This window comes from Bombus pascuorum, chromosome 14, assembly GCF_905332965.1.
Source record: "Bombus pascuorum chromosome 14, iyBomPasc1.1, whole genome shotgun sequence".
Classification (NCBI taxonomy): domain Eukaryota; kingdom Metazoa; phylum Arthropoda; class Insecta; order Hymenoptera; family Apidae; genus Bombus; species Bombus pascuorum.
In genome coordinates this window covers 801,364-1,032,147 of record NC_083501.1, presented here as the reverse complement: position 1 = coordinate 1,032,147, position 230,784 = coordinate 801,364, and the positions used below count along the sequence as shown (strand labels likewise).

At 36.6% G+C, this 230,784-nt stretch overlaps 12 protein-coding genes and 1 long non-coding RNA gene across 21 annotated transcripts in view; 8 read left to right on the top strand and 5 right to left on the bottom strand.

The window, feature by feature from the left end:
- The window catches only part of LOC132914133 (uncharacterized), a 2,783-nt gene extending 2,635 nt beyond the window's left edge, over positions 1-148 (top strand). Inside the window, exon 3 of the mRNA XM_060972970.1 lies at positions 1-148. This exon is cut by the window's left edge and continues 1,688 nt beyond it. The gene's annotated coding sequence lies outside the window, so the exon portion shown is untranslated.
- Positions 149-1,993: 1,845 nt separating this feature from the next.
- LOC132914135 (coatomer subunit beta) lies at positions 1,994-6,507 on the top strand. Its single transcript, XM_060972974.1, has 10 exons — positions 1,994-2,137; positions 2,308-2,722; positions 2,798-3,131; positions 3,209-3,497; positions 3,573-3,913; positions 4,002-4,266; positions 4,426-4,793; positions 4,910-5,354; positions 5,427-5,662; positions 5,861-6,507. The coding sequence occupies exons 2-10, from the start codon at positions 2,355-2,357 to the stop codon at positions 6,089-6,091; spliced, it is 2,877 nt and encodes a 958-aa protein (XP_060828957.1). The 5' UTR covers positions 1,994-2,137; positions 2,308-2,354; the 3' UTR covers positions 6,092-6,507.
- A 1-nt stretch (position 6,508) lies between these two features.
- Positions 6,509-15,929, bottom strand: LOC132914134 (transient-receptor-potential-like protein). 2 transcript variants are annotated; one of them, XM_060972971.1, is made up of 18 exons: positions 15,729-15,929; positions 15,233-15,448; positions 14,931-15,153; positions 14,605-14,802; positions 13,827-14,016; positions 13,305-13,493; positions 12,245-12,435; positions 11,995-12,173; positions 11,249-11,533; positions 10,381-10,571; positions 10,194-10,276; positions 9,917-10,038; positions 9,664-9,851; positions 9,126-9,316; positions 8,574-8,773; positions 8,210-8,491; positions 7,404-7,542; positions 6,509-6,962 (listed from the first exon to the last, which is right to left on the bottom strand). In XM_060972971.1, exons 2-18 carry the CDS (start codon positions 15,410-15,412, stop codon positions 6,691-6,693), a joined length of 3,303 nt encoding a protein of 1,100 aa, XP_060828954.1. In that variant the 5' UTR covers positions 15,413-15,448; positions 15,729-15,929; the 3' UTR covers positions 6,509-6,690. The 2 variants fall into 2 exon arrangements, with proteins under 2 accessions (XP_060828954.1, XP_060828955.1); XM_060972972.1 differs by having other exon boundaries at positions 15,580-15,733.
- A 4,807-nt stretch (positions 15,930-20,736) lies between these two features.
- LOC132914132 (putative eggshell protein) lies at positions 20,737-24,578 on the top strand. The gene is made up of 5 exons (XM_060972969.1): positions 20,737-20,899; positions 21,486-21,568; positions 23,305-23,538; positions 24,007-24,150; positions 24,314-24,578. Exons 1-5 carry the CDS (start codon positions 20,737-20,739, stop codon positions 24,479-24,481), a joined length of 792 nt encoding a protein of 263 aa, XP_060828952.1. The 3' UTR covers positions 24,482-24,578.
- Positions 24,579-32,553: 7,975 nt separating this feature from the next.
- Positions 32,554-37,469, top strand: LOC132914131 (putative uncharacterized protein DDB_G0281733). The gene is made up of 5 exons (XM_060972967.1): positions 32,554-32,908; positions 33,362-33,604; positions 33,740-35,754; positions 36,469-36,702; positions 37,128-37,469. The coding sequence occupies exons 1-5, from the start codon at positions 32,554-32,556 to the stop codon at positions 37,467-37,469; spliced, it is 3,189 nt and encodes a 1,062-aa protein (XP_060828950.1).
- Positions 37,470-50,664: 13,195 nt separating this feature from the next.
- LOC132914187 (allatostatins) lies at positions 50,665-72,768 on the top strand. The gene is made up of 3 exons (XM_060973059.1): positions 50,665-50,855; positions 70,269-70,559; positions 70,772-72,768. The coding sequence occupies exons 2-3, from the start codon at positions 70,299-70,301 to the stop codon at positions 71,099-71,101; spliced, it is 591 nt and encodes a 196-aa protein (XP_060829042.1). The 5' UTR covers positions 50,665-50,855; positions 70,269-70,298; the 3' UTR covers positions 71,102-72,768.
- Positions 72,769-73,497: 729 nt separating this feature from the next.
- On the top strand, positions 73,498-82,934 carry LOC132913870 (protein amnionless-like). The gene is made up of 7 exons (XM_060972479.1): positions 73,498-73,608; positions 73,714-74,011; positions 75,530-75,834; positions 76,340-76,463; positions 76,557-76,791; positions 78,748-78,901; positions 82,425-82,934. The coding sequence occupies exons 2-7, from the start codon at positions 73,733-73,735 to the stop codon at positions 82,768-82,770; spliced, it is 1,443 nt and encodes a 480-aa protein (XP_060828462.1). The 5' UTR covers positions 73,498-73,608; positions 73,714-73,732; the 3' UTR covers positions 82,771-82,934.
- A 7,512-nt stretch (positions 82,935-90,446) lies between these two features.
- On the bottom strand, positions 90,447-136,251 carry LOC132914318 (cyclic AMP-responsive element-binding protein 3-like protein 2). The gene is made up of 7 exons (XM_060973342.1): positions 135,851-136,251; positions 130,036-130,261; positions 100,790-101,126; positions 97,794-98,113; positions 95,431-95,706; positions 94,422-94,565; positions 90,447-93,256 (listed from the first exon to the last, which is right to left on the bottom strand). Exons 2-7 carry the CDS (start codon positions 130,099-130,101, stop codon positions 93,071-93,073), a joined length of 1,329 nt encoding a protein of 442 aa, XP_060829325.1. The 5' UTR covers positions 130,102-130,261; positions 135,851-136,251; the 3' UTR covers positions 90,447-93,070.
- Positions 136,252-137,314: 1,063 nt separating this feature from the next.
- On the bottom strand, positions 137,315-142,335 carry LOC132914315 (uncharacterized). Of its 5 annotated transcripts, none has more exons than XM_060973330.1 (5): positions 142,073-142,333; positions 140,123-140,197; positions 139,737-140,040; positions 139,210-139,655; positions 137,315-139,098 (listed from the first exon to the last, which is right to left on the bottom strand). In XM_060973330.1, the coding sequence occupies exons 3-5, from the start codon at positions 139,951-139,953 to the stop codon at positions 138,550-138,552; spliced, it is 1,212 nt and encodes a 403-aa protein (XP_060829313.1). In that variant the 5' UTR covers positions 139,954-140,040; positions 140,123-140,197; positions 142,073-142,333; the 3' UTR covers positions 137,315-138,549. The 5 variants fall into 5 exon arrangements, with proteins under 5 accessions (XP_060829313.1, XP_060829315.1, XP_060829310.1 ...); XM_060973332.1 differs by lacking the exon at positions 142,073-142,333 and adding an exon at positions 141,825-141,956; XM_060973327.1 differs by lacking the exon at positions 142,073-142,333 and adding an exon at positions 141,561-141,809.
- Positions 142,336-142,427: 92 nt separating this feature from the next.
- Positions 142,428-145,080, top strand: LOC132914332 (uncharacterized). The gene is made up of 3 exons (XM_060973371.1): positions 142,428-143,607; positions 143,666-143,702; positions 143,799-145,080. The coding sequence occupies exons 1-3, from the start codon at positions 143,563-143,565 to the stop codon at positions 144,128-144,130; spliced, it is 414 nt and encodes a 137-aa protein (XP_060829354.1). The 5' UTR covers positions 142,428-143,562; the 3' UTR covers positions 144,131-145,080.
- On the bottom strand, positions 144,767-196,973 carry LOC132914294 (sushi, von Willebrand factor type A, EGF and pentraxin domain-containing protein 1). 3 transcript variants are annotated; one of them, XM_060973280.1, is made up of 37 exons: positions 196,754-196,973; positions 174,346-174,421; positions 170,273-170,306; positions 167,122-167,203; positions 166,304-166,470; positions 164,735-164,875; positions 164,035-164,264; positions 163,513-163,866; positions 163,040-163,414; positions 162,764-162,932; positions 162,155-162,517; positions 161,614-161,796; positions 161,367-161,543; positions 161,023-161,225; positions 160,135-160,758; positions 159,680-159,803; positions 158,127-159,449; positions 157,369-157,821; positions 157,070-157,287; positions 156,719-156,971; positions 155,593-156,434; positions 154,480-155,363; positions 154,109-154,356; positions 153,890-154,021; positions 153,658-153,823; positions 153,258-153,509; positions 152,610-153,151; positions 152,299-152,511; positions 152,056-152,211; positions 151,716-151,839; positions 151,383-151,445; positions 150,035-150,225; positions 148,747-149,384; positions 148,033-148,382; positions 147,354-147,556; positions 147,158-147,271; positions 144,767-145,722 (listed from the first exon to the last, which is right to left on the bottom strand). In XM_060973280.1, exons 2-37 carry the CDS (start codon positions 174,415-174,417, stop codon positions 145,691-145,693), a joined length of 10,695 nt encoding a protein of 3,564 aa, XP_060829263.1. In that variant the 5' UTR covers positions 174,418-174,421; positions 196,754-196,973; the 3' UTR covers positions 144,767-145,690. The 3 variants fall into 3 exon arrangements, with proteins under 3 accessions (XP_060829263.1, XP_060829262.1, XP_060829264.1); XM_060973279.1 differs by lacking the exon at positions 196,754-196,973 and adding an exon at positions 195,348-195,751; XM_060973281.1 differs by lacking the exons at positions 151,383-151,445; positions 196,754-196,973 and adding an exon at positions 195,348-195,752.
- On the top strand, positions 177,605-178,463 carry LOC132914342 (uncharacterized). The gene is made up of 2 exons (XR_009659565.1): positions 177,605-178,017; positions 178,104-178,463. It is a non-coding gene; the product is annotated as an uncharacterized LOC132914342 (long non-coding RNA).
- Positions 196,974-212,122: 15,149 nt separating the features above from the next.
- LOC132914295 (serine protease nudel) lies at positions 212,123-227,524 on the bottom strand. 2 transcript variants are annotated; one of them, XM_060973282.1, is made up of 26 exons: positions 227,026-227,524; positions 226,334-226,448; positions 226,036-226,185; positions 223,995-224,697; positions 223,380-223,666; positions 222,478-223,080; positions 221,988-222,197; positions 220,918-221,081; positions 220,702-220,829; positions 219,622-220,152; positions 218,797-219,095; positions 218,402-218,546; positions 217,806-217,936; positions 217,399-217,659; positions 217,043-217,229; positions 216,771-216,940; positions 216,542-216,655; positions 216,176-216,362; positions 215,328-215,657; positions 214,562-214,750; positions 214,345-214,492; positions 214,090-214,252; positions 213,747-213,923; positions 213,170-213,407; positions 212,841-212,957; positions 212,123-212,618 (listed from the first exon to the last, which is right to left on the bottom strand). In XM_060973282.1, the coding sequence occupies exons 2-26, from the start codon at positions 226,425-226,427 to the stop codon at positions 212,327-212,329; spliced, it is 6,018 nt and encodes a 2,005-aa protein (XP_060829265.1). In that variant the 5' UTR covers positions 226,428-226,448; positions 227,026-227,524; the 3' UTR covers positions 212,123-212,326. The 2 variants fall into 2 exon arrangements, with proteins under 2 accessions (XP_060829265.1, XP_060829266.1); XM_060973283.1 differs by having other exon boundaries at positions 223,380-223,651; positions 227,026-227,522.
- Positions 227,525-230,784: the final 3,260 nt, after the last annotated feature.

The window sequence follows — 230,784 nt, the reverse complement described above, 5'->3', positions numbered from 1 at the left end:
GTTAATAGTTTATATTAGGTTGTTCCAAAACTTTCTTTCGTTTTATAGGAAAATAATAGGTGCATTTTTGCATGCATTTTATCCATTTTTTGTTGTCCACCTATCGTTTCCTTATAAAACGAAAGAAACTTTTGAGACAACCTAATATCCACGCTAAATTTTCAATATTTACCATAGAAAATTTGTATGGCTACATGTACATGTATTATATAAGATATTTTATTGGTTCATGAAACGATGTGTAGCATATGATATAGAATAACGTAACAATGCAATATAAAATTATGTAATATTTAGGTATTATGAAGTTTCATTGATGTAATAGTTTCACTGAATATCGATGTTTATCGATGTAATGAATAATCGAAAAAAGTTTGTTTCATATTACACAATTTGCTGTTACGGATGCGCACTCTTAATCCGCTTGAAGATATTAGCCTGTTTCCATATAGATCATAATCCGATTACGATTGAAATTCGCTCCAGTATTTGCTTTTATTCTTTCGACAACGAAACAAGGTTCTCTTATTACAATAAGATTTGATTGATTTTTGAAAACCTATTAAAAGCTTTCGTACTTATAATTCTTTCAATTTGATGCTTTTTCTTAATTTTTTCAATTTCACGAAAATAATATTCGCAGGAAAATGCGAAGAGAACGTAAAAGGAAATTGGTTTCGCATATGTTAAATGGAAAATTTTTATAGACATACGTCATCCTCGATAAAATTCTACGTGGAAAGAAAGATATGCAAAAAGAAAGATATACCTGCCAATCATAGAGATCTGATCACGTATACATATATGATAATATGTCATATGGTCATCCTGTTTATCAATGAAAAATGTTGTAATTATTCGAAACGCAACATAATTATTTTTGAATGTTCTATATAAGTGATAACGCGATTATGCAATAGCCTCGAGCGATTCTATTTGCAACAAAATGACTCCAATGCCATAAAGCAAGATAATATCCATTTTTCTTACAAGAATTAAATCGCTAAATTGTTGTTTCATTTTTATTCTCTTAAATAGTGGAATTGTTCAAAGTATTTTTATCGCGTGTAATACTTCGTTGGTGAAGTTCGCGAACGGGTTATTCGCTTATTTGAACGCAGTTGCAATCTATTTAGTTCAGTTTGTTTTCTAGGTCAGTAGTGCTCCACTTGAGGCAGTTCGCTAATCGAGATGGTTTATCTTTGAAGGAAATAAATTAATAATATTTAGTAACAATGTATCTCGTTCGATTAATAGGTTAAACGTTTTATTTAGTAAGTATACGCTTTATTTCTTGTATTTTTCTTCCTTAATTTCATTTCGCAATTATTTGTGGGAACAATTTTAATTGTACATTTTTTTTACGAATCTTTGCATGAAAACAAAGATAAGATGCGAGTGAATACCTGCTTTTCAATAGAATTGTAATTTAATCAGATAGTTCGATTAATTATGCAAATTAAGAAATTTTCAAAAAAACATTTAAATGTTTGTAATTTGCAATACATTTATTATTGGATCTTTAAATTTGTTATTAGATCTTTAGCAAAATTTCAAATAGTACCAATTTAAAACACAAATTTTTGCCTTAACAATATTAATAATTAAATTAACATACACTTTACTTTTATATTCATCTAAAACAATCGTCTCTTTAATATTAAATACAATTAAGAAAATGACGTGTTTACGTATTTTCTGTGATCAGTGACATTTAATAACTTTTTAAGAAGTACGAACAATTCAATATTACGTAAGTATAAACATTCTTCAGCGTATGATTTACATACAGATTTTATAGAAACATTTCTTCGTACATTTGTATTAAAACATTATCGTTTGTTGTTTTAAAATCGAAGTACTGTAGAATTAAAGAAGAAGGAATGTCAGTAAATCTTATATTTGCACAAAAACAAGATATAAAGAATATTTTAAAAAATAAATAAAATGAATTCAAAAATATGCGATATACGTGGAAAGCGTAGACCGTGGCGCTATCTATTCCTAATCCGAATCGTCCCCTTGCGCAGGGGTTTGACACGTATGCTGTTTTCCTTGTTTCGGGATTCGTATATGTCAGTTGACCAGTTGAAAGATATTGTTGCTTTTTGTTACTGCACGATTTTCTTTTGATCAGGTATGTCAAGCTCGATAAACACAATCTATAGTATCGTCTTCAATATGGCAAAGTAAAGGTATAGTGGAGGGCAACCTAACCTCACTTTCAATATATTTTCCGAATAATATGTCACATGATCAATTTTGATTATTTAGTCGAAAATCATACATAGATTTCTTAATTTTCAGGTCGTAGAAGAAAAAGATTTCTGACATAGTGTAGAGTAACCGCAAAAATGAGTACTATAGCTGAACAACCTTGCTATACTTTGATAAACGTTCCAACCGATACTGAACCATTAAACGAACTTCAGTTAAAACAAGATCTGGAGAAAGGCGATGTTCAGACAAAAATCGATGCTCTTAAGAAAACCATTCACATGATTTTGAGTGGAGAACGTTTGCCTGGACTTTTGATGACTATCATTAGATTTGTATTACCATTACAAGATCATACCATAAAGAAACTGCTTTTGATATTCTGGGAAATTGTACCCAAAACTTCTCCCGATGGAAAATTGCTTCAGGAAATGATTTTAGTTTGCGATGCTTATAGGAAGGATTTGCAGCATCCTAATGAATTTGTTAGAGGATCGACTTTAAGGTATTAATATATCGATCGCTTTACTTTAGTTGTTGAAATGCTAGACTAATTTAAAAATATGCTTGTATATTTCAGATTCTTGTGCAAATTGAAGGAACCAGAACTTTTGGAGCCTCTAATGCCCGCGATAATTGCGTGTTTAGAGCATAGACACTCTTACGTTAGACGTAACGCAGTCCTGGCTATTTTTACTATTTACAGAAACTTTGAATTTCTTATACCAGATGCTCCAGAATTAATAGCAAAATATTTAGAGGGAGAACAGGATATGTCTTGCAGGAGAAATGCATTCCTGATGTTGTTACATGCTGATCAAAGCAGAGCACTGGCTTATTTAGCAGCTTGTTTGGATCAAGTGCCCAGCTTTGGCGATATATTGCAGTTGGTTATTGTAGAATTAATTTACAAGGTGCATATATTTTAAACAAGCTCCTACTGGTAGTAAAAAATCGAATTTCAAATATTAATAAACGTATATTTTTATAGGTTTGTCTTGCAAATCCATCAGAGAGAGCTCGTTTTATCAGATGCATCTATAGTTTGTTAAATTCACCCAGTGCTGCTGTACGTTACGAAGCAGCTGGTACTCTGGTTACACTATCCAGTGCTCCTACGGCGATCAAAGCTGCAGCTTCGTGCTACATCGAATTAGTTGTTAAAGAAAGCGATAATAATGTTAAATTGATTGTCTTGGATCGTTTGATCGCAATGAAGGATAGTCCTGTTTATGAGAGGGTCCTTCAAGATTTGGTGATGGATGTACTCAGGGTTCTAGGTAGATTTCTGAAGACAAATAAAACTAGTAACTCAAAATATAAAAAATTGCTTAAGGCTTTAATTCATACTTTAGGTTCTCCAGCATTGGAAGTTAGAACAAAAACATTAGCTCTAGCGATGGATTTGGTAACAACACGCACGATCGAGGAAATGGTACAATTACTGAAGAAAGAAGTGCTTAGAACAGCTGGCGGAGAACACGAAGACGCTGGTCGATATCGACAATTACTCGTTAGAACACTACATGCTTGCTCTATCAAATTCTCGGACGTGGCGGCTACAGTAATTCCAGTATTAACAGATTTCTTGTCTGAGAATAACGAGGCCGCTGCTACTGACGTTCTTGTGTTTGTTCGCGAAGCTATCCAACGATTTGAAAATCTCAGACCACTTATTGTAGAGAAACTGCTTGAAGTACGTATTAAAGAAGTAAAAATTAACAAATTAGTATTCTTTTTCATATCTCAACAAATCAATTTTTAATCTTGCGTTTTGTGTATAGGTATTTCCACATATAAGATCGGTAAAGGTACACAGAGCAGCGTTGTGGATTCTTGGTGAATATGCAACGTCGAAAGAAGACATAGAAGCTGTACTGAGTCGTATACGGGCTGCTTTAGGAGAATTACCATTATTGGAAGCGGAGAATAAACGTCAGGCTGGTGAGAAATCAACAGAAGATGGAAGCGCACAAGCTACACCAGCACAGTTGGTCACGTCAGATGGCACATATGCTAGTCAGAGCGCATTTAGTGCGGCGTCCTCACGTAATTATTTATTACCATTTACCTAAGTACTTTAGTATGTTGTTGTTTTTTTCACTAGAAAATGATTAAAATATTTGGTTTTCTTCAACAAAAAAGAAAAGAGCCGATCTATTTATTGATTTCAGATACTTTATAACATTTATTTTTCTAATATTACAGGCAAGAAAGAAGAAAAACGCCCAGCATTAGTTCAATACATGATGGAAGGTGATTTCTTCATAGGCGCGTCTTTAGCTACAACCTTAGCTAAATTAGCGCTTCGTTATAAGAGTCTTGAAACAGATGTGCAAAAGAGCAATCGTATGCAGGCTGAAGCGATGTTCATGATGTCCAGCGTAATGCAGTTGGGTCGTTCAGGTCTCCCTGCTAAAGCAATAACGCACGATGATGCAGAACGTTTGTCCTTATGCTTGAGATCATTGGCTTGCCCGACGACACTTGTACAGAAAGTTTTCACAGAGGGATGTCGTGAAGCTCTTGGCAGAATGCTAACAGCGAAAGCTGAAGAAGATTCACAGAATCAAAAGGTTCTTTTTCAAATCTACCTAATATATTTTTCCTTAATTCTTATATAGTCTTGGTCTCAGTACTTGTGTCATATAAATATTTTTAATGCAAATAGTACATTCTTTTGTTCATACAGGCAAAGGAGAAGCCAGGTAGCGTTGTTCAAGTAGACGACGCAATACAATTCTTACAGTTGAGCCGTGGTTCGGACTTGGCAGGTGGAGCTGGTGACGTATTCGAACAAAGTTTGAGTGCTGCTGTCGCTGGAAGATCCGGTGCTAGTGGAGATACGCAAACTCCTTTTGCTTTGAGCAAGGTTACCCAATTAACTGGCTTCTCAGACCCCGTTTATGCAGAAGCTCTCGTTCATGTTAATCAATACGACATTGTACTCGATGTATTAATCGTTAATCAGACCGAAGATACTCTGCAGAATTGCACGTTAGAGCTTGCTACGATGGGTGACTTGAAACTTGTAGAGAGACCGCAGCCTATTGTGCTTGCTCCTCGAGACTTCACAAGCATTATGGCAAATGTGAAAGTGGCATCCACAGAAAATGGAATAATATTTGGAAATATAGGTAGTTAATAAAGATTCGTGCTGCTACTTTGTTTATCAAAGACATATAAGAACGTGAATCATCGATTTTCAGTATACGACGTATTCGGCGCGGGATCTGATAGAAGCGTAGTGGTGTTGAATGACATACATATCGATATCATGGATTATATAGTGCCAGCAACGTGTACCGACCTGGAATTCAGACAAATGTGGGCAGAATTCGAATGGGAGAACAAGGTGTCTGTAAATACGACGTTATCAGACTTGAGGGAGTACCTCGCTCACTTACTAAAATCTACAAATATGCGCTGTCTCACTCCAGAAAAGGTACTGTATTTTAAATTTAATTTTTTTTATAAATATGTATATATATATTTTTCATGAAACTTTAATCAACTTTAAAAATAGTGAAAAAAATTATAGCAAGATTCTTAAAAAAAGGAAACATTTGCATTGTCATTAACGGTGGCAAGCAAAACCTTAAATGTCAAATTTCTAAAAATAGGGGAACAAATATATTTTCAGGCCCTTTCTGGACAATGTGGTTTCATGGCAGCGAACATGTACGCGAAATCGATATTCGGTGAGGATGCATTGGCGAATATGTCCATTGAGAAACCACTGAACAAACCAGATGCCCCAGTGGTCGGTCATATCCGTATTAGAGCGAAAAGTCAAGGCATGGCGTTGTCGTTAGGCGACAAAATCAGTTCTACGCAGAAAGGTCCACAAAGCAAAGTGGTGCAAGCCGCTTAGAGATTATAGTTACTTGACCTATGGTATCCTCAGTATTCAAGTTATTTCTAAGGTGGAAAAAACGTGTAGCCAATCGAGTTCGTTCAGATGAAAGAACACGTAAAATATTGTCAAAATGGCAATAGCTATCTGCCTTCGTCAATTCCATGATTCAAAGTTTCTTCGAACGTCACGATGTTGAGATATATTTTATACGATTAGTGCATTAACTTATGCGTTCTTTCAGTTTTGTTTCCTCGTGCCCAACGCCATCGAACCACAATACCGATTGTACCCGTGAGCGAAGAAATATATATATATATATATATACGATACTTTAGCTGTACAAGCTTGTATTTTATTCCGTTAAATTGACGTTAAATTTCTAATACATACACATATTTTTTAAGAAATAAAAAATGAATACTTTACACCGTCTTTTCGATGCTGATTTATTATCTCCTCTACGTATGTCGTAAAAATGTATAGTATACAATTTGTCTTTTTAAAATGTTGGATTTAACAGTTTACTTTAAAGAATATAAAATAAAGAAATTCAGTTCATATGCCTAAATGAAATTTCATAAGCTATGTTTGTTTTATATTATTTATTCAGTGTTTCACAGCCAGCCACCTCTTCGGGGCGACCTATTATTCGATACTCGTGGTGATCGAGACGTTACGTCCACTAATTTTTCTTTATCCTCTGGCATGTTTAAATTCTTTTTCGGACTCAGCGTAGGTTTTAGTCGCGACTTTATCGTTTTGCCATCCGTGTGGGCAGATAACGTCGATTCTGTGTCAGTGTTAGGTTTCTTCATGGCCCTCACTGGTGAACCGTATGAAGACTGCGGATTGTTCATTGCGTGGATGGGGAGTGCTGATGATGTTTCTGTAAACACAGGTATTATTAAAAGAAAAAGTTCATTTCTTCAAATGGAATCGTAACTACTAAATTAAAAAGAAATAGAGAAATTAATTTCACAAGTCGCAATAGAAACAGCTTACAGAATTTTTATAAAATTTTCTACTCAAGTACGCACAAAGTTTAATGGGAAACAAACATGGAGACATTGAATAAAAATATATCCATTTTCTTATTTTCATTTACAAACATCATAGATATGTAACCGAATTTCTTTTTATACAGAGGATCAACGAAAACATTTATCTATATTGATTTAGTATTATTATTTATCCGAGTGAGAAAACAGTTCCCTTGTTCCTTGAAAACATTTATAGGAGCTTTGTGAAAGCAAGTCGTATTGATTAATTGTGCTGTGAATGTAGTAATAAAACAGGACTCTTTAAATAAAAATGACAAAGTTCTTACCAGTCGATTGTTGGTAGGCCGTGGTTGAAGAGTTCGCGGACTTCCTTTTGACGACTCGCGGCGGAGTACGAAGCGGTACTGGTGGTGCGATCTTAGCGGGCTTCTCATCGACATAGTCCATTGACATCACGGGCTTCGTCTATAAAGGAAAGCAACAACCCATTACGTGATTCCCCATAGACGGGATTCAAACATACTCGCATGCAAGGTACGAACAAATTGCAATCTTTGAATTAAGAAACTTGTGTCTTATAATTAAATTTATAGTATTTTATAAGTATTCAATTCTTTCATGATATATTAACAAAAAATGAAGACGTATTAACAAAAATCGAAGATTTTTAAAGAACTCCTTTCTTTGCATAATGAATTTGCTATTGGGAAGCAATATTTTTCGGAATTTTCATAGGTTTCAATTCGAATTTCGATAAAAAGAATTACGAACATCTTGAATTTGGAGAACTAATGTGAATTTTCACAAAATCTTTTTTTTAGCTTTATATTCAAAGATTAAGATTTTGCAAGAAATTTTTAATTTACGAAAGTTGATTAAATTCCGTGAAATCCAAAATTTTCCATTGGAGGATTAATAGGATTTTGCTTAAAATTGTTTTTGAAAAGTATAATCTTTCGAAAGAGAAATATCAGCATCAGGCTACTAATTTATGAAAGTTTAATTAACTATAATCGACAATTTAGATTATAAATAAATATAGAAACAGATAATAGACATATCGACATAAATAAATATATAAGTATATAAATTTTTATTTATCTAAAGTTTTAATACACAAAGTGATACTTACTTGAACAACAGTTTCATTATGGTTTGCCGTGAGAGTAAGAATCGGAGGTTCGGCCAATGTTTCATGCGATTTTTCCTCCGTTTCCACGATATCCTGAAGAACATGAAGAATCGTCGAGGCTGTGCTTTCAGGTAGCTCTACAGGCGGCACAGGTGGCAGAGGACTCTTATTGTTTAATCTCTGTGCTTCTTCCATGGCTGCTTTCAAATGCAATTGATTTTGAAGAGACATTTTGCTGTTACTTCTACCAATTTGAGAGCTTTTTATCGCGCTGTCCACGACCTGCGATATTTCATTAATCGTTTCTTCACTCACAACGAATCAAATGTTAATTTCATTACGTAAGTTTAAATACGATTTTCACCTGGCTCCAACGATGATTAGCAGATTTTAATACAGCTAATTTGGCAATCCTTTTCCATCTGGCGATGTTATCTTCGTTTTCGTCCGGTTGTTGAAGAGGATCTGGCTGATCTTCGGACTCCGTACCCGAGACAGGAACTGCTACCTGGAAGTCCTTCATCAGCTGCCGCTCCCAGACCTTCATCTTTTTGCCAAGAATGGCTGATTGTTGACAGAAGTGATGAGAATTAGTTGATTGTAGGAATTAATCGAAAAGTCGAACGAGTCATTGAACTTTTAATTGACCGCAGGAAAAGTACTTTATTTATTTCAATTCTTTTATTCTTATAAATATTCCATATTCATTCGTATTGTTTATCGATATATTCTTATTCCGTATTTTTATTTTGTATCCTATATTTTATATTTTTGTTTTAGAATTCCCTTATTTCCTCATTTGTCGTGCTTTTTCTACCAATAGTATATTTACTATTTACCAATTTATCAAACATCAAATACGTCACAGGGAACATTTAAAAATTTCTTTTCTCTTAAAATCCTCGAAATCACTTACTTCTTTCTTTAGTATCAGCCCCAGCGATATCCATGCCGTTCCTCTGTAAGATATCCAGCAATTCGCATCTCCAAGATGACAAATCTGATTTTAATTCGTGAACATCGTCCTCGGTAACAGGATCCATTTCGTGTTCAGAATGCGAGTTCACTACGTACCGCCATATCAGAGCTCTCATCACGGCTCCATACCTGATCACAGCAAACAATAGCGTCGTAAAATTCGTAAAACGCCATGGTGGATATGCTAACTCTTAGCTTACTAAGGATTCTTTCATCCAGGAGGATTATTAAAAGACTATAGTCTCATATTTAATATCCAACGAGGAATAATATCTTCTCGAACGTAGTATTTCGTTATTTTACTAAAACTTGATAAATTATTCTCTTTCAATTTCGCCGAAAGTAGAACTTTGTGTCGATTGTCAACTGAAATTGAACTATGAATTTTTCAAATAATCCACTGTATAGCTTGTAAGTCTCAGTATTATTATCTATTTGTATTATGCGATTAATTATTGTTAAAGCTCGATTATTACTTAGACTCGTGTGTCCGCTTGCGATCGCTCGTTTCTCTTTCGAATTTCTTCTTCTGCAGGCCGCACAGTCTGAAGAGTAATTTCGGTGGCGGAAGAATATTGAACGGAGGCGGAAGCGTATCGCCATCCTCGAAGTAGCTCATCCATAGCTTCGTCCGCGCGAACTTCCATTCCTTGTCCGCGCGTTCCTGTTTACATGGGATTTTACGAATAGAAATTCTCTCGTTCGTTCACGTTATCGAAAGTGATTTACCTCGATGACAGCGTAGCTGTTGCTCATCATGGCGATGAGAAGATTCAGCAGAACGATCACGTTGATCACAGAATACGAACCGAACATCAACAGGCCCCAGAATCGAGTGTAAGTCTTGATTCCTCAAAACAGAAATCGACATAACGAAACCAAGAGCTTTTTTAATGCGTATTAATCAAAATTGAGAATTATGATTTTACGAATTTATGATTTATTAAAAAAGGAACAGCAAGATAGATTTATAGCATAAAAGTTGGACGATTCTCTCTCGGTTTACCTGCGAGTTCGAAGCTTTCTATGCCAATTCCTCCGAAACTAGCCCAGAATAAACTCTGGCACGACTCGAACAGATTGCTGAATCTATTAAAGAATATCATAAAAAGGGTAATTATCGGATTGAATTGAGAAATTGGAGAAAATAATTTTTAGTAAATGATCGTTGATTACGATATACGAATACTAGCCTTCTCCATCTTAAACAGGACTCGCTGGTAGGATCCCAAGATGGGTCCGCGATGTTATCGTAGCATTTCCGTCTCTCCAATTCCGTGAAATACCAAAGCAGTTGGTTTAGGCCACAAGCAAAGGCGAAAAGTACTAACGTGTAGATGAAGAAGAACTTTACGATGTCTATCACCATTCTACCTAAGGATATCTGGAAGAAAACGTATTTTCCAACGATGATACTGGAGATCAAGAACGATGGAGCTTTTTAAAAAAAATCAGAATTGGAAACAGAAAGAGAATTTTGTTTAGATTTTTGTTTGAATTTTTAGGATCGTAGAAGGTTGTAATTTTGTAATTTTAGAAATTTTTCGGACTTTTTCCTTAACATTTTTGTTGGAATACGATATTCCACGCATAGGTACAAATACTCCTACACAGACACCCACGCATGCATTTGAACAGGACACTTACACAGGTCATACTCATTACTGTATAGAGAGTGGGGCTCAAAATATTTAATGAATCATGGGTCACTACCTACGTCTAGTCTAAGAGTAACTAGCCAACGATCAACAATTCTTACATACGTTATTAATTATATCACTCGCTTATATACATTTGGTTCTATAGTACTGTTTAATAAATATCACTGAATATTATTTTAACACAAACATTGTGTCTCCCACAGATTATTAATCTTAACTTTAAGATTAAATTCTAACAATCTTATTCATCTTGTGTACCGATACTTTTATTTATCTTTCTTTCAAATATTTCTGTTTCCTTTATCCATTTTATATATTTCCTTCTTAGCACTGTTTTTTTTCAATTTCTAATTGATTTTTTTTAATTAAAAAGGTTCACGATATCGGGAATAAGAAGTACCTGAAGAGGCCCCAAATGAGGATTGATACTGAACAAATGGATGAGTTTCAAAGCGCTGAAGATGTTAGCAGCTGCGAACAAACCCTCCGCTATTAGCTGAGGATCGAAATCGCTCCATGTTTCTCTCGGGACCAAAGCTGCCATAGGGTTCTGATTAATCTCCGCTCTCTGTTGAAGGTACGCAGCAGTTCTAAGAACCACAGTGGCGATGTAGAGAAAGTTTTTGGTGAAGTCGATGAAATTCCACATGTCTCGTAAATATGCCTTCAGGCCATCCACGTAGGCCTTGAAATTTGTAGCATATTAATTTTTGTTATTCGATTCTACAACATAATGTGTTAAATCTACTTTTCTAAAGTAAACTCGGTTTTATGTGTGTACATTAGTTTGATACGAAATCTTATTCCTTTTTTAAAATTTTCCAACTATTTGTTCATCTAACGAAGCTTCGCAATATTCGACAATTCCTAACACGAAAAAATTCTTTGCATTTTCGAGCTTATAATTCTACAGAATTTCACAGAATTAAAACCTAAGATGGTTGATGAAGTAGCTGTGGTATAATTTTCTCTGGATAGAGATTTTTCAAAGATTCCAAGATCATCTCCAATTTTTTAAACAACATACATTCGTTTTATCATTGATAGAATGTATTATACGTCTTTGATAGAGTATATATTTTTATATGAACTCGAAGGCCTCTAGTATAGTGTAATAAATAAAATAGAGAAAAAAGTAGAAAGTACTTCTCTCATTTCTTGCCAGATAAATCCAAGAACATAGAGAACAACTACACCCTCTAGAAACGAAGGGGCTGCGCCTCTTTGTCTTGCTAATTCCATCTCGATATCCCTTTTTGCCTTCTCGCTGCCGAATATCTTTACTATTTCCACTTCTGCGCGTTGCGACACCAGCATCAAGATAACTAAACAACGATTATTCATCGTCTGACTTGATCGTTTCGTTCCAACAATTATTAATATCATTGAGACTTACATAGAAAGAACACGTATGAGGCGGCGTGAACGAGAAATTTGACGAATGGCTTTCGCATCATTTGACCAGTTTTCGAGTTTGGCGCTAGTAAGTACATTATAGAGTAGAATGGAAACATGAGCGCAGTTTTTGCAAGAACACCGCACTTTTGCCACGTGGTCATACGCCGAAAGCCAGGTAGGCCGTCGTACCTTTGATGGACGAATCGGAAAAAGATAATTTAATTCAGAATTAATATTCTGTTCACACTCTTATACAATTATTAAGATCATTTAATAATTAACTACTCTCATAAAATATTTAATGGGTAGTCTGTTGGGTTATCTAATAATTAGCTATTACTAGATCGCGGACTTTTATGATGAATTATTTTAGTGTACAGAATGCATATGATACGTAAAAATATGTAAAATATCCAAAATGTAGTATATGTTGTAATATTTAGTGATCGAAATGAGTCTTTGGTTAGACTCTGCTTCTTTATGGGATCAATAATATAAATTTGCACAAACATCCGCAGTCTATCCATCGTATAGAGTCAGGTCAATTGGTAATTTTATAAGAATTAATATTTCTATTTTAACGAACCACTGGTTCTACAATTTGTGGCATAAGAAAACGAAAAATCTATTAAGTAACTGATTTTTAGGAAACCGAACTTCGCCCTAACTCTAAAGCTTAATTCAGTGACCTTTTCGAGGAGCAAGTATCTTTATTATCGTTACTATTCCAAGATTCTTTTGCACTAATTAAAATAAAGCTATATCTTTAAGAGAGATCTCTGAATATCCCTCTTAGTACAATCTCGTCATCCTAATGTCCTCTTCTTCCTCTGCTTCTTCTTTAATTTCCACCTCGCAAAATGATTTTTATGAATCACGTTTTAATATCGGTAATCGGTTTTAATATCAGTAAAACGTAACAAGAGGATCTGATAGTTACAGTGTAATTGGATTCATTGTTAATGTAATATAGGAAATAAAGTTTGCAAACAGCCAGTGGCAATTTCACGCGGATAATTCAGGAGTAGAAAATCGAGGGAACTTTGTAACGAACTCACCAGATCGCTGCCAACAGTTGCTGCACGTGGGAATGAGCGACGAAAGTTTTCTGCTTATATTGTATGGCCAATTCTAATCTAGCCAGCTGCTTCCTGGTGACCAAGTTCTCCTCATCCTCAGGATCATAGTTGAGGATCGTGTGCAATTCCGTGGTAGTTCGCACTTGTTGCAACAGATCAACGGCGAATCTAATTGAAACGAAATCGACGAAAGCTTTTAAGGATATTTCCAGATCTCCAAGGTTTACATATTACAAAGGACACTTTGTAAATTGAAGAGAAATAGCCATACTTTGTGCATTTACTTTTTTATAATTGCAACAGTTATATTGTGTTATATTATTTTTTTAAATACAGCTTTACGTCTTTGAAAAATATACGATGTTTGGTAACACGTTGCAGAAAATTGAAAATTCTACAAACTGTGTTTATTTACAATCCTGAAACTCTTTTGGGAAATTTTAAATTTATCCACGCGACGAAATGAAAGGTAAAAACTAAATGAAAGAGAATGAAATTTACCTCTCCACCTGTCGTCGAAGCTTCAGATATTCGCCCCTACTTTCCGGTTCGGCGATCGTCAGTTCGCGAAGTTCCCAGCTTAATTGAAAAGCTGTTAGCAATGGATCTGGCGAGCTGAGCGCTATTAAGCTTGGACTTGCCAATGCTTTGTACTCGGAAATCCTCGTGGACGAAAGTCTGAGTGGGTCGCCTGGTATAAAAACGAATGATAATGTCAGCGTAATATACGTTTTAAATCAGATTCAAGTTTCTGGATTTATATAACTTTGTCATTTTTATAATTGCACTTCGAAAATTGTTAAGTAATCCTTTTACTTTCTTCTTCTTAAACCTTTAATTGTCACGCTGAAATGGAAATACGTTCGTAGCAATGGAACTTAACTTAATCGAAGATTACTATACGCTTGACGTCACGCGCTACTCGACGAACAAATTATGACAATGTTTATGACGGCTAAATTTAATGTATGAAATCTAAAATTCGTTCAGAGAAAACTTTACGAAAATTTATTCTTTTTCTCGTTCGGAGAAGTTGCACGAAAGCACGAAAAATAAATCGCGTGACCAATGAAAAGAAATCGGCTATAACAACCAGTCGAAGAGTTTAATTGTAACAACTATAGCGTTGTTTAGCGATGGCTTATATTTCAACTCACGGTACTTTTATCGAAATCTTCTTTCTTTGATAGAGAAAAGACACGAAAGTCTTTAAAGAAAGACGAACCTTTATTATTATTTATTTGGGAATCTATTTTATAGGATTGCTCGAGTGTTTTACCTGTCGTCGATCGCAGACAATCGGCACATCCACATTTAATGTCGTGTGGCATGGGCAAAGTGGCACCGCGATCCAGCAACAACTTCAAAATCTCGTAGTTGTTACGCTGTGCGGCCAAAATCAGAGGCGTGATTTCTGGCGGATATCTCGCGGATGCTGGATCGATCTTCTGCCAACTGTGGATCACATCTTTCGTCGCTACAAATGCAGATTGCATGGATATTTTATAAGAAACATCAGGTTCGATGGTTTACTATTTTCTCAATTGTCCACGTGTTTCGCCGAATTAAAAGATTCGATAGCAGGATGGAACATCGATCACTCACAGTTTTCCTCGGCCAATAAATTAGCAGTCAGCAATTCTTCGTGTTCGAGCAGCAACTCTACAGCTTCCACAAATTCTTGATCGATGGCTCGGAGAAGAGCATCCTTCGTCTCCACACCCATTACCACCAACAATTCCACCATTTCCAAATTCTCTGAATCAATCGACAATGACAAAGCTCCGCGTCCCAAACTATCCACGCAATTTATGTCCAGTGACTTCCCCTAAGATTTAAATACGTTGTACCCTTTTCACGAAATAGAAGTCGATTAAGAGAAAGTATCGATTGGGACAAAGACTCACGTTGACACTACCCTTATTGGCAAATTGAATGAATCTTTTGACGTTAACCAGATCGCCCCGTTCCACCGCTAATAGATATTTCTTTTCTTCGATGTTCAAAGGCCTTGGAAGATTGACTACGTAGCTTTCCATCTCGTTTGGAGGAGCTTCTACCTCTTTATCTGTCTTCTCGAAGCCCATTTTGGACTACGGCCTTAAGCACAATTTTCGAAGTTTCTACAACACGAAGAAGATCTTTTATAACACGAGTCTTTAAGGGACAAATATCTTTTACATCTGCTATTGTTGTATTTTAATTAGTAGGGGAATTAGATCTTGGGGAAAGGAAGAGATTTACGATATTTGACTTTTATCCCTAATCGCAACACACGAATAATGCGAGCTATCTAAGAACTGAATTTCCACCGATTTTCCAATGCACACCAATCTCCACTAACACATTTCCGTCAAACCAAAACTCTGGAAACAACTACAACCCTATCTTTTATTTATTCACCTCCAAACTTGCGACGATTCCACTTCAAATCCACGAATCTTCGCCCCTCGTTCTTTATTAAAAAATCTCCTGATTAAAATCTCCAATCTCCGCACCACACTGTCACAAAGTAGTACGAAATTTTCCACGAAATTTCCTTGTACGAAAAATCAACAACGCTTAACGATCGAAAGAATCATTGATGTATTCAAAAAGAGTTCGCGAAGAGAGTTTTGTAAGCGAACGACACTGGCGAGAGTCGATTTCGCTTATATAGGGGATGATGGAAATCGAATTACGAGTATTAACCGAGACCCTGTTTATTTGCCTGGTCGCTTAAGGCGGAGTACACACGCGGACTAATTTGCTTATCGATATCTCGTTAGCCACACGATGGCTTGTCAGGGGGTGCTCTCGAAGAGTGTCATCTCTGACAGTTATACCGTGTTTATAGACAGACTTTTGCATATAAATAATAATAATTATAGTTACTAAATAATTAATAAGCAATGATTAACGAATAATTAGTAATACCGTGTGCAATAATAACTGCAATAATTATCATTTCATACGAAACACCCACAGGAAAAAGGGAGAATGACAGGTTTTTACATTTCTCGATAAAAGAACATTTATTTTTCCATATATTGGGTGTAACAGAACATGCGAGATCCGCTTCTTGAGCTGATTCCACATCTAAAAACAGTGATCTGACTGTCTGTCTTTGTCTATTAGATATAACAATTTTGTAAATGGAACAACATCTATTGAAAATGTTGAGATACCAAGGTTCGGAATAGAACAAGCTTTGCAACAAATTCGAGAAACACCAGGAACCATTCAGAGTGTAACTGGATCCATGACAGGACGTCTATAGGGTTGCCTTGAAATGGAAGGTGGTCGTTTTGAGCATCTTCTGCGAAAGTAATTAGATAATATGAAATCAGAAGAGAAAATTCGCTACATCTTATAAACGAAGACAGATAGGACATATGTTTTTAGATGTACAATCAGCTCTCGAGGACCCCACGTGTTTCATTACATTTTGTGTAATATCGCAACTTCGTATTTTCTCATAGATATTATATCAAAGTAAAACCTTTTATTCTTTATTTTATTCTGTATCATTTTCAATTTTTACTTATATTTCTAAGTAATATATGATAGATTAATCTGTAAGAAAATGTGATGAAGGAAAAAAGAAGAGAGGAATCTTAGAAGACTTCATATAAAATGTTGGAAATTTATTTGAAAATTCTCGAGATAAATATGCGATGGATATATCTTTTTATTTCCTTGCCTTGTGCGGTTTAGATATTAAGCGATGAAGTATAAAGCATCGTTAGAGTTATATGATCAGATTACTATCCAAAAAAAATGTAATTCTTTAGACGCGTTTTAGCGTCCTCCGTCGTTATAGTCCTGCAACACGATCATCCTTCATATTCTTTTCACAGGATCTTTTTACGCGGATTGTTTGCTCGAATAGCCCCTAAAAGTTACGATACCCTTAACTCGCGAATCTTTCGAATCGATTTGTCCACCGTCAAGCATCTACTAGAACTTGGCACGCGATGAAAGAGAAATTGCGATATTTCAAAGAAATTATCTCTTGGTGATCGGTGTAATAAATAAATAAGTCTCTAAACGTATAATATTTACTTCGTACGCTTGACAAAAGCGATTTGAATTTCAGATTTTCCAGGAACTTCGAACGATCAAAATTCTCCTTCCTTTCCTTTCATTCTCAGAGTCTTTAAGCTTTTCCCCTTTAGCGTATATAATGAATAAGGATGCATAAAATATTTAGAACGATAGTAGTTACAGCACGAATCTCTTCTGAAGTTCAATTTCTTCAATTGAACCCATAAAGATATACATTTGTATATTCATAGTTTATTAATTAATTAATAGGAGTTTTACAATGTCCTCGCCAGACGTCATCGAAATCTTCGCAACATTTTGAAAGAAAGTAGCTCAAAGCAGCGACGAAACACTGAAACGGCATTAAAAGCCGATTATACGCGCAACCTGGTTAGTTACAAATTGCGAAATTCATTAAACTGGACTATTAAAGAGTTCCCTCTTATGGCTTAGCAGGTCGCCAGATATCAGAGGAACGAGGGATGAAAAAGAGCCAGCCAGCTCTTTTTACCTCGGTTTGCACTGCGGCTTCATCCACTTTTCCCCTCGTTCCAGTCGATGTTTGTTCGATGGCTAGCGTCCATGAGGGTGTTCAACGATCGTAGATCCAACGCAGATTATCCATCGGCTTCCGTTTATACGCTTCTTTCCACTTCGATCTCGTTGTTTCGAAGAACTTTCTATTGAATATCGAAGAGCTGTTCCGTTACGGATAGTTGCATATCAACAGGTATTTCGTCGAGAATATTCATTTTTGTTTCACGAGGTGATTTCTATTTGGAATTTTCTATTGTAGTTGTCTTTTAGTTCTTGTCGTTATTTCGCGTTACGGTATTAGTTAGTTATTTTCTCGTGTTTTTAAAACTGATATTTTCTCCTCTTTAACGAGGTAATTTTTCTAGAATATTTTAGTGGGATTTCGATCATTGTTGTTAAGGTGAAATTATTACACAGTTGTTACTCTTTTAGTTATTATCTCTTTTGGACTTTTCACTCGAAGTACTTCGAAATTACGTTATAACGTTCAAGATCTTGTTTTATTTTAGGATTTTCTCATAGTGTTCGGAATTTAATTTTCCATCGGAATTTTTCTATTCCAAAAGAATAGAAAAGTGGTAACAAAGATATTTTTGAGCTGCGCGTCCTTTGACTATCTCCTTTAATCCTGTGCGTAGTATACTTCGAGGTTTCTGTCACATTTGACATTTGACGTCAGAGCTATCTATCTTATCCGCGTTTTGTAGCTTTTCAGAATATCAGTTTCGATCCGAATTTTTTCGCCCTTCGATATTAATTTCAATTTTTATCGTAATTTGTAGCGTTTTATTTACAGTGGCACAAAATTTTTGCGACGTTTAAAATCCCATTTCCCTTGTGAATTTTCAGAACTTTGGTTTTGACCTCGGAGTTTTCAATTTCTTTTCTTCCATTTTTCCATGAAAATTTGATGATAATATTTCACAACGATGGTGAATGTTTGATATAATATTTCATTGAGAGTAATTTCGAAACATAATTTGTTTCTGTATTATTTTATGCGATTCTATATTACTTCGCAGGAAGCTCAAGCTATTATTTGTAACTTGATATGATTATTTATAATTTATGCGTAGGATTTGCGTTGATATCGCATATACCGTAAAAACACAGACCGTCACAGATTTGGCAATGAGACGTAACGCGTTAAGCAACTATTATTCCTGGGTTGTTAAATTTAAAAAGAAGCTTGCAACTGAAGTTGTAAAGTTATTCGAGGATCGTTGAACGCAAGAAAAATAAATGGACCGGCGGTGCTGACTCAAGGAAACTATGAAATGTCAACAGCTTGGGAACTCGTTTCTCAGGTGGAAAAATAACACGCTAGTACGAGAAGAGAAAGACTTAGAGCTTATGGCGTTCCGTGAAAACGTTCTGGTAATACTTTATACACATGCTACGTTGTGTTAACTAAAAGAATGTCATTTCTTATTTACGTTAATTGAGAATGATCGTAGCAATCATAAGACGTCGTTTTCTGTTACTCGTGAAAAGCTCTTTTTATTATTTCGTAATTTAATTTTGTTTTATCATGCCAATAACACGCTTCTCTTTTTAAACACCATGCTACATGACGTATAAATGGTTACCGTATTGATTTATATCAATGGCGATATTGATCATTTTTATTCAAAAATACCGGCAAACATTTTTAAGACAAAAACAGATATATGTGTAAAATGATAATACGAAAAAGATTTATGGTTTGTTCGTCAAAAGATCTTGAAGAGATCTAAAAAGTCCTTGATCTTTTTTCCTTAAACTCTCGTACCCCTTTTCAGATATTATTCGTTCGTTCCTTCGTTTTCAGGACAGGTTTGAGCTTTAGAGTCGAACTTTTCGCATGACTTTGCTGAGGTTTTAGTTTCATGCTCGCGTGTATTTACGTCTGTTTCATTTTCCTGAAACTCGAAGCGTGACTACTATATTTTGGCTGCTAACGAAATTCATAACTCCGTTACGTCGTGACCTATAACACGAAATATATAAAAACAAGAATATAATATAGTAAAAGTATAATACGATACGCAGGCGCAGATAAAAATAACAAAATTCAGAAACATTTAAATTCTAATACTCCAGCAAAGTATTAAACGACCCGCGTTGTCTCATCGATAGACTCCGGATATTTCTGCGTTTATGACAAAAGAGCACAGAGTATTCGCTGTAATATTTGCTGCGTGGCACAAATCTTCGTCGCTGTCTAATTGTATCGTTTCGTTTGATCACATGGCCACAGGAGACAGGAGGAGGAGGCCACATTTTTGTAGAAAATTCGTAGAATAGAAATTATCATACAAAGCCAATGTAAAAACGAGTTCGCAATCTCCGTATCGATCTTGTCAAAGAATAGAAAACGATAGGAAAGACAGTACGAAAAAATAAATAAACGCGTGGATCCATTCGAATATCGCAAAGAAACTCTGCGATCTTCTTTCAACGACTATCTATGAGGGAAAGCGTTTGGGATTGTTAAAAGAATATGTATGTCGATGAACCTTCTGAATAGACACAGCGGATAAACGATTGCGTTTAACGAGCAATCGATGTCAACCGATGGGAAATGTATCGCCGAGCGGATCGAGTGAAAGCATCTTTTTTCATCGTTCATTCGGAAGCGAACTTTCTTCGTGTCGGAAAAACGCGATCATCGGACACAGAGCGGGAAGGAAAATAACGCGAGAGAGGAACTACGCCTCGAATAAATCTGTCGACCGAATCCAAACGATCTTCAGTGTTTGCTTTCGTTCCCATCGTCAAATAACGAGACTTCTCTTGCATCGTTAATTTACATATTTGCTTTCGAGATTTACGATTCTTCTTTATTTTTTGTATATTTCTATACGCGATGGCAATACGTTGCGAGATATTACGTTTTACAAGATTCGTTCTAGTTTTGACAATCGGTTCGATTCTGATTGGTAATTCGTTTGGCGATGAGAAGATCGACGATGTTTCTGTGAACTTCCGACACACGCAGGATCTCGAGGTAGCTGCTAGTGAACACGAAGGCAAGTAACAGTTTTCAAGAAGTCTATTCGCAGTTGCTTCGATATTTGAATCGTTATTTTGTTGAGAAAGTGGTAAATACCTTTATATACATACTTTTCCAAGTAGTTTGTTCAATTATTTTTTTAACGTACGATAAATCATTATCTGAGAGAGATCCGCTTTTCAAAGTCAACGAATTTATTCACAATAGGCATTAATTAATTTGCAGAAGCAACTTTCTTAAAGCGAATGAAAGTAAATTAAATCGTATTGTTAAAATAATTCTCTCGTCTCTTATTTTAAGATACGATCCAAAACTAATATTCCTTGATTTACAAAACTATTAAATTAATAATAAAAGTTCGTGGCTAATGTTTTAAGCGACCGAGAGATCACAGGAATCATTCTTTGTAATTGTCACCTTTGTTTTATTCGTTTCTCGATGCAAGAAACGGTAGACTTAATTAATACCGAAATAGAACGCCTTCAGTTACTCGGTAAACCTTAATAACTGCAATTAACACCATCCTTTCATGGAATTCGAGAATTTCTTGAGAAATTTTCGGCAAAGGGTGAAAAGATTTACTCGGTAATTAATTCAAACAGGTGGAGGAAGGCAAGAGGAAAAGGGCGGCGGCACCAAATACGAGGAAGATCATCATACCGTTGACGACGAGAAGGGTGAGAAGGTATAGCACCATTGTTCAAACGAATCTCTCGTACAAAATTGTTCAACAGCTTCTACGAATTACACATTCGTAAAAATTCTTATCAAAATGTTTTATTAAAAGAAGGATAAAAGAAGAAAGTAGAAAACACGATGTTTTAAGCATGACGTTATTTTGTATTGTTTTTACGTTAAATAAATTGTAGATATTCGTGAAAATTCGTATCTTCATAGATGCAGATAAATAAAGTGTGTATTTTATTTTTTAAGTTTGATAATACTTTCGATATTTCATATATTTTTGCATTTGTACATTCTTTTTGCAGATTTTTGCATATTTACACTTGTCACAAACGCATAAATGTCCGCGGTGTAATAATGAGATCAGAATATTCCTTTTAAATTTATCGAACGATTCCATAGAAGCTTTTGCAGTTTTTATACAAATCGTTATCGATGAATTAATTTTATCGTTCCCTGAAAAAACCAGTGGAAATAAATTAACATACAAACGGTACATTTAAAATAGAATATGATAAAAGAATGCTCGTTGAAATGGTTTAACGTTATAGTAAAAGTCATAAAGATGCAGTAACAAGATCCATTATTTCTTCGACCTTTTCTCAAGAATCATTATTAATACATAAAAAAATACTTTATTGCGAATTATAAAAGAATACTCGTAAAATGCTTCGATACTACAAGGAAGACTTCCAATAACAACTCAATATTAATATCTTCAATAAACGATTGAATTTTATAATCATTTCGTTGCACAGAACGATAACAAGCGTTGCTTCAATTTATCAACTTCTCGTTAATTTACGCGTTAATGTTAATCGTACACTCGCAAACAACAGTGTAAATACTTATTTTTTATCTCCTTAGATTTTTCTCCAAATTTTTCAAATACCTCCAATATCATCGTAATTTCATCATAAACTCAGCAAACCGTAATATTCCGGCGTTAATTGATAATCTGGCTGCAATATCACAGCTGTAACAAATTTCCTTGGTAGCATGCAACACTCCTCTTCTCCTGCAGCCGTACTCGTCATCGTCGACGTCCAAGACACTCTTCTCTTTTTATCGCCCGTAATATTAGCGTCCACCCGGTGTTCTTAAGGGATTATTTATTATACGGTCGTCGTTGCGCGAACGACATCTTTGCAGAGACCGAACGGCGCTTCTTTCTTCACCGGGAAATTCTCCGTAACGACGAGATGGTATTTTCGCCCCTTTGTCCGGTACACGCACCCTTCGATATTGCTTCTCGCGCTCGTTTCATGGGCCGCTGACCACGAGGCAATTAAGTCGTCAACGAACTCGTTATTCGGCCAAAAAATTCTTTTCAACGTGACCATTCAGAGAAAATTCTTTCACTTCTTTCAAACCAATCTCTTTTACGAATTATAACGTTGCTGTTTTCTAATTCTTTTTTGTAATATTTATAGCGACGAGTAGACCGCGGATTTTTATGCAAATTCGTATCTTTTGAGAGTATGATTGACCGAGTAGATCCTTGGTAGAATATGTTGTTTTATATTTTATAGGCAGCACGGTACTTTGGATATTTTGTATAATTTTCCATGTTACGTGCATTCGATGCAATTTTGCATTTTTAAATCTCCCATGAATACATGGAAATCCGCAGTTTGTAGCAATTTGTAGCTGTATGACATTTTGCCCGTATTTGTTGTGCGATCGTATCTTTGTAACGTGGATGTCTGTTTCATCGATCACGAATGCTTGAAACAGGGTTACAAGGTCTTCCATGAGTTCGACAAGGGTGAGAAGGGCCACCATGACAACGAGGGCCACAAGCAAAAGTACGACGAGAAAAAGGGGAAAGAGGAGAAGGAACACGAGGAGACGGATCATTATGACGAGAGTCACCATGGCGAAGAAGGCGAGAAAGCTGCGAAATTCGACGAGGAGGGCAAACACCAAAAAGGCTACAGCACCAAAGGAGAGCACAGTATTTCTAAGAAGGTTTTTATTTCAAAAATAATAAATTACATACTTCGATCGTCGTTTAATTAATTTGACGATTTTTCGATGGAAATTCCTCTACGATTTTCTAGTAAGCTTTTCGAGTAAGAAACTATACATAGGGTGGATAAAAGTTTGTAAAGTCGATACGTGGATATCTTAAGAAAAATGTAATTCTCCAAGAACAAAGAGTTTTATTAAGAAATTATGATACGAAACGAGTATCATTTCTAGGAAGGTTTTTATTTAAAAAATAATAAATTACATACTTCGATCGTCGTTTAATTAATTTGACGAATTTTCGATGGAAATTCCTCTACGATTTTCTAGTAAGATTTTCAAGTAAGAAACTATACATAGGGTGGATAAAAGTTTCTAAAGTCGATACGTGGGTATCTTAAGAAAAATGTATTTCTCTAAGCACAAAGAGTTTTATTAAGAAATTATGATACGAGACGAGTGTTGTAGGACGAGTATGAGAAGAAGCACGATTTTTACGATGAGTATCACGAGGATGGGGAACACGAGAAACATGGAGGGTACCACCACGAACACGAAGGCAAGAAGGGTGGACACGAGAAGAAAGGACATACGGACTCTGCTCGTCGCGAGGTTTGTTAAAATGATAATTTCTTGTGCAACATTTTACCTAAAAGAAATTAATTGGTTTCTTTTCTGATAAATTTATCGTTCGTGCATCAGTTTTAATTTATCCAAATCGTAAGAAATTGTTTCTAAACTTTTCAAATTTGATATTAATTGATATATCTATCAGCATCGGCATGGTAAAAAGAAGAAGCACGAGGAGGGTCATCATCATCGTAAACAGAAGGGTCGCAAGCTCGCTGAAGGCCACGATAGTCATCATCAACACGATAAGAAATATGGAAAGAAGGGTGGACACGAATCAGGGAAGAAATGGTTCGCCAGCAGCGGTCATTAAATTCTCAGGAGATAAAGTATGTTTTCTAAATATGAATTTATGCTTCGAAAGATTAACTTTTCAGCTAGTCATGACAGCGAATATCCGCGTTTTAAAACGATTCAAAGATTCGTTAAAAAACATTTAAACGATTAATCTATGACAATTTAGAAAACTCTTAATCCGTTGTATAGAATTTAGAAGAATTTAGAATTGAAGATTATGGTACGTTATACATGTATTATACATCCTTGGACGTAAAAATTATTTTCGATAATTATTCAGTAAAATATTAAATAATTCTCAAATAAATTGCGCAACAAAATATTCATCGTTTAAAATTGATCAAATTAAAGATCACAGTGTATAAAAGATATGCATAGAAATTATAATAAAATCGCAATTTGTACGTATGAGACGTTAAGTAGCTTTAGCCCTTAATTTGAACCGAAGTTTATCGATTCGAAACAGGAGGCCGAAAGTCACTGTGCACTTTCGCCGTGATGAAATTTTCAAGGGAACCAACATGTCATCGTTCTCAGAACTCTAATGCAAATGCATAAGAACATTCGGAGGAAGTAGTCGAACGTAGAAACAGAATGCACGCGCGTAAATAGCGAGGCAGGTGTATGGAATTGTGTATATTCGTTGACTGTTCGAGGTGACAGCAGTAACGAGTGCAAGTTCAGTAGAAAGCAAGGCAAAATGAAGTCTACGTTGTTCATGATAAATTATTATTTATCACGATGAACAATTACAAAACTTTATCGCCTATGCAAATGTCAGTTAATCTCTTTTTAGTAAAGTCTGTTAAACATATACGAACAAGCGTCAAGAAACTATCTTTATTCAAAAAAATTCGGCTGTCAAAGCAAAGGTTGAATTTTTCCCACTGATTTTTTTCGGATTTAATTAAATTTCATTGGGTGTTTATAAAATTTCATTAAATTTTAGTAGAACAGTTAGAAAATATGCCAAAAAACAGCTTCCTTATTTCTCTAGCTTATTACATAAATATTTACAAACTTGTAGCAAAAATCAACAATTCCTTTTTAAAGAAATCTATTTCCCTACTTATGACGAAAGTTTAAACATTTAAAATCAACGTATATAGCGTTATACAGTAACAAACATAATGTTATGACCAAATTACGAATATTTATGTAAATTGGTATTTTTATAAATGCAACTAAAAAAAGTAGAATCTATGCAAAGATTTGTTTTACATACCAAGTATTATACCTTGAATATGTTATACATTTCCCATATTTATTATATACACTTTTAAATTTTCTACAAGTGCATAAAAATTATTATAATTGTTAAGTTAATTTTTATCGAACCCTGACTCCTTCGTCCGTCTTTCTTTACCGATACGTTTCTTTGAATATTTTTAATATGCGATATATGACATTTGGTACGAATATTTCGAACGATAATACATGGAACCTGCTACAGAAATCTGCGTCACTTTTTGTACATGAAATTGTACGACAAGCAAGGGACGAGGAAGTAACTTTTGTAAACCCTTTATGAGCTCTAATGGGATACGCTTGAAACCAGATAATAATAATTCTGGATTATCCATGTTGATAGTACGGTGCAAAATATATCTCTTTGCGCACTCCAACGTTTTGCGATATTTCGATCGTCTAGCTGGATATTTATACATATTTAGCAGTTGTATCTCAAAGGATTCTTAAAGTTTGTTATTCGAAATAAAGTTTGTCATTTCGAAAATTGAGTTGTGAAATTAGAATTACTGAGATTATTGTCGAGGGGAATTCTCGTATAATATATTTGCAAGGGAATGAGAAGCAAGGGGATTAAGGGGAATATTCTACTTTTCAATGTCATTATGTCTATTTTTGTACATTAAATTTCGAACTGCTATTAAATTTCATATTTCTTCGCCTGAAAAATAGACAGAAACACTGACACGTAGAATAGCATTTTCTCTTCAAAGAGTTATGAATCTACATCGCAAAGTTACAAGGATCGTAAAAGAATTTTTCTACCGCGAGCCAAGATCGATCACTTATACAGGGTGCGCCGTTAGAATTCGGACAGAATTCAATTTGTAGTTCCCACCATATTAGAATTCAGATGTTTGTGCTGATTGACTCTGAAGTTAGTTAAATATGTCAATAAGTCTTCTATAACCTCAAAATGACAGAACTCGTTAAGCAAAACCCGGAATACGATAGAAGAGCGGCGATTATAGAAAGTCTTCGCGCCGGGAGAACGCCGGTCGAAATTATAAAATTCTTTAGCTACCCAAGATCGACGGTAATTTAATTTTGTTGTGGGCAAAACCAAATTTCCAGCAAGTGTTCACGTTTTGAGCGTTGTCTCAAGTGAGGGCGACGTCATGCCTCCGCACTTCTTCCAAAAAGGCGAAAGAATCACAAAGGAGGTTTATTTGGAGGTCCTGAAGACAGTAATAAAGCCGTGGATGGAAATTACGGCTTCTGGAAGGCCGTATTTATTTCAACAAGATGGCGCACCTGCTCACACAAGTCATCTTGTTCAAAATTGGCTCTCTGACAATGTGGACATGTTTTGGTCGAAAGATTTCTGGCCTCCTAACAGTCCCGACCTAAACCCATTGGACTATTACGTGTGGGGCGTTATCGAGAGACAAACTAATAAATGCAGGCACCCCAACGTCAACTCCCTACGAGCTGCTATCGAGTCAGAATTCGCGACAATTAAACGCGACCAGTTGAAGTCAGCGTGCTCGCGCTTTAGAGCAAGAATAGAGCAGGTCATAGAGGCAGAGGGTGGTTACATAGAATAAAAGTTCTCAGCAAGGACCCTTTAAATGAGATATAACAACATTTTCATGTGTTTTTGTGTATTGACTTAAATAAACAACTTTCTGCACAAAACTTCTTTTGTCCGGATTCTAACGGCGCACCCTGTATATAGCGAAACATCTGGACGAGTAGAATGAGTCAAAAAATCGCGTTGGCCGATCAAGCGAGAATTCGTTCTCTCCCGATCTCTCGCGACGATTATTCCGGCGTGAAAAGTGAAAATCTTGGCGTGAAATTGGCCACGGTCCGCTAAAGCGCTTCATTGTCGCGCTGTTGAACGAATACGACCATAGTATCGACTCGAGATACCGCGACTGTTCTCGCGACAGCAAGCCAGACGCGTCGAGTTATCAAACTCCTCCGTGAGATACAACGTTGATTCGCGAATTCAGCAGTTAATCAGTGTGCCCGAAAATTATTTTCTGCTTCATTTCAGGCAATCGTTATACCTTTCTCGTAAATTAATTCTTTCTAACGCCATGAAAATTAACAATCCAGCTGTTTATTTGCCAAATTGGTAACAAAACGAAAAGTAGAAGAAAGTTGATGAAATTACGCAAGATAACCATCGATCAAGCGTTTAACCACTTTTGGCACGTGAATGTCTCAATAATATTAAGAAGCTGCAATAAAAATATGAGATATGAGCGATATGTCGATAAATATTATTTTTTTTTTTGTATATCACAATATATCAGCGTAATTATAATGGAATTAATCGTAACGAACTTGGACAGAATGGCAACGAAATTTAATAATACGATAAATACGAAATAGAAACATTGGTACTGTATGGAATTCACGTTCCGTAGCTCTGTTAAAACTTGTTAATAAAGCACTTAAAGATTTTTTGTTGCGTAAGAAAACTTCTACCTATAAAACAGCAATGTAATATTACCCTGACAGACGAATGGGCATTTTTCGAAGTTGTGAAATCTCTGTTTATTTTAGAAATTGGTAAAAACGTTCGAACCTCTGGTTGGATAATTTTTTCCAAGTATTTTAACAACTCTGTTTGCGCACTGTTTGAATATAACGAAGTAAGGTTGTGGTTAATTCACACGAGTAAAGCGCCAAAGAAATGACGTGGAAATGCGAAGGGAAAAGGGTCGTTCAAAGTCAGACAGAGCGCGTGACCCGTTAAAATTGCTTCCTCCGCCATTTTTTATCAATTTATTACCGAAACATTACAGCAGCGTTATAAAATTACTATTTATCATTTCCATTTCACGCATTCACTTACAAAATTTCAGTAATAATACGCACTTTCTTCCTTTTCTTTTCAAAAAAATATCGTTTCAATTGATCCGATTATAATTGAAACTAAACTGCACCATCAAATTTTTAACAACAATCAACGAGCCTCGAACCAATTTTTATCACATAATCATTTCATTCTCGAAACTTTTGACCAACAACACGCTAACGAGTATATAAACAGCGGAAAAAGTTCCTATAGAAAATTCAACTTAATTTGGAATGTTATATTTGTTATATAATTATCACTAGACTGTTGATGCGTTATAGCGTTCTAAAATACAAGAATTGTATTTTTAAATTCTGTATGATAAAAAAAGAAAAAAGATAGAGATATCATCCCTTCGTAATACAATTAATTAAATCTGCATGAGCAAGCATTTCGCTATTTATATGCTCGCCGCTGTCGAACCTTTCTCTTCGCTTTTTTTCATAGTTTTCTCTTCGTATTGCGACATTGTTTCTCAGCCACGGTTGAGCACGAAATAAAAACAGAAAAATGCCGTGATACCGTTTCTTAAATACCACGCTGCAAGGGCAAGAAGATGGCCGCATCGAATGGTAATTTCAAGACGGACTCGAAGCGATAGCGTTGAACGAGGCCAGTCGTTTTCCACGAATCGAATAAATTCCCCAAGATGAGCCGAAGATTGCCCCTCTGGATAGTTAACGAACACAGTTTTGCAAGCGTAATGGTAGCGCTCGTGGGAGGAAGAACGTCAGAAGCTCCGACGCAGCCCTTCGTCGATCTTCGTCTTGCCGCTAACGCGCTAATTAAACGTTACAACTAATCCCGGAACTTTTTCTTTTTTCCTGTCTTTTTATTTTCGCTGCCCACGCGAAGCGTGTCTTCGCAAGCCCGAAACGCTTTCATCGGAGAACGAAAGCAGATGGAACGGGAAACGGCTGTTTCGCTACGAAACTTTAAAGCGTGACCGTGTCACGCGCGAAAATGAAAGTCTAAAGTGCATTTCCAAGTGCGTCTGGATGGACGTCAAGGGCGGGTTTTCGAGAGGGTGTGGAATACGATGGAAGTTCTAGAGAGTTTGGTAAATAGAACATACTTGAAGATGTACATATGCCGAAGAGAAATACGTTGAACGTATGGTGGGTGTAACTTCCTATAAAATGTTTGAACTTCTCTCTTCTCTTCTTTTCCTATTCGACTCGCTGTTTCTTCGTTTGATATTGTGCGATAAAAATGATATTATCGTGTAATTATTATTCTCGTCTTTTAGATGTAGTTATTAATAAACGTGTAATTATTACGATACATTTATTTCTGTAATATAATAATACAACGATGAACCAACTGCAATTGTTTCAACATTTCTTTACACGACATGGTAAACTGATTCTCCTAACTGTTAAAACAAAATCGGGTGTTTTGGTCGAATTTTAAAAAAGTTACTCTGTCTTGAAGAGTGTTCGCTCACGCTCATTGCTGTACGTATAATTATATCGCGCATAACGTTTGTCAATTTGTCTAACTGTTACATAATAAATCGATGAAAATTTCGATTTTCGGTTTTGCAAGCAATTTTGTTTGCATATTGATTATTGACATGAAAATTTGACGTAATCGAAGCGAAGTATGATTTTAATTACAGGAACGAGCACACGCGGAAAGGTAATTCGTCGCGTAATTTGAATTAATAAATAATTTGTTTCGGATAATTGTTACGGACGATTGGAAGTGATAACTCGATTGAAACGAATCGCGCGATCGGTAATCGCATCGCTCAATTCGTCGACGACGCTTGTGCATAATTAATCTCGATACGTATACATTTACGCAGCGCAAATCATAACGATATCATGTATATAATACGTCGACAGAGTTTTAACGGAACCGTGCAGCACGACCAAGATAAATTCGTCACAGGTGATTGCAAAGTAGCAATCGATTTACCGCACCACCGATGGTTACTTCATTAATCGTTACAAAATGTCTAGCTTCTATTGAAAAAAGATGCTGCAAGATTTTTCTTTCGACGTGGAAGAACGTTTCAAAAAGATATTCCATGTATCTGTTTCGTATACGTTATTAAGTGTTTAAATATAATACTTATGTTGTGTATGTGCGTGTAATTATAATGAAAAAATTCTAAATCATAAAAAACCAGAAAACCATCAACGGGGTAAGAAGAATTAATTTGTTTCTTTCTCTGTTTTGAATTGTACGCAACAGAAATGCCATACGATAACTGTCCCATGTCTCTGGAACAAAAAATTGAACAAAAATCACGCGTAATCCTGCAACGAAATGTCGTGACAAGCGAAAAAAGTATTTCATCGGATTCTCGTACACAGTGCAATTAAACCACTTTCACGAACCGCCAGCTGCAAGCAACAAAACTAAAAATACAATTTTCCCTATGTTTTCACTGGCAAACGAGAACCAGGAGCATGTCACGTTACGATTATTCCGGTAATTAACAGTTCGCGAGGATTCTACTCGTTTTAATTGAGCAAAATCCAACTAGCGAACGACCAACCAAAAATAAAAAAAAAGAATAAAGGAAGGAAGTTTGCAAAAGAAAAACGAGCGAGTTTTATTACTGGGAATACGATAAATTTTAGATAAAACCGTTGAAAAAGGAACAACGAGGGCAAAGGTTTGTGCAATATCGTCGAATAAGAGATGGAAACTTTGAGATGTTTAGCACGATTCGGCCGAGCGACCATCTTGTGCAACTTTATAAATGGAGAAAGGAGGAAGCTGAAAGATTCGGTCGACAAGGAGTCAGGTTTGCTGGCTCGATCGGGTAAATCGAGACTTCTAATCGGTGTGAAATTGTCATATCATTCGCGAATGGTTTTCTGTGGTGAGAAATCACCCGATATAATTGCCTGGACCAGGTAGAATTGCAGCTCAGTTTACGTTCTGTGGCCAACGAGACATGGGAGCCCGTGTATCATCGGCAGTCGGCCTGCTGCTTTTACTGTTTTGCCTGGTAAAGTTCACCGATATCATAAATAATAGTTTAAAAATTCGAATACTATTTCTAAAATAGTTAAATGATCAAAAATAGTCGACGATTTTCGTAGGCTGTCAAATATACCTATAGTTTGTGTTTTTAATTATTGGGGCGAATCTTAGAATCGATGGATAATTTAAATTTTAAGCGACGCAAGTGAAATATAAATTGTTCAAAACGGTTGTGTAGTATAAATTATACAAAGAAAAGTATTTTATGTCAATTTCAGTGCTACGATTATTTATTTTGAAAGCTCCTAGGGGTTTCTTGGTGGGTTCGAAGCGTATACGTCGGTGTAGGTGAAATTGAGCGAAGAATGTGAATTCAATTTAAAATTGTTTGAAGAAGCTTTAAGCAGTGAACGTTTTTCGAAACATCGTAGTATCAACTCGATCGAACAAATGCATACAATTTATTTGTTAGAGCCTCGTTAAAGCTTTCGAAGGTATAATTTTAGTTTATTTGAAAGTATTTGAATTTTCACGTTTTTTACATTTAGCCATCTTACGAATTTTTCTGTATACTGTGCATACGTATATTCTTTAGCATATCCTAATTATTATAACAGAGAACGAACGCATGATGCGTGGGAATGCACAGAATCCGATGAGTTGCAAGTTAAAACGCGTAATTTTAATTGGACTTTTTTTGCTTTATTCCTGCATGGCATTGCAATTCGTTATAGAAACTGAGCGACGTATAAATACGACTTCGTGTCAATTAATAAATACACTTTATCTGTGCATTACAATAATTAATATTGCAACGTTGCAATTGATAAAATTGAGATAGCCACTCGTTCGCGTTTTGTAGAATTTTCGTTCGAAAAAATTGTTAAACTTTCTAGATGAAAAAACCGAGGAAAATATTCACTTCCTCGTGCAACGGTATTAGATCCATATATTTTACTCGTTACGTAACAAGCAACTGTCTCGTAAGATTATACTAAAAAGTTTCACACAAAGAAGTAGCATCATGCTTCAACCGTAACCAGACATAATCGATTTTCTCGGTTGCAAATCCTTTCATTTGCGAAATGTATCTTTCACAGGGAACAAGATCGTCGATAATAAACGCAAACATCACCAGGATAAGGAGAGTAGTCCCTTTGAACCCAAGACAAACCGCACTTCTCGATGTTCATAATGCTACAAAAATCAACGATGAGATTTTATCGTTAGCAGAGAGTCAAAATGTGATTCCTGAGAAAAATAGCGTTAAAGGCAGGTTGGACCAACGAGTGGATCAATCGAGAATTGTGTTGGTAAACGCTGGTGATGTAAAAGGGTTGGAAAATTTAAAGCATGTTCTGTCTGTCGTTGAATACGAACCGCAGAAAATTAGTAAGATAGGAAAAAGGAAAATTGCGGATTCTTATAACATCAATCCTGGTAAGTAAACTGAAAAGTAAATTTAAACGAATTGTAATACAAGATATTACTTTCGCATCCTTACTTTTCTAAGAGAGTACCATTTATGTTTGTAATCAGTGGTAATTTTATTAAAAAATTATGTATGCGTCTGCGCATGCAAATACACTTATCTAAGTAGAAATATATTTTCACTAAAACTTCAAACTCTCGATAAAAGGAATAATTACAAACGAGGACGTTAGGGGAAAATATATAACAAGTTTACTTTTATTCATTTTATATATTTTCTATTGAAATTATAAATTTTATTTGAGAGAATAAATTTTTATTTATATTGAAAAATTCGCTTATTGATTTATTTGACAAATTAGAAAAATCAAAAGATAGGAAGTTTTTCTTCCATTAAAAGATTCGTCCAACTTTCTTTAACCTTCAATGCCATATCCGAAAAGCAAACTATTTATTTTTCAGATACCACAGTTGCCAGCCGCGAAAGCGCGAGTCCAGCAACTCCAGACGTTACGAACACTTACTACGAAGTACCACGAACCGACCAACCCAAGAAACTCGTAACAATACCGCAATATAATTCCAGACCCAACCAAGGCAGCCAGAAACCACTTAAGATCGATTCAAAATCAAAATCTCGAGACCCAGAGCACATATACCGAGTCACAGTCTCGAAAGCAATCAAAGGAAAGTATTCTAGAACTCGTTCCCCGCAAACTCTTCAATCAGCTGCACCAAAGGACGAAACGAACGTCGAAAATGTACCTAACCAAAAGATCGCTACTCCTTTGTACAACTCTTATACGTTAGCCGCTGACCCACAGAAAAAGTACGACACAGACTCCGTAATTACTACAACACCTTCCGGCAACGATTCTTATCCGGCAAAAGTTAGTAGACGGAAGAAAAGTCGCAAACGAGTGACGAGTAAACCTGCACAGCAAGTAGAATCATCCAGCTTCACTGAAAATACCGAAAATTATCCTAAAGAATTCCTGAAGTCCGGAGGATTGACAAGGAACGAAAATAAGAATAAATCGAGGAGATTAAGTTTACAAGCCAAGTTACCCAAGTACGATATTGCGCCAAGACCATTTTCCATAAGCAGATACTCTAAAGAAAGCCAGGAAGACAATTTGGAGAAAATAAATGGTAAAGAAATAGCGTCTGACGAGATTCGAAGCATCGGCGATAGAAATATTCGTCGAAATACTGCGAAGATAGATAGTGGCCACTCGAGTGGTTACAGAAATTCTTTGCCTGGGTTAAATAAGAAATTGTACGAAAGGAAAGATGGTGAAGGCAGTTCGACGATCCGAGTGAACGTGAAAGATGGTCCTCTGTCTACCGATGTTCGAAAATCTTTGGAATCTGATGTCAATAGAGCCAGTGTTCCTTACGAGGATTCTCAGATCTCCGAAGAAAATGGTTCTTTCGAAGATAAAAGTTCTAAATCTGATGTTGATAGGCATAGTCATAAAAATTCCCAAATCTTTGTGAGAAATGACTCGTTGGAAGACGAGGCCTCTGTTAATCATCGCGAGTCTTCTAAATCTGATGCTTCCAGACAGAAACACAAGAATTCTGAAAGGAAATATTCCGACAGAAATGGTTCTTTCGAAGATAAAAGTTCTAAATCTGATGTTGATAGGCATAGTCATAAGAATTCCCAAATCTTTGTGAGAAATGACTCGTTGGAAGACGAGGCCTCTGTTGATCATCGCGAGTCTTCTAAATCTGATGCTTCCAGACAGAAACACAAGAATTCTGAAAGGAAATATTCCGACAGAAATGGTTCTTTCGAAGATGAAAGCTCTACCGATCATCAGCCATCTTCTAAATCTGATGCCGATAGGCACAGTCCTTATAAGAATTCCCAAATCTTTGAGAGAGATGACTCGTTGGAAGATGAGGCCCCTACTGACCACCGTGAGTCTTCTAAATCTGATGCTTCCAGAGCCACATATAAAAATTCCGAAAGAAAATATTCCGACAGAAATGGTTCTTTCGAAGATGAAAGCTCTACCGATCGTCAACAATTTTCTAGACCCGATACTGTCAGACTCAGACATTATAAAAGTCCTCGAAGAAAGTTCTCTGAAAAAGATGGTTCATCCGAAGGTGGAAGTTCAGCTAATGAATCGACAAATGGTAATAATCGATACACCAGTGGGTCGGATCTAGGTAAATCTTCCGAAGAGTCATCGGTAATCTCAGCGAACTCGAATTCTTATGAAAGCAACAAAACTCCAGCAGTTACTGTTCATTCGGTAAACCCCATAGTCTCCACTCTGTCACCTTACACAACATCCAATTTACATTCTAATAACTACGTTTACTATCCGCCATTGTTGCCCACACTGGCACCGACAAACCAAGCTGAGCAAAATGACGCAAAGATACAAGAAAACGATAAGCAAGATAGTAGAGAAGCTTCTGATGGTGTGGCGGAAGCTACGAATATCGCAAACGACAAAAGCGGGAATTTGAAAAAGGGCAGGAAATATGAAATACAGGGAAAGTCAGACGAGGGCCATCAGACTGGAAATCATGATTTACAAAGTCACGAGTATATTCGTGACAGTGAACGTGTATCTAAAGATGTAAAAGACGATTCTGATGGATTTACGAAGGACGAAGACAATTATGGTCAATATGCGCAGAAGTATGACGACAGGGTGGAGGAAGATGTTGCAACCGATGGCTCGCATAATAACGAGAGTCATCAGAGTGCAAAAGAGGGTGCAGCGAGTGGCGACGCAGGTGGAAAGGGTGGTGAAGGGAAATTTGAGAAGGGTGGAGCCACGGAACGCAAGCAAGAGCATCGTGAGAGCGACGATGAAAAAGGGGAGAAGGTAGGACGTCGGTGCGATTAGATGGGCTATTAATTGCTTTAACTCGTAATTAGTAATTAGCGTTTTACAGTCACTAGTAAATTTCGAAAGTTCACGTTGGATGGAGATTAGAAGGGAAAACGTGATTAGTCTTACGTACATTTAATGAATTTATTTTATATCAATGGCTGAATGTTTCTAACCATTTTGATTATAAAGAACGATTATCCCTACGCGTTAGACGATATAAAATTACGAGTTCTAAAAGTTCTGAATCGTTGAAATTAAAAAAAATTATTACACAAAATTTTCATAGTTAACGATGCGCATAGCGAATCACCTATACTATTGCTTTTCAAACTAATTTGATTACGTGTAACAAAATTCTGTGAATTCCGTCATATTCTTCGTAATAAAAATTATTAATGCTTGCGAGTCCTCAGAAACGAGGATTGTTTAAAATTCCGAACAATATTTTCACACTTATCCTCGCGTATATTACGTTCCCATATTTTTTTTACTTTTTCTGTGACAATTTTACGATAAAGTTTTCCCAACTTTTTCAGATTCTCGATAATCAAATTCACAGTGATAAAAACCAAAGCGCTTCGTAGTTCCCAAAGATAGAAATATCGAAGAACTCCGAGAAAAAAAATTAATTAAATGGTTTCTACATCGTTAAAGCTATCACTGATACGGAAGTTAGTCGTCGTGTGCCTAATTTGTTTTTCGTAGGGTTACAAAAGCTGGCACGAGGAGGAGAAAGCTGATAAGGGTCATCACGACAAGGAACGGCACAGCAATTATTTCGACGAGAAGGATGGCGCAAAGAAAGATCATAAAGAGGAGGGTGAATACCACCAAGAACACGATGAGGGCGAGAAAGGTGAAAAAAAGGCGGCATTCGACGAAAATGGGAAACATCAGAAGGGTTACAATACCAAGGGACAACACTTCGTGCACAAAAAGGTAAGTTTCATATGGGGTGGACTGATCTGTTTTGATTAAATTGAAGAAACTATTTTTTGCCTTTATTCACTTTTATCTAAGTAGAATTAAAGGGTTGATCAATAGCGAAAAAGACAGAAATTACATTTTTGCTTTTATTATCTCTTTCCCAAATAGAATTTTCTAATTATTTATATTTAATTTAATATTCTATTTTGATTCGAAGATTTTGCGTAATAAGGTTTGGCGATTCATCGTTTAAATTTAAAGAATATTTTTATTACCATTTTCTATTATTGATCGATCCTTTATTTATTTTATAGACAATTCCCAAATATACATTGTTGGAATTCTTCAATTTCTGTCTTTACTTTACCTTATTTTCTACCTTTTACAATTTTCTACATTTTACAATTTCCTTTTTTATCTTACAATTTTTATTTCAGGATGAGTTCGAGAAACGAACCGAGTTCTTCGACGAGTTCCACGAGGACGGTGACATGGAAAACGACGGCGAACATTATCACGAGCACAAAATGTCCAAAGGCGGTCACTACAAAGAAGGTCATCATAATAAAGATGACCACGAAGAAATGCATGGGAAGAAAGGCAAATACGAGAAAGGCGGTCATTACGATGATGACAAAGGTCATAAGGTTAAAGAGGGCAAGGATAGTCACTACGAACATGAAAATATGTATGGAAAGAAGAAAAATCATCATGATGGAAAAAAATGGATGTATAAGAAGGGCGATGGCGGAAATGGAGCTGATAAAAAGGGACACTGAGTCCATTTTCTTTGACAGCACCAGATATTTTTGTTATTTCTTGTTAATAATTCGTTGTTTGTATAAAAATCAAATACACAAATGCGTTTTTAAAAAATAATACAGGAGAGTTTTAACGAAACGACACATCAAAAAGAAATCTTCATGTTGCAGATTTACCTTGTCTTTAGCCTGACTAGCTAAAATTTTGGTTATACAAAAAAAAAAATTCCTTACGACTTTTTATAATTTTGAACTCTACACCCAAAGTTAGAACCGTCGTACAATTAATATATTTGTATATATAATACAATATATGCTGTATACATACATTGCTCGCGAAAAAATTGCGATACTTGTGCAATTTCGTACTTGATTTGACGAGCAACTAATGGCGTAACCATCTGGAAGACCCAAAAAGACCTACAATGGCTCAATAACAACCTATTACTGACAAAACGAGCCAACAGATAATTTAGATAACTATAAATCGATGAACTAGTCGATTGCTCGTTATTAATTACTATCAAACAATTATTAATTAATAGCTTAAAACATCCCTCTAAAATTCCAATTTAATCGTTGTACCTATTCTACAACGTTTGTAAGCAGCATTAAGATTGAAATATTTTTACTAAATTACATCGTACGAAGTATCCAATGTTCAACAAGTTATACCTCACCGAATTGAAGAAAAAAAGAAACGCGTTTCAAAAACACGTGTAAAAGATTCCTCCGTTCTCCTAGTTGTAGAATAACATATAAAATGGTACTTACAAAAAGGTAAAAATATTTCTTAAGACGACCAAAATTTAGAGTCAGATTCAGAATCAAACTAATACTTACGGTGAAGAAAATTGGAAATTTCATCGTTGTTTTTATTATGCGATAATTATATACAGATTGTTAAACTTATAATAAATCAATTAAGCTAAACTTGTAACGAAGTACTCGAACGGTAGAACTTTGACATTAAGCTACCAGAGCGAGAGTACGAGGTCGAGGCTCGATTTCGTTCACTTTAGCTGCACAGACGTGAAATTCATTTGCTCGGTTCGAGCCAGTTGCTCTTGTCACCGCCACTTCCTCTATGAGAAGAAATGCCTGGTGTCTATAAAAAATGGCCGGTTGCGTGAAACTACAGGAAGAAACGGTGTCATTCGAAACGTAGAGAGGAAAGAAACCCTGTTGGACGAAGCTTGTTGCACGGTTCTCTGAAATTGCTCGGCAAAGATGTTCCGTGGGAGGAAACGTTCCTTCTAACTGTAGATTCTCGACGGTCTGACAAGCCAGGAAACGTGGGAGTGTTCCGTGCAAAGTTCCTGACTTCGTGGCAAGCTTCTAGAAGGAAATTTGGAAAGTTGAAATTTCGCTGCGTGATTTACGGGATAAATCGTTAGCAAGTGTTAAGTTCGTGTTGTGGCATGAACAATTATTATCGTCTTCGAATCCTAAGGGAGAAATATCATAATTCGGAGAATATTATCAATTAACTAATACATTCTAGGGGTATAAAAGTATTAATATGTGTTAATGAGTATTAAAATATATCAACTGGATAAGTGTTGGTGTTTCGTGTCTAGTTTGAACATAAGGAGCATCGTTATAATTAGTTTGCGAGTATTTCTGGATTTTTGGGAAATTTAACATTCCAAAATTCTATAGGATGCATATAACGTGCAAAAATAGCTACATAACGTACACAATACATAAAATATTTATAGTAAAATGGACTTCTTTAATTATGAAAGAAATAAGATTGCGTAAACACGTAGGCAGTCTGATCGTAATAGATCGATCGTTATTAGATGTTCAAAGATCATATTCCAAATGAGTTAAAGTTGGAAAATGTAACACAAAATGTACAGTCACGAAGCAGCTCGAAGAAGTTCCACGAAATATTAAAGCACTTTAGCGGAACATTCAAAAGAAAGGCAAGAAGCTGCAAGAGATTATTAAAAATGGTCTATAACAAAAAGCTGAAGATGATAATATTTCAAACGAAACTAGGCTCGTCTTAAATGGATATCGAACAAGATAAGAGACACGTTGAAGTTAACAATAAAACGGACGAATTCGAGCGCTGCGTTATTTCAAAGAAATGAACAGAATACCTGTCAACTAAAATATCCTACGTGTAGAATGATAGATCGTGGCGAAACTTTGGAGAAAAATTGGAAAAGTGCCTCGGTCGTGTCGATTACCGATCGATCAAAGTTTCTTATGCGTTTTTTCAAAATATTTGATCTTTTTTTACAATTTTCTAAATGCTTTAATGTCTACGTTCTACCGACGTTAAAGAAGACTTTCGACCGATATTAAAGGAAATACATATGTACATATCCCTGCATTCAGTGTATAGCTTCGCTTTTGCACATTCTTATCATTAGATTGCTTTTGCATTTACGACAAATTGAAATGTGCAGAAATGTATAGAATACGTATAATGTACAAGAATATACGAATATTCAAAGAAAAGTATTATTCATAACGGCTGAAGGATAACAAGGATGTTCGTTGATGTTCTATTTCTTTAATGATGTACATACAAATTTAAATTCACGTTCGTGCTTACGGCTATCTACTTATTACAAAAGTTTGAAATATTTCTTCTCGATAATTCAATTGTTCGTAGTTTAAAAATATCCACGTTTGATATTCATTTAACCATAATATGTTCGATACGTAGCTTCATAAATCATAGTTTATCTTCGAATCGCTGTTAAAAATTCGAAAGTACAAGAAGATAATTTCTTCCGCCGCATCGAGCTACTTTGCCATCTTCCTAAAGGACAAAACGAGTCGCCTTAAAATCTCCTCGTTACCGCTCTCCCTTGAATCTCTCCTCTATCGACCCACCGGGTTATTAGTCGTCGCAGACCAAGATCGCGCGAACGATTTCAGCTGACATAGTCGCGGATGTCAACGACAGGTGATTTACAATCTCTGATTCCGATATCGCGCTTCATCTTCGAATAAGATAAAAGGCTAGCAGGCTGTGCTCGAAAGTAACTCACGCCAACGTCAGGTCGTTGCTAATAGCGCGGATATTCGCTGGTCATTAAATAGGAGGTCTCACGCGACACGTCCGCGGATGAGCCTCGTGTGAAGGAACACCGGTTATTCCACGGTACCATCGAGCTATCGTCACGTATCACAACGTGAACGATGCTTCGACGCGTGCCTTCCGATTAACAATAGGTAATAAAAATGATACCGTTATCTACCAATCTCTTTCGTATATTATGAGATAACTTGGATCGATGTCGCGAGATTTCTGGCCCGTTCTCACGGGACGGGTTAACGCGAAAGCGAAATTAATACTGCATGACGCACAGTATTTTGAAATTTGTTTCGTTAGGATGGCAAACGTATCGTTTAGGTACTTAATATAGCAAAGGCTTAAACGATATGGTTATTTCGCACGATCGTAGGAGAATTTGTAGAGTCATGTTGGGTATCTTGCACTTTGATATCGTCGTATTTTCCTAATTTGTTATCCGTTATCGGATACTTTATATTTTTATATTTTTCTATCTCGTTGTTTCACTGTTATTTCGCTATTTCGTTATTTTCCCATTTTTCTACTTATCTGCATCGTTACTTTGCCAGCTTGCTATTTTCCCATTTTCTTCTGTATTCACTTCGCTATCTTGATATATTGCCATTTCTCAAATTTTCTATTTTCATATCTTCCTATTTTCCGAAAATTATAGACGATCGATAAGGACATCGGAGAATACAAGTTGTACGTCAAACGTGAATTAGAATTTTTCCAAACTGTACACCGGACGATCGTTGTATCTATTTAATAGATTTTATTTTGTCTATATCTTCTCATCGCGCACAACTGTCAGTTGGTATTTGACTAGTTGAAATCCGTGACGCGGACGAAAGTAAACATTCCTATCGATTAATGTTTGTCCAATAGCTAACGATAAGATTCAGAAGTATCTATGCATATTTGAATATGTTATCGTTAATAGCGTGAAAATTACACCAAGGATTTCGATGAGGGAGTGGAAAATTAAAATATATCAGCAGTGTTTTACTTTTTTTTATTTGTATTCTCCTATCGCGCTATCGAATGCTGGGATTGAAGATTACATATAGGAACATGAACAATCAAATTGTTTCTTTCGCTCGTAGTTATTAATCATTTCTATTAAATTAACCAAAAGTTCTTGGATTTTTCATCGAATAAAAACTAATTCTCCTAAATTTATTATGCTTTTCTATATTTTATATTTCAAGAATTTTCCTGCGATCTACTTCTGAATCTTAAATACCACATTTTATAAACTACCCTAATCAAGTCAAAGAACAAAATCTTTAAAATTTTAATTCAGCGATCAATTTTTGAGAATTTCCTATCACTCTTCAATTACAATCACACTAATTTCTCCATAACCGGCCTCGCAATTCTAAACGTTCCATTAACAATATCATTCCATAAACTGTCCTCCGAAAAGCAAAAGAGATTTCCTTCCCAGACGAAGAAACGCAAATGAGAAAAGAAACAATCGAACGAAAGACGTCTTTATTCGACGATTCTTCGTTTTTCCAACGGGTTTCTTAACCTTTCCTCCTAATGAGACGAATACATCGGCTCCCACGTTTTGTGCGCTCCTTTAATAGCTCGTACGCCTACTCGTCGGTCTGGCAAAAGTCCATTGACGTATTGTCATGTAAAAGACGTGTCTACCGTGTCTTTTTCCGTTTTTTTTTTATTTTCTTTCCTCGAATCGATTTACACTCTGGCTGGAAAGTTTGCAGCGTATTATATGGTCAATAATATCGCCAACTTTTGATTTTCAATATTCTCCATATTAAATACCGAAGGGTTTAAGTGGAATATCAATGGAAATTTAGATATTTTACCATACTAAAGCCAACATAATGCACAAATTATGTGGTGAGGATATTGACAAGTGACGGAGATATTGATAATAGTATTGACTATGAATGTTTGAAATTTAATATTTTAATCGGTATTTACATTGTGATTTGAGGTCTTCGAAATTTCTGTCAATAGCGAGATACCGCAGGTTAATGGATGGAACACGATGCATATACATACCTTGTGCTTTTAAGAGAAATTCTATTTTTCCAAGCCATTCAAACGCGTTCTAGTTTATTTTTCATTTTTATATTTTCTTGCAGCGATAGATTCATATGTGGTACAAATACAATTGACGCATATAACACAACACGCAGTGACGTTTCGAAGACGAATTTGACAATTTAATATATGGTCGATATTACTGATCGTTCGGTGCGGACCCCTTTAGGATTTTAGAAGAAATAATTAACACGTTGATTGTCGATGACGCTTCGTAGGCGTCACGGCTTAGTTGCTCCCGAAGACGAATGAGGCTACGTTCGCGTCAAGCACAAGTAGTTTTCAAATAGCGTTGAAAGGTCGACGAGTTTTAAAACGCAATATTTCAGTCACGATGGAAGTCATTTCGGGCCAGCAGTTAGCGTGTTAAATGCATAAATATTTTATTTAAAATATCGAACAGTACCGAAACTGTAATTGTAAATGAAAAGTCACAATAACGATAATCTTATCTCTCTTTCTCTAACAAAAAAAAAAAAAAAAGAAAAAATAAGGTTGGAAAGATTTCTTTCGTCCAGAAAAGCGCAAAGTTGCAGCAAACTTTTGGGCGAAAGTGTACATGGAAACGAAAACTTTATGAAAAGAAAAAAGAAAAGAATATTTGGAAAATGCTGGACTGCCTCTCTGTTGTTGGCTGCAGGAGGGGATTTCCTAAATCCTGTGATGGCAGATCGATCGAATAAATTGAATAAATTGAACGTTCATATTGAATCGAGTGGAACAAATGGAATTGTTTATTTTTCATCGGATAGCCGCTTACACGTGTCGATGAAATTCGATTCATCGCGGTTGTGTGATGTCTCAATCAACGTCAGACATTTTATTCGACGAATTAAACGCTCGTTGACACACGATTATAATGTCCGCTACAGTGCTACATTATACCGTAAAGTATAATTGCGATACAAAGGATTTCGTTGCGTCGATGTTAATCAATGTTTTAACGCGTTGCCTAATTGCGATCGACTGTCCAACGTGACTAACGTCTAGGTACGTGGAGTTTGAAAAAGTGTCGAAACAGATGGCTCGTGTCCGTTACGTCAATTTCGTGTACCCAGTTGCAGTTTTAGTTGCAAGCCCATTCTTTCTTTTCTAGAACGTCTGGATTTTCTTTTCGAATATGACGAGTTGTAGGGGTGTTCGTTGAAAGTAAAATAAGGGTGTTTCTTATTGTTACAGAAAAAGTTAGTGTTAAATCTGTGAGAAGGAAGACGAAAGTACGTACGTACCAGTAAGAAACGACTACTTGTGATGTACAGAAAATCCTAAGGACATATTCTTACTCCCTTGAACAATATTTTATGATCATCTTTTCAAATATTTTCTTCCAAGTATGTCCAAAGATACAAAGAATTTGTAAAATGGCACTGTATAGAATATGAATATAATATACATAATTAAAGTAGTATTTTGAATAATTCTGATACATAATCAAATAAAATAAATATATAAACGAATACAAATAAAAATGCGACATAATTGTATATATCGTAACGAAAATTAAAATGTTGATTCATTACCATTTAAAAAAAAAAAGAAAAAGTTATAAATCTGTTTGATCTTCCTCGTAGACGTCGCGCAAACCTAATCGCATCTCGCAAATAGAAGTCGACCGATGTCAACTTTGAACTGACAAGCGAGTAACTGTAACGATCGCTCGTCTTATGCATAGCAATCTTACGGTGCATTAATGCATCGCAAGAAGTATATCCCACGCTGTGGAGAACTTTTTCCATAAGCTGTCGCCTGCACGAACTATGATCTTCGAATAAAATCAGAAATTTTTCCAAGCGCCGTCGTATTCAGAAGGTAAAAGAAAATGAGATGAAAATTGTTGTAATTTATGCGCTTTATTTTTCCTGCAAATTTTCATTCATTGCGCTTGTAGCTTCCGTAACGTTTACGATTCTCTGACTTTTCTAATTATCGTTCATATTTCACAAATTTTGTTTTCTACGAGGTTGTATCTAACTGTGGTTTAAATGGTTGCATTCCAGCTGCAAAGAACGCTCAACGAAGTTCTCATCGTTAATTAGAATTATATTGTGGCTCAGGAAGCGTTAGAACTCCTCCGAGTAAGATTGCAAACTATTAAGCCTTTACTTTTAATTAAGCCGATTACCAAAGGGGATTCTGTTGATCCATACCATCCCAACTTTCGGAAACTTCCTCTTTTTATTTTTTATTTGACGTACAACGAAGCCATGTTCGTTCACTAATTGTGATACGGTAATCATAACGAACTGATATTTTTTAAGTAAGTCTAAAAAGATATAAAGAATAGTTAAAGTTATATAAGTTTATGATAAAAAAGGATATCTAAAAATAGGTATTTTAATGTTTAGAAATATTTCCCAGCTTCTAGAAAACGTAACTTCCACGATTTTACTTTTAATAGGAGAAACAAATAAGCTATAACTTCGTAAATGTATACGTAATTTTTCTGTCATTTTTACTCAAAATTAACTTTCTTCGTTGACTCCCGAAGAACTTGATTACATCTAACTCGTTATTCGATCAAATAACTCTGTAAGAAGGTTGGAAAGGTAGCATAAAACGAATAACAAAATTACCGAATCGAATAATCTTTGTGATTGTCGTGCGGGCTAGAGAAAAGTTTGCCGTCAGCGACGACCGAAGTTAAATACGCGAAACGTGGTGAAATGTTTGCAGACAGTTCCGCCGGAAGCTCGCCGCTTTCAGGCAAGTACATTAGCGCATAAAAATATTCGAACACTCGTGGAAACCTCTCGCGAATATGTTACTCGCGTTATATGAAACATTAAAAAATATTTCGCTAATACCATCGTAGATACTCGACTGGCACGAATATACCGATAGAGTTCGAAACAAATCCCAAGATATATATAATTACGAGATTATTTGGTGTAAATGACCATTTCGCAAAGATCTCACAAGTATTTAAACAGTCGAGTATCCATTACGTTGATGAACCACAATACTCATTTGTAACATTTATCATACGACGAGGAATCACGCTGAAAATATTAATTTTCAAATTCACGCATGATGAAAATACTAATTTTCTACCGAAAATATCTTGTAACTTCTATATGCATTTTTAAATTCGTTTCAGGTTTCACCAACATAGATATAAGAGTTACGCGTCTCTCTGCAACGTTGATGTTTCAAAATGTTTTATATAACGCGTACGATATATGCATAAAAGTTTCCTGTGGTAAATATTCAAACACTTTCGTGAGACACTGCGCGCTACGAAATTTCTCCGAGATCGTGAACTGACAGAAAAGTCGTAAATGCCCGGCAACGAGCCAACGTGCAAAGAAAAATCACGTGTATTTGCATGGTTTTTGAGACCAAAAAGGCGAGCTCACGAACCCGCGTATCGTGTAATTTATCTTTTTTCTATCGGGTTTATCGCTGATCGAAAATATTTTCATTTTGATGGATGAGTCGTTGAACGTTCGTAATATGAAATAATTTTTTAATCGAGAAGTAACACCGATTTCAAACTCAATTCTCTCGAAAACAAAAATTAAATCCAACAAGTTTTATCCTACATGTTTTTACTTGTTTTTCAACGCAGAGTACCTTCCTGACCAATTGTAGCACGGGTCCTGTGTTACATTATATAAAAAAAAAAAAAAAAAAGGAATATCATGGAAGAAAACTCGGCGAATTTTCGAATTGGATTTTCTGCCAAACGAAGCTTCGAATGGGAATTGTTTAGTTTGTTATGGGGATAGTTTATTCTATTTTCACGTATCTTTTCATGTAGAATAAACTGTCCATTTGTGGCACATGTCCTACGTTACATTCCGTAAAAAAGAGAAGAAGAACGTCATGGAAGAAAATTCGAAAATTTTCAGATTGGATTTTGTAAAAAAGCGGAGCTCCAAATGGGAATTGTTTAGTTTGTTATGGGGATAGTTTATTCTATTTTCACGTATCTTTTCATGTAGAATAAACTGTCCATTTGTGGCACATGTCCTACGTTACATTCCGTAAAAAAGAGAAGAAGAACGTCATGGAAGAAAATTCGAAAATTTTCAGATTGGATTTTGTAAAAAAGCGGAGCTCCGAATGGGAATAGTTTATTCTACACTTTCAACTTATTTCTGCGCGTAGAATAACTTCCTCGCCAACCGCGCCACACGTTTTGTAAAGGAGAAAAACGGAATTTCATAAAACGAAGTAAACGGATCTCCGGTTTCCGGTGAATATTATCACGCGATAATGACGACACGTGCATCCGTTTCATCATTCAAGACTCTAGTGCATTTCACGTGGTTTTTGGCATTCTCCGTCAACCTGATGTTTCGTTGCACGCCTTTCACCGGATAACTGTTCTGCGAATACGACCTGTGTATCCGGCTACGCGACTCCTACGATATTAGGAAAATGATCTACGTTAAGTTTCCAGTTTCCTGAACAATATTTCAGATACGTGTATCAGGTATACGGAATTATATTGGAAAGATAAAGGTGAAATTCAATGTGAAATGAATCATTTGACGAACGAATGCTGCGAAGGATTGCGAAAAGGATGATCTGAATACTTGATAATTCGATTGCCAGACAGTTTAGTTCATTTACAAAGCTCATTTATTGAACGTGAAATATTTTAAATTCTAGGTATCCAGTATGATGTATCCAGTAGAATAGCCATATATGTAATGTGAACTGTTTGATTATTTTACTTTGTTTCGATATTCCTTGTGACTATACTATTGAAAACACATAGATGTTAGATCAATCTACTACCGTTGAAAAAACCTCAAGTATTTAATGTTATCTAACCCTTAAACTTTAAGACTTAAAGGTTATCGCGCGTGGAATTTCATCGTAGCACATCTGTCTTGAATTAAAAAATTAATCATTTAAATGTATTATTACGAGTCGATGATATCCAACCAAAATTACTGTGAAATAATTCATTTTTACACATGCTTATTCCCATGGCTTCAGGCATCTATTCTCAACAATTCAACTATCTATAACTTCAAAATACTCATATCTAGTGTTTATTTAAAATAATAGGACCAAATTCCAGTTTAAGAAGTAAATAAATGGAATATCGATAAATCAAGTACTCGCAAAATTTACACGGGGTGAAATAATTCATTTATCCACGTTTCAGACATCCATTTTCACTGATTCAACTATGTATAGTTTACTATCATTTAATGCGATATTTCCAGATTCCAGTTGAGAACCGTAAATCAAGCGTACGCAAAATTTCGAATACCCTGACTAATCTAATCTCCGGCGAATTCCTATCCCTCAGCTATCCCTGATTTCGAGTATGTATACTTTACGTCTTCATAACTGGATTCCTGACGCAACTAAAACCACCCCAATAGAGTGAGAAGCAAACACCCATTCCCCATGGGCCGGTGTGGTTTAGTCGAAACCATCCTACAATTGTGTTTTCACAACCAGCCAATTAAGCTGGACAAATCGCGGATCAAATAGCGCCACGTTTTTAGTTTGACCGATACCTGAAATATGCGCGTTGACGTATGTCGATTTTCCGTGAAAGGAACCCTGTCATCGTTCGTGTAATCCGACGAAAAAACCAATAAACTCGTCGTCGTTCTTTTGTCGACTCTCTTTTTGTCGACGTCGGCGTCAAAGGGAAGCGATCGACTCGGATATCCAATATTTGACGATTCCAAGAATTTGACGAAAATAAAAATATTTGGATAAAATTAGTCATTTGTTGGCAACATCCTCGATATAGATACTTTCTGTTTATTTAGTAATTTTAATTTCATCTTATTCGTCTTAAGAATTCGAGTGATTCGAAGAAAACGAAGGGGTTTGGATAAAGGCTCTTATTGTTATTACTATGCTGATGTTAACATCTATGATCATTTGTTAAATGAAAATAGTTGCTGATGAAGAGATTATTTGGCAATTATTTGTTAATTTTAAGTCTTCGCTGGAATATGAATATTCAACGACTTTAAGAATTCCAAATATTCGTGGAGGATAAAGGTGTTTGAACGAACATATTACAGCCAATTTATTCTGGTCTGGAATCAAGATAGTTTCTCTTAATTTATTAGTGTTAATGTTGAAACTTTATTCATTCTGGTATTAAGTAGGATATAAATGTTTCATAGTTTCGAGAACAGCAAAGATTCGCGAAAGATAAAGGTATTTAAACGAAGATAATTTTTCTCGAAATTTATTGTAGTCTTAAAAACGATAATAAATGGATTATCACGATCTAATATAATAAATTTAGAATTATTTATATATATAGTACTGGATGAAATTATTTTAACATCGAAGAAAAGGTCTGAACTTTCTATCTGCTTTCTTTTTCTTTTAAATAAAATTATAAATAAAACACGTCGTTCCAAAATAACTTAAGCCATTAAAGCCCAACGTCGCATCAATGCAACATTTCATTTGCAATTTTTGTTTCCATCAATTTACGTTATAGAGCTCTGTTTTTTAAAACATTGCAGTTATAAAAGAGAATTCTAAGATTCGGTTATTTCTTTCTTTTTTTTCTTCATTACTATTCCTGTAACGTAGATTTATCTAGATATTACGATGATATTAACATGGACAATATTAAAGGAAAATTTGCGTACGCGGCAATTTCATCTATGATAGCTTCCAAGAACTATGATATATAAAACAGCTCAATTTCAGTCGGGCTCGATCGAGGCAAATTTCCATCACGTAGGTCGAAAGCAGCTGAACTTACGCGAACCTCGCAAAAGTTGAGTGGACGAACCTGTTGCCTGTGCGAGCAACCAGAAAATAGGAAAACACTCATTAAAAAAAAGAGGCTGTACGTGGGCGTCTAATGAAAGAACGAAAAGTTAAAAAAGGACGGATATCCTATATTTGAATTTCCTAACGTCGAAAACGCGAGATGCGGACGAGAATCGTCTTTCTTTCTTAGTTTTAGAAAATCTTTTACAAAAATCCTCCATTCTGTCGCGAATGATTTTAGAAAATTGAAGTTCCTTGGAATACAAGTTACAAAGTCATCTCCTTTTCACTAAATTAACATTTCTTTAACAGTAACAAGCAATTCGAACTGATCGTCGATCACGACGCAATTTTACGTTCCCTTGGTCGAGTGCAAATTTGCAACATTTTCTGCCCTATCCTTCGAATAATTATCAAACCACAAAGAAGCATAAAAATGCAGAGAACTGCAGCATTTCCAAAAACGCAACTTCAAATTCACAAGAAATGCTCCATTTCGTTCTTAGAAAAGTAGAGCAATCGCAAAATACAACTATATGGAAGGGTTGATTCACAGATTAAGTTACGTTCACGTACAAAACTTTGGCTTTTAACGATCCTAAGTTCACCAACTTCTCCATTTCACCCGTCATGCGTACATGGCTGAAACATCAGCATTTAATATTCATTTAGAACATCATTAAAATCCTGCATAACCGTAATAAAGAACGAACAAACAGAAAGATAAAATCGGATTATTCAGGCGTATTTTACCACACTCTCTTACTTCGAAGATTCCAAAATGTATTCTATCAAAATTCTACTATTCTTAATTCTCCTCCTGCGTATTGATAGTTCTATTAAAATTCCATATAAAACAACAATTTCCGAAGCCATGTTTAACCACAATGAAAAGGAGGAGAAATAAAATAAGTGCGACAAATAATACAAAATAAAAGAAACGAAATAGAACCGAATTATTCACACGCGTTTTACCACGCCGAATTCGAAGACAACCCACGACAACGAAACGTACTACGTTTCACCATAAATCAACCATCTCACGAAAATTGTCAAATTCGTTTGACCAGAGAAACCTATTCTCGACCCTTAACAAAGCAACAAAGAACAACGAGGGAATAAATTAAATATAATGAATTAAATAGAACCGAATTAAATTGTTCACGCGTATTTTATCAGACCGACTTCGAAGGCAGCTCGCGAAGAAGAGAATTGAATGCCGATCGCGAGGAGCGCGCGTATGCGCACACGGTGTGTGCGAAAAAGACGACTATACCGCGATCAGGGTTGGACAGAGAGAGACGGAGATTGAGAAGAGCAGAGGGGTAGTCGACACGCGCGGCCCACGGCACACAGGCGGCTTACACGCGTATAAAGGGTGGCGTCGCGATGCCCTGATCGGCATATCTCGTGTAGACAGCAAACTCGCGGCGCCTGGCATAGTACACTCAACCTCGAACACCTTACCTACGATTGTGAACCACGTGAAACGGAAACTGAGCTACGGTTTCGACTCCCAAGGGAACATCCACCTCGATACATCGTCTACTTCGCTTCTATAGCAACAGGTGAGCTGATCGTTTCTTTGATATCGCGGCTATCCGTGTATTTTTCTTACTATTTTTCTATTTCGTTCGGTGGAAAGATTTTTTGGAGAATTCCTACGACGCATCAACTGTGAATAGTTATAGCGATTGAACTTTGTAAGGAAACATTGGTGTTGGGTTGTTTCTTGAAAATAACGCGTACGAACTACGAACAGGAATAGGTTTGATTTTGCGAGAGAAGATTGATAGGATTCTTTGTGAATCGATAGAGTTAATAGGAATTGAAGTTTATGCGACAAGTTGGTATTATTTCCTGAGAATTCGTGTAAGCCGTGCGTTAGTATATAATTGTAGAAGTTGAATTTTTCGAGAAAAAGTGAAAAGATTTTGTAAGAGTTCATTCATATATATGTAGTGTTTGAATTTTATGAGAAAGAATTGGAGAAACTGGCGATGGTTGGCTTCGGCTATGACGTCTAAGGTGGCTCGATGATATTTTGTTCGAAATTAGTAGGAAGAGACAGTTTTGAAAAATTAGAATTTCGTCCCATGGGTTTGGGTTGAAAAGCTAAATACAAATGTGCATGTAACAAAATGTGATAATCGAGAAATAGGAAGTATAGTTTCTATTGATAGTATTTCGTTTCATCTGTAAGATGATTTTGAAGTTGTATATAAAATTTTGTTTCTTAACGCTTCGTAATGACTATTTGAAGATTTATAGGAGGTGTAGTGATGTGATTAGGTGGAAAACTGTGAAAAGTGATACGATTTTCGTGTGAAGATTTTGATACAAAGATATTTAAGGTAGCTCGTTGCTTTCGATCTTGAAAAGTAGAAATTGTCAATTTTGAAGAGCTTAGAATTTTGTTTGTAGATTAGAGGGATGGTTTGACAAAAAGTACGAACTATAGTTTCTATTGGTTTGGTTTGTATTTTAGTGCCGTATTTGAAATACATCTCAAACATAGAACGCAATTTTTAGATTTCTAGGATAAAATTTCGTTTCGTACTTCCGAAGGAAATTGCGAACCTTGTGAAAAATAATTACCGAGAAATAGAGTTCAAGTACAGATCCAACGATGTATCGGTCGATGTCAAGATAATATTTAACAGGACGTGGAAAAAGTCCTTTGTGAACGATTTAGACGATAGTTCCTTATAGAAAAGTGATAGTACCGAATTTTGAGAGGTCTGAAATTCTTTCTTGTAAACTCAGAGGGGTAGTTTCATTCTCTTAGAATGCAACTGTATAAAATACAACGTAGGTATCTAATTGATCGTTTCTAATTGAAGATTATCATAATGAAGATTTGGACTTCGTTTTGAGCGCGATAAAAATTAAACGATAATTTCGAGTTGTTATGGGCACGAACAGATATAAAATTAAGTATAACAAGAAACAAAAGAACCACAGAAAGGAAGAGTATTTCCTGCTCCGAATAGAAATAACGCGAATGTAAGAGAATAGAAGGAAATTTTAATCTTCTATCTAGAAGTTTGTTGCACCAAAAATCGACCAGTTCTCTCTGGAAAAAACTCGAGCGTAATTGGATTCCATGGGATGGATGCTTCCATACCGTTCCACACAATTAGGATCCCCATGTAATAAATCGAGCGCGATGTTATAAAAGGGATATTCCTTGCTTAACACGACGTTGTTCCAGTCGAATACTAACGTTGAGATATTGGACCTGTCTGACGCAATTGCAATTGAAGTGTTCTTACAACATTTTTGAAACGTTCATCCAATTTGGTTAATGCAGACGCTTACTCCGCGAACGACATCTCTTGAGAAATTTGACGATTCGTAATTTGCAGGATTATAGAGCAAAGCGGAAACTAATCGTTTTAAACGCAGTACAGTACAAGAAGCGAAAATCTCTCCCTTTTGATATCTGTAATTTCGTGTGACATTCGCTAGAATTATCTTACTATGCCAATAACGTGGCGAATTTATAGAAAATTTATAGAGAATTGTTCAAGGACGATCAGATTTCCAATTTCTGCATAACTCGAGATATTTTGTTTGAAAATTTTTGAAATTTACTACTGAAATTGTTTGTGATTTTATTAATTCACGATAGAATAGAGCGAAGGGTTAAAGTGAAATATTGAAAATTGAAAACCGGAATATTATCCGGTGTAGTTCGTTTAGATTAAATTTAGATCATGTGGTTTATCTAACTTGAATTTGTCTGCTCTACGTTTTATACGATAAATTTCATTAGTGGTTTGTATCACGAAGGACATAGAAGGATACAGAAATTTTAAGTACCTAGTTGTTAGTCACCTCTGACTTCGCAAATTAAGGGGTGAAACCGTAACATCGATCAGCCAGGGGCAGAAAAGGAGGGAAGGGGCGATTTTTTATTCATGAGACCAACAAAACGCTCACCTGTTGCTCGAAAGAAGAAACTATGTTTTAAGCATGTTCTTGAAATATTAATGAAAGCAGCGTTAGGCAGGAATTCAATAGATCGTTTATAAAATTAAATTCAACTTTTCGATAATTCCTCAGTGTATTAAATTCGAATTTATATAATGTTTACGATATTTCATTTTCCTCTTTGAACGTTCATACTTTCTTATTAATTTTTCGTAAAATTAATTAAATTCAAATATCTAATCATCTCTTAATATATCAAGTTATAGTTCTCGATATAATTAATAATTAAACTTTGATGCTCTCCTAAAGAAACGCGAACGAGCTTATTACACTGACATTAAAAATATTAAATTATATCGTATCGCTATATTTTCACTCTGTTAATCGTCGTGTATCTTGGAAGCAGCGTCTAGATAAAAGTCGAGTCAATTTCTACCATCAGTACCATTGGGGAAAAAGTCGTTGGAAGAAGAAAAGAAACATGGGGGAAAGTGGACAGAGAAATTAGAACCGTAGAAAAAGTTAGGAAAGATGAGGACGGAGTGCTGGAATGAGAAGCAGTGTCCGACTCGAAATGTCTCTGGTCATGGTAAACGTCAGAGATAGTCCGGAAGAACTCTAAAAGTACAGTTGTAAAAAGAGACGACAGAAAAGTTTTGCAAGGACGTACCCATCGGTGACAAATCGCATAGTATAAAAGTAATGTTAGCAGTTTGCTTTTTTCGACGAAGAAATCAAAATGACAACTCGTTGTGCTTTTTATGAAAGAAACGAGGACATTCGGCGAAAACAATTAACCACTGTTTTCAAAGAAAAAATTAGAAATTGTAATTTTAATCTTTCTCTTCTCCTCTGGTGCGATTTACGGCAACTGGTTCTTTCTCTCGTCGTTTGTAACTGAATCGATTATAGCCATATGAAATATAGCTGGTTTGATTTAACGTAGGATACTTCAACAAAGATTATTCTTTTAATGGAAAACCTTATTATTCTGTGCGTCAAGATTCATCAGATTACTGAATTACGACGGGGCGCGAAACTTCTGCGAAGGAATTTCTTATTAAGACTAGCACTTGGAGAATTTCAACCTCCGTAGAATCCTTTCTTCAATTTACATGCGTATTCTAATAAGTACCACATTTTCGGCCATTTAACAATTTAATTTTTGTTACTAGCTTCGTAATCAGAGAAATACTTTTCATCAAAACATTGAATATACCGTGGAGGTACAAAAGATAAATGATCGATCGTGATAATTTTCTGGGACTGGAGTAATTAACCCGTTTTGTTTAAAATTCCACATATAATAAAGTAATATTAAATTACCGAGAAATAATAATTTTACATGATCACAAAGAGGATTTACCTACGAAGACATTCAAATGAAATTTTGTTATTTTAATTGTGTTACATTCCATACAAATTATATATATATATTTTTTTTTTCTTGTTGATTTCGTAATTTTAATATCATTTGTTGGATAAGATAGTTAAGTGTCAGACTCGGAGGTATAAGTCTCCTAAACTGGATGATAAATTTATGAACTTTCGTAAACAGCCAAGGATACATGTAATATTATAGGAATCGATATTTTCTAAATGTTCAATGGATTGTAAAAACACATATTTAATTATTTACGATGCAATAACTATCGCTTAAGAAGTTATTAAGATTTATTAAAATCATTGTACAAATTACAACAAGTTTCGGAACTAGCTTATGAGATATGAACCAGTTGGGGTGAAATGTCAAATGTTACTTTTCCATCTGAATAACAAGACACTTTTTTCCCCCTAAAAGATATTTCAATCGTAGCTTGAAAATGATCCTTCGTTTATTATTTATCGCCAGGGCATTTCCCCCTGTTTGCGTGTTTATCACGCGAAAACATTGTCTTCAAACATAGCAAACATTTCTCTGCCTTGTACGAAAACAATTGGCCGATCGTTGGGCAAATCGTTCGTCAACTCGAAAACGTTGGTGCTCGCGTTCGTAATTATTTCACTATTCTTTTGCATCACGCAGATAGTATTTCCTAACTATAGGGTGCCATACAAGAAGAGCTAGAATTTGTTATTTGTAAATTATTTTTAGATGTATTGCAAGTATTTACATTTAAAAAAAATATATATCTTTACGTTATTAATGGTTTATTAATGGGATATGACATCCCTTTGACCCGTCAGTCACAGTAAAAGGTAAAAAGAGTTTCAAAATTTTTAATTATGCGAGGAATGATCGATTTGCTCGCGACGTGTTTACGAATAATAATTTCTCATAGCCCACTTTGCGTTTACATAACAGATGACTGACTTGGATAATAAATTTTCGCTATAGCGACAGGCTGTGGAGGCGTCAAGAACGATGCATGATAACATTGTATGATCCACGATATACAAATGTTAACTAATGATTGATGTAGCCGCAAAAGACAAATGACGATACAACAAAAAAATATCTCTTCTTTCGTGACACCCGTTAGTAACGTGTAACGACGTTAAATTCGAGCTTTGTGCCGATGTGATCAAGCATTGATGAGGGCTTGAATAAAAACGTAATAAGAAACAGGATCACCCTACTTTTTTCCAGCCAATGTCGAAGTAACTTGATTAATTGCTCAGGGAAAATAGCGAGTTTAAAAACGAATTATTCGATAATGAGAAGAGACATGGACTACTGTAGTTGATTATCCTAATGACATAAACAATCGCTTGATCTTGCTTCAATTAGCTGCGACAAACGTAAAATAAAATTAACATTTATTGTCCCGATGGATATACTATAAAAATTTCAATTTTCACAAATGTAAATAAAGAAATGGTATTTAAATGTCAACATCTCTTTTATCTTTTAAATAATGGAAACAATACTTTACTTTAATCATTTTTGCGATTTTTTCGTATTATGTATAGATATTTTGTATATGTTGGCATATTTATTTGTATATTTATTTGCATAAACATTCGCAGCCTGTCAGTGGAGAATCGTGTGCATTAGGGATAACAAGAGTACGTGTAGAATTTTAATAAAAAATACAGACTTTAAAAATCTTTTTTAAAAGAATAAATTAAAAAAAAAGAAATTAAAAAGATACGAATGTCGTTGGGCGTACCTTCCGAAATCAGCAACAAAGAGTTTTCGTTTTAAAACATTATTTAGATAACGTGAATAACGCGTATAGTGTATTTTCAGACAAATAACAGCTTTTATAATCACGGTAAAATTAAATACGAAATTTCTATCGTTCGAATAATTACTACTGAATATACACCGTATGTGGGATTATTCTGGTATACGAAAAAGGAAAACCATTTTATTCCGATGCAATTGAAATATAGATTACCATAGAAACCGGACAAGAGAGGCACATACATTTTTTTAAAACCGTTATCGCGCTTCTCGTTTTGATTTTCATTCTCAATTACTGTATTCTCGTAGTTGTTGCTATGAAATATATCTACTTATTTACTTAATTATTTATGTTGAAGTGATCGCCACTTCTAAGAAAACTCTACATCTGGTCTTCGGTTTTCTCAAGCGCTGAGGTTATCGATAGCGCATAGACAAAAGAATGCGTCGATGACAGACCATAAGCGGTACACGTGCGACGTTGGTTTCGGGGTTCTTTTATTCTCAGGGTAACATTGCTAGCGTGAGGATCTGGACCAGCTTACATTGTATTGCACACTTTGTACTTTAATATTCACAATGTATATATATTTACAATACCTTACAATTTACCCACGCGTTTCTTTAATTTCACTTACACCGAATAACCTTAACAATTTATACAAATTAATCAAATCATTTGCACAAATAAATCGACCATCAACATTCCTAAACTGCAATGGTATATAATTATTATTCTTATATATGAGATCAGAAATAATGAAATCGCTTTAAAATTTTTACGGAGAAGTATAATTTAAATGGTTTTCTTGCGCGATAATTTTTCTGAAGTCACTTGATAGGTTTTTTAAATAAGTTCACGGTGTAATACTTAAGTTTAAAAGCCATTTAAAAGTTCAGAAATCTTTCAAGAGGAACATCTATCATTAATAAATTTTATGACACTATATGGAGGAAGAATTTCACGCTGAAAAGTTAAAGCTTGCGATTAAAAGAATTACCTAACGAATATCGTAGAATTGGAAACTACGATTTCGTTCGAATAACTATTCGAACCGTCGGAAAGTTTTACGGTGACATGTTTTTAACCGCGCTGGGTCATCGGAAGCTGTTAAATTGATTCGGAAATGTCACACGGATGTGTCGCTTCGATTCGAACAATTTTACTGAAAACACACCACTCCTGTTACTAATTAGAAATATATAAATAAAAAATAAATAACGATAAAAACATAGCGTAATACTACGTAAGCAAAAATAGTAGATAATTCTTTATTTAAAAAATAAAGGAAAGTAGTCAAGAAAATTCTCTCAAGTCAGCGACAACATTTTTATCATTCCTCCGTTATTTCCAGACACTTACGTTCCCATAAATGGTCCAATTAATATGCACAGGATCTTTCTTTAATAAATATCCTTTGATAATGAATCGTTACTCCCATCAAACTGTTTAGCTCTACGTCAATTCGATAAGCCCGAAGGATGTTCCTCTGTTTAAAAAAATGAAACAAAATACACTAATTTCTAACAATAGACTTCTAAACGTAAAATTTTTACACCAACCTTTTAGATCGCAAAGTATCATATAGATCTTGAAGATTTCACAAGATCGTTATTTCGAATATCACTCAAACTTTCGCCATAACTCGTGTTTCAAACAGAATTTAAAATAAAAGGATCGGAAATTCATTAGCAGCGTTCGGCACGAGTATCGAGTAACTCCTTGATTAAAGTAAGATTTTTTAATTATCTCGACGACGAGACTAAAACTTCGAGTTGCTGGTAATATCTTCGTAGTTATCTACGGGCGTCACTGGTTCGATAAAATTGATATCGAAACTTTCGTTCCATGGAAGCAATCGCCTCTTCTTTCGAGGCCACGGAATAATCGAATACTCGGAGGTGAAGTTTTCGCGCTGTCCGAGTTGTTAAGATTCTGAGAGAATATTGGTCGAAACTTTGATCGTACGTGATAGAAGTATACAGCGAATGTCTTTTTACTCGCTGCAAATTGTGTTACAGATCTAGAAAACGGATTTATTTCGTGATCCTGGCGCGAATCTTTTACAAGTCCGTGCAAATTGTTACGATCGATCTATCGCGACGTGGAGAGAGTTTGTGACACGATCGAAAAATATTAGAGCGACGGAGAGTTTACCAGAGTCAAATTCTTTCCTTTTCTTATTTTCTTCGAGATAATTTACAACCTTTTGTGAGAACATTCGATGAATTCGGAAATATTGGAATATTTAAGTAGTATAAGTCAACGATCGCAGCTGGTACAGGTCAATGCTAGTACAGGAACGCGTTTGTAGGTTTTGCAATTGTTTAAAAATGTCTTAAACCGTAAGAATATTTACTCGTTTGCTTTTTATCTTGTCCTATTAATAATTTAAATAGTTTTGGAGAATTTTCTACGAGTTGTAATTTATTTAATATTTTTTATTGACTTCATAAATTCCTAGGCTAGTATTAAGCAATACAATCTTTTTCTAAATGTAATTACCTGAACTGTCAACGATAAAGATATCTATACTCTAAATTTCTATACTGCAATTATGCATATTCGAAATATTTATATACTATATCTATCTATCTATATGTGCATCTATATATCGATTACGTATATTTTAATCCTTTTGTTCCTATTAAACATATTAAAAAATTTTTAGAAATTAAACATTTTACTAATGTCTAATTTGTATCCGCAAGATCACTTTCATCAAAATAATACAACCACGAAGATAAGTTTTCTTCCATCACGACAATACAACGCTTCGACAAATATCGACGACCGTACATAAACACTTATTACAAACACTTATTATTATCATAAAATGATCGTAAACTAGAAAATAACAGAACATAAAATAGATCATGTAGAATATAAAATGGTCGTATATCGGAAAAACACGTAAAATACTTTATGTCTATGCGTCGATCAATATCAATTGCTACTTGCTACTTCAATTTAGAATTTCTTTATCTCCTAATTTCTGTTATGACATCCTTGTAATACGATCGTTTTCACGCGTTTCCATGAACATTGTGCCCCAAACGACGAGAAAACGAGAGCAGTGGGTGGAGTAGAAAGGAAAAGCACGGATCAGGCGAGGTTATTAAAACAGCGTTATTAGCGAATCTTTTGTAGCTTACAAGCAGCGTGCAATGCACAGTTATTGCTTATCTCGCGCGTATGAAATCCGAAAGTGGGCTAATCAGCCTGCCATGACGAACCACTAGCTCACGACAACTTTTCAGTTTACTACCAGTCGTTTAATAATAATTCTCTGTTTGGTGCTGCATGGCTTTCTGCTTTAATATGTGTTGCTCTTTGGTAACTACGTAAATTGCTCCGTTCTCGCGATCGCTTAAGTAGCAAGAATCGCTGTTCATTTCGCGACGAATAATTCGCAGATTTTGAGAGTTTACTCGGTGATTTCCGTCGGTCTAGCCATCTTTTTCTAGATTTTAATTCAACGTTGTGAACTGATTTTATTGCAAATAGAAATTATTAATCGCAGCTTTCAGGTGAATAATTGTTTGGATCTCTCGAATTGGTTTAGCGATATGTTGTCAATTTATGTATTTTTCAGGTGGCAGATTATAAAATTCAATCGATTATTTTGGAATAAGCAATCGTTTTATTTTTCGCGACTAATAATTCGCAGATTTTGAGAGTCTACTCGGTGATTTGTCAGTCTAGCCATCTTTTTCTAGATTTTAATTCAACGTTGTGAACTGATTTTATTGCAAATAGAAATTATTAATCGCAGCTTTCAGGTGAATAATTGTTTGGATCTCTCGAATTGGTTTAGCGATATGTTGTCAATTTATGTATTTTTCAGGTGGCAGATTATAAAATTCAATCGATTATTTTGGAATAAGCAATCGATTTATTTTTCGCGTTAATTTGCTAGACGAAACGGAATTTTTACAATGATATGTAATTAATTCTTTTAATTATACCTCATTCTACCGATCATTTCGGAAGATATAATTCCTGGTTTCTGTTTGTATTTATTCAGCGATCTTTTAGTTCTTTAGAAAAGATTAAGTAGAATTGGCTTCGTAACATTGGCTAACTTCGGTAGCTCCGATCCTTGACCCATACTACTTAAACCTTGAGGTATTAGGATTGAGAAAGATTAGATAGAATTTGTTTCACGACATTGAGCAACTTCACTAGCAGCGATCGTCGACCTATATTACTTAGATCTTCCAATATTATTCAATATCATCCCCAACTATTAAAATTTTGCATTCTCTATGTCGATTCAGTGACGTCTAATTGAATTTAAATTTATCATACTGAAAATTGTACAAATTTCCTCGGTCTTCTCCAGATATATTTCTTACAATTAGACTTTTGCTTTGCGTGTCTATTAAATTATTTTCGTAATCAAATTTTCAAATTGCCAGTATTAAAAGCAAGGCAAATTAAATATCTTTATTTCGATATTTAAGTATTAAATTTATAATATTAAAATTTATAATACTAAAAGTAAGAAAAATTATGATCCAGTGTAAGACGTTTCATCAATTTCACTGATAAAGATCGTGCGTACGAGTGGGATAATATTTTAATAATTTCCGCAAATAATTTTTAATGTAAAAGAGTCTTTCCCTTTTCTCTCGTCCAATAAATCGTATTATCGCGTAGGATTACCAGCAATTTATTAATATTCTACGTTCTTATGGCTGATCTCTCTCTATAAATATACGTTAAACGGAAAGCTTGACCCAATTCGATGACACGATTTATGACCACAAACACGGGTATCTAACAGTTTCGAATACGAAACCATGCTTTACCATCTCGTCTTGTGTTCGAACTGTGCCACAACTTGGAAATTCTCTGCCATAATGTAACGGTTCTTTGTATTGTATTTCCATCAGACGCATCAAGAAAGGAAACTAGCGAAAGCGATGGTCGTGGTAAGGCGACTACTCGTAGTATCTCATTTTGGAACTTTGACGAAACTTTCAATAGTAATTTCCTTTAAAATAGTATAATCTGCAACTTAGATGAAACTCTGGTTATTAGAAGTGTCCTTCTAATTATTATAATATTTACCTTGCACCCTTTCAAATATTAATACTTATAGAATCGTTATACTATCTAAATAAAACATTAGAAAAATTATATCAACGATAGGGTGTAACTGTTTCAAACTATTGTCCTAAATTTTAACATTTGTAAAAGTTTCATATGAAATTACGTTTTGTAAATACTATATCGGTGATGATGATGTTATCACTTGAAGGTTCCCGCAATTTCCAATATTATAGAGCACAAAATTTAATATAAGAAATTTATTTCCCATTCTTCCAAATATTAATAATACCATAAAATACAAATAAAAGATTGAAAATTGTTATATCGAATACAACAATTGGCCAATCTGTCTCTTCTACAACAACCATAAAGAACTTTAGATTCAGACACTAGGCATAAATTCGTATTTAGAAAATACAAGATTCTTTTTAGTCGATGCTATCAAAAATTTCTTGTAATTTTCAATGTTAAATCGCCCCAACGATTGTTGGTTTTTGTCTAAAAACCATGAAATCGCCCAAGCTCGAAGAAGTTTTCCGAATCCTGTTATTTCTAGAAATGAATTAAAATGGTAATTTGTCTCTATAAATTTTAAACAGTAGATTACAGTATCCCATCGCCGAGACAAAATTGGAAAGCTGACACTTCGCCTTAAAGAAAGTAAAGGAACAAAAGTACGGAAAGAAGCGATATTTGGTCGGTTAATAAGGTTGCTATGACTTTCATCGACAACGCCATCGTTGATAATGATCCACCGCGCGTGAAATTCGCCTTTCGATGCAACGTGACATTACGATTTTTACGACTCCTCGGCTTCACGGTTTCATCGTCGTATCGTTCTTTTTTCCGTATTTCTACTTTCTTTACGTTACTTTCATGACGTGCTTCGCGTAAAATTTACTGACCGTGTCTCGATATCTACGTCAACTTGCTCCGGCTGTCCGTCTTTATTCTTTCTCGTTATCGTGCCGTACGATGTGCTGCATATACAGTGACTCGCGCATTTACGATCAAATAGTTGGAATAATCAAATTTACAGAGACGCGATGATCGTCTGCCTTTTTTTCTCTTCGATACGTAAGTTGCATCGCATCGATTCTATCCAAATAACGTAGGTGACCTAACTATAACATTTTTGCTTCCGCGTGCTTCGACGAAGAATTTAGGAATTAAAAATTGAAACGATTCGACAAAGATACGAGAAACAAATGGTTCGAACCATTTATGGAATTTACGAAATGGAACTTCCAATCGAAAGTTCGAGGAATCAAAAATGTTGTCATAGAAAATTAAAGGAACGGAAATTGTTACGTTGTTTTAGAATTAGTTCGTGGAACTTAGTCTTCTCTGCTGTACCGGAAGCTAGTGCGGTGTCGTAAAGAGCAGTGGAATATGGAAGACAAGTTAACAAGGCTTAATTTCACGACATGGGGTGCGTTTTCCCTCTCTCGAGGGAGAAATATCGAGAAGCGAGGATAATCTCGTTTCCGGGGCGAGGTAGCACGCATACGTATGTACCTGTTCACAAGCCTGTCGATGAGATCCATGATAATCGCAACAATAACGCGTCTCAAGCTTTTCCTACTCGAGTTCTCGTATATTCTTCATGGACTGGCTATTCCTTCCGTTTTTACGTCGCTTGTCTTCTAGAAAGATCGTAAAAATTGCTTTTAAAAATTCAGTGAAAGAAGAAAATTCTTAGAGAATCTAGCGATAGGTAAAAACGTTAAGGGGATCGAGTAGGATATATTAGAAAAATGTTGATAAAGGAATAAACACGAAGATGCAGTTTTTATATTGTAACATAATTATATCATAATAATTTCATCTGAATGAAATGAAATTATATTTCTTCGTAAATTAAACGATAGTTCCTAAATAATAATAACGTTGTACGTATCTTAGAAACAGAAAAAGAACCACAACTCATCATTAAAAAAGGACCTACCCTATCGCATCTTGAATTCCCTCAGGATAGTACGTCCATTTGGTCAACAGGACCAATTTCATTAAATCGGATGAGGAGGGCGAAGGAAAGTGGGAGTCTATCAACAAGGGTCTATCGGAGACAACTTAAAATTTCATTAGCGAATCGTCGATGTGTTTGCCACGGAGCACGCGTTAATCGCATTTCCGGTTACCAAGTATATCATAGGGGGTGGCTTCCTGTCGCGAACTAAAAAGCGATCCTGCGTCTAGTCTTCCACTGTGCTTTTCCAAAGCATCCGGTTAAACTACGATTGGTGTAATATAAATGAGATCGCTAATGAATGAGCGACGAAGTAAAAAAAAAAAAAAGAACAAAGTAAAGTAAACGAAAGTAAATAAAATAATTAACAATCTCTTAAGTTCCATCTCCGTAGTATCACGTTCGATATATTACGTAAAGCGCTTCTTTTTCATGCGTTTTCCTGAAAACAGATTTTTCGTAACAGAGCAATGATCAGAGTTATTTTTCTCTTACGTAAGGAAGTTGTATCCGAGGAAGAACTACGTACGCAGAAATTTCTATAAAAGCACTATGCGTGAAATATAATAATTTTCTATGATAAGGAACAGAAAAATATCGCGGAATTATTAAAAATTCGATTGAAATCAAGTCGCTATAACCGAACTGAATTAAAAGCTAACAAAATAAAAGACGCGAAAATCGCAAGCATCGAACAGCTGACACCATCATTATCAGAAATAGTTCAAAGAGAGGTATTTTAGATTTAAACGAAGCCTTATATTTAATTCTTTTAATTTTTACAGAGACCAAATATTTCTCATTTACCAAAAGTTCGAGTTAACACTGAATCATAGGAATCTAACCAACCAACTAGAACACAACCATAAATTCGTAACAAAAGAAAGTATGTTAACTATATAGAAATGGCCAATGACCAATAATAGCAATATGTGAGGGAAACAATTAAAATTACAACTTGGCAGCGTAACGTCTCCAATCTCTGACACAGATGTCAATCAGAAACTCACGAATTTGCCAATGATTTTCGAAACATAGTCGAATCACTGGCGTTTCAGCCCTGCCAACTGTCGTCCATCGGAAACTTTCCCAAGTGACGATTGAATTAAGCTCGTCGTCGAGTCAGACACATTCCGTACGACTCCTGCGCTATCGATCCAGCGACGCGTACTTGTTTGCATATGTCTGCATACGTTGATAATAGTCCATTTCATTCAACACGTACAACCGGTATATAGTTGAACTCTTACGTTGCACCATCCGATATTTAATTGCTGGCGAAACGCGGAAATTGGTCCGGAAACGTCACACGACAGCACTCGAAAGAACTTTCGTAATTCGTTTTTGAAATTGACACGATTTTACCTGACGCGATTTTCTTACGTATCCAGTCGGTGTTTTCATTTCGGTATATTCATTTCTGATTTTTGTTCGTCATTCAAGGCAGCATCTATCGCGTTTCGGGGCGATTGGAACGATGCTTGTACTTTTATTTTTAATTCTTTCAAGGGACATTTTGTCGTCGTTCTTTTTTGACAAAAGGTTGAAATTTTTGTAATCTGTAAAGCGTCTGTAAAAGGTACTTGTACGCCATTGTATCTATTATAGTATTTACATTATTATAGTACTAATTAATTAGCTGCAAGTATATCAAATTCCGTATCATTTAGCAGTACGCGAATGTACGTTGCTTTGCATAATGGAAAGCAGTTAGAAGTCTCTTTAGAAGAGAAATTATTACACCAACGATAAGTTACTACGTTACTAAGAGAGAAATCTGTCATGACAAATAACTGTGTTATAACAAGAAGTCGTTTATTCTTTCATACATTATTGGAATAGTTCATTTCAGAATAAGAGACGCAGTAATGAAAAATAAATACCAGTTCGATTTTATGAAAGAAGAAATATGTTCGCAATTATGCACACGAACGTTTAATAACACAGTCCGATATCTTTTTTCTTCTCTTTCAAATATAATCGTACCTTTCGATAATTTATTAACGAGAAGAAACTTCTGACCTTCATTTCAAAATTTTTAAAGAAACTTTAATGCCACGGAATATGTAATTACCAACTTTTTTCGAAGATTAAGAGAGTGACTGTAAAATTGCACTTCTATCACTTTGGAGATTACCACTTAACGACGTCGTAGCTCGTTAGCTTAAAACTTGTGAGTAAGCGAGATTTACGAAAGCCTTTTACGAGTTTCTTCGAGGATTAAAGAAACGCCATAGTAGGAAAGGAAATAATTTTTCACCGAAGATCATCGGTACAAGTTTCCTCGGGAAGACGCGACCAAACCCGTTTTACGTTACCGCTCCAAAGTATCCAGATTTTTGGCAATGTGTATTTCGAAATTACGAATAACTCAAACTACATAACGCGAAGATTTATATTTTTGGACGACTAAAGAATCGGTACTTAAATAGAGATTCGTTTTACCCGTTAAAAATAATTATTAGAAAAATTAAAAACATTAAGAATTATGTAAGACAGAAATATGTAATTATCGCAGTACACAGTGTCGGGAGAGGATAGTCAGAACGGAAGAAATATCGTTCGTTTCTAAAGGAGCATTAATAGAAGCACAAATACCTGTCGTAACACACAACATTGCTTACGGAAAGCCTAATAAAAACAGGAAAAAATGGACACATACCAGATCTCTCAAAGTGCACGCAGCAAACACGTGGAACAGGCTGATTCAAAGCAGCTGGATAATCGATATGAAGCACGATACAAGACACGTGATTGATGTCCCCAAACGAATCAGATAAATCACATCTCGGCATACCCATCTTCCCGTTTGCCTTCCTTTCACGCCCTCTTTTCAACGTTTTTGCCAGTCCAGTAACCCGAAATTCATCACATTCGCGTGAAAAAGCCATAGAAAAGAACTTTGATGAACCGAGACGAAACGATTATTCAAAGCAATTTGCAATTTTATGGGAACTTCCTATTCCTCTTCGTTTTTCTCGCTTCTCTTCCTCTTTACTCTCTCTTTTTCCTTTTTTTCTTTTTTTTTTTTTTTTGCGTGTTAATGCATCTTCATCCAGCGAAGATCGGAAAGGCAGATTTACGCCGGCGAATTAACTCGGCGAGACGAAAGTCCTGCGAATTGATATTTCTCGTGCAATAAAAATACGAGCGTCGCTGTAATTAAAAACTAAATTCATTGGTTGAGAGGCACCTGTTGCGATGCAGACAATTTTATAGGGTTTCTCGTTTATCAGAGTTTACTCTCGAATTTCTATGCAACTACATTGATTATACCTGCCAAGTTTTCTAGAGAGTTGTATTTCTATTAATTTGTGGAAATTCTGTTCACGAATATCGAAATATCAAAGGATTAGGTCTTTGAATTTTTATTAAATCGAGGAAATCGTTGAAAAATTTCTTTGCCGAAATTGTTGGCAAAGTTTCCTTACGTAAATTACGAAGATCTATTCAGGAATTTTGTTATCGATCTGCAATGGCTTTAGTTAGAAAATTTCTCCACTCGGAGAAGTCTACTCTACGTGACATTTTTCTTCCAGTTGTCAAAATTTTATTCAACGACATTATGATTTATACTGCCGACAAGATTTATCAGACGTCAATCTTTTCTGTTATCAGAGTATCAATGACCTCGCAAAAGATATTCCTTTTTAGGAATTTATTCTATAAATGTCCATTCATTTGAGAAAAATGTTCTCCTCAAATTATTAACGTAATTCGCTGTTAATTAAAAATTTATTTTAGGAAAGTTCCTCGCTCACGCAACGAGGACTTCTTCTCAATTATTTACCAATTAACTATACTAACTAAAGTAAAAGTACCATGTCAAGCGTGTGAATGCTATTCAAATGTTTACACAATATTTATAAAATACACGTAATCGTAGTTATTAATACTTTATCAGGAGACAAAAGGAAAATCAACGAAAAATACTTTCTCTCTAAGTACTTGTCCTAGGATTTTTCAAAAATAAAATTACCAATTTTATGATAGAATTCCAAGGCAATGCACGGGAATGTTAGTATTTTAGAATATTGAATCGCGTCTCCTCGATACGAGAGATGCCACTATCGAGCTTAAGCGAATTGGAACTCGGTTAATCCGATAATCATTAGGAATTCGTGGTCGCATTTAGGATGAGCGATTACACGTGTTGTTATACCATACTGAAACCGCGTATCATTGGTTATCCGTTCAATATTCGATATAGAAGTCCACTGGATATCGGTATTTCTTGCTCGTACTTGATTACGATTAACAAAAATGATCAAACGTCAAGAATTTTCACAACAACGATGGTTCTATTAAATAAATATAAATTTGTTGACCATCGTACATCTTTATTTTTACGTTTCGTGGAATGGAAATAAAGAATATCTTATTCTTTTATTTATTACGAAGAATATAAGAATACTACTGCAAATATAATATTATGATCCATTTCTTTTTCATTGTCATTATTGAAAAAAGTAAATATCTGTAGCAAAGACTAATAAGTCGTTGTTTCGACTAAAAACTTTTCTCTAAAAACGCAACTGCATCACCGTTGATTCTCAAAATTTCGGATCACATTCTTCGATTTTATAGTCACGTAGCAAAATTTGAGAACCTTTCCTATAAAGGATAGCTTTCTCCATATTAAGAATGACGTTTCTTTAGTGAAATGTATCGTTGTTTCGCGCGAAACAACTTTTCTCTAAGAGAGAAACACCATCCCGAAAGGGTTATTAACACCTCAGTACGTTATAGCCGGCCGATTCGTGAAATTAATTCTGAGAATATCGATTCGCACGCCGAGAAGCAAGATTTCTCGCGAAGCTCGTGAAAATTTCAGTGGTACCTACCTAACATTTACCAGGACGTTTCATTTCTGTGAGATGCCCGTGGAAATTAAATCGGCCTCGATTTAAAGTGGCAATTCCGAGTGAAACGAAAGGCCAACACAGGGAAACTAGAATACGCGTTCCCGGAGCTCATCTCGTTCAATTTACAGGATTTACAATCGTTCGTGGCTCTCGAAAGAATCGTTGGTAGCGTCGGATTTTTCGGGCGAATCGTGCATCGTAAACCGTGATAGTTTTACCTCTTCTCACGTGTTTGTTGTAAAAAGAAAAAGAGAGAAAGAAGAAACAGTCGACGTAAAAATTGTTTTAGTATCTGCTAGCCTGTATTAATTACCCGGTTAAAATTTGATCGATCGTTAAAATAGAAATTTATTGGAACTGCAGTCTTGTCTTTGGTTCTTAAAAGAACCAAGACAGTTCGGTTTTTTAGTAGTAAAAATTTAAAAATTGACTTATTTGGGCTGTGCATTTTTGGAAATCGAACATCCTATTTTGTCCAATTTTAATACAACTTTAGTAATTATTTCGTTAAAGTCTCGGTTCTCTACGAAAGACACGACTCTTTGGAAATTAAGTAAGTTGAAAATACTTGAAAAATGTATTACTTTATAAATTTTACTCGACACGGGATTGTGAAATATATGTAGAAGAATAGATCTTTGAAAACAAAGTATTTTTAAAGTACGTAATACGTGGAGTGGAATAATATGGTGGAAACGAAGAACGTAAAGAAATTCGCAAAAGAATATAAATGGAAATGGACTGACAGTGGTCAGACACGCGAAACGAATATACTGAAAACTATCGTACTGTATAAATATTACGAACCAGTATAGCGCGAAAACATTTGAACTTTATATTTCTTTAAAATACTCATCTTCTCCTGGAAAGTTAATATACCAATCTATGTAGGAAACAATTTATCCAAAAAATCTTAGAAATTCCCAAATTTTTATAACCCAATGCTTCCGAGCAAACAAACTTTGAAAGTTTAATTTAAAGCAGATATAATAATTCTTCTGCTAGCTATAATAATACATTGGGAAATATATAATTGATTAAATAAATAATGGAAACGAGGATATCGAACATCCATGCGATTACTTAACTTTTCCGCGGTGAGCTCGTTAAGAGTTTCAGTTTTGCATTTTCGATGTGAATCCGTGTTGTGATTATGACGAAAAGTTTTCGGATAAAATCGAATCGGCAACGAAATTTCAGCAACTGGATTCGGACTAGGAAAGTGGAAATCCTCAACAAATTAGATACATGGGAAAGCAATTTTCGAGGCAATGTGTCGTGTCACTTGCTATTCATGATTTGTGAATTTTGAAACGCAATTCGAAATTAGGAAACAGATTGCCTCGTGATTCGAATGGCTTTCGATGAAACGATATTTGGGCAACAAATGTTACTATAGTTGGTTACATACGTTCAAAAAATATATCCTACGGCTTTCGATAAAAAATTCAATCAAGCGAGATTATAAACTAATAAATTATTGACTAAACTATATATTTATACATTATATTGTAGAAATCACGGATTAGCGATCTTTATAGATTTATTTATCGCGAATACGTATAACGTTATTTAACGTGAACTTAATGCAGTAATATGATATAACTAAGACAACTCGATCGATAATTCACAACTCACAACTCGCTCTCAACTCGACTCGACTCAACCGACGACTCACAACTTACGGTCCACGACTTACAATTGATTAACCCACAACTAATCGCAGTTTCCTCGCTACTGCAATTCAGTCGTAAATAACAACTCACCAACGGCTGCCTTTTATACCACGATTTTGGTATTCCTAGCGTGCACATGTGTTCCATAGATGTGGATGTCAAGTACATCTTTTTTAATTATCCAACGTCGTAAAAGACCACGGGTATATGGCCCATCGGGATTTCCCATCTTCTCCGGCCCGTCATCGCTTCTATTATTTTCTACCTGTAGTTCACCGGTCTTTTCCTTTTCCCCAGGCTTCTTCCCCGATAATACAATATTGAATTGCATTTCTATGTTTTTCAGGCCAGAATTAAACGGAACGAGAACTTTACAATGAAGATTAGGACAAGTTTGTTAACGTGGAGCGTAGCTTTCCTTTGTTTGATCGGGATCGTGGAAAGAACAGTTTTGGCGATGGAAGAAGCACCGCCTTATTCGATGAACCTTCGTGATTATAATACTATGTTGAATTCTATGGAATTTGACGACTCCGTGCCTGAGAAAAGAGCTTATACTTACGTTTCCGAATATAAGAGGCTACCAGTGTACAACTTTGGTATTGGGAAACGTTGGATAGACACAAACGATAACAAGGTAGGAACATACCTAAGAAGAAGATTCTTTTACATATTACGAAACAACAGATTTCTCTAATGAAACTTTTCCACGATAGAAGCTTCCTTTCGAAAAGAAAAATATTACAAACGTGCGCAAATCGTACAATAGCCCTCCTTCTCTCGATATAGCCAACGCATCCATTCTTCTAATATGCGATTCTACGAAATAATTAAATTCCATAATTGCAGAGAGGACGCGACTACTCGTTCGGTCTTGGTAAACGCAGGCAATACAGTTTCGGTCTAGGGAAACGAAACGATAACTCGGACTACCCTGCCAGATTAAACATGGACTATCTGCCTATGGATAATCTCGCTTATCATTCGCAAGAGAATTTCGACGATCTTTTAGAGGCGAAACGTAGCAGGCCCTATAGCTTTGGATTGGGTAAGAGGGCGGCTCATCCCAACAACGGACAGCCGATAGGACCAAAGAGACCGAACGATTTGATGAGCCAAAGATATCACTTTGGCCTTGGCAAGAGGATGCCCGAAGACGAGGAGGATTCGTCGCAATAGGAGTCTTCGCGAAGGATATCTCGCTCGACGATCCATTTGAATGGTGTCGCCGACGTTTATGGCAATGTAGCTCTAATTCGATGTCGCAGAGTTTTATTGTCAGACGAAGTATATCGATAACGCAACAATAAAGACACGTTTGAAAGTTTCAACGTATCTTAAACGAGTACTTCGTCTCTTACATCTTGTTCAGGCTTTGTGTTACATTTTCCTCATCTACCTATCGAATTCTCTTTCTTTTCGTCTGATAATATCGGTGGTGGTTTTTCATTTGATTGATGTTATAAGAGTAAAAAGTAACCACAGAGCTGGGTAGATCGTTGCATCGTTTAGACGATGGTCGAATGGAATGGAAGAGCGGCGTTCGTGTCAAAGTTGGGCAAATGTTATTTGAAACGGAAATAAAGGAGCATAACTTGAGGCGATGCGTCAATTTTAATTAATTGTTTTCGTTTGAACTTTGTTTTCGTGAAAATGGATTTTACCTTATGCCGAGAGAATACTTTTTCATTTTAATTAACGTTTTCGAACGTACTAAGGAGTAATTTAAATAAATTTAGACTATTTCACGAAATAAACAGCATCTTGCTTTCCTCGTTTCAAGTCCTCCTTTTGATTGTATACTTGATTAATAAGCGTGTGCGAAGAAGTTTGTGTCTTCGGTACAATTTACGTAATAGAATCAGAAATTATGCGAAAAATTACTCTAGAAAACATTTACTCAAACAGAAGATGGAACAACGTATAATGAAATAATTCGGAGAAGAGTCATATTCATCTTTGAATAAGTCGAAGCGCAATTATTTAAGAATAATTACGAAATTCACCTAAAACAGAGAACATGTTATTTAAGCGACCGATTTTCAAATATTTTATTTAAACGATACCGATTATTTTTGTATGGCGATGTTTGGCTCGGCTTGGTGGTTAAGACGTTTGTACGAATAAAATGTGTTTGAAACGATCGAGTAACGAGTGTTTCGAGATTTATACGCATGGATTTGAAAATGCTTTATTAGAAGGTTCATATAGTGTACATAGATTTGTTCAATAAATAATATTGAAAATGATGAGTAGCGGAGAGTCATTATTAAATAATTTCCATCGTAATAAGTAAAGTTCATACAATATATTATGTAATAGATGTAAATTTCAATAACAACAACATAAACGAAGTTATTTTAAAAATTAATGTCTGGCGAATAATTTATCTTTGACGATTTCGAATAATAAACGAACAGTTCTTGCGACAATTTTCCAAAATAAAGCATTTTTAGACCTACGAATGTATCGTGTAATCCTTACTTTATTTATATAAATAAATTTTATTCGTTGCACGAATAGGAAATTCTATAAATTAGTAGACTTGTTAACGTTGTTTCAAATAAACTGGTATTTTATCTAGGTTTACAAGTTATTGCGAGATGGAACAGTGAAACGGTTTGTCGTTCCGCTGGCAAATAGAATTTACCCAGCTCTGTATCCCTTTTTTCATATCCATTTGCGATTATGCATTTAAATAAGGCTATCGTTCATACCGAAATATACAGAAACATCCATCCACTGTGAATTGCATACGTTCGATGTACTTAAAAAATCCCTATAAATGTTACCGTTTTACGTAAGACCTCGATTGTCGTCGGAATAAAAGATACTAGACACTTGTAGTTAAGTATTATTTTTACAGAATTAAGAATATTCTAGATGAATCTTGTTTAAATTTTTGTCCAGGTGTTTATCCAATAAATGTTCTTCAAAAAGAAAAAAGAAAAAAAAGAGAAAAGTGATGATACCTTAAAAATCCTTGACGAACCTTACTCAGGATAAACAAAGGACTTTGAATGCTTCCGGAATCATTCGAGATAGGCTTCGTGTCGGCTTTGATATCGCAGCTGTGCTTGCGATTAGTCTTCCTGCGTATTTCATACTTGGTAACGATCGAATTTCAGTCGCCTATGAAAAGCAAAAAAAAAAAAAAAAATAATTTTACCGTATTATTGAAACGTTGGAAGTATCGCGTTAATCGTATAAAATTCAATTAAAGGATAAGAATATAAGAAGATCTCTGATGATAGAAAATACGAGAAGTTGCTTTTACACAGCAAGTAATATGAAAAGTAGAAAATTAACGAACGCGAAAGTAACACGTTTTCCTTTTGCAACGTTCGATTGTTACAAAATACCACGATATTACACTAAGATTCAAAGTTTAAAAATAGAAAACTTGACCGTTCCTAACGATACAAAGTATAGAAATGTCTTCGTGAATGGGTTTCTACATCGTCGTTGTAAAAAGATCGTGGAAACTGAAATTATCACGATAAATAGGTTGAGTCTGCAGCAGCTTGCCATAAATCTCTACGCACGCCCCCTTTCAACTCCGATTATTCGCTTCAGTTTAACTCGACGATCGTTCGTCCCTATTCGCCTAAACTGTGACCGAGTCTTTTTAATAAAAATCATTTCTCTCTCGACTCGTACGAAGCTTCGAATCTTGAAATTGAAACGTAAACTCTTCGATTAATTAAAAGAACTTTCAACGCTACTCGTGATAAATCAGTGTTGTCAAAGGAGTAACAAATTTAAAAAATCTATAAGATTTTAATTTATAGGAAACCGTTGCTCGATATCATGAAATGTGCAGTTTCTTACGAAGCTTGGACATTTTTCCAATCTTTGTTAATTATAAAAGTAGTTCTCGGTATCGAGAAACATTGGCTTCCAAATTTAGAATGGGAAACGGCTGAAAATTGGATTGGGAAACGGATACCGGAATTAGACAGTTACGTGACATTTCCTTTGGATATGAGACACGCAGTGGGAATTGGAAAATCGATCGATTTAAGGCTGTCTGGAATCGATTTAGCTAGATCTGGATCTTTGGTCTTGCCCAGGAATGGAAAATTACAGGTAGGAATTAAGAAACGCGTGTGAATGAATAATTACACAAATAACTGACCAAAGACGTATGATATTTCAATTAATCGACGACTGGCTGCGTCATATGAATATAAATTTCGTTCATAGGTCACTGGATTATGTATTATAAATAGTAACGAATTAATGTGACAGTATATTCACAGGTGAAATTGACATTTGTCGAGCTTCATTTTGCAATCTTTAGATGAAATTATTACTTTGATAATAATTAATAAATACTATTTTAGTAATTGATATTTTGACGACATAATATTATTCTAGATGTGATTATAGATCATTGTTTTTATATTTGACACATGGTAGATTTATAATAATGATACATCAAAGTACCAAGTTTAAAATGAAATTGATCTTACTAATTGTACGTAGAATTTTTCGATTCCTCGTTAATTCCTCCACGATCGAAATTATTAACATGCTAATAAAAGAACTCGTAATAAAATACATATATTTCGGTATACACAATGCACGATCAGCCCGAACATTGTATCGACATTGCGTCGTATTCTTCTCGTTCGTTGTTTAATAGCCTGCGAAACAGAATCGGCAGACAAGACGTAAATCTAATTCTTCTGCTTTTGAAAGCAAGATTTAACGAGCAATATCGCAGAATGGTGGAAATAAAATGAATACGATGCTTCAGCAGTCGCTTCGGTAAACTCGCAATCAGTAAAAATGAAATGGAAACTGCGAGTGCGAAAGAAAGTAGAAATCTACGTTTAAATTACCAAGTTTACGAAATTGTTAACCTTTCTTTTCAAAATTTTAATTATGAAATTATTAACCACGAAGGAGGATGTCAAAGATAGCCAATTTTGAACCTCGTTGCGAACGAGAAAGTCTCGCAAGACATCTCAGTGCATCTCTCGAGGAAAATTAAAAAAGAACGATGAAGAAAAAGTAGCAGCGATCAAACTTACCCATGCCTTGGCTTAATCTTCATCTTCTTCAGATACCAACCCGTCTACGAAATAATTCCTCGGAAATCCTGCCGGTGAATCAATTAAAGTTTGAAATCTAGCAAATCCAAAGTACTACAAGATCGCTGTTGGCTATTGTTTTCGCGTAGCAATTATCGTAGCAACAATCCGACGGTAATTCAGATTTTCCCGATTTCAAACTTCAATTGATTCATCAGCAGAATTTCTGAAGAATTATTACGTCGACATGGATGAATAATTATTCTGTAGCTGGATCAGAATTTGAAGAAAATGAAGATTAAGCGCAACACAGGGGTAGGTTTGGCTGCCGCTTCTTCATCTTTACACTCGTTTTTCTTAAATTTCCTATCGCACCTCGGATAAAATAACGTTTCTTGTTGCTCGACAGATGCTCTTAATATTCTTGACAAATTTTTCGTTCGCCATCAGGTCCGTAAATTGCCACTCTTTAACATCGTCCTTTTATTTTCGTTACAAAATTTCTTTCTAGGTAACAATTATTATGCTTAATCAGTTTATTAGCCAATTAATCGATCGATTATAATAGTTGAGCGAAGCAGGAAAATCACCAAAGAAAATCAGCCAGTGGTCAAGGTCGGGTCACCTATTCTGGGCTGACCCTCAAAATTGGGGCGGAAGTTCAATAGCAGCGCCGCATCTCGAGCAAGTACCATGTCGCCAAGATAATATCGTACTTCCCAGAAAGAATCAAACCTTTAGCGTACTTTTGCCAATGAAGAATATCGAAGTGAATTCGGTGAGAATGATGGACGAAAAGCAACCCTACAGAGCGTGGCAATGGGCAGACATGGCTCACAGGAGGGAGTTCGAGAAAGGAATATTCACAGTAAAGTGCGTCTCGCTGAACGAGTTTGCGATGAAAAATTTACCATGTTTCGGAGTAAAAAATTTGCAAATTACAGGATTTACGATTTTTCCAATGTTCGAATTTCCAAACTTTCCAATTTTCAAGCTTCCAAATTTCGACGTTGTTAAATTGCGAAACCTTCCAACCTCGGAGTCTACCAATTTTTTCATTTTCCAGTCTTTCGGCTTTCAAATCTGCAAATCTTGGAATCTTCAAATAACCCGAGCATCTAAATGTTCAAGCTTCCAGACTTTGAAATTTTTGAACTTTTCAATTCATAAACCTAGCAGTTTTCAATCTTGAAATTTTGCAATTCTCAAACCTTCGAAACATTCGGACTACCAGATTTTGAAGTGTGGAAACTTCAGAGTTTCGTGTCTTCGCGCAATTTTTTTATTTAACTTTCGAAACGCCGCGTGGAATTAAACGATCGCGACTTTTACAAACCTACGATATTCAAAGATGATACAAGAAAATAAAATTCTACAGATACGTGGGCTATAGTTGCAATAAGTGTCGCTGTCAAGACGATCCAAATGGTTACTATCTCGAAGAAATTTGTGCTATTGAAAGACCAAAGTGTGGATTCACGCCTTGTGAATATCCCATATGGGTAAATTCAACCAACGATTATTATCCTTTACACAAATTCCCATAGATGTAAGAAATTCTTGAAATTCATTTTTGAAATAATATTCGAGCGTAGGTGGAAGGTCACTGCTGTCGATACTGTGGCGGTCGACTGTCTTTAACAAACAGAACACCTCTGTCATTGATCAAAGTATTAACGAACGAGGCTTTAGAAAGATACGCTGAAAGGCTCGCTTGGCACGTAAGACCTACCTGGAACGGAGCTACGGAGGTTTTGATAAAGGGGAAGCTCGACTATTCGGAAATCGATATCCTGGAAGCTACGGAAGACACAAAGAGAGCGTTGCAAAGTAAATTCCCTACGTTACGTCTCTCTAATTTAATCTCTTCATTTTCTATTCTTCTCGTTACTTCGTTATCTCTAAATATGTACGTAGCTAATGATTTTTCTTTAATTTAACGTGTCACCGATATCTATTCTCGCAGGGATATTCGCAAGGAGAAGTTAAACTTGAAAAACGCGGTACTTCACATCGAAGATGTGAATCGAATTCTTTTTATCGTTTAATTTAATTCCGTGGAAATGAGAATTAAAAATATACGGACCGTCCTGAAAAATAGTCGTACGATCGGCCGGCTAGCGATTCTACGTGGAAAAATAAGTGGAAAAAGAAGAATAAGGTTTTTTTATTTAAGGCCACGTTTTCGAAAGGAACGAACGAGTTTAATTAAACACTCGCGTGCAAATAGCCGTGTGTTAAGTGGAAGTTTCGAATTATGAAACTTTTCTTCCTGCTCGTGTTTGTATTATCAAACATGGACAATGTCACGATTTGCTCTCTGTCGTAATTGTTGTCTTATCGCTTATCGATTATCACTTTCCTTTATCCCGTATTGAATTCCAATTGTCTGGGACACCCTGTATATAGCCACGTATATCGCAAGCAGAATTAAAAATATAAAGGTTAACGTTGTCGAACATCGAAGAGTATTGGAATTAAAAGTATTATCTCGACATAAATTTGTGCAGCCGTGGCCAATTTTTTGGATTATTTTCTCTCGTTTTAATCGTCGTAACGTGTATTTTGAACGAAACAAGTCCCTTTTTAAACATTTCGCCATATTAAAAATTGACATCGGATGTTCTCCATTTGTGTAAAAATATGCGGAGGAATAGCTACACGCGATGCAGGAAATAAATTATTTATTTCTCGCGAGGAAGAGCAAACTTTCAAAATGGTTTCTATGGAGTCCATGAATAATCATACGGTTCTTCAACGAGACACGGCCTGATAATATCGGTCACTGTATTTTCCATTACGTAGAAAACAATTAACCTGACCGACTACTCTGACTTCATCGACGACGCAACCATCGCTCTTTCAAGATATTTCCCCTCGAAACACTTTCTATGTTTAACATTCCCATCATTTCTTATGTTCTTTTCAGAAGAAAATATTATTTTACTTGTTACTTTTAATACGTTTAAATACTTTAGGTTTCATCTACTTGAAATTAAGTAAAACTAGTAACTTAAATTGGCGACTGTCGCGAGAAAGTTATAACAGTATAAAATATTCTTCAATTAGCGAGTCGTTAAAAAGAAAGTTTCTAACAGCATTAATTTCAGTTTTCATTCGTTCTAGATTAACGGAAGTTATTCTTCTTCTAGACAAGGTAAACTTTATATTTTATCAAAGAAAGTGGGAAAATTCCCTGAAACTTTTCAACGGAATATTTCCTCGATCAACAAGTGATTAAAAAGTGATTTTCAAAGCTACTTTAGTTTCAATGTCTACCATCTTTATATCAAAGAATTCGATTTACAATAAACAAAACGAATTAACTTATTGCTCGATTTTTATATAAATAGAGTCTACTATGAAATGGTAGATTATTATCGCGAAATATTAAATAATCTTTTTCTTACAAAATAGCAATCGTTAAGTCTTCGAAATTAATCGGAAGAATAATATTTCCCAATGACCTAAAAGTCCTGAAATTGATTACGAATTATCTTAAAAATGGAGTACTCTAATTGCAAAAAATGTCATTAACTCTACTTTCTGATCTTTGCATCGTCTTCGACTCGATCGTATTTTTCTTTTCTCATGGATTTTTTAAATTTGAGAAAAGTATGGAACAACACCTGTTTATATGTCAGAGTATTTCTTAAAACGTGAAAAATTTGTTTGCTTCTTGCAACAAGAATTTGTTGCTTCCGTTACAAGATTGAAACATAAAAACGGAGGACCGCAACAGATTTAAATCTTCCTCATTTTATCGTGTTTTTCTTTTTTTAATAGGTATGAAAATCGAAGTTTTATCTACAGAAGTAACTGGCGCTGCCGTGCAAGACAATCGTTTGGCCATTACATTGGTTCCCTTTTTGGGAATGCCAATGATCGCCCTTCTTCTTCTGTTCCTCGTCTTTCTATACTTTGGCTACTCTTACAGGCAGTAAGTACTTGGTATAATTAATTAATGATCAACCCAAGGAGATAATATCCTTTCTTCTAACTCCTTTTCTCGTTACGAGGCACTATAACGTCACGATATACAGTCTTTTATCCTTTTTGTACCTTCTGAGAATTCTAAAGACTCCTGCAGGATTAACTTGGGATAAAAATGGTTTAAGAAATTTATGAGCTACAGCGAGACGATACAGAGAGCAACAGAAATATGATAATCCCTGCTGCTTCTAATTTTCCCATAAAACCGCTTTACATATTTTACCACAAAAACGAATCATTTATTAATCATTCGCAGATGGATTAACGAACAGTCGCGAACGCGTCAGGAATCTCCGTTATTAGACGAAACGTTCGAACTTTATTAGTACTTTCGAATTTATTAGTCGAATTTGTAAATTGTCAGTTTCAAAACTTCAAAGTTACAAAGTTTCGAGACTTCCAAATTTGCCACGTTCCAATTTGTAAATATTACAACTTTGGGATTCGCAGGTTTGCGAATACGCGTTAACGTTGAAATGTGCAAATTTACGAATTTTCGCCTTTAAAGTTGCCACGATCCGAACCTGTAAACCTTCAGATTCGCAAATTTTCAAACTTCGAACGCGTAAATTTTCGAATCTGTGGATTCACCGATCGTCGAACCTTCGGACCTCTGCTTTCATAGACCTGTTGATGTCCCCGCAAACTGTGAAATAGCTGCTGGAACTACGAAAACACGATCCTTTGAATTTCCATATTTTCGCATTTTCAAAAGATTCCACGTGCAAAGCTAACTTCGAGTAAACTAAAAATCTCTTGGCGTTCTACGCTGCCAATTAAGCAAGCAAATGAACGAAAGAGAGAAGGTGGAAGGAAAAGGGGAAAAAGAAAGGAGGAGGCGGAATTAATAAATCGTCGAAAATAGCTGGGCGATGCATGTTTTCGCGAACGACAAACGGTAGCGAGCAGCTCAACGATTACGTGCGACTCGTTGGGAAAACGGCGATGAAGCTTTCTATAAGCTCGTCCCGTTTGACCCTTATGTTCCAGCGACACGTGGGTGTCGATGACGAGGATCGTTGAGAGGCAGAGACAACACAGGAAAAGAGAGGAGCAAAGGGAGAAAAAGAAGAGAAACGCGATGGAAAAAGTAATTACACGGAATATGAAACACGAGGCGCAGTTTGCAACCGACTGCGTTTCTCCTTCGCTTGCAGCCCCGTTAAACCGGATGTTTCCGAAATTAACCTCCCTTCGGCATACTTTTAAACGAGACTGAACCAAATGTTTTTGAAACATTTATATGTCTCTTGAAACGTTTAATCGTGAGAACGTTTTAGCGATCGAAATAAGATTGAAAAATCTGACGCGAATCGAATAAATTTGAAAATCGAGAGGTTTGGAAATTTGCAAATTTGGAAGTTCGAAGATTACAGAATTTGCAAGCATCGATAAAATTCAGTGAAAGATATCGTCCATCGTGTGGTTGTGAGTGTGTACATTTTTGTTTCTGAGTTCGATCGTTTGGAATTTAGTTGGGAACCAATCTGATCTTCGCATTTATATTCGGCTATGGAAAAATCGTAAATGAAAGGGAAAATTTTGAGGTGGTATTTGGGAATTTGAGGAATTTTATGGTTGTCCACAATAAGCACTCTTGGAAATTTATGGCCGCCGTGTTAACTAACTAAGCGATTAAAAACGTTTAATTTCTATCTTAGGAAAATTGGTCTGTTAAAGTTATTTCGAACAAACCGAAGAGGGTAGATAATTGAATCTTTTAACGAATTCTAGATTAAAATTTTTATACGTTCTAGAACTAATTGTAGAAATCTTCACAGATTCGTACAACGCTCGAATTAATGGTAGCATTTTCATTTACATTTTATGCAATTTTTATCCAAGTTTCATTTTATCCTGAAACTAATCTTGAAAATCTTCGTTAATTTAAATAACGTTCTACTTAGTTAATATTCGAATCAACATCCCCACATTTATCTGTGCTTTAAGAAATTTCCAAGCAAATTCTCATTAGAAAAGTAATTTCGAAAAATTGGTGATTATAAATTAAAAATTTGGAATTATATTTACTTGCAACGTAGCTCGTGTAGAGTTGCGTTAATTCGCATGAATAATTTCTACCGATTCTGATATTTTCATTTTGCTGTGTATGGATGCAAAGGGTCCGCCTACAAAGTTGTTACAAACAACGATTGGTTTACCCATCGTAAACAGAAATTCACTTGATTACAAATATCTGTTATGAATTCCGTTCGAGTAGCAGAAATTCGAGTCTCGATCTCGGTGATTTTGAATAACGAAATAAGCGGAGAAACAGCACTGGTTGCTTCGAATTGCAGCAATGGTATCAATGTTTACGTACGGTAAACCGAACTGCATATTGGAACGTGTGTAACTTCAAAAGTTCTCTTTGCTGTCGAACGAATCATTGGAAAGCAATACGGTGGTAATACACATGTACAAAGCGAATGTAGACAACTAATCAAACAGTTTGTGAAATAACATTTTCAATCACCGAAGGAAAAACGAATCGTAGAAGAGAAGCAGAAAATAATATTTCCAAGAGAAAATTAATAAGGGAAAAAAGGAAGGATATCTTTAGGAGATGCAAAGGTTAAAGAAAATAAGTTGATAGAGCGCAAATTATGACTTGTGTAAATATAATTATAAGAAAGAGAGAATATAACGAATAATAAGATGCAGATTCATAAAGCAATCGAAAAGAAAGAAGAAGCGGAAGAAGACGAGGAGAGCGAAAGATGGAGAAAAGGAAGAAACGGAGATGTCTAAGCTTCACCGTCTTATTAATTTCTCCAACTACGAGTGCAAACTCGTACTCCACGACTGCAGGAACGCTACTGCTATTAAATATTTGTCCACTTAATCAGGCAATTTATAAAACGAAATTTGAAATTGTTAGAAGAAACGGGGAAATAAAAAGAAAACATAAATTCGTAAAGTAACGAACGAAAGGAGAAAAGGAAGAATAAAAATGGGATATTCTTTCCTTATATGCTTAGGAACTAGAAACTTCTGCAATTTAATTAACTCTGTTTCGTCAAAGAGTAAAGCTGTTTATAAGTAAAAATATCGTAAATTTGTAGTTTTAAAAACGAATGTTTAAAGACAATTTAATAACCCGAAGTACCGAAAATGTTATAATAATGTTTTATATTACTGATAACTTTTCTCTCATTCGTAATGGAAAATTCTATGTTCTCTAAATAGATTTCAAAATATTCTAAGGCGTAACACGTTCTTCCGACAAAAGTAGTTTTCACTATTCTTTGAGATTAACAGCAAATATTTCCAAATTCAGTTATCTAAGGTAGATGTTTGAAACTTCAAACATTCTGTTTTAAATGCAAGTAAATTAATGAAAGTAGTTTTAAAATGTACCTTTTGATGCATCCGACCAACGTAAAATCCTACATTTAGGTTTGCGATGTAAGCACGACGCGTATTTAAGTATCCAGAATTTGAATCGGATGTCTCGTTATTATTTGCAGTTTCCTGCTAGGCTTCTCGGAGATCTTTTCTTCGATAAGGGATGGAATTCGAGTGGACAAAACGCAGGGTAGGAAACCATTCGGTTTTGCTCGATTTGAAAATAGCGCGGAGAGTAACGTTCGAATCGCCAACGTCGCCAACGAAGCAAATCTTGAAGACAACGAAGAGGAGGGAAACGATGCTTCTTCCGGTGGAAGATTCGAAAATCCTCTATACAGATCGAGAAGAAAAGGGCGCAAGGAGGATGAGGAGGTTTTAAATATGGAAGCTCCGCTCAGTTTATCGACCCTTAAGCGCAAAGTGGATAATCAAATTGAAGAAGCGGATCTTGACACCGATCAATAAAACATAAAAATTCTCTTGCTTTTCTCTTTTGGTAGAAATTACAGCATTTCACGGCGCAAGGTTATATTGTTTGAATTTAAATATAAAGCAGTTTTTGTTACGTTGTAATATAAGAAACGATTCGCTGTATAATCATTCTTTTTCAATAAATGTTATAAACATTGCGAATGTACGTTATTTCGAAACTGAGAATTTTCTTTTCCGTATATCGTTTAATATTTTTAAGAAATAAAAACTTGAAATATTTTTTAACGATAAAAAATTCGCTACAACCGAATCAAAACTTATCGAAAGATTGCGCAACAGCTTTTGGATTAATGGGGCCGGAGAACTCAACGACGTAAAAATTTGTTTGTTTCTAAAATTCGAAGGACGTCCAGGAAATGAGAAGAGATCGAAACAATGTTATCAGGAGGTGGAGGTCGATAATTCATTACCAGAATCTTAATTAAAACTTGAATGAACGGTCGATTCAATTGTGGAGGCCTATCAGATTGGGCTGCGAAATGTGATGCACGAATGGTCTTATTTCGAGGGCATAATTAAGTTGGCACGTAGAGTAAAATACGTAATTTTTCACTTAGAGTTACGAAGAGAATTAAACGAGCAAAAATAATTCGCTTTAATCGAATTTCAAAGAATCGGTTACTAGATATTTTGATAAAAACGTTCGATGATTCTGTGAAACCTAACAGAAGAGTAAACCCGATAAAATTGCCAATGCGAACAGTGACGTCACATGAAATCTATTATTCCACGTACGTGCAAAATTAATTAGCTGGCGAAGGTTATTTTCGTTTACGATCGTTCCATCTATCGCGCCATGTATTACAAGTACTAAGGAATTTGTGTAGGAAGATTAAGAAGGAATTAGAAGACCACCTAAACCCACTAGTAAACAACTTATGTTCTAAGTTAATCCCAAGGAGACCGAGCAGGAAACATCCCAATGAACTAGGACGCTGAATAATCTACGAACAAACGTATTTAACTCTAAGGCACGGACTACCGGGAATACTGTCTGCAAACTATCATTCCAGCTCGTTGTATCGATTTACGTAGTCGTAACAAAATTGTAAATTATCTGGAGAAGAATATAAAAAAAATTTGGGAAATCAAGGACAAACTTTCTTTAACACGGTGTTCGTTCAAAGGGAAGAAAATGAGAAACTTATCGAAAGATTGCGCAACACCTTTTGGATTAATGGGGCCGGAGAACTCGACGACGTAAAAATTTGTTTGTTTCTAAAATTCGAAGGACGTCCAGGAAATGAGAAGAGATCGAAACAATGTTATCAGGAGGTGGAGGTCGATAATTCATTACCAGAATCTTAATTAAAACTTGAATGAACGGTCGATTATTATTATATTAATTATTTTATTATACTTATTATAATCTCTGAATTTGTATACAAACGTTCCTTTAGTTCGCTCGTTGGAGATTTTCATTAAAAAGAACCATAAAACCTCGTGGATATCAGCCGATGGCACGCATACGTGTTCTTTGTATCTTAACGATATTCATCGTTGTATCGAAACGAAAATAATTAAAATTCATCGAGTTATACGTCGTTTAAAAAATCTGTCCAATCGCTTGGATCTAACCACGCTGATTATCTAAACTGAGAAAACCAAAATCTCCTAATTGCTCTTAGTTAATGCGAGTGTATTTATACTATGCGAAGGATAATGAAACAATTTGAAAAATGTAAGAAACGGCACGATAGAACAAATTTCGAATGTCTATATCGTCGACAGTTCTTCTATTTTGTCAGGAAATCGAGCTACGCCAGACGCGAAATTGCACGAGTGGCTAGGAATTCAAAGGTGGAAAACAAAAGAGTTAAGTCACATGTGTTTATTCATTTGTCATACAACGTTCGAAGTTAGACGAACGACCACGTGCACCGGCGTCCACGTGGCAGCGGCACACCATAATCGCGTAAAGACATTTACTCGTCGGGATAATAGGATAAGTCGTTGCACAGCTAACACGAGGACACGTATACCGAGATATACACGGTTAGTCTCTGCGGATAAATAATACAATGCACGCGATACATCGGATATTTGGTGCAGGGCACACAGATGCAGCGAATGTATTTTACGAATCGGTGATCGATCATCGATTCGCGATGATGACATCGAACGAACGAACGTTATTTGCGTGTACGTATCTGTTTGCGTGTGATTAGCCTGCGGATCTTTAGGCATTTATGTTTAAAAGTATGAAATGCGAGAAATTTGGAAGAATAGCAACTCTTAAAATGCATACAACGTGCAAAAATATACGAGATGTCCACGATAAAATTATTATACCTAGTTTCGTGGTACGAGTCTCTGTGTACAGATTTCTCGATCCATTTCTTGATCGTTCGAGCGATAAAAATATGAAATTCCATAAATATCCACAGTCTATGGTATGACGATCCTTCTCTCGTCGTCTATTTTGTAGATTCGTAAATGTGTTTGTGTACGTTTTCTTTAGTGTATACATATATTATCTGTTTATATAGAAATATCTTATGTATATATATATATATGTATATATATAACCATTTATATAAAGCTTCGTTTATAGAATATATTAAATTCTTTCTCTCTCATTTTTTCTCTGTTCCTCTCTTTCTCTCGTTTCCTCTGGATAAAACTGCGTTCAATTGGCATTTTGTACAAGAAATTATATACGATTCCCTGCGCGACAGGCTATGATTCTTATCTAACGATACGAGGCTTCCTCCGGCGAATTTACGTACGTACTCGTATAATTGTATAGCGGGAATTACGGTTTCCGCGAATCGTTGGATAACACCGACGTATAAATTGCGTCTGCTTCTCGCGAATAGGATTAACAGGGACTGTAACAAGCAACTCTTCAAATATCTCCGGATTTATTGATTTACATAGACATTTGATCGACTTTGAAACAATCTAGAAACGCACGGATCGAAGAGCGTGAAGATGTTCGAGGAGAATGTGGACGTTGTAGAAGTTGGGCAAAGAGAATTTAGAAAATTGTTGAAAACGAAACGATTCACAGAATCTCGGAAATTGTGAAATTAGGGAACACCGGGAGTTTAAAAATTCGCAATTAGATGCTTCGAAATTTGAATGTGTGCGATTTGGTAAGCTAGAGATCTAGAGATTTCAGGATTCGAAAGCTTGAAATTTGAAGAATTTTAGATAATTGAAAAGTTTGAAGATACGAAACTGTAAAAAACGTCGAAGTTTGGGAATTCGAATAACTTGAAAGCACGAGGATCTTAGATATCCAAAATTTGAGACTTTCAACGTGCAATTCGAAAATCGACAAATTTGCAAATCTGGGAATTCTGAGATGCAAAATTACAGAAACTTGAGAATTCCAAAATTTGGTCATTCGGACGTACACAGTTGCGAATAATCCCCCTTCCCTCTCATCCCCCCCCCCCAAAATCCCACAACGCATAAAAGTAATACACCGAGGAGTCCTGTTTTGCGGCCAAGTTTCAGGACAAAATACAACACACACAAGAATACACAAAAATCACGCACCAATGCGACTTAAACCCAAAAAAAAACAAAAAAATAAACGCAAAAACCGAAAATCCACGACACATATTAGACCATGGCTACGTCGTACCGACGCGTATCGGTACTTTTGCCTAAACACACTATACTCAATTCATTGTTTATTGTGAATCTCAAAAATGTACAAAAAATCAAATATTGGCTAAATAAACTATTTAAAAAAAAAAAAAAAAAAAAAAAAAAAAAAAAAAAAAAAATTGCGAATAATCGAACAAATTTCCCAACTTTAAAATTTCTTTCAAATAGCAAATTAACATATCTCTACCTATGCACTGGAACTACATTTATCTGAACTTGTCACGGGACAAACAGTTAATTATAATCAGAGTTCGTATAATAGGAGTTTGACCAATTGTCCTTGCTGCCTATCGCTTCTCATTCGCGTAATAGCAGCTCGTGTTCCGATAAACGAATTCAACCAGCAAAACTTCAATTCATCGGACAGTTAAATTAAAATTTCGTTCAAATAAACAAAGTTCCACCGTGATATTATCTAAACCGAAGATACTTTCCATTGGAAAATTCCTCTACATTTTTCCTATTTACGAAACCGTTACGACCAACACCCGTTACTTAATGTAATAAACGCCCATAGGTGTTCAACTCTCAGCTTTGATCTTTAATGCATCGACATTACCCCATAAGTGCAGGTGTCACGCCACAATCGCGTACCAACGATAGGGTCAACAACTGAAAGCACGAACAACGGTATCCCCTTTAAGAACATTATAGGCACATCGGTCTTTAAAGTCAGTAGGATTCACGTTTGCGGATGTGCTCGGTCAGGCGTAAGTAATTGACAGACGCCGAGTTGGCCTGCCTTTTTTACACGTCTTGCCGCTTTTTTTACCGCGAGTACCTAATACACGAGTGTGCGTGTCTTTCTCGTATTTCTTTTTCTCCTCAATAGCGTACTATAAACACACGTGACACTGTTTGGTAAACTCGTTAATTTTTTTTCAATCTCTTGGGAGTTTTACGCGTATCTTTGCTATGATAGTTTCCTCGAGTTTGGATAGAAATCACGTTTCTTCCGATAACTTTTTTTCATGCATTTTCGTTACTGTTCGCGAAAGCTGAATAACTATATCACGAATTTGTTATGTTACAAATACGAAACGACTTCTTTTCCGCAAGTTGGAAATAAATTAGTCGTCGATTACATTTTTGTAGATTCGAGAAACTCGAAGCTTCGGAAATTTGGAGAATTTGGAATTTGAGAAATTAGAGGAATAAAGTTAAGAGAAATCGAGACATTTAAAGTTTCGAAAAGATGAAAATTTGTAAATTTCAAAGTTTAAGATTTGAAAAGTTGGAAATAAATTAGTCGTCAATTACATTTTTGTAAATTCGAGAAACTCGAAGCTTCGGAAATTTGGGGAATTTGGAATTTGAGAAGTTAGAGGAATAAAGTTAAGAGAAATCGAGACGCTTAAAGTTTCGAAAAGATGAAAATTTGTAAATTTCAAAGTTTAAGATTTGAAAAGTTGGAAATAAATTAGTCGTCAATTACATTTTTGTAAATTCGAGAAACTCGAAGCTTCGGAAATTTGGGGAATTTGGAATTTGAGAAGTTAGAGGAATAAAGTTAAGAGAAATCGAGACGCTTAAAGTTTCGAAAAGATGAAAATTTGTAAATTTCAAAGTTTAGGATTTGAAAAGTTGGAAGTAAATTAGTCGTCAATTACATTTTTGTAGATTCGAGAAACTCGAATTCGAGAAACTTCGGAAATTTGAAGAATTTGGAATTTGAGAAGTTAGAGGAATAAAGTTAAGAGAAATCGAGACGCTTAAAGTTTCGAAAAGATGAAAATTTGTAAATTTCAAAGTTTAGGATTTGAAAAGTTGGAAGTAAATTAGTCGTCAATTACATTTTTGTAGATTCGAGAAACTCGAATTCGAGAAACTTCGGAAATTTGAAGAATTTGGAATTTGAGAAGTTAGAGGAATAAAGTTAAGAGAAATCGAGACGTTTAAAGTTTCGAAAAGATGAAAATTTGTAAATTTCAAAGTTTAGGATTTGAAAAGTTGGAAATAAATTAGTCGTCAATTACATTTTTGTAAATTCGAGAAACTCGAAGCTTCGGAAATTTGGGGAATTTGGAATTTGAGAAGTTAGAGGAATAAAGTTATGAGAAATCGAGACGCTTAAAGTTTCGAAAAGATGAAAATTTGTAAATTTCAAAGTTTAGGATTTGAAAAGTTGGAAATTGGCAGTTTCTCTAGATCTCAGCTTTCCATATCCGCTTAAGATATGGATCGTGTTTAAAATTCCCTGTTTCGTGGGTTTACGACGGCTAGACAAGTCGATCGAAGTTCTTGCGAACTTCAATTGCTTCGAAGCCTGGATCTAAGCCAGGAGGAAAATTTTCCGCGAACGACGAGATCGCAAAATCGCGCGAGGAGCCTCGATCGTGATCGAAAATCTGTTCGATGAAGAAAACGGAGACGCGCCATCGAATTTCTATCTACTGGAGCCTTGAATTGTTCTGTTAAACTTTCTTTAACCATCTTTGATATTTATTAACACGTATGATGCCATGTCAGTTAAAATTTATTCGATTAATCGGATTTTCTGCAAATAGGAAAAATCGTCCCCTTTTGATTTTTGTTCCCTTTCAATTTTTTAAAATAAAAGGGTGACTTTTGAAAACCCATCTTTCTTCTGATTAAATTAGCACACCTATGAATGGCAGAGATATTTTCTTTGTTGAGACAGATTGAAAAATGTAGTAACTTGTCTAAAAGTTTATAATTAATTCTTTATACAAAAAGCTAACGTGTATTTAAATTAATTGTATTATTAAAGGTATTCTATACGGAATATCAAAATTCTGAATTAAAAAGAAACACAGAATGTCGGTTATTATCACAGGGAAATATGACTTTTGGCAAAAGCATATTTAATAAAATAAATCCTTTGAGTTATCTCAACGCGTGATAACAATTATTACGTCACGATAAGTTACTCCAATCTATCTCATAACCAATCTTTCGGACAACCTGTTTGAAATAAAAGATAGAACTTCCAAATGGTAGACGTAGTCTGAACCTAACACATTTGTTATTGTTTAAATGACCCAGCGAATTCTGCATAAAAATAGATGTTCCAGACGCTGAAGCTCGTTCGGCTTCGAGCTTTAAATAGCCAACTAAAACAGACAAGAACCGTTCTATCATTTCCCATTTCCCAGAATTTCTCAAGCGGTCCTCCGCTTCAAATAAAATCGTTCTTTTTTCAAAAACATACTCCGACATTTGTTTCTTCTTTTACTTTTCATCGATAATACACACGCACACTCTTACGTGCGTTATGTACGTCACGTAACACAGTGCGATATGTTAGATGGTTGGAAACTTTCGTAGAGAAATTACAGGAAAATTTGAAGAAAAGCAGAATTTTCCATCTAGATGTTCCGATGATCAAAGTTCTATTACAGTTTTCATATAATTTTGTAATATAATAATATTTTTAACTATCATGGCACTCGATGCGTTAATAAAATTTCTATGTATTTTAAAATTCAAGAAAATGCAATCGTTTGAAGAATTTTTTCTTCTCGTGCGTAACTATATCAGCAAGACTTTACGTGCCGAAAGTATCGTATTTTCGAAAATCGTTACAGCAATCAATGGCAGCGCTCGTGTTCGAGACAAGTTTTCTCTTAGAACCATTCGTCGAGCCTTCTTTTAACTCTAATTCACACGGTCGTGAACATTATCGGTGATATTTGTACCCATTAGACAATGAAAATTTGTCGCCTTTGAAATTCGACGATACATGTGATCAGTGCGAGCATAGAATATGCAAAGTGAGGCGTGATTCGTTATAAAGTTAACAGATTACCGACTTTTTGTTCAAATCGAAGATTAGACTTCTTCGATATTTTTTGAAGAATTGAGTTTTATCCGATTCTTTGTGCGTGTATTTGTAAACCATTGTTATTTTCTACATTGCAAATCTCTCGAGAAATTTATTTTTATCGAGAAGTTATATTTTCGATACCGAGCGTTTGTCTTTTTATAAAAATACTTTTTACACGGAAAATATTCTTTCCCAGAAAACATTCGACTATTCGCTGTTTTTATTTTTTCATTTTCTCCTGAAATAAACTTTTTCGATAAAGAACGCGAGAATCTTAAGAATCTCGAAGAAGTTCAAAAAACAGGAAAGAGAAACACCCTGCTTATTACGTCTAAAATACAATTCTTCTGGAAAAATATCTGTTTCTAGAAAAAAGGATTCGAATTTCATTTTCCATGTTTCGTTGCAGTTTCTCAACTGTTTGCAATCCAAAAAATTATCTTCCTTTGTCGTATTACGAATCACACCGCACGTAATATAGTATCATAGTATAACAGAACTACGAAAAAATTACATCTATATACTGTGGCGCGTTCTTTGAAGAAATAATCAAAGTCAATATCATTGCACAAGTTCTTCTTAAAACCACAATGGTGCGAACCATCTCAACAACGTACGGATGGTTAAATAAACGTCTTCTTTTACAAATATAATATACAAATCTATATCTCGCGTGAATGGATCCTAATCTATAAATAAATTCCTATATATATATATATATCAATCTAACAAATTTTCTCTGGAGAAAATAGATGTACACGATCATCTCGTATTCAGAGATAAAATTCTCGTATTCTACATAAAATACCGCATTAATTATAATCACTCATTATCTATATAATTTATATAGTTAACGCGTTGGACATTTATCGTTTCAATTGTATGTCGTCTTAATATTATATTTTAACTATTCTTCGTTCTCTATATTCGTTTCCTAATTTTATTATATTATTTGGACGAAAATCGAAGAGTCATCGTCGCTGTCAAGCGAACACAAATATCAATCGACACTCGATTGAAAATGCACTTACGCTTCTAAATACTTTAATAGTCTGCGCGAACGCTTATCTATCGCTAAATGTCTCGCTACAAGTTTAACTCTTCGTAATTAAACTGGGTCGTTACTCATCCAAATTTGGATTCTTATAGAAAGAAATTTTAAATATTTGACTTGATAAATGACTTTATTATACAGTGAAGACATCGATTAGTATTCTAGATATTTTTACATTTTTGAAAGTCCAGAATACTAAGGAAACTTATCTTGGATGGAAATGACCCAGCGTAACTACGGAGTGTGGAAAAATATAATATACGTCTGCCTTTGGGGGGTTAATCCTTGTCGTTTAATTAAATTTCGCACGTCTTTTGAACGTTTGTTGAAATTTCGATCGAATCAAAACTCTCTCCATACGCTTTATCGAACTTTGTGGAATAAGTTATCTCTGAAAGATGAACAACGCCGAAAAGAAAGTTACGTTCTAGAAATCGATCTTCGTTTAATAATATCAAATCTCGTTACGTGTCGCTATCCTTTAAAAATGTATTCTTCTTTAAGGAAACTGAAATGCGATCAATTTTAAGAAATTTATTCTTTACATTTTGATTTCAATTTCCGAGGTAAATCAGACATCGCTTCTGTCAACTTTCCGAAATAAAGCGTGAAACGAACGTTACATGTACCGAATGTTGCAAAATAAGTGGCAGAAGGTTATTCTGTAAGCAAAACTAAATTAAAAATAAAGAATGAATTTTTTTTATTTAACATTTCACTTTCGAGATAATTGAGTTTGAAAATAGGTCGGATATGTGTATGTTCAATTCGCTCCAAATCGAACGAAGATGGGATCGTTGCTGTGAAGGTTGAGTCTACGTGTAAAAATACGTTGAAAATATAAAATAACATGTTTGCTTTAAAGTCTCGTTTTCTAAAAAACCATCGATAGACACGTGCTCTGTCGAGAGTCAATTAAACGCACGTATATCTCGCTTCAATTTTCAAATGCGATTTTCTCAACAACGAAGATTCCAAAGAAAAAACTTTATTTTTGCTTTTCCGATTCATTTTTACACGTAGAATAACTTCTCTATAGCCACTTTAGAGCATGTACTTTACGATTTTCAACTCCAATTTTAAGCTCTCGATGTATTACGCATTGAGATCAACCTCTCTCCACATTCTTTCTACGCAATATGTAACAATTCGATAAATTCGATTCATTAGATGCGATACGATAACAGAAACGTAACGAAACTAACTTCTAATAGGAGAGAAAGGAGAACAAAATTCGTTTTCAATTCGTCGTTCGCGATGGAAGAAAGATAAGCGAATCAAGGCACTCCCGGCAGAATTGCACCCTCCGCCGACTCCTGTCTACAGGAAAACAGGAAGACGAGGCGTATCCAAGGAATATATTTTCATCGCGAATCGTTCTACTCAACTGACGCTCGATCCGCTACACGAGGAAGACTTTACACAGGAATGTAAAGGAAATTGCACTGTTCCCTTGGAAAATGGTCTGTTTGGGAAATAGTCCGCAAGAACGTTTGATCCCATAAAAGCTCGATGGATTATTCATTGAAAGATATCCACCGAGGAAACCTAAGTTTTCTTCTCTCCCTTTTATAATCGAAGAAAATTGCAAATTGTCCAAGGATCGAAGGAAACTACATACAAGATAAAAAAAAAAAAAAACCACTCGTGATTCGACGATCAGGAACACGTTCTAAGGCCCTTTATTCGGCCACCAGTCTTCGCGAAATCGCCCTTCTGACCACTATGACCGCGATTATAATGTCTTCTTGATAACAACTCAAATCGTCGGTTTGTAGTTTAATATTCAACATCATTTCGAAACGGTACGCCTACGAGTTTTGTAGTTGAAGAAGTGCTTGGAGACGTTGAAGCTCTTTCAGTAATTCGCGATTCGTGTCTTCTAAGACTGTTAGTCGGTCCCGGTAAGAGGAGTTCTCGTTCGTGAGCATTGTCACGCGTCTTTCTAGGCCGTCCATGTACTCCTTTTTCTTCCGTCGCGACTCCTGGGCTGATATCTGAAACACGAAACAGCCGATCATGCGTCGAGTTTTGTTCCTCGTTAAGCGTTCGTTGCACTATCGACTCGCTGTTCCGCGAAAATTTCTGCCAAGTTTTGCTTAATAATTTTTACTGTCGTCATGTTGGGTGTTTAATTCGACCGATTCAAGGAAACAGTTTGCATTATGATAAAATTACATTCCGATGTCTGTAATTAATAGCTACGTCAAATTTCCGGAAATCGATGCATTTTTCCCTTGTTCCATTCTGCGTCCAATGGGAAGATATTTTCGTATAAATTTTGTTGAAATTAAAGACAGAATTATGTGGACAACGTGTTGTTCGTTGTGCTGTATAGATGAAAAGGGAATCAAAAAGAATTCTTTCGTATAAGAAACGATTAAGGTTTAGGTATAGAACGTTAAATACATAGACAACGTTAAATTAATACAAAATGAACGTTATTAAAAACGACGTATTATATAAGTAGAACACGTTAAAAACTGATATAGGTAGAAAATATCGAAAACTAAGTAAATAGACGATATCAAAAATTAAATTAATTCGTTCACACGGCACAAGAATATTAGACGTGAGAAATTGAAATAGACTAAACAGTTTAACATTTTGAAAAAAAGCGGATTTGTTTGATTAAGTTTGGTTATTTCGGTGTATATTTGAAGAGTTAAGTGGTTTCCTCAGCCGTTGATTTATAAACGAAAAAAGCTGTATCGCAAAAAAATGTCTAGCGACAAAATGTTTGCTTTTACGTAATTATCGTCGTCAGATTTAACACAGGCACAAGATTTTCGGCAAGTTTGTTCTTAAATGTTAATTCATTACGACGCAAAATTTATCATCCATCGAAATCGAAAACAGAATTAAAATGCAAGCAGAGAACAGAACCTGTCTAAAATCAAAGATCAAACAACAAATTTCATACTACGCGATAATAGATAATTTCATTGAAAAATCAGCATGAACGCGGTATAATTATTTCCAGATCGCGGATGTTTGCAGGTTTATGAAAAGGAACATGCGTAATATTCGAAAATACACAGAGGATTTAAAATAAAGTACTCGCTGTAATATTTAAAAGGAAAATACTTTGCCTTGCTTGAAATATGAACTTGCATAAACATTCGCCATCTAATTATTTTCTAACAAGTATTCGACACTCACCTTGTTCTTGATTTTCCTACGGACTTTCTTCAGCGACTTTTCTTCTTGTTTCGTCAGAGGCAGTTTCGTAGGCACTGGATATCCCTCCGCGATCAATGTCCGCTTTTCCTCTTCGGTCAACGTTAACACACCCGTCGACCCTTTCTGTAAGATGAATTTAACGCAACGTCACAACCTACGTCCATCTTTCTCTGTGTTTACGGCGTGAATTTTATTAGAAGGAATGTCTTTTGGATTACAAAATACAATTTTTTAAATTGTAAGTCCGATCAAACTCAATATGTTTCTTTATTCGACCGAACTTATTTATGTTACGACCCAATATTAATCAACGTAATGGTTAATTATATATCAGGTCCTCTTCACAAAATTTTCTGTCAGAAGCAATGTACCTTCCTTTTATAAAACTCTTATGAAAGCGTGTATAGAATGTAAATGACGTGATCAAATGTAAAATGCGTTACATAAAATATAATAATAATAATTTATTTGTACTTTAGGTCCGTATCTTATTATATTACAAGGTGGTTATTACATTCTCATTTCTAGTGTCTTACACAATATTATACTCTTATATCGAGTTCTTAGTTACTCTATTATATCTCCGTATTATCATTTATTTCGCATAAAATATTTCGCTCATTGACAGAACGAATAACGAGGCGCCAAGAAACGAAATGTAAAGAAAAATATGATATATTATAGGCGCTATTATTTACGCCACCTCCTTGCAATAAATAAACTAGCGATATGAAAATGCAATTTTTTCTGAGAATTGAAAATTAATCGAGTATTTATACAGCGACATTGAAAAATCTGCAATAAAAAGAAAGGAAGAATCGTTACCATCGCTCGTAACATAGGCTCGTTTATAACGTAAAAACATTTCATAATTACGTTATAAATTCACTGCAAGGTTGTCGACTATCTTGTAACTCCAAGTCGCTTATTTTATATATGCGTCTGGAAAAAAGTGGCGTTAATTAAAAAAGATTCCAGTTTGGCTCACCGGTTGACAGGAAATCAAGGGTGTGTGTATCGGCTGTCTGGTGGTGTGCGTGCCGTTTGTGATGTAAAGTCTGGGCGTGAGCAGGCCTCTGAGATTCTGTACGTGCGCGGAGCTCTGGGAATCTCGGCGTTCCGGCGAACAGGAAGCGGAAGCGGTGCCCTCGCTGTCGGAGCTGGCGCTGCTCGGCGGCGTTGGCGGTAGGCCCTGCCTGGACGCGCGTAGATCTGCCTGTTTCTCATCGCTCGCCTCCCCGTTGTACTCTTCTACCTCCATACCCTGTGACACACAAAGTTTGTTTTCTTTTAGCATTTTTATAATTCTTAGACGCATCAGGAAAAGATATTCGTAATTTCAGATCAGCGAGTAAGAATATCGAGCGTCGAGGAAATTTTGTTTTTGGAATAGTCCAATATTCGCTCTTCTGTTCCTTCTCAAATTAAAATTCTATCGATTAAAATCGCAATTACATAGGAAAACGAAGAATATCCCCGTTGTACTCTTCTACCTCCATACCCTGTGACACACAAAGTTTGTTTTCTTTTAGCATTTTTATAATTCTTAGATGCATCAGGGAAAGATATTCGTAATTTCAGATCAGCGAGTAAGAATATCGAGCGTCGAGGAAATTTTGTTCTTGGAATAGTCCAATATTCACTCTTCTGTTCCTTCTCAAATTAAAATTCTATCGATTAAAATCGCAATTACATAGGAAAACGAAGAATATCCCCGTTGTACTCTTCTACCTCCATACCCTGTGACACACAAAGTTTGTTTTCTTTTAGCATTTTTATAATTCTTAGATGCATCAGGAAAAGATATTCGTAATTTCAGATCAGCGAGTAAGAATATCGAGCGTCGAGGAAATTTTGTTTTTGGAATAGTCCAATATTCGCTCTTCTGTTCCTTCTCAAATTAAAATTCTATCGATTAAAATCGCAATTACATAGGAAAACGAAGAATATCCCCGTTGTACTCTTCTACCTCCATACCCTGTGACACACAAAGTTTGTTTTCTTTTAGCATTTTTATAATTCTTAGATGCATCAGGGAAAGATATTCGTAATTTCAGATCAGCGAGTAAGAATATCGAGCGTCGAGGAAATTTTGTTTTTGGAATAGTCCAATATTCGTTCTTCTGTTCCTTCTCAAATTAAAATTCTATCGATTAAAATCGCAATTACATAGGAAAACGAAGAATATCCCCGTTGTACTCTTCTACCTCCATACCCTGTGACACACAAAGTTTGTTTTCTTTTAGCATTTTTATAATTCTTAGACGCATCAGGAAAAGATATTCGTAATTTCAGATCAGCGAGTAAAAATATCGAGCGTCGAGGAAATTTTGTTTTTGGAATAGTCCAATATTCGCTCTTCTGTTCCTTCTCAAATTAAAATTCTATCGATTAAAATCGCAATTACATAGGAAAACGAAGAATATCCCCGTTGTACTCTTCTACCTCCATACCCTGTGACACACAAAGTTTGTTTTCTTTTAGCATTTTTATAATTCTTAGATGCATCAGGAAAAGATATTCGTAATTTCAGATCAGCGAGTAAAAATATCGAGCGTCGAGGAAATTTTGTTTTTGGAACAGTCCAATATTCGCTCTTCTGTTCCTTCTCAAATTAAAATTCTATCGATTAAAATCGCAATTACATAGGAAAACGAAGAATATCGCGTGCCATGAAAAAGTGGGAAATTGTCGTGAAAATCTACTAAATGTTACTTTTTTTAAAAATTTTATTTGCATTTGGATACACCAGAGTGTAAAAAGGCAAATTTTGAATTAAGAGGAATGGAACCGTTCGAACGGAAGATTCCTTCGATCTTGAACTTTAAACGCTCCATTGTGATGTCAAGAGATAGAATATTTACAAAAATTTGCTTCAAATAAAAACAATAGAAGTTCGTTCAAGCAGAATAAAACGAAAAATATTTATGTGAAAGTCATTTTGCTGTAACAATTACACACGTTAAGTTACGGAATACCTAACACATGTCGTTACATCTATACTAACATCGTTCCACTCTAATAATTAGCTACGTTTCGGTATTTGACGTTATCTGTTGGAACAAGTGTTCGCACGCGTTTACGACTAACTGCAAGACACGAACATTCGCGCTTCGAAGTTCCTCCATCATTTGAATAATCGTCGTATTATATATCGCCAAGACGAACGTACATCTCAATTTTCAACAATCGTACGCTTCGATCTTTGCTTTTACAAATTCCTTGAACATCAAGGAATGCGTATAATCGAGGAATCGACGAATTCCTTGAACATTTGATAGATTCCCTTGCGTACTTTCACGAACAGAATTCTATCTGTAAGTATTCTAGACAAAGAAAATATGGAAGTACCTGATAATATTCCTCGTCATCCTCCTCGCTATCGCTGGTCTGCGACATGTGATTCTTCGAAAAATGAAGAGTATGAGGAAACACCATGGTTATCGTGCTTTTGTCGTCGGTTATCGACGTTTGACAAGACTCCGAAGGACTGCTAGGCGCGCTGATCGGTTCACCTTTGATCTCTGTACACTCCACGTCTTCAGGTACTACATTGTTTCTTCTCTTTAGGATAATCGTTGAGGTAGACGACGTAGACGACGACGAAGGCAGCTCGTCGCGTCCCGACGCGGTATTCATTGAGATCGCCGGGAAACACTCTTCCTCCATATCTGCAAAAACAAAGATATCATTCGTTCTTCGCTTTGCTTCACATTTTATTCACGCAAGACGATCGTTTCCAACGACTTTGTATCTAAATTCTCTCGACCTTCGTATGTTCGCACGCTATCCCGTATGTATTCTTCTGTACACAAATACCCAAGTATATAGGTACTATGTATCAATTTAAAATATTTTTCTGTCCGCCATTGCATTGTAAGAAACTGAACAGGTAACGCCAAGGTAATTACGTGTACAAATGTGTACAACGAATTCACGACGAGCAAACGGATCGCGACAACTGCTATCAAATCCAGTCATTACACGTTACTGATATACCGTTGAGCAATACGATAATACGAACTGGGTCGTCTCGAGGAGTTAATGGATCAACGACGTTCACAGGCTGCATAAATGAAACTGACGAGACACGTTGATGACGACAGGATATTGCCAATCGTACCGGGTTCCCTGAAGTTAGCAGCATTATCAGACTTCTGTTACACCTGTAACGTTATAGACTCCTCTACCAGAGTTTCTGCTATAGCTTTCAAGTGTATTTCTAGTGTACCGTGCATTAGCGTTGCCCCGTCATTCGCGATGCACCGTAATGACGTTGAGGAAGAGGTTCTTGAAAGTCGAATGTGGGAAGGTGAGAAGGTTTCTCGCTTCTGATAGACATGCCGGTGAATGGAGGTGCAAGTATTAGTAGGATCGTAAATTGTAACGTTAGGACTTTGTGTAGTTGAGAATCCTGGTACTGAGAATGGATAGCGTATAGTAGTTACGCTACAACGTTAATATTTGTTGGATCTTCTAACGATGACATTAGATCCTTTTATAGCACAGACTTCTTACGACTACGCGTGTTTCTGCGAATTTGCATTTTTACGGACACGACCAGAGAGATCGAACCTTAGCAGAAACGTGTCTTATCTACGGAATATTATAGAGATTACTATGCTGCGTGTTTGTACGCGTTTATGCGAAATTTGTAGATGCAAAAGCGCGTCGGATGCGTCTAACGACTACGTTGATAAAGAAAGGTACACAGTTGGAAATAGCAATGAAGCTGTAAATAGTATTAAGATTCTGTTAAAAATTAAAGTTGACAGTGGTGGAGACAGTAATAGAATTTGCAGAGTTTACTACATACGGATATAGCAGTGGCTCTGTCTAGCTTCTCTTTTGATAATGCGTGTGGCAGATGAGAAAATTTTTTCTAACTGGCAAGTGCGTTCGCGAAGATTCGTGGGGATATCAATGGAATTAATATTAGTACTATTATCATTATTAACAGCAGCGTTTTATCGAGTTAAGAATTGTAATATCAAAATTTTGCTGTTGATGGTATTAGAAGTCTTTGTGGCTTACAATTAGATTCTCATAATTTTGTAACGATATTAAAATTTGTTGCAACCGACGCTGGTACAAGTAAGATTCCATGGATTTAATACAGTTACTAAAGTTTCCCGATTTTGCTAAGATTACGAATTATATTATATAATACTCTCTACCGATATGGTTAGAGGTCTTAAGATTTACCGATAATGATATCAGGATCTACCGAAGGATATATTCTTATATGCTATTACGATTATCTAAGATTATTTGCAGTCACGAGCACGTTATTGGATTCACTGATAAAACGTTAAGAAGGCACGATTCAGAACGATCTATGAGAATATACTAAGAAACTAACTGTCGGTGAATAAGATAAAATCACAAAATATGTGGTATATAGATCAAAGAATTCATTAGTAAATTTACTTGATAAATCTTGACTAATATAAAAATATATGTTTTAGCGAACAAAACAAAAATCTGGCCTTCGTATCTCTGCCGTATATCCACTCACAAAAAGCGAAACAATCGCATCAAACGATATCTTGCAAGAAACCATTCGACTCTTATCTAATATATTTTTCGGTATCATTAACGAGATATTCGCATTTCGAAAATATTTGCGAAGAATTGATTCTTCTGCATCACCTTACGTAATTATCCCAAATAACGAATTTGTTCAATGAAATCTTTTTATTACAAAATAAACGATCAACTACTTGGAAATCTAATTAATCGGTTTATGAAATCAGCTTATTATCCCTCGTCTAGCGGAAGCTCGTCTTTATCAGCAGCGTTAGGTGTTCTATTTTCTGCATCTATGTGGCAATAAAAAATAAGTTTGATAAAATAATAAAATGTAAATATTCGAAGATTATCTATTCTAAGCATTGGATAATGATATCGTAATTACTAGACGAGGAAATGAATTCCTTCCAACTGGATTCGCATATATTAAAACTTCAAATTTTTTATACTTATTCGTAATAATAATTTTTTTCTTTCTTATATTAATTTTTTCGTTACTAATAAAATGAACTTCTAATTATTTAAATTGAATATTTTAATATATTTATATAAGGATTTATTATAAATCAATATTTAAGTCGAAATAAAAAGTAATTTTTTACTTCTTATATAAATCGAAGCCAAAAAGAGGCGTTTTATCGTTGATAAAATTATTGAATTAATATTCCAATTTATTTTAAATTTATATAGTTTTTATAAAACATTATAACTGGTGTTACCAAAGATTTTGTAACGTTAACAGGGTTTCCTGTTGACTTATAAAAAATTTCCCAAAAGAGATCACAACTATGGTCCAAGTTTTCGTCTGTTCTTACCATCGATTCTGCTTCTAATGTCCAACGATTTATGATGATCCAGATTAGTAGAATCGATGGAGGAACTAGTGGTGGAGAGAGAAGCGCCAACCCTATCGGCGGACGATCCGGAATTAGGTGTATGGGGGTTGGCACCGGGCGTCGCGGGGCTTGGAGGAGGACTCGACGCCAACAAACTATAATTGTGCTCGGACTTGATCGGTCGTGGACCTCCGAGGGCGGCATCCGTCATCAAACGATCCCTTAACACAACTCCCAGCGAAGATTTATCTCGCACGTTTAACGCGTTGCCCCATTCTTCCTCTTTGGCTCCCATGAGAACATCCTGGCCGAGTCCCTGCAAGCAAAACATCGCTGTGTCACAAGTTCCAATTTACGCGAATTCGTATCTCTATGAATATAATTAAAAAAAAAAACGAAGGCTAAGCAGAAATTCGTGCTACCTGTTAAACAATCGTAACACAACTACGTTTTCAACGTGTTATCATAGTTTCGCGTGTTACGTGTACTGTGCACATTTTCGTACCTAATGAACCGAACAATGATCGACTTAGGTAATAATACGAATGACTTAGGTAACATTGTCGGAAAGAAGTGCGCAGGTATTACATAATATCTTCGCAAGACAAAACGCGTAAAATTGACGCGCTAGTCAACGAGTCGAGTTAATTTCCGAAATATTTTTCAACGCTGTGCGACTGTGATCTTTGAAATTTAGAAAATCTTAATCTTAAAAATCTTAAAGAAAATTATTAGGTGCAATTGATGGCTCAGGCTTCTCGAGCGACTGTAACGATCAATACTGGAAACGGATGGTTCGCTTTTAAGAGGGTAATTAGTAAAAATCTTCTTCAATTATATTTCGATATACGCAAACTTCGATTCGTTGCGGCGCGAAGGCCAAATACATAAAATTCACGTAAAATTAACGCGTTAACGCGTTGTTGACCGACTATCTTACGCAAAAACTAGCAACTGAACTTTGTGCATAAATACACGAGTTCGCTGGTGACCTGTCAACGAGTCGAGACATAATCCGGTTAACAGGTTAGAGTCTCGACCCGTCTTGGAAGTTTCCGATCGCTGGGAAGGTTGCTCGTCTCTCTTGTACGCTCGCCGGTTGCCAGGCACATACGCGGCCAAGCCAAACCAACGGAGGACTCGCGGTGCGAATCAATGGACGGGGGGAGCAACGTTCGAGGCTGTCAATGGCTGCCAGTTGTCTCGTTGCCGAAGGTGTCAAGGACCCCGCATCTAAAATTGTACGTGCTCGTATCCCGAAGCGGTCACGCTTGCCTCGACCAAAGAGAAGGGCGCTAGTCGGGCCGGTCAAGTTGAAGGCCGAAGCTGCCAGCCACGGGTACAGTCTCTCTTCTTCGCCCTTCTTCCCACCAGGCCAACGATCTTACAAGTGGCCCTTCCCTTGGGGCCCTTCGCGCTCCAGCAATGCGGAACTCGACAACAGTCAAGGTCAATGCGCAAGGTTCCGCACTTTTTCGCTCTTTTACCGGAGAACCGTCGAAAAAGCTAAGCTAAGCGGTGCTACGCCGTGAGGAATTTCAAAATATTTGGTTGTTCGCAGGGCAAAGTGTTTACTTTGACTTCATTTTTTGACATTTTTCAGCGTGTCGAAGCGCTCGATTCGAGCTTGTCTCAAAAAATTCGCTTTAGCGCTAAATATCGAAATAATAATACGCGTGATATTTTGTTTTATGTCGCGTTAGCGAGGTATCTAACGATACATCCTGGTCTATTAGCTTTCTCCGTCTCTCCGCAAGTCGCACGTAATACAAATAAAAGATTCGGTTCAATTTTTGACATCTTGCCAACAAACCGCAGAGGCTTTGCAAAAACGTCACTGTACGACTTTCCGAGAGATGGAGAAATCAATAGATGTTGTACATGACGTAAAACATGAAATATTGCTCATCCATTGCTTGTTAACAAAGCAAAGAACAACCTCGGCGAAACCCCAATAATTTCGCCAACTTTCTACGCTCTTCGTTTCATGGAATTAATCGATTGGACAAATAAGCGGCACAGTGCAAGGAACTGTTTCCACCGAAAGCTAAGCTAAGCCGATCGAAACACGACTATCGAAACAAATATTTTGAAACTTTGTGCATAGCGCTGCATAGCTTAGCTCCACCTTCCGGTCACTGCCCGGCTTCTCTTTCTTTTATTTTGTTTCCCTTGCAGATTCTACGTTACGCGTAATGGTTTGCGATCGAGTCGAGGTGACGATAAGCTTTAGGTTTTATGGGAAAGGACTTTAGACGCAAGATTGTCGGGTTCATGGGATCGATCGTTGAACCTTTAGACCCAAATGTTGAGTTTTTTCGGTCGAGCGTTCTTGTTTGTTCCAAGGAGATCTAAAGATTTTTGCCGACTCTTTATCTTCCAATCAACCTGTGTTTTGGGCTATCTTTTATTTTTGTTGAAATATCCTGTACCTTACTTAAGTTTCCGGCAATTGTTATCGTTGCGGAAAAGGGTCAGATTTCTTTATCAAATTTCCTGAAATTCCTACACTCTCACGATACTGTTTATTTCCTCCGATCACGATAAAAGTTTCTAACGATAGCTATTACCTTTCCTCATGAATATTAAGTTGAAACAATAAGAAAGTCGAAGCGAAGATTCTTACAGGTACTTTCTACGATACTTCTCTTCGTCAGAAAACAAAAAAGAAAATAACTTCAACCTTCTAACTCCAGCTTCTTTTACAAAGACATTCAGTGCTAATAACAATTGTAGACCGTGTTATGCATTTGAAAGATCGCACGCTCAACCCGAAAACAATCGTTGAAAAGGAAGGACAGTTTGGCGTGAAATTGCACAACTTGGGTGTCTATACCACGGGTGAACTTCTATTATATTTTACTGATCGGTTGCGAAAGTCTCGACACGTTTTGAGGTGGATACCGTTACACGTGATTGCGTTACATAGTTGCAAGGGGAAAGATATTCTCAGCCTCCGTTCGAAAGTTGATACAATGTGCTCTTGCTAAAAGTGAACGTTCATACAGGATGGTTCAGAGACAAATTAAATGGAATTATTCGGAGAAAAGAATTAGCTGTATAATAACCTGTAAAAGTCTTTGGCCGGATAGATCGTATTCGTGCACGATCTTCGTCGCGTTCAGTGGACAGTCTTTCAAGACTTGCTAGAATCGGCAAGCTTGTCAGGACGATGGATCTTGGATTTTTAACTTTTGCAATTGTTAAAAACATGTACGTGCGCGCGGGTATGTTCTTTGATAAATAATAAAATAAACATCGTTTCGAATATAAACGAATAGACGAAAGCCAAGTAAAAGTTACAAGTTTGCTAAAGGAAAGGATCTGAAAGGCATTTCAATAGGTTTGATAGTTCTGGTATTAAAAAGAAGACGATTCATCCAACGAACGTTCAAACAATCGTGGCACGGACGCAATTCTATTCAAAGTTCTTCCGTATCGTCATTTATTTGAGTCGCGTCGCGGCTTTTGCTCTTTCTCTTCGCTCGTTATGGGTCGTTTCTCTAACGGACGGGAGAACAAAGCCGGTGATTTTCCAGAAGCAAGACAATTATTCTGCCCTAGACAATTAGCAACCAACAATCTGGGACCGTGGCTCTAGCTCCGCGACACTTTTTCAACGTGTTCTTCCAGCCGTTCCAACCACAAAGAATTCACTATATTTTCTTCACCTATGCTTCCACTTTACTTCGTTCGAAACATGAGACATGGAAAACCATAAACGAAACAGTGGCAATAGAACAAAGACGCGAACTACTAAATTTTCTTCGTCTTTCGAAGTAGCTCGTTATAGCAACGTCTTTCCGACATGCTCTTTTAAACCATATCGATTGGAAGGAAGACCCTGCTATTTTTTTCGATCAAGAAATAGCGAAGGAAGAAGAAACAGGGAAAGAAACGAACGAAACTTTGTCTTACAAACTATCTTCTCCCAGCTTCACAACACTTTTCCAACGTTCTTTACCAATCGTTCCATCCACGAAAAAGTTCTATTTCGTTGGATTTTACTTAATTGAGAGAGAAAAGAAAATGAAAAAGAGAAAAGAAACTAGGAGACAGAGAGGAAATGAAATACGAGCGAAGAGAAATACGAAGTAGAAAATTTTCTTGGTTTTTCAAACTAGCTGTTTCCAGTTTCTAAAGGAGAAATGTTGAAGCAACCGGTCGCGTTGCCAACTGAGAACTGACACGTTCAACGACTGGATACGCGAGATCTGTTGCGCTTCAGCAATGCGGAACTCGAGCCCAAGGTCGCGACACCACTCTTCCTTTTTCATCTCCAACCATCGTCTCTTTTCAACTTGGTCTCTCTCCTCTGGTACGTGCTCCTTCTACCCCCGTCTGCTTTTCCGTTATGCTTCAGTCGCAGCATCGCCGTTTATCCAGCTCCTTACACGGTTTCACTTCCGCCGGAAGTCGCTAACGGATCATTTTACCGCGGAACTTGGAGATAAGGGTGCTTCCGCAGATTTTTCTTCCATTTTTAACGTCGTTCGTCCCGACTCTGTCGAGTCTCTTCGGAGGAAATCGAATTCCGGTTTCAAGTGCATCTCGACGGATAAGATTAATTTCTTGCTAAAAGACGTTTTGAGTCTGTTGAACCGTTTTACGTTGAAACGAAGCGTGAACTGCAGGACGATGTAAGGGTTGATGATAAGGTTGAGGAATGTACCGTGGCTTTTAAGTTTATATCGAATTTAGTTTGCAATTATTATTTGAAGTACAAATTTTCTGGAATATTTATAATATTCGACATTTATAACCCTGTAAAGTATAAAAAATATGCTTTCAGACTATAAATTACGAAGAAGAATTTAATCGAAATAAGCTGACTCGTCACGTTTCGACGATTTTCGTTAACTCAAAGTACTATTGTTCATGAACGCTTAAATCGTCTGAAAATATCTTTCTTAACGTTTCTGGCGTGCCTTTATTAATAAAATTATAAATTACAGTTAGTTGCATGTACGTACTAACTATCTTTCAAATTGAACAGAAGCTTGATTTTACCATTGACATCGACGTCTTGTTATATCGCAGACCGTTCGAACTAACCCATTATCAAGCAAATGTGCCAATTAAACATCACCTGTTCTTTTTCAAAGTCTGTTCGGTAATCCCCAATTACAGTTACTCGTTAACCAGTCGGCCAACACTTAAGAACCAATTTTATTTGTAACTTTCCATCGAAACGCATCCTTCGTTTCCATTGAAAATCAAACTATAATATATGCAATCGTTCTAAATCAATCTTAAATACATCTGATGGTTTAAGTTTCTATTTCTACCAAAAAATTATTCGCATTTATTAGTAAACTTTTTTCATTTCTATTGAACAACTATCAATTTTTGTTGGCTCTCTGTCACTCGCATAACGAAGCAATGACGTAACGAGGTAATTTTTATAACTTTTTGTCATCGATTTCTCGGATAATTTATCTTCAGCGTCACTTTGTAACCATAAACAACGTCGAGTTAGCCTCGAGAAAGTAATTGTTACGTCTATCACGGTAGTTTCGACGTCGATATTAATTCGCTATGGAGCCGCACGGGAAGTGCAAGAGCCGACGGTGTCGCAGCTCAGCAATTTTCTCCGACAGTTATTTCGCTGGCTCAGCCCGTTCGTGTCAGTGCCTTCGCGAAACCGTAGAAATCTATGGTTGCTAACTGCTAATTTCCGCTTCGACGTTGCGACAAATCATTTTTCTTCGGTCGCGGTAAAGCGATTCCTTTACCAGCCCCTCGAACGGACGAGCGACAGTCACGTTTTCGCCCAGCCAACTGTTGTTCCGATGCTCCAACAAGCACAGTAATAGTAAAATCGTGAGATTTTATTTGAAAAATGGGGAGACTGCAAGTTTGATGGAAATTAATTACGACAATCGCGAACAACACGATATTAATCCTCGATCAGATATCAATAAGTATAATAATATGTCTGATCACTGCTGATACTCTATTTTATTCAATTTGTCTATTATTTCTATAGAATGCATGAAATATATCGAACAAATCTCTTTTCGATCGCGATACTTTTATTCGATTCCTAAACGATCGATTGCCAAATTTAAGAAAAATACGTAAACGCAGTTAACGGTTATAGAAATATGAAAGGATAGTAAAATTATAGCTTTGGAAAGTAGCCTAACGTGTATGAATATGTTACAAAAAATCAAATTACGAACAGGTTTCTAAATTTGCTTACTGGATGTGGACCAATGTAGTTTATACATAATTAATTAGGAAAAATTCAACATACGTATATTATACCCACTATATACTATCAACATAGTATACAAATCTGTACAAGCGTAATATTTTTGTAAAATATGTAAAGCGAAGTATCCATCGTAATATTTAGGAAGAGTCTCTGTTTCACTCCCTCGGTTATGTTTAAAATTATAAAATCGCATAAATAATGGCTGACTGTTAATGAACAATCGACATTGTCTATCATTCGCAGCGATAAGAGCCAAGGATACGTCAGTCATTGGAAAATTGACACGAGCTCGTCACATTTCGCGAATTCCTACGTACGTTTTTCGCAGCTAACCATCATCGTTTTCCTTCTAATGGAAGTATCGATCCGCCAAGGTGTCATACGTTATACTATAGGTGACCATGGAGGGCCTAGTTCACGTAAAAAGTCGATATACCTTCGGGTCACGTTCACGGTTGCTCGAAAACCACTGCTATCTACGTTCTACGTCCGAGTTCCAAGTAATCGATACTTCCATTGCAACTTGTACATTAATTATTGTACTGATACGAATCCAGTACGACACTGAGAAATAAAGAATAATTGTGGAAACTGTGGCGTCGCAATCAATTACGATCTTTAATGATAATTTTTTAATTCTTATGGCTTTTTCTGGCGTTTAAACGGTACGAATGTCGAGAAGAATTTTTAAGTCGTGTAATAATATCGCTTGGCAAATTTTTAATCGTTCGTACCTAAAAGTGAATGTACACCATCAGCTTGGAACAATTAAACTTGAAATATTTTTATTCGCGATTGAAAAACCATATATATGTTTATATTACTGCCTCGATTTTTTATAATATTTTTTATAATAACATATACCGCAAGATGTGTTAATTGGATTAAATGTTTGTTTCCAAATTACGAAATTTAATCCTCGACTAGTAATATCCTAGAATCACAAGTGACACACGCGACAGTTCGAGCTTCAGGGTAATTTAGATTACTTAACTTTAATCTGTATTCTGTACTTTACGCCATATCACCAATGATAATCTTTATCGTGTAAAATACAGAATACAAATTAATATAACCTAATACAAGCTGCTGTGTGTCACCTATGACCTCACGATACTGCTCAAGGTTGAGGATTGAAAAGATCAGATTAAACGTACTACATTATTAGGATATCTTTTATTTCCTCTGGTTCGTTCGCTGTACTATAATTAACTATTTCACGACGGAGCAGATTTTTAATCGAACGAACCATACAGATGAAACAGTTTTTAAATCGAAAGTTATTCGCAGCTCTCAATGTCTAAATTCCAAATAGAGAAACGAGATCACGTCGTTGAGAGGCTTGTTGTCTTTGTTTTCAATTAGAGAATTATCGAGTTATGATTACAGAAAAATAGTTAGAGATATGATTATAGAATTATCGAAATACAATTATTGAAATATTATTTGTAAGATACGGTTACAGCACGAAACCATAACCTTGAATATCTACCATAAAATTGTCGGTAAATAAATGAAATTGTTATCTTTGTTAAGCACGTTCTGTACGTGAGCGAACCTCTCAATTGAATTCCCTCTTGCGAGGACGATATTAATAAATTATCAAATCTAAAAATTAATAATTATCTATTTGCTTCGTGCGCTTAAATAGATCGTTTAATTGAATATACACCGATTATTTAATAGTCGGGCAAGAAATAAATACGTAAAGTTCCTTTATACTAAACACAGCCGTAAGAAGCATTACGTTGTCAGTAGAGAAGTTATCAATTGATTTGTATAATCACCGGGGAAATACAGAAAAACGAAAGAAATATTACACGATATCATTCTACGAAACGTTTATCGTACGTTTAATTATGTATGTAACACAATCGTAATATTGAATATTTCAAAGATCGATGCAATAAATATTAATACGTCTAAATGTTATGATCGTTTAAATTCACATTTTTAAATTTAAATATTTATTACAAGACAACCAATTAATCCAGAAGATCAAACGTGCGATATAATTCGTTTTTTATATCTATTGACAAGAAAGAATAGCATAATATAAACATGATTTTGTTCTGTATTAGTACTCTATTTTTTTTCTGGTCCCCTGAAATGAAAACCGGTTTAAAGTTCAAAACGGGCATAAAATAAAAATCCAAAAAGTGCTGGAAAACATTTAAAAGTTGGGACTGTAAAAAAGAAGTACAACGAAAACCGGTATTTCCCGTTCAGAAACAGGAAAACAATCGCGAATTTGCAAGGAACGAGGCAACAAGGCGTGCAGTTATGCCAAGTATCCGACAGATTGACCTTTCTGTTCGCCAACTCGCTGGCAAACTCTAGATGTATAGAAACGATCGTAAAAATCGTGGTCAACGAGCGAACATAATTTACAAACTTTCGGGAAAGATCACGCAGTTGCTAACAATGATTTTCATCGAAATCAATTAAATAAATTCAGGTTACTAGCAAAATAAATTTCATGGAAAATTGCAAGGAAACTTTATTATTAAAATACTCGTTGTCGATAATTTAAAAATTCGGATCAACGAATTTATAGTTAAATAAATTTGGACCACTGCCGAATTAAATTTTCAAGAAAAGAAGGTTCGAAGGATGCGCTGCGAAGAAGCTTGTGGTAAAAATTAAAGTCAACGAATTTGAAATTAAACGAATGTTAAATTTCATAGGAACCAAACACACGAGTACAAATTGAATTCGATCGCCGCCTTGACCGTGTTACAGAAAGCCTAAATTACCTCGCAGAAACTCAGCTCTATTATGAAATCTAACCAAAGGACAACGAGTCGAATATTTAATTTTAATTACCCAGATGTGGCTATGAAATAAAGCCAAAATAAAAAAAAAGCTATGTTAAATTCATTCCTATAAGATTGTACAGAACTAAAAATTAAACGTTTCTTCCGTCTGACCTACATTTTGGCTTATCTGGTTTTAAGAATCCGGTTTGACAAACGAATATAAAGTCGCCGGTTGTAAATCTACCGACGTGATTATATATTCACGTGCAATAAAACGTTTCGATTAAGCCGTTACGATCTTGATTGTTAGTTCTCGATAATGTTCACGTTCGTTCGTCACACAGAAACGACTGGTTCCCTTCTGAAGAACACCTCGCGTGCGCGACCAAATATTCAGAGTTACGTAAAAAATCTTAAACCGACATTAAAGACTCGTTCGTGATGAGCAGGTTTCCTTTAGGGTTTAGAGATTGTGTATTTACTTAGTCTCCGAACACACGGAATTCCAGGTTCTTGGATGCTTTGGATTAGGAACTTTTATCGCATTATATTTAGAACGTTGAGAACTTAACGAATGTCGGAGTTTCAAGGGAGAGAAATTAAAAAGGGAAATTAAAGTTGGTAAATTATTGAAAGTTAAGTTCCTGGAGAAGACTGGACATTCTCAATTTGTGCGAGAAAAATTAATTTTTCAAACTTTTCAATTTTCGAATTGAAAATTAACTTTGTAATTAACCGAGTAATAACCTTTTCAAATCTACAAATTTAGGTCTAGTAACATCTTTCAAATTTCAAAATTGATGTACAAATCTAAAAGCTTTAACGATTAACGATCTTTCCGACAAACTTGTCGAAAATTCGCAAATCTCAGTTTGCCCCCCAAAATTCACTCCAAACTCGCGCCTTCCTGATTCCACCGACACGCCCGTCTTCGACGTCTTAAATTCTAATCGCTTGAAATCTCTCGAATTCCAAAGGGTCGAGGAACTTTAGAGCAGAAAGAGAGCCAACGATTTACCAAGTAAGTAAATCTCTTGCTCCTACGTAAACATCTTGTAAAAGTTTCCACTCGTCCCGCAAACGTAAGTAGTATCTTTGGTTAGTCGAGAATCTACGGCGACCTATAGGATTCTAGTTGGCAGAAGTCACTTTTACCAGCGTGTACCAGCCTCGATGAAGTCACGAAAAAAGGTGAACGTCCTCGAGTCCCATCGAAACCGTCCCGTCACTTAGCTCACTTCCCCTTCTCTCCCTTTCTACGTTCGTGCAACTATCACGAGCAAACTACGGCGAAGACGAAGACGACTGGATCGTTGAAGATGATGAAGACAACGATGACGACAGATCTTCTTTCCCGTGGTATGCACCACCATGTGGCTCGTTTCAAAACCCGATGCCCTCCAGTCGACAGGTACTTGACTGTGTATACCTGTTCGGATAGACAAGTAGACGATACCAGCAAAGTCGAGAAACTCTAGAAACCTTGAAATACAGCCGAGCAAAGAAGGAATATGGGTATCTGGATACCGCGTGCCGGTTTCAATACCGGAAGCACGCTTCACTCTATGAATCTAACGCTTGGTTTACGCTAGTTGATGATAGTTTCGAGCGATCAAGAGTGGCTCGAATTTCGCGCGTTATGTTCTTCGGGTCTTTTCTGGTGGAATTTTATTTTTCTATTATCGACGAATTTTGTGTAACTCGAGGAACGTACGAAAGCTCGCGAGTTTAAAGATCACGGCGAGACTAAAGGAGCATCGATCGCTGATATTTTAACGAGCTTGTGATCGTAGAATTTTTTAATGGAAGATTAGTTGAAAGGAGACCGAGGTTAAGAGGAAAATTGTGTGGCGTTAAACAGGGGAAAAATGCTTTTGAAAATAAATTTCAAGGATAGTTGGATCACATTTTACGTGAGTCACTGTATACTTCCTGATTGACTCATTGGATTGATCATATCGTTTCACTTTCGGATTACTTAGAATCTAAAACGCGAAAGTATACTATAATGCGTTAATTGAAAGACAGAAATGGTAGAAAAGTCGACGATTGCTGGATAAAACGCGGTAGAATCAATTATCCTGCGTGAACTACGTCTAAGCGACGAAAACAGTTTGTTCAAAAACAAAAATTATTATTATGATACCGTCTCTGATACATCAACAAGTATAACATTTATGAGATTGATTGGATAAAGATGAAGCTCGGATTAGCTAACGTTATACGATAATATAATTTAATATTGTTAAATATTCATTAAATTATTACTGTTACGGCAACGAATATAATACATAATACATAATCAGAATACTTACACAAGTTGCAAGATATTTAGTACAAGTATATATTTTGTAAAAATCAGTCAAGCATCATTTTCAACGCGTATTTTATGCTTAAAATGACTACGCATACCGTCAAACTAATTTCCTATTAAATACGCGTTTGCGATAAATATCGTGTAATCTCCATATACATCTTCAGATTGGATCCCAATTTGAAAAATATAGTAATAAAATACGCGTCCCGCTATGATGCTTGTGAAATGTCAAAATGTTTTATATAACACGTACGATGTAGACATAAAAAAAATTCTATGGCGAGTATTTAGACACTTTCGTGAGCCAACGTAATATATAAATTTCGAAACGGGTTACCCAAAGAGCACACGAATCGACCATCCAATTCCTGACGTAGGAAAGATCCACAGGTTCAGTTCGTGACGAAGCAACTGGTCACGCATTCTAATATCCTCGTAACATCCTCGAGAGGTTCTCGAATGACGTAATCTCTCCCCCTGTGGGACCCTATGAGCTTCCATGGGGCCACGAGCCGCAGGTAGCATCCGAAAAATGCCAATGAAAGCGGCTCACCTCGGTGAGGCACTTGCACGATGGAATTCGGAGTCGACTTCTCACGTAACTTGGGGGAAAAGTACGCCTTGATTTCCCCTCGCCAAACTCACTCGAACACGCGGTCGATCGAGGGCATAGGATTCAACAGGTAGCCGACGCCTCTGGCCACGGGGATTACGCGATTTACACGCGGCTCGGCACCCCAGGAAAACGCGCGCCGTATTCCACGAAGACGCTCCTGAGAAGATCAACTTCTCGGCGGTGTGATTTTACATTCGAACGGAAGTCGCTCATGGGCGAATGAAGGAAAAAAATTAAAATGATAATTTAGAGTCTGTAGCTGCTAGACTTGCTTTATTATTATTACTATTTATTTTATTTAAAGTCGCGTCGAGTAGCATAAGACCATTGTTCATGGAAGTCAAATTTCTTCCGATTCATGGAATGTTCATGGAATTTCTTACGATTGCGTGGCTGATAACATCAAGAGTATGGCACAGCAAGCTTCGCGTTTGACAGGAAAATTATTTTTAAATTCGTGCTTACTTTTCGGTTAAGCGTGTCCTGATCTTATCCTGGTTATCACGGTTTGTTCTCGCAAAGTCTTTATTCTGATATTCTTGGTATCTTCCTTTTGTCTTTTTATTTTCTCAAAGAGGCTGTGATTTTGATAGTACGGGAATTATTAGCAAGATACAGTAAACTTTACCAGAGCAGATTTTTCAAAGGATCGCTAGGATAAGAAAATAAGAGAAAGGACCTTCTTCGCTACACAAAATCCGTGGGGTCCCTCTTTTAGGAGTTGTATTATTTTGGGGGCTTGTTTAAAATAGACGAGTTTAACGGATGTTTAAAGATCTACGTAAATTTGGGGCGATTCTCTTTTTAGTATTTGCGTTATTTGCTTCTATCGTTCTCTTCGAGAGGTGAGAATATTTTGTTCGATTAACGCAAAGAAGGAAAAGTTTTCATTGCTGTGAATGTTTTGTTGGCATCTGTTTTTCCGTATTTTCGGTATTTTGACGGCGTTTCCGTATTTTTATTATTTTGAGTGTAGATAAAATTACATTGGAAAGGAGAAAACGAAGCCTGGGTGAAAGGAAAAGGGGCGTTCTTTTTATCTTAACTTTATAGACCCTATTTTTAGAATTTTATTGCGCAAATGTATCCGACACAATAAAAAAATGTCGCACGTTGCAGGAAATGTAGAAAAGTACGACACGGTTTTATAAATATACGCCTCTTTGAATGCATTGTTACGATCTACGACTTCCGTCTTCGTGGGCGTTGTTGTCCAGACATCTGTGCCTATGTATACACGGCTTTTTAATTACACCAGCTGATGACAGCAGCGATATTCATGTAATAATTATTCGATCAACTACGCTGATAAGAACAAATTTTATCCATTCTCAGAACCAATGGAAAGACGTACAATGCTATTCCCTCTTTCTATTTAAACGAATACGTTAAACGGTACTAACTGGACATTTCAAGAAATTACCGATGCTGTTCGACTCGTCTGGCGAGGTTAATTAAATTTGCATACGTACGAGTATCGTTTGTTCATCGCGATGCTAAAATTATATGGAAGAAAACGCGGTATGATTCACGAATAAAATAAATGCTAGTAATATTATCATATTACAAAAATCTAGGAAAAAATGCTGTACGAATTTTTTCCGAATTAATTACGCGCGATCGAAGTGATTGAAAATGAAAAAGTGAATTGCAGATGCGTGTTTACATTTAATTTAACATTTTAATAAAGACGTTCTACAAATAAAAGTTCGATAAACAACGTCCATTGCACGTAAAGTTTAATAAACAATATATCGAATGATATAGTTTTGAAAATTTGTAAAGAAACAAGGAATTTCCAATATATATATATATATATACATAGGTTGGTCGTGATTCACAGACGAGAAGTGAAAAGGAACGTGCGCAATGTGGAATCGCAGGAATGTATTGTGCACGCTATTTTCTGCATAAGGAATATCGCTTTCAACGATAAAACGCCTCGAAGCGTTTCTAAATCGTCCTAGAAAAATTGTTTGGCATTTTCATGCGCGCATCGACACACTTTAGCAAACGATATATCATTTCGATAACAGTCACGCAATTATAGACATCGAGTGATAAAAATCGTCTATATGGAAGCAAAAATACAGAAGGAAAATTAACAACATCCGAAAGACATTGAATCTGATCGCAAAATGTTACGAGAATTCTAAATTTGTACGCGAAATTAACCGAGCGAATTTATTTTGCGTTTTCTCTTGAATCAACTAGATACAATTGGTCCATCTAGCACCAGAATTTTACCCACTACAACTCCAAATTTGTACTAAAATCTTAACGAAGAGAATCTAGTCTTTCTTCTTTGGGATTTCTTATATCGTGAACAATTTTTCGAAATTTTCACTAGCAAATAATACGGAGAGACTCGAAAACAGGGCAAAGAATGCCAAACAATTCAAAGACGTTATCAATGACAAAAATAAATGACATTCTACGAGCATTCGGTCGGTGTGTAGAGTTGATAATGCTAAAATAAAACGGATCGTAACTTCGGAACGAATCCAGCGAAATTATTTATGTTTTAAGCGTGCGACGAGCGATAAGCGACAGTTACACGCTGTAAAAATTATCTGAAAACGCATTCGTGCCTTTCGTTGCTTAGATAACGCAGGACGGATTTAAGAAACTATCGCGAGCAACAGTTCACGATTTATCGCGAGACCTCCATTCGAAACCTCTAATATCGAAAATTGCGAATAATTTTACATGGAGAGGCATCTCGCCAGTTTCGCCAGGAAATTTCAATGCTTCGTTAACTTACTTTTATTCGTTTATATTTAAGTATTGTAATTAAGTACCATTTATATTCATTTTTATTATAATATTAATCTTTCACCCATGTTTGCTTATTTCTATTATCGATCATTATAAACTTAACTCTTGTACCATATTTCTAACGCAGACATAGATATATGTGCATATTTAAACATTCTATTTGTAGAATAACGCAAGTTTTGCAAATCACTCTCTTAAACAGCGTCATAACGAGTTAATATTTTGTTATTCGCTAAACCAGGAAATCCACGTTTAATTATGTGTTGGGATCTGGCAAATCTTCGTTAAACTGCACTCTTATTAATTACCATTATCACGCTCGCTGCTAATTTATGATTGTTATTTATTACGGTGGAAAATAAACTGGATGTTATGGGTGGTTACAATATGTTAAATACAATTACGCGTATATAAGATAAAGATTATATTGTAATCTTTCGTAATAAATTTTATTATCTTTTACGTTCGTAGACACTTTCTAAAAATACGAAATATCAGCCTAATATTAAATGTTTCTTCGATAGGAAAATTCGAGATGGTGGGAAATGTTTATGTATCATTTATGAATCGTCGTTGAGCCTTCGAATGAATTAACTTTAACAAAAAAAAAAAAAAAAAAAAAAAAAAAAAAAAAGTATGAGAATCACGTGTATTACAAGAATAATTTCCGTGTTGTATTTTTGCAATACAGTGTACGTTTACTACATTTTAATTATTAATTAATTGATACAAACTTAAAATATGTAATACAGAGTTTCGATCATTTCTATCAAGAAAAAATAAAATACGCAAAACATTGTTGTCTTTTTTTTTTAAATATCGTGCTGACACATGTGCAGATCTTTTTCCAATCAAAAAGCAATGATCTCGAAACGACATAAAAATCGAAAGAGCATCGATCATGCCGACGATTACCCTCTCGAAGTAATCTACTTTTCACTAAACGCTGAAAAACAAGAAAAAAAAATGAAACAGGTTAAACGGTTTTTTTCTAACCGGTGTTTCGTATCTGCCTTTTTAACTGTGGAGGCGCATGTTTATCGGTCGCGTGACGAAAAAGAAAGAAGAGAAACGAACAGTTTGCATGTATACGAGGCGCGATAAAACGAACGCAAAAATTACGCACTCGCATGTACATGCGCTGATAAGGTTTTTATCGCAGGTGGTCTTTCCGTTGAGTCCACTGCTCGACTTTTCCATTTTCCTCTCCGTTAACGCTTGCCTCGAAATTCCGCTTGAAAGGTATCAATAGCTCGTAACTACGATTTCAGTGGTCTTATCAGCCAACTGGTTTGCGAATTATTCATATAAACCAGTAATCTAAGTACAAAACCGTAATAGTGATTTCAGTTTGATGTTCGCGACGATGAATTATTTATGGAAACTTTAGAATCGAGCACTAGTCGAAAGAATGTGACACGAACTAAATATAATATATATAGTAGTAATAGACGATAAATAACGATAAATAAAGCGATAAATGAGAAAGAAATAGTGTACATTAGGGGGGCAATATTATATACAGGATAGTGTGCAATTTATCGTGCAAATAGAGTTAGTTTTAAGAATAAAAAATAAGGAAATAGAGATAACAAAATCGTGTTGGAAGCTTCGTTTCGGAGAAAATTGGCAGCAGGTTATTCCACGCGTAAATATAAATTGCAAACGAAGAATCGAATTTTAGCGAGCGGAAGTAATCTCTGCTTAGGTTCTATTTTATTGATAAAAATTTGACTCTACCTAAAAAGAGCACAACAATGCCAAAATTACGTCGAAAGATCTTATTCGAATTCTAGAAAAAGACGTTAACGTTGATGAAACTAGACATAAAATATCAGAAAAATAGCCGTCGATCAACGCGGTATAGTAATTTGCAGTGTCTCTGATAAGTACGTACGTATTTATGCAATTATCCTCAAGCTTTTATCATTTCGTCCTGCTTTTTCCCTTACTACGGCACACAAGTATACACGTACGTATACCTGTATATCGATGCGCGATAACGATAATGTATCAACTATATCGTGGATTAGAGTAGCGGTATCGTAAAAGTGTGGCGCGGTTCGTTTCGACTTAGACGAGAATAAAAATATCAATCGTGGGATTTCTGGGATATCGTAATCACGCTTGGATTCGACACATGATGCAATTCATATTTTTTCTTCGTTATATATATTCGTTCGTATTACTGGGAAAATATTGTTTATGCAAAACACGAGTCGAAAACACGAGTTTATCGCTGATGACAAAACATTCTGTCAGTTTTATGACGATCTTTTCACGAGAACGATGCAAATCTATAGACAGAAGTTAGATAACTCAATTTCAGAAATGCCGATTTATTGATCTTTTGGCTTACGAATATTCCTCGAAATCCTATCGAACTTCTATCAGTCAACGATATAATTTCAATCGTCACGTTTATTATGAACTGATAAAATATTTATTAAGTCGATAATAGGCAATATTTACATCAGAAAATATCCATAATTTAGCAAATATAGTACAAAGTGCATAAAATACCTAGTAAAAGTAAGTAGCAAATATAATGGTACTTTAACTCGATGGACCTAAAAGGTTGATGAAAAAGTTATAAACGTTGTAAATTTATAAAGCTAAAAATATTATAAAATATAAAATTCTTAAAATGCTATAAAATTTCTATGAAAAATTCGCTTTGTCTGCGCTGTCAATTGCACGAAACGATCGATACTACAACGACTCTACAAAATATCCGACATTTATATTAAGAAATCAAATAAAGCGGTATTCACTGGCTCGAAAATATTCCACGAGCCACGGAACGTATTTAGAAATCCTACCGTCTCTTTGCACTTCTCTCTATGTGGAAATTAATGGAATCCAGCTTGTCATTTATCACGGTAATTTCACGTCAAGGTGAAAAGCGAGAAAGTAAGGTTATCATTCATTCTCCAAGGTCGTTTTACTCCGTAAACGTTTAGGCTCTTTCTCGGAATAATTTTTATCTTAAAAACATTCTAATTTACCTTATGCTCATTGCGATAAAAAGCTTATTTAGTATTAAAGAGATAAATTTTCGGTATGTGCAACTGTGCGAAAATTGAAGAATATTTTGTAACATTTTTAAAGGCAATGGAACGTGCAACAACCCCTTTGACTCGTTCGATGAGAGCTGGTCTAAGTACGGCAATCGTAGATTGCTTTATCTGTTTCCTCCGATAACGCTCGAACAATGGCTGATAAAAAAAGGAGTAACAGAGGAAAATACCGTGGTTATTAAGAGAGGAAGCGCCTCTATTGAATTAGATCGCCCATGTATTTTAAAATCGTGGAGAGACGCGATAAAGGGAAGCGTTGTCACGCTTTCATGTGAAAATAAATTGAATTAAAATAGGAGGAAAAATGGAAGAAAATCGAAGAACAAACCGATTTCATATTTTCAGATTTCCAATTTAAAGGTTACTGAATATTCTACTTTCTAAATTGTTCAGATATTATCGATCTGATGAGTTTTCCACGAGATATTTCCCTCGAACATTAACGAATCCTTAATACGTGAAAGCTAAAATTTGAACGAACACATTGTCGTATCATCGAATTCCTAAGCTTCGTGTCTTTCGAATCATCATCTCACAATTTCAAAAAATATCTAACAGAAATTCCAATTTCTTCAAATTCTTATCTATGGAGACTCGAAAGACTGAAACTTTTCGAATCGGGACACGTTGCCTGACGAATAGCACGTACACTTTTCACTCGTGATAAATTCATTTACCTCGATGATATTAATGAACGATTGTTACAAAAAGTCCATGAAACTTCCATTGAAACGTTCGGTATGAAAATTAGTATGTAAATACATCGATCGATTAATCAAACAAATCATTCGATCACCGATGGTAGATCGAATTTTTTTTAAATAGTTTATTTTTTTTTTTTTTTTAATAGTTTATTTAGCCAATATTTGATTTTTTTGTACATTTTTGAGATTCACAATAAACAATGAATTGAGTATTGTGTGTTTAGGCAAATGATGGTAGATCGAATGTGAACGACCGAATGACTTTACCACTCACAGTGTCGAGTTAAAAAATGTCTTTTATAATTTATAATATCGAATAACGTCGTAACCGCAATTATTTACAAAAAACGAAAGAGTGGCAAACGTCGAGCGCAAGCAACAGTTATCTAAATAGACAGACACAGCTATCGTAACGTCCTTGCAAAAACGTTTACGGTTAACTATCGCCTATGTAATACCAGACGCCATTTTGCAAAAAAAAAAAGAATATTTTTAGCTCGACGGAATATAGTAATACTCTTTTTACAGCAGAAAAACGAAGAAGACATTAGTATGGCAGAAACGTACAATTCTATCTGAATTTTCAAGTGCTCGATCTTTGAAGTTCTTTAAATTTTCAATTTCTCAAATACTCTCACTTTCCATTTTCCAAGCCCCAGAGTTATCACAGTTTCGAATCTTCGAATCTACGAACTTGCAAGTTCCCAAGCTTTCCAAGCTTCGTAACACGAAAATTCCCACTTTTAGAACTTTTCGGCGCTAATACTCCGAAACACGTCAAACCTAAAGCACGTGCTATTACCGATTCCAAACACAAAATTACCATTTTCTCCGCTTCGAGAAACCAATTTTCATTCTATCTAATATTTCCCCTTTAAAACACCAATTCGCATAAACTTCCGACTGGATATTTGTCGCTAAAAAGTTCGACAAGAATGCGAAAACGAATAAACGCGATCCACGAAACGAAAGGGAGCATTATCTTTTTCTGTTTGCAAAGGAGGAATCGCGAAGATACCGGACTTTCGAGAAAAAGTCGATCCACGACATCTAGATCGTAGAAGGCAACGAACATTAGAGGCCACGGTACGGTGAACTCCTCGTGAACAACCTTCATCCTTTCCAATTTGTTCCTACGGGTTGTACTGATGCGTGACAGCGATCAAGGAAGCGAGACCTGCGTAAAAAACGCGCGTACGGTCGACGGGAATGCTGAATGAACACGCTACTTCTCAACGAAACGAGCCGGGACCGTTTTCCATTCCAGCCTCGGTTTCATAAATTCAAGGAAACTCCGAGTTATGGTAGTATAGTAAGTGGCTAAGGTATTTTGTTAACGATTAGACCGCGGATTTTCATCCATACGTAGGAAATTTTAAAGCGTAAAAGTGCACAAAATGTACGTAATGTGTAAAAATGTGAATACAAAATATCCAGAGTATAGTACTTGGTATAATATCAGTGGATGAAGCAAATTTCTACGTACATAGTATACAGTTCAATTTGTTTAGTTATTACAGGTTTATGGAAATACGGATTTGCATAAAAATTCGCAGTCTAGTAACGATGATTGAGCGGTGTTGTAATATTCTGAACATCCAAGATATTTTAGTACGTAGTAGATAATTTAAAGATTAAAGTAAGCACATGATAATATTGTTAACGAGATTTGAGTATTTTCTATAGCTAAGTGAATTATTATTAAAGGAATATTATTTAATACATGCATGGAAAATGATTTTGTGCGTGCGAAACTAAGAACAATAATGATTTTGGATCAGCAAATTCCAAGTTATGATGATATCGTAAATGGTTGGAATATCTTGATAATAACATGATTAAAGTATATTATTACGTATATATTAAACGTTTTGAGTTGAATCAATTATTCGAGAATTGTGAATTCTATCCTATTTCATTAACGAGGAGCATGATTTTAGATAAGGGAATCCTAAATTAGCGATACATATCGTTAATGGTAAAAATTGATGGTTACATCGTAAGCGGTTAGAAATATTTTTCGTTGTAGGTGAATTATTAAGGAAGCGTGAGTGATCATTTGTTTGATATAATTTTAATAAAATAGCACATGGAAAGTTAAGAAAACGAGTAAAGTAAAATTGCTAATTTAATACTTGCGATTTATCTCTCAATAATTTTATCTGAATTCAACTAGTAAATTCCGAAATATTGAATGTCACAGTGAAGACCGATTAACAAAGTCACAGCTGCTTCATAAAGTATACTAAAGATCAAGGCTACGTGTAAAAACGTACATTTCCTTCTTCTCTTTTTATTTTCTTCTTTTTTTTTTTTTTTGTGCCAATGGACACATGTAGATAACGACGTAACGGAATTAATGGCAAAACATGGATTATGCACGGCCTGAATAAATAAACGATAACAAGTGGAGGATGTGCAACTTTATCGCTGGAACGATATCAGGAAATGCATTTTTTAATGATTCACGCTTCCCCTTCGACTTATATGCACTTCTTAAGAATTATATAATTTGTCAATAAAATAGTTTGATTTGTAAACGTACACTTATAGAATTCCAGCTCGGATTTATACAAGCGTTTGTCAGTGAAATAAATTAATTTGTGAATGTTTATCTACAGAATTCGACTTTAGATTCATAAAAAAGATTTGTATATTATAATTCCTAAAATTCTGTATACTAGGTGTATGAATACGACGCTATCGTAGAATCAATCGTTATTAATTTATTTCCTGAAATCGATCACCGTTATATTAATATTTTATTACGTACGATATTACATAAACGCGGAGACACATCGTACCAAGAAAATTCTTATGATTCGTGACATCATTTAAATCGTTAAAGCAAAGTCTGAAAACCCAATAAAATTAAAGGATCGCCAAATGATCCAACAGATATCCATCTTTGAAATGTTACAACTTCGTGAAAAAAAGAAATTAGCAATTTAATGATCCTTCGATTTTACGGACGAGTGTATTGAAGAATCTAATCGAATATTACTACCTGATATTAATTAATAAACATTATACGTGTCAGTGATACGATCTTGTTTTCTTTGTTCTTATCATTTTACGAGAGAATGATATCGGAATTCGATAGTGCATTTATTGATAGTGTTACAAAACAATTTAAAACATGATAAATCGTATGGTATCGTCACGAAACATAGACGTTAGAAAGAGAGTGTTTTCGTGGTATCGCGAGTCTAGCTTCCTTTTCAGCTACGTGTTTCCGCTCGTGAACTCGGTACACGGTTACTTCCGGCTTTTGCACCAAAAACCAGCCAACCACGACACTCCCAGTGGTGGTTGCCAGTAACACGACGTCATGCTTTGCCTTATCGCGAAGCCTAATTAGATTAGATATTTAATCAATGGTCATTGAATAGAGAAGACACTGTTCTCAAAGTCTGGTAAAAGTATGAAATCGAAATTGCTTCGATTTACGTGAATAAAATAAAAAATCTATGAAAACAAATAGCTAATAAAAATGATTTGGCAAAACGCTTTGTCAAGGTATTAAATAATCAGTGTCTATATTCGATCAAAATTATTTCGATTTTACACAGAGTGCTCGATAGAGCGATCGATATTTTGTGCAACTTTTATGATATTTATATTATTTAGAGTTTCTTATAGGCAAATATCTTCAAGTTTCGAAATAACTCGATTTTATAAATAAATAGAAGAAAAGAGAAAAGAAAATTTTGTGTCGTTTAATGTTATTTTATATTTTGCTTTACGATTCGATGAAATATTTAATCCTCGCAATACTATTTACTATTTTAGTCGCATAGCATTTACCACAGATACTGAATATTTAATATCTTGTCAAAGAGTTTTACTAGACGATTTTTATTAACAATCAATGTTTTCATAGATCCGTAGTTTTATTAACATAATAATAACGCGATAGCAGATATTTATGAAAATGGAAACAAAAACATTTTACTTCGTTACATACCGCGTATCATTGACCGTTAACGAATCTAAACTATTATGTTCTACAGAATATATTCTTTGCAATATTTATAGAATTGCACCGTTAATCATCACAATGAGCATTCTATCAGAATGTGAGAAATACCTACTTCTACGCATTTCCTTCTTTAAAGCTTATCGTCCAACGATCGTTTCTCAAAAGCTACGCAAAGAAAAATTGGAACACGTTGATTTCATGAATAGATGCAAGCATTTTAAATTGGAATTATTATTTGCGTTTCTGATATATTTTTGCCCAAACCGCCGTGATTATCCCCACTATAGTTTTAATAAAAAAATATCAATTTACAGATAGACGGTACATATTTCACACGAGTTGTGAAAACAAAATAATCCTATTACCATTCCAAAACATACATTTCCATAATGTACCCATTAAACACAAGCAATTTCAGTAATTATTTTTAATTCTTTTTATACTACGTATATATTTACATCATAGCAAACGTACATTTCATAGAGGTCAAAAAATTAATTAACCAGTCGATCGCCAATTGTACCAATAAGCTTCGATATTTAGTGAAACTATCTCTGTCGCTATTTATATGATTAAAGCAATCGTCCATACCGCATACTAATTTTTTAATAAGCCTATGTCTGCGACAATCGCCTCGTAGCTCTTACATACATTCCCATAATCATTTATAACAGTCGTTAACGCTAATAAAATTTAAACAATTTCTATATAACTCACGCCATTCTAAACAAACCATAAATTGGTAAAAATGTTCCATATAAAATGTTCAATTATCTTTCACAGTCAGCGCGTATATTTTATAAACTGCTCGGAGCAAGAAATTTTCCTCGCAGTAAATTCGAGAATCTTGCGAATAAAGAAGATAGTTAGACCAACTAGCGCTTCGTGATTGCTCGAACGAGGTCTCAACTTTGCTTTTTAAAAATTTCTTTCGAGCTAGACGAGACCTAGTTCAGTCCCAATGGTGCTTTAAATTTTATATCAGGGTGGAAGCGAACATCAGAAGTGTACCACGTTGAACTGGAGCACGACTTTCGAGGCGATTTTGTTGCCGCCATTGCTTCAGGCCGTACGATGCGAGTCCTTGGCGACTCGTACCCTAGTTTTACCGCAATTTAGTACATGTGATACGTCCCACATCGTTTTAAATCGTCACGGACCAACCGCTTGCACAACGATCGCGTTAAAAATAGCGATGTCAGAAAACGACACTGTAATTGGGAGAAATCAAAGAAACAATCTTTGATCCCGTGCAGACATAACAAATCGTTGGCACGTTAGGAGGAAGATCCCGACCAACGAGACTGATTTATTCCAGAAAAAATTCTTCGAATCCTCACGCTTGTCAGGAGTTCCAAGGAGAATTCCACTAGTCGTATAGTTAACTATTATTTTTTTCTAAAAGGACCATTTGTGCCAGATACAAAGACTGACGATGTGGCGATAAATTAGTCACGGTTCTCAACTTGGAATAATGATTTTCCTTTCACGCCTTTCGTGGAATACTATGCGGCTCTTTGGATATATTATATTAAGAAAGAATACGTGCCACTATTATGTCTTAAAGACGATGATGTAGAAAAGAAAGTAGCAGCTGCTTGCTTCGGTCGTCGTTCAAAACATTAGAATTTATAAGTAACTTTTTGCAATATTCAAGCGAAATGAATTCCACAAACAGAATGATTCTACGGAATTCAAATAGGACGAAGATAGTAAGTACTACAAGATTGCGTTTGAAATTCAAATGCATTAGGTGAAAGAAAAACATAATTATAATATGCACTACTAACTTATATTCCTCGTACATTGAACGTCTTAACGGCATACATTTTTATATAATATTAAGAATAAAATATAGTAACAGCGAACAATAATATTTAATAATATCGATTGTCAACGATATTTAAAGATAAATTCGTGAGATCAACTTTTCCTGACATTTTTCCCACACGCAGTGTCAGAATCTCACCTTGAATGTCGCACTGTATAAAAAGGACAAACGCAGACACAAAAAGTGATTGCAAGAAATAAACACGCATATGGTCAAGGCGGAAAGCTTCGTATCGGCTCGGTTGCCAAGCAAACCTTCTTCCTAACAAATCTCTGTCCGTAATAGAAATTGAAAGGCAATCTGTGCCTCCACGATGGCTCGTCATATTTGGGGGAGGGGGTCAATCCCCTTTTACTCAATTACGTCATCTCTCAGACGGTACTGTAGAGGCGTATACTACGCTTTCCAGCGAACCGAATCGTTAAACTTAACGGTGACCACCGCGGGAAAAACCTGCGTCTGTTGTTCCGCGAACAGACGAGACGAAAAAACTGAGAATGATCTGTTGGCGAAATTTAATTCATAGACAATCCCAATGTAACTCGTACTTTATATACCAAACTTATCTCAAAATACAATAAATTCAGAAAAATTTTAGCTGCAATAGCCGGAGATGGCTTTGCATCGAGTAACTCCAATAAATGTTTTTGATCCAAATTGATCGTTATGATAAGTCCACGCATTAATTTCCGGACCAGTTGTTATACAAATAACAGGGAAAAGATTCCTGACCTATATTAAATCAATTTACGATCGCTCGCTATGCCTTGCATTAACACGTAGAAGACAAAATTTAGACAAAATAAGGTACTTCCGATGGCGGGAATTTAAATACATAAGATAAAGTTTCTGTATCAGATTCTCTCGATTTAATTTTGCTTTCAAGTTTTTATCTCCGGTAATAATTACAAACAGAGTGCCTTTCCTATGTTTGTAATGCTTCAAGCTGCAAAAAGACCTAAAAATCATATATTATCGTATTTATATATAAATTCTGTAAACCGTATATTATAGAAAAAAAAAAGAATTAGAATATGACTTTTCATAATAAAATTCGCTAAATATACACCTGATACTGTATATCTTCTTCGGTAGTAGTAATTAAACATTTTTTACTGCTTTTAATAACTACTACATGCCTCTAAACTTCCGTTAGAACGATTCAAAACCCGTTCTTCCAACCAACTATGTACATATTATTTTATGAGAATCTATGTAAAAACAGACACTCGTTAACCCAGCGATCCAGAATTCGCAGACACGACCGGTTATTTTTACAGACATTTTTTACGACACTTCCATCGTTTCACCTAATCGCGATTTTTCTTTATTGCGTAACGAAGGACATAAGGTAAATCTTTGTCTCTTCCGTCAAAGAAAACACGTAGACGGTGCACAATTACGTACAGTGCACCACACTATCTTCCACGGTATCTTCGTAATCGCTCGTAATTAAACTAAATTAAGGTCTTAGTATTAAAAAATCTTTTATTCGTTAAAAATGGAAAGAAACATAATCCGAGATAATAATGTGACACACTTTGGCTATTGTTTATCTTTCAATAAAGAAAAAAATATAATGAATTTGTTTTTCTTCGAGCCTGTATAATATGAAAAATATTAACTCTGGTACAAAATATTGCTTATAGTAACTCGTGCAAGTATTTGAACACTTACTATAAAAATAGTCACGTATGTCACGTATATACTCGACTATCGAGTGTAAGCGTGTTACATAAAACATTTTAAAATTTCATTAGCGCTGCGTGAGACACGACTATCGCGATTATATTCGTAAAATTTCAATTCGATCTAAAAATATATTGTACGCAGAAGCTGGAAAATGTTTACTGCAAATGTACATATTTGATGAAAAATTAGTATACAGCTGGAATAGCCGATTTTAAATATACGATAAGTGTTAAACACGGTCCCACTGAGAATAGAGACTTACCGATACAATGGACCATTGATTGTTTCAATATTTTTATGATCTCTGAAAAATGTACACTTGCATTAGCATTGACCACGAAAAGTGTTTGCACTTTGCCTTCTTCCGAATGAAATATCTTTTGCTCGCGTTCCACGTACATTTCATTTTTATAGAATTAAATTTTTGTAGTCGTACGAAGATACTTTTAAACAATACGAAATTTAATATACTTGAAGCTAATTGATCGATATATACACTGTACATACACGCAATAACGAATAGCAATAATATTCAAATACTTCTCGCAACTACCGTATAAGATTATGATAAAGTATAGCTTGGTCTTTGATGGGTTAACAAATTAAAAATCATTTACTCGTTATAAAAATGTGCGGGAAGAAGGGTGAGACGTAATTCGACGACGCGATAAAAATTCACGCATAACCATGTCGTTAATAAAGATTCCATGCTCGAAGGAGCACGATCGTTAAGGAAGGTTGGTAGTAAGGAGGCACCAGGTCAAGTGGAAAGGAAATTATGTGATGAATATTCGATAAGAAGGTAAATTTCATCGGATCCTGTCAAAGAGTAATTAGCAAACGATAATATAATTGGTCGATGAGGGAAGAAGAGGCGTCGAGAAGGCGGTCAGTGACTAATATAGCTGTAAACACGATGCAAATGACGCAACGATGCGAATCGGGATGGATTGTATTGGACAAATAAACGTTCGTGTAAATATTAACTCGACGATTATCGCACGTTGCCTGATTTAATTCTCTCGATTTTGAAATATTTTCTGAATGGATTTGGAAATTAGCAAAGGTGACAATTATGAATGAGGCTTTAAATTTATGACGTAAATAAATTTCTGTCAATTTGTGTTGCAAATTGCTGTTATCCATCTAATATCCAATTCTTCGTTTTCGATTAACATTTTACTCTTATAGCGCTTGTTCGTGATAAATACGAATCGATAGCGTGGTAAACTTGTAGCATAAATTTCAGCGTCTTTCGAACATTCTACTGTCGCGAACTCTTTTTCTAAGTAGATCAACGTTCGATGTTCGATGTTCGATGTTCGATCTACCTGGAATTGAAACTCCTTTGCTGAAATCTATACGTAAGTGATAATTTTATAAAAAATATCGATAGTTTATATAATTACAAATTTTTAAAATAACGATAAGAATGTTTAACGACGTAATCGAAATGTAATTCTTCCGCTTTCCCTCAGCACTGAAAAATGCAAATGTGGGAGCGCAAGGTGCGACAAGCTGTTGATACAGGTGAATAAACTGACACTAATATGTGCAGCCTTTTACACTCTAACGTTAAACATTTCTCGTTGAACGATATTATAAAATGAATACTCGATGTAGATTTAAAAATATTTTTATCATTATGTGTACAAAGAGTATGCAGAGTAACCGAACCGTAACGAAACAGCTCTTCTTTTCCTCCGTGGAAACTCGAGTTTCGTAAAATAATTACGACGAGATATTCCATTACAATTATGTAAGTTCCACTATTGAAGGTAAAAATAGCCGGCATAAATTAATTAAGAAGTTAAACAGTTGCCGAGTTGAAACATAATATTAAAACGTTTATTGAATGGGTATTAAACGATTTACAGTGCTTTAAATGTCAGGTTTAATTAAAAAGCGTCTAATATCGGAAAATAATTTAAAAGTTCGAAGAGCCGCGAATTCAAAAAGTTGAGAATTTTAATAATTCGAAATTCACAGAATTAAAAATTTCGCGATTTCACAAAATTTGATCGAAGGCATCAAAAATTTCAAGTTCCGATATTTCAGAATTTGAATATTCATAAATTCCAATATTCCAATGTTCTTATATTTCAAAATTTTAAAATTTAAATTAAAATTTAAATTAAATTTGAAAATTCAGATACTACAGAATTCCAAGTTTTGATAAGTAAATTAAAGAATTAAGAAATTCGCAATCCTTACCTAATACAAAATAACTGGACGTTCAAATAACCATCGCAAAGAGTCAATATCATCCACTTTAATTTTCTCAATTGAAATTAACCAACACACTTTGCCACGAATAACCTAACCCAACGACTTCCTCTTCTAAAACGTCCATTACGCCCAACGAATCAATACCAAAGATACTTGCGACCGCCTCCAGAAAACGTAAGAAGTGAAATACCTCGATTCAATCTCTATTGTTCATCTACAGGAACCGCGGCAAACTAATTATACGTTAACAAGCTTTGGTAATGCAATCTGTCAGCAGAAGCAGGAAGCAGAAGTACGAAACACGCGTCTTACCTATTTTTCTTCAACGCTCGTTTCCTCTCGTTCGTTTACCTATCGAAAACTTTCTCGTATCGCGAGGATTCAACGCGTGAGAGAAATAGACTATGTCCATCCTCGTGCGAGTACAGGTAACGTTCCTGGCACACATATTTTACGAGAAGTACGACAATTTTTGGTACAACAATGTCGGAAAATTAAAGGGAAACTTCGATGTATCATAAAGCGAACTTAGTAGGAGAACGATTTCTAAGCCTGATCGTGATATACGATTTATTGACGAAAAAATATCAACCACGAGGGCTGCCCTGTTATCAAACGAAAGAAAATCAGGATATTTTTGCATATGGCAGTGAAGACGAAAATTGGTTAACTTTAAAGTTTATACGAATTTTCTTTCATCTTCGATACAGTGTATTCGAACCTCTATTACACAAATATATTAAAAGTTAAATATGTCATTGTATCTATTATTTTGTTGGTATTCATCAAATAATATTTTTATAATTTGTATACAATTTATAATTTGTATACAAATTATACACAGCTACCTAACCACCTTATTCAGCGAAAATCTGTACCGTATTATACGCAGAGTAAATTATACGACAATAAAATATTATTTGACGAATACCAACAAAATAATAGATATACAAATTATGAATAACAATCAGAAGCAATAGAGAGAAAATGAGGCAAAATAAACGACGATGTACTTACCGGTTCTGAGAGATAGGACTCCCACAGTTCCCTGAGATCGCTGCTTCCCACGTCGTAGAATTCCATGATCCTAAGCTTGCTCGATCGTTCCTAGTGTCGTGCCGTTGCCAGTCAATGAATTGCCGTATAGTCTGCCCATGGAGGATAAAGAATATCAGAAGAATACGGACACGATCTCTCCTCGAGGATACATTGTCTTCCAAGGATACCGGCAGACCAACACTTTCTGAAGGCAAAACGTTCGAGAAGGTTGAACGATCGGTGTACAGTAGTATTCAAAAGTATTTAGGTACTTTATCTTGCTTTTGATCAGATATCGTTTAATTAGGTAGCTTAATTGAACTACTATCTTTAATTGGAGAAAATGAATTTCTTATATGGAACGTTTCAGCGGTCGTAACACAATTATCGAGGAAACGATTTCACGTGAAAAAATAAGCAAAAAACGTAGAATAGGAATTGTTTATTTTATTGAATAGAACTTTTTATTTGTATTAGGCATTCTTTTTTAATAAGAATTTTCTCGGAAACGATTATCCTATATCTATCTTTTTACGTATACCTTCCTCTTATACAAAGTCGCCGCCTTGCCAATTGTTTACACGATTACCGAAGCGTTCTATATAAATTGGTTATCCTGCGCAGAGTTCAGATAATCCAAGTCCTGCTGTAGAATATTGCGATGCGAAGCAGCAGCAAAGTGAACATTTCGGAATTGTCACTTCTCGTACGGTCTGTTCTATCACATGAGAAACTCCTTATCTTCGGGTTGTTTGACTTTTGATTTCTAAACTGTGACTCAGATTCTTCTAGACTAATGGAAAAACTATGATACACGATTACCTTAAGCTGATGAGATAAATGTATAGATAATAAATACATAGGCGATTCGTATATGCATTACTAAATATTTTATAACTTTAAAATACTATTACGATATAGTAAACCACTAAATCTTTCCGAAACTAATTCGATAATACATTCTAAATAATTTTTCTAATATTGCTGCAACCGATAGGAATGTAGAGTTACATTGAAAATGGGACTGCATTTCTCGTTTGAAAAATTAGTTTACAGTTTTGCATTATTAGATTTCCCATAAATGCACAAGCGTTCGCAGTCTATTTATAAGCGTGTTTCTGTGATTGACGTTATCTTGTCTTCCGCATAGTCGATTTAGAACGATCGAACTATATTCGATCCCAATTAAATATGGCAAGCACCATTAGTAATTTCGAACGGTCGTTAATTTTATTCCTACGTTCTCCTCTTTTTTCCTTTACCTTTATATAGGTCAATGACGACGCGAAGAATTTCTACGCTAGCAAACAGTTTCGAAGTAATTATAGTAACTGAGAAAAATATTTGAACACTTGGCACAGAAAACTTGCACTCGAAATTTTATATTTCATTGAATTTCGTTTCGTAACAAAGTGTCAAAATGTTTCGTATAATACATAATATATCCGTACAATGTTTCTACAAATGTTCGAATATTTTCGTCAGCAGTCGCATATATTATAAATTCGAATAGAAATAATTATATTTTTATAGCGACGTAGGAGAAAAATCAGAGAAATTGAACGAATTATTGTTCTCACTTGTGTCTCTATGACACGGAGAAGTGCAAATCGGTTGAACGTGAATCGTAACGTTTGCGAACACGATTTGGTATTTAATATATTCTATTATTCTATCAGTGCAACACGATGCAACGACTATACCAGAGCTTGTACACTGTAACGAGATCAATGGACCTGTCTGTATGAGTTAAGTACATATGTATATATGTATAGCGTTCTCGCGGAGGGAAGGAGAATCGAACGCGTTGCGAAATGAACTGCGACGCGTTCGCTTGGAAAACAATGGAGAATTTCTTCAAAGACAGAAGAGTATCTTTGCTTTACTTTTAAAAGAGACTCGCGCAAGCTTCATTTATATACTTATCTCGAAATTTTTATTTCCATCTTGATTTCGATTTTTACATACGAAATGGATGATTGCACGAATAAAACTTAGACGATTCACATAATCCTATCTTATATAAATATTATTAACATCAACAAATCCGTGTTATCTGCACAAGGAAAGAATTTTATGCCGGTGGACGCACAAGTTAAAAAACGACATACAATTGGGGAAATATAGATTTTAAATTTAAAACATGACAAATCCGTTCTTGTTATATAGCATAGAAAAACCATAAGTTTAGGTATAGTCCTTTTAGCCTTCGTAATACTAATTGTCGGTTATCGCATTACAAATTCGTAATTGCAGTCGTTAACAGGGTTAAGTATCGAGTTAAGTATATCGTTCTCGCAAATAAAAGAAGCATGAGAACGAAAGGAATTACAGCCATGGTTGTAAAAGAAAGAAGGAAGGAAATTTCCATAGAGTTCCCATTGTAATTTATCTGACTTATATTCTACACGGAATACTGCTACTCAAAATCCTGTTGAACGATAATTTTCAATTTTAGTCGACGCTGATCAGTTTTTTTTCGTATAAAAGTTTCGTAATATAGCGATGCAAATACGATAAAAGCTAAATACTAGGATTTTAAAGGATCGTACAAATTAAAAGTATCATCCTGCGTATTCTCAATTAACTATTTCATTGAAATTTTATTGATGTCATCTATATAATATATATCCATTCTGAATATGAAAATGTAAAAAATAAATTATCTGTAATTTAACAAAACTAAGGACACAACAGAGGAAAGAAGAAGCCATGAAAACAATCACACTCAAAATTACGCTATCGACGACAATCCAGATTTCACGAAGAGGAAGAGTTTCCAGGAAATGAAACAAAATTTCCAAACGGTAAACGTCCAAAGAGCGTTCGTTGTGGCATAGCGCGCTATGTTTACACAATTCCGACAATTATCAGCAGCTGCGGGTACATTAGCGAGGTCTGTTGTTCTTCCTGAGCACACGTTACTAAATGTGCGTTAAAAAAACGATCGTATAACAAACTTTTAAACGGCATGTATGTTGGACTCTTCTTCGATCGTTCAACTGATCCGCCTTACTTTATCTCTGTCGCGCCAATAAATTTAAAACCAATCATCAGACTCGTGTTAATCGTGTCCGACCTTTTACTCAACTGGGAAGAGTTCCACATGATCACCGATATCAAACAGAACTGGTATATTTCAAGGAAACACAGTTGAACATAAAAACAAGTTCGCGAAACTTTAATGTGAAAATGAATCGTGTGATGGCTCGTAACTAGAACAGTCCAAATTTCGGTTTTTTCATATAGTGGATTATTAAATCCACCTTAGTAATAAACATAGTGAAATCGTTAATACTCAATCATAACTGTTTATATAGAAAGAAAGTTGCGGTATAAGAATTCGTACGTTATAGTTAATTTACGTTACGAATATTATTGGCTATGAAAACGTTTTTTGGTTATCACTAAGTATTGTCGGTAACGAACATTTTTTTCTTACTTCCGATCATCGTAACTTTTCATTCGCATTGTCGATAATTAGTATCTCTCTAAAAGGAAAGGAACCAAAGAGTCGAACTTTAGCAGTTACCGCGATATAATGATTATTTTATTTAAAATACTAAACATGTATTATTTTATTGCTGTAGAAAAAAGGTAAACATGGACAGAAATGGTTTTTGCTATGTACCTTTTAATTATTTTAACGAAAATAATTTATTTAGCAGGTACTTTACGTGTTATGTACATATGTACGTATCTTTGATCGATAGCAGGATCGAGATAACGAGCGGTAACATTTTTTCCGGAACATGAGCGTGGAGTATGATAGATACACCTTTGATTATCGTTTGAACGAAATACGATGTCGTTAAATTTTTTATTCGCGTTTTTATAACTACGAGGCAAACATAAAATCCTCATTTCTTTAGAGATTGAAACGATTCGAAACATTTAGTAAAGATTATACATTTTTGAATGTTATTGATTTTCTTCTAACAGAAAATTCATACAATTTTTCTACTCCAATTTACACGATAGTTAATTGAAACGATAACAAAGTTTCGAGAATTAAACGTAGCCGCTCGAACTTGTACATTTGGTAATTTTCATAACTTTCTAAGTAATCTTTATGTTCATTAATAACTAGTAATTTTTTCTGACAAAAGCTGATAATTCTACAAACGTTCAGAACACTACCCATTACTATTTTTATTGAAAAACTCTTAGAAACTTAATTTTATTTAGTCTTTTACAAATAACTGAAAAGCGAAAGCAATAAATAGTATTCAATTTGTAATAAATATCAACAGGTGTTCTAATACCATTGATACGTTAGTATATGCAAGTAGACGATTAAAAAATTACATAGTATGTATACATATGCAGAAAATTGACAAATGAAGATATATATGTATCTAGAGGGTTAAAAAGTATATGTATATAATACATACGTAACTATCAATTCATACGATGTTATAGGAGGTTTATTAACGTTTAATAGCTATCCGTCTGCTACTCTCGTCTGATGGAAAGGTCATGCTCGAAGTAGAATTTGTATCATGATGAAATTGTCACGTTTCGTTTTACGATATTGCAAAACAGATTGGCATGTACGTGAGAGATTCGACTGCCTCTTTGTATACAAATATTTGAGCAACATACGAGATAACGTTTTGAAAGAAGCATCGGCAACTGTTTTATCAACGTTAACGCAATGCCGGCTGTGTGAACCGCCCTTCAACGCGATATGATGCTTTTAAACCGAATCAAACGCGTCCCTCCTACCCGCATTCAGCTTCCACATAACGCACCCGGTATTATCATTAACGTTTAGTTTCACATTCCCATTAAACACCACCATGTCGCACTCTCTATCCTCTCGTGAACTCTATTTCCATTATAACCATCCTTAACATGAGAAAATATTTCAAAGACATTAACACATTGCCGACCGTGCGAATTGGCAATAACACTTTTAAACTCAAGCACACATAAAACACACAACGCCCAAACAATAAAATAACGATCGTTTTATAACTCGTATAACTTTCACAATATGCATGAAAATAAAAATGTTTTAAAATTTAATATTCAATCGAAGTATGGTGACGTTTAAAACAGAAATTTTATAATTTGACAACGTGAAACTGGTAAACATATCAATTATATTTTTTTTATCACTGAAGAGATTCGAATAAGGTTATGTTTGTTTTTGAAAATAATTAACTAACAAAAGATAAATTGAACAAGACATACATACTTCCGTAATTCTTCCGTAATTTCAATGAAAACTGACTATCAGTATCATATTTTATTCTGAACTATATTGTTACAAATGTTAAAAATATATCTAAACATATATTATATCGGCACAAAACGAACGCGATGTATGTATCACTAAGTAAAATAAACAAATCTCTTCAATTGGTCTTACAACAATATATTCTAAAATCAATAAATTGTCTGTATGTTAACATACATAAACTCTGTTCAGGTAGTGCTATAAATAGAACGCAATTGGAAAAATAAATACGAAACTACTAAATGAAGATAGAGTTACAGCTGGATTGGCGCGACAAGTGGTTGTTCAGAGTGATACACAAACAAATTCGACGAAAATAGTACAATCGTCCCTAGTTATGAGCAATTTCTACACAAATCGTCAAGAGGATTACCCCTTCGCCTACTAATACACCCACTCGATGCAATCGAAATGCACCAGATGGAACGAAGTACCGGCTCAATGTGACCGACTTGCACGCGCGTGCACGTGCACTCGATTACAAGTATATTTGTATCTCGATAAACAATCCATTTGCAGAAGATATATAACATACGAGCTAATACTAACCGAAGAAAAGCTGGAGAACCGCGAATTCCCGTTGGTACAAGGAAAAATCACCCCGATGGAACGAGTAAAATTACACAAATATCTTGAGCCTAACAGAAAGGCCACAGCACTGATCGAACGAAACCCGCACTGTACCATACGATGCACTCTGTTCGCAACCAAGGCGCCAATGAACATGCAGGAAATCGGGACAGCGGGATCGATAGCCAACACCCGTACACCTATGAACGTATCGGGCCACCAATAGGTTACACGAAAGCAAGCTCTTCGGCGTAAGCTCGCCGCCAAACACGGATGACCTGACCTTCGATCGGTAAAGTCGACTTCCGTATAAACCAAAGACGGAACGATACACGCGCGTTCACGTTCTCCGCGTAAATGCGCGATCGGTCGCACGTGCTGCCCGGCCGAACCTTCGCTAGTTCTGTTGGTTAACCAATCAACGCGGACCACCTGTTAACAGCGTACTGAACTCTCGTAGCACGTCGTGCGGAGAACGACGCGCGCGCAACCGTTCCTTTTCCCGCTCCGTCATGGCGGCCAGTAGTTTGAAATCGGGTTCCACCGGCTTACGTGCGTCGCGATAATGTTTGATAATTGTGTTTTGCGTGTGCAGTGTGATTTGTGTTAGGTTCGAAACGATTCATTCCGCAGTGGAAAATTGTGTAGAGTGTTGAGTGTTTGGGAAGCGACTAATGGACAAAAATTTTTGGAAAGGGGTGGATTGATGGAATGGCGGATAAGATCTTCTTAGACAATAGAGGACCATATTTTTATAGAATTACGACAGAACAGGGATAGTTCGAGCTTATTCCAGTAACTGTAAGTATATTGTTATATCCTTAAGATTAACGAGGCTCGAGTATTGTGATATGTAATGTAACATTGCGAAAAGTTAAGACACGGGTAATGAAGTATCTGACCATATTAATCTGATAAACAATGGTTAATTTTCCGGTTAGTGTTTATTATCGGGAACCTGTTTAGTGGTGTATTAATAAAATTCTATTTAAAATGTAGTTAGTGATTGCAATTCATGTTGTAAAAATACTCATATCCACGCTGGTATCGACTTCAACATGGATCCCAATGTAATGTTCACGCACATGGCGGGAACATTTAAAAATTCAAAAGTTGCAGTACACCAAAATTTACTAAGTGCAACAGACAAAATTTAAGTTTCCGTTCAATGTCTAAATACTCAAATTGAAACTATGAATTTAAGAAAATATTTTTATAAAAACAAAATGAATTTATATATATAATAATAAATTCATGTGTATTTAATTTAGGTTAATGAAAATAATATTATTTTTCGGAGGATATACTTATATTTATTAACAAATTCTTTACACATTTGGGATGTAGAATTCGAATTGTATACATATTTCATAATATAAACAATAATATATATGTTTTTCACAGCTTAATATTTAATATGTAACATGCAAACATAAAACAAAATAAGATATAAAAATATACATTTTATTAGATTTATAATATTCTGTGTAAAGATAAAACATAAGTTTAATAAAAATAAGATATCAACAATTACATTTCACTGGTTAGGAAAATTCCAATAACTTTCTCAATTATTTTGAAATAAAATCTATATTAATATAGCTTAGATAGTAATCTAGATGCAAAAATTATTACCCGTACGATTCTTTTTTTATTTCCATACACGTACAAGAATTTTTAATATTCACTACAGCATAGTCTGAAGTAACGAAAAAACAATTCTGAGTGATTGATTAATATTATTACATTGCTTAATAATAGAATAACATCTTCGTAATATTGTGATAAGTGTATGCAATATCACTATGGATATTAAAATTTCTTTATAAACAGAACTTACAGGAATTATTGAATTTAGATAAATGCCTTTGTTATCCGACATGTTAAGTTATTATACAATGAGTGTCTACAAAAATAATTCTCTTCACTACGAGGTAGATTCTGACAAGCATGTTCTTTATTCGAATATTAATTGTACATCATGCTACTATTGTGCCCACGCCAGTAAAAAAATTATACTCTTAACGATCATAATTTATCTTGTTCTAACCTCCATATTTATACTTTTTATCAGGTACAATACAAGGCTGAACAAAATATGATTATGTAATCTTTTTTCTTTTTTCTTTTTTTTTTTTTTTTTTTTTTTTGGCAAAAGAGATACTGTTTTAGATTTTACCCCACTTCTGCCTCTTTATCTTCTTTTTTTTTCTTTTTTCTTTTTTGTTTGTTCATTTCAATTATATGAACTTAGATTTCGTTATAAGCATTATAAAACATTGTAAATAGGATGTCTATGAACAAAAACAGAACAAACACAAACATATTGTGCAACAAACATTTACGTAAGATGTTAATATATACACCTTTCCTTCGAGTAACGTTATATATGTATATATACATAAGAATTCAACAACAATCTGCTTCAAACGATTGATAAGAAAAAAATAAGAGATGAATCAAATATAACAATATAATTTGAAATCATTCATCGCATTAATAGTCGTAGTGATATAGATTTATATATAAATGAAAATGATGCATCGCTTTTTTCTCTTATATGACAAAATATATATATATATATATATGTTTAAAGGCAAAAATGATGATAGAAATGAAAAATCTTATGCGATACCTGCCGCATAACGATCATTCGAAACAAGTAGAAGAAACGCTTTTTAGAATTCTTTTTTCAAAGCGGACCTCAATAACGCACTGCGCATCGATGTTACAAGTTTTTCAAGTTCCTCAACCTTCATCTTCAATATCCTATTGTCCCGTTCCAATTCGACCGCTTTCTTCGCCATCTCAGTTTCTTTCGCTTTTTTATTCATACGTGACTTTCGCGAAGCTTCGTTGTTCTTCTCCCTGGACTCTCTATAATGCAAGACAGATGTTCGATCGTCCGAGTCTGACTCTATGTAACGTTTTCGCTCTATTCTCTCCCGTCGCGCTCGAATATAAGGTTTCTCTATTTTGTTGCTAACTGATATCCTCGTACGTTCCGCTCTCCTCGTTGATACTAAAGGTGCGTCCGAAGAAGATGAAGTTATCGTTGACGATGGTGTTCGATTTCTTGTGCACTCTGGGACGTCAGTCTCGTTCTTCTCCGTTTTCACTTTCACGCTAGTTTGTAGAATCGTTGCGGATAATTTAGAGGGTGACCATGATTTCGATGCTACTGAAGAATCTGTTGAAACGCTACCTTCCGGAGAATGCATTTCATCCTACAAAGCCGTATACGATATTTTATTGAACATTGTTTTACTTAGTCAGTGTTACTTTTTTATTTATATGATGTTAACTTTTTTGGATTTGAATTACACGTATCAACTTACATCGCAAAGGTACGACAATAAATCGAACGTATCCGATCCAGTGGTTTCCACTGTTCGTAATACATCCCATGTTTCACGTTGATTCTTGGTGGAATCGAATGAAGTCGGGCAAGCATCATTCAAATCAATTTCCTCTATGTAATATCTGGATTGGAATGGTGCACTAACATCTGTATTATTCTGTTTGCTTGTATTTACATTAGTTGATCCTTTTGATATTTTTAACCACAAGTTGGATGTGTTTGATTCTGTTGGACTATCTTTCCTCTCGTATTTGCTAATTACATTTGATGTAGATTGCAGGCTGTGACAACTGTCGTTCAAATGTTCGGTTGTCTCCGCGGTACTCATTTTCACGGACCACTTTTCTTCATCTGTTACACTCATCAAATCTGTCAATACCCCCTCTTCTGAAGACAAAACACTGTTACCCTCGTATTTCATACCTATAAATTGCAATATTAGAATGAAAGATAACATATATTTCTTTCTTAATGCAGATATTCATGTAATAGATAGATACTGACCTGATAGTTTAAAAGTAGGTGATTCACCTGCATGAAAATCGCATTGACCCTGGAATGGATCCATGTAACCGCTTAAATCCTGAAAGTTTTCCTCCCATATGGAGGATGCTTCTTTCTTGGGCTCTATTATTACATTCGTTTTTGGCTGTGGGAACACCCATGGCTCGTTCAACAATTCTGTCTCCATGGTCGGTGTTAGCAAAGGAACTGTATCCATTTGTGAAGGCTCTTCCTCTGGTGGCCACGATCTCACGCCACGAGAAGCAAATGACAGGCACGGCTGACGATTGCATGGCTTTGTTACCTAGAATATAATTTCTTTAAAATTTTATTACCACCACTTGGTTCTTCAATGGGATCTTGTTAACACCTAAGAGGACACATACGTTAAACACGCCTCCTTTCTCAAATGAAATGTTGCTGGCTGTTGGGTGTTCGTAAACAGGAGGGATTTTGGATACCTATGAAAAAGATCAATATTTCCACATTTACGATACATTAGGACTTCCCATACGATGGAATTATGACTCTATCAGATAGAGAAATGATACTTTGAATACCTTTCTAATATTAAAACAATTTCCAAATGACTTTGCTTTTTATGCTACAAAATATACGTCATCTAAATCATATAAAACAGGCAGTACATTCTGATACCAAATTTATGAATACGTAGATAAAAAATATCAACAATTTCATCTATAAAACGTCATTACAAACCAATAAGAATCTAATTTATCAAGATAACAGAGTTAATATTTTGCTGAAAAGATAATATTTCCTATGTGTTAAGGGGATCATACGAAATGTATTAAACACAACATTGGATCTTAATTCACTGTGCAATCAGCAGACAGAATTTATTGAAAACACAGTTAGACATTTAAACCAAGATCTTTAAACCAGGTATACCATATTCGGGCAGGTCTGTTGGCAAAAAAATCAAAGAAGTTTAGTAGTTTAATATAATGTACAAAAACAAAACATATGAAAATATAAAATACACACTATATATATATACATAACTACAACTAAACGTTTCTTTCCTTGTGCAATATAATTCAGTGACTAAGAATATTAAAAGTATACATATTTTTAAAGTCAATGGAGGCATAGAGAATACTCTTGCTATCATTATTTACATGCCACACGCACACAAACGTTTATGTACATGTAAAACATGCATGTACGATCTGATTTTTGATTTTTCAATGATTACATACTTATCAAACCACGGAGTAAACGTTTAGTGTACTGTTATTCGCGCAATATCGGCGCAAAAAGTGCGATTCGATAATCGTACGTTTTCAAACGCGTTCCGACATCAAGCCAATCGCGTTTCATTTGTAGGCAACAGCCAATTTTTATCGTCGAGTCGCTATATTCTTTGATACTTGATACGTTGCTTATCGAATAGAAAAGAGGTGGAAAAATATTGATAGGCATGAACATTGATAATTATCAATTATTTTATATAATTCTATGAAACTGCAAGAATTATAATCGATAATTTGTAATATATTATATAATATATACATACAATGTTATAAGATAGCCTTAAACTTCGAATAAATGTTTACTATTGACCAAGTATTTCTTTATTGAAAAAATATGTTCAATTAAAAATTATAAAGTAACTAACATAACGACAGATAAAATATACAATATCGTATCTAAGAAAAGCCGAAATTTTCCAGTCCTTACGAGGAATACTAAATAACATTTGTTATTTTTGATATGAACTATATCATGTATTACTATAGATTTTCAATACTTGAATTGTGTATCAAGATACATATATGTAGAATCAGAAAATAAAAATACCAAGATTATCGATTGCCATAAAAAAGCCGTCGATAAGAATCGATATGCCATCGTTGTTTTCCTACCTCTAGGACACGCAGAGGGAAAGGAAATTTCCATTCTACGTTGCTAATACTAATCTCGTTACGTAACAGACAGTCTCAACGCATGTGACTAAATTTTCGCAAACCGGCTCACGTTACGGCATTATTCGTTTGTACTACGTTGCGGCGTGAAAAGCGAATTTGCGCAGAAAATGATCGAAATCAATCGCGTGATACACACGAGATATACAATGACTCGGGACCTTTCTGGAATACTATATTTTGCACAACAGCTAGGACGTATATAGGCGAGCGCTACGTCGTCCGATCGATTCGCACTGTTTGCTACATAGTTGCGGCGTAATTTCGTGTACTGCCAGTTCAATAAATGACAAAATTAGCTCGATCTATGGTTATATAATGCAGATAGAGACGGCGACCAGATCTAACGTATAGGCAGAACACGATAAGTTGAAATATATCACTCACCCTCCTTGAAACAATAGGTGTTGTACCTTCCACTTGGAACGCGAGAACTAGTTTATGTACCGACAATTCTAATTTCTTTGTGGAATACGTGTTAATTCGAGAATTCAAACGATTTTGTACGAAACTCGAGCACTAATCCTTCGCACTGACACACCTCTCCGAATCTTCTTCGCGGAATGCGAGCTGGAACGTCGGTAGTGCGGGATTAAACACGTCACGGTACCAACGCGCCTCGGATCCGGTGTCTGGTTGAACTTCAGATGCTAGAATACGTCACTTTCGACCAATCTGAGCGTAGATGAGCACACTAGCGACCAATCGTTGCAAAGAAACGCTGCAGTGGGAAGAAGTCTGACACGTAGATTCGATATGGGACCAGGGAAGTTCCAGTCGATAATCGTATTTTTCCACTTTTCGACACTCGTAACTTAAATCGCCCTACGACTAAAATTCTCCCATATTCTATAGTCATGTTAGGCAGATTCGAGATTTATTTTTGAACGGGAAGTTTGTTTGAAGTGGAAAGTAACGTTACTGCGTATAAAGACGGGCAGAAAGTTACCGCTTATGTAAATATTTGTGTCGCTCTTCTAGTGACATATAGTGTGAGGTCTGTTGCATGATGTAAAAATATAGGTTCGTTCGAGCACATTGAAACAATGGTACGTTACGTGATAACGTACTAGGTCAGTTACATAAAAATGTAATGTATTTGTTTTTTGCGGTATGCGATTAATCTATTTTGGAATACGCCGCATTAATAATTCAGCAACTTTATCGTTGGAGTGAATCAGTTCCGCGAAGAACGTAACGTGTTACTAGATGGAGTTGATGGTACGCGTTACGTATCCACGTGATACGATTACGAAAATGGATAATATTTGGAACTACGCAACATTTTCATTCGCGACCATGATCACTTTGTTTATTAATAATTTATTTTTTTATATTACATTAATTTAAAAATAAATACACTAAAAATTCATTTAACATTATATCATAGATCGTATAATTAATATGAGATAAACGATGCGATATAATAATATTATTTATGTATAATTAATCACATTTAATTAATGAATCAACTATTTTAAAACTAAATGTACATAATATTCTGGACATTTTAAATACATTAGGAGTTACGTAATGATTACTCACAATGTTAGCAAAGTTATGATGCAATTTCTTACGAACTGTCACTATAACGATATACCTATAACAAAGATTTATGCCGAAAATTTTGCACTTTGGAACGCCTGCGTTCAACTTATATCGAAACGATTGGAATCGAAACAACCAACAACTATTCTATCGATCAAACAGTCAATTCATCGTTGCTCCTCCATCCAACGTACCAACCAAAACTACAATGGACAAACAAGAAAAATAATATTCTCAAAAAAATAAAGAAAAATGTAGTTGAATACAAGACATCGTAATTAATCTATTAACTCGACGATCATACAACTGGAACAAAGCAAACATAACTCATGATGCATAAATTAGATTCCACGGATTTTACAGACCACGTAAAGGTAACACGATAATTGTCGTAATTATGAAACAACAATAAGTGGCTTAAAATACTTTCAGTTGCTATTGGAACTGATGACAGGCAATTCTAAGCAAGGTACATGAATCACGAACCTGTTTAAGTCGTATACACGTATTATCATCTTGCTATAATTTTGCCAATCATATTTTGCTACGTTTTGCCCGTCGATAGAATCGGTAAACCACGAAAACAAGGACTATATTATCAGCTCCGATGAATCAGATATCGAGAACGAAGATAACGACAAGACAAATGAAAATGAACTGAATTTTGGAAATGGACGTGATTACGACACGATTTTTCGCTTAAGCAAATCCTACGAAGATCACGCGAGGAACACGCGAAAACACTTAAAGCCGGACACGCGTAAAGATGCCTGGAACGATTTTGTGTTCGAGGACAAAATGTACAGAGTAATCCCTTTAAGATTGGACGAAAAAATATTCAAATCAAAATACACAACTTCTACCAATAAGAGTCGATTCAAACAAAATGATAAATAATAAAAAAAAAAAAAAACAGAAAAAGCAATATCTTATCGTAATATTTATTTATATGGTAAATTTTATTAATCGACAAACTGTAGATATTCGTGTGATTATAGCAGATTTAAGAATGGAAAAATGTACAGTATGCAATAACGTAATATCCAAATTAAGATATTATTCATTGTAACATTTGATAAGCGAAATAAGTTTCTTTTTTAGTTTTTATTTTTAGTTTCTTTTTTATTTTATTTAGCCCTCGTCGTTTCAATTATGTTCACAAAAATTACATAACGAAATTACATAAAGATTCGTGGTTTATTAATAAAGAAACAATCGTTTGTCGAGGTTTTTATGATAAAAGTGAACAATGGCTTGGATTAATTGAAATCCAACTTTGATAGATATAAATCCACCTAAATGGCAGGATAAATAATACAGAAGAGAAAACAGTATTCTAGCGGAATATATATTTAAACTATAAAATCCAGTTTCAATTCATAAAAATTAATCCAAACGAAAGGATAAGTAGTAAAAAGGAAACGATATTTCTCCGTACTATATTTTATTAAAATCTTCAGCTCTAAAGAGGCCATCTTCGATCGACGAAAATCGATCTTCGGACGAAAGAATAAATATAATAAAACTACAGTATCTTGTAATATATTTTATTAATAAAAAAAAACAACCGTTTGTTAAAGTTTTTACAATACAAGTGAAAAACAGGTTGGTAGGCATGGTTCAATGTACATTCGCGATCAGTTCTTGGGATCGTTCGTTCCATCTTTTCCATTATTTCTTTTTTTTTTTTTTTTTTTTTTGATTTCTTTCCCCGGTTAATCTGCACGAGTCGCCTACATGCAACTTTTTTATATTACAGCGAGAGTGATACACATATTATCTATAGTAACAAAATATAAATTCGCTTAATGTATAAGGGGGACAGTGAACTTGAAAGGGAAGAGAAAGAGAGGGGGGGGGAGTTGTATTAACATACATGCACACACTTGCTCCTCTCGTTCGCATCTCGTTATAAATCGTAGGAGACAGACAGAGAGAGAAAGACGTGGAAAGTTAATCGATAGAAAATAAAAAAGAGAATAGTCCTTAACTAGGCTAGGTGGTATTATAAATTACATAAAATTACAACCTCACGCTTAATAGTCTTTTCTTTTTCGTTACGAACGTTTCGTTCTCTCGATTTCGTTGATCGATGTGTTAACGGGTGCCGAAACAACGATCCTACTTAAAAAAAAAAAAAGACGACGGATCGTCGTTCCAGGACTCGATCTCGTCTCTGGATAAATCGATCAACGCAACGTCACTTTGTATCATTGTACACGTTCGACGCGAATACACGCGTTCGAGAGGTTCACGCGGCTTCGATATCGACCTTTTTTTCCACGCCGGAAACCACGAATCTCGTCGAACGCGCCACCCCGGTACGATCCTCGTCTGGGAATAATAAATAAATTGGTCTCGACGATGGGACATCCTTTATAAAATCTGCGTAACTAGGATGTACTTTTCTTTCTTCTTTGTATTCTACGATGGTAGAACGCGGGTCACTCGTCGTGGTCACTGGCCCTCGCTTTCGCTGTCGCTTTTGTCTGGAAAAATATTTGCGCACCTCGTTAGAACTATTTTTTCTCATTAGTTTCCGGGAAATTTCAAAGTTTTGGCTCTGAGGAAGAATAGAACGGATAAGAATCGAGCGGATCATATTGCCCGACTTTGTTTCGCTTTTTTCATTATCTTGGAGCAAACTATTTCCTAAATATCTTCGTGTCGTGATATTCTTTCGTAATAAAACAATGATCTGCAACCTTTCTCTTTAACATTTCTATGAGAAGGAATTTTTAAGAGGATAAAGAAAACGCACAAAAAATAGATTTTTTATATGTAATATTCTAGACTAAATATTTAAGTAACTTAACGTTTAATATTCTATAGAGTATTCTATAAAAATAATTACAACTAATAGTAAGAATAACTGCGGTGACCATTCAGAAAACATCCTGCCACTCTCGTGGGATCATGACACACAGGTTGAGAATCCTGATGGATTGGGACAACGAATGAAAATGGCGGAAGACGCGCGGAATGTTTTTCTGTAGCGTCATTTCTATTTTAATACAGTACGGCAGATGACGCGAAGGCGAACCCAACGACCTATTGCAATTTGACCTTTAGATATAGAAAAGTTACGGTCGTAGGTACCACCGCATTATCTGCACAATTATATACATAAGTATAAATACAGGGTGTTTCAGCTGAAACAGGCTACTTTCATACCTCCGTTGTTTCTAATGATACGAGAAATGTTTATAGCACGGTATTTAGATGCTTTCGATGGGAGAATATCCTATGGAAGGAATATTTGTCGAATTCTTTGTAAGGACACTAGTAGTTATCTTTTTCGTAAGAAAGTATACATATATGCTCCTCAAAAAAGTTCGAGGATTGATCTTTATTATAATTACTTACTTATTTTTATTTCTTTTAACGATTGTCTTAAAGTCAATTTTTATTCCGGTATCGTACGAACAAAAATTGAAATTTATATTAAGCGTCTTTTATATTTGTGCTCGCTTGATCGATTCAGTAAAACCATTCGTAATAGCGAATCTACAATCATTTTGAGCAGTGTATTTCGTATCCGTCGTTAAAAAATCACTTAAAATGATAACCTTCGGGTTATCTTGATACTTATAGGTACTACAATCTAATAAATTATAGTTACCCTTAATGTGATAACCAGACTGCGAAGTTATCTATGCAAACCGATACTTTTATAGACACTGATAAGGAAGCGGCACTCTTAAATTCTAAATCTTCTAACACGTATTTTATTTTTGATATTTTACACGTATATCTTTACGTTTGTACTTATTCTTGGTTACTTTGATGCGTATTTACACACGAAATAAATGCATAAATATCCACAGTCCAGTCACATGCTTCACGAGTATCTTTACAAACTCTTTTATCATCGAAAAAGAAAGAAGGAGACACCGAAGGCTTATTTGGAAATGGTATGCCAACCTTTCTTGCCAGGATACGCATGACGTTTCAGTCTATCGTAAAGGTCGTCTTTCGTGCCGTAAATACTGGCGTTGGAGCGTGCAAGACTGTTCATTTTGCCATTGTGCAGACTCTCTGGAAAGAAGACGCAGAGAGAAGTCGTGAAAGTTGTGAAACTTAATGTGTACTTCTCGCGGTGTCCCATTTTTATTCTCACCTTTCATGTAGGTCTCGTTGTAAAAGTTAGGCATTTCCCAGCCGTCCTCCTCATCGTCGTAGTAGTGAGCGTAGGTACTATGGTGGGACGGCGCGATGGATTCCGCGTACGGCGTGGGCGCACCGTAATAAAAGTTCACTTGCGAACCATTTTGGTCTGTCGCTGGTGTTAGCATCTTTTTAGGTTCCTTCTTTCTGGTAGCTCTGTAGAGAGAATTTATTTTATTTTTCACTCGATATTTCTAGAAGATTATTCTGCTCGCAGAAAATTCCCCGTTCCATTCACCAATTTATGGTATTATTATACGATATGCGTTATTCTTACACAGCAATGATGTATATTATTATTATATGTTGTTATTATACAGATTACTATGATATAGTATGATATAGTCGTGTAGTAATATGCAAATATTACGGTTCAGATTATTTTTACCAAAGGCAATTTATATTCTTTTTATCGTTATGTTATTATAATGAGATTCATATCTCTTCTTTTTTTTACAAATATCCAACAGCAGATCTTCAAATCGCTAATTTACGTACATTTTGCGATCTTTAAATTTAGTAATCGATTTCATATCATCAAAAATGATTACGTAGAAAAATTCATAGATTTCTCACCTAATTGGCGAAGAAATGAACTAAAGAAAGAGTTGATAATTTTGTGGCCCACTAACCTGACACAGATCATCCATACAAGAAGAACGACGAAGATGATTAAGATTACTCCACCAGCAATGCCACCTGTGATATAGAAGAACTCGGACTTTTCCGTACACCGTTTTCCGGTGAAACTTCCGCTGCATCTGCAGGATGGTTGACCTCGCGAATTTTTAAGACACACTCCTTCGTTATCGCAGTAGCCCATACAGACATCGGTGCACTCGGTTCCGGTTCCATTATATCCTGGCTTGCACTCGCACTTGAAGTCGCTCGTTTCCGGTATCAGCAAGCAATACGCGTTCGCGTCGCAGTGCATTTCCGCGTCGCTTGTCTCGCATGGGTTAGTGCAATCAGCTTTGCTGGTCTAATTAAAAAAAAAGAAGGAAGCAACACATTTTAATTAAAAATACTCTGTCGATCAGTTATCGGGGCATGGTATTTCTATCGATCGTATTTCAGTCTGTACTCTACTTATTAACAATTCTGAAACGCTTGGAAACTTAAGGCTTGAACATTCTGAAATCTTCGAAAATTCGAAATTAAGAATCTCGAATCCTCAAAAGTCGAGAAGTTAACGATTCTGAAATTCTCAGAAACTCGAGTTTCTAAAACTTGTTGAAATTCTTAAAGAATAAAAATTATATTAGAATGTACGGTGCTAAGAAAAGTTTAAACGAACCGAGTTCTACCGTAAATGTTAAAAGTCACACACAGAAAACGAGACTTACCGCAGCTGTTCCTTTGGTACTGGTATTAGGAGGACAAGGTATGCAGAAGGTCTGCTGCGGCTCCGACTGATACATTCCCTTCTTGCACTCCATACATTCGTTCAGCGTTCCGTTCAAATAGGTTCCAGGTTCGCATACAGGCAGAGAACATTCCTCTATCGCCGCAGAACCCATATTCGGTGTCGTTCTGCCAACAGGACACGCTTGACAGGCAGCTTGAACTCCCTGAGTTCTGTAACTTCCTCTTGGGCAGGGTTCGCATTTTCCTTCCACAGCCAATTGCTGTCCAGAGCCACACTCGTCTCTGCATTCTTCTCGAGACACAGCTTCCGCCGTTCTAGTGGTTTTTCCCAGGCCGCACAACAAACACGAGAAACTACCCTCGTTAGGTTGATAGAAACCATGGCCACAACTTCGACAGAGACCGGCCAGGTCGTCGTAGTATTTTCCCGCGGGACATTGTTCCTTGCAATCGGCTGCGCTTCGAGCACCTGGTCCCACCGTCACGCTAGGACGTCCTGCTATCACCGGACAGGAACTGCATTTCAGTTGACCTGATTCGCTCTGGTAGCTACCCACTGGACAGGACAGACACTGTTTCGTTTCTTCGTCGTAATACGTTCCCACGGCGCATGACACTGTAATTAGGATAAATATGGGGTTAAATACGAGGTTTATGGTTTTTCGGACAATCAAGCAAGACATCCGAGGACATAGGAACTTGATGAAAGTGAGATATACGTGGAATTTGGGATATCGGAGGGGAATTTAGATGGCTGTTTGAATATTCTGCGTGGGAATAAATAGACGAAAGTTACAAAACATTTAAAATGCAGAAATTGGGCATCTCGTGTAATTCGCGTGAACGTGAGGTTGGGTTTGAAGCTCAGAACTTTTGGGCGGATTTAAGCGGGTGTTTGAATATTCTAATCGGTTATAGGTACATTTGGAACATATCTAAATACGTACGTGTTTTAACCGATGACATAGGAAATTACAATTAGTCTAATTCGAGTAGAAATGGGTTATGCGGAATGCGTTTAAATGGATATTTGAATATTCCAATTAGGAAGGTAGGTGTTTACGTAAGTATTTAGATATTCTAGTCGAGAACACAACGATTCAAATGAGGCGAGTGGGAAGATATTCTGATTAGGAAGGAGGAATGTGAAAACGTGTACAATATCCATTTTATTTTTCAAGGCTCAGTCTAATCTTTTTAACTGCAAGGAATTAAATAACACAACAATTTGCAACAACCGTTTCAAAATCTTTTAAACATACTTACCACAATCAGGTGCCATAACGACTTGTCCAACAGGACAATCATAATCAGACTCCAACATCAAAGAAGCTGGATCTGGCACGGTATTGGGCAAAATATCGTGAACGTCGAACTGATCTTCCTCCAGGATTAATCTCTCCAATAGAGTTTGAACAGTCGCTCTCTCGTTCGAGTTTGCGTTCAAAATCGGGTCGCTATAAAATATGAAATTCAATTGATAAATTGGAAATCGATGAGTGGTCTATTTTAGCGGCAGGCAAAAGGAGAGTATGCGCAAGTATGTACAGCCGTTATCTGAAGGCGGAGGTAATCAGGCAGCCTTTCCATTGGTTCCTGGCCAGTAGTGTCACCTATTATCGACACCAATTAATTTATATACCTACGTAATGTTTAATGTCCAACGCATCCTGGAATTCTAATGTATTACATGCCTGAGGCAGAATGTCGTTGGGAGGTTTAATCTTCTGTTAATATCGCGAACCGAAGCTATTTGGTATTTAAAACAATCAATAGTTCTTAACATATTACATATCAGGATTTCTATGGATTTATAAATTCTAACCAAAATTCTTCGCTAAATTCCAAACAACGTTTATACGTAAAAATTGAAAAATTAAAATCGTCAGATGATATAAAATAATTTTCACAAACATATTTCTGAAAGTTTCGTTAAGAAGTTAAGAAGTTCGTTAAGAACGATGAGAAATAAAATATAGTCCGTTAAAACTATTCATTGTTTAATCTAACAGCTTGGTCAAGTCCAGTGTTACGCGGTTCGAGTTACATTGTTATTCTACTATCGACTCGTTGGTTCTTGGTAAAGTGTCCCATTCAACTAGTCCGTCGTGTGTGAACAGTTAGTAACAACGTGCATACCAGCGTTTACTTCGTAATTGTCGGTTAGAGTCGACTTAACAGTTGTCAGAATCTCGTTCGTACCATAACTATTCCATAAATGAATAATCACATGGTCGACAGAAACAAATGAAAATAATATAAACGATATTAAAACGACAACTTATTAAAATCGACCATCGCTCGATTCTCCTCTTATAAATACACATTTGACAAGAACGGTTCCTCGTCACGTTAGAAGAGCCGACCTATTTAATTAGTCTAATTAGTTCGAGTTTAGTAACATTATGATGTAGATTACGATTATTGTTTCTCCATGTACGATTCATGCATCCGTGATTTCGCTCGGAATGATAAAATGCTTCATGTAACGTGGATCTTAATATATTTAAAAATGGTGAGATGAATGTCGGATAATACCGAGACCCGAATGACGAGAACACATGTACAATGATACGTTTTGCACGTGGCTTAAATCGAGTTGCTGTGTCCTTACTTTATCGCCGGGAACGAGATCTCCACCTCGTAGGTATCGCTTCCTTGCCGAGCTTGTCTCGTTCTACGATGCAACACAAGTAACAAATGCTAAGTACCAATCATTCTCGCACATCCTATCTGATGTTATTTTTCCATGATTTTTCGAAGCTGTATCGCGATGTTTAGTAGATCATAAATTTCATTGCTATGACTAAAGTGAACGTGATATCCGTTTTAAATAGAAATTTCAGTTCTATTTCTTTCTATTCCATAACTTTTCATTCTATTTGTTTGAACAGCGCGGAGATGTTTGACGTGGAGATACTGTTGGTTGATAGGATAAAATACTTACGGTTCGGCTGGCACTACTGCCGAGATTATGTAAGTTCCACCATCCTCTTCGCTCGTTTCTCTGGTGGTGCGTATGCGATGGTCGCATTGAACATCGATGTGCAAATCTTTGCATTCGCGAGTTCCTATGAAAGAATTTTTTAGTACAGTACAAAGTATGATATAACGAGGCTGTGGATCAAACCTCGTGGATTAAACCTGTGGATTAAAGTTCTAAGAGCCGGATCGATTGTTATTTTAAGCTTTCTTCGAAACGTACAATGAGAGCTACAAATTTTCCTTTATGTCGAATGAAAAATAGTTCTACAAATAATTCGTACGTTATACAAGATATTGCTTACCTTCGTACGAATATGAGCAGAAATTCCAATCTCTATTCAAAGAATTCACAGCATCTCGAACTTTCTTCTTGAGCACTCCTTGACCAGCTTCGTTACATAGCACTGATGTTGGGAAGTTCATTTTGATTCTGAATACACGCTGCGCTGGTGTGGCACCTGAGCAACAGATATAACAGTATGATACATAATAAGAACAACGAATGAAAAAAAAAAATAGGAGAAACGATTTAACGTTAAACTTACTTGTACAAGCTGGATAGATGAGAGGAAGGGATGGATCGTTGGTTGGTCTCCAGAATCCTTCAGCTCCGCAGGTGTAGAATCTCGGTACTTCTTGAGAGAACCTCAATCCAGGGTTGCAGAATATCTCGCAGACCTTGAACTGGCCACCAGAGCCCCAGTCTTTGCATTGCTGCGTGCCTCCAATTGGATCTGGTAATTCTGGGCAGAAGTCGGCTGAAAGATGAAACAAATTATCCCTGAAATGTCTCTGTTTCATAAAAGTCGCGTAATACTGGAAAACATAATTCGAATTGTACATAGAGTTCACCTACATAGCACATAGACCTTGAAATTGCAGCTGGCAGAGTTTCCAGCCTGGTCATAAGCCACGTAACTAATATCGTACGTTCCCCACATTAATGTTTGTCCTGACCTATGCCCATTCTTCTCCTGGATCCTCACTATACCAACGTTATCGACGAATTTCGGTTCATCCCAGCTAACTATAGCTGATCCGTTCTTGGCGATCACCCAAAGGTCGCCTGGACAGTACTCCATTTTCGGTGGAATTTTGTCGGATTCCAATTGTTGACACTTGGTACCGCCGTATCCAGGTGGGCATACTCTTTGTCCACAGTGTGAAGGCACGACTCTCTCTACTCCTCCGACTGTGTCATCGTAGCCTGCCCAAGTTAAGACTAAACCTTGGTAGAGAACAGGTTCTGTACGACAGTCACGAACTTGTTTCTGGATCTCGTTCGTGATATGTAAGGCTCGACTCCAGATTTGTACCTTGGTCAGATGTCCTTGGAAGCCTGACTCCGTGTAGCCTTTCGTATTTTCGCTCTGTGGCTTACCTAGCACTGCCCAGGCACTGAAAGATGGAGTTTTTATAAGTTCATGTGTGGTTAAGCGAAGCATAGTTGGATGAGACAAGTTAACTAAGTATGTATTGTGGATAACTAGGACAAGGTACTCACTAAGCAGGAAGAGATCTTCCACTTCCGTAACCTTCCGTCTTGCTGGCAATTAGACCCTCTGTTATTAAGATCAATTCTCCACCGTTTTCACCGTTCCAAACTACAGCAACGTGATGCCACTGGCCATCGTTAATCGTTGCATACTCTCTGAATGGCAGATAAACATCTTGCAGATCGTGGAATAACGACACTTGGATTCCATTGCTGTGTGCCTGGATCATAAGTCTTCTATTCGTAGGAACGTGTGGAGAGCTGAAACAGAAACGAAGAAAATAATATATTTCTATGATTGTTGTTGTAATAATAATATAACAACGCGTTAACGATAAATTGTTATTACTATTGGGAAACTTTCATTTAAATCGATATCTAAGAAAAAAGCGTCGATATGAGCGTCTACCTGACTGAGTAGAGAGTGAAGAATATTCCAGCTTCGTCTTTTTGAGTATATTGCACCCACATGGCCACTGTTAGGCTCTTTCTTCCTCCAGTAAAGAATGGAATTACTTGGGCCGCGCTACTGCGCGCTGGATCGCTGAAGTACAAATCGTAATCCACTTGGATAGCTGAAAGGATATTACCAATTATTACACGTATATTTTAATTATTACAAAATTACTATGTATACTTACACTTTCTGCAATCGTCACCAGTCAAGTTGAAAGGACATTGGCAGAAGAATTTGCCAGTAAGATCGATGCACGTCGCTGATGGTGGACATGAATTCTCTTTGCAGTCGATTATATCATCCTCGCACGTTTTGCCTGAATAATATTTATACGATAACACTTTGTCTATGGTATTTAAATTTCAATCTGAATTATTGTCTTGTAATTTATCGAATAAAATACCTGTGTACCCTGCTGGACAAATGCAAGTGAATCCAGAACCTTCGTCAATACACGTAGCTCCGTTCTTACACGCGCCAGCCTGACAAGCATCATATTCGTATTGACAACCGATTCCAGTGTAGTCATCGGGACAAGTGCAGTTGAGACCAGACCCAAAGTCTTGGCAACGTCCATTGTGCATGCAAGGATTGCCAATACAACGCTCGGGTGCTGTTTCACATTGTTTTCCATCCGTTCCTGACGGACATCTGTTACAGAATATTTTAAATCGTTATAAACAATCTCAACAATAGCATGGAAATACTACAAATGTTTACACTTCTACACAGTACATGAACTAACAAATCACACCATTCTACCATTCTACTTACACACAAAAGTAATCTATGAACAAATCCACGCAAGCCGCATCATTCTGACAAGGATGATTTTGGCACATTCCAACGTCCACCTCGCAATGAACTCCAGTCCAACCTTCAGGGCACATACATTTAAACCCACCGACCTCGTCTCTGCACGTGGCGCCATTTAGACAAGGATCAGATGCACAGTCATCGATATTGATCTCACACGCTGATCCGGTATAACCCTCACGACAGTGACAGACAAAAGTATTATCCAAATCAACGCAACGATCTGTTCCAACAGGGCTGCATGGGTCACTGAGACATTCATCCAATTCAGCTTCACACTGAAGTCCAACGAAACCCGGTCTACATTTACAAACGAATCCTTCTAACTGATCCACGCAGGTCCCTCCGTTTTGACAAGGATCAGAGGCACAGTCATCGATAGTATGTTGACACTGTTTGCCTGTGTAACCTGGTTCACAGGTGCAAGTGTATCCATCAACCTGATCGATACATTGGCCATTGTTCTTGCAAGGTTTACTAGAACATTCGTTGATATTCGTTTCACAAGCTGCACCTGTCCATCCTGGATGACAGATGCACTCGTGACTGAATAGATTATCTACGCATATTCCATTTAGGCAAGGATTTCCCGAGCATAAATCTATTTTCTCGTGACACCGTTTGCCGGTAAATCCTGCAGGACAGTCACAGCTGAAGTCGGCTACTAAATCTGTGCAGTTGGCGTCTAGTAAGCATGGTTTTTCAGCACAGTCGTCTGTGTTGATTTCACAGCTCTGACCCTCCCAGCCTGGTAGACAGTCGCATTTGTATCGACCTTGTTGCAGCGCCACGCAGGTGGCACCGTTGTTGCAAGGATTTCCACTGGCTGTGCATGGATTTATCTACAAATAGATATTATTAGGCGTTAATTGCTATTTTGAGAAGCAAGGGAAACTGTGAATTTTTCGTTAACGATAGAAAATTTGTCCCCTGATAATAAATAAGGAAACCGTATGAAAAAACAGATATTGAAATGTTAACCTCGGAAATAGGAGAAGAATCTTAAACTTGGCATATCCTTGATTGTTCCAACAATTACCAACTCTAAGATATAAATGGTTCAATACTCACAGTGATATCACAGTCGACTCCAGTGTACCCAGAGCGACAAAGGCACGTGTAGTTATTAAATCCAGGTTCGTCTTTGCACATAGCTCTCTCAGGACACGTATCGTTCGAACAATCTGACTTCTCTTCCTGGCAATTAACTCCAGAATAACCATTAGCACACTGACACCTATAACCCTGTGGCAAATCTATGCACGTAGCTCCATTGTAACAAGGCTGAGAGGCACACTCGTCGATATCGATTTCACAGCGTCTTCCAGAGAATCCGGCAGGACAGAGACATTGGATACCGTGTCCCATGGGAACACATAAGCCTCCATGTTGACACACACTGTCGGTGCACTGCACCGGTTTGCATTCTTCTCGTCCAACTGCTCCTGCACCATCGGTGTACATATTTGTCGGACATTCAACGCACGTGGTAGCTCCGTGTTGAGGTTGGAAGAAGTCCTTAGGGCACTGAGCACAGGGAGCCAGTCCTGTGTCGGAGTACATGCCAGGAGAACATTTGGCTCTGCATCGATCTCGACCTGGAGCAGCTGGCTGGTAGGTGAAGGTTCCCGCTGGACAAGTCTGGCAGTCTTTGTAGCCACCAACTGGCGGCTCTCCTGTATAGCTGTTTCTGGGACACTCCAGACATGGTACCAGACCTGTGGGAGAATAGGTACCGTATCCACAAACGGGGATACAGTCGTCTATGCTCTTGGAACCCTCTTCTCGAGTGTATGTACCGAATGGACAGCGTAAGCAGGATCCTTGGCGGTCGCTATTTTGGTAGAAGCCTTTCGGACAGGATGTGCATTGCTTTTGCTTTTCTCCAGCGTATGTCCCGGCTGGACAGTGCACTGAAAGTGAGAATAGGGAGAGTTAGAAGCTAGATTTTTTAATTTCTTGTATAGGCTAGAAAGGAAACAGTATTAAAGTCTATTCCATCTATAACAGTTTAATAGCAAAGTAGTAAGACGAGAAGTGATTCTATGTAAATGTTTTCGAGAACATCTTTTTAAAAGATTATCCTCGATAGGATAAAGTACAATTTTAATTTAGAAATCTGTGTTCTTTTAAAAACTGAAGCACATTATTGTACATGCTCATAAAAGTTTGGAAATTGATATCGAGATATACTTACGACACCGTGGGACATCGTTGGTATCCATGTTCAGAACTTCGCCAATGCTACACGTGAAGCCACGAGTGATGGATGACTTTAGGGCTCTAAGAGGAGGACACTGATTTCCAATGGCAGAAACGTTTAATAACGGTTCTATAACTGCGCTGGTGGAAGGAACTGATAGATCGAAGATCAAGTTCAGCGTGGAACCACAGAGATCGTACAATTGAGGCTGACGTATAGCTGGTACGATGACGAGAATGAAGTCCATCTAAAACACACGTCCATATTAGTGATTTTTTTATTGAAGACTTATCAAAAGCTTCTATACAACAAACAATGTATTGAATCTTGCTCCATAATAATCACCTTCAAAACATTTTCTTCGAGAAGAAACGGTACTGATCTCACAAATGACACGTTCATATTAACATTCACAGCAGAGCAACGTTGCGTCAAGATATTATTCAGATTCATATAATATTGAGACATAAGATCCTGATACTGTGGCAGGCAGGATCTCGAAACAGCGCCATTGGCTCTGTAAGTGACTGCTGCGACCACGTGATAGTTCGCCTGTTGTGTATCTACAAAATACAGTACACATGTGTGTAAAAAATGATTCAAAGAATGTAACAGAATTAAGATAAAAAATTGAAGAAACTTACTTTCCGAGACACAGTCAGGAACGACGGAAGAAGGAGACCAGTGTTTGGCGACGTCACACGTGAACGTCTTCACAGGTGCACCATCAGTGAAACGGAAGCCATTCTTGCAAGTGGCGATACACTGAAGTCCCTTATCACCAGGAACACACTTTAGTCCTCCATTAGCCGGTGGTTTCAATTCCCAATCGACGCAAGGCGTTGCTTGAACAGACACTTGGAAGTGACAGGATGCCCTATTTCCACTAGAGTCTGTCGCGTAAACAGTCACATTCTCGAAGCCTCCAATTGGTATCACTGCTCTTTCTGGGACAAATGTAATCTTCACTGGTCCAGAAACATCTGTAGCATTGATTCTTCTGCGAGTTTCGTTGAAATTGACAGAGTAACTTTCTTGCTTGTCTATTAATTCTATGACGTAACTTTGGGGACAGCTCAGTTTTGGTGGTGTCACATCTGTGGATAACCAAGAAATGATTATATAAAGATATAGAACTTTCTCGAAAAATTTCCAAATTTGTTAGCAAGAGAATCACTGATGATTGCTATAAATCTCACATTTTGAATGCCATCATATATAAGGGAACTCTTAAAATTTATTAATTATAAAAGCTTGAAGGCATGCACCTTTCTCATTTGGTACCAGAAACGTAAGAAATCTTGTATGACCATAAGGAAATAATTCTCAAATGATTTTAATAATAATTCTGATGTTGAAACAGGAAATAGGCTACAAAAATGAAGACGGAATATATGCTTACCAGGTACAGTGATGTTGATCTCACAAATAGCCACATTTCCATCGTAATCAAAGGCCACATATTTCACCACAGTATCCTGGAACACTCTCAGTGGTGTCCTAAAACTATGAGGTTTTACTTCTAATCGCGCAATACTTCCACTGTTATCAATAGCCGTGGGTTCAGTGAAATTCACAGGCAATAGTCCTCCATCCGTTCCCTTTTGTACCACAATCGGTTGCTGAGGACAATTCTGGAACACTGGTGGTTCATTGTCCACGCAAGGAGAGAAACCATAGTCGTATCCCAACAATGGTTCTGTCACTGGTTCCTCGCAACCCATTAATTCAAACTTCAGACAAGCGTTATCCATATAACTAACAATTCCAAGAATGACAAATCGAGCTTGGACATATTTGGGCAAAGTGATCATCGCCAATTCTCCGTAATTCCCAGGATCTCTCATAGTCAGATTAAAGTTAGGGAAGTAGACGACGTAATTCTCAATCTCAGCCTGTTTATAGAAGAACCTAATCTCCGTTGGCCTGCCAACGATGTCATTCGTCACCACACCTTTTACCAAAATTGCTTTTACTCTATAAACCTGACCCAAATCAACGCTGACGTAGGTGAAGGCCTCTTGTTTGCCACACCAGCCGGTCACCGAATTCAAACGGACGTTCTTAGCCTCGTAATTAGGTCTTTCCGAGGTTGCATTGATGGCCGAGTCTGGGATTCGTCCAGAGGCTAGACCAAGAGGCTTCACGACTTTGCATTCTGGCTCTCGAACGCAGACAATTGGTCGAGGATTAATGAGAATATATCCTGGTCTACTGCAACCGAATTGAACTTCCGATCCTTGCTCGTAGCTCCTGGCTACTTGGAAGCCATCGCTAGGTCGTCCAGGGTCTTCACAAACGGGACCTTCGCATCGGAGGTTCCCAAAGTCCCAGATTCCATTTGCTTGACACCTGACTACATTGTCATGACGATTTGTTTGGCCAGCCAGTTTGAAGGTGTCTTGACAACCGAAGAAGAAGGAAGATTGGTATTTGGTGTCCAAATATTGACCGTATTCAGCGCCAGGTGTTGGAAGAGGCTTTCCACAGTCGGCTCTTGGGCAGGCTGGTTGATAACCTGATAGCCAGTAATCTGGTAGACCTGGTTTCGGATCGTACACGCATTGGCGGAAGCTTGAGGTAGCTGTATTGCGCAAATAACGACCGTTGCTGCCACATTTTAGGGTGACGTTTTGTTTGAATGGTACCAGAACGCTGGCTTCGTCGCTGCGGATCACCGAAAGGCCTTCGTTCTTGTCGTCTGGTAGCGACACGCACTTGGCATCTGTGGAAATATTTTGTTAGAAATAATAGTTTTGGTTAATCTGTTCATATGATTCTCAATGATTTCGGTATCTCATTCAGTGATCGTACGAGTAAATGTGTGCATCATTTACTCTATATATTATACTATCTTTAGTATTGAAAAATGTAAAAGATATTATTTGAACTACTATAGAATATAGAAAACATTAAATAACATAGTAAAACAGTATTTTCGACGATCCCACTTACATTGACATTCGGGAGTGGTTCCATTCCAAGCTCCACTGGACGTGCAAATAACAGCCGATGAACCAGACAACACATATCCGAAGTTACATTGGAATCTCACAAGATCACCAAAGTGATGTTTTTGCTATAAACAAAATACAAAATGTAACAATATATAAATATAATAATGGATTATAGCGGCACACGAGTCAGAGGACGATGCGAATCGAGAGCGGCTCATGTTGATGTTTTGCCTTGGAACATTGATACCGTCTTAATGTACCAAACGTATCGACAAACAAACTCCGGGCAAAACAATGTCGCCGCTACGTGCAACCGTCCTCCACAAAATACAATAATAAAATAAAATATTTCTTGTAAAAAATAATATAGATGTAATAAATAAAATTTCATTCTAAGCGAATGTCAAAGACATTATACTATAATTATTCGAAAAGTATACATTAAATTCGAACCTTGGTCGACAGTAATTTTCCATTCTCAGGAGCCGATATGGCCGGACACATAACTGGTACGCAAGTCTTATTCTTCTGAACCAAATCTCCATCTCTCTCACCAGTTTCGTGCTTCTCTATGTAAAAACCAGCAGTTCCATTGCCTTTGTACAATTCGTATCCCGTATTACACATACAAGCATAGCTTCCAGGATTGTTTATACATTTCTGGTGACAACCACCGTTATTAATGGCACATTCGTTGATATCTGTACACTCTAAACGAGTGCATCCCATGATTTCCAGTTTCATACAGGGTGCTCCAACGTAATCTTGAATCCTAAATTTGATATAACGTGCCTCGATGGGAACTGGCAAGTTTAGAACAGATAAAGTAGGTTCTAATATCCTGAACTCTACCGGTGTTCCATCAGGATTCGTGTAGTCTTTAAAGGTATCTGTTAGATCGTCGGTGTATTGAATTCGTACTGCTGATGTGTAGGCTATGTTTCCATCTACCCTGGAGACTATTTGCGTACGGAAACCGCGGATGATCGTTGGAGCTTTCATATCGATCATCACCCAGTTTGCGCCTGGTTCGATGTTGTTGCCGCACCAGCCATCGCCATTGTTCAGTCGGACGCCCTGAAATTTCCAAGATCCTTTTATATTTGACAAAGAGGGTAGCAGTAATTGACTTTAGCGCATCGCCTGTTGAGATTCATTATAAATACTGAACAAATATAAATAAATATATCGCAAATAGTATATATGTTATTGAATTACATTCTAATTTTTCCCACATTTGTTAATTCCTTCTTCTTAATAAATTTACTGCAAATATTGTACATGTCGTACACGCATATATACTTCCGTGAGTCATAATGCGAGTATGAGAATTATACTCACAGTTCTGGTGTAACCATTCTCAGAGCTTGAAACGGTGATAGACTCATCCGGGATACCACCGTTGATCAATCCAAGATCACCTATAGGTCTGCATTCCATAGTTGGAGCGAATCCAGGTTTGCATTTGCAAGTAAATGCACCAGGATTGTTGATGCACTCTGTGGAGGCTAGGTCGCATTGGCTCGATGCACACTCGTTTATATCTGTGGAAAGTAAACTTTATTGCACAGTTTTCTTATTTAATAAGAAGACTGATGAAGATATTAACCATTAAGGTTTAGGCTTAAAAGATGCTGCTATGAAATATCCATTAGTTATAAAATGTAAGTATTTACAATCCTTACCTTCGCAAGTGGGTACATTATCGAACAGCTGATTGGGTCCACACTGTATGATATTCGACCCGGACAGTTTATAGCCTCTGTTGCATTGCACTCTAGCTTCGTCTCCGTAAAAGTAGTCCTTGGTCATGTCGACTACGAAACCGTTCTTGATCGTGGGTAGCAACGGACACTTTGCACCTACACGAGAAAGTATGGTCAAATAACAAAGAGATATTTTGCAATTTGTTACAAAGAATCGAATACCCACGAGAACACGTTGGTACTTCGTCGGACCAGGTTCCATTGCTCATGCAGAGAATCACAGGATGTCCGCTTCTAACGTATCCTGGCTCACACTCGAATCGTACAATTGTTCCGTAACTTCGTCCACCTCCATTTAGGATAGTTATGTTCGAGTGCGGCGCTTCCGGAAGCGGAGAACACTGAGAGGCTATAGAGGGAATTAATTAATATTTGATATTTCTTCTTTTATATATACCTAATTTTTAGACTGTTCCAAGTTAATAGTTTTAATTCTCCTGTTGCTTCACGGTATTCTTCTGTTTTTAACACTCAATTTCCAGATTTTTCAAAGTTAATAATGTTCGAAACTTAAATCTCTTGATATCATAAATCTCTTTATGATATCAAGTTGCAATCTTATTAGACAAAAGTAGCTTGTATTTACGAAAAATTTAAAGAAATGTGATTTATCGGATATAATACGTTACAAGTTCTTTAGAAGATGGATCGCAGTTTTAGACTAGACTACAATTACTTCCCTGATACAAACTCTTAGAATTATTTACCCAAACAAGATGGCTTCTTCTCCCATCTTCCATCAGCCATACACGAAATTTTCTCGGTAGGTCTACCAGATGGGAATGCGAAACCAGCGTAACATTGATAAGTAGCCAAACCTCGATAGGTAACATTAGAGGATCCAATGGAGAAACCATTGTCAATTTGCGGTACCGGTCCACAGTAAACTTCTTGACACTTGGGAATGTAGGTAACAGACCAGTTCCCTCCAGGAAGACACTCTGTGGTAATCTTCGCTTTGCCAGTGGCAAATTCTTGGCCCAGGGGACAGGAGAACGTCACTGTTGTACCGAAAGCTGTGTCCCTGCTTGACGCTAACGCTCCTTCGCCGGACTGAAGCTGAGGACAATCTAAAAAAATTCGAGGATTTAATGTATCAAATAGTATCGTAACTTCTATCGATTTTATACCAGTATGTTTTAGTCTTTTTTGTGCTGTGACTCTACTAGCCTAATAATAAATAGTAAAAAGTTTTCGTGGCGAGACGATCAATAGAACTAATTACAACTAAAAACAGCCATCGTAATTATCTAGAAAATATCGTACAACCTTCTTGAGGATCAATTTGGAATTTAGACTTTACATTTGAACGTTACCTGCTGAGAACTCTGCTTGCCAGCCAGGACTGCTATGAAGAGCATCAGAGGTGAATCTAACCAACATTTCTCCGCTCTCAGCTGTCAAAGTGATCTTTGGTCTCGTGTTCGACGTGAACCCACTTCCAGGATGCAAACGGAGGCCATTAGTATTTGGACCATCGTATATCTATCGAAAAAGTTAATCGGTTAATTATCAAAAGGTCTATTCCTTTCGAATCCCTCAAATAAGAACGACAATAATTATTTTCTTGAAGAAAGATAATTCTTAGTTACCTGGACAAAGTCAGTCTTATGAACGTTGAAGCTGATAAACTTCAGGGACAGCGGTCCTCCTTGAGGATTCTTCACCCTGTACAAGCACTCCTGGTTGTTAGGATAATCATTCAACCCGAAAGATGGCGACTGAACCGTTCCATTCCTAGCAATTATCGTAGCTTTACAGCCTTGAGTGTATCGAATGCTGAAGCCTCTTCTTGAGTCACCAAGACTAGTCTTGAGGTAGAGGTACAAGTTACTTCCAGTTGACATGATCACCGTAGGATTGTCTTCCGATTTGCCCGTTAGTCTGGCTATCGGTCTGCTCATCGGTGAGTCACCGTCTCTAATTAGAATGTAGTCCCGATTCATCTCGAGATCCAGATCTTCGATCTAGGAAATAGAATTAATTACTGTTAATAAAAGATCGAGATGCAAAATCGAAATTTATCTTCTCGCTAGAAACTTCATTCTTTCTTTTTATTACGTACTTCGAGCGACATTATACGACCAGGTTGAGCTTGCAGGATGTACAGACATTCCAATCCTCCAGGATAATTCTGAGGATATCCTGGAGAGGTGAGGACCTGTCCTTGAGGAGTTGCTCGAAGAATTCCACCGCAAGTTTGCGGTTCGGTTTTCCACGAAGCTCGGAAACCTTTCCTTTCCACCGACGAATCTGTGCTAAATTTGATGATCATGAAGTTCGAGGCGGATACGAATAGTTTGTTGGTGAGTTCTTGCTTGCCGGAGAGGGTCGCCAGGTTCACGGATTTTTCTTCTGTCCTACCACCGACCAGGATCTGTACTATGTCGAAGCTCTTCTCCGTTTCGAATTCTTGGAACTGAACAAAGAAGAAAAGAAGATAATTCGTTGACGTTAATAGAGTTCTCTTACCATTCTTTGATAAAGAGTACAACCTGTATTTTTATTTGATATTCTTTACTGGCTATCGAGAGCATCGAAATAAAAGAAGAATATCAACATGAGAGTTAAAACGGGAGTCTTGTACCTGTAACAGGATATTATGGCCTTGAGGGCCTTCCAAGGTCCACTTGCAGTTGCTGAGGGGTGCATATTTGTGCGGATAATTAGGACTCTCGACCACGTCGCCACTGCTGGCCATATAAAACTGGCAATTAGCCGGACAATCTATTTCGTCCGAAAAATCACCGCAATCATCCTGTTTGTCACACTTAAACGCTGCGTTCACACACTTTCCGTTAGAACAGTGGAAAGAGCCTACGAAAATTCACGAATAATATCAACTACAAAGATGGATAATATCTTGCGGTGATTAGCAGGCTGCGAATGTTTGCGCGTTTTATAAAATATTTAAATACACAAAAACGTACAGAAATATACATCAAATTCGAAACGATACGATAACATAAACATAAGAAGTATAATAATTCGAAAATTTAAGGAATATCCAATGCAGGTGATAAAATATAAAATAAATATTTTTACGATTTCTACTTTAATTTCCGTTTTCCCAATTTATATTCAATTACGTGTATTTCACTTATATAATTTTAAAACTATCGTTTGCCAAGTTAGAAATTATGAATTGGTCGTTTTCATCGCTGCGGTAGGTCTAGTATTAAAAGTTCGAGTAAATTCCTCAGTTTCTCTAAGATGTTAATTTATTATATTATAAACATTCGCAGTCAGGCGATTAGGGTTGTGTGAGGTCGTGGAGAAGTGATTACCTGCTGGGCAGGCGTTGGCACGGCACATGAAAGGAAGCAACGATTCGCACGTGGTCAGCTCCCACGTTTGTCGGTCATCCGTCAACGCGACGTCCACGCATTCACCTGATTGCGGATTCGGCTGCTTCGACGCCCAGAAACCTGAATACCAAAGCTGTTCAGGCTCACTGTCCTTCTCGTTCGATGAAATTTCGGGGAAACGCGTGACGCTCGATGAAATGGTCAGGAATTTGAGAAAATTGGTCTAACTTTTGCCACTCTTCCTAATTGGACTTGTGATAGTGTTATTATTTCAAGGAATTTGTTAAAGAATTTTCTATGAAAACGAAGCAAACGACTTTGAAGATCGCGTCTTTTTCTATAATTCGTTGGCAAATTTACAAGGCTGTATTACATTTCAAAATAATTTTTCATTACCAAAGTTTGGAATCGACCTTTAATATTATCTCAACTTGCGCGTGTATATTCGCCTAATTCGTATCTCACTTGAAAATTATTGTTCTCTAAGTCGTAGTTTCTTGGTATACTTGAAATAGAGAATTTCACGATTCTTTTGGCAGTCTACCTTCCAATGTCAAATACAATTATGTGACGCGGTAATTTTCGATATCCGTGGAACATCGAAAAGAAAAATCGTGGACTTTATGGAACGTAGAAATGGAAAACCGAATTTACTGGTAAGGAGCGACAGAATTCGCGTTAGATGAAGATGGTCGGAGGGACGACTAAAGAAAAGAAAATGTTATGCAAATATATAATGCACCAGACGAGTAAATTGCAGCTTGCAGCTGAGCAGACGTAAAAGCGACGGTATCTGGGCATTGTTGTGGGAAAAGTGTGTCTTCGTGTCGTATACACGATGCAGTTCCGCGTTTCCGTGACCCCGATGAAAACCGGCCTTGCACGTGTGTTCGATCATTAGAAGGACGCTAATTCCAGAGCAAACTATCGTTGCCTTGATTCGTCATATTTTCCCAGTGTGCTCTTCGATTAAGACGTACGTAAATTCACAAATTTATATATCAAATTTCACAATTTTTATTTTTGCTATAATTAGTATTCCAAATATATATATTTAAAAATATATGCACAATATACCACTTGTACCAAAAATAAGACCGCTGTAAAATTTTCTACGCGTATTTACAAAGATAGAGATTAAAATAATAATATTAAAAAATGTATATAGTATTCTGAATATATATAAGTATTAAATAGCTCACATGTATTAGAATCTACCGTTTAATTGTATTTATTAAAAAATTCTAACAAAGTTTCCTTAATTCAACGATCTATATCGTAAGGCACACGTGATACGAATTGAGTAACAGATTTATAACGAGACAATTAGAAAACATAGTGGCAATGCGAAGCGCGTAATGTGTGTCAAATACGAATAGGTGTGCTGATACTTATGGCTGCCATTGGATAATGAAAAAGATTTTTTGGGTTCGTCTATGATCCTACGTCATAACGACCTCGTGTTCGAATAACGATGGCGCCAAGGAAGATTTAAGAGTCAAGAGGTGAAGATGCGTGGAAAGTCGAGCGAAGCGTGATTTTACAAACCGGCGTATTGGGAGACGAGCATTCCAGCGGCCGACTCGAGCGTGTTGGTTCGTAAATCGTCGAGGGAGGCCAGGCCAAGCCAGTAACGATCCAAATGCCGGCCGATCATGCTCGCGGACATGTTGTTCTCGCTGTACGACTCCACCACCATCAGTTCGCTGCCGTACCTGTAATCGCATCAATTCGTTCATCTCTTGCTTCGTTCTAGCGTGTAATGACGCGGTTACACAGGCATTCACCGAGTTTCCTCGCGATGCTCCGTTTTATTTTCTTTCCTCTGTTCTCATTCCTCGTTTCGCAACGGCGACGCGTACGAGTACATAAATGGACACGCATCGAGTCGTTCGATAGAAGATTTCGATTGGAATCGATGATTTTCTGTCACGATCGAATCGCTTTTGTCGAATGTTCGGATCGCAGCAAGTTTGGTACAGTGTCTGACGCGTTCAGTACCGAGGATTTTCATGCATCTATCATTTACGTAAATTTATATCCAAAGTATAGAAAATATGGAAAATTTTGGGCCGGTCTAAAGAAATCTCTACGTCAATTCTCGATAACTGTACACGGGTCGGAGTTTTGTTATCTACGACGCTGTAGGTGTAGGATGGATCAAATAATAATTGGTAATACAATAATTCGCAGATTTGTCTACCTTCGCGGATTACCAACGAATTTTCATCGATGCACATGAACCGTTTCTTAGCGGACAAATTTTTGTCTGCATAAAACACGTAGAAATCGTTATCTTGAATTATTAAAACCAGCAGCACCGAGAGAAACACGATGAAAAGGCTATTGACAATTGATCCACTTACCTCCTGCATAATTCCGCTGCCTTTTCCCAAGAGTGCCTGATGTTGAAGAATTTGTAACAATGTATACCTTTCAGTTCCCATCCTGTGCAAGAAAAATATCAAGTTATATTTCTCTTTACACGGTCGTGCCACATGGCATACAATAACAGAACAAAATTTGTCCTACTCCAAAATTTAGTAGAATAGTGGACGAGTTCAACCTTTTTCCCCCTGTTTTCTCTATTTATCATACTCAGAGATATTGCACCATTCATAGTCAGCATCTAACGACCGCAAATCTACATCGCGTTTATTAAATCTATCCCATATTACAAAGCTGTATATCGCGTGAAAAATATTACGTCAAATATTAAACAATCGACAATATTCCTATCGTGGCTTCTACGATAAGCGTTCTAATATTTTCGCGAACCATTGTACCATTGTCTGATCGATTTACGAGCGAAAAGGTGAAACTTTCGGTACAGGTTCGACGCAGGAAACGCGGTTAACCGGTGACCTGTACAGACAGGGACGGACATAACGACCTCGATCGTTTTTAATGCGATTCAGCGGTGTGTGAGCACCGAGAGTCAAAGGTAGGTCGCTGGGTAAGCGGGTAACACGTTATAGAAGAGATTCGCCGAGTCGGCTGAAACGTTTCTCGTGCGCTCGTGTTGTTCACCTTTCGATTCTCGAGTATCGGATTTTTTACGAATTTGACTATTTCCGATTTTCGACAAATCCAACGAATGTTTGACTTAGTAACGCGTCGATCGTTCCGTGTATCTGACATAGTATCACTCTATTGCTACTTTATAGAAACGAGTAGATTCTATAATCAAATACTATAATTAAATATAATGAAATTTTACAACGAAGTATAATTACACGTACAAATATCGTAGTTGATCGAGAGATTTGAAGATATTGATTGGGATTGTCGTAGGTATTTGACGATAGTTTCTCCGTCGAAGCGATTTCTCAATGGTTTCTCGATGCCAGCTTGCGTTAAACTCACAGAGAAATACTCGATGCCGGCCTTCCTTTCTTTTAAAAGGTCAAACGGCCATGTTTATACCGAGCATGCGGTTCTCCTCGCGACTATTAGCATTTCTTGATTGAAACAACGCATGCAAGATATTTTCCCGGGTACGAACGTTCGCAAATCGTCGTGGAATGTATTAAACGAAAGATCCGTGTACGTGGTTGTTAACACCGTCTCCAAAAATATTGCAATCGGTTTGTCCCTTTTTTAATCGCTGCTTTCTCTTCTCCTCCTGTTTTACGTTCTCATTAAGCAATATTGTAAAAAGTATCGATCCATTAGGTCCAAAGTTATATATATTCGACAAGGCTACGAATTTTAATAAAAAACCAGTATCATAACTAATGATCCGACAAACAACATTTCCGAAGCGTTTGAGAAGATGACGAAAACATACATTTAATCCCAAAAGCAAGTACGAGGAATTTTGACCATATTGAATCTTAAAATTAATCCTCTAGAGGAAGACAAAATTTTATGGAACCGTATTTTCGTTCCTGCTTCTCGTTTGTTAATATTAATATCGATATTCGGCTTAGTGGAATAAATTTTACATTTATACTGTCATATGGATTTTGCTAAATAATTTAACAATTTTAATTCTGAGAGGAAAAGAAGGTCCGTATCTTCGTCACGACGATGATTTTAGCCCTTCGATAAATTTTTCTGGCATCGCGATTCAAAGATCACGAGACGAATTATTCAGGCCCTCGATGATCGAGCATGGTTCCAAGGCCTTGGAGCAGGGTCAGCGAGCTAAAATAAAGTTATTTTCGAAGCTCGAGGAATTCTTGCATCCGAAAGCGGTAGATTCGTGCTCGCCGGCACAGGTCCGGCTCGATCGAACATGAAACGTCTCGAGCTCACGCGACAGAACACGGTTAACGATCAAGTAGCTTCATACTTGTACGTGCAACCTACTTAATTGCGCTGCCAGTAACGAGGAAAAGTGGAGCAACGTTGCGAATGGCCGAACTCTTATCCTCATTGTCCCTCGCGTGATTTATTCGCCGTACGCGTCTCGCTTTCGTATTCCTGCTCAAATTTTTTTTTAAAAGAATAACCAAGTTGTGCAACGTGCAGTTCGATCGTCGAAAGATTAAGGTTTCAGGAGTAAGAAAGGAGAAAGCACGAGTACGAGAAGAGCTTCGGAGTGTCGAGGCTCGGCTATTTCGAATTTTGATTTATTTAATTCTCTACTGAAATCATCGAAGAAAGAAATACTTTGGTTTTTATTCGAAATGATACTGGAAGTGCATCGTGGCGAGGAAAGAACGTATCTGATGGAAACCATTAGCAATAGTAGAGTTTTCCAAAAAGCAGTATGAAATTGCTATGAGAGCGAGGGGAGGAAATAAGCTCGTAACTAGTTAAAAAGGAGAAGATGAGAAATATATCTTTTTAGAAGGAAAGGGATGAATAAGAATGAAGTAAGAATTGATAGAAAAATTCTAATCGTTGTAATATTCCGTTCAATGATTGTCGTAATCGTTCACGCGTGTGCGTTCAGAATTAAAAAAGTAATACGTAAGGACATACTCTGATATTTCAATATATCCCTGTGTTGTCTTTACATGTTTCGCCTTTCTGCTTCGATCGTTTCGTCAACATCAACTGTATCGTGATTATTGAGACAATAATTACACAAATTGCACAAGTATTTGTTTTCACAATTTGTTACTTAATAACGCAATATTTACCGACAAATTTGAGATGACGCGCTACTTCGATGTTCAAAATTCTCAACATATTCGAACGTTTCCGACTCAATTTTACAAAACCTAATAAAATAATGGAACGATGCTAACGTTATAATTAACGTATAAGAATATTTTATAATATTAATAAAAATAATATCAATTTATAAGTTTTCTATTTTTACGAAGAAACATCTGCCTTCGCTTTAAAAAGAAGTGAAGTTCTAACAGATTCGTGGCCACACAATAGGGACCCTATGCTTTAAAAAATTTTGGAGCACGACCTGGTCTACGAGTTTAGTAGTCTACCTGGCCAGGTATAGGACCACCAGGTGCGACCTTTTCAAGGCTACCGATAGTCTGGCCTTCAGCCAAGAATTACTTGCTTCGGAATGGTATCGAGAAGTATTTTTTTAAAGTTACTCACCGTTCGGACAGGTGAAGACATTTGTGGTAGGAACCTGTAACAAAGAAACATAGCAACGCGTTAAAAACGTTTTATGGCGTAGTAACTCAAAGCGCTCGACCACTTTAGCTTCCTTTCGTCGCGATAAAGCGACAGGAATTTAAAGTGAAATAAATTCTCAGCTTCTTATAGAAATCGTAAGCGTATTTTCTTGCACTTAGGCTTTCAATATAAAAGCGTATATGAATTTTTGAACCTGCATACGTGCATGAAGGTAAAAGGATTCATCTAGGTCGTTCCTTGATTTTTTAAGCATTCGATTTATTACTAGACCAATTTGATATTGAAATTAAGATATCTTCGGTGAATTCAGTCGATCGTTTAATCTCCGAGTGGCTTGATTTTTCTTCAAATTATCTTTGCTTTTATGGACAGAGTAATTGAGAAAGTATATAATGAATTCCATAGATGTTTAGTGAGAAATTTGGAGAAAAGTGAAATGCAGCTAAAATACATCAATCGGTAATTTTTCATTATTCCTACAAGTTTCTTCATAGTGCCAAACAAATAAATTAGCGAATAAATAAATAAGTAAGTAATTAAACATCCTATCAGTATATACATAGATATCTAAAATAGTTTATCTTCTTGTTATTTCTGTAACTTATCGAACATAAAGGCAACATAGAACTAAAATTGCAACCGTAACAGTATTTAAAACCAGGAAATCTCCACAGAATCGTCTCTTATTCACCCAATTCCCATCGATATCGATTCCATCCATCTAACGTCACACGTAACAGTATCGACGCATCCGTATCTACGGATTTCTCTAACAGAAAAAAGCAATATTTCACACATACCGAATCTAGTAACTCGCTACAATTCCACTTCACGAATGACGAAACCCGAGGACGCTCGCGCCTGAGAACGTGGGATAAAAGTTTTGAATCGAAGCCGGAAGAGCGCGGGAAATACGAGTTACGACGTCGATTGCATAAAAGGACGAGGATGTCGCGACTATTCTACACGAAGAGGAAAGTTCTTCTTATTTGTTGGATTTCTCGAACAGAGATATTTCCATGTTTACCATATATATTGTAACTTAACAATTTAAGAGTAAAGAAAGGAGAAAAGCAGAGAAGAAAGGGGTGGAAAATAAGGAAGGGTAGAAAATGACAGACGAGCCATCGATTTCACTTAATCCTTCATCTGCTTATATGGTCGTTTTCCACTAGCAATTTTAAGTAATTTCTCATTTTTCCCATGCCTTTGTTTAAATTTTGTTTTGCTTAGAAGGATTAAGGCAACGTTTTGCGTTAAAAACTACTGGATGACATTTCAGAAATCTGAGAGAGCGTATAAGATCTTCTTGGAAGTTTTTAAAACACAGAAACCTAACACACAAAAAAAAAGAAATTGCGTTGACTCAGACGGCCTAGCATGCGAACGACGTCAGTAAGAATAAGGTAGCAGATGGAGGGTTTAGGGTCTCGACTTAAAACCTAATCTATTTTTGCTTCTGCTCGATCTAGAACTCGAGCAGAAATTTCTAATTACTAGACGTTCTAAATTTTAATCAATTAGATAAACTGTACGAACATAAATAAGATACGTCTAACAATTTCTGTAAACTTTAATTAACCCTAGGAAATTGCAATTAATCCGGCAGACGCGAAATCTTTTGATAACTGTTCTTAAATAGACACATCTTAAAGCTTGTCGACAAATGGAATAAATCACGAACGCCCCTAGAATTCTTGAGAAATCGAGCCGAGGTAATACATTAGACCCCTGTATATCTATCCACAGTAAAAGAAGATAAGGGAAATCTTACAGAGAAAAATTTCTCTTTCTTCTTATGTTCCGCCGTTCCTCTTTTCTTTTTTTTTTTTTTATTATGTGTCTAAGGCCACGTGCACGTTCTAAGATTATCAGTGACCACCAGTGAGAAGGCTTAATGGAACAGAACGTATTTAAGCTAAGTAGTACCGAGCAATATCCTTCGGAGAATCAAGCGGTTCCTGTATTTTTCCTATGCGAGTCTTCCGTTATTTAAAAGTTGTACGAGTACGCATCGAATTGCGCGGATTCGCAGCAGCGAACGGAGATAGAATAGCATTGTTATTCCACTGGAGAAAGTGAAGGAGGCCAATCTAGCGGAGGATCTGTTGGTTTTGCGCTCATCTTCGCCAGAAAGCGGCACCGTGGTTCGTACGTAGAATACGACCGTGAGTTCTCGCGAGTTTTCTTCGCGTACCAGAATATCAGTGACATAACGGTGTGCTGCATTCCTCCAAGGTGCGACGTGAGGCACTCGTGAGAGGAGAAACGGAGGCCGATGGAATTCCACGCGGCCAGCCAACGATCACTGGTATTCGATGCGTCAACGGATCTTTCCATTTTTTCTTCCTCTCGTTTGTAGGATTTTGACGAAACGTTGGATTTATTTTGTCGAATTTTATTTCTCTCTCTTTGATTTTGATCTTCATTTCGATTATCTCACGTATAAAACTTTCTTCGACGAATAACGATCGAATTTTGCATTACAACGAGACGATCAAAGATAATAATACAGCGATGCTAGTAAGTAGATATGTAGACACTTTGATCGATCTGTGTCGTGTTAAAAAATAGGAACTAACGAGCTAATAATCGCAGGCAATAAACCTGCTACTTAATACTTGCTACTTCCCTTTAGAATGGACAGATTGTACATACGCTATGAGATATAAATCGATTATTTAGAATATTATCGTTGGTATGTCAAAGTTAAAAGCGTTTAGTAGTTTTCGATATCAATTCGGAAGAATCTTCTCGATCTTATCTGCACCTTCGTAATTAAACGAGATGAAGATACTGAATTTCTCGTATCTGACACTTAGAGATATCGATCTCTTTTTATTTGTATCGGTTTTTCAAAAACAGCTGCGATAAAAAATAAATCTCGTAACTGTTCGAAAGAAAAGGACGTTTCGTTAACGCGGAGTACGAGATCAGTTCGATAGAATAGAAAAATTAGCGCGAAAATCAAAGTTGTCTCACGCAGTTGGAAATGCACGAAACGCTTTCCTGACGCGTTGACGCTTCCTATACTCAAAATGTTGCAACTGCGCACAGTTGGTAACATTGTTTGCGCTTCGGATAGGGCACACGCGTGTACACGCGGCCTGAAATTCACTTTCACCTCGCACACACACTCCACATTCAGGTCCCGAGCAAACGGCCAGCCAACGATGGCAACTCCTGTGGGGCTCGACATGCCAATTACTTCATAATCCTCGGCTCGATTTCTCAAGAATTCTACGCCAGTTGTTGTATAGTGAAACGAGGATCCTTGATGCCCTGCTGGCACACCAAGATGCTACGTTCAAACCGACAAATCTCCATTTGATCCTCGCGTGACGCCCTCGCGTTTGCGTGTGAATGAACGGTTCGAAGATTATACCTTAGACGTATCACTTTCCGAGTAATTTTTATATTACAAACTGAGAATATCGGAGGATATTGTTTTTGCGATAACACCATAATTTAGCTTTTAATTTATTACTTAATTTAATTATTAATTATTTGATCGTTTTCTTCGAGAAACGAAAGGTCTTTCTTTTTTTTTAATACGCAAAACTACAACTGTAAGGTGCAAGAATCTATCGACCAAAATGGTTCTTACTTTGATCAAAGATGATCGATTTCAAACGCGATACGTTTAATTCAAATCTTTCATCTCGAACGCGTCGTATATTTTATTTGACGGCAAACTTGCAAAGCTTAAACGATTTACCAAACGATGTTTCCGATAATTTTGAAGATACTTTTAGAATCTGATATTCGCGATCGAAGCTACGATATATCCGATAAATGAAATTTCCCTCTCGTTAAATGTATAAGCGTATCGTAGTAAGGTAAATCGACAAGGATGAGATCGGCGATGAATCGAATCGTTAAAAATCACGTTGTGACTTCTCGACCCGATTTCGATCGCTCCATTATATTCACTTCGCACGACGGAATACGTTTTTACGCGGGTAAGTGTGAAACAATGTAGACCGCGATGTCATCGAAAAGCCATAGCGGAATAATAATCGAGCGCTCACCTGAGACTCCGTTAGCTGAAGATGGCACAAGAGGACGGCGACCCACACGGCCGCCAATTCTCTTATCAGCATATTCCTGTAACAGAGAAGAAAAGAGTCTCGTTTGAATAAACTGTTCATTAGCATCGACCGTTCATTAACATCGGGGAAAGAGAAGACGAGGGAGATGCGTTTGAGCAGTAACACGACTCGAGGACTATATGCAGGCCTTGACACTTTCGAAATACAGTATTTGTATTTAAACGAGGTTGATCTCTTCGTGACACAAAAACTTTATTATAATTAGAAACTATTATGTAAATTTCTCCGTCTAAAAAACATATGGTAGAGTCTCGAGAGAATAATTAGAGAAAGTGAAACTAGTTTAATTAAATGCTCGCAAAAAGGCAAGTTAACCTGGCAACAGAAACGTTCGGTCTCGACTAAAAGTTAATGAAATAATTTTGTCTGCCATGGATGTCTGTGATAATTCGAATTATCGATACTTAATTTTAGAACGCATCATTTTACTCAATCTTCTGCATTTTACAAAGAGTGTTATAATTCTATAGAACGGCGAATAAAATGGAATGCCTTGGAACGAATTATCCTGGCTTAGAAATATCGTTTGAGAGTCAAAGATCAGATAGAAGGATCAAACGAAGTTGGTCAGCGCTAAATATTTAAATACAGAGTTCAGCGAGGCTCGTCGTTCGCCTACGAAATACGCGGCATATAAAGTCGCTCTATGTATAGGATGTACGCCGGTTCCCATAAAATTCCTTACGGTTTCTGCGGCTGAATTGTGGCACAGCAGTAGCATACCCTGCCGCGTAATCGAGAAACGTGATAAATCTCCGCAGACATCGGGTTATTATTTAATGACGTTTCATTATGCCAGTCATCCTTGATTCGAACAGGGTTAACGTCGTATAGTCTAACGATAAGTGCGAGTCGGTTCTAGAGAACGATGACTACACCAGATTCCTGGTGAACCAAATAAACGAACACGATCTTTCGATAAAATAAGAATACTAAAGTAACGAAGAGCAAGCAGGGTAAAGAATTCAAAGTAACCGCATCGAAGGTTTTACCACCGACCCAAAATTCGCCATGAACGTACCGAAATAATTCTGCGCAGCAATAACTCTGTCAGATTCCCGCCGAATGCAAACGAACGAACGAACGAAGCGCAGCAGGAGGCCAACGACTTGGATTTCTCCGTTGAATCCGACACGTGAACGGGTGCGTTCGTCGCGAAGGAAGACACACGCTCGTCGGTGAATCCCCTTGGGAACCGTTATACCGCCACCGATAATCGACAGAGTCGCGGAGAGGCGAAGGTGGCAGGCGTTTGACTCGGCTCGCTCAAGTCCGGCCAGATTTCCCGCAAGCGTAATCGTAATCTCGTGGCGTGGCCAGCCTAGACGATGCAGACTTCCTGTCGATTGCAGGTAACGGGTCTTCCGGCCCGGTCGAGCGATCACAGCGTTCGTTCAGCGCGTACACAATCACTGAAATATTCGTACGCTTCCAATGGCTGAACGCGATTGACAGTTTTCTACGTTAGAAATTTCAAAATTGTTATCGATGCTGATGTATGTTGGAATAATTAAGCTTGGCTAATATATTATATTCATTGTTATTATATTTATATATGTGTGTATATATAAAACGAGCAACGTTAAAACGCCGAGTCGATCGAAGAATTCTAACAGAGTAAATATATTTGACGCGCGAGAATCGACGATTAGAGGAACGACCTAATTATGTGTTCGAAGAGTGGGAATCGAGGTAGCAGCTGGTTCCTTTCGCAATGGGTACCGTTACCGTTATCGAGTGCTCTCTGCCATCGCATTGTCCGCTTCTCTTTGATTAATTCCTTTGAGACGGACGTTGATGTTCTCGGCAGTCGTATTTTTTCACTGGATCGACGCGAAGCGTTTGTTTCTTGGGTTTAGGATCGGATATAAGGTTTCGTTGTCTCATACAGCGGCTACGAAAGATATTTCCACCCCGTTGTATTCATTTTATATTAATCACTACGAAATGAAATTTTGTTCCGATCAAATATACAAGATTTGCCGAATAAAGAAATTTCTTCGTCGCACGTAGAAAGTTAGCAAATAAAGAAATTGCCATGTCCGAAAGAAACGAAGAACACTCTTCTTAAATTATTATACTCGTGTATACACTACACATACCCAACTAGAAACTCTCAAAAATTCGTGAAAGCACGTTAATTTACCTTTGTCTCTGTCTTTTCTATTTGCCTACGGTATCAATGCTCTCATCTTCCCATTCAAAATTCTCATCCTCTAAATTGATGATAAAACGCTTCCCAAGAAGAGAAGGATTCTTTGTCGGTTTCCAAGTATGTAGCATAGCGAATATTGGGAAGAAAAGAAGAAAGTAGACTGTAAACTCACTCTTACTTGAGGCCAAACCGAAAAAAGGAAACTAGGAAATAGTCGTCGAGGAGCTAATTAGTAACTCGCAGAAAAACATTTTGTCTTCTTATTCGAAGCGAGTAGTTAACACGTACGACTGACATAGTAAACTAAAATTAATGCGAACCATCAAAACCAACTAAATACATCCCTTAGACGTCGTTGTAAATCAAATCGTAGATCGTACATCGCGGATTTGTTTCTTATAATTTTATGATCCATCGAATAGGATAATAACCGGATAATATGCAATTTACGAAAGCGCTAATATCCGAACTTTATAAATACTGACATTGGCACTTATCGCGCCAAGTCACGGATGTACGATCTAATTGAGTTTTACTAGAATTTAATATCGCCAATTAAGGCTCTTATCAAACATTTTATCGGCGAAAGTTTTGAGAACGGCTTGTTACACAAGTTGCTCGTTCTCGGGGTAGCTCGGAGAGCAACAGGAGCGCCAATTGCACGTGCACCGCGCACGCACGCACGGTTCGCGCGACGAGTTGCGGCTAATTGCAGACCCACGGCTGACGTAACTGCCCGCGAGCTCGTGGGAAGCGAGTCGCACACCTACGAGCTCGTGAAAACCCACCGGGTGGTTCGCGAAAGTTTATTATTTTGCCGGCAGCAGTTCGTCGCCGCGCTGTAGATGCGCTTTTATGCAACGCCCCATTGTTCGTCACGATGATTGCGCCGAAGAAACGCCTAATAGGACGACCATAGTTGTCTGCGACGGTATTTGTTAATCCTGCAGGTTTCTAGAGTTTTGTGCTCTTCAGGTTGCGGGCCATTATGGCTTCTTTGGGAACCATCGGAGGATAGTACCGGCTAAGAGGATACGAGTTCGGACGTAATGTTTACTCCTCGATACTATTACGTAGCTTACACGACTTGATAGAAAAAACTACGCAAAAAGTTTTGCCAGAGGAACACAAATCGCGAAACAGAAGGTTGTTTTGAAAGAAAGTCGAAGCTCGGTGTGTCGATGCTGATTGTGGCAGATACAGCGACCCGAAAAGTTGATCGCGCGTACTCGGATTTTAAACGAAGTTATCCCTACAACGAGACAAGCTAACAAGGATAGAAAGACTGGAATTATTGATCGTATCGTTTATCGCACCTTTCGCGTCAAGCTGAGCTAAAAATGAGAAATCTAAACGGCCCCGAAAACGAAGGGAACCTGATACGCGGCAGACTAAATCACCGTCACTTTTCCAACAGCACCTGTTGATTTATACCGGTAACGCGGTAATAGGAGAGAGGCGACTTGGCATGCGAGCAATTTTTCGAGTCACTCTGTATGTCCATATATATATAATATCGCAGGAAAGGGAAGGAGCACCGACGATCAATCTGCAGGAACTCTGCCCTTGATAAGGATGTTACCTAGCAGTAAGGCTGCTAGAGGTTGTTCGTAGAAAGTCTCGCGAAAACAAGTTGATTCGGTGCATAAATCGACAGGTTGAACTGGAAGGGGTAAAGCACAGGTAAAGTGTACGATGATGCAACAGAAGTTTGAATGGTAAATGATGCAAGAGCGAGAAGAATGAGTATGAGAAGAACCTGAAAACGCCGAAACTTAACCATCGCTAATTATGAGCACGAAAGGACTTTAATGTGCGTATGATAAGGAGAAAATATCTTGGTTTAATTCTTCGTTAAAATCATCGCAAAATCTCTTTCGCTTATTTTATCGATTCAAAACGATATTAAAAAGATCATCGTGATAACTAAAGAATATACGCGACGACAACCATCCCACGTCAATAGAAACGATAATAAGAACATTCTTTCGAAGATTTTTACGCAAGCGTGACATTTGAATGCGTTTGATTCATTAAAAAAACGTAAACGTACAGAGACATTTAGTGTGATTAGCATTGTTCGTGGAAAATTTAGAGATATCTCTTGGATACACTTGCTAAGAAATTGTAGTTTTTAGAGTAGAAAAAGAGAATACTATAGACGCGTGTTGCAAGCTGCCTTCACGCAGCAATTAGAGTATATCAAATTAGGAAGGCGTTCCTCTTCGCGTTGTTGCTACGGGGTATTTGCGTTTCTTTCAGCACGAAGCCCTCGATTTACAATGCAGCTCGTTCAATCTTTATCAACTTGCACGAAAGTTATTGAAACCATAAATCAAATGGCAAAAGGTAGTTTGGTCTCTGAGTTTATGACAAATTTCTTGACTAAATTCTAAATCTGGTAAAAAATCCTGAATCTGAAACAAAAGAAGGTATAGGCTAAGGCAAAAGCCTAGAGGACGAAGAAAAATAGTTTACAGAAACGATAGAAAAAGAAGAAGTAAAGAAGAAACTAGGAAGACTAATAAAAGACCAAAAAATAAACAGACAATTACGAAACTCGATCAGAACCAGGAAACTGAAAAAATGTAAAAGAACAAAGTAAATCATTGCACCTAATCGTTCGTAAAAGAGGGAGTTTCGATATATTTCCTTTAGTCCCGGCTGAATCCAAACTACAGCAAACAAAACCACGCGAAACAAGACGCATGAAACAAACTTCTACGATAAATATCCGATACGTCAGAGATAAAATTACGCGAACAACGATTCCAAAAATTTCAATTATGACATCGTCTTGTAGTTACATGTATATACTTTCGAGGTATTTGTGGTGGAATTCCTGTATGATTTCGATATAATTAAATATAAAAATTATGAAGCCACCCGGACTGCAAAAAGAGAAGGTAGTATAAATATAATTAGATAAAATAAAGTTTAAAATCGTTAAACTGCGTGAATTAGTTACTTTTGCGCTAAACAATTTTATCGCATTGGTAGCAGCCATCTGTTCCGCGGTATATATTACAATTTAATCGTTACTCTCGTCAAGTATAATTTCATTTTATAACGTTACAGCGTTTCTCTTTTCTTGCATTATAAATTTCCTATTTTTCCCTTCATTTTAAAAATGTCAGAAATTTTATTTTATCGTTCAACCGCGCCACAACTGTGGGCCAAATATCTCGCGACACGACATTGTTCGTGCGTCTATCTTGCTGTAATTACAACTCTCGCCCTAATAAACATACACGCGGTATATCTCGTCCGTGATATCGTACGAACAACATTGCGTCGCGAGATATCTCGTCTCTGATAACGGAGCGAAGAATATTCCAACAATGAAACACTTTGGCTTGGGGCTCGTTAAAACGGATTAGAACAACTTAAAGAAGCGCCCAGGGCAAAACAGACAAATGGAGGGAAATCGCGATATACGGCTGTAGGTCAATACTAGAAAGTATTCGAATTTCCTGGTTTACCAGCACGAAACGGCGCGTGTAAAAAGCGAGCAACCGCTGCAACCAGACACGATTCCACCAGCCTTTGGCGTGAAACCACGCACGATTTCGTGCAAGTCGTTATTTCCTTGGATCGCATAATACGATTTATAAGTCGACCCAACACCATGTAAGATACTAATAAAGTAACACGAATGATACTTTATCGAAGACTAGAACAGGTGTCAGAAGGATGAGCGTCATTTCGGTGATAATTTGGTCGATAAAATCGATAAGGACGAGGTACGATTGCTCGTTTTAGGAATTGCAAAAATAATTCATTCTTGAATTGTGGTAAGAAATTTTCGAAAATAAAGTTGTCTGGGAATTTAAGGCATTGTGCGTATAATTTTGAAGTAACCTTTATAGTTATGGTAAATGTAAATTTATAATTAAAGATAAGTGCATTTTGCTGTTGTCAAAACTAAGGAAACGTGAAATTTGAAGAAAATGATGAAAACCAGCGAAACAAATTGGCATATATTTGGATAATTTAGTGAAATATGCGGCACTACAAATCGGACAAGAAGTAACTGAAAAGTCAATACTCGAATAAGTATACACCTGAGATTCTTTTCACACTTTACAAGTTCTTGCAGGATCCGCATTTGCACGGTCCTTTTTACACGATTTATCCACTTTTACACGGATTTTAACACGTGTTAAACCAACTATAGGTACTTTTAAAAGTAAGTAAAAATTAATAATAACGAGAAAATGAGCGTCAGCGTGTAAAATGAGTCTGGGAACTGTAACTGGAAAGTCGATCCTCAAGATCACAAAGATTTTATTCGCCGATTATTACCAAAGTATCTCGAGCAAACTAATTCCTTTGCATAGTTATCCAGCTCGTCGATCTAAGTACCGTTCTAGAAAATCTTTCGCTTATTCGCCCGAGATTGCCGTTCATTAGAGTAAAACGTCGAGACGATAGTTCTCGATGCGTTTACCGATCGAAAGGCACTCGTATCTACATCCTGCGGGGAACTTATCTCTCCACGTTTGCCGACACCATGCCAAATAACGGTTTCGACGTAACCAGGAAGTGGCGGTAAAACGGTAATTACGATGATACTGGAAACATACTTTCTAACTGGACCCCCGGCGATATAGTTTTAACAGCTGTTACATCGGCATAAATTAGCCGGGCTTGAAGTTTGCATTTGCAGCTGTGCATCGTATTTAATCGGTTTAGAAAATCAAAGTATCGTGTACTCGTTTTTGTCCAATTTTTATTCGATTGTTCGCGCAGTTGCGCGTGATTTTACAACGCGATCTCGATCTTATTTCGATACGTATCTTATATTTCGAGTGGTAATTTTATGCCGAATAGAACAGACTATTATTAGCGATACAGACGGGTTTGTCGTAAATGTAAGGTTTCCTTTAAATTGGCTATGAAAAAAATCGTGAATATATGGCAATTGTTTAAACAAGGAAATCGGTTATCGTTGTCGAAAGTAACTTTGTTGCATAATTTCCTTTCTATAGAGCTATTTCTTTATAGGATATCCATTATTAAAATAACCATTATCTCTACAATTTCTTATACTCTTAATCTATTACAACGATTTACCCGGAATCTATCTTGATGAAAATCATAATAAATCTTGAATTATGTTCAATTTCTTCCTTATTATTCCTAAATAAAATATCAAAAATCTTCTGAAAAAGATATTAAATAGCGGGTCTCTAACGTGTGAACGAAATACCTTCCATCTAAAATTATCCGCGTCCGTAAAATCGATGAAAAGGACTTTTAAGTCGAAAACGTTCAATGGAAGAAGATTTCCAAGTAAGTTAAAAATCTTCCTATGTTTCCAACCTTATCCGTTAAAGTATTTAAAACGCATAGTTGACATAAAAATGTCGTCGAACTCTACGAACACGGCTGTCACGAGACGCAGTACCGGTTGGTATTGTTCAGCGACCACTTCCGCCGCCTTAGATGGACTTTCGCCGCGACTTCCGCCCCTCAACGAAATTGGTAATCGATACCAGAAGGTTTCACGATTCGAAGCACGAAGACGCTGACCTTCGCAGCAGCTTTTACGTAACCTCTTACGGATAATGGTAGATATTCCTGCGAACTCCTAATTGAATTATTTATAGAACGACGTTTGATGTTGTCAATCTGCATTCAGCTCTAGGTACAAGACTCGTTTCGATTCCTTTACCTCTTCGCGATTCTTCTTCTTTCAACGATTATCCTGCTTTACTTTCAAACGACGATATTATTTGTTTTATACCTCCGATTGACAGACTGTTTAAATAATGTTTGCATCTGAGGAAGAATATCGTTCTCCTTGTCCTTTCGTTTAATCGTTCTTCTTGGAGCATCGGTTAATAATCCATTAGCGATCGAAAGGCAAATTTTTAATCAAACATTCTATTTATTCTTTCTTCTAACAATTTCTAATGTCACAACGAGCATCTATCTTTCCCAGTAGACAATTTTTCTTATTTTCCCTAATATGTTACTGCTACCTTTCGCAATTCTACAAATTTTTACGCACAAAGTAGAAAACAGAATGTATTAGAGATACATAACATAAAATGAAACGATTCACCGTAATTCACTTGCATTCATAGTAGTCTTTTATTTTCCTTCGTTTCCTTTAATAATTTTCTCTCCGATAATTATAGAAATTTTCCACATATAAAGAAGAAAATACGTCTTAATAAACATACAATGGAACATTTCACTGCGACTATATCTGTTCCACTACACAAACAATTTTAAATATTCTGCCATTATTCGAACTTTTTCTTTTCTTCTTGCCTCTTTTATCCACCTTTCCTCGCAACAAATTGCACTCCTATCGTTATATAACTAATTTCTTTTCTCCGGACCAGTAATCGCGCGGTTCTTGCTTTGCGTCGCTCCAACGACGTTAACGTATTAACGTTAAACGCATTCGATGCGTTTAAGCGCCGTAGAAACTCCAAGCTGTTAGGAAGTGAATTTAGTGTCCCGTTCGTACAACGGTGAATGGGTTTTAATTTCATTCTCCCATGGGTGAACGAGCAACCGACAAAAGGAAGACATTCGTTCACTTTCGTTGCGGATATTGGCGAACTTGATCAACGTCCGCTTGCGTCTCGATATCGTAGCTTACCGCGGATTACATCGAACAACGTCTACGATAATATCCAATAACGTTATTTCTACGTACAATTATCATTGTGACGTGATCTCGAAACTTTCACTGTGCACAAGTTCTTTACTTTTTAATGGAAAAAATTAATTTGTTGCTGTTTTCTTTGTGCGGGGATTCTATTTACGTTTATTTTGGTTGGTGAAAATTCTCGTTCAAGTACTAGACTTCATAAAAGATATAACTTAGAAAAAACGAAGCTGGCATCCCGCTGGGGGTAGCCGCCCACATGCTATATTTATTTTTTATTTATATTTTTTTTCTTCACCAACAAGATATAACACTTTACCAAATGTCCACAAGGACAAATTGTAAAATAACCAAAATAAAATAAAAAAAAAAAAAAAAGAAAGTACTAGACTGATTCACTGTGCACATCATATAGGTACGTTATACGAGTATTTCGAACTGCCTCTTATGAGCAGAAAATATACCAGACGCGTTAAACTTTTAGTTTTACGTTAATCCTAATATTCTATAAACATTAAACATCGTTATATCGATCCATCGTTTATCATGGACTAGTTATAGAATTACTAATACAAAACATACTATGTACGTCTATTTACGTTAATCCCAGTATCTACAATTATCGGCACGTTAATCCAGATATTCCACAGACTAATTAATATTTTACGAAACAAACCGAGCGATCTGGAAACGACCTACTAGTTCATCTATAAATCTCTAAAAACCTACATCAATCTTCTCAGATGTCTCATTCCACGACAAAATTATCTCGATTATGTTAAACTCCTCTACGTTGATCTAAATTATTATTAAGAACGTATTAGTAATATTAAATTCCGTGAAAAAGAAATTTAGAGATCGCAAAACGTTTCACTAATCTATCCGCGAACTATAAAAAAATCACCTCGGCAACTTACATAAACGTACTAAAATTATATCCTACGATAAAAGTGGAAAGATTCCAGAACAACTGATCTTTAAATTACAAATCTGCGAGAAAGTCGTAGAAAAATGACTTGATCGGTCTAAATTAATATTGAAAACGTATCGATATTAAGTGCTACAATAAATAACCTACTAATCCCATACGCTATGAATTCCCAAAGACCTACATAAATATTCCAGCACGTTTCATCCTATAGAAGAGCGCAGTGCGTAGACTGTTATAATTAAAACGCGTAATTGTGAGAGAGCACTCTTGTTTCAGAGAGCGCATTGCCTCGTAATATGCAAATGGAAACTGCAATCAGTCGGCCATTTGTACAGTTCATTGTGAGTCGTTGGCGGTTCTTTCGATGAATGGGCCGACACGTGACCTAATTACCTTACGCGTTATTACCATGTGCACCATAAACGAAGCACGCGTGTCCTTTCGTGGATCACCAGCAAGATCCTTCTCGCGTCAGAGGATGTGATCTAATTTCCGGTCATCATCGATGCGCTCGTGATCGCGTTGTCCGACTTGTTACGTCCCACGGCTAACGGGAATACGCTCGACTGGCATGATTAATAAAAACGCGTTCGCGCGCGCCAGCGTTTAATAATACATCGCGAGGCTAACGTTCGCGCAATTACAATACCATCGTCTTTTATCAACGGCTAGCGGAAACTAGACCCGATGTAGGACTATGTTCGCAATTGTTCGATTTCACAATGAGTTTCAGCGTTCTTTAGACTCACAGCTGGTTAGAACGTTTTTAAACGCAGCGGTTCACCAAAGTATTTGGTCTCTTACCGTTCGATGACCCGTTTTATTTGGAAAAAGCGTCTCGAACGAAATTTAATTTGCCCCGGGATGGACATCTCGCGACGGCGACAGTTCCTATATACTCGATGGTTTCGAGATTTCAAGGATTTTCTTTGTTCTTTTTACATTTATACACCAATCGATGTATTTCTTAATTCTGTAGAAAATAACGCGATTCGTATACTATTTACCATAGGAAATGCACGAACCGAGATTATATTCGTTCTTGCAAATAACGAACAATAATAACAATGATATAATATATTCTCGAACAATAGACGAACGCCTCAAAAAGGAACAAGTTATACATTCGTAAATAAGCTTTTCACTAATAATTGAAAATTCAGCAAACGACGACACCGTGACAATCTGACGGGTGAACAGGAAGTGAGAAGTCAAAACCGAGCATCGATTGCGAATTCAAGGAGCAACGTCGTCGTATTCATCGGTTGGTTGGTCGAAATTGCTTTTAACAAGAAGGTTTCGCGTGAGCGGCGAGGGCAACGCGAAATTAAACGCACGCACGTAAAAACAGCCGGCTTCGTTGTGTGCAACGCGTGTATAGCGAAGATAGGGTTAAGAAGAGGGCCCCCTCGTAACAAAGCCGGCTCTTCAACTTCCTTTTGCCGTGTTATTCCCACAAGAAAACCTGAAACGTACACCTACGAAAAGCTGAATCCTTGCGGTGCGTTCAACGTCTGACACGTGCAAATTTCCTTCGTCTTCTCATCGTCCATCGATTTTTTTTTAAACCAAACGTTGTATCATAATTCGTGGCATACATCGTGCGAATCTCGATTAACAAAATGGTATAGAACGATTCATTTGGAAATCGAAAACTATGGTATCTTTTGCAATGGAAAATCTTTCTTTTCTTGCGATTTATTTCAAGATAGCGTCGTTCAAATCTTCTCTATCCGAAGCTTTGTTTCACGAAATCCTTACAACGGACCAACGATTTATCGTATCTCTTTCTTAATTCAACTATTTCTTTTTCCTGAAATTGATTTCATAAAACCTTCGTTTCGATATCAAAAATAATTTTGATACTATTATTTACGTGTCTTTTCCATGACTCGACGATTATTCTTTTAAATTTCATTTAATAGGACTCTTAGCTCTGCAAAAATTCTCAAATGCGATTTCGATCTTTTCCATGACTCGAATTATTTCTGAATAATTGCACGTCGAGGAATAATTTCAGATCGTAGCCTCTGCAAAAATTGTTTCCAAAACTCAAGAATTCTCTTTCCTAGAATCGTCGCCGTAGAACTTCAGCTTCCCAAAAAGCTGTTAAACCTGAAAGTCTCTACGTAGGATTCCTCGACTGAACTCGTCACACCAATTCCCAATGCAAAGTAACTACCGACGATGAGGAGAGAGAAGCGAGAGGCCAGAATCGAGCGAGCAAAGACGCAACGTTCTTCGAGCCCCTTTCGTCATCCAGAGGCAAGAATTATTGAGCAAGCGCATTCCTAGTTCCTCCAGCCTTCTAACTTAAAACCTATCCAGCAACAGGTGAATTTCCCACTCGGTTATATCGAAACCAGGTTATCGACGCGCGTTTAATTCAATCCTCTCGAAGAATTGCATGGTTAAATAGAGAATTACGATTCGACGGTGGTCACGTTGATTCTCGCTGAATTCCACAGCGTAATTATCGACTCTAGCAACGTTCTCTACCGGTTACTCGATTTTGCTTTTCCTACGTACATACGCGCGTCGACTGGCTCTACCGTTAACGTCGTTAATATTCAACTCATTAGTACGATGAGCTCGGTGAGCGTGATTATTGTCGAGTTGGTAACGAACGAGGAGCGACGAATCATCGCGAAGGACACCATTAGATATTTGTATATATGTATTATACGCAACAGAGATAGCTGTTACGATTAAAGTGTATTTCTATGCATTTATGGGAAAGCTGAAAGTGAAAAAGTGTGCCTAATAATAAGAAGAATAAAGGTACACGTATAATGTACATAATAAGCAGGAATATTGAAAATACCTTAAGTATAATGCTCTGTATAATGTGTAACAGAGTAAACCATTTTTCCCAGGGTCCATTTTTTTAATTATATTCACATAGATGTATATTTGCGATTTAATCGCGATTATATTATTGACAGAATTCGAAACCAATTTGGAAACGTATATAGAAATATTTATCATAAACATACGGTCGCATTAGATTTTCAATTGCAACATGTCTTATACGACACGTACGATATATACCGTAGAAAGGTAATTGCACGTCGTTCTATTTATTACGAAATTTACATGCTAATTAGTCAAACTCGAGTATTATACGTTAAATTTGATACTTTCGTATAACTATGAAAATGAAAGAATGTAGAAGTTGACACAAAAAAGAAAAAAAAAAACGGTCAATGTAAATACCTGCTGTGGCCATTATACGCGAAAGCATTTTACGGCATAAATGTTCCTGATCGACTGTATATCATGGAAAATACCTTGCAGCGATATTTTATACACGAACCATCAAGGTTAGTGGTTATTATGATTCGAGAATAGATAACGTCACGTTGCTGGTTGCAGCAACGAGCACGTTCGTCGTAACAGGGAAATTTGCTTACTGCTCGTTTAAAATGTCGAGAAGACACGTATAAATGTATAATAAATGTATAAGAGGAACGCCTTAGTGAATGCCAAGCGTATTGTATGGGGTGTGTCGGTGTTGTGCCGCGATGCGGTCTGACCACATTGCAATATTATCTTGCAATGATATTTCGTAACTCTGGCTTTTGAGTTTCCGTTTCTAACGTGGTTCGAGCGAAACTTTTCTCTCTGAATACCTGTTTTCCTTGATAATTACGTGAAACCATTCGTAACCAAGGCATAAGGCAATTTAATTCGTTTCAGCCAAACACATGTTCCATGCTTTTATGATTAAATATCGCGTTCGGTCGAATTTGCCGCGTTTCCGTAGAATTTACCAGGTTCAGATTTTTCTTCGTCGTTAATTCTAAAGCTTGTCGTTACACCATGAGTTTGAATTTTATTTTGTTATATCTCAATGCGATTCGATTATTTTCAATTTCCATCGCGGTTCCCAATGAAAATTTTACAACAACGAAGCAAAGTGCATGAAAAGTTCATCTAACAGAACAGGCGATCAATTTCGCCGATTTCTTGCCAATCGACCGACATACTTGAAATATCCGGGATACAGCTTTCTTGTCGGTTCATGGAGCGGACACGGCTCGCGAATTTACGACACTGTGCTCACTGTGTGGTGCAGTTAGTCCTGATAGATAGCCTGAATAGCGCTTCGGTAGCGCGCAGGGCGTGGTCATAGTTGCTTGGTTCCATGGAACAGCTATATCCACGTTCTACCGTCTTGGAAAATGTTTAACGATCGGCAAAATTGTTGCAACGAGAAAGCAACGTTGATATCGCGTGGTGAGAAGTACTTCGATTTTTGGCTTTCTTCTTTTCTCTCGCCACTAAATACCTACATACCAGCGGGGCTTAACTTTTTAGTTATGAAATATTTGAAAGTATCGTTTAATAAATACATACGTACGAAGTTGTTCGTGAAAGTATTTAAATATTCGTGGAAACTTTTTGCGAATATATTAATATATTATCCGTGTGTCTTATGTAAAATGTATTTTAAATTCCATTTAAACGACTATCACGATCTCATCGATCAGATCTGAAACGAATTCGAGAAGCTGCAAGATATTTGTTAGAAGCATACCTACACTCTGTTAAGATTATCAAAGTATTTGATTAATCGTTTGATTAGACGTCGTATACTAAACCACGGTATTTGTACGCGACCATCTCTAACTTTGCATGGTAAGTGAGCAAGTAATTTAGCGACTAATTCTATGTGACATAATATTTTACGAATACAATGAACGTTAAGATGTAACGCGGGAATTTTTTGTATTTTAAATTCTATGGCGAATGGTCCACTTTCGACTAAAATTCATCTATTTGAAGTCATTATGCAATATACAGGTACTTTGAAGAGGAATTTATCTGAATAGCGATTTAAATTCATTAATTATTACAACGAAGATGAAAATGCATGATACGCTGTCTGGAAGAAATCTTGATGTCTTGTAACCCCGAGATCTTCGATATCATTCGCTTGTAAAAACGTCATTGTTAAAATACTACAGCTTCTGTACTTTGTACACGTAACTTTTATAAAGAATTTTTTAAAATTGAAACTCTGTTCTCGTGACCTTTTCGGAACCCAGATTATCTCGGTTAACACGTTGACCCTCGCGAGAATTCCAATGTACGTGGTTCTCTATTTTGCCACGAAAGCCGCGATAGATCGAAGTATACTACAGCATAAGATTTAATTTCACCAAAATATTATATTATATTTCCATACTTTTGTTTTTAACGATGTTATCTAGGTCGTTCACATTGTCGATAAATTTTTAGTCCACGAAATTTATCTTCTTCTTATTATATTTATTTTCGTTATAATAAATGTAGCGATTCGAATCACTGACGATCCAAATCGTGGCAGTCAACGCGTTAAAGGATCGAGAAACGCATAATCGAGCGAGAAGCTGCTATCGAGTACGATGAAACGTTGTCCCGGAACGCGGTTCGAAATTTGTTACGCGATTGGAATGTCTTAGGACGATGGTACCTGTCAGAAGATAACGGTACCTTAACCAAGTTACGCCTCGGTTCGCGTAAATTTGTTGTTTAAGTCACGATCCGTGCGTTACAGACTGAATTTTGTCGCGTTCTAGTTAGATTCGATTATATCTTCTTCCACCGTGCATCCTGGTAACTATCGTGGGAAGATGAAGTCGCTACTGGAATTTAACGCAGGACGGTCAAGTACTTACGTTTGTTTTATTTTATTTTACTCGAATTTAACTTAATTTAACTTCGACTTACTTTATTTTATTTTATTCTAAGTGGAACCCTGATTATTATTACTGGTTTCAGCACAGTTTATTATCATTATTGTTATTATCTATTTTATTTAAATTCACATCTACTACCACGATCAAGGGTACGTTGATCTCGATTAAAGTTAGCAAATAGCGACTGAGATTGAAACGCTCCGTATAATTTTACGATTATTGCGTGGAATGTGTAAATAAATTTTAATCGTAGAAAAATTGCTAAGATAGAGACACAGTAATGTACTCTTCGATGTAATTATTTTGTCTAGTTGCATCTTGCACCGTGCTTAGGTTAAATAAATTCCTTCGGTGAACAGGTCCAGATCTCTAGTATATTTCTAAGCTAATCCAAGTAGGTTTATTAGAATTATATTATCAAAATCCTGTTACGTATATGTCGTCACAAAGATAATTGCAAAATAATTTATATACCTGTAGTATTAAATTAAACCTGAGTAGTAGATCGAAACTAATTTTTCTCATAAATACGACGCGCCTTTTTTTGAATTCTATATCGTAAATGAAACTCGATGTTACAAAGAAAGGATTTAATGTACTCGATCTATATCGCTAATAGAAAAGAACATCTTTCGTCTTATTTATAAGAAGCCACATGAAATTCCGCTTTATTATACATCTTTCTTAAAACCGACGCATTTAAAGAATAATTTAAAGAATAGTCAGATCAATTATTACCTATTATTATACCTTAATTTCTCCTATACGAATCCTGCGGATTCAAAAATTTAAACGTTAATCTCCGAACAAACAGTTTCGTTCTCCTACTTCTATATTTCTCTTCCTCCGTCCGATAATAAAATCAGACGCTTCAATAGCCGCATTATTCCGTACCTAATTACGAGAAAAACAAATCCCAATTATCTATAATTACCGCAAGCGATTCCGTCGATGCTCAAACTAATAAATAATGCCACGTTCAAGCAACGAATACCTAAATAAATATGAAAATGAAAGATTCAATAACCTGGCCATTATTGGTGCAGCTATTACGAAAACGCAAACTCCAACCATTATTAGCCGAACCGATGAAAGAATTTGCTGAAAGAACAATCGAGTGGATGATTCTCTTTTTGCCTGCAATTCAATGCAAAATTATCGAGTTCCAGTCTACATGTTTTCTAACCAAGAGGAAGTCTTAAAGAAATTTCGTTGGGCGAAACAGGTCGATGTCAAACGGTCGAACGAAACCGTAACAAATAGGCTGTTGCAGAAGTTCCAAGACTCGCCTCTAACCGTCTACCCACGCATTCGTCGAGCACAACTCGCCTACCTGGCCTAACCCAAAAGCCACATAATTCGAACTTTTTTCCTACCACGTTCGTATAATGATCGGTCATGTGGCCAGGACTAATCTAAGGAAAGCAGAACCAGTCGTACCTGGTCATTGAATTCCAAAGTAATCTATAGCTGGTGTATAGGCGTTTTCACTTGTCCGCCGCTATTAGGTAGATATCTCCGATGGAAAAACGAACGGACAGCGATATCGAGGTTAAATGTGTAGTATAAGGTGTACAGGATGTTTCACGTAGGCTGGTATGGATGCAATATCGTGCGAAGGATATGGTAGTTGGAATAATTACTAAATGGGAGCTTCGAAGTTTTTAAACCGAGTAGAAAGATTAATTAATTTTAATTTTTTTATAATTTTTAATTACCTTTGCGTAGGTACCTTCGATTCGTTCCTTATTAAGTTAGACTTCAGTTGGAAAAAGAAGAACGAATGACGATATTAAGAGCGTTCCAGATAATTAAACGATCGATGATAGATTTTTTTTATTCTGTTGTTATATGTATATTCTTAAGAAATACAATACCTGGGAATTACGATAAATATAGTCTCAATTTCAAGAAGCTGTTTCCTATACTTTGTATCCCCTTTCCTCTGTCGAATCATTCCAAATAAAACATCCTGTACGTGCTGTGCAACATTTAGGTCAAGGTAGTAGTATTTGTCGAAACATTCTTAAATAATTTGCCGAAAGAAATCATAACCATCTAGGGATTTATTTGCGTTATTGCAAAATCGGTAAGATAAATAGGCTAACAATTTTGCACGATATTTTATTATGATATAATCGTTGATTTTTATCGACTCGATCGTGCTGTTGTTTCATTACTTCGTCCTTTGACAACATCCAACGATTTCATCTTTATCACGTACTTACTATTTTCATCAAACGTGTTTATAACGAACGTATAAGCGTACAGAAAATATAATAATTTGATAACAAAGATTCTACATTTTGTGCTGATTTTATTGTAAAAATTAAATGTCCTATGTTATCGTTCTACGAATATTTGAGAGTTATTTAAAATGAATTTTCAATTAAAACTAGAATAACCTAGTATGTATCTCCGTTACGATTAAAATTATATGATACGAGAATAAAATGGATATACGTAATCATATTTTAATCTGAATAAAAGTCAACGTTAATTATAACTAGGTACGATATCTACGTGTTTTCACGTAGTAATTGTTAAATTATTATTTAACCAGTATTCGTCGGTTCCTAAATCTAGTTAAATAAATGTAAACATACGAAAATGGATAAAATGAATCTCAAGTTGAAATAATTTAAACGACAATGGCTAATAGCGCAGCTGTAACTTTCTATCGCGCAGGCGAATAGACCAACAAGCAAAGAAACGAGCGTAAATTACGAAGAAGGAAACGGTGTATTGATTCAAATAAGCTTTCCGTTTGAGGAGCTAGAGATTTTTTTCCGTTTTTATTAACAAAATTGTAGGCGATTTTCTTAATTCCCGTGGTCGGTCGCGGTATTAGACGGTCGATTCGCGTGGTCAAGGAACGTAGAACGCTACGGGGCACTCTCGGATTTCGTCGTTCGAGGAACGAGCTTTCTCTTCCATCAATTCAACTCCGCCATTCTTGCGCGACTTCTAGCTCGCGAATTTTACGGCACGCGTTTTATGTTCTAGCGACGAACCGGTAGTTCCTGTTCAGGACGAAAATGGTGGCTACATTGTTCTCTTATAAGGAAGAAATCCGCCAGGAAGGCTATTTTTTATAATTAGGAGAGATTTAAACATCTGGCTCGATAGGAACTTCGACCGATAGCAAAGCGAAAGACTAGTTTAATGGGAAGGTTTAGATTGCTCGATTGAGAATATAACGTAACTTTACGAATACTCTTTTCCTATTTATACGGAATTATATTTTTTAATGGGTCTTCGACGAACTAATTACAGACAGAACGAAGATTCTGATAGGAATTGAAAATCAGTCAACAGATTTTAAGTATTTCTACCACTGTCCTAATTTTTGCATTCGTATCCTTAAGTCTTCCCTGGCGCTTACTTTTATTCACTTTGATGCTGTAAACAAGTTGCACCAATCAGATTCAAAATTTCTGCATCGTAAAATTTCACAGCGAAGATCAAAAAATTGACGAAACCAACGCACGATCGTCTATTCATCATTTTGCAACAGCTTTTGCAACTATCTCTCACATGCTTCTTCGGTACGTTTTGGTCCATCATTTTCCACGCGTACAACATAATCCGATCGATCGTTTCTTTGATAATCTGTATCGATTATCGTGTCCTGTACGAGGCCACGAATTACCTCGATACCTACGTACAAAAATACGCTATCGTTAGGTGTAAGTTTAAGGATCGCAGTGCAATGTAAAATTTTATTCGTAGCATTTTATGCTACGAATATTTTTCCAATGGTTTGAAATGAAAATTTCTGAATAAAAAGATGGCCAGACTTTACGATTTGCGGCGCAACCGAGGCGAAAATGAAAAACGTAGCATTAAGGGAGATTTAATCTGCGAGCCCGAGGCTTCCGTTTCCACATTTTACATAGCTGGAGTCGATGTATGCGACAGCTCACTGAGCAGAACGAAAATCGCGCGAGTTCTGCGCTGAAACGAAGTCTAAGAGAAGAAATAGGAAGTAACATGCCGTTTCGAATGCTCAGACGCTCGGAATAGAACAAAATGAAACGCCAGAAAATGCGTATCTTGCATTTCCTATCCTTCTTTCCATTCTCTATCAACTCGCAGTCGCAATTATCCTCGTTTTGTCTTCCTCGATACATTGTGACCGAACTGCAGATGTTTATGCAAATTCGTATTTCAGATGCGGAAAAATTGCCATAGTCTTTCGAGTAATTTAGTAATGGGTTGCCGCGTATTTTGTATATCGTTTATTTATTTAAGAAGAAATGCAACGGAACGTTGTATATTCTTCTCATCCATTGCGTTACGTTTATCGTATTCGTCTCGCAAAATTTAATTTAATGTTATTTACAGAACCCTGAAACAAGTTTATCGCGTAATTGCAACTAATTGACTCGATGCTAATTAATTGCAGCTAATTAAACGACTATCGACAGATTATGAATTCGTACTCACTTTCATAGACACGATGCAAGAGATCAAACGTAAATAGAGATACGTTTCAGTCTCTAAACGTTGCAACGAACACATTACCCTGCGAAATTCTGTAGATTTTTATTATAATAATTTCTGCACCGATGTAACGTTTCAAAATTAAACCTCGAAGAAGACATCAAAGAAAGCAGTGCACTTAATCTTCCGATTTAACTAACGTTAGAAACATCCTTCTTCCTGCGTTCTTCTGCCAACGTCCATCAAAACGAACCATATTGCGGTATATCGAGCTCAGGCTCGTTAGAAACTGTTTCTAATTAACGTCTTTCTAACTCGACCAAGCCTAACCGTATTACTCGCAACATCCTCATCAACAAGCTAAGAAACGTCGTTATATCTCTGAAGCTAACTCTACTAAAAATTTATCAAGATCGGCAACAACTCTCAAACATTATGTATGGAAGGATAAATTGAAAGGAATGTCTCACGATGAAAGTCTCAAGGTTTCATTCTTCGAGCTACAGTCTCAAGGCTTCCTCGAAATCAAAAATTCATCGAAAGTGTCAACAACTGAAACTCGTACTCCGAAAGAATAAATTCAAAGAAAAGTCGTACGAAGACGATTCTAAGTCTGCGATGTTACAACCATTTTTTATTGAATTCACTTCAAATTGTCAGTAATTTTCAAACATTATATCTCTATAAAATAAGTTCAAAGCAGTCTCGAGAGAAAAGGTTGCATGCTTCGAATCACAGTCTTTAGGGTTTCTTAAACTTATCAAAAATCTTACTTACTACAGATTTTCCAAAAATTCGCAAAAGGTGTCAACAACTTTGAGACTCGCGCGTCAAAGAATAAACCCAAAGCAAAGTCCGGCGACGAAAGTTTCGAGATTCCATGCTTCCAACCACAGCCTTAAAACATTCTTAAATTTCGCGTAAAATTTACCGAAAATATTCCAAAAATTCGCCAAAAGAGTCAACAGCTTTGAAAGCCACGCACCGAGAGATGGACTCGATGTAAAGTCTCGCGACGACTTGGGACGAGAGTCTCGAGGTTTCCTCAAATTTCCTGCAGTTCCCTCGTAAACTTACTTTGTTTGTTGCTCTCCTACGTTCCACGCCGCGATCCCTGTCCTGGGTACATGTACACGGCACAGAAGGTCTCCGCGCGAGTCGACGACAATTCACTGCACAAAACCGAGCCTCGAGTCCACGCTTGAAGCAACGAACGGAAAACACAGTCGAACCGTCGCAAAATCCTCTTTAAAATTCTCGACGGCCACAGTTTCGACGCGAATGGCAGAACGTCGATGAAAAAATCGATCTGGAATCGGTCCTCGTGAAAAAGTCTCGGATAAAAAAATGACAAAGGGAAGAGGAACGAAGAGCAGTTGGATTCAGGGTCACGGAGCTCTTTCCCTCCGGCCCACCGATTCGAAACTGAGGAACCCGGTTCTCTCTCTCTCCAGGTGAACGGCGCGAGTCACCTGAGTAAGAGGCTTCTCTCCTCGGGAAGACACGCCGATAGGTTGAACGAGGCGAGGGAGAGAGAGAAAAGGAAGCAGACGCGAACGTAGGCGAGCTGGAAAGGCGGAGGAGAAGCAGACTCGGCTTGACTCGTGGCGTCAACGGAGAAGGCCGAGCGAGACTCAGCTCCTTGTTTGTTTATCGACGATGGAATTGCACAGGGTTGAGTCTCCGATCTGTTTCCATGCGTTTCGAGTATACGGCAAACGATCGGTTTACGTAAAAACAATTGCACAGCGCGGTTGCACTTTGCACCGGTGCATCTATGAAAAAGTTGTACGGTATAACGATAGAGCGTGTTAAGCGGCGCAACATTTTCTTCCATCGTTTTTTTTTTTTTAACTTTGCTGGCAACAGAATTATAATACCAGTTGCTAGAAGCAGCCTGTATGGTGGATCTTTTGCTCGAAGAAAAACGATCTAGGAAAAATAGTTCGAAAGTATCGGAGAAGATCTACGTCGAGGATAGTTTGAAATTGCCAACGAGGTTACTATCTGATCGGTTCCCGGGCGTTTCGAGTTCCGAGCGTACAAGGAATCGGTTTGTGCGACAAGAAATTCTGTCGTTCCAATTAGAAAAGAAATCAAAGAAGAAGAAACTGCACCTCGCAAACCGCAGCAACAACATCTGTGGAGACGGTCGTGTAAAAGTTTCAACGAGTGGCTAATAGATGCGACCAGTATGGAAGATAGTAAAAAACTGTTTTCCTGACAGTTTTTTCATTGGTCTTCCATATTTATTATTCCCACTCCTACACTCAGATGCATTTCCTTATTCACGTTGTATCTTGTTCGTTGACGCGTTTTCTTCGTAACATTCTCTCTCCTCGTTTCCATAAAGTTGCTATATAACGTGATAAGACACAGATATGAGACATCTGACGAGACACGAACTTTGTCTCTCATTAACAAAACGCTATTCGCTTATTCAGTAGATGCACGAGCTCGCTCTTTCACGAAATATGACTTACCACGGTGCAGACCAGACATCAAGCTTCCAAACTCCATCGATGATCAACGACTTATCCTATATTCGATCGCGTCGAAAAATCACTTGGTTCCTTCGTTGGAGATATCGACGCTCGCGTAAGAAAGGTGGTTCGGTGACTGCGACGCGTGGTCGCGTTATTGACGTTCTCCGTCCACGTTTCTACATATACAGCTACTTTATAATTCGCGTCTCCCATTCGCATCCCAACGTCAACTATCCGTACCTTATAATTCGTAACATTTATTCCGTCTATGTTAAGTAGGTGATACGACATTACCGATCACCGCACCAACTTACGTATCACCGAATCGACTGTGTCGCTACTTGGCGCTCCAATTTGGAGTTTCATTGTACTTGCTCCGCTGTTTATGTTTCCCTCGTACCACGCTGATATTCGATACAGTCGGCGATCGTGACAGAGTGAAAACTGCGGACACATCATTTCCGTGATACGGTTTCGTGGTAGAATCGCGATCGTCGTTGCACGTAGTCACGAACGACGTCATAAATAGCCGGAGGCGAGCGGCTCGTGTACAACTTTAACCCGACCGATTAATTTCTGGCCTAACAGGATACCTAGCCGGTCACTTGAAATACCGAGATCGCGATATATACACGTAGCATCCGCCAGGACTAATTGCATAACGGGCAGCCGATTTTTTAGCGCTCGATAAACGATGTATAGGAATACGTAAGTACACTCCTCTGCACAAATTGCTACGCGTTTCGCGGTCTTCGAGAAGTTTTATCACGCCTTTACAAAGAGAGAGTATTTTTGTAAAAAGAAGTCTTCGCCGAATCTTGTACCAGGATAATCTGTTAAATATCCCAGTGTCGTTTGGAGAAAACCGAATTGTCTTATTCGTTTTAGTAACAAATTCCCCATTTTTTGTCCTGTGCTTCGTTTAGCGTTTCGTCGAGGCAGATTCATCTTTAGCAGGTTTCCTTTATGATCACTGACCACTGAGCGAGCAACGAGTAACGCCAAATTTGGAAGAAAATATAGCAAGAAGTATAAGGATTAAAAAATACCTGTACAAGCTTCTACGAATTAATTTGCATTACGATATTACACGTAAAAAATCATTCTCTCCGTGAAATGGAAGTAAATATGTCGCTTGATATTACCGGTATGAGAGAAAATAGCATATTTGCACGAGCGATTAGCGAAATATCATTAAGATCGCGATAACTCAATTTTCAGAATTGATTTCGTGGCTACAACGCGAGAGTTCATTCCACCGGTAAACCCATTAAGTGTCCAACGATTTGACTGTGGTTGTACACGTGGATTTGAACTAAGAATTCAACGTAGGTATTTAACCCTTTCTCTGGTAAGGTCGCGCGTTGACCCAGTTAGGTTGTTACCGTTGTATTTTAGGCGGACGAATGTGCGAAACGGTATGGAAGGATTATGGCGTGGATCGACCGACTTAATTGAGATCGAGGTAAACTGGTTGAATCAGGAAAAGGGATTGGTTATGAGGAGGGTTATTTGCGGAATTGTTACTGGATCGTTATTTTTGGAGAAGTTGGTAATCGAGGTTTCTTCCTAAATCGAGGAAGCAGAAATATCTTAATCCGGATTCTTTTACAAAATATTCTGAAAAATAAATATCGGAATTAGATTAAATGTACAATTTCGAATAAGATTTTTATATTTAACTGGTTCGATATCGGAAGATGAAACTATCAAATAACGTCACGAACTGGTCTAGCAAATATAACGCAATTGTATTCGAGGAGTATCGTTTACTACTCTGTTGTATAATAATGCTCAAATGACTTCGTGTAGATTTATTTTAAGCTCGAAGTGATATTCGCAATAAAATTATCGTCGAACGTTGAATTAATTCCACTTTAAATTTTCATGTAGCAAAAAGCGCGTATTGATCGATTAATTTGTTTTTTTCTTACAAGTAAAAAGTCGCGAATCGCGAATATTTATGCTAATAAGAAAAGAATAAGTTTTGAAAGATAACAACGCAAAATCTCGCGCAAATTCGAAATTTCGATCAAGCTTTTCCAAAAGCAAGAAATTAACGAAAGAATTTTCTAAATAAACCAGTCTATTCTATCAAACTCTACTAAATAAAAATTCCAGCTGTGACAATAACGAATAAAATTCCACACTACCAAATTCCAATAAAAATTCTGCGTTGAAATTATATAAAAAATACACTTTACATTTTTAACCTGTGCCAATTACAAGAATGCAGATATCTTTATAAACGAACAATATAAAAAGATCTGATTTCATTCTGCACGTCCGAAACGATCTCTCACAGCCACGTGAACCAATTGCAACGAGTGTAACACTTTTTTCCCAAGCATTGTGTTACGTAAGAGAAATGTATTATGGCGCGCTCGCGTGGTCAGTCGTCCGCGACCAGAGCGCGATCATTTTCAAGTTTCAATTAACTCCACCGTGCAAGTCGATTACTAGACGCGGATACTGGGTTCGGAAAGTCGAACACGTCGGACAATTTCGCGACAGAACGGCGAACGCGATAGAGGAGCTCCGTTACTGTTTTATCGGGTCTGTTGCACTCCGGAGGCGTTCAACCCGGCAGCTCGTTGCACGCACGCGAATCACCGTGTCCTGCCGTTTATAAATAAAACGGAACCATCGTTCTTAGGCTGCCTAGCAAGCCAGAAAAATCCGGCGAAGCAAATTGGCCGACCGATGTCACGGTTCTTCGCCTTTCGCGGATCCCAGTTTTCATCTGGGATCACGAGATTATTGGAGAACAGAGAAACGTTATGGGGATTAAGCCATGATACGCGATGGTATGGGACAAAGTTGTAGGACGCTCTACGTACGAGTATTTGAATATTTCGTATATTTTCAAGAGAAAATGTGTACTCTGTATGGGTAATTATAGGTACCACGTTACGTGTACAGGTACTTTGACTCTGATCTTCAAACCCAAGTTCCCTAGATAGATTTATCCTGATTTTTCACAATTACGGACCAACGAAAGTTTAGATGCAACTGGTACAAATTGTTCCAAGGTCCGTAGTAAAAGACGACTAAAAAATTTGTTAATAATAACTTCGTGAAGAAGGTAATGATACGATCGATAGGAGCCGAGACAAGACACATACGCAACGGTAGTACGGCAAGATTTTCATTTCCCCAGAAGCCTGTGCTCGTTGTACGCTAAAAACCTGGCTGGTCTCGCACCGGTGCTCTCGTTCGACCACCAAAGGCTCTCGAACGTGCGTCGATTACGCACTTTCCCAACTTTCTTCGAACGACATGAACAGCGCAGCTGCGAATCCAAACTGGTCAACGAGCAAAAGAAACATAAGGAGCCTTGTAAATCATTCTTTTCTTCTCTAACCGACGCATTCCGATATACTCGCTACGAATCGTTCGAACAGCGACTCTAAACGATTTCCTGGCTATTCACGACCTACGATTACGTATATTCAAGGAGAATTCATCGTAACGATTCATGAACGGAACCTTGATCGTCGGCTAGGACTTCCAGTCGAATGTTCATCGCGTCATCTCGCGGTAGATTTAAATAAAAACCCGTGACTCATGTGTTCTGCCATTCTTCGAGGCTCGGGCGTCATCTCGAAGACATCCGGCACCAAGTGGACAAGGAGATAGGCAGTTCCTCGAGATTATCGAAATACAGAGCGTCGCGGTATAATCGGCAATGAGGTAATTCCACGCGAAAAAGATTAATCGCGTTAGTTTATCCATTTTGACGAAGAAATATTTTCTGTTTACTCGTAGTTTTTTGTTTTTTATCTTTTTTTCCTCAAGCTTAGATTAATTGGATCGAAGCCAGCAGTTTTGACAGAAAAATATTTTCTATTTACTCGTTTTCTTAGTTTCTTTTCTTCCAAAGTTTAGATTGGTTTCAGTCGCTTCGACGAAAGATCGTTTTCTGCTCTTTTGTTTTCTTTTGTTACTTGAAAATTTGCGAGATTTTTGATGTTTCTTCGCATTTTCCTTATTGCGTTTTAACGTGGTACGATAAAAGAGATAAAAATGATATGGTAGAAAAATTGTTCGATGTGTTTTATTTACTTTTCTATTTACTCCGACGATTTGCTTGTTTTTCTTTGATTTCTTCCTCGATTTATTCCAGCACATTTTTATTCTGACTCGTTATTTACATTTTCCAATCGTCTTTTTACAAGATTATCGTAGTAAGTAGTTGACTGTCTAATTGCATTGCATTCTTCTCTCCTTTACGCTACGTTTTCTATCGATTCGTTGACTTTCTCCAATTGTGTTTTCAATAGCCATAGAAGACGTGGAAAGTGGAATTTGCGTATCGTATTGTACAGAAGCAGCTTTGAAAAGCGAAAGAAAAAATGCAAATTTTACATTAGAAAAATAGAACCGAAACGCCAAAGATCGTATCGACCAGGCACATATAAAAAATAACAAATTTCCCTGTCACACTGTTCGAGATTCTATTCATGACAACGTGAAATAGGCATTGAACGCGATTAGAATGCTCGATAGCCGATAGAATAGAATTTTTCAAAGTAAAAACTGCCCGAGAAATTGCAGCTGCAGAATGCTTATGGTAATTGGAAAAAGCTGTTTACCTCCTCGGCGATTTCTGTCCGGACGAATCTCGTTACACTTTCTAAATCATCGAGCCTTGTTTCGCCACGAGACACGAAGCAACTCCAATGAATTACGAATTTCGACAGACATTATCCAATAATTCGCTTCTTCGAAAGCGTTACCCACGATTTATCGTTCTCAATCGATTTCCTGTGAATAAACGTCGCTAATTCGATTTTCCGTCCACAGAGTGGAAAGTCGGTAGAAAATAAATTTACCTCCGACATCGCTACATTGCGATGTATCAAAATGCTCAAATATCTTCGTTTAAATAAATGGCAAATATAATGCCAGACTTGAAAAGGTCACGTGATTTGAGTCAACTATGTTCTTTTTCCATTTCTTCAGAAAATTACGATCTACTCGTTCGTCGAAATTAACACGCTTCTTAATCCCGTTTCTGCCATCGTTTTCGTAAATAGCAGTTAATTATTAATATATAATTTTATTATATATTATTATATAATAATTCAGAGATTGAAAAAATCCCATGTCTTATTTATAAAAATAAAATCGATATCGCAAAGTATTTTCTACGTCTAATATACCTAGAGGCTGTGCACTTATAAAATTTCAATTTCGACGTACGTCACAGTTTTGAAGAAATATATCGAGTCCGTCTCTAATCGTCTCGAGCGCAGAAAAACGTGATAATAGTTCGTTTCTTTCGTCGGTGTCCGACACCGATCGAAGACTAACCTTTTTAGCCCCGATGATGGTCGATCAAAAGACGACTGCCTGGTAAGATCACTTAACGCGCATTCAGACGAGGAAAAAGTTTTTACGCCTTCTTGACGAACATCGTCTGTCTCGTCTATTCGCAGCGCAAGCTTTTCTTCTTGGTAATTGTCTTTCATTACGAAGCATTAATAATTCATCGCCGCGCCTGCCGATATATGTATGTATTAGGCGCGGCCAGAAGTCTCAACTAGTCGCAATCGGTCATTTTTCGGGACATTGACCTGTCCAAGGCGCTTCTTCGATCGTTATACGATCTCAAATCAAACTCTGATTAATGCTCCGCTTTCGTAGGATCTTGAAATCGGGCCTCCACTTTGCTCTCGTGTCGAAACACGAAAAAGATTTCAAATATTTTCAAAAAGGTGTTCGAACGAAATTGAAACGAGAAATTATATTTATATGATAATGATTCGGTCACACTTTGTTCGAATTAACGTCATATAACTCGTAAAAATATAGAATCCAAGTGAAAGTTGAGAAACACGAATTCGATAATGGAAATTGGTAGAAAAAATTACATATAAGTGATATAAGTGAAACGAATATTATAATCGTAATTTATTCGCTGATTTAATATTTTAGAATTCCTTAGGATATTTCGCTTAATTAATCAGGAGGAATATAAAGCCGACGAAACGAGAGCCAAATTTCCAATTCGCGATGAAATTCGTGCATCGAACGACCAGCGAAGTATCACGATTTTCCTTTTCATAGAATGCCGATTATGTTTAGACTCGTTTTCAGATTAGCATTTAAATAGCCTGCTTTAAAATTCCGATTTCTTTTTACGACAAATCATCTTTCGAGGAGATTGTTCGCATTAATCATTGGTGCAGCGATGTCGAAAGACCGATACGTCCTCGAGATTACGTTGGAAATATCGTGGCTTACGATATTAAAGTTTCTGTTTAAATATCACGAGTAAGTAGTTCGCAGAAAACACCGTTTTGCGGGAATGCCAGGACGGCCCTCGTGGCCACGATCGCGTCTGTTTGGTCCACTTCCTTCGTGTTGCTGAGTCGCGACCGAGATGATATTGAGACGTGATTCCATTTACCGATTTGTCCAGGTTCACCACCGTTATTAAATTCCTTCACTCGTTTCTGACTTTTCGGGATGACCGCGTGCCATCTGGAAGCAACGAAATCGCCTTGAAATTGCCTTTTGATGGCTTCTTTAAATTTAAATAGAGGATCGTCGAGTCACCGGCACGTGAATGCGTGGCGCTAGGCTGTGAGTGAGGCTAGGGTGTGAGTGAAAATTAATCGTCCGCATAATTGAATATTGCTTACGGAGGGAAATATTATACGCGGAAACGTTTAATATAGAAATAGCAATTTGCAAGTATCGAAGGTAGAAATTTAAGATGAAAAGTATTAAGAACAGGAATACGAAGTAAGGAATATCGAAAATAAAAATAAAAGATAACGTAAGAAGTTTCTATGTATAAATACGTATGTATTTGTAATCTTCTCCGAGTTTCCTTCAAACGTTTTATTAATTCCGCGTAACATTTTCTTGCATCCCTCCCCCATTAATTTTTCTTCTACAATACAAGTCTCGCCAAAGTGTAATTATCAATGAACTCGAGCGAATCAATGAGCCCATTGTGGATCTCGTCGGAATTTCTTCTAATGATCAGGAATTAGCACCTTTTCCATCTGTTCGGTACAGCAAAAATGGTTAATCGATCAAAATTAGAGAGATCGTACCCAAAAAGAAACCATTTAAGTATAATCATCAGCGATCTCGTACAGCAAACGATCTGGAGCAGCGGAGAACGTTAGCTGAAAGAATACGGCCGATGAGCCTTCTTCTAATCTTCGGAGAACGCGACTCTTTCTACGCATAATAATCGTGAATCTACCTAACTCTGGAAAATTATAGTAAAAACGACGTTCGAGAGTAGACATTAGCGAATTCATGGTATAGATTAACGAGCGCAGAAGAAATTGATCACCAAATGCATTCCTTTAATAAATTTTCTCTCGATTAACTCATATTAGTAGAATCTGCACGATCGTTTATCAGAAATTATCTGGGTTTGAGAGATTTTTATAGAGAAAATTACTCATGAAGGTAAATGTTTAATTCATCAAGCTACTGATAATTATCCTTCCTTAATAAATTGTTCCGTGAACGCTAGAAGATGCGTCTTCTGTATATATGTTAATTGCAACTCTGCCTGGTTATCCAGCTAACTATAAGTCCAAGATATCATTATAATTAGATTATGGGTGTTTATGCAAATTCAGGTTCTTACGACGAACGTAATTAGAGAATGGTACTCGGGATAGAGATTTGTTTCGTCTCTTATAAATATCGTAACGAGTCATTTACTTTGAATATTTTAAATACTTTCACATGCATTCTATACGTAATATGTATATTTTTTATATATTTAAACTTTCCATAGATACACGAAGATTCGCGGTCTAATTACAAAAATGTATGTACGCTTAAAATTAAAAAAAGAAACTGAAAAACGTTGGTTATTAAAGTTACTCTATCTCCTAGGTTCTACTTTTTTATATGGATATATTGCTATATGGATATTGCGATAACGAAATGAAAATTCGCACTACTTTCGGATATTTGTCTTTCGTAATTATAGAAGTTGGAGGGAGCGTCTGATTAACGAATAAAATACGAATAACGTAGCTTCTAATTCCCCCAATAACCAAATAGAGCAATTTCGACTCTATCAGCGAACAAACTCGGCAAGAGTTTAACGTCTTAAACGTCTTTCAACGCCATCAAACTCACTCAAACCAGATCGAACAGACATTAAAAAAAATCTCGCTGACTAATTTCCATGGTTTCGCTGAAATAGACGAAATATTCCGCGGCTGATTTCTGTTATAGTTGGGCGTTCCATGGTGGAACGAGGCGCACATGCGCCAGCATGTATGAGAGAATAAAGAGGTCGTCGTAAATGCCCTGACGTTAATTTGCCAGGAGTTTTGTAGGACACGGACTGAAGGCGAGACGAGGGAAGAGACAGCTGTTGAAGCCTTGCTCTCTCATACGAGTTCGTGGCATGCGATCAGCCAACGCGCGTTACACTGCGACACGTATACGTGCAATACACCTGTACACGCCAGCCGGACAACGCGTTTCGAACGGTTTCTCGCACCGGGTCGACGTCCTGCCAAAACTGCCTAATCGTGTCGCTTGACCATGAAGTGACGTGTCGCCACGAATTCGTGAGTGACTCTATCGAGAGAACAGGATAGCTTTGTGCCTCGGGCTGTCCAGATTTTTTGAAGGTTTCGTAGATCATCGAGCAATTAGATTGGATTAGGTTGAATTTGGGTACAATTTTTTGGGCAGATGAAGGATTTGGATCGGTAAAAGGGATAAACGGGTACGTTTGAAAATGTTCGAATAGAAGGAGGCCGTTCTGTTCTTCGATCAAAGTTCTGTTAGAAAAACGAGCCAAGTCGAATGTGAGTAGAATTTTCGGAAGGCTGAGAATTTTATCTGGCAGAAGGATGGTTGCGGTGGATTTGAGAACGATCGAAGGAAAAGCAGTTCTTCGTTTCGATCGAAATTTTATCGGGAAATTAGAATTCTATTAGTATCGTATTGGATGGATCTTTTGCTTCCTTGCAATTTCTATTAATTGCTGACACAGGCCTAAGACCAGACTTACCAAACGAAGAAAACTAACGATCAACGAATCGCACATCCGCCACGCAGGAACGAAGGAGGCATACAAAATGACGTCAGCCCGTTGACCGATTTCAAAAGACGCGGATAATCGCTGTAATTTGAAAGCTAACTCGCGTAGACTAGCTTGGAATGCGTGGTTTTTACTTTTCGCGAAAAGTGTGCCTTCGATCGGTTACGAATCGATTGCAACTGGAACGGAATGGTGGTAACCTTATGGCGGAAGGGAAATTCCGATTTAAGCGTGCAGCGTGAGCCGTCGTGCGTACGTAATGAAGTTTCAGCTTTTAATAACAGTGCATGGTAAGCGGTCATGCATTGCGTGTAAAGTTATCGGATTTCTAGCATTTGCTTTGTGCAAACGACCAGACGATTATCATATTTTCTCCTAATTCGACTGGAGAGCCGCCTTTGCTGTTTCTAATGGGACTGATGTCTTCTTTACACGCTGACCTTCTTTTTTTAACGTCGTTTCTATACGAAAAAGTATTATATGCATAGATAACGTTTCAAGGATGGATGTATAAATTTAATAAAATGCTTTGCTGCGATTCTTGGATTTACACCACCAACGTAATAGCGCGTGGAATATTTTTTCATTATCAATCTAACGGAATATGCAGACTTTTCGCTATTCTTCACGATCAAGGTAATATTTCTCGAGGAACGAAGCTAATCTTTAATTTTTCAAAAATTTTTAACGCGTGAAATTATCCTCGATATGCGCTATTATAGACTATAGCGTACGATTATATTCGTTTAAACCGTTGTACTATGACAACAACTGTGACTATTACTTTCCCAACACCCGTTAGATTCGTTACTGTTTTATACATACATCATCATAGTTGTACGATTTGCCTGTCTTATTAACGGGAGAATTCATTTATCAAAGTTCAAGAAACTTTCGCGATAAAACCTACACAGTCACATAATTAATTAAGATATAATTATGTAGACTTCGTTAACAAATCGTTCCGTGATCATTGAAAAATATAATTTCTGCGAGTACTAATTGCACCTTCGCTTGCTTATCTACCTAAATCTAAGAGATCATTATAACAGTATAGCAGACAAAAGCCGTTCAAGCTAAAAGTTCATAAAACTATCAATTATCAAAGTTGCTTTATCAAAGTTCCTTCGAATCGTAAAGCCTACGTGCAACGAACGTATCGCTTAATTGTTGTAATTATTCAGAAGAAAACATCAATTATAATTTTATCGACAGATAAACCGCACAACAGTTCTTTAAACTCCGCCAAGCATCGTCAAACTCAACAAAATCCACAAACTGGTACTAACGTGTTATGTTAATAGCTTTTAGATTTCCTTGTAACATACGTTAATATGATAATAACCATCCATTTATTTCATTCGCATAGAAAAATTTAGTTACTTTGTGCGACCGATATTACTCCGAAAAATATCGTGAAAAGAAAAGAAGTCGGAAATATTTGGATTCGTAGGCAATGCCAAGCCAATGCAAAAATTTAATTTCGTTCGATCGAAATCCGAAATAGAGGAGAATCGATGTTGCTTTTAAAGAACGCTACGAAAAAGAAGAATTCAAAAGTATCTAGGTTATGTATTTATATGCATACGAAAGTGAAGAATTCCAGGTTCGATCGTGTGGTCGCGTCGGTTCGCCATCATTTGTATTACGGTATAAGATCGAAGGCGCGCGTGCGCACCGATAGTAGGTGACAATGACGATACCAAAAAGGTAGAGCATAAGTATGCAGAAGAGAGACAAACAGGGCCGATGGAGGCCGTATTCCGAGCGGCAGGAAGCTGCCAAGTGTAACGGTATCGGTGCCTGACTGCTCGCAGCCGAGCATCGCTGCCTTCACGCGTCTTCAACGATTTCACGTGCTCGATGAATATAGGTAAGCCAGCTTTTCACGTGGACGGTATTTTTCATCGATCGCAGACACCGTTTTCCATCGCCTCGTCGTTGCAACATTATGTGCACCTATCAAATCGAAACAAATAAATATATATTTGAAATTTGTTCGCAGAAATTATTTATACGCGTTATTTTCTAGCGAGGCAACTTTTTATAAGGTTTTTATTAATAATTTATACGAAATTTAATTAATACGTTCAATTAATACGAAAATGCAAGTACTTTTTGTAATCACTGTATATCATCGGTTAAAGTCCACAACGATTTTCCCAATTTTATCTACCTTCGTTCACGAAAGCTTTTGTATATCGTGTAAGAACTTTTATGCAAAATATCTTTTTTAATAACAGAATCGAAGAATATTAAGCAGAGATTTATTTCACGCGCTAAACGTTACAAGTAGCGGCGTACTTTGGATATTTTACATACATATAGTTGGTGCGTACGAATCCAATTTTCGCCGAGATGTTAGGGAAGCTTATGACGCAGAGAAATTATTTCGCCATATCCACGATATCTACGCTTCGTTCTTGTTACCGTTTTCATAAGAATCCTTGAACATTGCAGAAACCATCGGCATGTTTCTCAGTTTCCCATGATAAAAGTAACAATAGAGGAATGAAAAGGTAAAGAAATTACTTTGCCATTGCATACTTCCCAACTTAGGAATCGATTTCTGTAAATTGCAAGAGTCATCGGTGCGTTCTTCAGTTTTCCATTGCAACGAAAGACACGCAAGCTTAATCGTGGATTCCAAGTGAAAGCAGGTACCTGTTGATAAAAATGCGCGTATAGGGTACGATTAATCATCCGTGGATGTTGCCGCATCTTGTAACGCTGATCACCTTCGCCGAATGCAAACATACCGAATTATGCGAACATCTTTATCCGAGAAAGTCTACTCGAAGCATAATTTATAGCTTGTAGGTGTCTTTGAGCAAATTTATGGAAATCTGCAAATTATTTGCAATCCTGTAACGAGGTAGAATCGACATTCTGTTTTATTCGATTCTCAATTCTTCTCAGTATAATATACGCTGTAATAAAGCCAATAGAGTTTGCATCTCTATATTATTTCTAAAATAAAAGTAACAATGTAGTCGAAATAGATAATCCATCCTTTCGGATTATTATTTTTTATCTTTGCTTCAAACAAAAGCTCCAGTCAATTTCTTACGAGAAACGAAGCCAAATATCAGAATATTTATAAAGTCTGAATTGATCTATTCACAATTATGCAGTTGAGATTAGTTCAACGAGTTTGCAAATCACTTGCGCGATCTAAATTAATCTCAAGTCTAATTTAGAATCTTCTTAACTTCTACTCCGTCTTTGAATCGTAAAGATCAGAAACTGGTATGAATTTCCATCGCCTCGCTTTTCCAATCTTCGTAAACGAGCAACGATCCAGCAACTAACGTCCGAGTTAAATTATTCGAAAAGGAAACTTTCCTTCGGCCAGGCTCGTTGCTCAACAGCTTCCTTGCCTCGCTAATTCCTTGCAAGCGGTTTTTGCGACGAACACACGCGATTTCATTTTCTACGAGGATCCAGTGCTTCGTGCGAACGACGGTTATTAAAATGCAACAATTTCCTCGTTCCCCGGTACAATTAACCGTATTCCGCGTATCAACTTGCGCCACTGGTATTACTATAATTTCTCTGGGATCCTTCTTTCGAGATCCTTCGAAATTGCTCATCCTTCGTAGCCAGAATTTTTTTCCTAATTTTTTCATACGGCTATGCCATTTCCACCTCTTCGATACACGCTTTACGAGTAAGTACATTAATCGTAGACAATTCCAGCGTTAGGAAAGAAATAGACAGACGATGAAGAATAAGCAACAACTGTCGCGGCGATAAAACCAAACGCGTTTCGATCGATCATCGATTATTTATCTTCGAGTTAATAGACTCCCTTAGAAACTCTTGGAAAAAAAGACATTGGAACGCGTTCCTGTTGCATCGTGGCTATCCGACATTCTTTCTGTCAGATCTCGAAGCGAAGAGACGCGCGCCGGTTAAACACGGTTGCAGAAGGAAACGAAGCACCTTAGGCGGTGAAGCGAGCAGAGTCAACGGTACTTCTTGGAACTAAATTACACGTACTCATAGTACGCGCCGCGTTGATTACATAATCGGTATGAACGCCATCGGAAGAAAAGCTAAGCGGTGATCGTCGTTCTCTGACCACAAATATGGCTGACTCACGGTACGAACAATCGACGATCTACTTACTATTAGTCGGCCAATAAAATCGTTCCGGCGACTGAATTGGAAAATCTTCCAATTTTTATTCGTTCGATATTCGTTGGTACACTGCGAATATTTATAGGTTTACGAAAATTTTAAAGACACAGGAATGCAAAGAGAAACATATAACGCGTAAGAATACAAAAAGTATTAAAAATATTATATTTGTTATAATATTTAGCGAGTGGAGAAGTTTGACGTTAAACGTAACCCACATTGGTTCGAAGAAATATGAAAAATTAATTCCCTCGTAGACAGAAAATAGCGGTGTTTCTAATAATATCTCGTACTTTATTATTGCGTCTGAATACTAATAATATAAGTCAACGTAAATCATCGATCATTTACTCTGTACACATAGACAAACATCCGGAGCACTTGGTAGCGGATTCAGAAACACGACCATAGACTTCATATAGCTCGACTATTTTTCGTCTCGTTCTTTTTCTTTTTATTCTTCGTTCTCCTTTCGTTCGCGCTTCTATTTTTCCCCTTCTTTTTACCTTTCTTGCGCGCAATCGACGCTCAGGAAGCATGTAATGCAATTCCGAGATCACTGTACTCTCTGTTATTCCTCGAGCTGCAAGCTCGAACGATGGCTGAAACGCATCGGTTGAAACGTGCATACCTACGATTTTAAACGATGTCGGGGCGAACAGCTTCCTTTCAATATATTTCTACGTTGTGGGAGTTTGTTATCAAGCATGCGATGCCTGATGTTCATACGGGTATATGAGATGTACGATTAGGCGCGTGTGGCGGAGAGGAGAACACCGATGGAGGGTGGTTTTTAAGCATCCAGCTTAAAGCGTCTACTTTAAGGCGTCTTTTCTCGGATCGTTTCTCCGAACTTTTATACTTTTAATTTCTACTTTTCTCTCGCACTAGTATCTTCCAGTTTTCTCGTCGTTGATATTATTTTTATTTATTTGGCTATGTTTACGAGTTGCCATTATTTTTTAACGTTGTAGTTCTCTTCCCAATTCGTGCAACAATGTTTAAAATCCACGGACACGACGAATCGAGTTTCAAGCTTTAATATACCGTCGTTCGATTTTTCAACAAACAGTAAAAAGTCACTACTTGTAGATTCTATTAAAAGACAGGTATCGCTTTTAACCGTTACTTTCTTATTACTTCATACATCTTACTGACATCCGTATACCGTTGTTGTAAATCGACTAAAGCGTATTTGATACTCGTAACGTGATTCACGCGACACTTATATATGGTAGTACAATATGTGTATGTAATTATAGCGATATTCTAGGTCAATAACGTTGTGTATATATAGCTACAATTACATTTATCCACATCATCAAAGACGGTTAATTGTTACCCTCTTTATGCGTTCCGACTTCTTCACCTTTTACGTACATGGGTCGGTAGTTGTAAAAGAGTTAAACAACTATGGTTACGGTGTCATAGTGACGATGTAACGTCAGATCGCAGGAATCACGGTATGGATCACGTTCCTGACAACCGTACGAATTAGTCAGCCGTAGAATGTGAATGGACAAGCGTTTTCCGTCGCGAAGGCACTTCGCCAGGGCGCAGTCGTTTGCCTTCAACGGCTGCGACCCCATTTGTGGCATTCCTTACTCCCCTTCGCACGCCCCACCCCCACCATGCTATAGCCAACCTTATTCAATACTTTTGTCTTCACGCAGCGCTGCCTTCTTTCTTTTTTTTAATTCTGCCTTCTTCTTTCATCTCGACAGAAGACGCTTGCGTAATTGCGACCAGGCTTCGAGTTCTCTACGATCGTTGGATGAAGAATCGGTGGATCATGGGACACATAGGATGCTGGTAAGAATTTTTTTACCATAGAAAATTTGTTGGTGAATTTTCATAGCCAAAGAGATACCCTGTTATAAAAAAAATTTTATTTTAAAGTCGAACGATAAACGATTGTGCGTTATTCATATCGGACGTTGCCATAAATTGGATGATTGATAACTTAGAATCCAAGAAATTAACATAAACTGAGAAACAGGGAAATCTAACGAACATTCGTCTCTAATTTTCCATATCTTTTCAAGTATTGTTCGCAAATAACTTTTGGAATTCTCACAAATAAATGATACAGAGTTCTATCTTGTCTATGCTCTCCGTTATTCGACGTCTTCGCTTTTATACGCTTTAGTGCTCTAACTATAACGTAATATTTAAAAGACTCGTTTACATTTACTTTTATTTAAAGTAGCAAAATTTTATAACATTTTCTTCTCGTTTCTATTTTACAATAAATACAATGACGCTCTTAAATAAATTACGAAATAAATACAAAGTTTTACAACATTACATAAATTATTTTGATATGTGAAGATAACGTTTGATTTGTGAAAAGTATCAGGTAGTATGTTAAGGTTTGGCAAACTTTAGGAACAGGTGACAAACGTGCGGTAACAGGTTTCGTTGGATTTTTCCAAAGTTATCAGTGGCTTGTCGTGCCTTAAAAACATCCACGATATCTTGTTCATCTTCACTGCGTAAAACTCGTCTCTTTTGGGAACCATAATCTCGTCTGTGACCACAGTATCGTTGTTGACGATTCCTGAAGAATATCCCATGAATTTGCACAAACTTGTTAAGTCTTCTTCGTCCATGGTAGGACTTGGCAAACATTCTGCGTACCACACGCCGTAACTTCGGCGAATCACTTCTCCGGAGCTATCGTTAAAATTGAAAATTGAAAATTTTCTATAAGTGTAGGATCTAATGTCGGATCCTTCATTAATGAAATAATCGTGTAATTCGTAAATCGAATGCAAAGACGAATTGAATATACGAGAATTAAAGAGAAAGATATTTTGGAAGGAAAAATCAACCATGGAAATGGGTGAATTTTCAAAGACTAGACAATCAAAGATATTAAATAAGAATTATAAATACCTGTCGTTTGAACGTAGTTTTAACATTCTACACGTTGCTTCGTCTTCGCCGTTAGGACAATCTTTCACCCCGTCGCAAATAAAATCTTGCGTTATGCAGGTGTCGTTTCCCTTTGTTCTGTCGACAAAGAAAACCATGATCAATTCTCTACAATTGCGTTTGTTTGTAAGAAAAACAGCTTCCATGTATGGATTTCTTGGTAATAATATAGGGCTACATTTATAAAATACGAGCAAAGACACCGACGTTATTATTACGTCTCTGTTTCGTTAGTTGTCACCTAATAATTGAAATTTTATAAAAACGTCGAGTTGCAAAGAAGTTCTTACGTTTTGCATTTGAAGCTGAGATCTTTGCAAGAACACATTTCCGGTGATTCGTCAGTTTTATCCAGACAGTGTCGTACGCCGTCGCACAATCGCTCTGGCGATGTTAATTTCAGGTATTCTGCGCAGGTACATATCGCAGGTTCATCGGATCCATCGTAGCAATCGATATTTCCATCGCAAAACGCACTTTTGTCGACGCATTTGCCATTTCTACAGCGAAGCTGTGTCTTCATGCAGTCTTAACATTTAAAATATATACGTCTTTTCATTTCATTCATTTTTTCACACGTTGTTTTTTGTTAATATTTCAATTTTAGTTCGATACTTTCTCTGGTTTTTGAAATCCAAGTAAAATTTCTAGTATTACGAATTTATTTACGAGTCGTAATGCAAATTTAAAAGCAAACTTGTTTATTCTACGCAAACATATAGATTTAATAAATATAAATAAATCAAAGTATCGAACAATCGATGTATATAATAGTTTAATTATTGTACGTTTAAGAGACTCACAAATTTAAAATTCCTAGAAATATAAATCTAGATAAATATATATTCAAATTGTCGTAGCACTTACTGCAGCTGTTCACGCTATTTTCACAATTTTTTTGAAATTCTTTGCAATATCTCGTGTCCTCGTCTTCTTCTTCACGACAATCCGGAATACCATCGCAAACCTGGTTTTGCGGAATACACTGTCCAATGTTGCATCGAAAACCGTTACAAATTGGTTCCATCGACTGCCTTGGACCATCTAATTAAATTTACATAGAATTTAATATATTTAATATAAAATTTAGTACGATGCAATGTAATTTTAATACGAATTTAGTATGGACAATTTGTATAATTTTACAGGTTTACAGAGTAGAATTTTAGATTGCTAGTTTTAGTGGTATTAGAGTAAAATACACATTTACCGATTACTTCCATCAGGTAGGGATTTACGTATTCGATACTCGTCATATTTTGCGCATTTTTGAAATTACAAATTCCTCTGTTATCTTGGAAAACGGAGGCAGGATACCATCCCTTTCTGCCACGACAGAATATTACGCCGCTCCATCTCGATGTCTCGCTTTCCTGAACAACGACGAATGATACTTGTACAATCGTTTTTTAATACCAATAAGAAGTTATAAAATCAACAAGGATTTATTTAAAATAGGATTTACCGAACATTCGGAACTCGAAATATTCACGAAGCATCGTTGACAACTTAAGCAATTCTCAAAAATAATTTTCAAGAAAACAGACTTCATCTCGTAGGCTTCGTTCGTTCCAACAGCCACGCAAGTGTCCGTCGCTCCTGGCAAATAAATCCTGCAGATATCCGAGAAATGTTTATAAACGATTCGACAAATTTTGGCAAATTTAATTCGTTGTATTTACGTTTTGTTGACGAACAACGGTTGCACGTGACGACTGAAGTGGGCTCGATTTTTCAAGTGCAATAAAGTCGACACCGAGTTATTCACATAATGCGCCTCATCGATGGTCGATACCTGTTGATGAGGACCGTTTATCCAACGGAATAATCGACCATAACCGAGTACGGCTGTTACATAATTTGTATTCAAGCTGGAAATAATTTGCAAATGTCGTTTGTTAAAAACCAGCAAGTTGATGTTACAGTCACAAATTTAAAGTAATATCAAATAAATAAAGCATATTTTTTAATATCTCGGAGACAAACATTTGGACATCTGTCAAAAACCTTGGAAAGAAAAATTTCCGTGATTCTATATTATGATTCAAACGTGAAAACTCAATGACTCGATTCGACCAGATAGATTGTACTTTCAGACTTCAAATTTTTCAAACTTTCCAAACTTTTCGTCGCGTAGCAAAGAATTTATCACTTTATCGAGTAAAATTTTGCGATGGAATTATGCAAGCTTTACGTGGAATTCCTTGATGCAAAAAGGATTAGACGATTAAATGTTTTAATTATCGAAATATTGCCTGGCGCTCTTCAGACATTTCGCAGCGAATACCAACCGACTCAAATCCATAAAATTCACAATTGTACGAAATTCGCGTGAAATTTCTTAAAACCTTCGATTCTTCAAACCAAATAGGACCCGCTCGAAATTCTTTGAAGCTTCAAACTTGTCGAGTTTTTAACCATTTGAATAGTCGAAATAGCTTCGATTACCTGACGTTCTCGAGACATTTCGCGGCGGACAGCAACCAGTTTGAGTCCAAGAGCAGCGCCATGCAACGGTAGCGTCCGTCGACAAAGATGGCAGCCAGCCAGGGCCACAGGTAGTCACGGTTTCCGGTTCTATCGTCGATCGTCAAGTGAGTGTACATACTGCCGCTTGGTATCGCTGCACAGTGAATGTAAAGTCCCAAACATGTTTCGTCCTCTTCGTTCACAGAGGCCGCTGATGAGTTCTCCTGGTACGTGGAGTCCCCTTTCCGCCAGTCTATCTTTTCCAGTTCCAAATTTTTCACGAAGATGGACTTCGACGACCGAAGGTTTCTTTCAACGAAAAATAAATAACCAAATAAGTCTCGGAATCTTTACTCCTCTTTCTTCTTCCTCTTTCTTCCTATCAGAGGAATTTTCATAGTTGAAGAAAGATTATTGGATTTATTATGGAATATTAAGCATCGAACTTTAGCCGTGTCTTTAAGGATGTTTGAATCAGAGGAGAGCGCAAGTGACGGAATTTGAAGTTGTATATTTGAAACCTTATGGAAACCGTTCGGTTCGTAGGAATCTTTGGGACCGTTTAGACCATCAATATTATTGTCGATATTACTGCCGATATTAAGGGTTCTCGACATTGTATCGACAATATATATATTGTCGGTATATTGGCGAGGATCCTGGATATTGACAGTAATATTGACAATAGTACTGACGATAATATTGATTATCTAAACGCTCCTTTGCACGCTATTCTGGCACTACGTTACGTGGGTACCGTGTGCAGTTTCCGAGGATAATCGAAAAATCAAATTACTAAAAATTCGTAGAGTTGAAAATATACTTACGCAAGTCCAAAGTATTCGCACATGTTTTGTCCAATGATCGAGGCAGTAGATTGGTTTTTGTGCATTCTGGGACTATGACAAGTCGGTTGCCATTTTCCCTCGATGTATCTAGTCAGAATTCCTTGTACGTTTAAAAATGGTTTTCCATCACCATCGAGATATACACGTTGACCATCGGTCAACGTGACTGTAAGAAAAGAGATAAATAAAACTTTAAAGCGTAGTGATATATTTTTGTATAAAAATGTATACAACGGTATATACGTATAAAATGTATATCGAATAAATATGTACGAAACGGTTCAAGATATTTTTTCTTTTAAAAGAGTTTTATCTTAAAAATTTGGTAAATTAAAAATGACTCACAGCAGTCGAGGTCATCCTCCTTAAAGATGCAATCGAAGTTTCCATCGCATCTTTTCGCCATCGAAACGCAGGTTTTACTCGTCTTGCACAAAAATTGATTCTCAGCACAAATTTCTATAAAATAAATAAAACATTACTTACACTTAATTGTACAATTATTCCATACTGTACAATTCTTTTCTATTTAACGGTATAATTAAAAAAGTACGATAGTCGAATAACTAGTTACCGCAGTCCTGTTCGTCCGTTAAATCATCACAATCTACGTAACCGTCGCATATAGCAGTCGGTTTTAGATTCTGCAAAAAGTTCTTACAAGTGCAATTCATTTCGTCGCTACTGTCTTCGCAATCCACCACTCTGTCACATCTTTTCTCAATTGGAATGGTTTGAAGCAATCTGTGAATTTTACAAATACGATAATATGTCGGAATTACCGAAATAAATATATTTGTCGACTAACGTGTCTCGTGTTGAATATTTTAATTAAAACAAAAGTACCTTGTACAAGTGAATATCGTAGGAAAAGTTTCCGGTATTGATGGCGAAACAGTTTCAGTGTAAGCAATAGTAGAAGTTGTCGAAGTCGAGTTATAGTCATCCTCAGATTCCGAGGCGTCATCTTCCTGCTGCGTAAACACGGATTCCTCAGTCACATTGTCGATTGTATCGTAAGATGTTGTGGACTCTAAAAATAATTTACATACGAATGCTGTTAGAATTAAAAATTTGTTATTACATTTTTAATACAAGTAGAAAAGCGTTATTGAAATTAAACATTGAATATAATCCTGATTTATTGGAGTTAAAATTATTATGACGAAACAAATTACTATAACAAATCGTGGAAAGCCTACCAGTGATGACGATCTCGCTAGTCATCATAGAATTATCTATACTTGGCGTTGACAGTATAGGCTCGAAATCGCGAGTGATGTTTTCCAACTGCTTGTAAAGAGGAGAATGGCTACAATCAACTTCGTCTTCGCCGTTCAAACAATCGATTATTCGATTGCAACGCGCTTCGATTGGTAAACATTTGCCTAGGCCTCCTTCGCAACTGAATCCTGGACATTTTTCCAGAGGAGTTCGCCGTAGAGGAGGCACACTTCGACCATCTAAATATTAAGCATAAATATAACAGCACAGGAAAATGTAGCATTCGTTGATTTTCTATCTGTTCTACTTGTTCTATTGTTTTTCTTTTCTACTCGTTTTGCATGAATTCGAACGAGAAAATAAAAATGCCAGAGATACGACTCACTGGAAATTTCATGAATCCAACTTAGGAAGTAGCTGACTCTCGCATATGTTCCCGGCTCATTCGGTTGAGCGCAACCTTGTCCGTGACTAATTACGCCTGCCACGTACCACTGCGATGTCGAGTACGGATTTCTACGAATGAATGACACGAATTAACCAAATCATAGACTAAACTCTGAATTACGCTAGCTAGACTCTCTCGAATAATAATTTCCTAACATTATATGGTTGAATACTTCAACGATCGACGCCATGAATTCCACGACAATTTCAGAGACCTTTTTACGAGAAAAATGATAATTTAACGTTAGAAATGTATATACACAGCGAAGGTGTATACATAAGCAATCCACGGAGGAAAAATCAGTAGGACGAATAAATGAAAAAAGGATTGTATTTTTGGAAACCTGGATTTTTGGTGGACCTGGAATTCACGGTCTCGATTATCATGCCAATTAATAGCTACATTATCTTTAGAGAACGCCAATTACCAATTTAAGTGAAATAATCATTTTGTTTATCGTTGGTCTCTTAATATCTTGGTTATCCCTGCCAATAGAAAAAATGATATTTTCCATTAGTTGGATAATCGTATACCTGCATAATAAAGGACCACCACTGTCTCCTTGACAAGCATCACGACCTCCATGAAGATATCCAGCACAAATGGAGGCGTCGTTCTGGTCGTCTTCGTACTTACAATTTGCTAATATCGGAACTTCCACTTCCCTCAGATGATCGGCTGAAAAATCCAAGAATTATATCAACTTGATTAGATTTGTCTTGTTACCGAATTAAATTTATTAAAATTCGTATAGTCGCTAAATCAAATTCGTTACATATTTTTTTGGAAAGCTTGTCATTAACTCTGGTACAGCTTATCATTGAACGAAGTTCGTTAAATTTAGTATAGTTTACTCGTCGGTGAATCGTATACATTCGTGTAATTTAAAGGAAATTTATGAAATTTAGATCGAAAGGAAATGTCTTACGATTTAATCCAAATTCCGTGGTAGTACCCCAACCAATCGCTATACAAGTTGTATTGGGTTCTGGTTTGTTTCTCCACATGGGTCCTAGGAGTTTCGGGCCAGGAAGACAAACCGGTCGCACCCATCGATTGAAACGCAGAGGATCGTCCAACATAATCATACCAATGTCGTTCTGCAGATGTCTAGCGTTATATTGCGAGTACATCACCGTGTACCGTGCTTTTCTGGATTGTGACATCGGCGAGAAAGAATTTTGACGAAGTATTCCCGCCTGGATCTCAAAATATTGGCCTATATAGCTGTTTACAAATTTAATAGTCGCATCGTGAGTGAATAGCTTTCTCGACATTTTTCGAAATATTTATATCGTTTGATCGTACGCCGCATCAATTTTTGGAATGATTCACAAACGGAAGGTACCAAATTTACGAATAAAAAGATACATCGAAATGACAAAGGACACTGCTGGAGAATGCCATACGTTTTGATATAATTTGATCTTAAGTAGGTGAAAATAAAAACAAATTCACCGAGAAAGTCAAATATCGCGACAAAAAGCTGTTTCTCGCGGCCATATTCCAGACGACTATGAATTTATTTTTATAAAATGACATGTTTCTGCATCTCTACGTTAAAATATATAAAAGCAATATGCAGATACATGTACACAAATTACAATTGCTACTTGAGTTACGTGAATTTATTATTAAATGCTGCCATACTTTTAATCATTTTTTTCACCTACTGTCGATGATAATCATAATCATCCAAAAATTGTCAAACACCCGTCGAAAATCTATGTTCAAATCGTATAAATGCCCGTACCCTTCGAGACAGTGAGCAGCTGTAAGCACCCAAAGTTCGTTCAGAATAGTACCGCCACAATAGAAAACGCCATCCTTGTAAATGGCCACCAGAAACGGCCAGGCTTTCGGATGACTCGCGCGACCACCTACGATGCGCAATTGCGAACCAACTATGTCGTCCTGCTTCCTGTCCATCTTCTTATTTTCGTTATCTCCTGGATCTATATCGTCATCGTCCGATGGTAACACATTTTTCTTATTTTCATTATGCCTTACATCCTCGTATTCGATATAAGTATCATCGTCAGGTGGAAATATAATTGCATCGTACATCTGTAAAGGAGCTCGATCCTCTTTTTCCAGTATGTGCGGTCGTAGATAATCCTTGTGGGAAAACACGGTAGTTCCGCACGAGAATCGTGGACAACGTACGAAAATCGCTGTGTCCATGCACGAGGGAATTAATTTCGTTTGGTTGTTCACTCGTGTTAGATAGGGGCCCTGGTACGCGTTACCTGGCACGGAATGCACTTTTATTTCGGGAGCTTTTCTGTAATCAAATTTGAAAAAAATCAAGATTATTGGTAACGCAACATGTTTTAAAACGAGTAACCATCTACCCGGTAAAAATGTCGTTTGAGAATTAAAATGAGTTGCAGTCGAGCCCAGATTCGTTCAGGAATGAATAGTTCAAATGGCCGGAGTTCGTACTAATTAAAACGTCCAGATAAATGAAATTCTACTCCACTTCAGAGCCCTACGAGTTCTAGAGTCCCAGAGTTCTACGAAGTTCTGACGTTCTAAAGTTCTACAGTTCTACGATCAGAGTTCTGGAGTTTTCGAATTTCAGAGTTCCAAACTTCCCCAACCTTTAGTTTTGCGTTTCCAGTTTTACAGCTCTCGAATATTTACTTTTAGATCTTTAGAGTTCTAAAGTTTCTGAATCGTTTGGTTTTGGATTTCTAAAGTTCTAGAGATCCAAAGGCCCAGAGTTCTCCAGTACCGTGGTTCTAGAGTTTTACCGTTCCAAAATGTTGGACCTCTACAATATTATAAATCCAGAGTCTCCAAATTTTCGAGTTCTTAAGTTTTACCGTACTTGATTTGCGAGCCGATTTCAGAGATACAGGCGTCCTTGGCCCATGCGTTGATCGGTGGGCACACGGGGTACCATTGGCCCTTGTAGTTCTTATGGAGATATCCTTCGGTGTAGCCGATCGTGAATAACTAAAGAATATTTGTATATGTTTAACAACGTATTATAAAGCGTACCTAGTGTACGTACGTACAAAACGTAAGATAACGCGTGATTTACATTTTTTCCTTCGATGTACGAGGGAGTGAGAATATTGCAGTCCATTTCGTCTTTTCCACTAGCACATTGCCGTTTTCCATCGCATCGTTGGGAAAGCGGTACACAAGTATCAGTAGTGTATGGTCTTTGCCAATCGTTGCAGCTAAATGAAGTTTTTGCACAACCTGAAAAGTGTAATAACATGTAGCAAAACATAAGAATTTTTACGCTACGAGTTAGTAAAACAGGATCTTCCTTCCACGGATAAAATAGTTCCAATTGGAAAATAAAATCGCAGTACCTGGTGCCATCTCGTGCAAAATATTCACGTTCGTATAGAGACTAAGATGTAAACTGATTTTATGCGAAATTTCAATCTCTCGCGTTTCATATTTACGTATTGACGCTTCTCTTCGCTGCTTATATCGATCACACGCTACAACGAGAGATTTTTGATATTTTACATCGGATAACTGACAAGAACTTCGATGTATATGTTACTCCATCGATGAAACAGAGTTCTGTTGTACACGCATAAGAGGTATAGCATATCAAAATTAACGTTAAAATAATAATATAATTTCAAATGGTAAAATGGTGATAAAACGATAAATAGTCTTCAAATTCTAGAATCCTAAGATTCTAGAACGCCGAGATACGAATATTCTAGAGTAATGGAATTCCTGAGCACCAGAGCACACGAGTTTTAAAGTTAAAAATTAATATTTTGCAGTTCCTGAATTTCAGAACTCTCAAATTCTAAAGATCCCCATTCTCGGGTTCCAAAGTGTCAAATAAAAAATCCAGAGTACTAGAATTTTTGTTGTCTAGCGTTCACAGTTCTGGAGTTCTGGAGTTCTAGAGGTCCAAAGTTTTGGATCTGCGATAAAATTCTGAAATTGTAAAATTCCATAATCCTCGACCTTCAAAGTTCCAAAATACTTAAATACCTAAGTTCTACAGTTCTGGAGAGCGAAAAGTTTCCAGTTCTAAGCTTACAGAGTTACGGGCGTTTAGTTTCCAGAATGTCAGAAGTTTCAGGCTAGCAAATTTTTAACTTTTCGTATTAAAGAGCAAAAATTTATTCTCACCGAAACATCCCAACTCATCTTCCCCATGCGGGCAATCGAAATACCCATCGCAAAGTCGCTCGAGCGATATTCGATCTCTGCAAGAACACGTTCTCTCGTCGCTAGCGTCGTAACAATCCACCACACTGTCGCACCACTGCGATCTCGACACACATCGTCTGCCATCGCCGCATCGAATCGTATTGGAAGGACACTCGTCGGAATAATATCCTAGCACATAAAATATCAAAAACAAGAATCAAACAACAAATCGTTAAAGCCACGCGATAGAACTCTATTTATTGGAATTTCATTATTTACCGCCTCCATTTATCAATTGTATCATATTCAAGAATTGTATTTATTGTATTTAACCTTATTTGTCCATCGTTCCATCTTTCCAATTCATCTTCTCGCAAACGCATAACCCTTTCATTCTCAAATTACTTAAATTGAATTCTAGTTCTAACAAATAGAGTTCTGTTACATCTTTGACACGCGTCATTACCACGTAGAAATTCCTCATCGTCCTTCTTCTCTTTGGCAAAAGTATTCTCCGCTTCTTCCTTGTCGTACGCGGCGGAAGATCTCTGATACTCGGAGACTCCAGGAATAGCCGGAAATTGGAACGTTGGTGCAGGAATATACGTGCAGTAATAAGGTGTTTTGCTGTTAGAATTGGCGGAGGCGCCGGAAGGCGTTTGATGTCCAGAGATAGGTGGAAAATTCAAAATCGCAGGGCCTGATGGATCGACTCTTTGACCGCTAGATGATCCAAAATTACCAGGGCCAGATTGCACGTAACCTTGCGTTTGATCGAGATTCTGGAAACTTTGTCGTTCGGGTTGCATCGGATACAAATACGAAACTCCCGGAGAAGATGCTGGATACATGGTTTGACCTGGACCCGATTGTTTCGTTGGATTATTCGCGCTTGGACTGTAAAAACAGACTCGATGAGGCACCCAGGAGATCGTTGGTGTCAGTACTAGCTGTTGACTCGATTTTATCGTTTCTGCCGTGGGAATCATTCCCGAAGATATTTCTATGGTTCCTTTCGAGACGATTCTTCCAAACTTATCGCGGAAGATCGGTTTGCTGGAATTCTTGGCTGCTGAAATTGAAAACTTTCATCAGACGCTTTTAACTTGAAGATTCTTATGTTATCGCTAGGTTTTCTAATAAATTCTAAATAAATTCAGTGTTATATTTTCAAGAATATCGTTTCGTTACTCGTATTATCTGTCACGAATAAACATACGATAAATAAATCGTATCAACAGCGTGAAAATAATAAACTCCTATTGAACGAGTGATTGGACCGTTAAAAGAAATAGAAAAAAAAAAGAAAAAAATTTGACGCGACATTTTCGTCATTCGAACATAGAATGGAGTGATAAATTATACATCTACCGTTTTCACCTTCCCCTTCCGCTACCTTCTGCTCGTGACCTTGGTTCGGAGGATGCATCGAAGGATGCATCGGGTTGATCGCAATTTTCGTCACGTCGCCATCGCCTAGTTTGGCTGTCGCGTCCGTGGTCCGCTTAGTATCGTCGTTTCCGATCGTTTGGTCGTCGATTCTGACCGCTGCTTCTTCCGCCTTCGGCGTAGTCGACATGTTGGTCGTTGCATTGATCGTATCCACTTCCGTGGACGCGGACGTCGCTTTATATTCCATCGTTCTAGTCGTGGATGAGCTAACGTTAAAATTACCATTTACTAAGAAATATCAGCGAAATTATCAACATTTGGAAAGAAATATGTTTACGAAGATATGGAAAGATAAATTTATTCGTTTATGATGGAAATAGAGATTTTTCGTTTATAGAAATTTTAATTAATGCGTAAAATATTCAAGGTATAGCCCTCTGTATAACATGTAATAGATAAAACAATTTTCAACCTAAATTTCATTTCCTGAAACGTAAAATTCGTAAAAATATTTGTACGGATATTCGTAAAGACATGAATTTGCATAAATATCCGCAGTCCAGTAACTACCATACACAGTCGAACGATACTCACATTCTCTCAGTCGTTTCCAATTCTTCCGTCGTTCGATTCAAATCCCCTTTCCCATTACCTTCGAAACTATCCTTAAAACTCGCCGTAGTCGATTTCTGTACGTTCTCTTCGACCTTGGTCGTTTTCAATGTATCCGCATCCACGAAATCGCTATTTAAATTCTGCTTATCGTCGTCCTGCTTCTCGTCATTTAACAAATTAGTTACGATATCAATGTTGTTCTTAATTTGATTATGATCAGAGTATTCCTGCATCGTTCCTGCGTTGCTCGTACGAGTATTCGGATCAGAATCTTCGATAAACGTAGCCGCGTCGTTCTTGCACTGCAGACACTCGACTAGCTCGACGAATTTCGATTTGATAGGATTCGTCTCCGTAGAAAAGTTCTTGAAAAATGCCTGCAAATGTGGCACACTGCTGTTCACGATGCTCACGATGCTCCACATCGAATCGATCACTTCCTTGCAGTGTTTTATGTTCTGCTTACAGGCACTCGCGTTGAGATCTTCGCGTTTCCGACGAGATTCATCCATCAGTGCTACCGAGTGCATCTGATTTTGTTGATCAAGCTGATCCTTGTACAAATATCGATACAGACTTCGTAGAGCTGGATTCGTCGTTTCCTGTTGCGCAGGGCAGTCGTTTCTTATGACATCTACTTGTTCGTTAGTTTCTTGTATTTTGTGCGCAGTGTAGATGTAGCCTGCTGCGAATTAAAATATCGTCGTATTTATTTATTTATCGTAGGTATAATACAGAAAATTTGTTTGTTCGAATTGGTGATTTTAGAGGTTTACAATTGGCTTGTAATTGGTAATTTCAGTGAATTGCGTTAACATAGGGTACAGAGAGAGAGATTCACGATTTTTCATTGGTCCCGCATCGAATTTTGATTTAAGTGAATATTTTGTTAGGTTCTCGAATGGTAGAATATTAGAAAGCTAACCAGAATGAAAGTGCGAACGCGTGAAGTTTGCATCCGATTATTACCGACGCAAGGATTTCTCTTTCGCAAAATCGATATTCACGTTTCTAAATATGAAACCGCATAATACGTTCGATTACTATAGGTTATCGATGACTCAGGATTTTCTTCTGAAAGATCGATACTGATATTTCTCAACTGTTTGTTATTCGAGAATGATTTTTAATATCGTTAATCGGACAGATGAGAACGATTTCGAGAGTTTTAATTATGTCGAACGAACATTTCGACTCTTTGAAAAGTCATAGCATCGCGAGGCTATTCCTAATAAAAATGCACAGTGTTCTCGACTAGTAGTTCATTGTAAATTACGAATCTTGCGCTTCATAACAAATCGATAAATGATTCACTCTGATACCAAGCCAATCTGGACATACGGAATTCCACTATGGGGAACAGCAGCAATGAGCCATATAAACAAAATAGAAACAATCCAAGCCAAAATCCTTAGAACAATGGTAAACGCCCCGTGGTACGTTAGAAACGAGGACATAAGGAAAGACCTCGGAATACCAACGGTCAAGGAGGAGATTACCAGATTCGCAACAAGATACAGAACAAGAATAGAAACACACCCGAACCAGCTGGCAGTTGAAACGTGCAACACAACAAACATCGCAAGAAGACTAAAAAGGAAACACCCAATAGACCTCATAAAAGATATAACTTAGAAAAAAACGAAGCTGGCACCCCGCTGGGGGTAGCCGCCCACATGCTATATTATTTTTTATTTATATATTTTTTTTTCTTCACCAACAAGATATAACACTTTACCAAATGTCCGCAAGGACAAATTGTAAAATAACCAAAATAAAATTAAAAAAAAAAAAAAAAAAAAAAAAAAAACTCTGATACCAAAGTTTTTCTTTAAATCGCATTCCTTACTCCATACTCTTACACGAAGAAGATCGTTAAAAAGGATTCCTAAAAACGTGTAGTAGGTCTATAAACCATCAACGAAAAATTTATTATGATTACGTTTGTGGTTCTGATATTAAAAGCGTCCCTAGTTGCAGTTACGTAGGCCCTGAATGAATAGAACAAAGATTTACACACCTGAAACAACAGCCACATATATCAGGAATCCAGCAAAAGACAAGATCAATACGAGGATTAGACTTTGCACCAGATACACTAGTCTATGGCGTCTCGTAAATTTCAAATGCGTATATTTGCTCGAGCTTCCACTATGTTCCGCCGCACTTGCTGAAATTGAAACGTAACATACGAGATGTAGCCATGTGACAATCGAGATCTATATCGGATAAACGTCTCATGTACGCGTGTGTATGTATCAGATTGAAAATAAATAGACAAACAAGTCGGTTGGAAAAGTATCGAGGTATTACCGTACCGTTTTTCGAAGTTGCTAAGTTAATGCAACACTGGTCGTCCGTTATTGGTACATTTTCCAGCTTCGTAAGAGAGATCTTGTACTCTGTATTCATGGTGAAGAGACTCGTACAAACCTGAGTGAAAAGAGAGCAAAAGGTCACGTCGAAGAATTTTCTATGCAACTTGCGCGCGGTCGATGCCAACAAATAACACCGATGTTATATAATTTTGGTAATTTTCTTATTTACAAATCGGCGACTCCGTACCACGTTTATCAAGTAGTAGAAAGTAGGTTTAAAATGTTAATATCGTATTAACATATATTTGATTTAATATCTCGTCGATCTAGATCTAGCAATTAGAAACATTCGATTAAAAATATTTCAAAATCTTTCGTTATTCGGAACAATTATTTATTGCAGAGTACGTATTACGTTTATCCATAGCGATATCTTCGATGCAAATGATTATCGCGTTAAAGAAAAGATACAAATTCTTTCATAAAATTATAGAAACATTTTATTCCGACAGAATTGTATCTCTCGATGATATTTCATAATTCGACGTTCACGTTACGAAGCACTATCGATCTTTTCCATCGATCTGAAATATCGAGTTTCCATCGCGAAACGCACGACGTTTTGCGTCGTTCGCGATTCCGGTTTCCGGTACGCTGGTTCTTTGAAAGTATACGAAAGAGACGATACTCACATTCGCAAGGTCTTGGAGCGCTTCTCTTCGCCGTTTCTATTCGATGGATCGCCGTAGGTATTCTTGCCGAAACAACCTCGAAAACGGTTCCGGAAAACTTGCTTCTCGTCGATGATCCGTGCACTCGATGCAACCGATGCACGTGAAATAACTCGATGCTCGATCCGACGAACCAACGACGGTTTGGATCGAACGTGTCAGCAATACGGCTTGGCTAAAAATCGGGCTAACGAGATTTCATCATCGTGATAAAGTGAATGACCCTTTAAATAGGAGTATACGCATCGAACGCTAAATTGCCAATACGATCGTTTTGCCTTCGAATCGATCCTTTACATTTATTTCCTTCTATTCTTTTTTCGACGATGGGATCGGCCGACGGATAGAAAAATGAACGGATGCGTTGACCAACGAATGAAAGAATACACGCAAAAAATTGTAAATTGTAATTGAACGGAATATCGTAATTTACGATCAGATACAAATTGTTCCGATACAATGTCCTGTATCGATAAAGTTACGCAGATTGGTGACGCTGTTTGGTTAGTGGTATGAGAAAGGATAAACACGAATTGGGGGTGAATTTTTCGTAGACGAAAAGGTAAATGGATGTATGGGTTGATACGAAAATCAGTGGATTTATGTGCAAACAGGGAAAGAAGGGATGTACGAATAAATAAACGAAGAAAGAGAATTTAGTATAGATACTACCGTTTCGTTTCTTGTTTATTGTGAAATCTCTAGTTTCACAAATTGAAATAAATGCTTATTAAATGATAATCCTACTTCTGTTCATTATTTTCGCCCTGTCTCGAGCGTAATAAGATCCCAGCTGTCATCAATTTCCATTAATTACTGTGTATACGTAGGCCGTTGGAATGCACGAGACTTGCAATTTTACGACGGAGAATGTTTCAAATTGTCGTTTGTTATGTCTATATATGATTGTTACGCGGAAATAGATTTTTCAAACTACTATTAATATTCCACGAATTTTACGAACGAATAAACGTGTCAAACGCTCTAAGGAAAGATCGTTAACGTATTCGAATGTTCGCGATATTTCTATACTTTCACGTAGTTTCTCGTGTTACAGGTTTTGCAAAATGAAATATTTTTTTGGTAGATCGTTTTCAGACCCAAGTCTTTAATAAGGTAATTTTTTATGGAAACTAAACAAACGCACGGATCGGTGTAGAAACATCTGCCTTAGGCATCTTTCTTCTCGAAGTATAGCTTTCATTTAGAGATTTATTTCGCTCTTTAAATATTACAACGAGAAGGTTGTTCTGGGAATTTTATATCTTCGATAATTCCGTCAGTGTAGCCATTTTTTAATTTGTTTCAAACTTTGTTAATGCAATTACGACAGTGCCAATGAAATTTCACGATGTTTCGCATAACGAACATAACGAACTCTTAAAGGACGTCTACAAGTATTCTGATACTTTCGTGAGCCTTGTGTATGTACAGAGTAAATGTGCGAACAATTTTATACATTTAGCGTATCCCTCTTTATCGTAATACAGTTTAATACTTCCATCACGGAAAGTGCCACGAACATCCTCAACCTGATTCCATTCGGCTAAGACAAAATCATCCAAATTTCACTCAAATAAATCTCCTCTAGCGTCGATCTATCCACGCTACCAGCGACTCCGTCAATGCCAGTAATTCCAAGGTTACCAGCGAATAACTCGCATAGTAGCTGGAGCCAGCCGGATTACGTTGGAATTATTTCAGCCAATGTAATACGAATCATTGCGCAACACGCGATGCTATTCCGTTACTTTCTCCAAGCCAGCACTCAACTAGCTGTACTGTCGATCGATGAAAGTGACAGTCTGTCCTAACACACCAACTATACACGTTTAAATCACTCCTCGAAATCAGTAAAAAAAAAAAAGTAGTATACTAAAAAGTAGTGAAAAGTTATGAAAAATTTCCTACATTTCGTGCTTACGATAGATTCGAGATAAAATGGCATACGGTGATCGAGTTGTTCAGATGTAATCGTGTTATGCTAATGACAGGTGACCTAGAAACTAGAAAATTTCAAGGTTACCGAACTAACAACGCGTTTCTTCGAGATTACGGAGCAATTTTCTTCGAAATTGCCTGAGAATTTTTGTGAAATGATCCGAAATGAATATCGTTGAAAAAATCAACATTTTTTTTTGGAGTGAAAGACAGAATGACACGACGATAATACGAATTCTGAGAAGCGACATCGTTCAAAGATGATAAAAACTCGTAGCGATCGGTGAAGAAAGTGACCGAGTTATGAGAACCGGTCTTTTTATTTAATCTAAACTCGAGAGGATGAAGGGAAATAATTGAATCATATATGATTCTGTAGCGAAAGTGCTGATGATCTCGGTAAGCTTGTAATATGTATATTTAAAAATGTTTTACAACTTTTAAATAGAGAAGATGGTAGAAAGCATACGAATTTTCGGTGTTTCGATAATTTTATTCAGGAACTTAATTACCCAGGCTTCCGGTTCTGAAACATTGAATTTAGAAGTTTTACTTTATAAGTTTTACCGAAACTGGTTTTCTCGGTTGATCCTTTTTCGATCGAAGAATGCAAAAGCAAATAATCGATTCTTAGACTGTAGTAGAAGTGTTAGCGACCTCGGTAAACTTCCTGTTTGGAAACAGTTTAGAATTCTTAAGTAGCGTGTGCTATCGGGCTTGCTAATCTACGGCCGATCTTGCTGATTTAAACCAGAGAAGACAGAAAATCAATGAATTTTGATTGTTTTTGTAACAAAAGTGCTAGCAATCCTGATAAACTTCCGGTCTACGAACCTTAAAACATTTTTTAACAGACTTCTATCATTGAAATTGATTACTTTTACTCGATCTCTTTAACTCAAACGTAGAAACATGACGGGAGAAGATGAAAAACACGAATAATTCCTAAATACTTTCGTGACAGAACTGCCTTAACAGATATTTCTCTATGGATGCTGATTATTTTCAATAGATGTTTCTTCGAGCGTCTGAAAGAAACTGATTCGTTCTAATTTTTAGAACCTCGTATTCGTTTGAAAATAATCTTGGAATAATAAAATTATATTTTACTATCTTACTTCAAGAACTTCAAGTTTTTATCACGCTCCTTTAGAAAAATTAAACGCTGAATAGTCACGTAGCGTGCATAGTACGGTTTATCCTCTTTGAGCTAGCAAAGTATACACAAGAATATAAAATGATAGTTAAACAAAATGGCACATTGCGATGTATCGAAGTCAAGGAGAACCAGAAACAGCCGAGCACGCCCCTTTTTCATTTTAGGTTTTCATTCACCTCGGTTCGTCCACGTTCTACTGACTTATGACATTAAAACTTCGCATAATTACTTCATCGTTCTATTAAAAACGAAGTACTAGGCGCAAACGAAGATAAACAGCTGTTACAAAACCTTTTGTTTCCAACTACCCCTAGCGGAACTGTTAGATTCTGGACACGTCGATCTCAAACACCGCGCTTCGAGATCGTATTAAAGAACGACGTGTGTATTAAAAAATGACGTTAAAGAGAGACGTAGGTATTGCGAAGAAAAAGAAATAAATTCTTCGTCTTACTGCCACCTTCGATGTAATCTCTGTAAATCTCCCTTTTTCCGACGACACGTGGTAAAACACGATTGTCAGCATGCCTGCTTTGTATCAAAGCTTTTCTCAATTTTTTCTCTTTACTGGAAGTTTCTTCTTTTTTTTAAAGTTGCGCGCATCCAGTCATTTTTTTTTT

Excerpts from the sequence above, each read along its gene's own strand:
- LOC132914135 (XM_060972974.1), top strand. The coding sequence starts at position 2,355 with ATGAGTACTATAGCTGAACAACCTTGCTATACTTTGATAAACGTTCCA. Across the intron at positions 2,723-2,797 it reads GTTAGAGGATCGACTTTAAG|ATTCTTGTGCAAATTGAAGG; the intron begins GTATTAATATAT and ends TGTATATTTCAG. Across the intron at positions 5,355-5,426 it reads AATAATATTTGGAAATATAG|TATACGACGTATTCGGCGCG; the intron begins GTAGTTAATAAA and ends ATCGATTTTCAG.
- LOC132914134 (XM_060972971.1), bottom strand. The coding sequence starts at position 15,412 with ATGGGCTTCGAGAAGACAGATAAAGAGGTAGAAGCTCCTCCAAACGAG. Across the intron at positions 10,277-10,380 it reads TCCTGTTTAAGATGGAGAAG|ATTCAGCAATCTGTTCGAGT; the intron begins GCTAGTATTCGT and ends ATTCTTTAATAG. Across the intron at positions 8,492-8,573 it reads CTAATCATCGTTGGAGCCAG|GTCGTGGACAGCGCGATAAA; the intron begins GTGAAAATCGTA and ends GAAATATCGCAG.
- LOC132914132 (XM_060972969.1), top strand. The coding sequence starts at position 20,737 with ATGGCAATACGTTGCGAGATATTACGTTTTACAAGATTCGTTCTAGTT. Across the intron at positions 21,569-23,304 it reads ACGACGAGAAGGGTGAGAAG|GGTTACAAGGTCTTCCATGA; the intron begins GTATAGCACCAT and ends TGCTTGAAACAG. Across the intron at positions 24,151-24,313 it reads CGGACTCTGCTCGTCGCGAG|CATCGGCATGGTAAAAAGAA; the intron begins GTTTGTTAAAAT and ends TATATCTATCAG.
- LOC132914131 (XM_060972967.1), top strand. The coding sequence starts at position 32,554 with ATGTATCTTTCACAGGGAACAAGATCGTCGATAATAAACGCAAACATC. Across the intron at positions 32,909-33,361 it reads TTCTTATAACATCAATCCTG|ATACCACAGTTGCCAGCCGC; the intron begins GTAAGTAAACTG and ends TTTATTTTTCAG. Across the intron at positions 36,703-37,127 it reads AACACTTCGTGCACAAAAAG|GATGAGTTCGAGAAACGAAC; the intron begins GTAAGTTTCATA and ends TTTTTATTTCAG.
- LOC132914187 (XM_060973059.1), top strand. The coding sequence starts at position 70,299 with ATGAAGATTAGGACAAGTTTGTTAACGTGGAGCGTAGCTTTCCTTTGT. Across the intron at positions 70,560-70,771 it reads TAGACACAAACGATAACAAG|AGAGGACGCGACTACTCGTT; the intron begins GTAGGAACATAC and ends CCATAATTGCAG.
- LOC132913870 (XM_060972479.1), top strand. The coding sequence starts at position 73,733 with ATGAAATGTGCAGTTTCTTACGAAGCTTGGACATTTTTCCAATCTTTG. Across the intron at positions 74,012-75,529 it reads CCAGGAATGGAAAATTACAG|TTGAGCGAAGCAGGAAAATC; the intron begins GTAGGAATTAAG and ends CGATTATAATAG. Across the intron at positions 75,835-76,339 it reads AAAGGAATATTCACAGTAAA|ATACGTGGGCTATAGTTGCA; the intron begins GTGCGTCTCGCT and ends AAAATTCTACAG.
- LOC132914318 (XM_060973342.1), bottom strand. The coding sequence starts at position 130,101 with ATGGAATTCTACGACGTGGGAAGCAGCGATCTCAGGGAACTGTGGGAG. Across the intron at positions 98,114-100,789 it reads CATTAGAAGCAGAATCGATG|ATATGGAGGAAGAGTGTTTC; the intron begins GTAAGAACAGAC and ends TTGTTTTTGCAG. Across the intron at positions 94,566-95,430 it reads CCTTGATTTCCTGTCAACCG|AAAGGGTCGACGGGTGTGTT; the intron begins GTGAGCCAAACT and ends TTCATCTTACAG.
- LOC132914315 (XM_060973327.1), bottom strand. The coding sequence starts at position 141,659 with ATGGAAATTTCCTTTCCCTCTGCGTGTCCTAGAGGTAGGAAAACAACG. Across the intron at positions 140,041-140,122 it reads AGAAAGGAGGCGTGTTTAAC|GTAACAAAGCCATGCAATCG; the intron begins GTATGTGTCCTC and ends ATTATATTCTAG. Across the intron at positions 139,099-139,209 it reads TATTGTCGTACCTTTGCGAT|GATGAAATGCATTCTCCGGA; the intron begins GTAAGTTGATAC and ends ACGGCTTTGTAG.
- LOC132914332 (XM_060973371.1), top strand. The coding sequence starts at position 143,563 with ATGATGCATAAATTAGATTCCACGGATTTTACAGACCACGTAAAG. Across the intron at positions 143,608-143,665 it reads ATTTTACAGACCACGTAAAG|TTGCTATTGGAACTGATGAC; the intron begins GTAACACGATAA and ends AAATACTTTCAG. Across the intron at positions 143,703-143,798 it reads GACAGGCAATTCTAAGCAAG|AATCGGTAAACCACGAAAAC; the intron begins GTACATGAATCA and ends GCCCGTCGATAG.
- LOC132914294 (XM_060973280.1), bottom strand. The coding sequence starts at position 174,417 with ATGCTGATAAGAGAATTGGCGGCCGTGTGGGTCGCCGTCCTCTTGTGC. Across the intron at positions 157,288-157,368 it reads TCCTGACTGTGTCTCGGAAA|ATACACAACAGGCGAACTAT; the intron begins GTAAGTTTCTTC and ends TGTATTTTGTAG. Across the intron at positions 151,446-151,715 it reads GCAGTAGTGCCAGCCGAACC|AACGAGACAAGCTCGGCAAG; the intron begins GTAAGTATTTTA and ends GTTGCATCGTAG.
- LOC132914295 (XM_060973282.1), bottom strand. The coding sequence starts at position 226,427 with ATGAATACAGAGTACAAGATCTCTCTTACGAAGCTGGAAAATGTACCA. Across the intron at positions 219,096-219,621 it reads GCTGCTCACTGTCTCGAAGG|CTATATAGGCCAATATTTTG; the intron begins GTACGGGCATTT and ends ATTTGTAAACAG. Across the intron at positions 212,958-213,169 it reads CTCAGCTTCAAATGCAAAAC|AACAAAGGGAAACGACACCT; the intron begins GTAAGAACTTCT and ends CTTTGTCGACAG.